The sequence below is a fragment of the Staurois parvus genome, unplaced genomic scaffold (genome assembly GCF_062004578.1).
Source record: "Staurois parvus isolate SC_StPar_1 unplaced genomic scaffold, SC_StPar_1.0 ptg000056l, whole genome shotgun sequence".
Taxonomy (NCBI): Eukaryota; Metazoa; Chordata; class Amphibia; order Anura; family Ranidae; genus Staurois; species Staurois parvus.
Window position 1 is genome coordinate 14,602,836 of NW_028317852.1, and position 288,358 is coordinate 14,891,193.

General features: G+C 43.5%; 3 protein-coding genes, 1 long non-coding RNA gene and 1 pseudogene across 8 annotated transcripts; 3 read left to right on the forward strand and 2 right to left on the reverse strand.

Annotated features, from left to right (window-relative positions):
* The first annotated feature begins 36,715 nt into the window (after positions 1-36,715).
* LOC149470015 (U2 spliceosomal RNA) lies at positions 36,716-36,836 on the forward strand (annotated as a pseudogene).
* Positions 36,837-49,023: 12,187 nt separating this feature from the next.
* On the forward strand, positions 49,024-97,038 carry HSD11B1 (hydroxysteroid 11-beta dehydrogenase 1). Its single transcript, XM_089668348.1, has 6 exons — positions 49,024-49,184; positions 77,109-77,239; positions 80,504-80,615; positions 90,506-90,691; positions 92,626-92,769; positions 96,569-97,038. The coding sequence occupies exons 1-6, from the start codon at positions 49,097-49,099 to the stop codon at positions 96,790-96,792; spliced, it is 885 nt and encodes a 294-aa protein (XP_089524474.1). The 5' UTR covers positions 49,024-49,096; the 3' UTR covers positions 96,793-97,038.
* LOC149470017 (uncharacterized) lies at positions 53,751-114,794 on the reverse strand. 2 transcript variants are annotated; one of them, XR_016311454.1, is made up of 2 exons: positions 114,612-114,794; positions 53,751-53,949 (listed from the first exon to the last, which is right to left on the reverse strand). It is a non-coding gene; the product is annotated as an uncharacterized LOC149470017 (long non-coding RNA). The 2 variants fall into 2 exon arrangements; XR_016311455.1 differs by lacking the exon at positions 114,612-114,794 and adding an exon at positions 58,841-59,004.
* On the forward strand, positions 99,710-204,832 carry TRAF3IP3 (TRAF3 interacting protein 3). 3 transcript variants are annotated; one of them, XM_089668347.1, is made up of 15 exons: positions 99,710-103,750; positions 135,628-136,034; positions 142,151-142,289; positions 150,302-150,365; positions 153,386-153,410; positions 162,103-162,132; positions 166,556-166,651; positions 175,921-175,992; positions 177,907-178,047; positions 182,268-182,405; positions 187,573-187,717; positions 192,096-192,158; positions 200,219-200,364; positions 203,001-203,114; positions 204,528-204,832. In XM_089668347.1, exons 2-15 carry the CDS (start codon positions 135,696-135,698, stop codon positions 204,621-204,623), a joined length of 1,608 nt encoding a protein of 535 aa, XP_089524473.1. In that variant the 5' UTR covers positions 99,710-103,750; positions 135,628-135,695; the 3' UTR covers positions 204,624-204,832. The 3 variants fall into 3 exon arrangements, with proteins under 3 accessions (XP_089524473.1, XP_089524472.1, XP_089524471.1); XM_089668346.1 differs by lacking the exon at positions 99,710-103,750 and adding an exon at positions 110,949-111,022; XM_089668345.1 differs by lacking the exon at positions 99,710-103,750 and adding an exon at positions 126,430-126,606.
* Positions 203,206-217,920, reverse strand: CUNH1orf74 (chromosome unknown C1orf74 homolog). Of its 2 annotated transcripts, none has more exons than XM_089668349.1 (3): positions 217,767-217,920; positions 211,778-211,859; positions 203,206-209,154 (listed from the first exon to the last, which is right to left on the reverse strand). In XM_089668349.1, exon 3 carries the CDS (start codon positions 209,144-209,146, stop codon positions 208,370-208,372), a length of 777 nt encoding a protein of 258 aa, XP_089524475.1. In that variant the 5' UTR covers positions 209,147-209,154; positions 211,778-211,859; positions 217,767-217,920; the 3' UTR covers positions 203,206-208,369. The 2 variants fall into 2 exon arrangements, with proteins under 2 accessions (XP_089524475.1, XP_089524476.1); XM_089668350.1 differs by lacking the exon at positions 217,767-217,920 and adding an exon at positions 214,538-214,666.
* Between the last annotated feature and the right edge of the window lie 70,438 nt (positions 217,921-288,358).

A 288,358-nucleotide genomic window follows, 5' to 3' on the forward strand; every position in this document is an offset into this window, starting at 1 on the left:
TCACAAGTTAGCCTGCAGTTTCTTGTTTGTGTTCTTACCTTCTTGCTGTAGTCCTGTTCCTGATCCCTTCTCATGTGTTTGTCTGTGGTCATCTATGGGCGTCGTCTGTGGGGGAAAGAGGAGAGTACAGGAGAATCCCTATAGATCCACACCTATCTTCTGGAACATCTTACATAAGAGTATAATCCCATCAATCCTGGAAGGATTAAAAACTTATTTGCCTGAATTTATTTAGGCAAATATTAAGGTGAGCGCATAGGGAGACCACTAAGCACTCGGCGAGAGGATATAAGGAATTCACCTGCACATTGCACTTATTTGAAAGACTTTTTATTTTATTTTATGAATTGTATTATTTGCACTTGCACATTTATGTATGCTTTTGCACAATATAGATGGAGTGATCACATCAGATCAGAGTGGCACAGATTTAGGATTGTATTTATCTTAGTTTCATCCTTTTACAGTCACATCTAATTAAGGATTTTTTATTGATTGATATCAGTCACATTTATGAAGGTTGTTGATCTATTCATATTTAAATTTATCTATTTTTATTGATTCACCAGTTATAGTGATTCACAATTGATTTACTATTATTTATTATTGATTATTCACTAGTCACAGTGATTTATGTATTGTTTCAGATATCAATTCATGTACCCCAAGGATTAAGTTATATAAACACAAGTAAATAGAAGCGCGGCACTATACATTTATTTATAATATTGTATATACACTAGCAAGTGAGTCTGTGCAAGAGCCAGCGCACCAAGCACATTTTATCAGTAGACAATTTTATATTACCCACTGAATGCCTCATTCATAATAGCTCACAAGTATTCACTATTTATATGGGCGTCGTCTGCTGTCCACTGGGTTTTATTTCCTTCCCTTCCATCACTTCCTTGCCCGCCTCCTTGTTTGCCTGTCTATATAAGACGTGCTCAGACTAGGCCACTTTGCCTGAGCAACTTCCTAGTTGTCGGAGCTCCCGTGTGTTACTACTGTCTGAATCCTACATTGACTACTTGTGTACCGACCCCAGCTTAGTTCTCTGACCTTGCTTGTTTTCCACCTGTCCTGACCTCGACTTGCCTATCGGATTCCGTTAACCTCCTCCCATTATACTCTGCTCCCGCGAGCAATCTTCTCAACCTCAGTTGGGAACACCTGGGGACCGCGACCTGGTCCCAGCTTGCTGCAAGTCCATTCCCACCATCAGGGGCTCTGGTGTAGAAGCAGGCTGGGGCTTAGACTCCGCGCCCTGGGGAACCCCAAGTTGAGGATCAATAAGAGCTCACTACCACAGGTGCTGACACTAGCAACCAATGAGTGAGCAGTAATGATGTGCAGTAACCTCTAGCAGCCAATTAGTGAGTGGTAACGATGTGCAATAACCTCTAGCAACCAATGGGTGAGCGGTAATGATATGCAGTAACCTCTAGCAACCAGTGACCAGTAATAATGTGCAGTAAGCTCTATCAACCAATCGGTGAACAGTAATGATGTGCACTAACCTCTAGAAACCAATCAGCAAGCAGGAATCATGTGCTTTAACCTCTAGCAACTAATCAGTGAGCCGTAAGGTGTGCTGTAACTTCTAGCAACTGGTCAGTGACCGGTAATGATATGCTGTAACCTCCAGCAACCATTTGCAATTGTTGCCTGATCAGCTGCAGTAAATTGATTTTGAGTCTAGGTGCTATTTATTGTATGTCTCACAGCAGGTGTAGAATGAAATTGTATGGGGCCCAAGTAAATGTTTGCCCAGGGTCCAATCAATATTAAAGATGGCCCAGACTCCAGCAGAAATACATACAATGGATAATGCCGAGCCACCTGACTCATAAGCTCATTCAGCTTCAAATTCAGTATCACGCTGCTCCTCTTACCAGTTTCTCTGACTGTGTTGTCCACCACTCTTGGATACTTGGCTCTCTAGTCTTTAGTCACAGCACCCTGCTGCATGGCTCACCTCTGACCTATGGATGGGGGTTCTCCTGACACCGCGATAGGATCTGACCTGACTTCTGGAACTGAGACTTCTGTCTCTTGGCTTCTGGCTGGGCCCTCTGATGCCCCAATGGGATCTTCTGTCTCCCAAACTGGGAGCTCTGAGCTATCCTCAGACCTCAGTATATAATGACCTTGCACACCTATGTAGTCAACAAGGTTGCAGGCATCTACCAAAACCCAGATACAGAATTGAATGTTCCGATCCAGAACTGCAGAATCCAGAGAAAGCCAACTACACCGCTTTCTCTGCCCAGATGCACTAGTCTGTTACCTTGAATGTGAATCCTGTGTCACATTTCCCTATATTTTCACAGTGACAGAACCTCATCCTGTCACACTGGGTACACACGGGCTGAAAACAGCTCAACAGGAACTGGCTCACTCTTGGCCGTATGTACAGCTGTCTGTTCTACATAAGTCAGTCTTACAGCCAGCTTCTGTTGAATGAGCATGCTGGAAAAGCAGCATCCAACCGGCATCCAATCAGAGCTGGCAGCCAATGGGCTGATCAGTGTGTTCTTGCCGGGGGGGGGAATCAGTCCCCCTGTCAGAATGCAAAAGCACAGGTTGTGTTCGTACAGCAATCCTTACTTATTTTTTGTTCAGCACTCTGGGTTGAATGGGGAAAAAAAACTTCTCATGTGTACCGTGCACGAATTGCTGTTACACTGATGAATGAGAAAATACACACAAGTACTTGGAGACCCCACTACACTCTCTAGTTAGTAAAGAGCAGGTGCATACTTTGGTTGAAACTTGAATGGCAGCATTGTGGCAATAAAGCTAACGTTACAATGTTTTTGTCATTATGCCAATCAAAATAATTCTGCACATGGGGAGATTTTTGATGACCCAACTCACCAGGCTGGTAAGTGGAAACACAGGAATTGTCAGGGGCATCTTCTTTACTGGAAGTGCGGGATGAGTAGCTAATGAATACTGATCAGCTATAACATTATGATGAGCCATCTATTATTGAGCAGGTCCCCCTTTTAACACCAAAACAGCCCTGCCCTTTTATGGCATGGACACCACTAGACCTCTGAAGGTATGCCGTGGTACTGGCACCAAACCGTCAGTAGCAGATTCTTTAAGCCCTGTAAGTTGCGAGGTGGGGCCTCCATGACGTGGACTTTATTTCCAGAACATCCCACAGATACATGATAGATTGAGATATGGAGAATGTGAAGGCCAAGTAAATATCTCAAGATTGTTGTTGTGTTCCTCCAACCATTCTTGAGCCATTTTTGCAGTGTGGCAGAGTGTATTATCCTGCTGAAAGAGGCCACTGCCATCAGGAAATATAGTTTCCATGAAGGGTTGTACTTGGTCAGCAAAAATGTTTTGGTAGGTGGCACATGTCAAAGTAAAATATATACAGTCATGGCCGAAATTGTTGGCACCCTTGATATTTTTCCTGAAAATCAAGTATTTCACACAAAAAAGGTATTGCATTAACACATGTTTTGCTATACACATGTTTATTCCCTTTGTATGTATTGGAACAAATATAAAACAGAGGCAGAAAAGCAAATATGACATAATGTCACACAAAACCCCAAAAATGGGCTGGACAAAAGTATTGGCACCCTTAACTTAATATTTGGTTGCACACCCTTTGGAAAACATAACTGAAATCAGTCGCTTCCTATAACCATCAATAAGCTTCTGACACCTCTCACCCGGAATTTTGGACCACTCTTCCTTTGCAAACAGCTCCAGGTCTCTCTTATTGGAAGGACACCTTTTCCCAACAGCAATTTTAAGATCTCTCCACAGGTGTTCAATGGGATTTAGATCTGGGCTCATTGCTGGCCACTTCAGAACTCTCCAGCGCTTCTTTGCCATCCATTTCTGAGTGCTTTTTGACGTATGTTTGGGGTCATTGTCCTGCTGGAAGACCCAGGATCTTGGACGCAAACCCAGCTTTCTGACACTGGGCCCTACAGTGCGACCCAAAATCCTTTGGTAATCCTCAGATTTCATGATGCCTTGCACACAGTCAAGGCACCCAGTGCCAGAGGCAGCAAAACAACCCCAAAACATCATTGAACCTCCACCATATTTTACCGTAGGTACTGTGTTTTGTTCTTTGTAGGCCTCATTCCGTTTTCGGTAAACAGTAGAATGATGTGCTTTACCGAAAAGCTCTATCTTGGTCTCATCTGTCCACAAGACGTTTTCCCAGAAGGCTTTTGGCTTACTCAAGTACATTTTGGCAAACTGTAGTCTTGCTTTTTTATGTCTCTGTGTCAGCAGTGGGGTCCTCCTGGGTCTCCTGCCATAGCGTTTCATTTCATTTAAATGTCGACGGATAGTTCGCGCTGACACTGATGCTCCCTGAGCCTGCAGGACAGCTTGAATGTCTTTGGAACATGTTTGGGGCTGCTTATCCACCATCCGGACTATTCTGCGTTGCAATCTTTCATCAATTTTCCTCATCCGTCCACGACCAGGGAGATTAGCTACAGTGCCATGGGTTGCAAACTTCTTGATAATGTTGCGCACTGTGGACAAAGGCAAATCTAGTTCTCTGGAGATGGACTTGTAACCTTGAGATTGTTGATATTTTGCCACAATTTTGGTTCTCAGGTCCTCAGACAGTTCTCGTCTCCTCTTTCTGTTGTCCATGCTTAGTGTGGCACAGACAGACACACAATGCAAAGGTTAAGTGAACGTCTCTCCTTTTTATCTGCTTTCAGGTGTGATTTCTATATTGCCCACACCTGTTACTTGCCCCAGGTGAGTTTACAGGAGCATCACATGCTTGTAACATTCTTATTTATCCGCAGTTGTGAAAGGGTGCCAATACTTTTGTCCAGCCCATTTTTGGAGGTTTGTGTGACATTATGTCGAATTTGCTTTCTTTCCTCCCTTTTTTTGTTTTGTCCCAATACACACAAAGGGAATAAACATGTGTATAGCAAAACATGTGTTAATGCAATACGTTTCGTGAGAAATACATGATTTCCTGGAGAAATATCAAGGGTGCCAACAATTTCGGCCATGACTGTATGAATGGCAAAATGGCCCAAACCACTGAGTGTATGAGTGTCCAGTAGGCAAGTGGTTAAAATCTGTGGCCCATTTCCGTAAGGTCTTTCCATATTTAGCAGCATTATGTTTTCCTGTGGTACCACTACATGATAATATATTTATAAGCATTGATGTATTTGATATGATTTATTTATTACATATTTTTAATTTTATTATCTTCCACCAGATATGTGGGCCACACTGCCTAATCTCCACAATTAAAATGAATGCTCTTCTCTGCTATTGTCACCTTCTCTGCACAGTTCAAATTGGGGGTCCATGATACTTTTCCACACAATAAAAAAAGTTTTTTTATCATCCATTCAGTTGAATATGACAAATATAGCATTGATTGTATTTGAGCTTTTGGAGGATTCATGGACTGTCTTCATGAACACATTGGCCTATATTTGGCCATAATTGATGGACTATCACGTCTACATCATTACTATTCTTTTATACTGTAGACAGTCTCTACCTTAGATTGATCCTATTGCACGAGCTTACTATTGGGCCTCAATACCCTTATCTAATTAATCTTCACATTACTGTGTTCCCTGTGAGTGAAGAGTATGGCTGTGTGCCCGGGCGGGTGTTTTTATTACATGGCAACATTGTCATATTGTTTTATTGTGTAGGGTGGAGGGGGTTTTTGCCTTTTTGATATTTGGTACATATTTTTCAATAAATACAGTTGTTTTCAAGCCACAGACTTGTTTTCTTGGGGACCACTTTCCTTGTGGGTTCTTTACTCACAATCTTGTTTTTTGTATTTTCTGTAACATAGTTCAAAATGGCTACCTGGAGGCCTTCTGTACACAGTTGGTATACAGAACACCCCAAAAAAATGTAATTTCCTGCTTGCGATATTGGTTGCAAATAGGCTCTCTCCTCTCCCATCCGTGCGAGGGAGGGGGAATTGTCAGTGCAGTCTCTGGGCTGTATGATAGAAATGCTCTCGGCTCAGAGCCCTGCGGACAGCAACCCCACTAGCCCCTGCCCCCCCAGCGGTGGAACGCCAGGGCCCAGTTGCAAGTGTGACCTTTGCAACCCTTCTGCCACTGGACAATTATGAAATCACTCTCATAAATATTCACTTTGCATATGGACATAGACAAACAGTTATTTCTTCAGAATAACAAAAGGTAAGCGTCTGCAACAAAGTTTGTTAAAACCCTTGCAATGTATATTGAGGAATGTTTTTTTTCAACAAAAGTGCAGCTACTCTTGAAATTGTTACAAAGATTGCAAGAAAGAACATTTTTTTTAGTTTTACCCTTGGCATATCAATTCTTGAAAGACAAGTAGCCTTTTAAATCCCAGTTGCTTACTATGAGTTTGCCAATCTAAGTAATGAAATCCTAATAATGAGCACAGAGGGAAATGTAAATAGAGGTCAACAGTATAAAAATGATTTTGTGAATATGGAAGCTAAATTAACCTTTTTTGAGGAATAACACTTCTATTTATACTTCAGTTCCTATATAAATATGTATGTTTATAGTATACAAAAGGCCTGGAGCAGTAACTGGCCATTTTGGCACATGGCGGATGAGCTAATGTGTGCAGGAATTTGTATTAGTTGGTGATAGCTCATAAGGCTGGCTCTGACAACCTTATCTTGCATCTACCTTACCTTAATCTTGTACTTAAAAGAATAGTAAAATATCTCCATAAAAACAATATGTTGACAGTACAATAGCTTTCTAAGTGGATTCTGATGGGCTCTGAGACACATATCTAGCTGTTGTTAATCACTTCAGTCCTGGAGCCATTTTTTTTTTTTATTTGCACACATGATAAAATGTACATTTTAGAGCTGAAGATTAGGTAAAACCCTCCAACAGCATATATTTTTTGAAAGCAGAAACACTGGAGAATAACATGGTGGTAGTTGTAATGTTTTATGTCACATGACATTGGCACAATGGTTTATAAAATCCATATTTTCATTAAACAATACACTAAAGTTAATTTTAGTGCACATAGAAACAATATATTTTCCAATTTTTGGGAAAATACAAAAGTTAAGTTTGTACTGAGTAAATCGATACCAAACATGTCAATCCTTATATTTGAAACAACGCCAAACTTTAGTACCCTAAATTGTCCATAGGCGACGCTGTAGATTTTAGAGTTAACCATTAATAATGGGCCTAGAATTATTGCTCTCGCTAACAAGTTTGGCAATATATAACAAATAGCCTGCCTCACCGCTGGCTATCCCCGCTTCAATCGATCCTGAATACGGCTGCAAGACTCATTCACCTTTCCAACCGCTCTGTCTCCGCCACCCCCCTCTGCCAATCCCTCCACTGGCTTCCGATTGCGCAACGGATCAAATTCAAAATCCTAATGCTGACGTACAAAGCTGTCCACCATACTGCCCCGAACTACATCACTGACCTAATATCCAAGTACCGCCCAGCATGCACAGTCCGCTCCTCACAAGACCTCCTTCTCTCTAGTTCCCTGGTCTCCTCCTCCCATGCCCGCCTCCAGGACTTCTCCAGGGTGTCACCCATCCTCTGGAACTCCCTGCCCCAACCCATCAGATTATCACCTACTCTCCTCTCCTTTAGGTGCACCCTGAAAACCCATCTCTTCAGGGAAGCCTACCCCACCCCCTGCTAACTTGCCGACCTCCTCCACTCTTTCTACCACTCCATCCCCCCACAGCTATCTCCTCCTGTGCCACCATCCCCTCCGTCCTAGATTGTAAGCTCGAAAGAGCAGGGCCCTCAATCCCCTCAAGTTTTGCATTGTATTGGTATTGTTCTGTCACATGTTCTGTCCCCCTCTGTAATGTACAGCGCTGAGCGAACTATTGGCGCTTTATAAATACTGTATATTAATAATAATAATAATATAACATGTGTAGAGCAATTGCTGTTTTCTTATGTAGGTTCCCCAACACATTACATGTTGTATATCTGTGTATGTAGGGGTGGGGGCTTTTTTGTTTTCCTTGTTTTTTTTTTATTTGTCACTTTAAATGTTTTACATTTTTTAAAACTAACTTTATTGCTATCACATAGGGAACCAATCCAATAGACTTTGGATGTCTGCCCTGTACACAACTGCAACTAAAAGAGCACATTTTCATGCTCCATTAGCTGCTTTCCTGGCCAGCATTCCTGGAGAATGACAGCTGTGAACCAGAAAGTGACCTAATACACATCACTTCTTGGTTCATTCACTGGGGGGAGGATCAGCAACATTTGCTGAGCTTCGTCCGCCCCACCTAGCAGCACCCACCATGGCCACAGACTCCAAGACACAAGGTGGAGGCGGCCACAGGCATGTTTTGATAGTTGTGGAAGTGATTGGGGCAGCCTCATAATCACCCAAATCCCTTTCATCTGAAAACCAGCAGTCAGCTTATCATGAGTATACTCGGTTTGGTTTTAAAAGCCTTTGATCCTAGAGCCATTTATATAGGCTGTGTGCTGCTGTCTTAGGCACTTTTTAAATCTGATTTTACTGACATTCTGTGCTCAACTGTTTTACCTGGCTATTTACCTGGATTGTCCTGACCTGTTGCTATCCTTGTGTACCATCCTTCACCACAACCACGATTCTACCTGTTCTTCTTGCTTTAGATCTGCTCATCTGATACAAACCCTGGCTCGGAATTACACCTTGCACCTGCTACTGCCGGCATTGAACCAAAACTGAGATTCTGCATCTTTTTTGCTTACATGCCTACCCCACTAACTGTGCCCATGACTGCTTACCAGTCTGCTGATCCTGTATTCGGCCATTGCATCTACTGCTCCAGTGACCAGTTTCCTGCCTGTTATCCTCCAGGGAAGGTTGAAACATTATGTCCTTTCACCTATACCAGCATCCAGTAGACCAGCAAGGCACTCGTGCCACTCTTTACCTTTGTGCTTCCTGTCCACTCTAAAAGGGGAACTGGGCTGGAAGTGTAAGAGAGGTCATCCTCATCTGGTCAGGCTCCCATTACTAGATATGTGACAACTGTATTCATTTTTACATATCTGGGGATTTAGTAATGCTACTATAAATCATTTTGACCTCTGCACCAATGTAAAAACAAACCTGGTTTATGATGGCTGACCTCTGTTTTGCTATATAGAAACACACTATGTTAATAGAACACCCCTGGCGGGTAATGTGGGCTCACTTGAGACTTGGAGTCTAAGCACCATCCAGTTTTCACCAGAGCTAATGGTGGAGATGGGTTTTCTTGCATGCTGCCAGAAGGTTGCAGTCCAAAGGGGTGAGTGGAAAAAGAGAAGTTACAATGTGGAGATGGTACACAAGGGAGTGACTGGAGAATGGTTGGATGCAGAGGTCAGCTTTAGTTAAGACAGCAGAAAAGAGGCCAGATGTCATGTACCTGACCGGAGGCTGTAATAGAGAGAGGGCTCCCCTTACGGCTAAGTGCAGTGCGCCACTGGAGGTGGAAACAGGAGGTGCAGTGCCCAAAGAAGCACGGGTTGCCAGTGGTGTTGCTGCTTGGAAATGCCTGATGAGATGGAACCCGTGGGTGCTCCAGTTGCAGGATGCTTTTCTCCAGAGAACACATGGATCCCAGGGGATGGGTAGAGTAGTCAGTAGCCAGAGCCAGGATCAATATGGAATAGCAGACAGGAGCAACGTCAGGACCAAGCCAGGGTCATACACAGAGTAATAGCAGACAGGAGCAAGGTCAGGATCAAGCCGGAGTCATACACAGAGTAGCAGACAAGAACAAGGTCAGGATCAAGCTGGGGTCATACACAGAGCAGCAGACAGGACAAGGTCAGGATCAAGCCTGGGTCATACCCAGAGCAGCAGACAGGAACAAGGTCAGGATCAAGCTGGGGTCATACACAGAGCAGCAGAAACTCAAGAACACAGGAATGGGAGGGGCTGATGATAATCCAGCAATCACTGAGCAGAGCTGCAGTCCTTATAAAGGCCACTGAGTGTCAGCAATTAGTGCACCCTGCGGGTGCTGGTGTGTTTTCGTGCACAGGAATGTTTTATTACGTGTCGCCCGCCTATGCACATGTGCACATCTTTGCATGAATTGGCGCGTATTGGCGCATTTGCCCGGGCTTCCTCGTTTTTTCCTCTGACACCAGAGCAATGCAGGTGGACAAGTCAGGTTCAAGTGGAAGATGTGCGGCAAGATAGCAGCCAGGTTAATCTGGGTCAGCAACAGGCAGTCAGTAGATCACTTTTTCTCCCACTAATGGTGAGTCTTCTTAGTATGGAGAAGTGATGTGTGAAATAACCAAATTGTTAAATCTATAAAAGAAAGCCTATGTGATAACTTAATATATATCATGTCCATTGTACCTAAACACAAGTTGAGATCTTTGTGAACTTGCTATGTCTCTTTGCTCGAATAATGTAGGTTGACTGCCCATACAATTATGATGAAGAGTTGGAAAAAAAACTACAGTTTACAGAAAAAGGTGAATTGACTATGGTTTGCGTTATTTTTTGGTTTAGAGCCATAATATATTATTGAGAGGTAGTAGGACATTCTCTTTATCTAGGAATATCCCTTCACATCATCAGCACAGCAGTTTCCTTCTTTAAGTAGAATTATAGCCCTTTATTTATTTGTTTGTTTAGATTAGCTTAATTTAATTTAGCTTCAAGTAAACAATCCTATCAGTACATGTTAGGCCCTGTGTTAACAGGCTTTGGACTTGTGTCAATGGCATCAGTTTGACATCAATTTTAAATGCCTCTTAGATCATTTGGAATTCATTGACAGGTTCATTTGACTTAGGCAGGCCATAGATTATGCAACTTTCGTTCATTGCACGTGTGGAGCCTTCCCTGTTGGCAGAACACAATGATCAGTGTGAAACCCAACAGGCTGATTGTACACAAGCTGATCCATAGATTGACTTTCATACAACCAGGGCTCCCATACATGGATGGAAATTTGGCTGGTCCCTGCTGAACTGGCCAAATTTTGATCCATGTATGGCTGGTTTTAGTCAGCCCAAGCAATTTTTGTTTCTTTTTGCTTACCAGCCATCTCTACTGTCTGTAAATTGTCAGAAAGTGACTTTACCAATGGTATACAGAGACCATGTTAAGATTCAGAGCTGTGTACTAGGTGATACCAGGACACTGTAATGCTTTCTACTCCATCAAAACATAAAAAAACAGTTTTAGCTATAGATAAACACACAACACATGTTCAACTATACTTCATTAAAGTCCTGGGAAGAACAGTTCCATTCACTTCCTGTCCCAGATTTCACCTTCTAGGATTTTGACTGACGCAGAGGAATCTGTGGAAATTCCGTGGGTGACCCTGTCAGGTCAACAAAAGTCAATTACTCAAGCAACTTTTGTTGAAAGAGCCAGGCCGAAAATTATTTCCTGAACAGTGCCTGCAGTCAATCAGTTTCAAACACTGTCCAGGAATTCTGACAGCTAGCGCAGGCAGAGGTAATTGTCCACCTGTACCATCTGTGTGGATGGAGGAATCTGAATGAAAGAAATCTACAGTATTTTTGTATGATCAGCTTTAGAGAGTTTGTCCCTGAAACAAGTATCCCCATTACAATATTTCCAATTACCTATTCTTCTGGAGACAACTCTAAAATTTTGGATTTCACCTCACTTTCTTTCTCACAGACAACAATAAAAACTTGGCAGAGGGTATAACCCTTACCAAATCTATCCAGACTAAAAGAAAAAAGGTTTTGTCTAGAGATACACTTTAGGGTACAGTGGATGTAAGCCTAATTTTCTTGTGGTAGCCATGCTTTCATTAATCCTTCATTGAAAGGTTAGGCAGCAGGGGCGGACTGACCATTTGGAAACTCAGGCACTGCCCGAGGGCCTGGGGCCAGTAGGGGGCCCCATGAGATGCCCCTGGTACCTTTTTCATAGGCTTTTTTGAGTTTGGCCAAGGACACAGGGGCCCCATGATCCCCTATTGAGGGTCTGGGGTCAGTAGGGGGCCCCATGAGATGCCCCTGGTACCTTTTTCATAGGCTTTTTTGAGTTTGGGCAAGGACACAGGGGCCCCATGATTCCCTATTGCCCGGGGGCCCCATGAGTTGTCAGTCCGCCCCTGTTGGGCAGTCACCATATTTAACTGCTGGACTGTGTGACCTTTATGAGCCTTTAGGAACCACAGAGTTGCTGGTTGATTCACAGTTCTCAAATTGTATCTTCTCATGTCACCACAGGTCTGTTACCATAGAAGCATTACTTAAGATCATTTAAGCTACCAAACCAATATCGGGGACTAGGCTACTGCTTTTTGTTTGTCAGGACCAAAAAAAATGCTCGCTCGCCAAAATAAAGTTAGAAAATCAAGAGAACTTGTCATTCCACTGTATTGCATTTGTGTCCATATTTGAAGGGGTCCCCCCAGGACAAATTATTTTGCAGGTCATTGAGTACTGGAAGTTAAAGAGTTTCATTGTAGGTTGCACATTCCAAGTTGTTGGTACTAGTCAGCAGTATTAGTATTTAACAAATATATGAAAAGTGCTGAACGAATCTGATCAATAAAAATTGACCAATAAATATAAAATGTAAATCCTAAAATAAAATATGTGAAAACATTACCTCAATATAAATTATTTTCAATATAAATCACTGTGACAACCCACATGGGTATAACACACAAAAATGTAATAACAATACCCTTGTGATAAATGCAAAGGTGTGCAACTAATTAAACACAATGGGGTTACTTACTAAAATTGGAGAGTGCTAAATCTGGTGCAACTGCATGGAAACCAATCAACTTCCAGGTTTTATTGCCAAAGCTTAATTGAACTAGCTGAAGTTTGAAGCTAATTAGCTACCATGCACAGCTGCTCCAGTTTTAGTAAATTTACACCACTGCACAAATCCAAAAAAGTCAAAATCTTTTTAGTAATATGCGCTCCAAGTGAACACCTCAACTGTATTGATCCTCACTACAAAGGTCATACATACATGTTATTTAGCTATGGAACCCAAAACACACTGGAAGATCAGGTCAGCAATGGTTTCCATTCAATATGATCCAGCCTGCATGAATCACCATGGAACCACAAGGCTCATCTCTACAAGTGAATTAGCAGACCCAACCATCCAGGAACTAAATACAGCATTCAGGCTCAAAAAAGCAAAAAAGGAACCACAAAAAACATTTTACTAAACTAAATATTACACTCACATACATGTATAAAAAGGGAGAAAACTGCTTTAATAGAAGCTCACAAAAACATGCAAAGTGCTCAATGAATAGAGGAGACATGCACAAGGGACACTTTGTATTGAATGTAAGTAATGTCCCTTGAGCTGACCTTTTTATATATATATTTTAACCACTATCCATATGCCCTTGGAAACAAGTGGTTATAGCAGAATCATGCAGCCACAGCCATTATCCTTGGTCACGTTTATATGGCGCGTAAGGAGGCTTTCCTGTACCACAAGGACCACTACACCCAGTCATGCCCACTGCAGGCAGAGAAGAAGAGGATACATCTGTTCCTTCCTCTCTGTGATGATCAAAAGCGGCATGTATTATGTCACTTACAGTTTTGGTTGTTTGTTTACCAACCAGACAGACAGTTGGCCAAACCAAACGCAGTTTGAATAGCTACTTCGGAAAGCAGAGGAGAGATCAGGAGTATAATGCCCATGTTATCACAAAGAATGTTGTTCATCCCTTGTGATAGCAAAAAATAAACAGTGTAAATAATTGAATAATATTAATAACAAAATAATAAAAAAAAAAAATAATTGAAGGGCCCCCACCCTGCACACATATGAAAAAGGTAATTGCACCAAGCATGCAAGGTATCGCCATGGACATCAGAGTGGGAACAATAATTCTAGCACCAGAGCTCATGTTTAACTCTAAACTGGTAGTTAAAGGTTTTTTAAGAGTCACCTATGGAGATTTTTAGGTACCGTAGTTTGACACCATTTCATGGGAGTGCATAATTTAAAATCTTGACATGTTTGGTATCTATATACTCGGCACAGCATCATCTCTTATATTTTACCAGAAATGTGTAATATAGTGTCTTTATTTGCATCAAATAGCATTTAAGTGTTTTTCCTGAAAATTTGCATTTAAGAAATGGCTGATCAAATATCGTGCAACATACAAAATTGGAAAGACCACCATTTTATTCTCCAGGACCTCTTATTTCAGAAAATATATAATGTTAGGGGGTTCCAAGTTCTTTTCTAGCAAAAAAAATGCTAAACATGTACAGTATGTGAGAAATGTCTGAATTGGCCCAGGCAGTTGTTAACTAAACTTAGGCTTTAAATGCAAACATATTTTATTAAACAATGACTTGCTATATCATACACAAGCATTTCATTTTACATTAGGTGACTCTGTAAAGTTCACTGACTTTACAGTTTCTTTACCTAGTGCTGAGCTAATGTCTAGGCTGAAGGTTATGTGCAGACCTTGAAATAAAATGTGCCTCTTTTCCAGAACTCAAATACATGGGCAGCTTTATCAAGTTCACAGCACATAAAAAAGTCGCTTCCAGATTAGTGAAAGCAAACTGCATATCTCCCACTATTTGTATAGCATCCAAATGGCACTTAAATTGCCAGTTAACTCCTCAAGTTCACAGTACATTTAAAAGTCACTTACAGATGACCACAGACCATTACTATAGTATCTAAACTACACATAAATTCAGACAGGTAACTCTTTGAGGGCTCATTCATACTAGTGTTGGTCTCTGAAGAATGATCTTCATTAAACTTTTCAGAGAGTATTTGGCAGGCGGAGAGGAGACCTCCTCACCGCCTGCTTTAATCCCTAGAATCCTGCACTAGCAAGCCGCAGCCACATGCTACACTTGACTGGGTCACATTCAGAAGGCGACAGGGCTATAATTCCTACCCCAAAGGGGGTATCATTTGGGGACAGTACAATCACAGCTCATCCACGTGGTTTTACCCCCCCCCCCCCACCTCATGTGTGAAGGAGCCCTAAAAGACTTACAACAAAATCTAACTTACTTAGCAGTGACTGAATAGGATTCTACTAACGTACAACCTTCCAAAAATGTCTTCTATTATTTTAAAGGCAGACTGATAGGAACGGATTTTAAGAGAAGTCACAGCCAAAGCCTAACTAGAGGCTGAGTAGATTATGCTAATGTAGCACTACCCCATAGGGACCACTGGTAATTGCTGGTCCTTCCCTAGTAGTACAGGAACTGCCCACCACCACAAGCACCAGTCCATACACTTCAGCTCTAATAACTCAGTCTAGGTTTGTCTTTTTGAAATGTACTGCTTGCAGAACTTTAAACAGGAGAAGACATGGGATACTTAAAAAACTGCACAGTAAACAGGAGGATACCTTTCTCTAGGTTCACACTCTAGAATTCTGCTGAGGACAGCGCAATGACCAGAACTCTGAGACCTGATACGAGCTGTCTCAGTCCAAGCTACCTCTTGCACTTATATCCCAAAAGCACACACAGGCACCAGGGATGAGTTCAGGATCAATACGCACAAGTCCCCAGGACAGCTGCCACCTTCCAGCTTCCTCTGGACATTGTCCAGTGAGTGAGACTATCCTTCTCCAGACCAGATCCCCATGGTGAAATTCTACTGCTAGCTCCTAAGGAAGATCACTCCAGGCCTTCAGCTTTGACATCGTTGAGGCCTCAAGAACAGCTACACAGTCTATGGGCTACCTCACAGGGGCAGCAGCCCCCCCTTCCCCCAAGACTTGGGCTCCAGGGCTTCATACTATTTATCACCTCCTCAGCCACCTTCTGGACACTCCTCTCCAGGAGTTGGCCAGGCAATGATAAACACTCAGGATGGTCATTTGGAATTCCCTACCTATGTTCTGGAAGCAGTGGGAAGCAATCAAACTCTCAGCCTGTGAAACCCTGAACAGACAAGAACAAACAATCACTGCTCCCTTGACTACAGAAAGAGCCAACAATTAAATTTACCTAGCATCCACTAGGAGGGTGCTACATCAATGTTAAAAAACACAAACTTTTGGTGATTGCTAGTGGTCATGGAATGCAGCTGTACAAACACACCTGCATATCCAAGTTCGACAGGCATGCAGAGGCAGATGCGTGTCCCTGGATGCACACTACCTGCGTTTGGACCTGTCCCTGCATATGTGTCAAACATGGATGTGTGGTTGTGTCTGTACAGCAGCTGCACTGCCATTCGCTAACATAGGCTGCCTTCACACAGTACCAGATGCATAACCAAAAGCCTCATTCACACTGTCTGAGCCCGTATGAATGAGGTATTTGCAAATAAAATACTCCCTCCTAGATTGTAAGCTCCAAGGAGCAGGGCCCTCCTATCCCTCTTGTATTGGACTGTATTGTTGCTGTATTGTCTCTCATTATATTGTAAAGTGCTGAGCAAACTGTTGGCGCTATATAAATCCTGTATAATAATAATAATACATTTACATTTTTTTCCTGTGCAGCCATTCTATCTTCTTAGCATACCACAGTATGTTTAAGCAAGAGGACAAAGTTTGCTCCCATGAAGTGGGCACAGGCTCCCTGGTCATAGTCACTTAACAGTACAAGCAAAGCACTAAGTGCAAAGTGCGATCTCTTATAGTATCTATCTGACTTTACTAAAGCCAAACCAGTATAATATGGATGTTTATTTGTTTCTTCAAGCGCCTCACTTGTTGCTTGCACTGGTTTAACAAATAAGGGCAGTAGTGTGCAACATTATCAGATAGTAGGGACCTGGCCTGCACTTCAAGGGTTAACTGCTTGTTTAGTCTAGGCAAAGGAAAGAGCACTTTTATTTACCTGATCCTCCTCTCTGCCGGCAAACAGCACTCCCCTCTGTAGTGGACTGTCCCCTGTTTATAGGTTAAAAAGTGTGGGGGGGGGACAGGGGAGCGGGAACCTGATTTTTACAGGTACCAGCTCCCACTTCTGGCTCAGTTTGCCGCGGCGAAGTGAGCTGGAAGTTTGGCCCACCTCCTTCCTCCCGCAGTCTCCTGGGAAACTTCACAGGTCCCAGAAGACTGCTGGACCAATCAGAATGCACAGTGCGACTCGCACATGTGCAGTGGGCACCCAGCTGTGAAGCTGTCACAGCCTGGTGATGAAAGTTGTAATGCGGGGCAGAGAAAGGACTGCGCGGGTGAGAACATCGCTGGACCCTGGGACAGGAGAGTGTGTGTTTATTGAAAGTCAACAGCTACAGTTTTTGTAGCTGCAGACTTTTAATAAACACAAAACGGACTGAAACTCCACTTTAACAGAGGGCTTTGGTCTCTGCATCGGTATTGATGAGGACCTTAGTCCCCCAGAACACAGGTAAGAAGAGACTGCAGAGACTGGTCTAGCATTGCTAGCGGAGGATCAGGTGAGTTAACTGCTGTACCTGGTCCCCTACGCACAGAGGGGTCCCTAGGGTTGGTGTCACCCGGTGTGGTAACACTTGGTGACACCACCTCCGACAATCCCAACAGAATGGATCGGATCTGTGGATTGAGCATAATGGATTGGACTCCATTATGCTCAATCCGCAGATCCGATCAATCCTGCGGGGATTGTCAGCTTTCTTTAAAACGTACCTTTTCTTGGAGCGGGTCCGGGACAACTGCGCATGTCCCGGTTTCAGGCACGATCAATCAATGATAGCTGTAGCAATATGTTATATGCTGTGTATGGCCTCTAGGGGTCTCACTACTTAGATACAGGTACAACTGTGTTATTGCGTCTCTTTGGTTGTAGTTCTGCAAGCAGACACATGTTTAATGGCAGCTATGTGCACCTAATAAAATGTCTGCTACTAACTACCGTGTGTGAGCATCTGAGCAGGATCGACTAACAGAACAATAGCATTAGTTCTATCATCGATTGATCGTGCCTGAAAATGGGACATGCGCAGTTCCTTCAGGGGGACATATCTACATGGGAGACACATCTTGCCGATACACCGGTGTCACCCCGCAGGATTATCTGCATGCAACCTATACGGGGTGACACCAGACACGCTCCAAAAAAAGGTAAGTTGTAAAGAAAACCGACGATCCCCACAGGATGGATCGGATCCATCCTGCGGGGATGGTCGGCTTGCTTTACAACTTACCTTTTTGTGGAGAGGGTCCAGTGTCACCCTGTGCGGTTGGTGTCACCCGATGCGGACCGCACCTGCCTCGGGACGCCACTGCCTACATATAAACAAGCAGTTCACCTTTCCAGTGCAGGCACAGCCGCACTGCAAGAGAGAACTGGTTAGTTTCCTGATGTTCGGCTTTAAACATTAGTGGTTTGAATCCCTGGTCTTAACGTACCCTCTCTTGGTCATTATTGATAGTGCAAGTATGCTGCATAAACATACAGTACATAATTAATCATCTATTTATAGATTTTGATTTAATTGAATAAAACAGGTTGTTGTTTTTTTTTTTTTTTTGCATGAATACAATAAATGGAAAAAACAATAAAGGCAGTCAATCATAAATACACAACTCATCAAGGAGTAGAATTGTGTATATTACTCACTTCCACTATAGACATGTACACACCTGATCACCACCAAATGGTCAAGAGTAATAACTATGGAGAACAACTCCATTGTTCAGCAAGTGTACCCAGCTGAAGCCCTTCATAGACAAGCAACAGATCACCTAAGTTAAAGTGTTACTAAACCCAGGACCCTGCATTTACTATATCTGGTCTCCCACAGTACACAGAACATGGAAATGCAATTATTTTAGTAAATATAAACTGCTAAACACCTTTTCTCATCAGCAGTTAGAGCAGTGACTTCTATCAGTGTTCAGCAGAGCACTGGTTAAAGCTTGTCGGAGGAGTTTTCTTTCTGTTCTAGGAGGATACAAATCCCCTGACCCTCTGTCTGGACCATGCTGATTGGCCCTGTGCTGATCATATGCACTCTCCCAAGAAAAAAAAACCCTCTCTAGCAATACACACCAAACTGAGCATGTGCATGGCTACGGTTCAGTCTGGAGATAAGTGGTGGTCGCTTGAAAAAGGGGAGGAACAAAGAAGAAATAATCAGTCTTTTTACACAATGCAGAGGACTAACCCTTTAGGTTCCACAGTGAGAATAACAAGCATGCCTTACTGCATATACAGACTGATTTTACTGTTGTGGGTTTAGTAACACTTTAAACAATATCTGCAACATTTTTGTAACATTGTATAGATTCTCTATAGCAATTCACACTCTTTAGGCTTAGTCCAGACAGGTGCAGACAGTATCCATTTGGACCCGGGCACCCGCTACTGCCTGTATTTCAAACATGAAATATTTTTACATGCAGCTGTGTCTTTGCAGGTGCTGCATCACCATCCACTTCCATACGCTGCCTGTGCACAGCCCGGGGTAAATTCAGGTGCATTAACAAAGGGAATTTGAATTCAGGACAGGTGTCAATGCTCCTCTGAATGAAGCCTTAGCTGCTGATTCATTACACTATGAGGCTTCATGCACATTTGCTTAACTACTTCAATACCAGACACTTTTACCCCCTTCCTGCCCAGGCTAATTTTCAGCTTTCAGCGCTCTCACACTTTGAATGACAATTGTGCAGTCATGCAACTCTCCACCCAAACTACATTTTTATAATTTTGTTCACACAACTAGAGCTTTCTTCGGGTGGTATTTAATCACCTCTGGGGTTTTTATTTTTTTGCTAAATTAATTAAAAAAAGACCGAAAATTAAAAAAAAAACACCTTTCTTTGTTTCTGTTATAAAATTTTGCAAATAAATAATTGTTCTTCATAAATTTAAGCCAATATGTATTATACTACAATTCTTTGGTGAAAATAACCCAAATCAGTATTTATTATTTAGTCTGTAGGAAAGTTATAGACTCCACAAACTATGGGATATATCTGAAAACTGGTCAATACTGAAGTACTGAAAAAAATGATGTAGCGCTGCTCAAATAATATATAAATAAATAAATAACATACCAAAAGTACATAAATAAATAAATGTGATAAATATAACTTGACAAAGGGTGAAAATATTATAAACATGACCTGATCCACATGGGATCCAAAATGAAAATACTATTAGTGTCTAAACGTGACCTGATCCTCTAGGGATCCTTTTTGTGAAAAAAGTGAACTGCAATCCACTAAGGGATCCAAAGTGATAGCAATAACTGCAGAATATACAGTATACCAATACTCTCACCGATTATGGTGTATAAGTGAATTGATCCTAAATTGGATCTACGGTGATGGTGGACACTCAAACCAATAAGATAGAATAGTCCAAATGGGACTAATATGTGAATACTGTCCAAAAAAGGACTACAATCCAAGGAAATCGCACATACATACAGGAAAAAAAAACTCCTAATATCAAATGTGCTCACTCACTTAACCTCCCTGGCGGTATTCCCGAGTGTAGCTCGGGGTAACATTTCAGTACCAAAAGCGGTAACCCCGAGCTACACTCGGGAATACCATGCGGCGCTGCTCCGGCATGTGTTCTTCACTTACCTTACCCTGTGCTCCCACGATGTGTCCCCTGCAGCGTCCCCGGCCATCTCCTCCGGCCGATGCCGGCATCCGGCTTCTGTGTCCTGTCCCTGTGACGTCGGGACGTACGGGCGCCGCCGCCGGCGGCGGCGGGAAATTTAAAAATTTTAAAAAATGTCTTTTTTTTTTTTTTACATTTTATGCCCTGCCTGCATTTTGTCTGTTCTTTCTGCCTGGAAACTGAGAAATGTCCATGGCGTCCAAAAAGTGTCCCTTTAGTTCAAAAGCGGTTTAGACCAGCTAGAGAACAGCGATAGTAAATCAGAACCACTTGCAGAATTGAGTGATAATGATTCGTGGGGGAAATTCGTCATCAGACACTGAAAACGATTTTGCAACTGAGCTCAGCAATGTGCGAACTTGGCGCTATATTTCACATTTCAGTGTTTTTGGTTTGATTATATTATTGAATTAAATTTTTTATTATTTTTATATTATTTTATGATTATTTATTAAATTATAATTTATGATTTTGTGTTTCAAATTTTATCATACTCGGGATGTTTACTAGACTCTTGTTCGGACAGATTTCAGTGAGTTTTTCCTAAAAATTACAGCCTACAATAAAAAAAATACATATTTCCATGCAAAAAAATGGTACCGCTTTCAGCACCAAAAATCTGAAATAATCATACCGCCAGGGAGGTTAATACCAAAAAGAAAATACCCCACAAAACAAATATCTACCGAAACACATAAAATTGTGTAAAAAAAATTACATATTACATTACAAATAAAAAAGGAAATGAAATGACCGTGTCATGCTAAATAAAGATGAACATGCAAAATAATAATAAACGCATGACATTAAAAAACTATATAAATGTGAAAATGTCCGAATTGGTGCTTAAACACCACGCAGTCCAATGCATAGAACACTTGTGCAAGTGGATAGTGGATGTGCGTGACCACAGAAAGATATCCACAGATAGCTGAAATACCCTCTCACCTCCTTGCTTCGACCCACAAGAGTCAAAACACCTGTAGGATCACCAAACTGTAAAAGATTTATCTGTCACTGCACACCTCTCCCTACAGCTATCTCCCCCTCAGGAATATACGTAATGGTGGCGAAATCCTCTCCAGGTATACATGTGTGGTATTAGCCAATATCTCTTGGTGCCGCCTAATGGAATTCTCTCTTTTCGTTTCTGGTACAATGCAAACTTTCATCCACAGCTCACTCAGATATGACTCTGAGTCCCAGGTACTGACAGCCAATAAAATTTCTTGAGGTCCATAAATGTCAGGACAGTATAGATATCCCTCAAATGTCTCCCTTAAGTAGACAGTCAATGTATTTAGTAAGAGGTAAGGTAAGTTTTTTTTTGTTATATCTTTTTGGAAAATGAAGAAATTAAAGAAAAAAGTTCACATTTTTCTGTTTTTAAATACAGTCACCTGTGCAGTACAGCGTCATCATATAACTGCTGTGACGGTAATCAGGGACTGGTGACAGTATGAAAAAAACAATTAATAGTTTTACATTTTTTATTTATATTATTACTTTTTTTACTATGATTTTTTAAAATTACACACTGTAACCAGACTAGTGCAATGTTACTATAGTAACATTGTACTAGTCTGGGGAAGTGATCAGTATTTTTTTTAACACATTATGTTTGCTTATAGCAAAGAATTTCGTTGCTATAAGAAAGCATTTAACTGAATGAAATTGATGAATTCATTCAGGTTTTTTTGTTGTGATTAGCTGTGATTGGCCACAGCTAATCACATGACACAGATGGGCTGTGATTGGCCCAGGCTGTACCATGTGATTACTGTGACCAATCATAGCTAGTGACACGAAGGGAAACAAAGGCATCCATTCTTTACAAATGTCATGTGACCTGCTGTGATTGGTCACAGTGGTCATATGGTAATGGAAACGGGCCTGTACACATATTTGTTGTCGGCTGTGTCTGAGGGACAAGTCGGTGATAGGTCTCGCCACAGCACCACAGCTACAAGTTTCTGAAAAATGAGGAAAGGAAACAGAAATGTATTTTATATTTTATTTTTTTATTTTTCAAAACATTGTTTCTAAAAAGGGGTCATGGGGGGGTTGGACTATTCTGGAATTTCAGGGCCTTCGAAACTGTGCTAAGTAGTGAGGAAGTGACATGAGGAAAGATGCCCTTTGAAATCCTGAAGGTGGTCATTGGAATTTGGGGGCCTGGTATCCCCATACTCGGGAGAAGTAGCAGAATATGTTTTGGGGGGTAATTCCACATATGCCCATGGCATGTGTGAGTAATATTTTAAGTGGAAACTTTATGTAAAAAAAAGTTTTAAAAATACTTGTTGCAAAAAATTAAATTTTCCATGAAGTCAACACACCTCTCAGCAAATAGCTTGGGGTGTCTACTTTCCAAATGGGTCATTTGGGGGGGGGGGGGATTGTGCTATTCTTTCATTTCAGAGCTTCTGAAACTGTTATAGGTAGTGAGGAACGGAAGCAAGGAAATTATGCCCTTTGAAAGACTGAAGGTGGTCATTGCCTTTCGTGCCCCATACGCAGCTAGGCTCCCAAAAAGTCTCACACATGTGGTATCAACATATTTAGGAGAAGCAGCAGAATGTATTTTGGGGTCTAATTCTGCATATACCCATGGCATGTGTGAGCAATGTATAATTTAAGTGAGAAATTTATGTAAAAAGAAAAAAAGAAACTTTTTTTTGTAATTTTTAAAAAACTTGTGACAAAAAATGAAATCGTTTGGCGTATGGTCCTGTCAGGAAAATATTGAATGCAAGTGCATGGTACAACAGGCACATATCAGGAATATGAAATGTTGGGGTAACATATTCTTTAAGTACAGTTTATTGCTAAGATTTGTAATCATGTGTATTTTCTATAGCTGCTCCCACATTTCTTTTTGCACAATTTTTGCATCCTCTATGCTCAGGGACATAGTATTTTGAGCTTTCTGACCTTTCTCTGTCCGCTCACTTTCTCTGTAGTGGATTTGTTCTGAACTTTCATATAGATTTTTCTGTACTCTCTCTTATCAGCAACATCTTCATTTTACATTTTCATGATTGCTAGTTCAGGTATGTTAGATTAACAATTGAAAATGTTGTTAGCAGCCATCATATACATTTTCTGACTTTTCTTTTTCCAAGGGAGTGTATTGCTGTAACTCTGAGCTCTATCTGCATCTTCAGCAGTGTTTAGTACTGTAGCTAGGCCCATAACCTATTGGAAAGCTGCTGCAGAAATGACTCAGTCAAGATGGCCAAGCCCTTCTTGTATGATTATAAATTACAAAAACACACATAGGCAGGAAATTACATCATAACTATATAGTTATGCATGAGAGAACATTACATTATACAAGCATTAAACACTACCACCTAGTAGCACATCTAATAATCCAAGTATATGATAATGAATGTTGCGCCTATGTCTGTGTAAACAGCATGCTAACATGGTCTGATACTTTACATTTTTTGTACAGCACTGTTTGTTATAGAATTGCCTTGTATTTTGGAGATCAGAGTATATAGTTAGTGGCTACACACCTGAATTATTTGTGGCTTCTATTTTTACTTTTGTTTAGATCTGACCTTTAAGCTGTTTCACTAATAATACCATATGTATGATGTTTATAGTATTATTGTTATTTCCTTTTTTGCATATTAGCCATTGTGCCTTTGTTTCACAGTTCTCAGCCAATGAGGAGAGGGAGTCCCGGGATAGCCAAGACTCCAGTGCACATCGCTGGATTGAGATGGGGCTTAGGTGAGTATTAGGGCGGCTGGAGGAGATACTGCACACAGAAGGTTTTTTACCTTCATGCATAGAATGCATGAAGGTAAAAAAACCTTGAGCCTTCACAACCTCTTTAAAGCAGGGCCAAACTCCTGAAAATACAAAACCTTCACTTTCCAGTATTTCGGCAGTTACAGCCCTAGCCAGCTGCTGTCATTTTCTTCCTTGGCTACTTCTGGGTGCTGGGTTTTGATTGCCTTTTGGGGGTGGGAGTCAGTAATTCTGTCGCACTTAGAGCTGTGAATGTATGCTGAGCCACACATACCCAACTTAGTGTTCATTCAATAGAACACTGCAAGCAGGCAAGTAAGTGTGCGTTATTGCAGAAGAGACATAGCGGGGTTTATTTACTAAAGCTGGAGAGTGCAAAATCAGACTCCCTTCTGCATAGAAACCAATCAGCTTCCAGGTTTCATTGCCAAAGCTTCATTGAACAAGCTGAGGTTAGAAGCTGATTGGTTTCTATGCAGAAGGGAGTCTGATTTTGGACTCTCCAGCTTTAGTAAATAAACTCCAGCATGTCTCTTGTGCAATAAAGAGCTGCCTGTTCACAGATCTTTAGGTTTAGTTTAGCTTCAAGATATATCAAAATACATTTTACATGACCTTATACAGTCATGGCCGAAATTGTTGGCACCCTTGATATTTTTCCTGAAAATCAAGTATTTCACACAAAAAAGGTATTGCATTAACACATGTTTTGCTATACACATGTTTATTCCCTTTGTATGTATTGGAACAAATATAAAACAGAGGCAGAAAAGCAAATATGACATAATGTCACACAAAACCCCAAAAATGGGCTGGACAAAAGTATTGGCACCCTTAACTTAATATTTGGTTGCACACCCTTTGGAAAACATAACTGAAATCAGTCGCTTCCTATAACCATCAATAAGCTTCTGACACCTCTCACCCGGAATTTTGGACCACTCTTCCTTTGCAAACAGCTCCAGGTCTCTCTTATTGGAAGGACACCTTTTCCCAACAGCAATTTTAAGATCTCTCCACAGGTGTTCAATGGGATTTAGATCTGGGCTCATTGCTGGCCACTTCAGAACTCTCCAGCGCTTCTTTGCCATCCATTTCTGAGTGCTTTTTGACGTATGTTTGGGGTCATTGTCCTGCTGGAAGACCCAGGATCTTGGACGCAAACCCAGCTTTCTGACACTGGGCCCTACAGTGCGACCCAAAATCCTTTGGTAATCCTCAGATTTCATGATGCCTTGCACACAGTCAAGGCACCCAGTGCCAGAGGCAGCAAAACAACCCCAAAACATCATTGAACCTCCACCATATTTTACCGTAGGTACTGTGTTTTGTTCTTTGTAGGCCTCATTCCGTTTTCGGTAAACAGTAGAATGATGTGCTTTACCGAAAAGCTCTATCTTGGTCTCATCTGTCCACAAGACGTTTTCCCAGAAGGCTTTTGGCTTACTCAAGTACATTTTGGCAAACTGTAGTCTTGCTTTTTTATGTCTCTGTGTCAGCAGTGGGGTCCTCCTGGGTCTCCTGCCATAGCGTTTCATTTCATTTAAATGTCGACGGATAGTTCGCGCTGACACTGATGCTCCCTGAGCCTGCAGGACAGCTTGAATGTCTTTGGAACATGTTTGGGGCTGCTTATCCACCATCCGGACTATTCTGCGTTGCAATCTTTCATCAATTTTCCTCATCCGTCCACGACCAGGGAGATTAGCTACAGTGCCATGGGTTGCAAACTTCTTGATAATGTTGCGCACTGTGGACAAAGGCAAATCTAGTTCTCTGGAGATGGACTTGTAACCTTGAGATTGTTGATATTTTGCCACAATTTTGGTTCTCAGGTCCTCAGACAGTTCTCGTCTCCTCTTTCTGTTGTCCATGCTTAGTGTGGCACAGACAGACACACAATGCAAAGGTTAAGTGAACGTCTCTCCTTTTTATCTGCTTTCAGGTGTGATTTCTATATTGCCCACACCTGTTACTTGCCCCAGGTGAGTTTACAGGAGCATCACATGCTTGTAACATTCTTATTTATCCGCAGTTGTGAAAGGGTGCCAATACTTTTGTCCAGCCCATTTTTGGAGGTTTGTGTGACATTATGTCGAATTTGCTTTCTTTCCTCCCTTTTTTTGTTTTGTCCCAATACACACAAAGGGAATAAACATGTGTATAGCAAAACATGTGTTAATGCAATACGTTTCGTGAGAAATACATGATTTCCTGGAGAAATATCAAGGGTGCCAACAATTTCGGCCATGACTGTATATAGAATTAGGATTCTATTGTTTGTAGGGCAAGTGTCATGAATCACATTATCTGCAGTGATAAATTTGGTATGGTTGTCCAGGTCATTCTCATAGAATGACAAAGAATCTGTAGCATCAGCAATCATTACAATCAAGCCACCATGCGTTTAGACTTTGTGTTGTAATATGACATATGGGTTTTATTGCAACACAAAGCACATACCTCTCAAGTGGGTGTCACTGCTGATAGTTGCTTCATTATATACCAAATTGTGGTTAAAGGTTTATGACTTGGGAAACTCCGCTCTAAGACAAAGAGGAGATTTAGCCCTTAATCCTAGGATTCAGGGTGTCGGCATCCTGCTATACACATCTAAAAAGTGGCAGGTAATAAAGTGCAATAGACGCAGCTCTCCTGGCCAGCCATGTGAGGTAGAAATAAGGAACAGCCTCAGTGTATGCTTCTCCACAAACCCTTGACATGTTTCACCCCACGCATCGGAGCTTAGTCATAGAGGAGATCTCTACTCTCTTTATTGCCTGCCACAAATCATTACATGATTAACAAACAAAAGATTTCCCAGAACACTTACCAGCTGCAAAATAACCAAATTGACTCTGTCTAATGTGACTTATTAGACAGAGTCATTTTGGTTGTGTTGCAGATTGGCTAGTAAGTGTTCTGGGAAATCCTTTGTTTATGACATGTGTTGCCCTTCCATATGCACCTTATGGCAAAACATTAGTTATAGATTGGGGTGGATGCCACTTTTTTGTACAGTTGGGCATGGGGAAGCACTGGATGCCTTCAGCTGCCATTGCACTTATGCTGGGTGTCACATGCCTTTTAACAACTTGGCAAATGCGCTATAGTCGATTGATGGCTACAGCGCAGTTGTCCAGTCCTGGGAGGGCGCCATATGACGTCCTCCCAGAACGTGCACCCCCCCCCCCCGTGCTCCTCTAGGGGTATGGATCTTCGTGATCAAGTGATGTGGTAAAAGGCCAATCACAGCGGGCTTTTACTACATGATCAGCTGTGTCCAATGTGACACAGCAGATCACCGGTAAATGCAGTTGCCGGTTATTGGCTGTACTTTCCTCACGCTGTCACAGCTTGAGGAAAGTACTGCCGATAATCGACAATTGTCAGAGGATGGATCGGCACCGATCATCAGGGCACTGATGATCAGTGTCTTGATGATCAGTGCCCAGCAGTGCTGCCCACCTGTGCCCAGCAGTGCTGCCCACAAGTGCTCAGCAGTGCCACCCACCTGCCTGTGCCCAGCAGTGCCTAGTGGTGCCACCCACCAGTGCCCAGTAGTGCCACCCATCAGTGCTGCCCATCAGTGTCACCCATCATTGCCCAGCAGTGCCGCCAGTCAGTACCCAGCACTGCTGCCAATCAGTGTCCAGCAGTCAGTGCCACCCATCAGTGCCCATCAGTGTCGCCTATCGGTGCTGCCTATCAGTGCCCATCAGTGCCGCCTATCAGTGCCAGCTCATCAGTGCTGCCTCATCAGTGCCAGCTCATCAGTGCCACCTATCAGTGTCCATCAGTGCTGCCTATCAGTGCAGCCTCATCAACGCACATCAGTGAAGGTGAAGGCACCTATTAGTGCCTATCAGTGCCCATCAGTGCTGCCTATCCATTAAGCCTCATCAACACACAGCAGTGAAGGAGAAAAATTACCTGTTTGCAAAATGTTATAATAGAAACAAAGAAAACCTTTTTTGTTCCAAATTTTTTGCTGGTTCTTTTTTATGGCACAAAAAACACTGAGCAGCGATTAAATACCACCAAAAGAAAGCTCTATTTGTGTGAAAAAAAATTATAAACATTTCATATGGGTACAGTGTTGCATGACTGCGCAATTGTCATTTACATTGCGACAGCTGAAAATTGCTGAAAATTGGCCTGGGCACGAAGGGTGTATAAGTGCCCAGTAGGCAAGTGGTTAAGAGGGGTGGGCTTCCTCTAGGCACACCTTCCCTTAATCTATTTATTGCTATATGTGCTCGTACTAAGGAGACTCAGCAAATGTATAGAGTTAGGTTTGTAGTATACAGAGGAGCCTTGGCGTGGGCACTGCAGCTTAGGCACATATTTGCAAATGCGTGCAAACAAAACCCTCTGTTTTAATGTGACAGGTTAGACAGTGTCAATTTGTTTGTTTTCCAGGCTGACTGCTAAGTGTGCTGGGAAATGTTTTGCTTGTTCGTGACATATGTTGCCCTTCTACATGCACTTTACTGCGAAAGACTAGTTATATGTTGGGGTTGTTGACATTTTTTATATCATTACCTGATCACTCCAATTCCAGTAATCCTCCAGAACAGTGATACACCCCCCCCACACACAAACAAACAAAATACCAAAAGTCTTCTTTTATGTGTTGTCATAATATACACTACTCAAAGAAATAAAAGGAACACTTTTTAATCAGAGTATAGCATCTAGTAGATTAAACTCTTGGGATATTGATCTGGTCAGTTAAGTAGCAGAGGGGGTTGTTAATCAGTTTTAGTTGCTTTGATGTTAATGAAATGAACAACAGGTGCACTAGATGGGCAACAATGAGATGACCCCCAAAACAGGAATGGTTTTACAGGTGGAGGACACTGACATGTTTTACCTACTCATCTTTTCTGACTGTTTATCATTAGTTTTGAATTTGGCTAGGGTCAGTGTCACTACTGGTTGCTTGAGGCGATACCTGGACCCTACATAGGTTGCACAGGCAACTCCAGCACCTATATCAATACATGCCATTGCCAGAAGGTTTGCTGTGTCTCCCAGCACAGTCTCAAGAGCATGGAGGAGATTCCAGGAGACAGGCAGTTACTCTAGGAGAGCTGGACAGGGCCATAGAAGGTCCTTAACAAATCAGCAGGACCGGTCTGCTCCTTTGTACAAGGAGGAACAGGATGAGCACTGCCAGAGCCCTACAAAATGACTTCCAGCAGGCCACTGGTGTGAATGTCTCTGACCAAACAATTAGAAACAGACTTCATGATGGTGGCCTGAGGGCCCAACGTCCTCTAGTGGGCCCTGTGCTCACTGCCCAGCACCATAGAGCTCAAATGGCATTTGCCACTGAACACCAGCATTGGCAGGTCCGCCACTGGTGCCCTGTGCTTTTCATAGATGAGAGCAGGTTCACCCTGAGCACATGTGACAGATGTGAAAGGGTCTGGAGAAGCCGTGGAGAATGTTATGCTGCCTGTGACATCATTCAGCATGACCGTTTTGGTGGTGGGTTAGTGATGGTCTGGAGAGGTATATCCATGGAAGGACACACAGACCTCTACAGGCTAGACAATGGCACCCTGACTACCATTAGGTATAGGGATAAAATCCTTGGACCCATTGTCAGAGCTTACGCTGGTGCAGTGGGTCCTGGGTTCCTCTTGGTGCATGACAAGGCTCGGCCTCATGTGGCGAGAGTGCGCAGGCAGTTTCTGTAGGATGAAGGAATGGATACCACTGAATGACCCCCACGCTCGCCTGACATAAATCCAATAAAACACCTCTGGAATATCATGCTTTGGTCCATCCGACACCGCCAGGTTGCACCTCAGACTGTCCAGGAGCTCAGTGATGCCCTGGTCCAGATCTTGGAGGAAATACCCCAGGACACCATCAGTCATCTCATTAGGAGCATGACCCGTCGTTGTCACGCATACATACAAGCACATGTGGGCCATACAAACTACTGAGTACCATTTTGAGTTGCTGCAATTAAATTTTTCAAAATGGACTAGCCTGCTGCATCATTTTTTTCACTTTGATTTTCAGGTTGTCTTTGAATTCAGTCTTATGTAGGTTGATAATTTTCATTTCCATCAAACAATGGGGCATCCTTATGTTCCTAACACATTACCCAGCCCATATCAGTATAGATATCCAGCATGATATTTTTCCCTATTAAGATCTGATGATTTTTAAAGTGTTCCTTTCATTTTTTTTGTTAGCAGTGTAGTTGTTTTACAGAGTCATCTTGCTAATATACTGAGGTCTGGGACCTACTGTAGGTATCTTAAACCCTTTAGGTCTTGTGTTTTCTTCAGGCACATAGAGCCATCTTTCCAGGAAACCATTTTAGAGGTTGGTCAGATAATAACTCAAGTTTTCTATGCATCCCTTTGTCATCGACACCAACATTTTCTGGTTTTCCCAGGGTATGCAAGATATTGTGTTAATCTCACGCTAAAAATGAACAGCCATGCCTATAGCACAATCATCTAATTAGGACAGTTTTCTTAAAACCTAGCAGTGAAAGTACACTTTTTACTGATGAACTGTTTTGTGGGTTTTTTGCCAGCGCTCTCTCACAAGATATTTAAACAGTGCCGTGCCACACAATTAAAATAGGGATTTACTGATAGCAAAAAACTCCGGCATAGATAGAAATACATTGGAACTGACATAGGAAAATTATACTAAAAGGAAAATGTCTTGTTCGCAGCAATTGCAGATATATTGCACCTATGAGAGTTGGAAACTGACCAATTGTTCTGGAAACCAGAAATTTTCATGTGAGCATATTTTGCACAATTCAGCCCAATTTTGTGCAAGTATGGTAAGTGGTCCTAAAGAACTGTATAAAGGTACAGTAGGTAATCATGCAATGGTGAGACACAGGATAATAAAAAGGAACAAAAATCTTACTGTTTACATAAAACAGTACAGGGAATATACTGTATAATTACATCTTATTTAGTCAGATCCTTTACGCCACCAGTCTTGGGACATTCCATGAATTTTTGTACTTTTGAATTATTTATCTATTTGATTATTGTACAATTGCGTTTTAGCCACTATATATCTTCTATGAGATTTGATTCACTTTGCACTCGATCTGGGTCTAACCTAATAATAATGAGAATTTGGTCATAAAATTTCAATTATATGTTTTCTGTTATATATTTATTTCATTTTCACTGCATGAATTGGATTCATGAAATTTTAGTCACATTATTCATTTTTTTATATATTTATTTATTTTTTATTGCATGATATATTTTTGATGTTTGCACTTGATTTAATTTATTCAGGAGTTGATTATGTGATATTGTTCATGACTGCATGGAGTACGATATGGGTTAGTGATTACATTTAGAGCATATGATTTTTTTTTATGAATTAGTTTGATTGCACCTAACACATCAATTATTTAAAGAGACAGTGCATCCTTGTGAGATTAATTTATAAATATTTAATTACATTAAGGGTCTTTCACACATAAACGTGCACAAAAATACATGAAAACGCTAGAAAAATAGTTGGTCATTGCTTTCCATTGGCATGCATTTTTTTGTGCGTTGATGCATGTTTGAATGTGCGTTGATATGTGTTGACACACATTTTTGTGCACATTAAATTGCTTTGGGTCCTTGTAAGACACAAAATAATAAAAAGCTTATTTTTTTCTCAATAGATTTAATGTGCATTTACATGCATATATGTGCATTTCTTTGTGGCAAAATGCACCACAGATGACAACAGGATTGTGGTGTGAATAGGGTCCATAGAAAGCAATTGTTTTCTATGTGTCCTTTGGGTGATCTTAATTTTCCTTTTGCAGTAAAATTCAGGTCACTGTAGTATGTGCAAACAGGGCCCCATGTGCCATAAACTGTACAAAAAATTGAATATTATAATGTGCCCAGTGGGCTGCTAATATAATCATAGAAACACTGAAAGAGGAACTTTTATCTTTGATTTATAGCTCTTCTGTGTTGCAGAAAAAGTATGTTTATGTCAGGGCTTTTTTTCAGAGAATAGGAGCAAAAACTCCCTTCTTGAGTAATTTGTATGGAAATTACTAATGATAACAAGAAAAGCAATAAAAGAGATTCCCTGCAGCCAGGAACAACAACAATAGACCCCAGCAACAACAGATCCACCACAATAACAATAAACCCCAGTAACAATAGATTCCCTCTATAAACAATAGATCCCCCAGCAGCCAGGATCAATAGACCCTCCAGCACACCCCAGCTATTACATACTTTCAGTTCTGGAGGTGACGGAACTGCGCACATTCCCGCTGAGAAAAAGCCCTGCTTTATGTGGTATCCCTATACTTTGAGGTCCTGCATACTATCACTGTTGAGTAGTGTAATGATAGTCATCTACCACAAGATGATGCTAGTAGAGAACAAAAACTGTATTTGCTTGTAACATTGTATGATCATGGCACAAGACTATGGCTCCCCACACTGTTCAGGAATGAAGAATGATCTTATTTTTTTAGATATGTGATGGAATGAGGCATGTAAATACCTTTCTGTTTTATGAAAGTTACAAATATACCATTGTAAACTGACAAGATTATTTCTCATACCGACCTGAAGTATCCAAATATTCACATCATCCTTTTAAATGTTATCCACGGTCTGTCCCATTAATACAATCAGCATGTTTAGAAGAAACACAAGAGTTAGAAAGACATATGTTATAAAAAGCATCAGAAACAGGAGCAGGTATTTCAAATCTTGCTGTATCTCCAGTAGAGATAAAAATTTGTTTTGTTTTGATTTCATTTGTTAAGTTAATCATTTTGTTTCATCATCTTCGTTGTTAGAAGGATTCATTTTTTGATTTGTTTCGTATGTTCATTGTTCCAAATTGATATGTATTTTCGGAAGTTATTTTGGAAGATTGGCTATAATTGTAATAACTTATTAATTGGTCATTTCAGAAGATTACTCTCTGAGTCATCCCTGCTAGTCTAACCCATAAAGAGAAATGGAATGAGCTGATTGGACGATATTGAAAGGAGTCACATATATCCAAAAGTAAAGAATGAGATATAATTAATTTTGGATTCAATCGTTCTGTTATGATTTGGAGATTCTGATGGATCCACCTCCATCCAGCCCAAACACAGTAAGTATGAATCATCTTATTTCATTTTTATAACTTACAGTATTTATTGCAATATGTTTCCATTTCAAATGTAGTCCATTCTTTATAATAATTAAAAATGTTAATGCAAAAACAATTTGCTGATTATCTAAGACTTTAAGACTATCATGCTGCTCTCATCCAAATAAAACAAAAGGGTCCGAATCAGTTTGGATCATTCGTTATATCATTATGCCATTTCAGAAGCTTCAAACATTACCAAAAGGCCCACAATATTGCATTTTATTTTATTAATTTCAGATACTTACAGTTGTGTTCAAAATAATAGCAGTCAGACATCACTAACCTGATCAATCACTGTTTTTGGTAGAAATGATATTTCTACATGGCAAATAATGTACTAGCAGGTGTAGTAGAGTAATACAAATCCAACAGACCCAACAGTCATGACATGCATGCTGCTGATTCTGTGTAATTTAATCACTAATTGAAAGGGGCATGTTCAAAATAATAGCAGTGTGGAGTTCTATTAGTGAGGTCATTCATTCTTTGAAATACAGGTGGCAATTATTGCCCTTATTTAAGGAAGGAAGGCAGCAAACGTTGTACATGCTGGTTACAGTGCATTTCTCTCTGAAATTCCGAGGAAAATGGGTCGTTCCAGACATTGTTCAGAAGAACAGCGTACCTTGATTAAAAAGTTGATTGGAGAGGGGAAAACATATAAAGAAGTGCAGAAAATGATAGGCTGCTCAGCTAAAATGATCACAAATGCTTTAAAATGGCAACCAAAACCTGAAAGACGTGGAAGAAAGTGAAAAACTACCATTCGAATGGATAGAAAAATAGCCAAAATGGCAAGGACTCAGCCAACAATCAGCTCCAGGAAGATCAAAGAAGGTCTAAAGTTACCTGTGAGTACTGTTACAATTAGAAGACGCCTATGTGAAATTAAGCTATCTGCAAGAAGCCCCCGCAAAGTCCCACTGTTGAAAAAAAGACATGTGCTGAAGAGGTTACAATCTGCCACAGAGTACATTGACTGGCCTAAAGAGAAATGGCGCAACATTTTGTGGACTGATGAAAGTAAGATTGTTCTTTTTGGGTCTAGTGGCCGGAGACAGTTTGTCAGACGACCCCCAAACACTGAATTAAAGCCACAGGACACTGTGAAGACAGTGAAGCATGGTTGCGCAAGCATCATGATATGGGGATGTTTCTCATACTACGGTGTTGGGCCTATTTATCGCATACCAGGGATCATGGATCAGTTTGAATACATCAGAATACTTGAAGAGGTCATGCTGCCTTATGCTGAAGAGGAAATGCCCTTGAAATGGGTGTTCCAACAAGACAACGACCCCAAACACACCAAAAATTGAGAAGAACTGTGGAATGTAGTCCAATCACAGATTCACAGGTGCCAGAAGTTGGTTGACTCCATGCAACACAGATGTACAGCAGTTCTCAGAAACAGTGGTTATACAACTAAATATTAATTAAGTGATTCAAAGGAAAGCAAAATCTTCAAACATTTTCAAGTTTATATAGTGAATGTTTGAGTTTGTAAAGAAGAATACAAACACTGCTATTTTTTTTGAACAGTCTAATATTCACTTTTCTTCAATTTTTTTTAGAGGAACAACACAAATTTGATATATTTTTCTTCATGTTTTGATTTGTAATAGAATGTGTGGTGTTCCCAATGCATTTGTGTGTATGGAAATAAAAGCTATTAGAAGGATTTTGAGCTTTATTCACTTTTTCAACACACTGCTATTATTTTGAACACAACTGTATATAGCACCATCAATTTATGCAGCACTTTATATATATATATATATATTGTACATTCACATCAGTCCCTAACCCTCAAGGTGTGTACAATCTAAGGCCCCTAACTTGCATTCATACATACACATACTAGGGCCAATTTAGACGGGAACTAATTAACCTACCAGCATGTCTTTGGAGTGTGAAAGGAAACCGGAGTACCTGGAGGAAACCCACGCAGGCACAGGGAGAACATGCAAACTCCAGGCAGGTGGTGCCATGGTTGGGATTTGAACCAACGACCCTTGTACTGCCAGGTGGAAGTGCTAACCATTTAGTCACTGTGCTGCTCATGTCATCACATCATGTAATCCAAATGAAACAAATAAAATGCGAAATAATCTGTTGGTTTCATTATAATTGATTTAGGATTTGTTGAAATTTGTTACTAATGTGATCAGGAGATTCAGATAAAAATAACCAAAATGTTGTCCTTATTTCAGTTTGTAACAAAATGAACCACACATGTTGGCTAAGATGGAATCTTGGTGATACCTAACTAGTCTACAACCTACTGAGCATGGTTTTATACATTGAGAGAATAGGAATTAGGTGGTAAAGACATAAGAGCAAATTTTAACCAATTACTTTCAAGTCAAAAGTAGGAACCAAATAGTTCATATATATGAATTGCCTCCAAAACAGAAGCATCTGTGTTTTGCAAAAATATTATTAAATAGTCAACATATAAATCCATTGTAAAAGGTCCATGTTGGATAACTTTTATAGTACACAGCATCTAATATGTAATGCCTCTATTGTGATTGCATACAATATTGAGGACAAAGGACACCCCTGTCTTGTGCCCCGATGTAGAGTAAAGACACTCATTGCTTCCCTATTCACATATACATCTGACAGAGGTGCAGTGCATAAGATTTGAATCCACTGGATGAATTTTGGTTTCTCCTCCCATTCACATTGTTCAATTTCCCCTTTCTTGGTTCTCCATTTACTGTTACCCTATCCTATTTTATGTCCCCCCACCATTGTCTCTCAGTATTTTGCTTCTCTTCACTGCGGCCCCTTTTCACCTTTGCTTGATTCTCTTCACTGACCTTACACCTTACATAGTTGCATAATTACTTGAGTACAGGTTGATAAAATCATAGTCTCCAAACTCCACTGTGTGGGTACAAGAATTCATTGATCAGCCATGCAGATCTACTAACATATTTACTCACCGCTTTTCATTAGTTTTTCATCAAACACATGTTTTCTGGAAGTTGTTGAATTAACAAAAATCGAATATTTGTGATCAACATTACAGTAGTCTTATTGCTGAAGTAAACATTTATAAAGTATGTTAACCTTACAACAAATTTTATTAGTTGCTAATATCCTCAGTGGAAGCTCCCCCAAATAATCTTTTAGTATGCGCTCCATTTTGATAACGCTGTCCTATCTACATTTTGTGTAATGTATTCACTCCTAGAACAACTGTCACTTCTCTGCCTTTTGGCTACGATCAAATGTAGTATCTGTTCTTATCAGTGCCCAACAGGGGTGCTCCATCGTAATTTTTGCCTTTTAGTAGGATTGGCTGGCTGCATAGCATCCTTGCTGGTATGATGGGGGCTAGTACCGGCTGGAACAGAAACTAGGGTGCCCACAGTCAGTTGGGGCATGGGAGTAATTTTGGAGGGGTCCAGTTCTTTCTCATTTGAATGCGTTTACCATGTCTGGCTATGGGCTGGGAAGACGGAGAATCCGCAGTGTCTGTGCCTCCTGAGAGGTTGTCCCAGTGGTGCTCTCAGTAACACTTGGGCATGGGAAACCCACTGTGTGAATGTACATGGTCACAACACTAAAACTTCTTTTTTGCACTACGCCTCTATGGGCAAGGGCAATTTTTGACGCCAGGTCCCAGGGCCTAGCCAGTGCAAATTGCATGGCCACTATTTATTTAAAATATTTTCTCCTCACGTTTGTCACTTTTTCACTAGATGGAGGGTGTGGGTTCTTGGGCCTACCCTGAAGTCTAGGGGCAGATGTGTGCTCATCAGAGTCCTTCCTCCCCTGAACCTGGGAGCCCCTCACCATTACTCATTGGTAGGCTTTGGCTGACCATGAGGTGAGGGGTTCGCCAGGCCTATTGATTAGGTAGACCATGGTCCAATCCTGTCCCTGTCAGGAACCTTGCGCCCCAGAGGTTCAGGGTGAGATTCTCCCCCTTCAGGGGGTGTACAAAAAGCACACCCTTAAGTGCACTTTTTTGTGTGTTCACATGCACTTTTTTTGTTTACTTACATGCTTTTGTTTTTGTGCACCACCGCAGATTTAAAAAAAAAGCTGTTCAAAGGTAAATACTTCTGTATTAGATGTATGAGGGTTACTTATCAGAAATTCCAGATACTGAAACTAAATCAGCAACATGCAGCACTGAGAAGCATTGACAACTTTGTGAAGAGTTTGTTGCTCACTGAGCATGTACTGGCTGGGGCCAGTAAGGTGGTGGGTATTGGTAGGCAAGTGCAGATACAGTAAGATGACCAGATGTCTCAGATTTCCAGAGACAGTCCAAGATTTCATGAGGCAGTCCCTGGATTTAAAAAAGTGTCCCCAGTTAAAAAGCAGAATCCCCAGCATAGGTGAGAATATACTGGATCTCTCCTGGTAATTCTGACTTTTTCACCATGGTACCAGCTCCCTGGTTTGAAAGCTGATCAGAAAGCTCAAATTTTTTGCTCCATTCTTTAATGTTTATAAGCAAAGTCACGTGACATTGGTGCACTGCAAAAACCAAGGAACAGAGGGCGTACCCGCCTAGCGCATTTTGTCAGCGATAACTTATTAATGTAAAGGAAGCAGATTTATACTCACAAGCAGCATCAGAATAATTGCACATCAATCCACAGTATACTAGAAGGAGCCTGGTCCCCTGAACAAGTCCCAAGTAGGAATAGGCGATCAAAAAGGCTGATGCATTTCGAGGGCACATCCCCTCTTCCTCAGAGCCAATTTTGGATACAGCTCAACTGATGCATATATAGAGACTAAATGGAAAACATGGTATCCAGTGCCAGCTACTCCCATCAGTGGGTGGGTGACTTACAGATGTAAATAAACAAATACATGCCTGACCACAAAATGTATGAACATGAAATTGAACACAATTAAGAATACAAATGTAAATATAAATAATAGTCATCATGTTACATGTCATACATCAATAACAAGTACAGATAAAGCACAGTGGCTAAATGGTTAGCATTTCCGCTTTGCAGTAGTAGGGCTGTTGGTTTGAGTCCCACCACAGCACCACCTGCCTGGAGTTTGCATATTTTCCCTGTGCCTGCGTGAGTTTCCTCTGGGATACTCTGGTTTCCTCCCACACTCCAAAGACATGCTGGTAGGTTATTTGGATCCTGTCTAAATTGGCCCTAGCATGTATATGTATGAATGTAAATTAGGGATCTTAGATTGTACACTCCTTGAGGGTTAGGGACTGATGTGACTATACAATGTACAGTATATGTAAAGCACTGTGTAAATTGACAGCACTCTACAAGTACCTGAAATAAAACATATTACAGGTTGTTATTATCTTACGGACACCATAATAATGTAAATGAATAGAACCATAAGCTTTAGAAACTCAAAATGATAGTCCAAGAAAAAAATTTTTCCAATAAAAAACGTCCAATCCAGTATATGTTGTGTTGTCATCCAGCAATAATCAACACCGTGCTTGAATTCTGACCCCACTCCCTGCTCACCTTAACCATTGACCTATAGATTATAATAGGCCAAAAACTCGCTTTATAAGGACAATGTGTCTCCAAATTTCTGATCCGTGACGTGTTCTTTCCATGTATTATGCTTTTTTAAACTCCAGATCCGCGCAAAATAAAACAAAAACATACCATAGTGCAACATTGTTTTATATAACCAAAAATTAAATATGCTTCATTATTGGAAAAAAAATATCTTGAACATGTTTCTAAAGCTTATAATTCTATTTATGATGAGATAGCGCACTACATTTTTTTAAATTTATTTAATTTTGAGTGTGAGTACACCAGAGTAGTGAGTGCAGCAATCTTCTCCCCTGATATTATTACTATAGTTGGAACATAGCGCAAAGGTCTTTAACATTTGCATTGACCATAATAATATAGCTCCTCAGAATGAATAAAATGTATAAATGTATGTAAACATAAAAGTGTATATCCTTAGTGACATACCAATAAGATCCACTGGTCATTAGGGGCACAATGGAGCAGAGATATTACATATCCAAGGCAAATGCCGGCTGCCTCTAGATTGAGCCAAAAAGAATGTGTCCAAAAAACTTCATCACTCTTCCAATATTTGGATGCATGCGTTCCACCACATTATCGCCCATTTTGGACACATTCTTTTTAGCTCAATCTAGTGGCAGCCGGCACCAGTTAAAACAGTACTTAACGTTTGCCTTGGATGTGGGATATCTCTGCTCCATTGTGCCCCTGATAACAAGTGGATCTTACTGGTTTGTCAATAAGGAGGCAAAACGTTAGGCTGCTGCGCCCTCTGTTCCTTGTTTTTTGCAGCTATCTTTTTGGGGTTCCCCAACCCCAAGAGAAGATTAAGGAGGGATATGATCAACATGTATAAATACATCAGTGGTTCATATAGTGAACTCGGTGTAGAGTTATTCACCCTGAGGTCATCACAGAGGACAAGGGGGCACTCTTTACGTCTGGAGGAAAAGAAATGTAATCTCCAAACATGGAAAGGTTTCTTCATAGTGAGAGCTGTGAAAATGTGGAATAGACTCCTTCAAGAGTTGGTTCTGGCCAGCTCAGTGGATTGCTTTAAAAAAGGCCTGGATTGTTCCCTAGATACACATAATATAACTGGATACTAACATTTATAGGTAAAGTTGATCAAGGGAATATCCGATTGCCTCTCAGGGGATCAGGAAGGATCAATTATCTGCGTATACACGTGCCAGTACATTTTCCTTGAGCGGAGATTGTTTTCTTTTTGTGACATTTCTTTTTGTGTTCATTGCATGACTTGAGCTGGAGGGCTTTGTGGGGTGCATTAAACTAAGGGGGCTTTGAGTGACTTTACGGGAAGGAGGGGAACATATAAGCCCTGAAAGAGCTCTGGGGTTGAACTTCCTCAACCCTCTGTGAACTCACAGTTTTGAGCTCCTTCTCAGCATAGGCCCATTTGTGACGGAAGGCTGCTTCTCCTGTTTCCCATCTTTGGTAATTTGATAAGTCACATGACCAGAGTGCCCATACTGAGGAGGTCTGTTCTCTGAGGGCTACCCTCTTTGCTTCTCTCTTCTCCCCACAGTAGCCTGCCATCAAAGAGAGCAAACAGCAGAATAATTCCTCCTGCAGTATAATGGCTCAGGACTGGAGAACTGAGCCCAGTCCCCAGAGAGCTAGTAGCTTAAAACTTGACATATGTAGTTTGTTTTTTTTTGTTCGGTCAGCAGGTTGAAGGAAAAAAGCTAACAGATTCATCCAACCACACAAATGAGGTGGATGGAAAATTTCCCACCACTGGGACTCTGTATTCTGACAGTGGCACTCGCTACTGTCACAATTTACTGATCAGCAGCTGCAGCAACTGATTGATGGAAAACTTGTAACATGCTGCTATTATTCAGACTGCAAGATGTTAAAAGAGGCACAAGGTGGCGGTGTCCTGCAATTAAGTGACACACACTCTGGTGAAAAGCTTTGTGGACTTTGTAGGCTGAACCGCAGGACTTTTTTGGAAAACTGAGAATTAGGGGACTACATTTTCCAGTGGAGCTGGTGTGTGGTTGGAGGCATGTAAATGTAGAAGCCCGGGAACAGGTGCAGGGGATATCGCTACATATGGATGCTGCACCTTAACACTTTTCTTCTTCACATATGGTGAATATAATTCTTAAATTTTGTGTATACAGTGGGGCAAAAAAGTATTTAGTCAGCCACCAATTGTGCAAGTTCTCCCACTTAAAAAGATGAGAGAGGCCTGTAATTGGCATCATAGATAGACCTCAACTATGAGAGACAAAATGAGAAAAAAAATCCAGACAATCACATTGGCTGATTTTGAAAGAATTTATTTGCAAATTATGGTGGAAAATAAGTATTTGGTCAATATCAAAAGTTCGTCTCAATACTTTGTTATATATCCTTTGTTGGCAATGACAGAGGTCAAACGTTTCCTGTAAGTCTTCACAAGGTTGGCACACACTGTTGCTGGTATGTTGGCCCATTCCATGCAGATCTCCTCTAGAGCAGTGATGTTTTGGGGCTGTCACTGTGCAACACGGACTTTCAACTCCCTCCAAAGGTTTTCTATGGGGTTGAGATCTGGAGACTGGCTAGGCCACTCCAGGACCTTGAAATGCTTCTTACGAAGCCACTCCTTCGTTGCCCGGCGGTATGTTTAGGATCATTGTCATGTTGGAAGATCCAGCCACGTTTCATCTTCAATGCCCTTGCTGATGGAAGGAGGTTTGCACTCAAAATCTCACGATACATGGCCCCATTCATTCTGTCCTGTACTTGGATCAGTCGTCCTGGTCCCTTTGCGGAGAAACAGCCCCAAAGCATGATGTTGCCACCCCCATGCTTCACAGTAGGTATGGTGTTCTTTGGATGCAACTCAGCATTCTCTCTCCTCCAAACACGGCAAGTTGTGTTTCTACTAAACAGTTCTATTTTGGTTTCATCTGACCATATTACATTCTCCCAATCCTCTTCTGGATCATCCAAATGCTCTCTAGCAAACTTCAGATGGGCCCGGACATGTCCTGGCTTAAGCAGGGGGACACGTCTGACACTGCAGGATCTGAGTCCCTGGCGGCGTAGTGTGTTACTGATGGTAGCCTTTGTTACGTTGGTCCCAGCTCTCTGCAGGTCATTCACTAGGTCCCCCGTGTGGTCCTAGGATTTTTGTTCACCGTTCTTGTGATCATATTGACCCACGGGGTGAGATCTTGCGTGGAGCCCCAGATCGAGGGAGATTATCAGTGGTCTTGTATGTCTTCCATTTTCTAATTATTGCTCCCACAGTTGATTTGTTCACACCAAGCTGCTTACCTATTACAGATTCAGTCTTCCCAGCCTGGTGCAGGTCTACAATTTTGTTTCTGGTGTCCTTCGACAGCTCCTTGGTCTTCACCATAGTGGAGTTTGGAGTGTGACTGTTTGAGGTTGTGGACAGGTGTCTTTTATACTGATAACAAGTTCAAACAGGTGCCATTGATACAGGTAATGAGTGCAGGACAGAGGAGCCTCTTAAAGAAGAAGGTTCAGGTCTGTGAGAGCCAGAAATCTTGCTTGTTTGTAGGTGACCAAATACTTGTTTTCCACCATAAGTTGCAAATAAATTCTTTCCAAATCAGCCAATGTGATTGTCTGGATTTTTTTTCTCATTTTGTCTCTCATAGTTGAGGTCTACCTATGATGCCAATTACAGGCCTCTTTCATCTTTTTAAGTGGAAGAACTTGCACAATTGGTGGCTGACTTTTTTGCCCCACTGTATATGGAGTATCACTTCTCTTGTCTTGTATAAGTCCTGCTGTCACGTACCTTGGTTGGAGTCTGAGTTGATGAGAGGGCTCAAAGAAGTATGGGTGTCAGTAGCTTGGTAGCAGGTGACTGCCACGGTCAGGGACATAGTCAATGTGAGCCAAGGTCATACATGGTGAGACAGCTGCATAGTTAGGAAGTAGGCTAAGATCAGTACCAGGGTAGCAGGCGGAGAATAGTCAGAGGCAAGCCGAGGTCAGTATCCATAAATGCACAGGAATGAGTATTAGCTGTACGAGAATGAGCAGCAGCTGTATTAGCTTCCTTACACCTGTATAGTATCACACTTGATCAGCCTCTGAAAAGTAGGTTGCTTTTCAGAGGGTGACTCAGGTGTTCAGGAGGCAATCTTGCAGCTTCTTGAATGCCTATTTTTTATGTTTTTTTTGTCAAACGGTAATTTTTAATGGGAATAGTGTGCCACAACCATAAGCCAAGTGTTTGGCTTGCAGTTGTGGCATGGCCTCATGGACAAGGTTGAGCAAGTTTGAAAGGCGGTGCTGCTTGTCAACTCGACAAGTTGCATAATTTTACCATGGAATGTAAACAGCTCCCTCCATATGTGTGGTAGCTTTTAGGTGGGTGGTTGTGGGGTGTTAAAACCACCCCCTGGCCACCCATGTGAAAGAGGCCTAATTGTTTAATTCTCAAAATCAGTTCTACTTTTGTATGTAAAACTGGCCATACATACATAACTGATTCCCCCCATCCACACATTCGAGGTGAATGGGGGAATCCTACCCGCTGCACTATTGTATTCTGACAGTGGAAAGATGCCCTAGCTGTCGGAATGCACAGATCAGCACTGTATACATTGGCTGCAGCTGCTGATCGAGCAGTATTTATCCATTGGAGCTGTTGAGTAGAAGTTGATCGGTTGATTGATTTCTGTTCAACTGCAGTGGCCACTCATAGATCAAAAATTTTCAATGCTGAACCAGCCGAATTTCAATCCATCTATGGCTACCTTTAGAATACTGCACAGTAGCATTTCTTTTGTCTTTCATACTGGGTGTAATTATCACTATCTGTTCTTATTCTGTATGTATGTGTAGCACCCTCCTAGTTAGCTAGGGGGAGCTCTAGTTCTAAATATAGGCTGAATAGCAGCCTGGGTATGAAAGCCAGGTGGATCAAATTTAGGTCAGGAGCTGAAAGGCTCTGAAAACCAGCTCTTAGAGGATCCCAGCCAATCCCCAACAGAAGGCTTAGCAAAGGGACCAGGACAGCCTTTAGCCACCTCCCGTCCGGCTGTTGTATATAAACGGCCGGACAGTGGCACTGCAGGGTCGGGTGGCCGTCTATAAACGGCCTCCCCGCACCCTGCTTGTGCGTGCTCCCTGGGAGCGCGCAGCACCGCGATCCGGTGCCCTCTGTGTCCTCCGGACACAGTGAAACACCGATTGTCGGACGGGACCTCTGTATGAGGTCCCGATCATGTGATCACTGATTGGCCAATCAGTGATCACATGCAAAGTAGTAAGCAAGATGTCACTTCTGACATCATTGCTTACTATGTGTGAAATCTGTGAATGATCACAGAGGTCACATGGTACAAGGCTATTCACAAAAGCCTTGTACCATGTGACAAGCTGTGACCAATCACAGCTCACTCAGTACTTCTCAATGAGTGCAAGAATGCACACAGAGAGAAAGAGAAATGATTGCTTTTACATCCTATATGGGTGTAAAAGCAATCAGTGTAAAAAAAAAAAATCTTCATCACCCCCACAAGTAGTACAGTGTCACCATGGTGACACTGTACTGCTAGGGTGACAGCATGTAAAAAAAAAAAATAATATAAAAAAAAAAATAAAAATGTAAAAAAAAATGTTTACAAATTATAATTTTTGCTTATAAACTAATTTGGATTTTTTTTTTTTACTAAAAAGATAACGGAATAAATTTTGGCTAAGATTTATGATGAAATATTATTTATTTGCAAAATTTTATAAAAAAAACACTTTTTTTCAAAATTTTTGGACATTTCATTTACATAGCAAAAAAAATACAAATCCCAGTGGTGAATAAATACCACCAAAATAAAGCTTTATCTGTCTCAAAAAAATGGTAAAAAATTCATTTGGGTACAGTGTTGCATGACCGCGCAATTGTCATTCAAAGTGTGATAGCGCTAAAAGCTGAAAATTGCCCTGGGCAGGAAGGGGGTAAAAGTGTCCAGTCTGGAAGTGGTTAAGAGTAACTGAACCTGCTCAGCAGCAGGGAGTGTTTGGGTGGAAAACGAGGAAGTGAGGATGGAGAGCAGGAGCCTGGGAGGGGGCCCAGATGGAGAGTGGCTCACCAACAGGCAGTGGAGCTTGGAGGGGGGAAAACTCAGGACTTTGCCAGCCCCCAAAGCAAGGACCACCTGTGCAGCAGGGAAGGAGCTGCCCAGCTAGAAGGCCTGGTAGCAGCACCAACCCACCAACAGCACATGCAAAAGGACTTAGTCAGTAGATCTGCACCCCCTGGGCCAGTAGGGGGAAAGAGGCACTCTGGTAGGAAACTGGATTAGCTGTTCACTCTGCAGTGGCAGGGTCTTAATGGGACATTAAATACCAGGAGTACACTACGTACAGAGTTCAAAGTTTGGAGGGGGGGCTGCACATAGAGTGCAGAGTTCAGGGGTGTGCTACCTACGTAGTGCAGAGTTCAGGGGTGCACTGCATACAAAGTACAGACTTCAGGGGTGCCTTACGCACAGAGTGCAGAGTTCAGCCTTCTTCCACAGCTGCTTATCTCTGAATCCCTGATCAATATTTCACTTTCACCACTCTCATAGTTGCCAACATTTCAAAAGAAATTTTAGGGACACTTTTTTTCCTGTATGTCCAGAAAGACAGTGTAGGCAGAGCAGTATGTTAATTAGGGGTGGGGCATTCAGTCATGGGTGTGGCCTAACACGGAAAAGAAGATGGCACCATGCCAAAAATGGGTGTGCTTTAAATTACATTAAATATTGGGTGTGGCTTAAAGGGGGTGTGGTTAAACAGAGTCTGAGATTTTCTTGGGCTCCCCCCATAAAGTTTTGCTCTCCACCCTAACATCCCAAAAAACAAATAAACACACACATTGACTTATCACAAAAAACTTAATAATGTAAACAGAAAGAACTGGTCCACACTCATTGATTGGTTACTAGAGGTTACAGAACATAATTACCGCTCACTGATTGGTTTCTAGAGGTTGCTGCAGTTAGTACAGGACTATGCTCAGTGATTGCAGGAGTAGTACAGGAGAGGGTCAGAGACTGCAAGCATAGTACAGGAGAGGGTCAGAGACTGCAGGAGTAGTACAGGATAGGGTCAGAGACTGCAGGAGTAGTACAGGATAGGGTCAGAGACTGCAGGTGTAGTACAGGAAAGGGTCAGAGACTGCAGGTGTAGTACAGTTAAAAAAAAAAAAAAATCTCTCCTTTTACCATTTGCATTGCAGGAAGGGGGCCCTGGCAGGCTGGGGACTATTTTTTCATTTTCGAGGCCAGAGGACTAATCTGCAGTGCAGAGGCTCCTGTGAATTAAACTAATGTCCTGACCTTTTCTACATCAATCCACCAGGGCAATTTGGCGGATTGATACAAAAATGGCCGGCAGTTTTGTTTAGTATTAAGAAACAGCGGCACTGCAGATTAGTCCGCCAGACCCGAAAATGAAAAAATAGTCCCCAGTCTGCCGTGGCCCCCCTTTTCGCATAGCAAATGGCAACAAGAAAGTTTTAAATTTTTTTCACTGCCTTAGGCTTACACTAAATTAAGAAGCACCATCTGCGGCTGTCCCTGCCCTGATCCCAGATTTCCGGGACACTAGACGGGACTGAGCAATGGCAGGACATCATTCAAAATATCAGGACAGTCCTGAGTAATCCGTGACAGTTGGCAACTATGCCCTCTTCTGCTCTGACCTCTGCATGCAACCCCCCCACTCCCTTAGAAGATCAACCATCTTCCACATGTCTTACTTTTGTTGCTGTATTAATCTAAATCCCCCCTGCCGGCTCTAGTACCTCTCTGCCCACTGTATGTGGCTCCTCCACCTCTCTCACTTGCAGGAAGATCATCGTTTGAAGATATCGGCATCCACTCTGCACTCTGGGCACCTGCCTCTTTGGGAGCTGTTTGGAGAAGCTGGACTTCTATGTTTCCAAGTGATAGTGGTGAGCAGGAGCAGAGGGCCTGAGCCAGAGGTTCCACCAAGTTCCAGCTGAAAGAAAGCCCTGCTTACATACAGTAGATCTTACTCTGAGACCAAGTTTCAAGGGCATTTCCTCTTCAGCATAAGGCAGCACGACCTCTTCAAGTATTCTTATGTATTCAAACTGATCCATGATCCCTGGCATGCGATAAATAGGCCCAACACCGTAGTATGAGAAACATCCCCATATCATGATGCTTGCGCAACCATGCTTCACTGTCTTCACAGTGTACTGTGGCTTGAATTCAGTGTTTGGGGGTCGCCTGACAAACTGTCTCCGGCCACTAGACCCAAAAAGAACAATCTTACTTTCATCAGTCCACAAAATGTTGCGCCATTTCTCTTTAGGCCAGTCAATGTGCTCTTAGGCAAATTGTAACCTCTTCAGCACATGTCTTTTTTTTCAACAGTGGGACTTTGCGGGGGCTTCTTGCAGATAGCTTGGCTTCACATAGGTGTCTTCTAATTGTAACAGTACTCACAGGTAACTTTAGACCTTCTTTGATCTTCCTGCAGCTGATTGTTGGCTGAGTCCTTGCCATTTTGGCTATTCTTCTATCCATTTGAATGGTAGTTTTTCGCTTTCTTCCCTGTCTTTCAGGTTTTGGTTGCCATTTTAAAGCATTTGCGATCATTTTAGCTGAGCAGCCTATCATTTTCTGCACTTCTTTATATGTTTTCCCCTCTCCAATCAACTTTTTCATCAAGGTACGCTGTTCTTCTGAACAATGTCTGGAATGACCCATTTTCCTCAGAATTTCAGAGAGAAATGCACTGTAACCAGCATGCACAACATTTGCTGCCTTCCTTCCTTAAATAAGGGCAATAATTGCCACCTGTTTTTTAAACAATGAATGACCTCACTAATAGAACTCCACACTGCTATTATTTTGAACATGCCCCTTTCAATTAGTGATTCAATTACACAGAATCAGCAGCATGCATGTCATGACTGTTGGGTCTGTTGGATTTCTATTACTCTACTACACCTGCTAGTAAATTATTTGCCATGTAGAAATATCATTTCTACCAAAAACAGTGATTGATCAGGTTAGTGATATCTGACTGCTATTATTTTGAACACAACTGTACATCTCTCTGTCTGCTTCTTCTCCCAATGTCCGCACCTGAGCAGTTTCTCCCCATACAGTTTTATGGAGCTAGTAGACAGATCACCTCCTATATCGTCTACCAACCCTATAGATACATATGGGCCAAGCTGACCAGGTATGAAAATGGGATCAAAAAGCCTGCAGATGTAAACAAAGTCACGGGCCTCTGAGCTAGATCTAAGTAAGCATAGTGATTTGGGGAGTTTAAAGTGATATTAAACCCAAAATCAATAATGTAATATACTGCAGTTTACCAATCATTGGATGTGGTGGCTGCATTCGTTTTTTTAGGCTTTTTTCCCTTTGTTTTCCTTGGTGATCTGGCCAGTAACACACCTCCTGTATCAGAGTGCCTATATGAAGGAGCACAACAGATAGAATTATCAGTCCGGGGGATGGGAGTGTTAAATGTACTAGCAGATTTAAATATCCTAACAAACTGAAACTGATTTCTGCCTTACACTTATAATTATATTATATCATAGTATATTTTTATAATTATTGATTATAATCAGTTACAGCAAGCTGTTTTGTTCTTTTTGGGATAAAGGTTTTATATGAATAAGCAAAACTGATCATTGTAAGCACCCTTGCCAGTGGTAATTTGTTTGTCTCATCTCTGAAAACTGATACATTGGAAAAGAGCTTGTTCTTTTGAAAAAAAAACAGACTTATTGGCAGAACCAGCAACTGAAAATAGAAAAAAGAAAGCCTAAAAAAGAAAACTAATATAGCACATCACATCTAAGAAATGGTAAACTACAATTTAATAAATGTTTGCTTTTGGTTTTAATACTGCTTTAAACACATCTGCTATAAACGAGCAGCCTTGAACTTTCTGATAACTAACAAGGTCAATGCTGTGTGTGAAATGTTTGACAGAAGCTCAGCCCTGTAGGGGCAGCTCTGATCAGTGACTGTAGCAGTTGTGCATGCTATGTGAACACAGTGCTTCCAGTGCTGTCTAGTCTACATTATCCTTTTCATCATGGCTCTCTTCAATAAAGCACTGGTAGCACTGACTGGGATACTCGTTGCTGTTTACTTCTATTCTGGGAAACCAGTGTTTGAACCATGTAAGTATGCCACAACTTTTTTTTGGATTTATATCACTTCTGTATTAGATGGCTACTGGGAAACTGTAGACAATTGTCTGAAAGTGTATAAATAAATGTAACTTCAGAGTACATATAAACCATAACTGGATAATAGTTTGAAAAAGCCCCATGAATCATAAACATTTTTTTAAGAAAATACGGTTTATAACCTTTGTTATTCTTTTTGCATCTCAGCATTGCTGATCTGCTGAAACTGCTTTGCAGCCACTTCCTGACTATATGCATATACCTCACCGATGGCTGCCTGGCTTTTCTCAGGGTGCATTTCATACTGATGGCAACACTGGAACGTACCTGTACAATAAGCATTGTCACAGCCAATTGTAATGCCCAAGTTAATAACACAGGGGCACAATTAGAAGGTAGAAACAAAGCATTGCCCGAAAAAGTACATTCATGGTAGGATCACAAGATTATTACTGGTATTTTAGTGAAAGGTTTAGATTTATTAAAGAATATGTCAACCCAAAATTTCATATTCCTGATATGTGTTTGTTCTACTGTGTACTTGTATGAAAAGCCGGGGCGGACTGACCATTTGGAAACCCGGGCACTGCCTGAGGGCCCGGGGTCAGTAGGGGGCCCCATGAGATGCCCCTTGTACCTTTTTCATAGGCCTTTTTGAGTTTGGGCAAGGACACAGGGGCCCCATGATCCCCTATTGCCTGGGGGCCCCATGAGTTGTCAGTCCTCCCCTGATGAAAAGTATCCTGTTTTCTTTGTATTGCTTCATTTGTGTGAAATCCCTGGTGTTTAGGCCAGTCATTGTCAGTTTTCTGACTGTATTGGATTTCTGCCTGCTCTCCTCCAATGATTAGTTGTGTGCTGACATGCACCCCCCCCCTGCACAGCCATTCACTGGGAAAATCAACGTGTTGCTGTTTCTTCACCTCCAGCTCTCTAAGATCCTTATGCAGCTGAGAGCAAAGATGATGTGATCACTTATAAAAAAAGGGAAACAAGGTATTTATAATGTTTTTTATGTATACATACATGTTTTGCCTTTCATTTCTATTTTAAACTGAATAGGTTGTTTTACAAGGTGAGGATTCACATATACTTTGAGACTGAAAATTACTTTGGAAATTATATTAAAATGGTAAAGATTGTAAATAGTGGTACACCGAAATGAAAATTCTGGTACCTGAACCGAAACTTCAAAATACAGTTGGCGGAAAACCAAAACCGAAATGCACAGTTTTTAAAAATGAATATATATTTTTAGAAATAAATACTCTTTGATTAAAAAAAAAAACAAAAAATTTATATATACCCCAATTTTGCGGGTGTTACGGCGAGTAAATAGATACCCAACATGTCATGCTTTAAGATTGCACACACTCGTGGAATGGCGTGAAACTACACTACTTGGAAATCTCCATGGGTGATGCTTTAAACATTTCTACAGGTTAGCAGTGTAAAGTTACAGAGGAGGTCTAGTGCGAGAATTATTGCTCTTCCTTTGACGTTCGTGGTGATACCTCACGTGTGTGATTTGAACACCATTTACATATGTGGGCATGGCCTATGTATGCGTTCACCACTACGTGCGAGCACTGGGGGACAGGGACACTTTAATTTTTTTTTTTTATTATTATTTATTTTATTTTATTTTTTGCACTGTCCCTTTAAAAAAAAATGTTAATCACTTTTATTCTTATCACAAGAAATGCATGCATCGCTTGTGATAGAAATAATTAGTGACAGGTCCTCTTTAGGGAGAGATATGGGGTCAATAAGACAACACATCTCTCCTCTGCAATGTAAAGCATTTGATCAAAAAAAAAAAAGCATTGATCTAGTGCATTAATAAAAAAACAAAATGGCCGGAATGGGAAGTGACATCGCTCCGGTCCTCTAAGGGCATAGAGATGAGTGGTGGCCATCTTTCCTTCACTCATCTCTATGCCCAGCGCTGGGATCGATGGTTTCTCAGGTAAAGCTGAGAACTACCGAGCGGCAGCCAGTGGCGGTGGGCGGCAGTGAGGGGCGGGGTTTTTTCGGCACATGTACGTTTTTTTTTCATTTCGGCCAACAGCCGAAAGGGGTGTTTTCGGCCAAAATGAAATTTCGGTGCATTCCTAATTGTATATGATTTACATGCACCGTAAACTGGAACTACACGGCATCTGAATACCACAAACCAAAAATGCTGTTTAATTCATTTTTAATATTCAAACCAAACTCACCCATCCATACTTTATTTTGCTGAGAAATCACTTTGAAAAACTCCCCGCTTGCATTTCTGGCTGCAGCCATCTTAAATAAGGGAGGATAATTTGTGAAGCATTACTTCCTGGAATCTATCTGCCCCTAGCTCAGGCATGCAGGCAGGGGGGTGTGCTTAGCTGAGAAAGCTCCTACTTCCCTCCTAAAGACTCCTGGGATGTATGACATCATTTGCCTAGGCCCTGAAAACAGGAAGTAGCTGTAGAAATGTAAAAAAAAGGGTTAAAACAAGTAAATATAATATACTAGCTGTATAAGGATTAAAAATAGTCAATGTTGATTGAGAGGGTGAAGTTTTGCTTTGTTCTCCAGGTTTACTGTCCCTTTAACTAGTTTGTTTGAGCTAACCTATTTTCTACACTTAAGGTGGGAATACACAATTAGAAAATCGACTGATCGGTCATCTGACGACCGAGAGGCATTCATTTGTTGGTCGAAATCGTGACCCACAGTAACCAATCTAGAAAAATCGTTTGTCGGGTAATACGTAGTGTTGATGTCTTCCCTACAAGTGGAAGTGATGCAGTGTGCATGTGACCTTGTAGCCACGCCCTTCCAGTCAGAACAAGCGATATACACAACAATTAACAGCAATGAGTATAATATAGTTTATTACAATAACTATATACATAAATAGTGATACATACAAATATAATATGCAGAATTCTGGTTTCTTTATCTCATTAGGCCAATCTACTTAACATTTGGATTTTTCGTTCCTGTTTACGAAGATTCCTTGGACATAAACATCCGGGTCATCTTCTGTTTCTGCTCATGCATGATAGCGCTTGATAGATTTTTTTCATACGATTGTCATACCACTGCATAGAAAATCGGCCGTTCGTATGCGAAACAGCAACATTTTTCACTGTTGTTTAACCGGATTTTTTCGTTCACAATATAGTTATCATTTAAAACATCCTGCTCATCAACAAAGAGAAAATCGTTCGATCAGCGGTTCCGCGGACTTTTTCGTATGAATTTCTTATCATGTGTACAGGGCATAAGGGCCGATTAACACCACACCACACTGTGCATTCCCCTGCAGTGTGATTTTTCAGCCCATTCTTTTAAATGGGCTGAAATTGCACCGGATCGCACAAAAAATAGTGCATGCACCATTTTTGAAAAATGCACCAAGCACCATATCACGTGTCTGCCTTCTAATTATGCCCCAGTGTTACCACCCTATAAATTACCAGTAGGGATTACAACTGGCTGTGACGTTTATTGTGCTATCAGTGGGATATCCACCATGAGAAATGCTATGCGGATTTCGGTGGAGTACATGCATGTAGATAGGAAGCGGTACCATGTGATCTGGTGTCCAGAAAGCACTGCGTTTTCAAACTGCGTTTGGAATTCCATCAACAATGTATTGATACCCGCAGCAGATCACAAAGGTAGTGGGTTTTGAAAGGGGTGCAGGAAATGTGCATGGAACACGCCTTTCCCGCATTGCGTTCTAGTGTGAACGAGCCCTAAGAGATGTGCCTGTGCTACATACAGTATCCAGCAACTACTGAACACCTCTGATATGGGACATTAACCACTTCCTGCCGGCGCCTCCTGGCCCTTTAAGAGTTTCAGAAGCTGGGAGGCGGGACGGGCGGGGTGGGGTTTAGGGATCATGTGACCGCCGTGACACGTCATCACGGTGGTCACATGATCGGGAAAGGTCCCGATCGAAAGATCAGACCGGGACCTTTCCGTGAGTACCAGACATGTGTGCTGGGAGCGCGCAAGGTGCGCGCTCTCAGCACATATGTTTTTTTTTTTTTAATTGCGCGCAACTGCGCGGCCGCTCGGCATCTAGGCCCAGACGCGGGAGGCCACACATTTGTGTGCTGCCGGCGTGAAGAGGTTAAGCATACCTCCCTACTTTCTAAGATGGGAAAGAGGAACACCTATTAGCAAAAGTATGTAGGCATTGTACACACCTCCTGCCACGCCCCCTTACACAGAGAAATCATTTCCAACAAACAACTGATTTAGACCAACAAGTGCTTTTTTTTTTCTACTACTATTCCATTATATTGGCTTTTGAATTGTACAAATGCAGTTTAGAAATTGGATGAAAGATTTAGCCATATAAAACACTTTTTGACAGATAAATAATGTATTTTCTATACAGGTACTGTATATACATCAGACCAAACCGAGGGACAATTGAGGAGGAAAGAGGGACAGAAGGACTTTGTTTCAAATGAGGGACAGTTCCTTTGAAATCAGGGACAGTTGGGAGCTGATTAAGTTATACTACTGTTTACCACAAATCATAAAGGGACCAATATATAAAACAATCAGATTTTATTAAATTTATAAAAAAAATAGTCCACACATATTAATAGATAAGAGAATTAAAAAAAAAGAGCAAAATACATATATGTCCTTGAAATAGGTCAACACGTTTTGTTGTTTTTTTTTCCACTTCTTCAGGCCCGAAAAGGAGATTATAGCATATAATGGGTTGAGCATAATAGTAGAATGATCTCTAAAAAAGAGAGTAAAACATTAACATAATTTTATTTTCCATAACAATATACCATAATTATATCATATATGCTCAGCGCAAAAATCTATGATCAAATGCAAAAGAATCTAGATGTTTGCGTTTATGTAAACCTAGCATTGTGAATGCATAAGTATTACTTAAAAGTTTGTATCTTACCCCTATAAAAAAATATGTTCAGGGGTGTAATTTATCTAGAAACTTCAAAAATCATGACAGTGGTGCCTGAAAACTGTGCCTGTCGTACAAATCACAAAAATCCAGTCAAGCGGGTTTGCGAGATTGTTAATCATTAGCTAAATGTAAGTGGGTTATATCTCTAGGCCGAAGTTCCTTTCTTTGTAAATTGTGAGCTGTGGTTGCGGAGTTTGGAATAAAGCTTCCCTAGGTATCAGCAAAGGAACCTTTCACCTGTATGCAGATATCAATCTGGTGGTGAAAGAGTGCTTTCACCCACCATAGAGGGATGAAGAGCGGGCCATCCTTCTTTTACTCATTGGTCACCGGTTAGTAATCCCAAGAAGCTGTGGGTGCTCACACTGCAGTTCACAATAACTTTTAGTCACTGGTCACACCGCTGTGATTTAAAATTGCATGATTTGTGTGCAATTTCAGTGCAATTTCTGAAGACTTTATTGCTACTTGTGAAGATTTGCCATTTCCATTATATTTTATGTATGTGAAATCACAACAAAACTAAGTAATGCAAGAACTACTTTAGAAATCGCGCTGCAGCAAATCGCACATGTTAAGACACTGACATTCATTAGATGCGATTTCAGGTGCGATTTCAATTCAGTATGACCGGGCAATTACTGCTAGCCCTAGCAGCTAATCCACCAGTCAAAAAAAATGTTGGATTGGTTACAGATAATGGATGTGCATTCATATCCCAGTACCTGTGGTACTATATGCAGAACTCTAAAGCACACCATACATAACAGAAAATAGTCAATCGTGTTGACTTGCTTTGAGGGTTTTTTTTCTTGGGAGAGTGCATGTGATCAACACTGTCCAGACAGAGGGTCAGGGGTCCTGCATCTTCCTAAAGCAGAATAAAAACTCCTCCTAAAAGATTAACCAGTGCTTAGCTGGACACTGATAGAAATCACAAGACTGCTCTAACTGCTGATTAGAAAAGGTATTTAGCGGTTTATATTTACTAAAATGATTGCATTTCCATATTATGTGTACTGTGGGAGACCAGATATAGTGAATGCAGGGTCCAGGGTTTAGTAACACTTGACTAGGGTAGTTCAGATACACCCGTTGACTCTGCACACTAGAAAACTGCCCCCCATTACCACCCCCTATTTCCTTAAATAAAGACACCAACACCCAAAATGGAGTAAATGGCTGAATCAGCCTTTTATTAAACCAAAACCATAAATAACAAGAAAAACATTCACAGTTATAAACAATCCAGCTCCAAGAACAGTTGTGGATCCTTGACGACACCTGCTCACACCATTTTGGAGTCCGTGGTACCACAGGACTCCAAACCTAAGATAGGTCCCACCGTTTTACCAATGTGCTAAATTTTGGACCCCCGTCAAGGACCTCAACCGCACCCCACCTCCTCCAAACCATGCAAACCCAATTACCAAGGAAGGAGGGAGGGACGTTCCACTGATGATTTCCAGCTTACAAGTGACACCCTTCACTCTGCACCACCAACCACTCTCTCTTCAGCTCCTCCCATCATCCCGTTCTCTCCTCCAATCCACTAAGTGTTCTCTAATTTCATATATCAACAGCTACATTTAAGCCTATCCTGCCACGTTTTCCTTCCACCCTGTCATGTATTCCCTATGCTTAACCTCATCTTTCAAAGCTCTGGGCATGTCTTGACTAGGGTAGTTCAGATACACCTGTTGACTCTGCCCACTAGAAATCTGTCCCCCATGACCACACCCTATTTCCTTAAATAAAGACACCAACACCCAAAATGGAGTAAATTGCCGAATCGGCCTTCTATTAAACCAAAACCATAAATAACATGAAAAACATTCACAGTTATAAACAATCCAGCTCCAAGAACAGTTGCTGATCCTTGACAACACCTGCTCACACCATTAAGCTAGGTTCTATCCTCAGCCGCCAAACATTGCCTTGGGGTCGATCCTAACTGACCACATTCTAAACTGAACCAGACCAACTGGAGGACTCCTGAGATGGATTCCAGCATTTTACCAATATACCAAGTTTTAGACCCCCGTCAAGGACCCCAACCGCCACCGCGGCACAAGTGTGACACCTTACACTTGTGCCCACCGCCAAACCCGAAAGGCCCACTGGATACCATCTTGCAATCATAAGAAACACAAATCTGTGCCTACAGCGTTAAGATGTACTCCATCCCCTTTAAGGTACAGCCCTGAATCCTTCTCCAATTCCACATGCCAAACCACAAGGCCACCATTCCTAGTTACGAATCTGTCCGCCTCCTTATTCACCTTTATATGGGCCTTATTTAATTGCTCCACAGACCTGGCTCCATGCCAGGAAGTGTGGACCACAATGTCTGACCACACAATGATCATCTCCGGAAAGGACAACCGAAGTCGCAGGAAATCAAATTTCACATCCCTAATGAGCTCTCTCATGGAACTTAAACCCAAATCATTGCCCCCTGCATGTAAGACCAGAATGTCCGGAGGACTATCCAGATGGACAAATTGATGCACCTCGGGCACCACCCGCTGCCAAAGCGTACCCACTACCTTAATCCATCTAACCTTGCCCTGGTCTATGGGGACGCTCAGCTGCCTGCCATTGGGCCTGATATCCGCCCTCTTAGCCCCCAGAATACATAGGAATGTCCGAGTATCCAGATGAGACATTGCGGAGGATCTGTAAAGAAAAAAGGGGATATCTGTGCCTAACCAGACCGTAAAATCTGCAACCAACTACATTAAAAAAAAACCCAGAAGACACACAGACAGAAAGAAACACAACATGCCCACCTCAAGGTGAGGTCTGACTTATATTCTATACCACTTGGACTTTCACCTGCCAATTCTCTTAACCACTCCCTTAGCCAGACCCCACCTTGAAGCCTCAGTGGCTGCCCCTATTCGGAAGGAATGGGAAGAATAATCCCCACTATTCAAACCTGCTGCCGACAAACATCTACGGAAAACAGCTACAAACAGCAACACAGTTGTGTTGTGAAAACAGCAACACAGTTGTGTTTCTTTCTGTCTGTATGAAACTTAGACAACAATTAACCATCCGAGTGTAGGAAAAAGGTCCCCCCATTTCGAGCCGCACCCGCAAGAACTGCTCCACTGTGAGGAAAGGACAAAACCACGGACCATTCCCCCGTAACAATTCAACCTTTTCTCCCTTGCCACCCTGGTCAGTCTTAGATCTATGTATCCAAATCCCCAAGGCAGAGGCTGAACAGAAAACATCCCCCACCTGCAGGCCCCCTGAAACCCGACAGGACAGGCTCACCAGCTCGCTAATGTGGAAAGCACCAAAAAAAGCCACCAAAAGGCAGCCCTGAACAGAATCACTTCATAAAGAGAGAGACTGGATCCAAACGGTCCAGCCCCGATCCCAGAACTGAGAAGGAAATAGGCCATCTAGAATCGCAAGTACGACGTCCCTTACGGTAACCCCGCAGGGCCTGACGCACCACAAAAGACTTGCTGAAATCAGTAGAGCCCAGCAACATAAATAAGAAGACAAGTTCTGCCAGCTTACAATCAACTGCCGATGCAGAGACACCCTGTAAAAATTTACAGTACAAAATACAAAACTAAGGAAGACATGTCCTCCACTCCGGTGCCAACACGCAAAGCACGTCCCACTGAAAATGAGACAAAACATCTGCCACTTGGAAATTCCTGGGATGTGTACAGCATAAAGAAAAGTATTAATTCTAAGTATAATTCTAAGTATTAACTCCTAGATTGTAAGCTCGAAAGAGCAGGGCCCTCGAACCCCTCGTGTATTGTTTTGTTACTGTATTGTCTCAAGTTCTGTCCCCCACTATAATGTACAGCGCTGAGCAAACCTTTCTGGCGCTATATAAATACTGTATAATATAATAATAAGAATAATAATAATTCACAAACAACTCAAGACCAAGTAATGCAATAACCTAACCACAGGAGGGGAAGACGCCGATATGTTATTAATTGCCAATACCACCCCCATGTTGTCACAGTGGAAGCGCACTCTATTGTTTCGAAAAGCCTCCCCCCATATTTCCACTGTCAAGACTATGGGAAAGAGTACTGGCACTCTGCTCGCTGCAGACCTTCCACTAGCTCTGGGCAACGCAGATGCTCCCTTCCGCCCAGCATGATGAACACCCTAAGCGCTCAGTCTCTGACCACATCACAGCTCCGGCGCCCGGCTTTAAGTCATCACCTCGCAACCCACTCTCCGCTCCGGCATCCACGTGGGCAGCCCTAGGCCCCTGTTGAGGCGCGCAAATGCAGTCCCCCGACCGCTGCAACACAGGTGCAGATAAGCCTGCACCACCATGCCGCCTCCCACGTCCTGCAACAGAAGGGCCACACCAGGAGACAGGCCGGCACCCGCCAATGTCCTCTTCCCGCTGGGTCGACCCACCGACCAGAACATCGCCAGTGGATCCAGCCACCTGCTCAGGGATCCTGATGACCGAGGAGGGGACTGAAGATGCAGAAGTGAGAGTCCCCTGCTTCTGGGCTCTGCCTGTGATGGGGATACCACCCGTGGAAGCTGGCAGATGCTTGGCAGGTGGACCTGGAGGGTCCCTACTAGAACTCCCAATGTGGCGCTGAGCCCGGGGGGAGAAATGTCTGAGGAACTCCGGAGGACGAGACCTCTGAGCCCACGTGGTTGCAGGCCCTGGCTGTGGTGAACCTTGCCTTACCTCCTGCAGAGAGGCTGCAACTTGCCTCTGAACCCAATCCGGGCCATGTACTGCAGCCGCAGCTTGAAGCTGGGCTAAGAGCTGGTCCAGTCCACTCATTGTAGTATTCTCTGTGTGTAGAAACGCATGACACATCTAGACAGACGTTCCAGTGACCATTTCCAGCTTCACTCCTCCCCACCAACTACTCTCTCTTCAGCTCCTCCCATCACCCTGTCCACTCCTAAAATCCAGTAAGTGTTCTCTAATTTCATATATCAACAGATACATTAACCCTATCCTGCCACGTTTTCCTTCCACCCTGTCATGTATGCCCTACGCTTATTCTCTTCTTTCAAAGCTCCGGGCATGTCTTCAGGTCCCGTACACAGGGGCTGAAAATCAACTGGTTCAGCAAGAACCAGACGAATTCCAGTCCGTGAGTACAGCTGTCTAACAAAAGCTGATCTATAACCCACTCCTCTTCCCAAAAAACTATATATGCCAAAAGTGGAGGAGGAAGGAGGACATAACGCGGAACTTCCCATTTTGGGTGAAGTTCCGCTTTGAACATGTGCTGAGCAGCATTGACAAGGCAGGCTGAAATTTCATATTAAAAAGAGTATATGAGAAACTGCTTTTCTGACATGGGATAGAATAATTTAGTGCAGGGGCAGGCAACCTTAAAGAGGTGGAGATCTACCTGAACAACATGGGCGAAGTCAAAGATCACCGGGCACAGTGTCACCTCCTCACACCTGATTTAACCTTTAATTGCCATTCTACTGTGTCGCAATTGTGTGCATTGCACGGCAATCATGGATTTAAATCAGGTGGTGAGGAGGCAACACATTGCTTCCTCAGCACCTGTCCAACAGACTTGGATCACTTTTCAGGGGAGCAGCAGTGCCTACTGCATTTGTAAATGAGCCTTTAGTTGCATTCAGAAGCAGCACCCTTAGGGCTCGTTCACACATAATGTTGGGGGTGGTAAAACCATGTGGTTTAATCACTGTTTTACCAACCCAATCCCTATCACCTTTAGCTACTGAGACAGCAGCCAAAGGTGTACCCATGCCACAGCAGGAATTAAACCTCCTGTTGCTTTTGATGGGTGCTAACACCTGCCATTCAGGACCCATTTAAGTAATCAGGGCCAGTCTGCAAGCGGCCGGCAACTGCATGCTTCTGTAGCGTCCAAGGGGTTAAGGCAGATGGTGAGAAAGCAACACAATGCTCCCTGCTTTAACTTGTTTCCTTTACTGCACAAGGTTGCAGGGCACTTGCAGAGCTGCCTAATACTTGAATGGATCATGCTTTGCAAGTGCCACACCCTCCAACCATGAGCGTATAACTCCTGCTGCAGCTTTGACATGTGTACACCCCTGGCCACTGCAGCTAAAGGTTGGGGAGGGAGTGGTAAAAACACATCTTAACCACTTCAATACCAGGCACTTTTACCATCTTCCTGCCCAGGACAATTTTCAGGTTTCAGCACTCTCACAATTTGAAGGACAATTGCGCGGTCATGCAAAACTGTACCCAAAGTAAAATGTTATCATTTTGTTCACACAACTAGAGCTTTTTTTTGGTGGTATTTAATCACCGCTGGGGGTTTTTTTTTTTTTGCTAAACAAAAAAAGACCAAAAATTAAAAATAAACACGTTTCTTTGTTTCTGTTATAAAAGTTTGCAAATAAATATTTGTTCTTCATAAATTTAGGCCAAGATATACTGTATTTTTCGCTCCATAAGATGCACCTGACCATAAGACGCACCTAGGTTTTAGAGGAGAAAAACAAGTAAAAAAAATATTCTGAACCAATGGACTGCAGACACAGTACAGGAGATGACCAGAGACTGCGGACATAGTACAGGAGATGACCAGAGACTGCGGACACAGTACAGGAGATGACCAGAGACTGCGGACACAGTACAGGAGATGACCAGAGACTGCGGACACAGTACAGGGAATGACCGGAGACTGCGGACACAGTACAGGAGATGACCGGAGACTGCGGACAAAGTACAGGAGATGACCGGAGACTGCGGACACAGTACAGGGGATGACCAGAGACTGCGGACACAGTACAGGGGATGACCAGAGACTGCGGACACAGTACAGGGGATGACCAGAGACTGCGGACACAGTACAGGGGATGACCAGAGACTGCGGACACAGTACAGGGGATGACCAGAGACTGCGGACACAGTACAGGGGATGACCAGAGACTGCGGACACAGTACAGGGGATGACCAGAGACTGCGGACACAGTACAGGGGATGACCAGAGACTGCGGACACAGTACAGGGGATGACCAGAGACTGCGGACACAGTACAGGGGATGACCAGAGACTGCGGACACAGTACAGGGGATGACCAGAGACTGTGGACACAGTACAGGGGATGACCAGAGACTGTGGACACAGTACAGGGGATGACCAGAGACTGTGGACACAGTACAGGGGATGACCAGAGACTGCGGACACAGTACAGGGGATTACCAGAGACTGCGGACCTTTGGGGAGGGAGGAGGAGCGGGTACCTGAATTTGACAGGTACCCGCTCCCACTTCCGCGGAGTTGTCCTCCCTTTATTGTGGACACCCGGCTGTGACAGCCGGGTGCCCACTGCGCATGCGCGAGAAGCGCTGCGCTTTGTGAATGGCCCGGTGTCTTCTGGGACCTGTCATGTGTCCCAGAAGATGCCAGACCATGCACAAAGCCCAGCTCTTCTCGCACATGCGCAGTGGGCACCCAGCTGTCACAGATGCCGGGCGGGAAGATGCCGGCGCGGGAAGACTGTTCAACGCTGGACCGAGGAACAGGTAAGGTCCTGCTGCACAGAAGAGCTTAGCGGCTGGCCCGATATTCTAACACGGTGGCAGAAATACCGTACTGGCTGCTCCATATTCGCTCCATAAGACGCACTGACATTTTCCTCCCTTTTGTGGGGAGAAAAAAGTGTGTCTTATGGAGCGAAAAATACGGTACTCTGCTACATTTCTTTGGTGAAAATAACCCAAATCAGTATTTATTATTTAGTCTGTAGAAAAGTTATAGAGTTCACAAACTATATATCTGAAAATTGACCAATCCTGAATTACTGACAGCCAATCTAATTTTTTGAGGCCCAAACATTTCAGAACAGTACAGATATCCCCCAAATTACCCCTTTTTGAAAAGTAGACAGTACGACGTATTTCATAAAAAGCATGGCAAGTTTTTTGAAGTTGTAATTTTTTTGTCATAATTTTTCGGAAAATGAAGAAATTAATAAAATGATGTTCACAATTTTTTTTACATACTGTCACCAGTGCAGTACAGTGTAAGCATATAACTGGTGTGGCGGTGATCAGGGAAAACTGACTGGTGACAGTACAAAAAAAAACTAGATAATTTGTTTTAAATTTTTTTAATTTTTCTTAAATTATTTTCTCTTTTTTTAAGATTATTTTTCATATTACACTATGACCAAAGTAGTATAATGTTACCATAGTAACAGTGTACTACTTTTGGGTAGTGGTCAGTATATATATATATTTTTTTTTTTTACACAATTTGATTGCTTATAGCAAATAATTGCTTTGCTATAAGCAAGCATTTAACTGAATCAAATTGTTTCATTCAGGTTTTTTTGTTGTGATTTGCTGTGATTGGCCACGGCTAATCACATGACACAGACGGCCTGCAATTGGCCCAGACTGTGCATGTGATCACTGTGACCATTCACAGCTAGACACACTTGTATACAATGGATGGCATGAAAGGATGCCATCCATTGTATACAACTGTCATGTGACCTGCTGTGATTGGTCACAGCAAGTCACATGCTACTGGCAATGGGGCCGGTACACAATCTGTCATCGGTCATGTCCAAGGTACACAGCTGGTGACAAATCTCGCCACAGCGCGGCTCTGCTGGCACGTGCAAAGCGCGATCCAGGAAGGACATCATATGACACCCTCCCGGAGGGACGAGATGTTCGCCTGACCATCATTTGACCGTAGGCTGGGCAGCAAGGGGTTTAGTATGGAATTTTTACCACCCCCCACACTGCAAATGTAAATAAACCCTTACTGTTCTGAGCTCCCTCTAAGGCTGTTTTCACAGTGATGTGCTGCAGCTAACCTGCACCACAGGTGCAGTGCAGTGCATCTGCGACTTTCCTGGGATAGCTGAGCTTTGCCATAGACTTCTATTCTATCCTGCACGTGTGGTGCACTTTCTGAAAGCGCACCAAAACTCCTGCATTCAGGATATAATAGAAGTCTATGGCTAAGGACAGCAGACCCGCATATAAGCTGCAGGTACCCGTGGCGTGGGTAAACCGCAGCGCATCAGTGTGAAAGCAGCCCTGTACTATTATGCCCAGTGTATTGCTTTACACTGAACTGAAGATCCCTTCTTCCTTACTTCTGGCACTACTCTGGAGATAGCTAGCCAGGATAAGAGGTGGAGTGCAGTTGGTATCACTCTGTATGGGACAGGAGCCAGCTCTACAGAATCATTGGTTTATGTAGCTCTTGCTCCCTACTACAGCTGTTTACAAGTAGTCCCTCTGCATTGCACTGTGGATGGTGGCTCTGTAAGCCCAGACCGCGATCTTTGAGTCATCTGGCTGTGATCTACTGGTTGCCGACTCTGATTTAGGGCATGACTAGAATGTTAAACTTCTATTATTTTTTTTGCCCTATCGTTATGATATTATGTGCTATTGACAGGGTCAGAATGTTCTCAATTAAAAAAGGAGTATACTTTCATCCGTTCAACTTTGCTAAATTAGAAATTAAAGCCAGGGCTTTGCACATGGTATTCAACACCTATTTGTTCTATAATGCTTGCAATACGAACTTTGCCCTCCAATGAAAAGCTTACAACTAGAAAGAATTTTTATTGCAGAAGAGATGGTATGTGAAGGTTTCCTATCTTCTTCCTCACAAGATGCTTTAGAATCACAGCTCAGTGTACATTCTTAGTGTACCCCTACCCTCATAAGGTCCACTGTGTTGTGGGTACTCCTAAACTTCTCTCTGTACAGCCAGGCAACAGGTATTTCTCACACAGACATGCATCCAAGAGCCCGTGGGCTTGGATAGGGAAATAGGGGGAACTGAGGAGGTGAGTAGTGAGAGGTGTACTTCTGCTTTGAAATTTCCATTGTGCCCAATCAAGATTTTTGAAAATGTTTAAGCTAGTTTGTGGAAAATATAGAAACAATGTAATGCTGTTTATACTGTATATATACATTCTATAGTTAATTTTTTTAAATTAAAATAACAAATATGTCATACTTACCTGCTCTGTGCAAAGGTTTTGCACAGAGCAGCCCAAATCCTCCTCTACTCAGGTCTCCCAAAAAATGCTCCTGGCTCCCCCCCCCCCCGTCCCTCCAACTGCTCCCAGAGCAAGACACTCAGAACATGGCTCAGCCCTGCCGCCTGCTCACTGGTTTTGATTGATAGCAGCAGGAGCCAGTGGTCTCCATTGCTGAGCCTGAGCCAATGAGGATGGAGAGAGCTGAGAGAGCCTGGGGAGGGAAAGCTGCATACTGAAGGCATAGAATGCATGAAGGTAAAAATCCTTCAGTCTTTAGAAGCACTTTAACATGTAGACTTAGCAAACGTAGTGAACTGGCCCTGGATTAATAAAGCAGAGACCTTTATTATTTTTTTTATTATTTTCACCTTGTCATTCAGTCAGTACTGCAATTCTAGTCTTAGCATGTCAAGGATAATCATCATTGTTTATCAGGACAACAGAAACAAGATAAAACCATAGAACTTCACCCTTATCCTATATGCCATATGATAGATGGGCATGGTTCTGTATTCCTCAAAGATATCTAAATGCAATATAACTGATAACCGCCTGTGCTGTTGGCCTTTTCTGGCTATTATCAGCTTACATGGTTTCTGGTAAAATCAACCAGGGCTTTTCAGTGGGAACGCGGGGGAACACAGTTACGACACCTCCAGCATTGAATGTATGTAATGGCAAGGGATGCTGGGGTGTGCAGGAGGGTCTATAGATGCTGGCTGTCAGGGGATCTATTGTTGTTGGGGGTGAATCTCTTGATGGGGGATCTATTGTTACTGGAGTGGGTCTATTGCTGCTGGGGGGTGGTTATGTTCCTGGGAGTGCTTTTGTTTCTGGCAGCAGGAGATTCTATTTTACTGCTTTTTATGTTATCTTTAGCAAATTCTATACAAATGACTTAACAAAATGATACTTGGTTCTGTTTTCACTAAAAGGGGTGGTACTGGTAGGTGGTGGAACCAAAGGATGGTGCTCGTAGGTGGGTGGGGGGGGCAGACACAAGGGGTGACTTGGAAGGGGAGAGTTCCTGCACCTATTCTCTGAGAAAAAAAAGCCCTGTGATCAAGAGATAAGCTGGCCATAGATGGGTAGAATTTTGAATGAAAAGTCTTAAACAAAGAATGTTCTAAGACACTCCATTAATTTTTGTAATCATTAGTGAGTCAAATTGACATTTGTTTTTGATCGCAATGAGAAAATTTTAAAAAGTAGGAGGGACAATTTTTCTCAAACAAATTTCTTACAGTGCATGTGGTTTTCATTCATCCAAAATCCAAAATCAAATGTTAAAAGCAAACAAAATCTTTATTTCATTTAAATGTTCAGAGAATTTTTTAAGTTCTTTCCATCTATGGCCAGCTTTACTGTTTGAGCTTATCAAACAAATTTTCAGGGTTCGGATCTGAACCTGTAACTCCTGAGGTGTCTGGCAGTAGCACTTCTCACTATGCCACCTTTGATGCTGATTAGCTCCCTTCTGATCCCTTGGACAATCTTGCCTTGCACCTTGTTTCTGTGAACCTTGATTTTTGTGCTCCTCCTATGAACATCCTGATTTAAGCCATGTTTCCACATTTCCTGTTTGCCAAATTATTATGCTCTTTTCAGCCAATTTCTCACTCCTTTCACTCCTGCTGCTGTCCATATCTTCACTACCACCTGTAACTGACCTTTGGCTTGTTCCTCGACTAAGATTCACCTTGGTCCCAATCTGCAACTATTTTTTATTATTCTTTTGCTTGTTCTTCAATTAAGCTTCTGCCTCTTCTGCTTGATTCCAATCTGCAACCATTTGTTATCGCCCTTTGACTTGTTCTTCAATTAAGCTTCTGCTTGATTCCAATCTGCAATCATTTGTTATTGACCTTACCTTTTGTTTTGTTCCTCAACGACGCTTCTGGTTGATCCCCACCTGCTACCATTTGGTACCAACTTTTGGCTTGTTCTTCGACTATGCTTTGGCTTGATCCCAACCTGCAACCACTGGTTATCGACCTTTGGTTTGTTTGCTGACTACGCTTCTGCTTGATCTCTACCTGCTACATCTGCTACTGGACCCCAGCTTGCTCATCTCTTAGTAGAGCAATCCTGACGACCATAAACTGGCACGAGCATGCCATAAACTCATCTCCACCATCAGGAGCTCTGGTGAAGACCCCATGCCTCAGGTGAGCCCACATCATCCGCAAGGGTGACCTGCTTGTGTACGTATCTTGCTGGTTGATGAAGGACTCTTCACTGCTAAAGCTACATCACACAGATTTAATAAAGTAAAATAAAAGGAGACCATATAACATAAGTTCATTTTTTAGGGTATACATATACTTTAGGTTTCTTGCACACATACATAATTTATTTCCATTAGAGTCCCAAGGCCTCCAAAGTTTAGATTCATCACTCGTACTCCCGTCACACGCCACTCTGGGGCAACCCAGCCCTTCCCCATCTGTATACGATACGAATCCAGTGGTGTGGGCTCGATATGGCATTACAACGTTGCATCATATTATGCCTAGTGGCGTCCTGCTCCCTTTTGACAAACTCAAGTGTAACCATGGCTTGCCTAATAGAATGTTCATTCGGTTTTTACAATTGCGTCATGCAGTGGCCGGTCAATTTCCTTCTCCACTGACCGTTCAGACGGATCCATTAGAATGCTTGTTGTTAATAGAGGATTTGCCTAAGCCATTATCCACTCTACATTCCTTGTTGATACCCCTCTCTACCCCTAGGATGTAGGTGCTTTTTGATAAGTGGCATACGGACCTCAGACAGTGATTGGGAGGATTGTCTTCTACAGTGCCTCCCTACCATGATCTCAGCCAAGGACTGCTTCATACAGCTTAAATTTATCCACAGAGTATATTATACTCCACTTGGCAGTGATATATCCGGATAGATCGGCCACTTGTCCTCGCTGTGATATGGAGGTGGGCACGTTTCTTCATATGTTTTGGGACTGTTCCAAACTTCTCCCCTTCTGGGTAGGGGTGCTAGCTACCATTAACGCTGTTAGTACACTGTCTGGTCCCATAATTGGATCCAATTATTGTGTTGCTCAGTCTTTTGGACCTCGAGGAGACATCTAAGCATAATCGCCTGTTTGTCTTCTATGCTTTTTACTATGTCTGGAGGGAAATTTTGTTGAAATGGAAACAGTCGGCTCCGTCGACAGTCACGGGCTAGTATTCGGCAATCAACAGGGTGCTTCCGCTACACAAACTTACTTTTATGAGCCGTAATTGTCCAGCTAAATTTGACAAAATATGGGTTAGGTGGGTGGAGGCTCAAGGCCTAATGGTTTAACCATTGGTTTATTCTCCTGCGGGTAGGTCCAGTTTGTGATGTTTATTTGCTTGGTTATTATTTATGCTTATGATTTGCCTTTTGCCTTTATCCTTCTTTCTTCTCCCCCCCTTCCTCTTTTCTTTTTACCCCCTCCCCCCCCCCCTCAGGGGTTTTCCTTCTCTCCCCCCTTTTTCTCTCTTCTCTCCCTCAAACATGCAGATCTGGGCCTCCTCCCCTCCTCCACCCCTCCCCTGTAAAGCTCTTTAGTTTCTGGAGAGGTAGGAGGTCTCCAGAAGCCCTGACCTGTTAGAGCCCCGCAGCCTGTCCTGAGTTAACCTCACTCTCCAGACTCATCCCTAGGCTGCTACTCAGCCTCTGACTAAAAAGAAAAAAAACACCCCATCTGGCTAACCTGGAGGGCATTACACAAGCATACAGTGTGATCTGCACTACAACAAGCATAGCTCATTTTTCAGAATCCATATCAATAGTGAGATCTGCACTGCAGCATTCACAACTTTCTCTATAGTACCCATGCCACAACAACAATCTGCACTTCAGCACACACAACCTACTTTCTGGTATCAATGTTGCCAGTAAAATCTGAAGTTTCCTGTACACACAGAGCATACCCCAGTATTCATGCCACCAGTGGGATCTGCACTCCAGTGCACACAACTCACCTGAAATGCAAGTGAGTAGCCACTGAACAACTGTGATACCAGTAGAAGAACCAATAAATCAATCTATAAATAAAAATGATGTATATATTCATAGTTTGTTGACGCTATACCTTTCATATAAACCAATCAATATACACCTATTGGGATTTTTTTACCAAAGATATGTAGCAGAATATATTTGGCCAAAACACATTGAGAGATTAGATTTTTTTTATAGGATATGTTTTATAGCAGAAAATAAAAAATATTGTGTGTTTTTTTCAAAAATGTCAGGCTTTTTTCATTTATGTAATAAAAAATAAAAAACCCAGAGGTGATCAAACACCACCAAAAGAAAGCTCTATTTGTGTGAAAACATGATATAAATTTTGTTTGGGTACAGCATTGCATGACTGCACAATTGTCAAGTAGCACAGTGCCGCAAAAAATGGCCTGGTCGTAAAACCTTACAGAGTGGCTATACAAATTTTACTCCCCAGTAACCATGTCTCTATTGAGACCTGCATTCCTGCACATACCTCATCTGTGTTACCAGTGAGATATCCATACAATGAATAATATTTGCATTCACAGCTCAGTCTCCATTATCCATGCCACTAATGAGATGTGGTCTCCAGCAGGTCTCTAGTCATTGGCCATACTGTAAGTGAGAGAAATCAGCACTCCAACAAACACTTGTTAGCTTATTCTTCATTATCAATGGCCATGCCATGCCATAAAGTGGAACTAAAGGGTGAATGCTTACCTGTCCAGGAAAAGAGCAGCCCAGCTGATAGGCCTGGTAGGAGCAGCCATTCCGGAAGTGGTACAGGAGAGGATTTAAGTGCATACACCTGCACCCCCTGGGTGGATAGGGGAAGGAGCACTCTGGTGGGAAACCAGATTTGCCAACTGCTAGTGACTGTACACCTTATTTAGCAGAACAAGAGCCAGATTTCCTGCTCAGAAAGAAAACCTTCAGATTGTTGGGTGAAGAGGAGTTCATCTAGAGTCTGGGATAGTACAACTGGAGCTGTTGGCTAGCGCTCCAACAGAGATTGTGTCAGAGAAGAGAAGCTGTGAATAGTTCAGAAAGTTGTCCACAGATTTCAGTTCCCTTGGGCATCCTATACACCTCTTTACCCCATCCAAGTGTAATCCCCTCAATAAGACAACAAAACTAATGCTCAAGGCCTGATTTCTGTCTGTGGATGAAATCAGTGTGGAAAATGCCAACTGACTGGCTGTGCAGGACTATAGGGGGACCCAAAATTCATCAGCAATCCCTAATGGGGTAGTGCTACACTCCATTTTGGGATTCATCTCCACCAACCCACCTTTCATTCTCCAGGTATTCATGTCAACAGAAGGATCTTCCACAAAAGAAACAACTCAGTTCTTGGTGAGCTACAGTGCAATTCAGTACAAAGTGAATTGCAACCAGACATACAGCTGCAGTGCACTGCAACACATCTGTGTTAAAAGTGTGTCACAAAGTACAGCTATATATGCTGTGCTGCATTTAAAACAATGGTGCAGGTCTTTTGTATAGTGCATTGAGGTGTGTTGACAGACCATTCATTGTGAATAAGCTGCTTGATGCAATGTGTCTCAATGTGTGGAAATGTGTGTGTTGCAGCATGCCAGCACACTCTGTTTCAGTGTAAATTAGCCCTTTTACTGGGTCATAGTTCTTCTATCTGTTCCCAACTCTTCTTCACTTAGTAGTAGGTGTAGTAGCACACCTCATCCTCCTTTTTAATTTATTATAATTCTCCTTCCATGTAATCACTGAATTAACTGAAATATTCACATGGTAGGAAAACCCTTGACCAACTTGTACTGACCATGACAGAAACATTCAGTGTTAAAATTCAATCTATTGGTTACTGATTAACATGAATTACTGCTGTGTAAGACATCCTGTCTGCTTCTGAAATATTTCATATCAAAAACATTAAATAATAATTATCAGATTTGTTAAATTCAGGTATACATTCTATTGAAATGTGGGAAACATCTTTTGAAAACCCAAATTTATCAATTCAATTACTTAATTGGCTGTGTAAAGTTAGACATACATGTTTTATATATCTTCATCCACACTAAACAGCATGTTTGCAACAAATTCCCTCCTGGCTATTGTATTCTGACAGCTGGTATTTGCGGCTGTCAGAATACCCAAACAGAAACTGCATCTGATTGGATACAGTCACTGTCTGACCGACAATTTTCCGCCTAGGTCTTTTGACCTAGGTCCTTTGACAAAAGTCAGTAGATAAACAGACTTTTTGTCAAGCCACGTGGTGCTGACATGGCCAGCTACACCTCGAATTTAGGTGAAATGACCAGAAATCGGCTGAGGAAGAGGCTGAGCAAGGTGCTGATCTAGGCTTCTGGGTGGATCTCGACCAAAAAAGCTTAGGTTATATTTCTCCTTTAAGTGTAAATGTTAGTGTATATTTAAAATTTGAACCACCGGAGTACCTTTAGTATTTATGCACTTTTGTGCACATTTTCTTATTTTCAATGAAAACTACTCAATATTGATGAAAATGTACCTATACTGACTTCTAAGATCTGAAACGGTCTTTGGGACCCTGTAGAAGCACCTTCAGTTGTGTGTATGCATCTTCTGTTTATTTATACAACAGATTGTTGTGGGTGCACCAAATCCTCATGCACTCTAGTATGCAAATTGCACTGTTAGCTTGTAAACGTAAGCTCTTTCCCACCAAACCTCCTCTGATGGGATGGAGGACCTCTAACATGAAGGGATGACTCTGATATGATGGGAGGACCTCTGATGTGAAAGGGACTCCATTGTAATGGGGTGACTTCTGATGTGATGGAAGAATCCATGTCCCAGGCTCAGGCTTATCATACGTAACATTTACATTTTTAACATTTTAATGCATGGTACTTTGCTAGCAAGATGAGTAGGGGTAACTTTAGAGTAATACTAAACACAGACTGTTTAATTTACATTATCCCTTCTCTTGGTGGATGATGGTACTGTAATTATTTTAATAAAAAAAAGACATCTAAGTACCTTTTTTTTCCCTTATCATTATACAGCTGTCACATGACCTAGCTCTTTTCCAGCCTGTCTGTAGGGAAACAATGGCAGGAGTAGCTTCTAGTGCTCTGCTGCTGGTCACATGTTCAAAATAAATAAAAAGAAAAAATAGTCTTTAGGATCCAGAATAAAAATAAATAATGAATATCAATATACTCTTTTAAATTGTCATACAAATATTTATTTGAAATCAAATCTTTAATACTTTTTGGCAATAACATGACGTGGGCGGATTTCTGTCTGTCATAGGCTGTGACACACCCCTCCAGTGTGTGTCTTTGAACAGGAAAATATAGCCTCCATCAATCAAGATGTAATATCCCACTCCACCCCAATTGTATTTAGCTGGTTAGTGGGCATGGAGGAGGAGGGAGGGAGTGTGCTATAATTTCCCACTGTGTATATATCCACATGTATGACTGTCAGGGATCGCGGCTCCGGAAACCGGGATCGCGGCGCCTTCCCCCGCGCATGCGCACTGGCGGCAGATCACGCCGGGACACAGGCACTAGGTCCCGGCGAGCCGTGGCTGACAGGACGCCGTGCATGCGCAGTAGGAGCCGCGGGCGCGCTTCAGGCGTCCAATGACAGCCGGCGGCGCGTCCTAGCCGGCCAATGACAGTGCAGGGCGCACTATTTAAAGATGCCGTGCACTGTCACAGATTGCCACAAGGTCTATCTGTGATTCTGAGTTCCTGCACCCATCTAGTGACCCTGATTGACCCTGACTACGCTGCCTGCCCCTGTGATTGACCCGGATTGCCCTGACTACTCTGCCTGCTCTTGTGATTGACCCGGATTGCCCTGACTACTCTGCCTGCTCCTGTGATTGACCCGGATTGCCCTGACCATTCTACGGACTGACTTACCCTGCTGATCCTGCGTGTGACCCGACTACTCTGTGCCCGCCGATTCTGTACCCTGCTTACCCCCACGGGACCACGATCCGTTACCACCCTGCTGGGGCCGCCATCCGCTTCACATCTGGCTCTCCCGGTACCTGCATACGTCCCCGGAGGCCTCCTCAGCCACTGTTGGGCCTGCTCAGAGGTCATGACCTGGCCCGGGACTGTTTCAAGTCCATCCCCACCATCAGGGGCCCTGGTGAAAGCACAGCCCGGTGGTCTCTGGTAGGTCTGTCAGTTGGCAGCCTGAGGCACCACCTGGCGGATCATAACAGTGACTCTATAGTTACATGGGCTGCTCAGATGTGACCTGGAGAAAATGGTCGGGAGAGGAATACACTGAAAACTGAGCCTGTGCAGTAGCTAACAATACTGCTCCGCAAAATCCCTAATTGCATTGGGGACATGGACAGAAGGGGGAGAGAGAGAACAGCAGGATTAGCAAGGTTTTTTGCCAAATACAGAAAAAAAATCCCATAGTGACTGAGTGAGTATGAATAGCATGTAATACAGCATTTACTAATGGTTTTTAATGATGTGGGTTTAATGACACTTTAAGGAATTAATGGCACCACCGCCCATTTGATTGGTTTGTAGGAACACATTAGGTTGGGTGGCAGCGCGTGAGGACGCATTTCCCTTAGTTCTACTAAAGGGTTGCACTTTTTGTGTGTTGCAGGAAAGCACATGATTTTGCACATGTTCCTGCAACACAAAGGTGTAAATATAGACTAAACCAAGAATTTAATATCATGACAAAATGATGCATGCAAGAAGTAAATATAAGCACCAGATGGCAATGAAGCCATACCTGTATGGAATGTATTTCCCTACCATAGTGCACCATTATAGATCAATAACATTATATTTGCTGATACAGGTTAATTGTGATGACTATTTGTAAGGAGACTACCTTTGGCAGAAAATAGAAAAATGACTAGTAAATGAGAACACTAAATTCCCCCAAAAAAATTTAAATTAAAGACTTGTTTATTTCTGTTGCCTTAGTAGTTGTGATACAAAATGGCAACAGGTTAGTAAAAGTCTAACTGCTAGTGTGTCAGTATGCATACCTCCTACCTTTCTGAGATGACAGAGGGACACTCTTCAGCACCAAGTTTTTTTGGCAAAGGACACACCTTCTGCCATGAGGCCCATGAAGAATTAATCAGCAAAAAACAACTGGATAAACCCCAAAGCAATTTTTCATTACTGTTTCCTTTATACTGATTTTTTAACAACAATGTGATAATAAAAAGGTTTGTATGAGAAGTTTAGTGTAGTGTAACCAGAGCTTTTTTCTGTCGGAACCTTCTGAAACTCTGTTCCGACACCTGCAGTAGCCCTCTCCTATCAAGTACCCCAGTCAGTTTGCACAGAGAGGGGTAAAGGAAGTTTTCTGTACAGATCACTTCCTCTGTACTAGCACTGGGCACCCTGGGGCTCCTGCCCTCAAGCCCTGGTGAGTGCCTTGGGTTCAGCCCTGAAACTGCCTGTGTGGAGGCAGCTTCTGTCCCTGCCTGCCTCCGCTTCTCAAACACTGTAGCACAGAGTTGAAACAGCTCTGAAACTTCTCCTCAGCTCTGTTCTACAGTTCCCCGATCACCAGACAGTACTGCAATGAGATTAAACAACACAAAAGCCTGCACAAACCATATTGAGTGGTGTCGGTGAGCTGAGGGAGCTGTGAATAAAAAGGGGGAGGGGAGAGAGCTTTGGGGAGATTTTAGCAATGAGGAGACCTGGGAAAGTAAGAGAAGGACATTTGTACAGAGAGGAGAGTTGGGGAGGGGGGTACATTTAAGCAGAGAGGGGAATTGGGAAGGAGGGGATTTGTGCAGAAATGAGAACTGGCAAGGGGGGAGTTGTGCAGAGAGGAGAACTAGAAAGAATGGGAAATTTGTGCAGAGAAAACTGGGAAGGGGGGGGGGATTTGTGCGTAGAGGAGAACTTGAAAGGGGGATTTGTGCAGAGAGAATTAGGAAGAAGGGGGGATTTGTGCAAAGAGAACTGGGAAGGGGGGGGGATTTGTGAAGAGAACACTTGGAAGAGGGGGGGATTTGTGCGAAGAGAAGAATTGCAAAGGGGGGGGATTTGTGTAGAGAGAACTGGGAAGGGGGATTTGTGCAGAAAGGAGAACTGGAAAGGGGGGGATTTGTGCAGAAAGGAGAACTGGGAAGAGGGTGATTTGTGGAGAACTAGGAAGGAGGGTGTGTGCAGAAAGGAGAACTGGGAAGGGAGTGATTTGTGGAGAACTGGGAATAGGGGGGATTTGCGTAGATAGGAGAACTGGGAAAGTGTGTGGGGGGGGTAATGTGTAGAGAGGAGAACTGGGAAGGGGGGGGATTTGTGCAGAGAGAACTGAGAAGGGGGGATTTGTGGAGAACTGGGAAGGGGTGTGTGTGCAGAAAGGAGAACTGGGAAGGGGGATTTGTGGAGAACTGGGAAGGGGTGTGTGTGCAGAAAGGAGAACTGGGAATGAGGTGATTTGTGGAGAAATGGGAAGAGGGGGATTTGTTCACAGAGGAGAACTAAAAAGAATGGGAAATTTGTGTAGAAAAAACTGGGAAGGGGGGATTTGTGCGGAGAGGAGAACTTGAAAGGGGGATTTGTGTAAATAGAACTGGGAGGAAGGGGGGATTTGTGCAAAGAGAACTGGGAAGGGGGGGGGGGGATTTGTGCAGAGAGGAGGACTGGGAAGGGGGGGATTTTTGCAGAGAGAACTGGGAAGGGGGGATTTGTGCAGAGAGGAGAACTAGAAAGAATGGGAAATTTGTGCAGAGAAAACTGGGAAGGGGGGATTTGTGCGGAGAGGAGAACTTGAAAGGGGTATTTGTGCAGAGAGAACTGGGAAGAAGGGGGGATTTGTGCAAAGAGAACTGGGAAGGGGGGGCGGATTTGTGTAGAGAGAACTGGGAAGGGGGGATTTGTGCAGAAAGGAGAACTAGAAAGGGGGGGATTTATGCAGAAAGGAGAACTGGAAAGAGGGTGATTTGTGGAGAACTAGGAAGGAGGGTGTGTGCAGAAAGGAGAACTGGGAAGGGAGTGATTTGAGGAGAACTGGGAATATGGGGGATTTGCGTAGATAGGGGAACTGGGAAGGAGGGGATTTGTGCAGAGAGGAGAACTGAAAAGAGGAGGATTTGTGCAAAGAGAACTGGGAAGGGGGGGATTTGTGCAGAGAGGAGAACTGGGAAGGGGAGATTTGTGCAGAGAGCAGAGCTGATTAGGGGAGGGGGGATTTGTGCAGAGAGAACTGGGAAGGGGGATTTGTGCAGAGAGGAGAGCTGAAAAGGGGGGGATTTGTGCAGAGAGAACTGGGAAGGGGGATTTGTGCAGAGAGGAGAAACTGGGAAGGGGGGAGATTTGTGCAGAAAGAAGAACTGAGAGGGGGGAATTTTTGCAGAGAGGAGAACTGGGAGGGGGGGGGATTTGTGTAGAGAGGAGAACTGGGACGGGGGAAGGGGTTTGTGGAGAACTGGGAAGAGAGGGAGGGATTGTGCAGAAAGGAGAACTTGTAAGGGGGTGATTTGTGGAGAACTGGAAAAAGGAGGGATTTGTGCAGATAGAAGGACTGGGAAAGTGGGAGGGGGATTTGTGCAGAGGAAAACTGTGAAGGGAGGGGGATTTGTGGAGAACTGGGAAGGAGTGTGTGTGCAGAAAGAACTGGGGACGGGGTGATTTGTGGAGAACTGGGAAGAGGGGGGATTTGTGTAGAGAGGAGAACTGGGATGGGGAAGGGATTTTTGGAGAACTGGGAAGAGAGGGAGGGGTTGTGCAGAAAGGAGAACTTGTAAGGGGGGGATTTGTGAAGAACTGGCAAGGGGGGTGAATTTATAGAGATAGGAGTACTGGGATGGGGGATTTGTGGAGAACTGGGAAGAGGGGGGGATTTTTGCAGATAGGAGAACTGGGAAAGTGGGGGGGGTTGTGCTGAAAGGAGACCTGGGGGGGATTTGTGCAGAGAGGGGAACTGGGAAAGGGGAGCGATTTATTCAGAGGTGAGAACTGCAGAGGGCAGGTTGTGCAAGTAAGAGTTGTGGAGGGGGAGGGGCTGGCAGGTTGTGCAAAATGAGTTGAGAGCTGTGGCTTGGGGTGAGCTTTAGATGGAGGTGCGGAAGTGAAATGTGGATGGGGGTGCAGAGGTGAGTTGACAGGAAGGGCAAAGGTGAACTTCCTTTCACTATTCAAGGATGATGATCATATGAAGCCATTTATTATCACATAGTTGTTTGGCTCCTTTTTAAATCATAATGATAAACAGAAATCACCCAAATGGTCATGATCAGAAGTTTACATACCCTGGAATGTTTGGCCTTGCTACAGACACACAAGGTGACACACTCAGGTTAAAATGACAATTAAAGGTTAATTTTCCACATCTGTGGCTTTTTAAATTGCAATTAGTGTCAGCATATAAATAGTCAATGAGTTTGTTAGATCTCACATGGATGCACTGAGAAGGCTAGATACTGAGCCATGGGGAGCAGAGAAGAAATATCAAAAGACCTGCGCAACAAGGTCATGGAACTTTATAATGATGGAAGAGAATATAAAAAGATACCCATAGCCTTGAATATGCCAGTCAGTACTGTTCACTCACTTATTAAGAAGTGGAAGGTTTGAGGATCTCTTGATACCAAGTCATGTTCAGGTAGACCAAGAAAGATTCCAGCCACAGCTGCCAGAAGAATTGTTTGGGATACAAAGAAAAACCCACGAGTAACCTCAGGAGAAATACAGGCTGCTCTTGAAAAGACTGTGTTTTTTTGTTTTTTTAAGGCACACAATATGACAATATTTGAACAAAAATTACCTGCATGGTTGAGTTGCTTGAAAGAAGCCGTTACTGCGCCAATGCCACACAAAAAACTTGGTTATGATATGCCCAACAACACCTTGATTTTTCTCACCAAGCTTTTTTGTGGCATTGGCGTAATATGTATTTTAAATGTAAAAGCTTGTAAAGGTGTATATTAGGATGTTATCCTAAAGAGAAATGTATTTGAAATATTTAATCTGTTATTTTACTTAGCTATGTTAAAGGACAAGAGAGTAATCATTACTGGAGCAAGCTCTGGCATTGGGGAGCAGATGGCTTATCACCTGGCTAGGATGGGATCCCACATATTAATAACTGCTCGCACTGAAGAGAAGCTCAAAAAGGTAAGATCTTTGTGCAGCTCTACTATTTTCTGGCGTTACATTGACAGGGCAGTGAATAAAAAGTGATCTTATGACTGGAGGTCAGACATAGCACTTTTACCCCCTTCCTGCCCAGGCCTATTTTCATCTTTCAATGCTGTCGCACTTTAAATGACAATTGCGTGGTCATGCAACACTGTACCCATATACATTTTTTCATCTTTTTTTTTTCACACAAATAGAACTTTTTTGGTGGTATCTTTTGATAAACAAATGAAAAAAGACCAAAAATGTTGGTCACGTTTTTCTTAGTTCTATTATAAAATGTTGCAAACAGGTAATTTTTCTCCTTCACTGATATGTGCTGATGAGGCTGCCCTGGTGGGCACTGATAGGCAGCACTGATGGGCACTAATGAGGCGGCATTGCCTGTGCCATGATTGCAGAGAGCACCGTGCCATGATGATCACTCCCATGCCCATGCATGGGAGTAACATCATCAAAACCAGGCCATTCAAGCAGCCAGAGAACATAAGAAAGAAGACTGGGTGAAGATTGAAGTGCCAGGATCAGCGACAGCTCAGTGCTGGAGGGCTTCGTTTCACAGGCACGTTCGTAATAATGTGCAATGATGTGGTGCATACTAGCACATTATGTCATCAACCACATAGGGTCCGTTTTAAAAAAAAGTGGAGTTTATTACCACTATTCAAGATGTGGTGGCTGCATTAGTTCCAGGAGATTCAGCCATAGTAAAGCAGACACCTTTGGACAGCAGCGTCGTCAGTCTGGGAAGAGGGTAGTGTTAGATTAGCAGATTTAAGCAGAATTGACTAAAACAAATTGAAGCTGAACTCCAGCTTATACTTTATGAGCAGTTACATCAAACAGTTTTTTTTTTCCTTTGAGATAAAGGATTTACTCAACCCTCTAATTGCTCCTTTGTCTGAAAAGCTCAATCTGTTAAAGTAAGTTGAAAAATAACAGACTTCCTGGCTGAATCACCAGGTGAAAATAAAGGAAAAAGAGCTAAAAAAAGAAAACTAAAGCAGTCATTACATCTAAGAATTGGTGAGCTGCAACTTAATGCATTTTTGTTTTTAAAAGCCATCCCTACCATAATCAAGTGTTCTTGCATGGCAAGACCACTTACTGTTATCTCACATATATATTCTTATTATTATAGCCAAATTTACCACCCTAACTCCTCCCACAGTTTCTAAACTACATAGACAGTAATATACCGAAACGTGCGGATTGTTCCCGATTGGTGTGCTATTACTTTGTGGAACGTTTGGCCGAATGGTTCACGAAATATCAGCGTTTTTGTGGTGAAATTGGTCCCATAGGAATGAATGGCGCAATGTTCAAAACTAGTTATTCTGCCCAGTCCAACCTTTTCACATTTACTCCAGCCACTCCAACCACTCCAACCACACAACAGTTACTCAAGCCTCTCCACCCAGTTACTCCGTCCACTCCAGTTGTAGACTACTGGTGGAGGCAAGAACACTTTACACAATTTCTCCAGAAATTGTAGCTTTTCTAGTTCCATTCTGCATTTATTACAAAGCCAAGTGAGAAGTCTCCCCCAGCTGGATCTCACATAATAAAAAAATAAAATAACATATGGAATTCCCAACAGTGAGTTACCCACTTATTGGCTGCAGTTGGGAACATAGTTAAAGATTTCTCTCTGTTAGGCCTCGTTCACATGTGTGGACCATGATTTTCTGCACAGGGATGCACAGGTGTTATGCTCATTGTCCTGCAGGCACCCTTGTTCATTTCAACTGGAACACAGCGGCTGCATGCACACAACTGAGGCTCCCAATTTAATAGCTGTGGGGGTGCTGGTGCCCCCAAATGCACACTGTTCGGAGCTACTCACCCGCACTCACATTACTGTCAAATTGGAAGCAGCAACTGTGTATGTGCAGGTGCTGCATCCCAATCAACATAAACAAGACTGCCTGCATGTGGATGCCCAGAGCACCTGAAAAAAATTTTCTGTATTTACTATGCTTCAACTTGTGAATGAACAGGAGCCTCTGTACAGAGTGCTTTCTGTTCATTCACTGTCTAGTGCAGCTGAGGCTGCAGATAAAGGGATGGAGGAATCTGTGTCTTCAGTCCCTTTCTCTGTCTCTAAAAGTGAGACATCAGGGGTCTGTTTAGACCCCTGATATTTCACCAAAGCTCCCCTTCAGCCCAACAGCATTGTGAAAAAAATAATAATTAAAAATGTGTAAAAAAAAATAAAACTTAGAAAATAATAAAAAAAAAATTAAGGGCTCATTTACACGCATTCTCTGGCCCATACAGTGTGAATGAGCATTTTTGTTTGTGCAGTTGGAGCCGCCTGTTACTTTATGATGACGCAGCACCTGTACAAGCATAGCCGCAGTTCCTAATTTGACAGGGTGAGTGACCCTGAATGCACTCTGTCTGTCTACAGGGGCCATACACCTGCATTCACACACCTGTCAAATTAGGACCTGTGTTCAAACAGCCACTGCATCCCCATGGCATAACATAGGCAGCCTACACACAGCTCCGGCCACAAAACACTGATTCACATTTTACAGGCCACCCATGTTATTGAGCCCCAAGACTCCGTTCACACACAGAGCTTTGTTTATTAACTCAATACAGTTTTATCTTTTAGATTTAGCAGGAATTTTTTACAACCTGTTATTTTGTGTTTGCTAATAATGTATTTTTAGTAAAAATATCATTTTAATATTTTGGGAGGGTGGGGCCCTGTCAGGTAGGCTGTACAGGGCCCCCCTGATTACAAACAGCAGCCCTACCTGGCTTCTGCTGTGACCAAGTATCCTGTGACCAACCCTCTCTCCCTCAAAAGATGCCAAAAAATTCTCTACAAGCAAAAGATTAACAGTGTGGAAGTCACTCCACTGGTCACAGCTGGTGGGTTGGTTAAATGCTACGGGTCAACTATGAAACTGTTGGTTGTATTTAGAAAGGCCCAATACAACCAACAATTCCTTCAGAGTTGAGCACTACATTTGCACTACACATCAATGGTTCTGGCTGATGAGACCTAAAGAATATTTTACAATTAAAATGAGGAATAATGCTCTTATTTTTTTGATATATGAAGAAATGAGATGTGAATATCTTTGGTTGGTGGCCTCTAGTTCTTTTAGTTCCTGTTTACTATAACATGTATGGTTATACTGTCCAATTAAGAAGCTGTACTTTGAATTTATCAGTCACATACAGATGGCCCATACCTACATTGTTTTTTTTTTTTTCTCCTAGGTTGTAGAAAAGTGTACAAAGCTCGGATCAGCATCTGCTTATTATATACATGGAAGCATGGACAACATGACTTTTGCTAAACAAGTAGTTCATGAAGCAGAACGTTTATTTGGTAAGAGCATAAAAAAATCTTCATAACAATTTAGATGCCTAGACTAGCAGTCATCAATGTAATGTTCCTAAAGTGACCGAATTTAAAGTTGAATTAAAGCGGAAGTAAATTGTTCCCCCGCAATGTAAAATCGTAATGTACTACGTAGTATGCACTGCATATTATCACATTATGACAGACTTACCTGTGAAACCACTGACAGGGAATCCATCTTTGTTGGGTTTGCTGGCTGCGGTCTCATGAATGGCCGAGCCGCGATGATGTCTCACCTGCGCATGCGTGCGGGAGTCACTGTTTATGGCACAGGGCTTTGAAAGAACAGCACAGTCATGCCATTCCTTCACAGCACATGGGTTGGTGACGTCACTATGCTACACAGGTAAATATCTTCTAAACAGTGCACGTTTAGGAGATATTTACAGTGCCTACAGGTAAGCTTTATTATAGGTTTACCTGTAGGTACAAAGCAAAAAAAGGGAGTTTACCCTCACTTTAAACCCTTCTATCCTTGTCAGCCAAGGAAACTGCCATCTTATGGAGGCCATAGACGGGTCGAAAACAGGCTGTTTTTTTTTTTTTAAAAAAAGAAAAATCTGTCGTTCAATAGGCCGACATTACCACCAACGGTAAAAAAAATCGTCCCGTCTACGGCCGGCATTTAATTACTTCTGTCCCTGCAGAGAGCTCCGCTATTATATTTGACTTGAAAAAGTATTGCGGTTGCAACAATGTATCCATTTCTATCCATTTCGGATACAGATGTTTTTATTCGGATACAAATAGATACATTTTTGCAACCGCAATACTTTTTCATGTCAAATATAATAGCGGACTGGAATTCTTCTTCTTTTTCTTCTACTTTTTATCTTCCTCTTCTTTTTTTTTTTTTCTTCTTCTTCTTCTTCTTTTTCTTCTTCATGCAGGCCACGGCTCATGTGAAGATTTTTAATCGGTAAAAAGATCGGCCGAATTTCCCATCATTGCCGGGAAAATCGGCTGATCGGCAAAATCGGACGATTTTTTTCCAACTTCACCAATAAAAAAAATGTGCCAAAACGGCCGGCCAATTAACCCATTAACGGTGCGAAAATCGGCCGTTTTTTTTCTTTTTTTTTTCGTCTGAATTTTTCGACCCGTCTATGGCCTGCAAAAGCCCCTGTTTGATCTGCAACTGCCATGGTGCTGCACATGTGATCAGTTATGACACCAGCCATTTGATGGTTTGACACATTGGTTGAGAGCACAAGCAAATGTGACAATTCGCATTCCAGGCACTCCTTGAATGTAACTGTTTTTTGAAACAATTAGTCAATGGGTTTAGTTCCACTTTAAAGCAGTCAGCTGATCAGCCTCTTGTGGCTCTGATTTTAGACACAGTGCAGAGAATAATCCTCCTGCAAATGTAGCAGAGTGTTGAGAAAAACCATTTACCACTGACAGCTTTTATTTATCCATGTAAAACTTGTATCCCAAAAGAAAAAAAAAATGGTTGCTGCAACTGCTTGTGTAACTGCAGTGTGAGTTGGAGTTTGGCTTCAATTTGTACTACTCCTAAATCTACTTGTACATCTAAAGCTGGCCATGCATGGGTCATTTTTTTTTGTTCAGCCAGTGAGTTGAAAGAAAAAAAACTGACCAGATTCCCCCCATCCAGTGTGGATACAGAAATCCCCCCCACTGTGTCATTGTATTCTGACAGCAGAACTCCCCTGCCGTAAGAATACACTGATATTGGCTCCATTTGCTGATCGAGCAAAGAACCAACAAGCCATGTACATGTGCACCGTGGTGTACAAAAGGCTGATAGAGGTCGTATGATCTGCACCAGGGACACACACTCTGGGGTACTGTGGCCACCTATCTTTTTTTTTTTGTTGTTGTTGTACAGTGGTGCACTGCAAAGCCCTGCAACACACAAAAACAATATATCAGGTGGTCACTGCACAGATATATGACGTGCATATCCCAGGAGGCAAAGGGAGCACAGTGCATGACATTTGCCTAGGTGAAATAAATAAATAAATGGGAAAAAAGCTTGCTATATATGTAGAGGACCAGAGGAGGGGTGAAGCGGAGGGATGCAACTTTGTAAGGTGAAGAGCAGCTTAAGGCGCCATGTACACAGGACGTTTGGAAAACACTTCTGAACGATGGAAACTGAGTGCTGGAAAACGTAGGTTAAAAAATGTCAGCTTAGCCACATTTGCATACCGTGTTTATGCGCATTTGCGTTTAGAAGAGTTTTTTAAAGATAACATCAGAAGACCTTCCAAAATTCCCGGAATGCACTGAAAAACAGTAAAAATTTTACTATTTCAGACATTTTGAGAGAAATAGAGCAGAAGCAGAGAGAGCAGTGTGTGTTGAGATCAGGGGCGGACTGACCATTTGGAAACTCGGGCACTGCCCGAGGGCCCAGGGTCAGTAGGGGGCCCCATGAGATGCCCCTGGTACCTTTTTCATAGGCTTTTTTGAGTATGGGCAAGGACACAGGGGCCCCATGATCCCCTATTGCCCGGGGGCCCCATGAGTTGTCAGTCCGCCCCTGGTTGAGATGACCTGTCTTTTATGGTTGTATTCACTATGGATCCCATCATGAGCATAATACAGCACGTTCTACCATTTTTTCCTTCATGCAGAACCTGGAACTGCCTGCGCTGGTGTACTAGGTCCATGGGAATACATGGAAAATGCTTTGCATGCATTTCTGTTGATGAAAAAAGGCTATGGAACAGTTTAAAGATGCTTCTAAACGCAAACGCTTATAAGCACGGTTAGCCGCGTTTAAAAACGTTTGGCGGTTGAAACGCTGATAAAATCTACTCCTGAACGCAAGTTTGGTGCTTTCAAACAAACGACTAAACTCAACTGCCTGTATACAAGGATGTGTACATGGACACATAGGAAAAATTAGGGAGAGTTCAGGGGCTGCTGAAAAAAACGCAGAAAAGCTCCTGAACGTGAGTTTATCAGTTGCAGTGTACTTGAACCCTAAGGCTGGCTGTGTTTAGAAAAGAAACTGTAATGGAACAATTTCATTGTATTAAAATACTTGTGCTGAGGTTTGCATATGTTGGTAAACTCTTGCTTGTGGCACAGTCATTAAAACAAATTGTGAGTAAAGGGACTGTGGCATATGGGTATTGAGTTTAGGAGGAGTAAACTCAGGTTTTATTTAACTTTGCCCTCATGATCCCCGTGTGTGTGTGTGCGTTCGTGCGTGTGTGTGTGTAGGGGTGGTCAGTGTGGTGGGAAAAAAATTATCAGTCCCAGGTACCAGATATGTTAGGCATGCCACTTGTTGGCACCATTGGCTGTTAGTGAATTTTGGGTCAATATATCCCCAGTTCTTCCTGTGACTTCAGCATCCATGTTTAGACAGGGCAAAGTTGGTCTAGCTCTCTTCCTTGTCTTCCTCTGCAACAATATGTCACTTTAACAGTATAACTATATCATACGATTAATAAAAGTGAGCAATAAATCACTAATATATGTAATCTGTTGCTGCAGAATTGCTTGGTGGAAGTGGTGGGGGGGGGGGGTCTCTCTTACCTGATTTAAACCCCTAATGATTAAAAAAAAGAGACAAAAATAAGACGTATTAAAATTAAAAAATACAAATCAAATACTTTAATAAAAGATATCCCCTTGCCATATTATTCCTCAGGTCTTAACAGACATATCAGATATTATGGTCAGTGGTGACTCTAGGAACAATATATAGGGCGCCACATAAGATACCACAGTCAAAACTGGGGAGGTGCTAATAATTTTCACCACTAAATCATACCACTGAAAAAACAAAATAAGTATATATAAATAAGATTACAACATACAAGAGTAATGTGGTATGCAATGATCTGAGACTGCGGACATGGCACAAGAGACGATCAGAGACTGCGGACATGGCACAAGAGACGGTCAGAGACTGCGGACATGGCACAAGAGACGGTCAAAGACTGCGGACATGGCACAAGAGATTGTCAGAGACTGCAGTCATGGCACAAGAGACGTTCATAGACTGCAGCCATGGCACAAAAGACAGTTTGAGACTGCGGACATGGCACAAGAGAGGATCAGAGACTGCAGACATGGCACAAGAGAGGATCAGAGTCTGCAGACATGGCACAAGAGAGGATCAGAGTCTGCAGACATGGCACAAAAGAGCATCAGAGACTGCAGACATGGCACAAGAGAGGATCAGAGACTACAGACATGGCACAAAAGATCAGAGTTTGTGGACATGGCACAAGAGACAAGCAGAGACTGTGGACATGGCACAACAGACGATCAGAGACTACAGACATGGCACAAGAGATGGTCAGAGACTACAGATATGACCCAAGAGATGATCAGAGACTGCAGACAAACCATGTGTCTCTAGAGGGCAGGGCCAGTAAAATAAAATACTGTACACCCCCAGTCAGACTCAGACATCATAAAGCTAAAAGCAGCATCGATCTTGCTTGCTTGCTTGCCCACAGTGATGATCTTCATCTGTGCTGTGCCAGTGCCACTCGCGCTCCTCCTGTGCCTCCTCTTGGCTCTAGCCCCTCCCCCTGGTCTCACTCAGCTCCTCCCTGGTGTCCCTCCTCATCTCTCACACCCTCAATTGTCTCTGTGTGCTGTTGGACTGGAGGTATTTGTGTTCCTCTCTCTGCTACTGCCCAGGTGGGAGGGATTTTTTTTAGCATAGTGAGCCTCAAGGGCTGAAGGGAGAGAGGTGTCTCCAAGTCCGAGGAAGGCCATCTTGCTCTCTCTGCCCTGACTCTGGCAGAGAGGAGGACGAGGAGTGGAGTAGGCAGGGCCGGGACTCGGAAGAGCCCAGAGGTGTATTTTGGTTGTGGGGGGTCAGGGAGAGAGAGAGATTCCAGCACTCACCCACCGACCACCCTGGGAACCAAGATCAAGAAAGCCCAATGTCTTCCTTCTTTGCCGATCTCTGACAATGATCTGAAACCGAGAGACAGACACCCTTCAGCAGTCCGCAGCAGCCCGCACTGTTGTGCCTGTGCCTCACCTCCTCCCCATCCTCAGTCACCGGCTGCCACAGGTGCCACGTCTGCCAGTGGGTGGCATCACCTCCCTGAAAAATGTCGCCCTAGGCAAACGCCTTCTAAACCTGACCTGAACCACTAAACAACTACTGTATCAATTAGCTGTTAAACCTGAGCTTCAATCCGCACCACACATATGTGAATCAGCACTCAATGTTCACTTTGCAAAGTCATTTTTTATCTAGCTTAGTAATTAAGGTTAGGCTATGCCGAGTTTCATCATCCAATCATATGTGAGCAAAAATCCAGTTTTTTAGTTTCCTTGCACAGAATTGGATATCCTATGTTGGATATCCTCATTCACTAAGCTATGTGAAATTTCACTTTGTTCCAGAAACATTTTGGTGTCATGATGAATGAGACAACTTGCAGAATAAAATTAGCAATTGTTTTAACGTTCTCAGTAGTCAAATTGAAAAGTCTTTTTTTCACTGTTTTACTTTGTTTTAACTTACTTTTCTTTAAAATATACACTATATTGCCAAAAGTATTGGGGCGCCCCTCCAAATCATTGGATTCAGGTGTTCCAATCAACTCCATGGCCACAAGTCTATAAAATCAAGCACCTAGGCATGCAGACTGTTTCTACAAACATTTGTGAAAGAATGGGTCACTCTCAGGAGCTCAGTGAATCCAAGCGTGGTACCGTGATAGGTTGCCACCTGTGCAATAAGTCCATCCATGACGGTTCCTTGCTACTAAATATTCGACTGTTAGTGGTGTTATAACAAAGTGGAAGCAACTAGGAACAAAAGCAACTAAGCCACGAAGTGGTAGGCCCCGTAAATTGAGAGAGTGGTCTCAGCGCATGCTGAAGCGCACAGTGCTCAGAAGTCGCCAACTGTCTGCAGAGTCAATAGCTAAAAACCTCCAAACTTCACTTGGCCTTCAGATTAGCACAACAACAGTGCATAGAGAGTGTCATGGAATGGGTTTCTATGGCCGAGCAGCTGCATCCAAGCCTTACATCACCAAGTGCAATGCAAAGCGTTGGATGCAGTGGTGTAAAGCATGCTTCCACTAGACTCTAGAGCAGTGGAGACGTGTACTCTGGAGTCATGCTTCTCTGTCTGGAAATCTGATGGATGAGTCTGGTTTGGCAGTTGCTAGGAGAACGGTACTTGCCTGACTTCATTGTACCAAGTGTAGAGATTGGTGGAGGGGGGCTTATGATGTGGGGTTGTTTTTCAGGGGTTGGGTTTGGTCCCTTAGCTCCAGTGAAAGGAACTCTTAAGACGTCAGCATACCAAGACATTTTGGACAATTTCATGCTCCAAACTTTGTGGGAACAGTTTGGGGATGGCCTCTCACTGTTCCAACATGACTGCATACCAGTGCACAAAGCAAGGTCCATAAAGACATGGATCAGCGAGCTTGGGGTGGAGGAACTTGACTGGTCTGCACAGATCCCTGACCTCAACCTGAGAGAACACCTTTGGGATGAATTAGAGTGGAGACTGAGAGCCAGGCCTTCTTGTCTGACATCAATGCCTGACCTCACAAATGCGCTTCTGGAAGAATGGTCAAACATTTCCAAAGACACACTGCTAAACCTTGTGACTAGCCTTCCCAGAAGAGTTGAAGATGTTATATCTGCAAAGAGTCGACCAACTCAATATTGAACCCTATGGACTAAGGATACTATTAAATTTCATGTGCGTGTAAAGCGTCCCAATACTTTTGACAATATAGTGTGTGTGTGTGTGTGTGTATATATATATATATATATATATATATATATATATATATATATGTGTGTGTATATATATATATGCTATTTTGAATCAATTTAAAATGTTTTTTCTGATTACATATGTAAACAATGAGAAATAAGATGAAGGGACACCATGTAATGTTGCAGTCAACTTGTTTATTATATTGGAAACCAATTTTTTGCTGTTAGTATTGAATTTTGATGTAACGTTCTTTAACTGCTTACAGAGACATATAAAGCACACAAATTGATTGAAACATTACATGGTGTGATACCAGGATTTTCTATATGGAAAATCCTGAGTTTTTTAAATATATAATACATGCAATTGATAAAGTTAATTTTTATAACTTGAATTATTTTTCCCCTTATGGACGTGAGTGAGATGTCTCTAATATCGAAGTTTTGCCTAAGGCCTCCCAAAGCCTAGAGCAGCCTCTTTTAGTATGCAGTTATATTTTGTGTATCCAGGAAAGAATCCAGGCCTTTATCAAAAAAATCTACTGAGCTGGCCAGGACCAGCTCTTGAGGGAGTCTATTCCACATTTTCACAGCTCTTACTGTGAAGAAGCCTTTCCATATTTGGAGATTCAGATTTTTTACCTCTGGATATAAAGAGTGTCCTCTTGTCCTCTGTGATGAACTTAAGGTGAAAAACACTAAACTAAGTTCACTATATGAACCACTGATGTATTTATACATGTTGATTATATCCCCCTAATCTCCTCTTCTCAAGAGAGAATAAATTCAGTTCATAGTTACATAGTTAGTCTGGCTGAAAAAAAGACAAAAGTCTAGAGCAGTGGAAACGTGTTCTCTGGATTGATAAAATACCCTTCTCTGACTGGCAATCCGATGGGTGTGTCTGGGATTGCCGTTTGCCAGGAGAACGGTGCTTCCCTGAATGCATTGTGCCAAGTGTAAATTTTTGTGGAGGAGGGATTATGTTATGTGGTTGTCTTTCAGGATTTGGGCTTGGTCCCTTAGTTCCAGTGAAGGGAACTCTTAAGACATCAGCATACCAAGACATTTTAGACAATTTCATGCTCCCAACTTTGTGGGAACAGTTTGGGGATGGCCCCTTCCTGTTCCAGCATGACTGTGCACCAGTGCACAAAGCAAGTTCCATAAAGAGTCCTGACCTCAACCTGATAGAATACCTTTGGGATGAATTAGAGCGGAGACTGTGAGCCAGGCCTTCTCGTCCAACATCAGTGCCTGACCTCACAAATGCGCTCCTGGAAGAATGGTCAAACATTCCCATAGACACACTCCTAAACCTTGTGGACAGCCTTCCCAGAAGAGTTGAAGCTCATATGGTGGGTCAACTTAATATTGAACAGACTAAGACTGGGATGCCATTAAACTTCATGCGGGGCAGCACAGTAGCTAAATGGTTAGCACTTCCGCCTGGCTGTACTAGAGTCAAATCCCAACCACAGCACCACCTGCCTGGAGTTTGCATGTTCTCCATGTGCCTGTGTGGGTTCCTCCAGGTACTTTATTTTCCTCCCACACTCCAAAACATGCTGGTAGGTTAACTGGCTCTTGTCTAAAATTAGCCCTAGTATGTGTATGTATGAATGTGAGTTAGGGACTTTAGATTGTACACTCCTTGAGGGTTAGGGACTGATATGAATGTACAAAATATATGTAAAAGCACTTCATAAAATTGACAATGCTATATAAGTACCTATAATAAATAAATAAAATAAATAAATGTGCATGTAAAGGCAGGCATCACAATGCTTTTGGCAATATAATGTATATGGATGAACTAATTGGCCCATAGATAAAATTTTAAAATAGCTCTGGAGCTCAAACAGTTAATTAGAATTTTTGTTTTGCCATTCATCCATTCAGGTAAGCAGTTGGTGGGGTGTGTGTTGTGGGGCTCCTTTAATCACTTCCTGTCCGGCCCATATACAGTACATAAACGGCCGGATGGGAGCAGTGCAGGAGCAGGTGACCATTTATAAACGTCCTCCCACATTCCCTGCCTGCGTGCGTTCCCTGGGAGTGCGCAACACCGTGATCCGGCGCCCGCTGTGTCCGGAGGACACAGTGGAACACCGATCGCTGTACGGGACCTCTGTGTGAGGTCCCGATCATGTGATCACTGATTGGCCAATCAGTGATCACATGAATAGTAGTAAGATGTCACTTCCTGGCATAATTGCTTACTACTAGTGAAATCTGTGAATGATCACAGCAATCACATGGTACAAGGCTATTCACAACAGCCTTGTACCATATGACAAGCTGTGACCAATCACAGCTCTCACAGTATTTCTCTATGGCTGCAAGAATGCAGCCACACAGAAGGAAAAATGATTGCTTTTACAGCCTTTATGGGTGTAAAAGCAATCGGTGTAAAAAAAAAAACTTCATCACACCCCCAAGTAGTACAGTGTCACTATGGTGACACTGTACTGCTAGGGTGACAGTATGAAAAAAAGAAACACAAATAATAATATAAAAAAATAAAAATGTAAAAAACAGTTTTGAAAAATTATTTTTGGTTATAAACTAATTTGGGTTATTTTTTTTTTACTAAAAAGATAGATGAATACATTTTGGCACTGATTTATGAAGAAAGATTATTTATTTGCAAAATTTTATAAGAAAACACTTTTTTTTCAAAATGTTTGGACTTTCATTTATATAGCAAAAAAATAAAAATCCCAGTGGCAAATAAATACCACCAAAATAATGTTTTATCTGTTTTAAAAAAAATGCTTAAAAAAATCATAAGGGTACAGTGTTGCATGACTGCTCAATTGTCATTCAAAGTGTGATAGCACTGAAAGCTGAAAATTGGCCTGGACAGGAAGTGGGTGAAAGTGTCTGGACTTGAAGTGGTTAAAAAGAAACATTCTTCAAAATAAAAGTTGAATATTTTAAAAATTCCATCCTAATAAATAATATTAGCAAGTTTATATGTTTAAAATACTATTCATAGCAAGAAAAAAGTGTTTTTTTAAAAATAATTTGATGTGATGATATTGATTTTATTTTCCTACTGCTTCTATTGACAGATTCACTTTACTAACAGTATCAATTCCTTCAAGTTATATTTTTAATGGCCATTGCATTGACTTTTTTTTCTTTATGAATAGGTGGACTGGACATGCTCATTTTGAACCACATTGGTTTCACATACTTTGGTTTCTTCGATGGAGATGTGGATCACATAAGGAAACTACTGGAAATTAACTTTCTAAGTTATGCAACTATGACGGTGGAGGCGCTTCCAATGCTAAAAGCAAGTGGTGGCAACATTGTGGTGGTCTCCTCCTTTGCTGGTAATTGCAAATTTATAAACTATGAGTTCAGTGCCTAATGCACATAAACGTGTTTGGACTGTTTTAGGGAATTGTAACAGCCAGTAGACATTTTTGTTTAGTTTTGGATGCAATCGTTCACTAAATAATTTCATCATATTAATTATGTTGAACTGATTCATTTTCATATTTTGTTTTGTATCTTTGGCATTTGTTTCATATATATTCGTTGGTTCAGGTGGATTCGAAAAATAATGCAGTTTTTCTGGAAGATTGCTATACAGTATATTCTTTATATTATCGAATCGGACGGATTCAATATTTTTGAATGATAGTCTAACCCACCAAGAGAAATGGCATTAGCTGATTGTACAATATTGACAGGCATCCTGTGCATCCGAATTAACAAATGGAACGAAATTCAGATCCATTCGTTACCTGAATCCGAATCTTTGAACAAATTTGAAAATTTTATTAATTTCCCCATGGGACCAAACTACTAATGCATCATGTGACGTCATCTGAATGCAATAAGTCATTAATTAATTTCATTATAACTTTTTTCGGATTCATTGACATTATTATGTCCATTCGGAAATTCGTATACATCCAAATCTCCAAAAATAACATTTTCGTCCGAAAAATGAATAGTTGGGAAGCGAAAAGCACATGTCTAATAGAAAGGATGAGGCTGTTGGTCCCAGAAAATACATGCAGATTTCTGAAGTTTGGGAAAGAGAAAAAAGGGGACAGATAAATTATATGAGATCAAGTGTTGGTAGACAAATGTTAACGATTAAGAGTCACTAGAGTGTAACAGCAAAAACAGAAATAAGGAAGTTGGCATTAATTGTTTGTTTTTAAAGTGTCATTATTATAGGGCTGTCATGCTAGTTCTGATCTGGAATAAGCATGCAGCCTGTGAAATTGAAACTCATCTGCACGCTTGTTTCTGGTGAATTGCCTTTTTTTGTCCAAAATGTACTTTGTTATACCCTGATGCCCCAGTATGTATGACACCTCAACTTAGGCAAGTGAGACTAAGGAAAAAATAAAGGGTTCAAGGCACAAATAAGCAAATTAAGTACATGAATGGGACAAGCTACACCATTACAAGGCAGAGAACATAGAAACACACTGAAATCATGGAAACAAGACACTTAAGGACACTTTTCTCTGTGTTCCTAGTCCCTCATGCTTCTTTGCCTTTGTCAAAAAGATTACAAGACTCATGGCAAGAAGGATTAATCCAAGTACAACAGACAAATACAGCTAAACAAAGGAGTAAGGCATGCAAAACTAGAATGAACTAGAAGAGTTGGCAATTCTGAGGAGCTCAGAAACAAGATGCTGGAATACAGATGGTGTCATAAATTAGAATAGCCATCTAAACTGCCCACAATTTGGCACGGTTGAAAACAAGAGAATGCACAGTAACTTTCACAAGAATGTGAATAGTCTTATAGCAGTTATAGCAACCCCCCTTCTCCTCCAAGTTATAGCAGGAGAAAAAAGTAAAATATACTGACCTTGGGCCACAGCTTCTGGGTCCTCTTGCCTTGGTGTTGGTGATGTTACTTAGCCTCACCAAAGGATTCTGGAAAAGCCAAGACAATATGTTTTGCCTTTCCATGAGTGGAACAAGGCAGGGTCCAGTGCCATACCAAGACTTTGCTACTGTTTGGAACTGTAGCTAAATTTTGTTTTACTTTTCATCTACACTACTGCCCAGTTCACCACCCCATACAAACATATGACAGAAGCTCAACTAAAAAACCAAGAATGACCCATCATTATTATGCATGGTCTGCACTAACATCCTGGACATAGTAATGACAAAGTGAGAATCTCCACCCTGACTTCACTTCAACCAATGCAGTGAAATCTGTTTTGGGTGCGCTGGCTCATAAAGAGAATCCTCACCACCAATAACCACTTCATGTGTTTGCCTGCAGGTAAAGTTGGATTACCTCTCACTGTGCCTTATTCTAGCACCAAGTTTGCTCTTGATGGTTTCTTCAGCTCACTGAGAATGGAGTTCCACCACCAGAAAGTTAACGTCTCCATTACATTGTGTGTTCTCAGCTATATTGACACAGGTAAATAATAAGCAATATAATCTTTGCATTTCTTTATTCTTCATATATTCTTTGCATATACTTTCATGTTATGTGTTGCATTTTTTATAATATTTAAAAACGAAAAGCAAATTATTCATGAGAAGCCCTTTTAAACTGTATTTTTGATAAATGTACTAACACATTAATAAAAAAAAGTTCCCAATTTATCCATTTATGTGTACAGTACATTAAACAATGCTTAAATGTATTTCTAAAGTCCAACCTCAGAGATAAATTTGTTTCATTTTGGATGGGAAAGGATTGGAACCTCTTCCAGATTTTTAATCACTGTTTGTGTTCCTTTTTGAGAGATTCTCCCTAACTTCATGTACTGATGAAACCCCATGTGTCAGGATGTCAACAAGAAAGGAAATGAGGAAAATTCTCCCCATCAGAGGCATAAGCAGCAATAAGCTATAGATGTGCAAGAAGGAAATCTGGATCTTATATTATAAGAAGCTGGTTTGTTGGCTGCTCTGGCAAGGGAATTGTGTAGCTGAGCAGTGAATGCGATATACAGTATTATAGAAATGGCTGCCAGGCAGCAGTGACTGGGCAATGTACTGCGGAGCAGTGTATGAGTTATTCATTGTGCAAAGAGGTCAATGTAGTACCTCCGTACTATTTTGATAAGTGGTGTTGGTGGAGAAATGCTCCTTGTATTAGTGGTCAATGTGGCACCCTCTTGCTTTGGTGGTCAGCAGTGATTTTCTTACATTTGTAGTCAGTGGGTAGCGCCATATTACCTTGGTGGTCAGTGGAGCAATGTCCCCTAGGTTGTCAATGTGGTAGTGGCTCTTTGCATTGGTGGGCAGAGATTTAAGGAAAAAAGTGTTCCCTTGTGTTGGCATTCAGTGGGATAGTGTCCTCATACTTTGGTCAATATAATGTCCCTTTTTTGATGGACAGTAATATACACCTTTTGAATCGGTTGTCTTTGTATTGCCCCTTTACGTTGGTAGTCAGTAGTGCAGTGTCCCCTTAAATTGGTGTTCATAGTAGCTAAATAGTACAAGTGGGGTCCCCCAGCACATTTTTCAAGCTAGCCAACAAAAAAAAAATTTTCAAATATATGTGGAAACCACACTGACTTGTCAAGACATTTCTGATAAGTGTTGTCTCTGACTGTATAATCTGATTTCCAACTATAGGACATATACAACATTGCACGAACAGAGAGCAAGCTCTCAATGAGGGTCCTCTAACTCTAAAGGTATAACAATGCACTGGAAGCCCAAACACCACTTTTGCAAGGCATCTAAAGACTTCCAGTGTGCGTTTGCACAAAAGCCAAAAAAAATCAACAATGGTAACTGAAACTAGTAAAATGGGAAAGGTTAGGCCCCAAGTGCAACCAAAAGTAAAAACAGGAAAATCAACACAAACATAACTTACAGGCAGTAGGATGTGTCCCTTGGTAGGTGGGGGGAGGGGGGGGGGATATAACTAAGAGGCAGTCATAGACTCTGCTCAGTAGAACCCAACTATACCCACTTTTTTCTCCAAGCTGCTCCATTCATAGAAGCCAAACTACATCTTCTAATAATTAAATATAATATGAGTTGGAGAGGGCACACATTTCAATCATCCACCCATCCTTCATTCTTAGATCCTGTTTCATACATAGAAGCTGGGTTAGAAAGGATGAACATAGACCAGTGGGTTGTGTTACCCCCCACCACACTGAGTTATGGAGGTGGGGGTCAGGATAGAGGGGGATTAATACTAAAAGAAAAGGGATCAGCACAAAGGACATATCCTACTGCTGTCATTTATGTCCCTTGTGCAGATTTTTCAGTTTTTGCTTTTAGCTGCACTTACGCTTTAAAATTGGCAGGGCAGTATATACAAAACAGTACAAAGGGGGTCCACAGTACACTTTTAAGCTAGCCAGGGTGAAAAAATATATATATTTATCAACCACTCAGGTTAAAACAGAGGTAGTAGCTAAATGTATTATTGGAATCAGTGGTTATTTGCCTGATTAGGAGAGGCTTTATATCCCATTCCATTGGCTCTGGCTTTGCTGACAAATGTCAATTCTGGAACTGTCAAGTTGGCGAGCATTCCCCCAGCAATACTGGCATGCCAGCTGGGCAACCCTTCCTTTACCCATTGTCATTGAATCCAAGCAGAGTGATTGACACTGCAAAGAAGACCTTTGAAGTCAATTTTACATAGTTTTCATAGATAACGTGACAGGAAACAATAAAGGGCTTACAAGAACCTCTATGAACAAGTATTGTTGGATGAGATAGCAAGAGGTATCTGCCAGCTCTGCTTTAGATGTAAATATCTGTCCATGGCCTACAAAAGATATAGTTTCTACATTTGTTACCATGAGTAGATTTTTTCTTAGGCTTCCATGGGAATCATCTAGTAGATAAAACATGACCTAGATTATTGCTTATTGTGGCATCTTTTAGAACTGTTTGTTGGGGTCAGGAATTACATTAAATGTCTATTCATCAATTACTTGTAGTCTTAGCTACATGTGACAATCACACAGGATATCATTTTGTTGCATCAGACACTGCAAATCTACCTCTATTAATTTTTTTGGAGCACATGCTTCCTAAATTCCTCTTTGCAGGGTGAAGCAGCACATAGAGCAGTGGTTATCAACGTATGAGATAAGGAGGCCTCAAACGGCAACATATAATGTTCAATATATGTACTGCTTGGGAGGACTGTCAGAAACTGCAGGAAATGGAGATCAGAGAGTGTGGACATGCTACATTTTTGGTGGGGGATATACTGCAGAAGACACTTTCAAACTAGGAACATGTTACTTGAGCCTAGTAGAGACCAATGCTATAACCCTAATCAATGTTCCCACTACAGACTACTGAGGTCCAAAGGCCATACATCATATACCAATGGACTGCGTGTGGCCTTTAGGCCACAGGTTGGGCACCAGGAACTTAGAGGATGTACTGGTGCTCTGCAGACATATACCATGTCTCAGGCAAAATGTCCTTCAGAGATATACAGTATATAATTTTTTTTTTTTACATTCTTCAGAGCTGTCTCAATATAATTGACTTGGTGAGCACAGGACTCGAGGGATTTACATAATTATTATATAAATAAGCAACACCAAAAACAGACCTAGGCCACATTTCTGTTCAGTTCTTGTACCCTTATACTGCTTGAAGTGGAGTTCCACTCAAAAGCGGAAGCTCCGCTTAGTTGCCTTCCCCCCTCCCCCTCCACTGCCATATTTGGCACCTTCTGGGGGGAGCGGATACCCTGTTTTTGACAGGTAACCGCTCCCATTTCCGGCTCAGTTTGCCGCAGCAAAGTGAGCCGGAAGTTCGGCCCACTTCTTCCTCCTGCAGTCTCCTGGGAATCTTCACAGGTCCCAGGAGACTGTCGGACCAATGTGAATGCGCAGTGTGACTTGCGCATGCGCAGTGGGCACCCAGCTGTGAAGCTGCAAGCTGTCACAGCCTGGTTCCCACAGTTGTGATGCCGGCGCCAGGGAGAGAAGAGGCAGGGAAGAAATGGTTCAGATGAGTACATCGCTGGACCCTGGGACAGGTAATTGTGTGTTTATTAAAAGTCAGCAGCTACAGTTTTTTGTAGCTGCTGACTTTTAATAAACACAGAACTGACTGGAACTCCGCTTTAACCTGTATTTGGCCAGCACAGTGATTTCCTAAATTTTTTTTCCCTATAACAACAATTCCTATGAGTAAAAAAATGAGGAATAAATCAAGGTGGTAAACTGCTATATTACTGCTGTATAAAATGTTTTCCAAATTTATTATTGCAGATTCTGCTTTAAATACCGTTTCACATGTGATTCAGCAGCCTGCTGCTCCAAAGGAGGAATGTGCTTATGAAATTATTAAAGGCGGAGCCCTGCGTCAGAGGGAAGTATATTACCAGTATGTAGCCACCAAGATCCCAATGCTCTTAAGAGACTGGGCCCCTGAATTTTTAGAATATCTTGTGCTTAAAAACTACAACGTGGATGCACTCAGCAAGAAGGAATGAAAAATGATGAGTCAGCAAAGGAATTAAAAAAAACACGCTATTGCAAAATATGAAATGTTTTAAAGAGAAATCTGATCGAAAGACTTTTTGGGGAAAAGAGAAATGTTAATGATCTGTATCAGACTGTTGCATCATAAATGCAGTAAAAAGAGGATGATGGTTGATTGCTGATAATTTAAAAAGTTCCTTATTTTACTATTGACAATCTCCTAACCAATGTGCATAATAAAAAAAAAACCTACTCCATTCTGCTGTGTACTTTTACAGCGGATTTCCAAGATCTACCCTTTGTCCACGAGGTGTTGCTGGGAGAAAAAAGGTGCATTTCACTAAACTATAACAATTGACATTTTCAGCAGTAAGAGGCAGTGCTCCAAATTTGTCTGAAAATATCAGTTGTTATGGCAAAGGTTGACATCCTACATTCTATCAGTGCCATCTTTAAGCTTGAGGCAAAAGGGCCGGCTGCCCTGAGCCCCATGATTGTTACAAGGTCCAAAGCAGCTGCCCCATACTTGCCAACTGTCCTGGATTACATTCCCCTGTCTCTTGTCTTCATCCAGTGGTCTCAGTGTATATCTCAGTATGAAGTGCTATCACTCATGCTGCCCAACTCTGCCCTATTGCCATGTACAGATGACTCACTTGTGCAGACCATGTTATCATTCATGTGTAAATAACCAGCATTCATATGTAAATACGTGTGGCATTCATATTTATATTATGCCCTTTGGAGGTTCCAGCCAAGCACCCATCATCACCTCTGCTGAATGCTGACCACTGGGGGTAAACAGGGGTATGCTTCAAAGTCCTGCCTCCAACTGTGGTCACTGGGTCTACCATTAGTCTGTTCTGCAAATGTAAGCAAAGCACGTGGGGGGTTAGTGGTTTGTACGTCACATGTAGGGCAACCCATTAATTTCAATGGGCTGCTCTATGCATTAGAAATGTGGAAAAAGGTCCCTGACAGTTTTTCAAAAAAACAAGCCAGACAGTACCACAGCACGTGAAAATGCGCACGTCAGCAGATGTGTGAGGGTGTCATTAACAATAGCACTGCTGTGTATCTGCTAAAGGGCAGCATGTTTCTGTGGTGTCAGAAAAGTGATGCATGCATTCCCAACACAAACAAATGTGGATATAGGTTAAGTGCCTTTAATTACAGTGGTCAGTGTATATCTTCTCATTACATTGTGGTATGGTGTAGAATCCTTTCATTCACACTAGTGATCATTGTGAATATCCCCCTTACATTGGTGGTCAGTGTAAATCCCTGTTTACATTGGTGGTCACTGTGAATGCTCCTATTACAGTTGCAAGAAAAAGTATGTGAACCCCTTGGGATTACGTGGAATTTTGCATGAATTGGGCATAAAATGTGCTCTGAATGTCATCTAAGTCACAACAATAGAAGAACACAGTCTGCTGAACATAATACTACACAAACATTAGATGTTGCCATGGTTTAATTGCACATAACATGTAAACATTCACAGTGCAGGGAGGAAAAAGTATGTGAGGCCCTAGCTTAATGACTTCTCCCAGAGCTAATTGAAGCCAGGAGTGAGCCAACCTTGACTCCAATCAGTGTGATGATATTGGATGTGTTGCTGACAGCTGTCCTGCCCTTAAAAAACACACACCTGTTTTGGGTTTACTGGTTTCAAGAAGCACTGTCTGATGTGAACCATGCCTCGCAGAAAAGAGCTCTCAGAAGACCTACGATCAAGAATTGCTGACTTGCATGAAGCTGGAAAGGGTTACAAAAGTATCTCCAAAAGCCTTGATGTTCATGTGTCCACGGTAAGACAGACTGTCTACAAATGGAGAAAGTTTAGCACTGTTGCTACTCTCCCTAGGCATGGCCGTCCTGTAAAAATGACTGCAAGAGCACAGCGCAGAACGCTGCATGAGGTAAAGAAGAATCCCAGAGTGTCAGCTAAAGACCTACAGAAACCTCTGGCACATGCTAACATTTTTGTTGACACATCTACAATAAGGAAAACATTAAACAAGAATGGAGTACATGGGAGGACACCACGGAGGAAGCCATTGCTGTCCAAAAAGAATATTGCAGCACGTTTGAAGTTTGCAAAAGAGCACCTGGATGTTCCACAGCACTACTGGCAAAATATACTGTGGACAGATGAAACCAAGATTGAGTTGTTTGGGAAGAACACACAACACTATGTGTGGAGAAAAAAAGGCACAGCACACCAACATCAAAACCTCATCCTAACTGTAAAACATGGCGGAGGGAGCATGATGGTTTGGGGTTGCTTTGCTGCCTCAGGGCCTGGACGGATTGTTGTCAGTGATGGGAAAATGAATTCCAGAGTTTATCAAGACATTTTGCAGGAAAACGTACGACCATCTGTCCGCCAACTGAAGCTCCGCAGAGGATGGGTGATGCAACAGGACAATGACCCAAAGCATACAAGTAATTCAACAAAACAATGGCTGCAACAGCACAGAATACGCCTTCTGGAGTGGCCCAGTCAGAGTCCTGACCTCAACCCGATTGAAATGCTGTGGCATGACCTTAAGAGAGCGATTCACACCAGACATCCCAAGAATATTGCTACACTAAAACAGTTTTGTGAAGAGGAGTGGTCCAAAATTACTCCAGATCGTTGTGCAGATCTGATCTGCAACTACAGGAAACGTTTGGTTGAGGTTATTGCTGCCAAAGGAGGGTCAACCAGTTATTAAGTCCAAAGGTTCACATACTTTTTCCTCCCTGCACTGCGAATGTTTACATGTTATGTGCAATTAAACCATGGCAACATCTAATGTTTGTGTAGTATTATGTTCAGCAGACTGTGTTCTTCTATTGTTGTGACTTAGATGACATTCAGAGCACATTTTATGCCCAATTCATGCAAAACTCCACGTAATCCCAAGGGGTTCACATACTTTTTCTTGCAACTGTACATTAGTGGTCAGTATAAATCCCCTTTACATTGGTGGCCAGTGTAGAAAGTCCTCTTTATATTGTCAGTAAAAAATCCTAACTTGCATTTGTGGTCCGTGTCGAATTCTTTCTTACAACGGTGGTCCATGTAGAAGCCCCCTTAAATTGGTGGTTAGTGTAAATTCCCCCTTACATTGGTGGCCAGTGTACAAATATATTGGCTGTTGGTATAAAACCCCCATTACATTGGTTGTCAGTATATATTCTTCTGTACATTGGTGGTAAGTGAAGAATTACCTTTACACTGGTGGTCAGTGTAAATCCCCCCTTACATTGGTCATCAGTGTAAATCCCACCTAACATTGGTGTTGGTATTGGTTGTTGGTATAAAATCCCCCATTACATTGGTTGTCAGTGTATATTCTTCTTTACATTGGTGGTAAGTGAAGAATTACCTTTTACACTGGTGGTCAGTGTAAAATCCCCCCTTACATTGGTCATCAGTGTAAATCCCCCCTAACATTGGTGTTCGGTGAAGAAATGTCACCTCCCATCTGCCACTATCCCATCCCCCACCAGCACTTTCACTCATACCATCCCCCCAGCACTGCCACTTATGCCATCTCCCCCACCATTGCCAATAATCCCATCAACCCTCCAGCACTGTCACTGATCACCCCCCCAGCACTACCACTGATCCCAGGAGTTCTAGGATCCCTAGGAGTTTTCTGTCTATTGGAGGGTCTCATCACCTTCTTAGTCCATGGTGTGCAGGCAGTGAGGAGATGATGCTGTAACCTTCAGCAACCAATCAGAGAGATGTACTTAAGTGCTGTAATCTCTAGCAACCAATCAGTAAGCTGTAATAATATGCAGTAACATCTAGCAACCAATCAATGAGCGGTAATGATGTGCAGTAACCTCTAGCAGCCAATCAGTGAGTGGAAACGATTTGCAATAAACTCTAGCAACCAATAGGTGAGCGGTGATGATGTTCAGTAACCTCTAGCAACCAATCAGTGAGTGGTAATAATGTGCAGTAACCTCTAGCAACCAATCAGTGACCAGTAATGATCTGCAGTAACCTCTAGCAACCAATTAGTGAGCGGTAAGAATGTAAAGTAACCTCTAACAACCAATCAGTGAGCGGTAACGATGTGCAGTAACCTTTAGCAACCAAGCAGCGAGTGGTAAGGATGTGCAGTAACCTCTGGCAACCAATCAGTGAGCAGTAATGATGTGCAGTAACCTCTATTAACCAATCAGCAAGCAGAAATCATGTGCTGTAACCTCTAGAAACTAATCCGTGAGCCGTAATATGTGCTGTAACCTCTAGCAACCAGTCAGTGAGCGGTAATGATATGCTGTAACCCCCAGCAACCAATTGTAATCGTTGCCTAAACTGCTGCAGTAAACTGAATTTGAGTCTAGCTGCTATTTATTGTATGTCTCAGAGCAGGTGGAGAGTGAAATTAAATGGGGAGGGTGGGGTAAGAAAATGTTTGCCCAGGGTCCAATCAATATTAAAGACAGCCCTGCATTCTATAAAATGAAAAGTGAAAAATGACAAGCTGCTAATGGCATTAATACATTTGTTCTAATTTTCTTTTTTCCAGTGTTAGGGTCCATTCACACCAGAATGTAAAAACCAGCGTGCACTTGGATGCACTGGATCACATGGTACATCTGTTGCACTGCTTTTTTTTTTAAGTAGTACATGCACTACTTTTGGTGCAGTGCAATTAGATTTCAGCCCCTTTCAAATGAATGGTCTGAAGATGCACTGCATTCAAATCGCACAGGAATCACACAGGAATGCAAGCTTATTTTTGTGCAATTCTTGGTGTGAACTAGTGTTCAATGATTCAGACCCAAAAAAGTTGGCTTTCATGTGTTTATTTAGTACTTCTCACTAAATAGGTGCACTGTCACTTTAAGGTGCTATTCATACTAATGTAGATACAACAACAATGTACTGTGATATTAATAAAATTAAAAAAAAGTAGAATAAAAACAAATCAAAGATCAATAAAAGGTCCATATATGTGAAATAGAGTGCAGAGTCCCAAAGGTGTCAATATCAAACTGTGAATCAATCCAAATGATAAGTGATCCCCAAGTGGTTTACACCAGTGCTCACACACTCCTTATCAGATGGAGAGATCTCAATAAACAGATCAATTGCACTCTGCTTTGATACACCCACAATATCCCCAACTGCAATTCACATCTGATGAACTGGCCAAATTTCGATCCATGTATGGCCAGCTTTAGTTTGCCTTAATGTGTTACTATGTGGTGCATACTAGAACATTATGGCATCAACCTCCTAGGAGCCCATTAGAAAAAAAGAAGTGGATGTCAATTCCATTTTAAGGTTGCAGTGATGTGGTACAAAAAAATCAAAAAGCCCATTTCAAAAGTACTGTGGGGTACAGCATTGTCTAACAGAAAATATTTATGCATCCTTAAGCTGGCCATACACTGCTTTTTTTTTTTTTTTTTAGTTCAGTCAGTGGGACTGTACAAGGAATCCCTCCTACCAGGACATTGTATTCATTGTATAACAGCGGTACCTATAGCTGTCAAAATACACTGATCAGCAGCTGCAGCTGCTGATTAGGAAAAGTTTTCCAACATGTCTGTTAGGCCCCTTTGACACGGGGTGGAATCCACATGCACTTGCTCAGCAGGGGATCTGTCTGCTGATCCCCACTGAGCAATCAGATGACAGCTCCATGTCTTCTCAGCTTATGCAGAGTGAGCGGTCGAATGTAGGCGGACCACCTGTCCGTTTACATCTGACTGCCATCTGATTTAATCTGCTGGAAGGAAGGGGAATGGATCCCCATCCATCTGTTTTAGGATGTAGGCAGAATGGAGGTTCCGATCGTTTCCACTTGAAAAATGCACAGGCAGACCCGATTGGAATAAATGTGTGACAAGGACCTTGGACAGAAATCAATCAAACAATCCACTTCTGATAAGGAGGGATTGGCCACACGCTGATCAATATTCATTCGATCCCTGGTGAACCTACCAAATGTCAATCTGTGTATTGCCAGCTTTGCTGTATCTCACAATACTGTAGAGATAGTTTTTCCTTTTGTACCACCTCACACAAACATATTGGCTTTAAGCTAGGTATATACATACATTTTTTTCAGGGCTGAACGAAAATAATTAGATCTCCCCATCCGCACTATGCAGCGCAGATGGTGGAATCTCCCACTGTGGCTATTGTTTTCTGACAGCCACAGCAGGCACTTGTCAGACTATTGGGAACAATGGTTGTATCTGATTGGATGCAGCCACTATGGACAAAAATTTTCTATCCAATTACTCAGGAAGGAATTTTTTTCCTGCAGGAGCAAATTGGATCGTGCTTTGCTGAGTTTTCTTGCCTTCTTCTGGATCAACTGTGGGTATAGGATTATAACTTTTTTTTTTTATAGGTTGAACTGGATGGATTTTTGTCTTTTTTTCAGCCAGACTAACTGTGTAACTCCAGTTTTTTAATCAAAGGATGTCAGGCAGGAGGCAGCCAAAAGGGCCACCCACATAGCGAATTTCACAAAGTTGCTCAGAAACTGGCTGAAATTTGTATAATGTGTACCGAGCCTTTCTCTTACCTTTGTATCACTTTAAAATGTCACTTTAATACAGCAAGTGCACTGTGATACAGACCAACTTTTTTTCAGGATGTTGTACTTAATAATGTTATACAAAGACAAACAGAACAAATGTAACTTTGATCTTTGTTGAAATGTATACAGCTGGCACTCCAGGGGTTAACCTAAACATGGCAGTGTCACTCAAGACAAATACTGAAAGGAGGAAAGAGTAGAGAGGAGAGGCGGAAAGGCTGATGTTGTGGCTTTCTTAATTTCCTGTTTTAAACTAAAAATGCAAAGTGACAAGTGAGTGAGGTGATCAATGTAAATGTGTCTCGTATAATGCAGCCCTGAAAGAGAAAAGAGCCTTCTAAAGAGTGGGGACATTCATGTTATCAGTTAACTGAACTACGCAGGTGACAACATAGCAGTAAGTGGCATGTATAAAGCATTTTGTGGGCACGTGGTCAATGAAAGGCGGCATTTTATATTCCTTTAGTTTCCTGAATAGGATCCTAGATTGTAAGCTCGAAAGAGCAGGGCCCTCGATCCCCTCATGTTTTGCATTGTATTGTTATTGTTCTGTCACATGTTCTGTCCCCCTTTGTAATGTACAGCGTTGAGCGAACCATTGGTGCTTTATAAATACTGTATAATAATAATTTATGCTTCTGTAATGTCAGTTTGCTATAGCTGAATGGAATTGTTTAGACGAGTTGGTGTTGACCTATAGACCTATACTGTATATGACCTACAGATCTTCACCTCTCCAGTTCTTGCAATTCAGTCCCCCTGCTGCAAGCTCTTTAATATAAAACAAATGAATAACCTTAGACACCCCTACATTATGTCTGTGTGATCTGGGAATTCATGCCACCGTATTCCTGAGAGATAGCTGGTGAGTGATCCAACTCTCCATTGTTAGTTCAAAACTCAAATGCCCGTTAATGGTGGACTGCAAACTTTGCTTTGACTTTGACTAATATATGCTATATATTCTTCATTTGCATACTCTGAAATGAAAAAAATATATATGTATTTGGGCAGTGTTCAGGTTTGTTTATTATTGCAGAGCAATCAGCAATGGTATATGCTAATCAATAGCCTCAATAACCTTATGTAGTTCATTGAGGTTTTTATTATTACGACTTACATAAAGTAACCTACAACCCAGGACTGCATGCCCTCTAATAAGCAGAAATTATTTGCACCTCAATGAAGCAGGCATTTGTTTCATGTTTGAACTGATTTTTTATTTCCTTCCTGAATTATATAAGCAGTTTGGAATTTTCTCATCAGTATAGATATTGAAATAAATAATTTTCCCTACTGCAGTAAAGGTTTGCAAGTAGTGTTTTATTCTTTGGTGGCTGATAACATTTTGAAAATACCAGCAATTTATTTCAGTTGTCTTTTATCTGCATTGCATGTATGTGTTGGTGAGGGGTATAGTGTAGGCAGGTGATGGAGGACCTTCCTCCATGTTCCCCATTAACTCATTGTGTGCCAAGTCTGAGTCCCATAAGACTACCCCGCAGGGTGGATTCTTCTGGGCTGACCCAGGCACCTGTAACAGGATCAATTTCAATACACATGGGGAACCTTTACTTTGTGCCGTTTTCACCAATGTACTGGGCCAGGACTAAGGTTGTTGTCGGGAATAATCAACTGTAAGGCAGGCCTCTACTATTACAGATGAAAGTACACCATGTACACTTGCACCATAACTGTTCTCCAGTTAATGCTCATGTAAATGTATATCTTCCCACTGTAGACTTACAATTAGAAGGGACATGCTGAGCCTTTTCCACAACCACCTGTCCAGCGTTTTCCACTACCATTCCCTAAAAGCGGAATGGCCCCTGCCATGCACATTGTGCAGGCGCCACACTTGCTCTTAACCTTGCTCTTGAACTTCCGTACCTCTGTACAGGATGGAGAGCTGACCTGACTGACAATTTTCCTCCCAGCTCCTTCAATTTTTCAAATCGGAGATGTAATTCAGGAGGCAGATGGCAGGGCCACTCACTGAGTGAATGTTCTTGAAATTCGTACATAGTATGGCTAACTTTAGTCCTGGTGACATTTGTCTCCAGTACAGAAAATTATGGAAAATTACAGAGTTGTCACAGAAACAGAGACTAAAGGGAAATGTTCCAATGGGGGCAATAGCCTCCTGTCCCATGGAGGACAGATAGATTAAAAATTAAGAACTGTCAATTTTCACTATCAATAAAAACTACAAATGTTTTGACTTTACATAACTTTAAAGTGGTTCTAAAGCTTGAACATTTTTTACCTTTTCCTGCATTAAGGTAAAAAATATTTTAAATAGCAGTATTGCCCCCTCACCCCCCTATACTTATCTGAGCCCTCACTCGATCCAGCATTGTGCCCATCTGTAGAGGCTCTCTCCATTCTCTTCCTAGTCTTGCAGGCTTTGCTGAGGCAGCGTGAGCCATTGGCTCCTGCTGGTGTGAGTCAAATTCTGAGATGAAGGAGCTGGAGGAGGACTGAGCCAAGCTGTCCGTATCTATGGCTCAGGATCAAGCCCATAGGTGTGCCCCCATAGCAAGTGGTTGCTTGCTATGGGGGCACAACAAGGTGAGGAGGAATACAGGCAGGGGGACCCAAGAAGAGAAGGTATAGGGCTGCTCTGTGCAATCCAATTGCACAAGGTAGGTAAGTATAAACCTGTTTGTTATGTAAATAAAAAAAGGGTTTATAATCACTTTATTGTACCTCCTGGTTTGGACATGTGAATTAATGCTTTTCAGTAACTATATATTATGACTGTTTTCAAATGATTTATTGTTTCATGCTGAACTTCAAGCACACTGTCTGGATCTGTAGTTCTGCACTCACACCTGTATGGCTGTCAAATTGGGAGCAGCGGTTGTATCTGTGCAACTGCTGTATTCCAATAGACATGAATGGGACTCCCTGCACGTGGATGCACGCCCGTGTGAATGAGGCCTTACTCCATAGGCTGCCATTTGTTCCATCTGTTGGTATTCATAGCAATTCATTGCTAGTGATTTTAGTAGAGTGATTGAGCTACTAATAATCACTGGTTTAGTTCTAGCCTTAAGGCCCATTCACACCAATGGGCTGCAGTATCATGTTGGTACAATGTAGTATCATTCATTTTGAATGGCACCCCAATGCACATTCCCATTGCATCAAAACATTGCAGTACACTACAATGTGAGGTAATGCACTACTGTACATTGTGTTGCATTAGGCAGCCCATTATAATGATGCTGCCTTAACACATTGCACAAATGCATTGAAGCGGGTTGGGCTGTTGCGAATGGGCCCTTGGAAATGTTCACATAATCTTGATGTATGGTATTTTCCCCCCAGAAGTATTAACAGAACACTCCTTCTCCCTGTTCTTAGAAAACGGCTTGTTCCATTTTTGTACAGCCCTCAATGTAACATTAAGCCCCGGTTCACATATATGTGGTGTGGGAAATGCAGTGAATCCTGAGCGTTTCCTGCATTACATTGAAATCACACTCCATTCATGCAATCTGCCACCGGTGACAATGGTAAATTAATGACACCCCAAAACAGGTTGCAAAATGCAGTGCGATTACAAGAATCAGATCACATAGGTGTGAACACTCATGTGATACGATTCTGGTGCGGACAAAAAACATGCCAGCGCATTTTTGTGTACCGGTGCAGTGCAAACTGAGCCCATACAAAATGAATGGGCTCAGATCACACTGCAAAGCTTCGCATGTGATTTAAACAGGAATGTATAGCGATTCCTACCCAAATCACATGTGATTTCCTGCACTGCTATAGTGTGAACCCAGGCTTAAATGGAACTAAATCCATCAATTTAACCGATTTAATTGTTTCCAATAAACAATTACCAACTGTCACAGTTGTCTGTGCTCTCCACCAAACTGTCAAACCATCAAATGGCTGGTGTCATATCTGATCACATGTGCAACATCATGGCAGTTGAAGAACAAACAGAAGCTAAGATGTGGCGTCCTTGGCTGAAAAGGATAGCAGGGATTAGTTCCGCTTTAAAGTATAACTAAAGACAAAACATTTTTCTAGTAAGATTTGGATTGAGTGGTGTGGCAATAGAACCACTGTCAGGTTTTTTTGCTGTCTTTGACCCCATTAGGGAGATTCACTTTTATTGTCCTGATCACTAATATCACAAGGGACACTTATTCTCATGACAGCTGTTAAGGGGGGGTTGCCCTCACATTGTAATGATATCCACTCACTTCCTGTTTGATCTACAGGACAGGAAGTGAAGGAAAATCTACCTAATAGAACACAGAGAGAGCAAAAAATGACAGAGGTTTAACCCTCCCCATTTCTATTCAAAATTTTAAAAAATAAAAATGTTGGTTTTGGATATACTTTAACATTTAAACTTTTTATTTGGGCATGATCTTATCATTAAAGTCTTCAGGCATCTGTATAAAACAAATGAAATGAAAATTGATGGAAAATTCTTATTACCATAATGTTGAAAGTTTCACAGAATAAAATATTCAGATTGAAATATGTAGTATTAGTTTAGATACCAATAAAAGCTTACTTGAGAACAAACAAGAACTTTTCTATAGTTTTTAATTTTGAAGCTCTTTACATGTTTTTCTCAGCTCATGAAGCTGGTGGTGATGCTAACATGCAAATGAGTTAGTGGAAATCATACTGCAGCTGTTCTCAGTCACCACTGTGTTATCACATCTAACAGATGGAGTACAGGAAACTACTACTTCTGGTTGGTTAAAGGCTGTCATAGACCAACACAAGATTACAGTCATTAGTGACTATTCCATGTCTAGGGCAATAACAGACACCCCTGGCCATCTACGCTGGGAGAAAAGCCATCCACGAAGTTTAAAACCATTTCAATTACTATGGCTTATCTCACATACCTGGGATCCCTGAGATAAGCCAGCATAATATGTAGGGTGTTTCTACCTATGCTACCTTCTCCTCTCTTCTTTTTTGCTTCGTTCACTAAACCAGTACATTTTGGCATGTACTTTATTGTACCTGGGAATACTGTACTAAAAATGTTAGAGAATATGATGGTTGTTCTAGACAGTGAGAACCATTTTTTGTAGACTAGGCAATGGTAGATTTAGTGCAACCTTTGGAGGCACGCTGGCCTCTTCTCCAGGCAATCATATTTGCCTGAACAAGAGGCCAGCATGCCTCGAAAAGGTTGCACTACAATCTATTTAGTCCATAAATGGTATCACCATAAATCAAAAATCTAATTTTCTACTTTTGTTGAAGGCTAACATGGTATAACACTCTGCTGCTCCTAGACTGGACAAAGAAAACTGTTCTTGGGAAACGTTTATGCACTGGGTCCATTGTTTTGCAGCTTTTTTCCTGATGTCTAACTGCTTTCCAATGTCCAGGCACATGTCATGGCCATAGGTTTGTAGGAACGTGACCATCACACTTATATCAGCTTGCTGTACATCTCATTCCAAAATTATTAATAAGAAGTTGTTATCATTTGCAGCTTTAACCAATTGTGTTACAACATCCTGTAGCTCACGGTTTCTCAACCAGGATTCCATGGAACCCTAGGGTTCCTCCAGAGGTTGCTAGGGGTTCCTTAAGCAATAAGCAATTTCTGTCTCTCAGATGAGTTCCCACTGATACCATTGATCTTTATAGCTATCTTTAAAGAGATAATTCTTCTCAAAGACCACAAGTATAAGGAGCATTCTTTCCACTGACCATCACACTATCATGAGTTGTAGATATAGTCATTTTTAGCAGGGGTTCCCTGAGACGTTATTTCAAGGGTTCTTCTAGGTTGAAAATGTTGGAAAAGGCTGCTGTAGGCAGAATCAGCATCATGCAAGAGCATTAAGCTGCAAAACTTCCTTAAGGCCTCGGTTACACTTGGAGGGTGGTAAAAACATGGAGTTGAGCTGCATTTATACTGGACCCCCTCAAACACTTCCCCTTAAAATATAACTTTTTTTGTTTAGAATAGAGTGCAGAGGGGTTACATCCTTATTGCTGTCTGTTCCCCTGTCAGGGAGATTCATCCTCTCTATTTTCCTTGATGACCATTATCACCAGGAGTAAAAGTAAAAGAAAATCACACATTTTGGGTTGTCGCCAGAACAGGAATAGAGAGGAATTTTTCCAAAGGGGACACTCTTTCTTGTGACTACCAGGGATTCCATCACTTCCTGTGGTGGCTTAGGAGAAGAAGTTAAGGGAAATCTCCCCAATTGGGCACAGTGGGAAAAAAAAATATAGGATGGGGGTTATAACCCTCCTTTACACTATCTAAAATTAAAAAAAAAAGTTGTGCCTCTAGTTCTACTGCAAAGCCAATGGGGAAAAATGGATGGGGAAAAACGGACAGTGGACAGATGGATGCTTTGCTTCACAGCTGGGGTGAAAAATAATCCTCCCCATCTCCTTCAGCAGGCAGTACCACCCACTGAACGTGACCCCCTGCATGCACATGGTTGCAAAATGGTGTTGGGGGTTTTTAGGGGTCAAGCAGGCAGTAAGCAGGTGACATAACACTGCCTGTCAAAAGCAGTGACTACCGTAATGAGATTTGAACAAAATGATGTCACCCTGTACATAAAATATTTCCTTATTTGTTTTCCGTGCTAAGGCTTTGTTCACATGGTACATCTCTGCGAAGGGTCCCTCTTTGCCTGCACAGGATGCACAGGTGTTCCATACATCCTTGTGCAGACAGTTCTATTGCTGTCAATTGGGAAGCTGTAGCTGTAAGGACACAGCCGTTTGTCCAAATCTGAGAGCCGTGTGTGTGTGCGTGTCCCCAAATGCAGAAAGTATTTGATTGGAGACACCCACACAGCTGTCAAACTCAGACCAGCAGCTGTGTCTGCGCAACCAAAAGACGTGAATAGAACTGCATGCACCAAGATGTATGGTGGTGTGCATCCTTGTGCATCCCATGCAGGCAAAGACAGCCCTTTAAACAGATGTGTGCTTAAGTATACCTGTGTGCATAAGGCCTAAGGCCCCTTTCACATGGGGCAGACTCTTTTTTGATCCCCAGAGGATCTGTCCACTGATCCCCTGCTGATCAGAGCAGAGCAAGTTTTGATGACAGGTCCATGACTACTCAGTTTATGCACAGCGGTCACGGACAGAGCCCTCTCTGCTCTATTGGCACCTGCGTGTAAACTGACTGCGCTACCCGTTTATACTTGATTGCCCTCATATCCGATCTGCCTAGATGGATCCCCTTCCATTTATGTTTTCAGATTGGAGGTAGGCGGGTGTAAATGGACACAAGTAATAGAGGTGAATGGACTGTCCGATAATTTCCGCCTGAAAAACTGACAGGCGTGCCTAATCAGACCCTTCATGTGAAAGGGGTCTTTAGGCACAAACCAATTCATGTTCCACTCACCCCTGCACCTGTCTCTGAGTTGGTTCTACCTTCACTAACTGCACCACTACCACTAGAGAGGTCAAAACTAACTGCTGATTGTGAATGACACATGTTTACCTCCCTGCTGCAAGGAAGATTATCTGTCATCTCAGTGCTGTAGAAAGTGCCGAATCATGCTACTCCATTCTGTATGTTGTAGACAGATAGCCTTCTGTCATTTTCTGAGTGTTGCTGCCACTAATAGTTGGGCACTGTCATATGCGGTACACATCCCACATGCAGTAGGCTTTGGAACATTTTCAAGTAAGTATTTATACAAATTTTGCAGTCTGTGTATTTCATAGCATTTGTTTATGTTTTATTACTATGGTTCATACACACATACACACACTATGTGTTGCTTGCTTAGTCCTAATGGATGCACATGGTTTTCTGAGCAACATGCTCTATTTCAAAAGCTATTTACTTTGATGTTAAAGGGAATTTGGGCTTAAAACATTTAACCTTTAAACCACAGAGAAATTTTATGACGGGAGACATATGATGAATTAACCCATTCACTGACAGCCATTCCTTCCTTCCAATTCTGCACCATTTTTATGTGCATACTGCAGTTTACAGCCTTGGAAGTTTAAAAAAGACCCCCACCCCCACTCCAAATCATTTATTTTCTGAAAGTACAGGCACTATTGAATGAAACAATAATACTGTTGATTTCTAATGTACATATTAGTTGCACAAATGATTAAATCTTTTGCTGCCAGAGCCATTTTTGCACACATATTTAAAAAAAACATTTTAGGCCTGAGGATTATACAAAACCCCTAAAACATTTATATATTTTCTGACAACAGACACCCTAGAGCAGGAGGTCTCCAAACTTTAAAAAAAAAGGGCCAGTTTAGTGTCCTGAAGACTTTAGAGGGGCTGCACTGCAACCATCAGGAGTAGAAAATGTCCTAGCATCATTTGGAGTAAACAATGCCCCATCCTTGGTATCATTGGGAGGAATTGGGCCCCATCATTGGTGTAATTGGGTCCCATCATTGGTGTCATTGGTAAGAATAGTGCACCATCATTAGTGTCATTGGGAGGAATTGTGCCCCATCACTGGTGTGATTGGAAGGAATTGTGCCCCATCACTGGTGTGATTGAGAGGAATTGTGCCCCATCACTGGTGTGATTGGGAGGAACTGTGCCCCATCACTGGTGTCAGTGGGAGGAACTGTGCCCCATTGTTGGTGTCATTGGGAGGAATTTTGCCCCATCACTGGTGTCATTGGAAGGAATTGTGCCCTGTCATTGGGAGGAATTGGGCCCCATCGTTAGTGTCATTGGCAGGAACTGTGCTCCATTGTTGGTGTTATTGGGAGGAACTATGGCCCCTCATTGGTGTCATTGGGATGAACTGTGCCCCTTTGGTGTCGGTGAATGAAATGGTGCCCCAAGGGCAGGATTAAACCAAGCAAAGGGCTGCAGTTTAGAGACCACTGCCCTAGAGAATAAAACAGTGGTAGTTCCAAAATTTTAGTGTTACACAATATTACTGCAATGGTCTAGGAAATGCAAAATTTCAGTAAAAAGAAATGCTAAAGTGAATTTTAGGGCAAACAAAGGCAAGAAATTATCCATATGTTTGGTAAAATATAAAAGACAAGCCGAGTAAATAGACACCCAATATGCCAAACCTTAAATTTCTGTGCACCTATGAAATGGTGACAAACTTCAGTACCTTATATTTTGTATAGGTGACTCTTCAAAGGCCCCTACAGGTCATCAGTTTAGTGTTATGGAGAAGGCCGTGTGCTAGAATTATTGCTCTCACTCCGGTGTGCACAGCGTTATGTAACATGAATCTCAAAGTTTTCACGCTTAGGCTCTCTGCCGTGTGCGTTTACATTCATACATGCGTATATATGGGGTTGGGGGGCCTCAACATTTTTTTTTGGGAAGGGGGGTGTTATGTGCTTGGGTGTAACTTTATTTTTTATGCAATTTTTTTTTTTACTTAACTTTTTTCACAAGTCCCCTATGTGAAGATTTTTAGATGACAGGTTCTCTTTATTGAGACATGCAGGGATTAAAAGACACTGTATGTCTCCTATGGGCTCCACTCAATGCATTGCAATGCAGACTGCATTGCAATACATTGCTTCATACATTGTGCTAGCTGAGAAAGTGACAGCAGTGACGTCACACATGTTTGTCCTCTCTACTCCCCACCATGGCTTTTCCCGAGCCTGCAGATGGGAAAACGGACCCAGATACATGGCGGGAGCTAGTTCGTGCGGTGCGGGGTGGTAGCACAGCTGACTGACTGTTTCCATCTGACAGGCAGGAATCTGGATAGTGTATAAAACCCCCCTGCTGTCAGGTCCATATGACGTACGAACCTGGCAGCAAAAGGATTAAAATAAAATACAACCTAATCTTTAACATTAGCATTAAATATAAAAGGATAACGCATACAAAAAAAAGATAATAAACATGTTGTGGTTACCTGCTCTTGCACTGCTATTGCACATAGCAGCCCCAATCCTCTTCTTCTCGGATGCCCCACTGATGCTCCTGGCTCCTCTTCCTTCAGAGAGTGCCCACCATAGAAAGACTTTCTATGGGGCACTTATGCAGGCTCACTCCCAAGTCATCCTGTGTGTCTATAGACACAGACAATGCGGCTCAGCCCCACCCCCTGCTCCCTCATAGCAGAATTTGATTGACAGCAGCGGGAGTCAATGGCTACTATCAATCTGTCCAGTGAGGAGGGAGAGAGCGGAGAGAGAGTCACTGCTCTTGTTCACAGTGCTGGATTAGGATCAGGCTCAGGTAAGTATAGGGTGGGGGTAATCCTTTGGCACAGAGGGATGTTTGTCTTGATGCATAAGTAATGCCCTCTTGTGTAAGATATTTTTTTTTGTGCATAGTTAGAGGCTTGCTAACGCCTGGGTATGAGTCAATGACGTTACTTCAGATTAAGGCTGTAGGGCTCTACAGGTTAGTTCTCTGATACCTCACCTTGCTCTAGAAGATTCTAGAAGCCAGTAGGCTGGGGTAAGAAGGGGCTGATCTGCATACTTAGGGGAATCTGGCCAATCCCCAGGCAGGAGACTTGGCATAGTGGCTAGGTCAGCCCTTAAATATGAGAGAGCATGGTCAGCAGGGGAGTTGGGTGGAAGGCCAAGTGAGGAAGTGCTGCTGATGTGAGTCTGGGAGGGGACCCCAGAGGAGGGGGGGCATCTGCCTACAGGCTGAAGCTGAACAGAAGGACCTCCACTGTCCCACAGTCTACCGGGAAAGACAGTCTGTTAGCAGGGAAGGAGCCAGCCCAGCGAAAGGTCTGAAAACAGCGTCAACCTTTAAAGTGACAGGACAGTGTGAGTACTTCTACATCCCCTAGGCCAAAGAAGGGGAAGGCCAGTCTGGTGCAATACCCAACTAGTTCTCCCTGGGAGTACATTATTTAAGTGTCTCGGAATACCTTGTCCTGGGATACTCTCAAGTTGGATGAGATTTTCATCTAGAGTCTGAGGAGGTACATTTGTAAAGGCTCTCTGCTAATCTGTCAGAAGGGAAATGTGACTCCTGAAGAGAAGAATGTGTAGGATCCATTTTGTGCTGTTTTCTGGATTCTTGCCATTTTGCCTAAGGCACTTGTCCTCCAAATTGGTCAGTTCCATTAGGCATTCCCTATACCCCTAGATCCCTTCAAAGTTGTTAACCCCTAATAAAACAATAAAAACCAAGCTCATGCACTGTTTACTGACTTTGAATGAAGGTGTGGAAAATCAAGGTTATAGAACCACTTTAAGGCAAGAAATACAGTATGTACTTACATTTAAAGGGGAATTGCACTTTTATTAAAAAAAAAATATATATATATAGATAGATGTACCTGTAGGTAGGCCCCCTTTCAGACTCCACACTCCAACCTCTCACTCCATCTTCCACCCGACACTTCTCCTTTCCACTCAAGTGCTGCGTTACTTAAAGGTTGCCTTGGTCACCATGCCCAGCCTCCTACCAGGGAAATGGCCAAGGATCCACAAGTATGCATATCCAAGCTTCCTCCCCTACTCCATCCATCCACAACAAAGCTCTCAGGTTTCTGGAAGGGTGGGAGGGCTCCAGAAGCTATGAACTTCGGACCCTCCCTAGCCTGTCCTGAGGTGAACTCCTGCCTCACTCACAGACTGACTCATCCCAGGCTGCTACTCAGTCTCTTCCTAAAAAATAAAACCTCAAACTGCTATCTGGCTAACCTGGAGCTTGTTATAAGAGTATGAATTATTAACTACTACTCTCTGAATACGATCTTTTAGCCAGTTTTCTATCCATTTACAAACTGATTTTTCCAAACCTGTAGACTTTACCTTACCCATTAGCTGTGTGTGGGGAACTGTCTCATATGCTTTTGCAAAATCCAAGTATACTATTTCCACAGCCACTACTTTGGCTAAGGTTTTGCTTACCTCCTCATAAAAAGAAATCAAATTTGTCTGACAACTTCTGTCTTTTATGAATCCATACTGTTACGTAAAATAATTTTTTTTTTTAGCAAAAACTCACCTATGTGGTCTTTTGTAAAATCTCCAGCAGGGGCGGACTGACCATTTGGAAACTCGGGTACTGCCAGTAGAGTAGGGTCAGTAGGGGGCCCCATGAGGTGCCCCTGGTACCTTTTTCATAGGCTTTTTTGAGTTTGGGCAAGGACACAGGGTGTAAGGGATTTCTGGCAAAAAGAACTGCGATCGGGAACGCGCATGCGCGAAAGAGATTCCGCAGAAGAGCTGCCAGTTGTGCGCAGGCGCGCAGGAATGCGCGATCGCGCACATGCACGCATGGTGAAGATTGGCGCCAGACGGGCTATTTAAAGAGGGCTTCTGCTCTGGTTCAGTGTTGACTGGTCTTCAGCTCCCCCCCTGTGTCCTGCTTGCTCCTGTACGATTCCTTATTGCTGACCCGGCTTGTTCCTGACCCGACTCTGATTACTCTCCTGCTCCTGGTTCCTCACTTCGGCTCTGCTCCTGACTTTGGCTTTTCCTACTGATTCTGTGCCCCGCTGCCCGCCTGTTGATGACCCTGGCTATCCTATGACCCTGCTCCTGTCCTGTATCCTGGCTACCTACATTGCTCTGCTGCACATCAGACATTTCCCAGAACCTGCTCTGTCTGCTACTACAGTACTCAAATCAGAGGATACTCTGCCTACCAAGGGCATCATCTGCAAGAGCCGCAAGCAACAACCACTGGTGCTCTTGTCCCCCTGGTCCCTAGACTCCCTCTGTTCCAACCTCAGCAAGGTCAGGGCAAGTGACACGTGAGGCCGACCTCATCAATTCAGTCTCCTATCAGGTACGTGACACAGAGGCCCCATGATCCCCTATTGCTCGGGGGCCCTATGAGTTGTCAGTCCGCCCCTGATCTCCAGTAACTTCCTGACTATAGAGTTAAATTAACTGATCTGCTGTTACTTGGTAAAAACTTTGACCCCTTTTTAAATATAGGCACCACATTGGCCTTATACCAGTCATTACCCACTTGTCAAGCACGCTATAGCCGAATGATAGCTATAGCGCGGTAGCTATGTCTAATCACAGCGGATCACAATGTAAACACACTTGCCAGTTATCAGCAGCACTTTCCTCACACTGTCACAGCATGATTAAAGTACTGCTGATAACTGGCAAGTGAGACATCTGCACTGATAATCAGGGCACTGATTGGCAGTGCTCTGATTATCAGCACAGCCCCAACAATGCCCATCAGTGCCGTATATTAGTGCCCTTTATTGCTGCCCATCAGTGCAGCCTCATCAATGCCGCCTCATCAGTGCCCACTGGTGCTGCCTCATTAGTGCCCATCAGTGCGGCCTATCAGTGCCCATCAATACAGACTCATCAGTGCACATCGTGAAGGAGAAAAATTACCTGTTTGCTAAATTTTATAATAGAAACTAAGAAAAAAAATTTTTTCAACATTTTTGATACTTTTTCATTTGTCTAGCAAAAATAAAACAACCAGTGGTGATTAAATACCACCAAAAGAAAGCCTATTAGTGTGAAATAAATTATAAAAAAAGTCACATAGGTACAATGTTGCATGACAGCACAACTGTCATTTAAAGTGTGACAGAGCTGAAAGCTGAAAATTGGCCTGGGCAGGAAGGGGGGTAAACGTGCCAGGTAGGCAATTGGTTAAAAAGTCTCTAAATATTAGAAACAATGGCTTTAAAATGATTGATAGAGCTAAATTCTTTTAGGACCTGTGGGTGTATGACATCCAGGTGCTTTATTCACCTTTTATTCTGTCTAAACATTTCTGGACCATAATAATTTTGAGCTATTGTGGATCATTTGTGGATATCAATACCATGCCCATTATGGACAAAAGTTCCCCCATGCCCCTTTGTATACACAGAGCTGAAGAAGGTATTTATTAAATTTGCCTTCTCTTTGTCCCCTGTAACCCACTCTAGAATATTTTGTAAAGGACCTACATACTCAGACCTGACCATTTTACTATTCGTATATTTGATAACTTTTGGGGGGCTTGTTCTACTTTCTTTTGCAATCTGTCGTTTGTTTTGAATTTTTGTGGCCCGGTTATATTCTTAGTAACATTTAAACGATGACAGTGTTCTTTCGTTTCTATATTTTTTAAAAACTCTTTTCTTATTATTTATAGCTTTTTTAACATTGGCGTTGAGCAATATAGGTTTTATTTTTAGCCTTTTAAAATTATTGCCTATGGGAATATATTTTTCAGTGTGTTCACATACAGAGTTTTTGAAGAATTACAATTTCTGTTCTTTGTTCTTCAATGCCAATATTCTCCCCCAATCTAAGTCTTGTAGAGCAGCGCTCTGCCTTGGAAATTTTGCTCTTTAAAAGTTGAGTGATTTTATCTTTTCAGTATGTGCTTGTTGTTTACAGCTAACTGTAGCACCCTGCTATAAGTGTTGATGCGGGATGTTAAAATAAACACAAGATGGAAGTGTGCTGCACAACAGTGGCATTCACACTCTGTAAAGCAGCCCCATGAAACTTATACTGTGAACTGCAGGACTTTATTAACTGTTTCCCCTCCACCCTATAGCAGAAGTACTACTACAGGGCAGCATGGCTGCGCAAAATCACATATATATACGTGATTTGCATTTCTGGGTAGGAGGCACCATTGGCGGCTACAGATCAATCCCCAGGTCCTGGCCGGAAATTCCCCGCCGGCACCTGGCGATCATCGAGTAACACTGACAGGGGAGAGACCTGTGTGTGTAAACAACACGTCTCTCTCCTTCCAGCATTAACATGCTGCTGTGTATTTCTCTGCACAGCAGCATGTTTCCCTAGTAAAACACACACAGCACACGATGTAAAACAGCACACAGTTAACCCTTTGATCGCCCAGATTTTAACCCCTTCATGCTCAGTGTCATTAGTACAGTGTCATTGCTTTTTATTAGCACTGATCAGTGTATTCGTGTCATTGGGATGTCAGTGGCAGTTATTCAGTCCCCCCCAGTGTCAGAATGTCCACCTCAGTCCCGCTATAAGTCACTGATCGAACATGCAGCGCTAATAAAATTCTAAAATTGAAACAAGCGATCATAAAATGCAATAGTCAAAACAATAACAATCTAATCACTGCTTGATTATAATTATAAGAAGGATAATGGAATATAATTAGCGTCCAGAGATATGCTCTATAATGATGAATGAATATATCATCATTATAGAGCATATCTCTGGACGCTAATTATATGCCATTATCCTTCTTATAATTATAATCAAGCAGTGATTAGATTGTTATTGTTTTGACTATTGCATTTTATGATCGCTTTTTTCAATTTTAGAATTTTATTAGCGCTGCATGTTCTATTTTATACATTTATTATGGAGGCTCCTGGTGTTCGCCTTTCATGCTAATCGCTCTTTGGTGGTTATCCAGCGCTCGTATTTTTTCTGTTTTTAACCACTTGCCTACCAGGCACTTATACCCCCTTATTTACCAGCCCAATTTTCAGCTTTCAGCGCTGCCGCACTTTGATTGACAATTGCGCGGTCATGCAACATTGTACCCATATGAAATTTTGATCATTTTTTTCTCACAAATAGAGCTTTCTTTTGGTGGTATTTAAACGCCACTGAGCGCTTTACTTTTTGCGCAATAAATAAAAAAATTGCAAAAAATTTGAAAAAAAAAAAAAGTTTCTTTGTTTCTATTATAAAATTTTTCAAACAGGTAATTTTTCTCCTTCACTGATGTGCGTTGATGAGGCAGCACTGATGGGCACTAATAGGCGGCACTGATAGGCAGCACTAAAGGGCACTGATAGGCAGTACTAATGAGGTGGCACGGATAGGCGGCACTGATAGACAGCACTAATGAGGTGTCACGGATAGGTGGCACTAATATGCAGCACTGATAGGCGGCACTGATAGGTGACACTGATGATGGGTACTGATAGACGGCACTGACTGGCATCACTGCTGGGCACTGACTGGCGGCACTGACTGGCACAACCGCTGGGCACTGACTGGTGGCACTGACTGGCAGCACTGCTGGGCTGCACTGGTGGGGGGCACTGGTGGGCAGCACTGGTGGCTGGGCACAGGTGGGTGGCACTGCTGGGCATAGGTGGGTGGCACTTCTGGGCACAGGTGGGTGGCACTTCTGGGCACAGGTGTGTGACACTGCAGAGTGGCACAGGTGGGTGCACTGCTGGGCACAGGTGGGTGCACTGCTGGGCACAGGTGGGCGGAGCTAGTGGGCGCACTGCTGGGCACAGGTGGGCGGAACTTGCGGGTGGCACTGCTGGGCACCGATCATCAGGGCACTGATCATCAGTGCCCTGATGATCGGTGCCGATCCCCGCTCTGACAACTGCCGGTTCTCGGCAGTACTTTCCTCACGATCTGACAGCGTGAGGAAAGTGCAGCCGAGATCCGGCACTTGCATTTCCCTCTGATCAGCGTGTCATTGGACACGGCTGATCAGGTGGTAAAAGGCCGCTGTGATTGGCCTTTTACCACATCACGTGATCAGCTATTCACACTTAATGCAACCTCATCTTCAGTACTGATAGCAGGACAGTCAGTCCACAGGCTGAACCACCGCTGTGTCACCGTCATTATCAATTCACTCTATTAAGGAGGCCCTTTCCTATTGTGCCAATGATCTTGCAGTCCAGAGAGGAGTTGCCCCTGTGCCAACAATCACTTTTGCGAGCTTATCCACTTGTTGGTTTAGATTCACTAGTGACTAGTGCCTTAAAGGAACATTACACCAGCCAATTGCTGCCTCCAGGGGAAGTACTGTTCTTCTTTTCCTCTATTGCATTGTTCCTCAGAGAATCATAATCCACACTTCTTCTCACTGTGCACCAACTGGGCCCCATCATGCACACAGAAGACTCCTCGCTGCCTCTAAAGAATACTGGTTGTTTTGGGGTGAAGAGCTCTCTGCTTTATTTCAGGATCTCCCTGCCATCAGGTCTGAGGGCCTAAAGTGAGCTAGTCCACCTGTTTTGATAGTTCTCGCTGCTCACTGGGGACTGTAAAGCCACCTCAGGTGGAAGGTATTGAGTTTGTTTTTGAAAAGCAGGCCTGCTAACCCTGAGATTCAGTGAGAAGTGTTGTTTCCTTTCTTTGCTTAAAGTTGACATAAGTAGTAACTGACTCTGCACATGCAAATTCTGTTTATGCTGTGTAACCAAGCTACAAGTTTGCTATAAACGTCTTACCAATTTACTCCAATCAGTGTGTGAGTTTACATTTGGTGGTAATTTATTTTGGTTTAGAGTGTACTGTGGTGTCAGCAGGGGTTAGGTTTTCAAAGAGGGGTCCAGAGCAACAAGGAATCCAAGAATAATCCAGCAACTCCTAAGGGGGTAGTGCTACATAACATTAAATGAAATCATGTTATGGTCACTGCTACCCAGATGTTCTTTTATATGGACATTCGTAATAAGCTCTGCATGGTTTGAGATTACCAGGTCCAGCAGAGCATCATTCATAGTCGGGATATCTATGAACTGTACCATAATATTTTCTTCTAATAGGTTTATAAAACATTGCCCTTCAACTGTTCCAGCAGTTCCAATACTCCAATTAATATCAAGGTAGTTAAAATCCCCATTAGTATCACTGTCCCAGCTCTTGCAGCCCTTTCCATCTGTTCATGGAGCTGAGTTTCCACCTCCTCGTTAACATTTGGTGGCCTATAACAAACTCCAATGATTTGAACTACGCACATCCATATGCAGTTCCACCCATACTGGTTCAGTCTCATCCATCAACCAGGTCCTTTCACACTCGCTTTGAGATCACTTCTCACATAGAGAAAGACGCCACCACCTTTACGGTTTCCCTGGTCTCTCCAAAAGAGAGCATAGCCTGGAATAGTAATAGCCCAGTCATGTGAAGAACAAAGCCAAGATTTAGCAATACCAATTAAATCCTAGTTCTCTTCGTGCCCCAACTTACCTATCTTGCTTGGCAGACTGTTGGCATTGGTGAACACTTTATTTCATGATCACATTTTGTTCTTGTGTTTTGCATATCTTTTTAGTGGTACAAATAGTACTATAATTTCCAGTGATTGTTTGTAGCATGGGAACCACCTTATCTGCCTCCATTATTGTCTAACCCCTAACTGTGATCTGTCTGCCCCATTGAATTCTAGTTCACCTTCCCCCCTCAATCACTCCCCTAGCACAGCAGACCGCCTTCCTTTTAAGTGCAAACCATCTTCAGCATATAGGTTGCACCCCAATGAAAAGTCAGCCCAGTGCTCTAGAAACCCAAATCCTTACACCAAGTCTTTAGCCATGCATTCAGTTCTCTAATCTCCTCCTGTCTATCCTGTGTCTGTGAATTTATTAAGAATAAAAAAACTAAAATATCACATTGGCATACGTATTCAGACCCTTTGCAACAACACTTAAAATTTAGCTCTGGTGCCTCCCATTTTCTCTTGATTGTTGCTGGGATGTTTCTACACCTTGATTGCTGTCCACCTGTGGTAAATTAAATTGATTGGGCATGATTTAGAAAGACACACTCCTCTCCTATAAATGGCCTCAAAGCTGACAATGCATACTGTATAAGAGCAAAAGCCATGAGGTTAAAGGAACTGCCTGCAGAGCTCAGACACAGCTTTATTGCAAGTCACATGGAAAGGCTACAAAGATTTCTGCTGCACTGAAGGTTCCGAAGAGCACATAATTCTCAAGTGGAAGAAGTTTGGCACAACCAGGAAGCTGGTCACCCGGCCAAACTGAGCAATCGGGGAGAAGGGCCTTAGTAAGAGAGGTGACCAAGAACCCAATGGTCACTCTGATTGAGCTCCAGACATCCTGTTTGGAGACGGGACAAAGTTCCAGAAGAACAGCCCTCCACTGATCTGGGCTTTTTGGCTAGACTGAAGCCTCTCTTCAAAACACATGAAAGCCCGTTTGGAGTTTGCAAAAGCTTTTTTGCACAGTTTTACCACACAGAATTTCAATAGGCTGACAGACTGACTCCTCTCCCTCAAACCAACCCCCCTCTCCCCATTTCCCACTTACCTGGATTGTGGGGTGTTTCTTCCTGCAGACATCTATTTTGCTTTGAATTGAGCTGTGTATGGGTCCACCCACTCGGCCACATCGTTCATTCACAGAGATCTACAGGTCCCATCTGCCATTTCTCAATTGTAGTTTGTTTACTTCCTCCAACCCCATAATGGTAGGCTTGTATCTCCATATGGACCCAAAGTTGGGATGTAAACAATGCAGGAGCATGTTTTATTAATAGGGGGCAATTATTACATTTTTGCAGATGGTGGACGTTAAAGTGGTTCTTCACCCAATAAAGCAATTTATTTGAACCTCCCTTTTCCACAATTAGATTGAACTTTTTTTTAGTGTTTTTGAAAAAAATGTTTTACTTGCCTAGAATGCACTTGCTTTGCCTGGGAACTCTTGCATGCCGCAGGGGCTCACCGGTAAACCATTGCAGATCTACATGTGTGTGTGGGGCGGGGGTTCCCATGAATGCGCAAAGACGACATAGGTATAAGGTTTGGAATTTCAGTGTGTCTGCACATATGAGAGTATGAGAGAAACCCCCTGCATGCACGCAGATTAAAATCTACTTTCTCATGTGTGGCACATTGACTGAATGGTTTGTCAAGTAAAGATCAATTATTTTAGCTGGAAGACCTTAATCAGATAAGAAATCAATTGTTTATTGAAGAGTAGATGGCCACCATAAGGATACATTCCCACCAGATATGCCCGCCTGCGTTGATGAAAGCATGCCAGTGCATATACATTGTAAAAGTATGAGGAGCGGTTCACCTCAGAGAATTGAGCTGAAGTGCCTTGCCCTGTGCTGCTGAAAAAAAAGTAGAACACTGCCAACTTTTATGCAGTGCAACACATATAAGTGCACCGCAACATGCTGAAACATAAGAGTCAAAACAGCCTGTTGAAGTGTCCTTTACAAATAAAGTTTAATGAAGGCATAACTTTAGGTAAAAAGAAAAATTACAAACAAACAGGATTTTAAGTTCCGGTTCACACCTATGCGTGTTGTAATCTGCTGCGAAAAAAAAGTCCCTGACCCTAATCAAAAATGCAACGCTGAAAATGCATAGATGTGAACATGTCCCATAGAAAAGCATATTAAATGGACTGTAGTGCATTTCTGCAAAAAGCACTAAAAAACACATTGGTGTGAACCAGGCCTCAATGCAGAAGATACATACTAAGTCTCCACTCCATTAAAGTTCTATATCAGCCTGTATGCCCTGTACATTTCCAGATGCTGAGATATATTAACTTCTGTGCAAGCGGAGGAGCAGGGGCGGACTAACCATTTGGAAACTCGGGCACTGCCCGAGGGCCCGGGGTCAGTAGGGGGCCCCATGAGATGCCCCTGGTACCTTTTTCATAGGCTTTTTTGAGTTTGGGCAAGGACACAGGGGCCCATGATCCCCTGTTGCCCGGGGGCCCCATGAGTTGTCAGTCCGCCCCTGCGCAGGAGTGATGTCATCTCAGCTCAGTCAATGAAAATGGACAAATATCAGTACCCAGGAGCAGAGCGGCTGAAGATGTCGGGCGGGCGGGGAGTGCCTGAATACAGCGCATGCTAAAGTGCACAGCAATGCATCCTGCCCAACGCACAAGTGTTGATGTGTGCTCAACACACACACTGCAATGTGAATGGACCCTTAGGCCTTTAGGGCAACTGGGGGCATACGGATTCCAGTGGCAAGAAGCAGGGATGACAGGTGTATGTGATCAGTGGCAGCCACAAAACATGTACTAATAGTAATGACAGGCTGAGGGGAGTCGTTGCTGTTCGCATGAATCCACACAGTAGTGACAGGTGTCCGAACCTGGATGCATCTTTCAGGGCCCAGCGACAATCATCATCCCTAATTGCAGGTAACCGCTGCATGTGCATTTACCCCTTAGACGGCCATCACTCCGTAATTCATTCACACAGTGGCCACAGCCAAATGTAAACACTTGTGATTCCAGCTGCTAGAATCTGATGATTCTTGCTGCTGAATTAAATAAACGAGCCCTAATCGCCTCTGTAAGTGAGGGTTTAGGATCCCTGTACATGGTACTGGTACTGGTGAATGAATGCCGAATCTTCCTGGCAAAATGTTCTTCCACAAAACACAGGAGTATGGCCCATTTACATGCAAATAAGCGCACTAAAATTCTTCTAGTGATAATATATTCTGGTATTCAGGGAGGTGTTTTTTTACATGCGTATGACCGCATAAATTACTGACCACTAATGCAGATTGATTTTTTTTTTTTTTTCACTGATTTAACCACTTGCAGACCGGCCTCAGTACATATACTGTGAGGGAGCGGCTCTTACAGGCAACGCGACGTATTGGTATGTCGCTGCCTGGTTTCGGGTGTGCACGCCCCCGCCTGCCTACTTCCTTGTGATTTGACATAGTGGGAGTCAGCAGATCCCGCCCAATATTTAATGGCAGGGACCTGCTTATTGGCTTTGTCGAATCACAGCCCAGAGCCCTGTGTTGACAATCAACACAGGGCTCTGAATAGAGGGAACGATCGCTTTGCTTCTTTTCCCTGCAAAGCTTCAAAAAGAAACAAATCGATCTGTAGTAAAAATCAGCACACATTACACAGGCACACAATTAACCCATTAATTGCCCCTAAATGTTAACCCCTTCCCAGCCAGTGTCATTAGTACTGTGACAGTGTATATTCTTAGCACTGACCACTGTATTAGTGTCACTGGAGATGTCAGTGGCAGTTAGTCAGTTAGTGTCAGATTACCTGCCGCACTATCACAGCCCCATTTTAAGTCACTGATCACCGCCATTACTAGTATTTAAAAAAAAAAATCCAGTATATATACCATAATTTGTAGACGCTATAACTTTCATGCAAACCAATTAATATACACTTGAGATTTTTTTTTTACCAAAAACGTAGCAGAATATATTTTGGCCTACATTTACGAAGAAATTCGATTTTTCTAAAAACATTATTTATATTGAATGTTTTTTATAGCAGAAAAAAAAATGTTCTTTTCAAAATTTTATGTCTTTATTTGTTCATATAATAGAAAATAAAATAACCCAATGGTAATCAAATGCCACCAAAAGAAAGCTCTATATATGCGAGGAAAAAAAAGATATGAATTTCATTTGCGTAGAGTGTTGTATGACCATGCAAATGGAAATTAAAGTAGCACAGTGCCGAATAGCAAAACAATGGCCTGGTCAAGAAGGGGGTAAAATCTTCTGGAGCTCAAGTGGCTTGGTGGCTCTACCAGGGGCGGACTGACCATTTGGAAACTCGGGCAGTGCCCGAGGGCCCGGGGTCAGTAGGGGGCCCCATGAGATGCCCCTGTTACCTTTTTCATAGGCTTTTTTGAGTTTGGGCAAGGACACAGGGGCCCCATGATCCCCTATTGCCCGGGGGCCCCATGAGTTGTCAGTCTGCCCCTGGGCTGTACCTAGCCGCTCACACTTGTTAAAAACAGCAGCAGGGATCAGTAGATTCCTGGCGCGGCCTTTTGCACCAGGGCAAAAATGTCTACGTAAATGTAGTTTTAGGGTCCATGCCATAATGAAATTACTGATCATAAATGTAGGAACTTGCTGGCAGAAAGATCCTGCATACAAAAAAAAAAAGCAACGTCTTGTAAAGTGCATGTGTTTACTGAGGTACAAAAGCATATTAAATTCTTTTATTTTTACAAAGATTTAAATTACGTATAAATCGCACTCACACGCATTACTGACTTCAGGCACATTTTTTTTTCTCCTTAGATTTTTATGGATCAGAATGCAGCACAGTTTTATGCACCATAAGAAAGCAACTGAACTGCATTTAGATAAAAAAAAAAACAAAAACAAAAAAAGAACTGTATTGATGAAAATGTGATTTTATTTAAGGTATGTGCATGAGCCATAAAAACAAAAAATAAAGCGACAGAACGCCTGGAAACAGTGTTTATGGCGCCTGTGTGCAAGAGCCCAATTTCTATCTACTATATTTATTTTTTTGTACAAAACCTTTTTTCCTGTTTATTAGATCTCAGTTCAGTTTTTGCCCCAGGCAAGTGACACATATAACTGAAAGAACTTCTTATGTAATAAAGACAGGCTTATGACAAGAAGAGACATGTAACTCTTCCACCTACGTGTCACTGGCCAATTACAATCCACACACGGAGCACATGGCTTGTGTGAAAACACTTTGTGGTCTCATGGATCCACATTCAACTAGAAACTCATGAGAAATGTTCTATCTCAGAGCCTGATAAAGACCAGGAAGAATGATTTCCACCTTATGTGGAGGACTGAGCATGTGCTGATCTCAGAGTATTTGCTGGAGGAAGGTAAGTGCCTGCACGGACTGCTATACTGGCACTGGAAAGCTGTCAGACCTGTTTTTTTTCTTTGTTGATGGAAGGGAATAGAGAAAATACTTGGCTTTTAGTTCTGTTTTTTAACAACCGGCAGGGCACGAAAATGCCTTTATTACTGCAGCTTATCTATCAAGGTAATACAGAAATCAATGGTGATGGGCAATATGCATTTATTGATCACAACCAATCAAACTAAAATTGATCTGTTACTATGACTATTTTTGCATTGCCGATTTGTATTCCCTTATATTGCCTTTGTCCTCATAGACAAGGCTTTAGGCCTGCTTCATACTGATGCGTTTTCAGATGCGACTTGGGTCACAGTGTATCACATGACATTAGAACTAAAATTGCTTCCAATGGTACCCATTCACATCAATGCAGCGCAGCTATGATGTGACTTTGGGAAGGGTCCTGTGTGATTTATAGTACAATTTGCCATAAAAGTATAAGCAAACCACATCCAAAATGCAACCAAAGTTGCATCAAAGTCACACTACAAATGTTCACACTTTTGCGTCTTTTTTAAAATGTGTTTTAATGCATTTTTCATCCATTTCCACTGAAGTCTATAGGATGAAGCATGCATTGTCACACTAAAAAAATAAATAAAAGGCATCTGTACTTCTTTCTGCACAGAAGAGATGCACACAGGTGTAAACGGGCACCATAGAAAATAATGGTAATCCTGTTGTTGTGCATTGTCGCACATCAGAAAATACATATAAAATATTGATTATAAATAGCTGGCTCAGGTGATACATATACTGTACATAATAGTGTAAGGTTGACTTCCAGGTACTTTTTTTGTTTGTTTTTTTCATAGTTACTTCGGCCCAGTTTGGACCAAAGTATTCATATTCTTCATCTACTGATTCCCATGCAAGAAGAGAATCACTATAGTAGTCACCGCATCTACAGTGATCCTCACTGTCTTCCGGGTTCTGTGCCATGTTGCTGCCCGGTTGGATAGTAAATAGAGGGGGTCGCTTGTTCAGTATTGGCGCCATTCAGAGAACGTCTTTTCTTCTCAATGAATACAAGGCAATCTCTGAGTGGACAAGGTAGAAACTGTGGTGTCACCACCTCTCCTCTTCATCCAATCCGAGAACCCTGTGCATTCACTGAGAAAAGGCATTCTCTAAATGGCACTCATGGTGAGTAAGTGGCTCCTATGTTTACTATGAAGCAGGGCAGACACTAGGCATGAGACCTGCAGAACAGCGCAGATCACTGTAGTAGCTCACTACTTCCTAAGGATCGGCCAGGTATTGAATATGTGTACTTACAGTACATTGGTCCAAGCTGAGCCAATGTAACTATGCAAAAATATTCATACAAGCAATGGCTTGGTTCACACCTGTGCGTTTGCATTCAGCATGTATGGCAGCCCATTTATTTCAATCAAATTGCAAGGAAAGAAGTGTCTGACCATGTGATTTTACACTCGAAAACACAGGTTTTTTGCCAATACATGGGAATGCGATTATTTCTTAATAGCACCCCCAAACGCCTGTGTATTTGCTCGCAAAACCACATGGTCGGATACTTTTTTTCCCCACATTTTGATTGAAATAAATGATTAGAGAAATAGATCATTAGAGAACAACTTTGCATTCATTGAGAAAGGCATTCTCTGAATGGCACCCATGTCAAGTGAGTGGCCCCTGTGTTTTACTATGAAGCAGAGAAGCCACTCGGCATGTAGATCAGTGTGGATCACTGTAGATGCCCTCCACTTCCTCTGGGATCAGCCAGGTATTGAATATGTATACTTACAGTACATTGGTCAAAGCTGAACTAATGGAACCATGCAAAAATATTCATACATGCAGTGGTTTGGGTCACACCTGTGCGTTTGCATTCTGCATGTATGGCAGGCCATTTATTTCAATCAAAAGGCAGAGAAAGAAGTATCTGACCATGTGGTTTTGCGCGCAAAAATACAGGCTTTTTGGGGGTGCCATTAAGAAATAATGGCACTCCCATGCATTGGCAAAATGCCTGTGAACCAAATGGTCAGACACTTCTTTCCCTGCATTTTGATTGAAATAAATGTGCTGCCATACATTCAGAATGCAGATTCACAGGTGTGAACCAAGCCACTGCATGTATGAATATTTTTGCATAGTTCCAATGGTTCAGCTTGGACCAATGTACTGTAAGTATACATATTCAATACCTGGCCGAGGAAGTGGGGGGCTACTACAGTGATCCACACTGATCTACAGGTCCCATGCCGAGTGGCTGCCCTGCTTCATAGTAAACACAGGGGCCACTCACTTGACATGGGTGCCATTCAGAGAATGCTTTTCTCAATTAATGCTTGCTGAGTTGCCCCATTTACTTGAATAGGTCGTGATTGACAGGTGGTAGCACCCACAAACAGCAACAGGGGGTTTAATTCATGATGCGGCATGTGTACTCATTTGGCTGCTGCTTCAGCAGCTAAAGGGGGTAGGGATTGGGGGTGGTAAAACCGTGACCCAACCGCAGGGTTCCCCCCTGCCCCCTACACACTTTACATGTTAACAAACCCTAAAGGTGCCGCTGCCGAATGCAACTAAGGGCTCATTCACAAGTGCAGCAGGCACCGCTGCTCTCCTGAAAAGTGATCCAAGTGTGTATTACAGATGGTGAGGAAGAGATTTGTTGCCTCCTTTCCAACTGATTTAAATCCACGATTGCCGTGCAATGCACACAATTGCCACACAGTAGTACGGCAATTAGAGGTTTAAATCAGGTGTGTGGAGGCGACACTGTGCCCGGTGATCTTTGACTTCTTGCATATTGTTCAGCTAGCTCACCACCTCTTTAAGGTTGCCTACCCCTGTTTTACATGATATTGTTTAACCACCTACCTACTGTCATACATACAGCAACAGTGAAGTGGTAGATGCTTATTTACCCTGAGACATTTAAAAATCTGCACTGGATAAAGCACTGCCAAGGCAACCAGTGCGCCTTTTAAAGTCTGTGAACTTCAGACAGCTCATTGCACAGACAACCTATACAGAGCCATTCTGAATGGCTCTGTATGTTGCAATTACTGTAATTGGTCATAGAAAGACCAACCACATCGATCACAGATATAAACAGTGTAGTGTTTACATCTGTGAGCCCTCCATCTCCTCTTTCAATGAAGGAATGGTGGAAAGGAGAGCTTATAAATAAATGAGTCATTTATTAGTTCCAAAGCAAAACACAGATCAATGGCAGCAACAGATGAGGATATTTCTTATTTCCCTTTTCATGCCCCCCCCCCTCTCTCTCCTAAACAATGGATTTCCAGCTTGCCTCTCTATGTGACCTGTACATTAACCCTACATCTCCATTATACTGCATATTAACCCCCTCATTCCCGTCTATGATCTGTATGCACCGTATCATACAGCATGTTAACCTCTGCAGTACCAGCATGTTTCTTAATTTCCAAAACAATTGTGGAAAAAATTACCTCAGGATAATTGTGGGGGTATTATTACTACCTTAACATTTTTAACCACTTGCCCTCCAGAGGATTTACCCCCCTTTCTGACCAGGCCATTTTTTTTTGCGATACGGTGCTGCGTTACTTTAACTGACAATTGCGCGTTCATGCAACGCTGCACCCAAATGAAATGTATATCCTTTTTCCCCCACAAATGGAGCTTTCTTTTGTTGGTATTTGGTTGCCTCTGCATTTTTTTATTTTATTTTTCATGCTGTAAACAAAGAACGATAATTTTTAAAATAAAAACAATATTTTTGACTTTTTGCTATAAAACCTATCCAGTAAAAAAAATTTAAAATATCAAATTTCGACATATATTTAGGCCAAAATGTATTCTATTACATGTCTTTGCTAAAAAGAAAATCCCAATACATGTAAATTACATGGTTTATGTGAAAGTTATAGCATCTACAAACGGCGGTATATATACTGGAATTTTTTTTTTGCAATACTAGTAATGGCGGCAAACAGCGACTGCAGCAGGCATTCAGACACTATTGGGATTTTTTTTTAGAAAAGACATGTAGAAGAAATTTTAGTTTTTTATTTTTTTTTTTACTGGACATATTTAATGGCAAAAAAGTAATAAACATTGTTTTTTTCTCAAAATTGTTTCTTTTTTATAGCACCAAAAATTAAAAACGCACAGGCGATCAAATAGCACGGAAAGCTCTATTCGTGGGAAAAAAAACGTAAATTTAATTTGGGTGCAGCATTGCATGACCGCACAATTGTCAGTTAAAGTAGCACAGCGCCGTATTGCAAACAATGGTCTGGTCAGAAAGGGGGATAAATCCTCTGGAGGGCAAGTGGTTAATGATCTAATAAAGGCTTAGGCTGGCCATACATTATACAATTATCTGCAGATTTTTGGTTTAGATTTACCAAAAACCATATAATAGGAGGACAAACCGAAACAACACTTTCAGTTGTATCCAATTAGGCAGGCCCTTGCACTACATAGTTGAAGGTAAATCTAAAGGAAATTGGGCAGAAAATCTGCAGATAATTGTATAATGTATGGCCAGCCTTACTCCTTTCATGTTGTGAGTTCTGCCTGTCTGCTGGTCATTTCTTTCCACGACTTCCTGGATTCCTAGCATGCTTTGCAGCTTCTCTTCTGCTGTTTACTTTCTATTTCTAATGACTACATATCCCATGGTACCTTGCTTCAAGCAGTGATTCCTGTACTGACTCCGCCTCCTGAAACTCCTCCTCTGTAGTTCAGAAGGCAGGCTGTGTGAATGCTATGACAAAGCAGTGCCTACTTCACAGGGCATGTGACTTCAGAACTCCAGGAAGTAAATGTATGGGGATCATCACAAAGTAAGTTTACAAACTTCAAGGTCATTCAGAATAATAGGAGGCCAGCAATAATTGGCACAATGCAGAAATGAATATACTACATTTTAAACCATCTGACAGTTGCAAACATTTCCTGGGACAATTATGAAGAGCTCTGTTCCTAGGTGTGCACACCTGCTGTGATTATTGTGATGGAGGCCCTCTCTCCTTGCTGGATATTCATTCCTGATGGCACCCCCATGTATCTGAAAACACAGTGGGGTTGATTTTCTAAAACCCAGAGTGTGCAAAACCTGGTGCAGCTGTGCATATAAACCAATCAGCTTCCAGGTTTTATTGTCAAAGCTGAATTGAACAAGCTGAAGTTAGCAGCTGATTGGCTATCATGCACAGCTACTCCAGATTATGCACCCTTCAGTTTTAGTAAACGGTTTTGTGCGGCTGTCTGCTTTGCATTTTGGGTCGGGGGACCTTTTCCCCATGTTTCCCGCAGGTACAGCACTGTGCTCAAATGAATGGACTGCCGTGGCTGCACAACCGTGGCACACAGGAGATGTGTGAACCTAGCCCCTTTGTTCACCTAGACATAAATGAGCAATTTAAAGTGTTAGTAAACCCAGGACCCTGCATTCACTCTATCTAATCTCCCACAGTACACACAACATGGAAATGCAATTATTTTAGTAAATATAAACTGCTAAATACCTTTTCTCATCAGCAGTTAGAGCAGTCTTTTGGCTTTCTTTCAGTGTCCAGCAGAGCACTGATAAAGCTTGTAGGAGGAGTTTTCTTTCTACTGTAGGAGGATGCAGGTCCCCTGACCTCTTGTCTGAACAGTGCTGGCCCTGTGCTGGTCAAATGCACTCTCCCAAGACGAAAAAAAATCCACACCAAACTGAGCATGTGCAGAGTGACTCCACACGATATGACTTATCAGGAGATAAGAGGGGGATACTGAAAGAAGGGGAGGATCAGAGAAGACAGGATGAAACAACCTTTTTACACAATGCAGAGGATTAACCCCTTAGGTTCCACAGTGAGTATAACAAGCATGCTTTGCTGCATATACAGACCTATTTTACTGAGTTTAGTAACACTTTAACCCTTGCTGTTTGGGTTAATTTTTTTTAGCCTCACAGAGTTAGGCTTAAAAAAAACACAAATTGAGGAAATGCTGTACATATGCTGCCTTTGCTGACCAATCCGATGAAAATTTTTCGTTGACTTACTGCAGGTGTAAACCAAAGGCTTCAAAGCTTTTCTGAGTTCCTGATCCAGAAGAAATGTGCAAGTCAGAAATTCTGACTTTACTGTCATGTTGTTTTCAGCATGCTTGTTTGAGGTTACTGACTCAAGGTACTGAGGTTGGACATTATTCAACTATTTTTGGAAGGAGGTCAAAGGTGGTAGACCCAGTACTTCTTTTATTAAGCACTTTAGCTCCAAAAGGTTTTACCCCCTTCGTGACCAGGCCATTTTTTCCTATTTAGTACTGCGTTCTTTTAACTGGTAATTTTGCAGTCGTGCAATGCTGCACCCAAACAAAATTTATATTCTTTTTCGTCACACAAATAGAGCTTTTTTGGTGGTATTTGATCACCACTGGGTCTTTCATTTTTTTTCCAATATAAATGAAAAACGCCCAAACATTTTGAAAAAAGTTTTTTTTTTACTTTCTGTTATAAAACTTATCCAAGAAAAAACTTTTTACAAATCTAATTTCTCAAAATAAAGGGCAAAATGTATTCAGCTTGGTAAAAAAAAAAAAATCACAATAAGTCTATATTGATTGATTTGCGTGAAAGCTATAGCATCTAAGGTGTGTGTGTGTGTGTGTGTGTGTGTGTGTGTGTGTATGTGTATATGTTGGAATTTTTATTTATTCTATACTACTAATGGCAGTGATCAGTGACTTCAAATGGGACTGCGATGGGGGATCTGACGTGGGGGGGGGGGGTGTACTGATTATCCGCCACTGACATCACCATTGACACTAATACAGTGATCAGTGTTAATAATATAAACTGTCACTGTACTGATGACATTGGCTGAGAAGTGGTTAACGTCTAGGGTGATCAAGGGGTTAAATGTGTGCCTAACAATGTGTAATATGTTACTAACAGATCTCTTTGTTTCTTATCTCTGCTTTGCAGAGATAAGAAACAGTTCGTTCTCTCTGTAAAGAGCCCTGTGTCAACAGCTCTGGGCTGTGATTGGACACAACCAATCAGCAGGTCCCAGCATCATTGGCCAGGACTTGCTGACAGACTCCCGCTGTGTACAGTCACAGCAGGTGTCGGGGGGGGGGGGGGTGTAAATCAAAAGCAGGCAGCAACGAAGTAGCAGTACGTTGCTTTGCCTACACAGGCCGCCCATCTGTAGCACATTGTGGGCATACGGTCCTTAAGTGGTTAAAGGTATTTTAAGTATGTTGCCGCACCTCAGATTTTAGGTCTACCTTCAAGCAAGCCTTTAAGAATTGCATGACTAAAGGGATAAGGGCCCATTGACCCCTGTAAGTGTGGACAAGGCTGAACTTTGAAAGTATTTGATCCTAGGCCCTTGTCCAGCCCCAGCTGTAAGAGATGCAGAACCTTGGCTGGTTCTGGTGATAAAGAATTCCAGGCTTTTTATGCGACTCCTGATCCGATGAGGACAAAAAGGAGAATGTTGCGAGGTCTGACTTTGATACATAGTTAACCAGTCCTGTCAGGTTGCAGGGGGAGCACCACATCCTATTAAATGCCCCCATGATGCACCAGGAAAATAACCTACTTGCTACATCTTTGCTGCAGAACGCACTTTCTATAAGGATGAATAATAGCACACAAAACATTCGCCCTTACCCAGAGGCGTAAAAGAAGTCTTATTGGGTGTGCTGGCTATCACAATAACAGCCCAAATTCACACTGGGCATGAGTAAAGCCAGGTAATGTAAAGGTTTTTATGTGCTCCATAGACTTTTAAAACAGACGCTCCTATTAAAGTCTATAGGGGAAAGAACATGCAATTCTGTCTCAAACAAGCATGTCTTTTCAAGCATCTCAGGAAACAGGATACAACACTCAGGTGTGAACTGACCATTCAAAATAATAGAATTCCCCATCTTGATCATTGTCCTGCTTCCATAAATGTGTAACAAAAATGCTCAGGTATGAATGGGGGCTTAACAAGCCATTAGCAGTACCAACTGACTGAATATTCATATTTTTTAATAAGCCTAGTTGTGACTATAGTACTAATAGTACTGCTGTAGACGTCCAGTGCAGGTACTGCAGTGGTCAGGAGTATCTGACAGCCAGAGCATAAGGGAAAGGTGGTTGAGGGGACCCGTCCTGCAGTGCGGAGGAGCCTTCAAAAGTGAAAGATCAGGTAAGTAAAACTGATTTTCCCAGTCCTCTAGATGTAAATGAAAGTTTAAGGGCGGCCATACATGGATCGAAAAGTGCACGGTTCAGCAGGGACTGGCCAAACTTCGATCCATGTTTGGGCAGGCTGGTTGTACAGAATTCAATCTACCAATCAACTTCTGTACAACCAAGCCTGTTGGGTTTTTCCCAAATGATCAGTGTCGCCGGCTATAGTTGGCAGCACTGATCAGTGTATTCTGACGGCGGGGAAGTCTCCCACCATCAGAATACAAAAGCACAGCGGGAGTGATTCCAATTACAAATTAGAATACATTTCAGTACAGAAGGAATAGGAGGGCCCTGCTCATGGAGCTTACAATCTTATTATTATTACAGGTACTTATATAGCGCCATCAATTTATGTAGCACTTTACATATATATTGTACATTCACATCAGTTCCTAACCCTCAAAGAGTGTACATTCTAAGGTAATATATAGCTAGTTTAGTGTAGCTTTACCACATTATACATTCCATTGCTGTTTTTGAAAGATGTTTCATGGAGTTACATACTTTTACTTTTGGGATGGAAGCTGGATTAATGTTCTCTCACCATGGAGCATCAGGCCTGATAATGTCAATCTACTGATTGTGGGCTTGAGGGAAACTACACTGGTTTTGGGTCCATTTTATTTAACTTTTTTTTATAGGTTTTCAAAAAAAATTTTTTACTGGAATTTTTTAGTCTACAATAAATATGTAACTATGTAGCTAAATAAGAAAATATATAGAAAATCTCTACATGATCACTTGAATGTGAATTTTTCCTTGTGTATTTTACAGGCTGAAATTAAAGTTTTATATCATCTGAATAAAGAAGCACATGCTGACGTTCTACCTTGGACCCGGACATGGTTAGTAAAATTGGAAAGTCACCAGTTGGCCAAAAACTTAATGAAAGCTTTGATGACAAGCATGATAGAAGACTCGAATTTCATGAGATCCTGAGAAGCCGCTATAACCTCACCACTTGTCGCCAGGATGGTCCAGCTTGGGGGAAGGAGCAAGAGAAGCGTTCTCCGCGTGAGGAGGAGTTCTTCAGGAGGAGACATCTTTGGACTGATGAATTTGAAGAGAAAAGACTTAGGTCCCCACCTAAGTTAAAGAGATATATTAGATATTCACCCATGAAACAAAATCTAAACAGATCTCTTCGGGAAGACCGGCAGCTTTTATCATCAGGCAGTCAGGTAAATGTTATTTCATGAATGTTCTTGTATGACGAGAAGTAGCATGATAACTGTTATGCCCTATTAATACTGGAATGGTCCAGTTACATTTTAAAGGGCATTTCATTTCAGGTTGCTGTGAATATAATACAGTATATAGGTTACGCATGTACATACATGTCCTTAACTGTCAATTCCTTACAGAGATTTAAAAGGAATGTAAGGTTCTCGCAATATTTTTTTTTTCTTTATACATATGGCATGAGTTACTTTTGCCTTTCTATCATCTCAAACCAGTCTGCCTGTTCTCCTCTGACATCAACATGGCATTTTTGTCCACATAACTGCCGCTCACTGGATATTTTCTCTTTTTTGGACCATTCTCTGTAAACCCTAGAGATGGTTGTACATGAAATTTACAGTAGATCAGCAGTTTTTTTAAATACTCAGACCAGCCCGTCTGGCACCAACAAACATGCTACAATCAAAGTCCCTTAAATCCCCTTTCTTCCCCATTCTGATGCTCAGTTTGAATTTCAGAAAGTCGTATTTACTGTGTATAGAAGCCTAAATGCATTGAGTTACTGACATGTGATTGGTTGATTAGTAATTTGTGTTACCAAGCAATTGAACAGGTGTACGTAATAAAGTGGCCAGTGAGTGTATATGTGTTTATTTTAGATTTACTAAAACTGGTACACTCACAATCAGGTGCAGCTGTGCACGGTAGCCAATCGGCTTCTAACTTCAGCTCATTCATTTAAGCTTTGATAATAAAACCTGGAAGCTGGTTGACTTCTATGCAGAGCTGCACCAGATTGTGCACTCTCCAGTTTTGGTAAAACTCCCCCATAGTTTCTGTGTATAATATGTAAGTGTATTTTGCGATTTAGCATCAAATGAAGAGTTTCACAAAGATTCAGCCCACCCAGCGAAACACATTTTATGGCTTTAGTAAATAACCCTAAGTGTGTTTCAGTAAAGGCCAGCATTTCTCAGCCAGGGCACCGTTTCATTTTTCCCTAGGGTGCTGTGAGAATGGGACCCAGTTTGTCTTGGATCGTTATCATGATTTGCCATGGTTCTGGCAGGCCATGCACCAGCACATTAAAAACCAATGATTATCTAGGACCAGGACACACGGCATCATTCATTGCTGTGGTGATGATGTCTAGCTCATCTGCACCATGGCAACGCATGACTGATCCAGGGCAAGCAGCATGCAGGACCTCAAATGGAAGCTTCAAATAAAGAGATTCACAAAGATTCAGCCCACCCAGCGAAACACGTTTTATGGCTTTTTGCCCATTTTTATTTATCCATACGCCAAAGTAACATAGTGTTTTGAATAACAACAAACTTTTTTCAGCCTGTCTGTTTTGTTGCACAGCTCCGTCTGGATTCAGGGTTTTACTTCTGTATGAAGTATTTTCGGAAATACTGGTGTATATATGGTGTATAACCATATACTGCCATCCATGTTTGTTGGGTGGCTGTATGTAGCACCTGTGGTTCCCAGGCAGGAAAGTGTGCCTGAACTTTTCTTTGTGTAACCACAGGTAACCATGTGCATGAAACCTAAGACAGCTGCTCCAATCTCAGCCTCTCTGCTGAACAGGTTCCAACAGCCATCAGACTGGACCTATTGACTGAGATATATAGACTGCTACTTGCTTAACTCAGGCACACCAGTCTGTTTAGACAGAGGCTACCTCTGCAACTCTCACATGTCAGCCGCCTGTTTGGTAGGCCACACAGGCCTACACATGCACTCCCCATATGTCAGGTTTTAAGCTTAAGTTATGTGCAACACCCACCTGACTTCAGTCAGTTCCACACCTGTTTAGGTACCCTTTCCTTGCTGAAGCAAACATTATCTGCATATTTACACAGGGACAGACACAAAACTTACAGTATATGCTTTGGCTGTAGAATTAGGGGTGGTGGCTAGCAGCAGGCTTATTATGTGACCATACACTATATTGCCAAAAGTATGGGGACACCTGCCTTTTACACGCTCATGAACTTTAATAGCATCCCAGTCTTAGTCCATAAGGTTTAATATTGAGTTGGCCCACCCTTTGCAGTTATAATAGCTTAAACTCTTCTTAGATTCCTCAACCCCATACATGCTAATCCATGTCTTTATGGACCTTGCTTTGTGCACTAGTGCGCAGTCATGTTGGAACAGGAAGGGGCCATCCCCAAACTGTTCCCACAAAGTTGGGGGCATGAAATTGTCCAAAATGTCTTGGTATGCTGACGCCTTAAGAGTTCCCTTCACTGGAACTAAGGGGCCAAGCCAACCCCTGAAAAACAACCCCACACCATAATCCCCCCCTCCACCAAATTTTACACTGGGCACAATGCAGTCAGGCAAGTACCGTTCCCCTGCAGTCACTAAACCCAGACACGTCCATCGGATTGCCAGACAGAGATGCGTGGTTTGTCACTGCAGAGAACACATCTCCACTGCTCTAGAGTCCAGTGGCGGTGTGCTTTACACCACTGCATCCATCACTTTGCATTGCACTTGGTGATGTAAGGCTTGGATGCAGCTACTCGGCCCATTCAATGAAGCTCTCTTTGCACTGTTGTTGTGCTATTCTGAAGGCCACATGAAGTTTTGAGGACTTTAGCTATTGATTCTGCAGACAGTTGGCGACTTCTGCGCACTGTGAGCTTCAGCATGCGCTGAGCCCCCTCTCTCAATTTGCGGGGCCTACCATGTCATGGCTTAATTGCTGCTGTTCCCAGTTGTTTTCACATTGCTACTAAATATTCCATGGTAAACTGTTACTGGTATTATAACAAAGAAATTTCACGGATGGACGTATTGCACAGATGGCAACCTATCATGGTACCACTCTTGAATTCACTGAGCTCCTGAGAATGTCCCATTCTTTCACAAATGTTTGTAGAAGTAGTCTGCATGCCTAGGTGCTTGATTTTATACACCTGTGGCCATGGAGGTGATTGGAACACCTGAATCCAATGATTTGAAGGGGTGTCCCAATACTTTTGGTTTTATATATATATATATATATATATATATATACACACATACATATATATATATATATATATATATATATATATATATATAATGTATGTGTGTGTGTGTATATATATATATATATATATATATATATACACAAACACACAGCGGGTAGAACAAGTATTGAACATGTCACCATTTTTCTAGGTAAATATATTTCTAAAGATGCTATTGATATGAAATTCTCACAACCCATGCAGTCCATACATACAAAGAAACCAAAACAAATAAGTTCAGAAATTAAGTTGTGTGTAATAAAATGGAATGACACAGGGAAAAAGTATTGAACACTCCAACTCCAACTTATTTAACCACCTCCTGCTCGCCATATAAGGAAATGATGGGAGGGTGGTGGTTCTCTCATTCTGGGAAGACATCCCACTCTAACTGCACATGTGAACCCTGGGGTGGCATGGTAACAAACCAGCTTCTAACTTCAACTTGTTCAATTTAAGCTTTGGCAATAAAACCTGAAAGCCGATTGGTTTGTATGCAGAGGTGCACCGGATTTTGCACTCTCCAGTTTTAATAAATAACCCCCAGTGTGTTTCAGTAAAGGCCAGCGTTTCTCAGTCAGGGTACCATTTAATTTTCCCCAGGGTGCCGTGAGAATGGGACCCAGTTTGTCCTGGATCAGTATCATGATTTGGCATGGTGTGGTAAGACCATGCATCAGATGGTGTTTAACTCGTCTGCACCATGGCAATGCACGACTGTGATCCAGGGCAGGCAGCATGCAGGACCTCCTCCAGCATTCACGATGTCCAGCATTTAGGGATGAAGTCTGCCTCCTTCAGACCTCCTCCACTTCCCACCCTCTGCTGTTCTACTGGAACCAAAATGTAGAACTCTGATGTCAAGAGTGGACTATGTGATCAGAGGGCTGTTTGATTGGCAGGCTGTGTGATTGGCGAGCTGTGTGTGAATGGAGGGTTGTGTGATGGGGGTAATCTGATGTGATGAGGGATTCATGTATAGGGGTCCTCTGATGTATAGAAGTGATTCTGATGTTATAGGGGGCTCTCATGTATAGGTAGGACATGGATGTGAAGGGGGGACAGTCTGTGACATGAAGAGTGACTCTGACAGGATGGAGGGGCCTTTAATGTGAGGGGTGGCCTCTGATATGCAAGGAGGATTCTGATGGGAAGGGGACTCAAATGTGTGGGGGAACCTCCTGATGTGAAAGTGGACCTTGCATACATTTAAAGGGTGCTGAGACTGGAAAAAAAAGGCTGAGAAACACTGGTGTAGACCACATACAGTGGGGATCGAAAGTTTGGGCACCCCAGCAAAATATTTGTATTAATGTGCATAAAGAAGCCAAGGAAAGATGGAAAAATCTCCAAAAGGCATCAAATTACAGATTAGACATTCTTATAATATGTCAACAAAAGTTAGATTTTATTTCCATCATTTACACTTTCAAAATAACAGAAAACAAAAAAATGGTGTCTGCAAAAGTTTGGGCACCCTGCAGAGTTAATATCTTCTACTGCCCCCTTTGGCAAGTATCACAGTTTGTAAACGCTTTTTGTAGCCAGCCAAGAGTCTTTCAATTCTTGTTTGAGGTATCTTTGCCCATTCTTCCTTACAAAAGTCTTCCAGTTCTTTGAGATTTCTAGGCTGTCTGTCACGCCCTGCTCTTTTAAGGTCTATCCATAGATTTTCAATTATGTTGAGGTCAGGAGATTGTGAAGGCCATGGCAAAACCTTCAGTTTACGCCTCTTGATGTAATCCCCCGTGGATTTCGAGGTGTGTTTAGGATCATTATCCATTTGTAGAAGCCATCCTCTCTTTAACTTCAGCTTTTTCACAGATGGCATCAAGTTACCATCCAAAATTTGCTGAAATTTTATTGAATTCATTTTTCCTCCTACTCGTGAGATGTTCCCTGTGCCACTGGCTGCAACACAACCCCAAAGCATGATTGATCCAACCCCATGCTTAACAGTTGGACAAAGGTTCTTTTCATTAAATTCTGTGCCCCTTCTTCTCCAAACATACCTTTGCTCATTCCGGCCAAAAAGTTCAATTTTAACCTCATCGGTCCACAGAACTTGTTTCCAAAATGCATCAGGCTTGTCTATATGTTCATTTGCAAAGTTCAAACGATGATTTTTGTGGTGAGGACGTAGAAGAGGTTTTCTTCTGATGACTCTTCCATGAAGACCATATTTGTACAAGTATCTCTTTATAGTGGAATAGTGTACCACAACTCCAGTGTCTGCCAGATCTTTCTGGAGGGATCGTGCAGTCAAACGTGGGTTTTGAATTGTTTTTCTCACAATCCTGCGAGCTGTTCTGTCTGATATTTTTCTTGGTCTTCCAGATCTTGCTTTAACTTCCACTGTTCCTGATGGCTGCAATTTCTTAATTACATTCCGAACAGAGGATATTGACATGTGAAAACGCTTTGCTATCTTCTTATAGCCTTCTCCAGCTTTGTGAGCGTCATCTATTTTCAGTTTCAGTTTTCTAGACAACTGCTTAGAAGAACCCATGGTGCTGATTGTTGGGGCAAGGTCAGATGAGTCTGGGCATTTAAAACCTTTGAGATTGACATAACCTGGTCTTCCCAGACGATGATTGAGAACAATCCATGACACTGGCAGGTCTCAGCTTGGCAAAGGGGGCAGTGCATGCTATAAATTCTGCAGGGTGCCCAAACTTTTGCAGACACCATTTTTTTGTTTTCTGTTATTTTGAAAGTGTAAATGATGGAAATAAAATCTAACTTTTGTTGACATATTATAAGAATGTGTAATCTGTAATTTGATGCCTTTTGGAGATTTTTCCATCTTTCCTTGGCTTCTTTATGCACATTAATACAAATTTTTAGCTGGGGTGCCCAAACTTTCGATCCCCACTGTAAGTCAAGTGATAGGGAGTTAGATTATAAACTGAGCATTATATATACATTTTAAGATTCATAAAAATGACTTATGTGGTCTACACCAGTATCACTGTACTGTAACAAAAGAAAGGTACAGCAATGAGTTTTTATAATATGTTGTTTTTGCGCAAAGTATTTTTTCCATTCTAAAAATGTTTTTCTTTTTGTATTTTATCTTGCAGGGCTCATGTTACCATAACCGATCTAAGACATATCCGTTTGACTACACAAATATGAAACTTAGAACTCTGAATAATAATGATCCCTCAGAACCTTTATACCATAGAATGAAAAAGAATGATGCAACTAAAATTGAGAGGGGTAAGGTTGTTTCAATGAAAGTGACATATCCTACTACATGTACAAGTAACTAGATTAGGAGTAATACAAGAGCAACTTTCAGAGTTGTGGGCAGGTATTAACCACTGTACTTGAGATTTGGGAGGAGTCAACACATGATTGTGCTTAAATATTATTTTTATTGTAGAATTTGAATTGTCTCAGAAATATAGTAGTTACAGAAATGACATCATATACAAGGTTGCATCAAAAAAGTTTCAAGACTAGTTTTGCAACACGTCAACAGATGGCAGCACAAGGCTGCATGCACAGTCACAGGGAGCATCACATTTCATAAGTCAGAGTGCCAAAAGGCATCATCCTCTGTACATTGGGAGCTGTGCAACTGTTGCTATTCTGACCACGTGCGTTACTAACATCTGCTATTTCATCATGGACAGCAAGTTAGAACAAAGAGCAAAATTATGCGTGAACCTGGGCAAATCTTTGCATCTCCGTAATGTTTTCAAAACAATGACCTTTGAGCTGGCTCTTCATGTTTGGGAAGAGAGCATTTTCAGGGGTTGAGCTCATTTGCAGGTCTTCCTGATCTCTTGTTGTCTTCCACACTTGAAGCGCGTGTGCCACTCAAAACACCTCGAATGTCTCATTGCAGCATCACCGTAAACTTTTCAAATTATGTCAAACGTCTCTGTGGCAGATTTGCCCAGTTTCACGCAGAATTTCATATTTGCTCTTTGTTCTAATTTGCTGTCCGTGATGAAATAGCAGACATGGTAATACAGCTGGTCAGAATAACACCAGTTGCACACCTCCCAATGTACTAAGGATGATGTTTTTTTTTTGGCACACTGACTTATGAAGGTCTGCACTGCCTGTGACTGTGCGTGCAGCTTTGTGCTGCTATCTGTCGGTGTGTTACAAAACTAGTCTCAAAACTTTTTGCTACCACTTCGTATGTTGAAGGTCATACATTTTTCCATGGTAATGATTATTACTAGGGCACTTTTTAAATAGGGATATAACATGAGCTTACAGACCACAGAATGCCCAAGGAGCACTTCCCTTGGTGGAGGCATCAGATTACTGGGTTGCCCTGAGATCCCCAGTATCCTTGCAGTTATCCAGTTGAAGGTGGGAGACCGTTCCAAGAAGCTGACAGAAGAGATACCTTGTAAGGGGGAATCTACTCTTTCTCTCCTTGTTAGATACCTCTCCCTAATACTGCTCATACTGTCTTCCCAAAAAAGTGAAGCTCCGTCTTTATTCTCCCACACTACAGGCATGCAGGATGATGCAGAACCTGCTATATAAGAATTTCTGTGTCACAATGGTCACCCAAATCTCGGATTTCAGCATCTAATAGTAGTTGCCAGTTTTCCCAAGTTGGCTGTCAGGAGCCCATAATAGGGGATAAATTAATCCCCAATGGACTCCTGCTAGCCTGAGGGGACAGCAGTGCCACCTTATGTCAATAGATAAACTGCAGCTCAACCTCTGCCTAGAGCAGTGTTTCTCAACCTTTTTCCAGTCAAAGCACCCTTTGACAGTTTCATGGCATCCCTTCTAAAATGTTAAAAATAAACTAATAGTTTTACATATTGCAGCAGCATCCAAACACATAACAGACCTAATATTAGCGGTGATTTACTCTTTTGCACACTAGTACTGACTAGTATTCCAGCATTTGTTCCTCATTTTCTCTCCTCCATGCAGCTAACGTGACCCCAGTGCTGACAGGGGGAAGGGAGGGTCAAACAAGGGTGCTGTGGAGGTGCCCGATATCCTTCTAAACTAATTTCAGCAATTGTTAGAATGCTGGCAGCTGACCTGCACAGTGCCCAAGGTTATAATGTTGCACAATGAAAACCTGCAGCTTTGTGTAACAAAAAGCAGGCTTGATCCACCTGCTAACTTGTACACAAATTTTGGGAAATGTTTAGGCATTTTGCCAAAGCACCCCTGAAGAACCACAAAAGGCATCCCAGGATGCCTAGGCACCCTGCTTGAAAAAGGCTAGCCTAGAGACTTTTCAGGTCATAGTTATATAATTTCTTGACAATAGTATCCTTCCAGTATTATACCATATTACAACAGTAATTATTATTGCATGTTGCAACATATTACTGTTTTGCTTCAGATATAATAGTATGTACATAGCACCACATCTGACATCTACATATCGCTTTTCATTTTGCTGAATTCATCTCCAAATGGTTCCTATCTGTATAGGGTTGAGTTCATAGCTTTATACTGAAATTCTAAAAATTCAATCATATTTATGCTTTTAAATATACCTGCTTTAAAGCAAATGGCATACTGTGTTGACATACAGGAAAATGTACTGCATACGCATTTTACTGCAGTTCCAGTAATGTCTTTGGGAACTATATTGCACACTGACACAATAACATTAATGCAGAATATGTTTTCCATATTCCAATGCACTGAAGTGCAGAGATGTGAACAGACATCACAAAGAGTTCACTAGTCGGTATTCATAATACCAGAGAGATTGTCAATGCAGTACATACAACTCTCTCCCCAGTCTTCAAAAGCAATAGTCAGATCTGTAGTGCAGGATACATACAGCTCACTCTCCAATATTAATGCTGCAACTGCTACATAGCTCACTACACAAGTATCTATACTGTTGGTGAGATTTGCTCCCTGTACACACTCTACAAAGCCCCTAAACCAGTGGTTCTCAAGCTTCCTAATGCCGCGACCCTTTAATACAGTTCCTCATGTTGTGGTGACCCCCAACCATAAAATTGTTTACCCAGTAATTATAATTCATGAATTGTCGTTTTACCTTCAATACTGCTGCTTTCAGCACAGTATCTGCTTTCAGCACAGTAGCTGCTTTCAACACAGTATCTGCTCTTTACACATCAGAAATATGTGTTTTCTGATGGTCTTAGGCGACCCCTGTGAAAGGGTCGTTCGACCCCCAAAGGGGTCGCGACCCACAGGTTGAGAACCACTGCCCTAAACTATCAGTGCGATCTTCCCTTAGTACCCACTGCTCATTACCAAGCATCTGTGCCACTGGTTCCCAATTACAAAACTAAAGCTGGCTATATAGCCATAGATTTCTTTTGTTTAGCCTGCAGGCTGAACAAAGAAAATCAAACAGAGACTTCCATACAGTGCAGACGGACAAATCTTTCACTGTGGCTACTGAGTCCTGAGTGCTGGTGCTGCAAGTACACTAAAATACCATTCAACTTTCCAGAAATCCAGTGAGCTTATGGCCTTACATTAGATGTTTGCCAGCTCCCCTGGACACCTTTCTCCTGGCACGCGGAAAGCAGCATCAGATATGTGATTTTGTAAATGTGTTTAGATGCTGTTAGGCGTGTCAATTGCTTAGGTGTTAATTCATTTAATTGGCTGAAATAATAATTTGTTTTGGCAACTGAAATTGAAAAAGCGCTAAACATGCCTAGTATTAAGGTGTGTTTAGATGTGTTTAGGCTTGTCAGTCATTTTTACTGCCAAAATGCTGCTGCTCCTGAAGGCTCCTGGTAGTGGGTTTTTTTTCTGCCTCCAAATGCCTGCAAATGTCTATTGTGTGCATGTGCACATAAACCAACATTGAGAGACATTTAGAAACAGAGAAAAAAAAAGCTGTAAATGCTCCTAAAAGTGGCGTTTTTTATCGCCCAGTGTGCATGAAGCCTATTAACTTCCTTCTTGTGCTGACAGCTTTGTCTTTGTTGCATGCAGTCTTGATTTTAGTCCTGCCTGAGTTCTACCCTGCTGGATGACAGAACTCCCTTCTATATATTGTGGATATACGTGCGGGGAGGGGAGTATTCTTATCTCAGACAGAAAGGTAGGAGCACGCTTTCAGAAAGTTAGTAATCTGAAAGAAATCCTAAGTATTTTTCCCTACTGGTTTCAAGAGATAAAACATAGGTTTATTGCAGACATATACAAAATATTTTACAAAATTGATACCCTTCCATGGCTTCCAGTACCACCTCTATGCTATGACACCCAGATCTATCTCTCCACTCCCCAACTCACCCCCTCAATCTCCTCACATATCACAAATCTACTAAGCAACATATCAGTATGGATGTCACACCACTCCCTTAAACTCAACCTTTCCAGAACCGAGTTTGTAATATTTCCTCCTCCCCGATCCCCCACTCATGACTTTACTATTAGGATCAACAGCACAACCATTGGTCCTTCCTCCTAATGCCAGGGTGCTACACTCTGGCCTAGCACCCTGGCACTCTGGCCTCTCCTTCGGGCCCCACATCCAATCACTGTCTAAATCCTGCCGCTTCAACCTCCGCAACATTTCCAAAGTCCGCCCCTTTCTGACCAATGACACCACAAAACAACTGATCCACTCCTTGGTTATATCCCGCCTTGATTACTGCAACTCCCTTCTAACTGGTCTACCATTACACAGGTTATACCCCTTCAGTCTATTATGAATGCTGCTGCTAGACTCATACACCATACCAACCAATCACTGACTGCTGCTCCTCTCTGCCAATCCCTTCACTGGCTTCTACTAACTCAACGTATAAAATTCAAAATACTAACCACAACTTTCAAAGCCATCCACAATACTACCGCTAGCTACATCACCGAACTCATCCGCAGATATCGTATAAGTCCGCTCTGCTCCTCCCAAGACATCTTGCTCTCTAGCTCCCTCGTCACCTCCTCCCACGCTTGCCTCCAGGACTTCCCCAGAGCCTCTCCCATCCTCTGGAACTCCCTACCCCAGTATGTCCCGTCAGCCCCCGCTCTGTCTGCCTTTAGGCGATCTTTGAAAACTCACTTATTCAGGGAAGCCCACACCCCCCCTCCACCTAAGAACTGTACTTGAGCCATCTCCATCAGATCATCCCCTGCAGCTATCACCTTTTGTATCACCTTCCCCTTTCTTTGGATTGTAAGCTTCAGGAGCAGGGCCCTCCTATTCCTTCTGTACTGAATTGATTTGTAATTGCGCTGTGTTTTTAATGTCTATTTGAGTGTTATAAAGTGTGGAAATCTTTCACCCCAATTACTCCAGAATGAGATATAACAATCTGATTGTACAGTTTAAGAAGGTTTCTTCCTTAATTTAGGAAGTATTTTCCTTCTTTGGTACAATTTATTTTTAATATATTACCAATTTATGGAACAGACACACTTTTGCCAATATCTTATTAAAAATAAATACAGAGTTAAACTACTTGTATGGGGAAGATTTTTCCTACAAAAAGACTTCTGTACAGCTACAGTGGATATAAAAAGTCTACACAAACCTGTTAAAATGTCAGGTTTCTATGATGTAAAAAAATGAGACAAAGATAAATAATTTCAGAACTTTTTCCACCTTTTAACGTGACCCCTTTTAATGTGACCTTTTAATGTGTAAACTGTACAACTCAATTGAAAGACAAACTGAAATCTTTTTTTTTTTGGGGGGGGGGGATAAACATAAAATAAAAAAATGTGGTTGCATAAGTGTGCACACCCTCCTATAACTGGGGATGTAGCTGTGTTCAGAATTAAGCAATCACATTCAAAATCATGTTAAATAGGAGTCAGTACACACCAGCCATCATTTAAAGTGCCTCTGATTAACCCCAAATAAAGTACCGCTGTTCTAGTAGGTCTTCCTGACATTTTCATAGTCATATCCTACAGCACAAGCCATGGTCCGCAGAAAGCTTCCAAAGCATCAGAGGGATCTCATTGTTAAAATGTATCAGACAGGAAAAGGGTACAAAAGAATTTCCAAGGCATTAGATATACCATGGAACACAGTGAAGACAGTCATCATGAAGTGGAGACAATATGGCACAACAGTGACATTACCAAGAACTGGACGTCCCTCCAAAATTGATGAAAAGATGAGAAGAAAACTGGTCTGGGAGGCTGCCATGAGGCTTACAGCAACATTAAAGGAGCTTCAAGAATATCTGGCAAGTACTGGCTGTGTGGTACATGTGACAACAATCTCCCGTATTATTCACATGTCTGGGCTATGGGGTAGAGTGGTAAGACTAAAACCTTTTCTTATGAAGAAAAACATCCAAGCCCTGCAAAATTTTGCAAAAACACATCTGAAGTCTCCCAAAAGCATGTGGGAAAATGTGTTATGGTCTCATGAAACCAAGGTTGAACTTTTTGGCCATAATTCCAAAGATATGTTTGGCGCAAAAACAACACTGCACATCACCAAAAGAACACCATACCCACCATGAAGCATGGTGGTGGCAGCATTTGGACTGTTTTTTTCTTCAGCTGGAACTGGGGCCTTAGTCAAGGTAGAGGGATTTATGAACAGTTCCAAATACCAGTCAATATTGGCATAAAGGCTTCTGCTAGAAAGCTGAACATGAAAAGGAACTTCATCTTTCAGCATGACAATGACCCAAACCATACGTCCAAATCAACAAAGGAATGGCTTCACCAGGAGAAGATTAAAGTTTGGAATGGCCCAGCCAGAGCCTAGACCTGAATCTGATTGAAAATCTGTGGGGTGATCTGAAGAGGGCTGTGCATAGGAGATGCCTTCATAATCTGACAGATTTGGAGTGTTTTTGCAAGGAAGAGTGGGCAAATATTGCCAAATCAAGATTTGCCATGCTGATAGACGCATACCCAAAAAGACTGAGTGCTGTAATAAAATCAAAAGGTGCTTCAAAAAAGTATTAGTTTTAAGGGTGTGCACACTTATGCAACCATATTATTTTAGTTTTTTATTTCCACTTCCCTCCACCTAAAAGATTTCAGTTTGTTGTTCGACTGAGTTGTACAGTTTATAGGTTATAGATGGAAAAAGTTCTGAAATGATTTATCTTTGGCTCATTTTTTTATATCCTAGAAACCTGACATTTTAACAGGGGTGTGTAGACTTTTTATATCCACTCTACTTTTGAAATGTAGGCACCCTTGCCAGACAGCACAGCCAGACCATCCAATTCCACTGCACCAACAATACATCTTGTTGTCATGTACCTGTATGAGGAGCCTGAGATGATGAGGATGGCCTCTTGCACAGTTCTTGTCCGAGCAGCCCTGGATAGTGAGACCGAGACTGCAGGGGGTGAAAGAAAGGCACAAGTGCCAAGGTGTAGCCGCTGTAAAAAGGAACTTGAGCGTGCTGGTGTCTGAAGAGCAGAGGTACAGCTGGTGATGCACTGTGATAGTACCAAGTTCAGTGGATGGCGTACATCAGGATGTACACAGAATCTGAGTCAGGAACAGGCAGAGGTAGGCAACAATTGGGCAACGAGGTGCAGAATCAAAAGGCAGGAGCGTGGTCAGTAGTCCATGCCAGGGTCGGTAGCAGAGGCAGAAAGCAAACATAAGCAAGGTCAGAGCAGAAGCCAGGTTGATAACAGGATCATGGATGCACATCAGGACTGGATCACAAGTATAAGGCTGAAGACCATACAGCACAGGACCAGTGCAGGGTTCAAGTTTAAATAGACCGTTTGTCAGCAGTGCACACACGTGCAAGTGCTCATACGTGCAAGCAAATGAGCAATTTGTCGTCTTATGCCCATGCACTTATGTATTAGCCAAACAACAAGTTTTCGTCTTCATGCACACTGGGCGTTTTAAAAACGTCAGTAACGTTAGCTGTAAAAAGTCACATTAAAAACAAAAGATTTTCCGCATTTTTTTTTTTGCTTTTTTGCATTAGCGTTTAGTTGCATTATCGTGTTTGCATTTTTTAGCATTTTTTACACACACACAAAACAATTTAGCTAAAAAAAAAGAAGCCCCAATACACCAGTTTGCCGCATTTGCCAGCATTAGAGCGTTTTACAGCTAAAAAACCCACTAGTTCTGGGAGGCTTTAACTGCATGGACACATAGGATAACATGCTAGGGCATTTACTGGCTGTAGAAAAAAACATCAAAAGCCAAAAACAGCAGCTGTAAAAACGTTCAGTGTGCATGAGGACTTAGTCTGACACTTTTGTACAAAGCCTTCATAATAGAGGCATGTTAACAAACATAATTTCCAATATTTGATTTTGCTAATTACTTATTCACAGGAGTTCAAACAGTACAAGAAACACCAGTGATTTGTTTGAAGAGGGATTCTAGCCAGCAAACAGAGTAAGTACTGATTATGGCAAATTTAGTAATTAACTAATTAAATATAATAAAATACGCAGACATATGTGTAACGTACATATGACATGATGTAATGTACATGTGACATAAATGTACAGATTTGAGTAGATAAGATGTGATCAGTAGCAATATGTAATCGTAAACGTAGTTGCATGTTAATAAAGATATATTCAGTCATAGGTATTGCATATTATTAAAGATGTATTCAGTCAAATATTCAGTCATAGGTATTCAGACAGGAGCTCATCAATTAGCTCATCAATTAGTACCTGAAAAGCTTCTTGGATGTGACACCTTTGTACTAATAAGGTTTTGTCACCTTCTGGGAAAACTGGTTTGGAGGAAATGACTGCAGACAGGTTGTCTACCTGACATTGGAAGCTCTAAAAGGATTATACGTACATCAAAGAAGTATGTTTCATCTCTCATAAAAGCTAAAATATTAGTTACAGAGAGATGAACATACTCCCTGCTGTTTGGGTACTCTCTAGGCTACATCGGCATATAAAAACCATATTTGTGACTTGCGTAGAAGGCCAGGAAAATGCAGGAAATGGTTAGGTGGATCGTGACAGTCAAGCAGTGTTTGGTACTGTCGCGATCGGGCCGATGCGCTGGTGTCGGAAATCCAATCCCCCGTCTTGGTGTTTCTGTGGGCAGGTACAAGTGCAGCCCCCATGGTCAATTGGCCGATGACTAATGTCCCACCTACGTCCATATCCCCATAAATCGACTACCCAGACATTGGGACATTTGCGATTCATTTGGAGCTGGTTGATCGACCAACGGATTGCTGACTTTTCTGACTTGCTCCAGTCGCAGGGTAAATCCTGGTAAAGTTTTACTTCTGTCTTTTATTCCCTTTTATTTTATAGTGAATAGTCATTTGTGTGTATTCTTGTATTTTTTTGTATTTCTGTAACTTTTAATTAGTGACTTCTGTGTTTTTAAGCACGGGCTCATATCTTTGGAGAGATTAGATTGGAGAGATTAGATTGGATTTGATTAGATTATATCGTATTTTAGTGCCTTTAAACGCTCGGTCAAGCTCATTGCCAATCTGTTTGCAATTGCACTGTGTGTGGGCAGATTGTGTGCAGATTGTAAAAGGTAACAGATCGGCCAGACGGAGATCTGTGTGTATGTGGGGTGTCCCAGCAGACTGTTCTGCGGATAAACTGTTGGGTGGTGGCACGCTACCTTTCGTGGTGTGTCTGGTGCGGGGGGGGGTGTGGACAGTGGAAGAGTGATTAACACCGGGGTTCAAGCTGTAGGATAGCTTGAGGGACTCTAGAAGGGTGTGTAATTACTAAGCTGGTCCTCAACTCTAATCAGTGCACCACATTGTATGTAAGATTTGTATCTGCCAGTGTGTGTGGTCGACCAGCTGGATTGGAGTGGAGTCTCCCTCTGGTGGTGGCCAAATTGTAGTGCGAGCTGTGAAAGTGTATCACGGCTGATCTTATATACAGTTTTATATATTCAAAGTGAAGTCCCCTTTATTCCCTCTTACCCCCTATCACAGCCTGCACGTGCGCGCCTTGGTTAGCTAGTCGCTGTAGGAGTGGCGTGTGGCGGATCCGTGACAATATGTCATGTCTAAATGTGTTCCCTGGAGAGTTGACTTAAATTTCACGTAGGCGTGTGTTATGACTAGGGGAGCCAAAACAATTGCATTGAACTGTAAATGTAGCAATGTGACATCATCACTGTGTTGTACATAGCCTGCAGAGAGCTGATCTGTGGGATTGGCCCATACACTACAGGCTGCAGAAAACTACATGAAGGGGCAGTTACAAGACCAGACAACCTGCACAAGGAGAGACAGCAGCAGTGACCGGTCTTAATACATAAAGCTCCTGCACAACTGAAAAGTTGAATGCCTGATTACTGCACAGATCTGAAAGAAATACACAAAGTACCCCAAAATTCAAGTTAAAATACCCATGTCTCATATATTCATATATTGGCACTGATACTAACTCACTGCATTACCAGGAGCCAAATGCAAAGCAGACAGGCTGGAACAATTCATTTTTGTAGACTAGTGATGAGGTTACCTTTTGAATGTTTATCTGCTTAAAGCTCCTACACTTTATTAAAGTCCAACTGAACCATTGGGGGAAAGGTTAGAACTGCTGTCCAATGTTAAATGCTTAATCTTTAGGGGGATTTTCCCTTAAGTTAGCCATACACAGTTAGCTTTATTCATTCAGCCAACAGATTGCCCTACACATAAACAACATGGATGGAGGAATTGCAAAAATTGTAGTCTAGTACATAACCAGCTTCCTAACTGTGCAGCTGAAAGTTTACAGAAGCCTCCTGTTAGTACTCTCAGATTTTTTTTTTTCATACTGAACACAAGTTACTATAAATATAATTGGGATCTGCAATAATCTGTGTAGTATTCCAGGAGTGTAGCAGCTGGTTAACACTGAATGTGGCTATGTATAACAGAAAAAAGTATTTGTACAGACTGGCATTTAGTGCCCGTCATACTGGTGCTATTTCAGGTTCGATTTGGGAATTGAAATCGCACCTGAAATCGCATCTAATGAAAGAGAATGTCAGTGTCTTAACATGTGTGATTTGCTGCAGCTTTGTTGTGATTTCACATACATAGAATATAATGGAAATCGCACTGCAAATTGCAAGAAATCCTTGAAACTCTTCACAAGTAGCAATAATGACTGCAGAAATCACACTTGAAAACGCACTGAAATTGCACTCAAATCACGCAGAGGTGTGACCGGTGACTAATAGTTCACTCAGATCCCAGATGTAGTTGCAGGTATGACTTCTTTGTTTTATTATTATACAGGGTTTATATAACACCAACAGTTTGCACAGCTCTGTACAATATAAAGGGAGAGAACTGTTACAATAAAATAAAATACAAAAAATACAAGAGGGTTAAGAGAGCCCTGTTCATAAGAGCTTACGATCTAATAACAAGTGTAATGACCGTGGGCTTTGTTTTGTTTTTTTTTTCCTTACAGCTGTGCTGTATCGGTTTTGGATGGGGTGAGTATGCTTTCATATGTTTTCTATATATGAGTAGTGCTACATACAGTTTAATAAGAAACTAAAGAACAAAGGTATACTGCTCAGACAAACAATCCAGATCAATCCACAACAAGTGCAGGCTCTGGCTCGCCACCACACACGATGCAATAGGAAGAAGGGTCAGCCACACATCGGAGGATAGATGGATATAGTGTGTATTTATTGATCCATAGGATGCACAAAACACCAGGACATGAATACAGGACCTGTTAATGCATTTCACACGATCTTATGCTTAATCATAATGATTATTACTATATTCATCTATCCTCTGGGTGTGCGGCTGACCCTTCTTCCTAACTTCCTAATAAGAAACTAAGCAATGTGCAAAGTACTATTCTCAAAGGTTAGAAACCGTGATACTTTGTTTTATATATATATATATATATATATATATAAAATACAAAAAATATATATATACAGTATCTCACGAAAGTGAGTACACCCTTCACATTTTTTTTTTATATTTTATTATATCTTTTCATGTGACAACACTGAAGAAATTACACTTTGCTACAATGTGACGTAGTGAGTGTACAGCTTGTATAACAGTGTAAATTTGCTGTCCCCTCAAAATAACTCAAAACACAGCCAGTAATGTCTAAACCGCTGGCAACAAAAGTGAGTACACCCCTAAGTGACAATGTCCAAATTGGGCCCAATTAGCCATTTTCCCTCCCCGATGTCATGTGACTCGTTAGTGTTACGAGGTCTCAGGTGTGAATGGGTAGCAGGCGTGTTACATTTGGTGTTATCGCTCTCACTCTCTCATACTGGTCACTGGAAGTTCAACATGGCACCTCATGGCAAAAAACTCTCTGAGGATATGAAAAAAAGAATTGTTGCTCTACATAAAGATGGCCTAAGCTATAAGAAGATTGCCAAGACCCTGAAACTGAGCTACAGCATGGTGTCCAAGACCATACAGCAGTTTAACAGAACAGGTTCCACTCAGAACAGGCCTTGCCGTGGTCGACCAAAGAAGCTGAGTGCAAGGGCGCATATCCAGAGGTTGTCTTTGGGAAATAGACATATGAGTGCTGCCAGCATTGCTGCAGAGGTTGAAGGGGTAGGGGGTCAGCCTGTCAGTGCTCAGACCATACACCGCACACTGCATCAAATTGGTCTGCATGGCTGTCGTCCCAGAACGAAGCCTCTTCTAAAGATGATGCACAAGAAAGCCCACAAACAGTTTGATGAAGACATGCAGACTAAGGACATGGATTACTGGAACCATGTCATGTGGTCTGATGAGACTAAGGTCAACTTATTTGGTTCAGATGGTGTCAAGCGTGTGTGGTGGCAACCAGGTGAGGAGTACAAAGACAAGTGTGTCTTGCCTACAGTCAAGCATGGTGGTGGGAGTGTCATGGTGTGGGTCTGCATGAGTGCTGACTGCACTGGGGAGCTACAGTTCATTGAGGGAACCATGAATGCCAACATGTACTGTGACATACTGAAGCAGAGCATGATCTCCCTCGCTTCAAAGACTGGGCCGCAGGGCAGTATTCCAACATAATAACAACCTCAAACACATCTCCAAGACGACCACTACCTTGCTAAAGAAGCTGAGGGTAAAGGTGATGGACTGGCCAAGCATGTCTCCAGACCTAAACCCTATTGAGCATCTGTGGGGCATCCTCAAACGGAAGGTGGAGGAGCTCAAGGTCTCTAACATCTACCAGCTCCGTGATGTCATCATGGAGGAGTGGAAGAGGACTCTAGTGGCAACCTGTGAAGCTCTGGTGAACTCCATGCCCAAGAGGGTTAAGGCAGTGCTTTAAAATAATGGTGGCCACACAAAATATAGACACTTTGGGCCCAATTTGGACATTGTCACTTAGGGGTGTACTCACTTTTGTTGCCAGCGGTTTAGCCATTAATGGCTGTGTGTTGCGTTATTTTGAGGGAACAGCAAATTTACACTGTTATACAAGCTGTACACTCACTACTTTACATTGTAGCAAAGTGTAATTTCTTCAGTGTTGTCACATGAAAACATACAATAAAATATTTACACAAATGTGAGAGGTGTACTCACTTCTGGGAGATACTGTGTGTGTGTGTATATATATATATATTTATTTACTGGCAATTGTCCGGATTACGATTGTTCATTTTGGGCATTTTATTATTGTGGTTTTGTTTTTATTTTACAGATACAGTGGGTTTTGTTAGATGGTTGTGTGATAGTCAGCTTTGCAAACCCTAGAAGGTTGTAGTGTTTGGGAATCCTATCCTAAAACTCAACTTATGTGCACTGCAACTTGTCATATGTACAGAGAGAAAGGTCCTGCATACTAACCTTAAAACAACTGAATATTAAGCTCATGCATATTAGATGTCTGACCATATCTGTACAGTTCCGCTTACAGTTGGTCACATATATTGCAATTTGCTTGCCCTTATACAGTCTTCTCTAGATATACCAATTTAATGTGACAAGCACTCTAAACAATCTATTCCATTTTTATTTTTATCCTGTCAGCAAGGTATTTGCACTACATATTTGTTAGCAGATCTCAAATAAATTGTACAATCAGAGGATATGATCATCATAAGATAGATATAGATGTTGATTGGGAAGAATACTCCTAATCTTCCATAAAATAATCACATATATATATGCTTTATTTTATCTCCTGTACATTTCCTTGCAGTAGTCGAAAGAGTAAAGACAACCAAATGGATAAAATATTAGCTGGGCAATTAGTTTGGAGGTGTTTACTGGTATTAATAAGCATAATAAATATCCAATTAAATCAGCAATTTTCTTATGCCAATATATAGAAAAATCTTGTGAGCTGCTATTTTGAGTGCAAATGCCAGATAATAATATGAACAATATATGTACTGTGTAGAAATAGTGAATAGCTCACACCATACACATACCCATACAAATGTGTTAATTATAATTAACCACATCCTGACCACTCTATAGCAGAAACACTGCTACAGGATGGCAGGGGTGCGCAGAATCACGTGTATATATATATATATATATATATATATATATATATATATATATTTATATATTTATGTGATTTTGTACTTCCGGTCAGGGGGCACGTGTGAGCGCCCTACCCGCACCTCCATTCGCGGCTGCAGCTGTCCATCACAGGCTTCCTGGCCGGGGATTCCCCACCAGTGCCGGTGATTACTGAACATCTCCGACTGTTGCTTACTAACAGTCCTCCTCCCTGTTGGCTTGGGCACACTGCTCTGGATGCACAGCACAGCCATCCAGAGCAGTGTGCTTACAGTGAAGCACCAACACACCGCCCCACAGTAAAACACTTCCAGTACACAGTTAACCCTTTGATTGCCCCTCATGTTGACCCATTCCTGCCCAGTGCCATTAGTACAGTGTCAGTGCTTTTTTTTTTTTTAGCACTCATCACTGTATTGGTGTCACTGGAGATGCCAGTGACACCAAGTCAGTTCCCCCCGTGTCAGAATGCCCGCCGCAGTCCCACTATAAGTCGCTGATCGCCGCCATTACTAGTAAAAAAAAAAACTCCTGCATCTATACCGCCATTTGTAAACACTATAACTTTCACATAAACCAATTCATTTACACGTATTGGAATTTTTTTTTCAACAAACACATGTAGCAGAATACATTTTGGCATAGATTTTATGACAAAATTTGATTTCTAAAATTTTTTTCATTGGACATGTTTAATAGCAAAAAGTCATAAATATTGTTTTCTTAAAATTGTTGCTTTTTTTTTTTATAGCTAAAAAAAATAGAAAACGTACAGGCAATCAAATACCACCAAAAGAAATCTCAATTCGTGGGAAAAAAGGATGCAAATGTAATTTTGGTGCAGTGTTGCATGACCGCGCAATTGTCAGTTACAGTAACGCTGCGCCATAGCGCAAAAAATGGGCTGGTCAGGAAGGAGGGTAAATCCTCAGGAGTGCAAATGGTTAAATAGCAATATAGTGCCGCGCTCCACCATCAATAAATAAAACAACTTAAAACATCTTCAATATCAATTGTTCTATTAAATAAGTTTCCATGCAGAATCTGTGGTTGTTTCCATCCACTAATATGTAGAAATCGAATGCTTCTCAATACTCTTAGTACACCTCGTGTGATATATTCAAGTCACTATATGTGCAACTCCACCGGCTGTGCTCTCACCTTGTGTATATGACCAAACCGCTAAGTAAAGTCATATATAGCATGTGTCCCTTTATTGGACTGTGGTGGGATGGTATTGTTGTCTAGTGAGTCTGGGTCTCCTTCACTGTCCTAGTAATCCTCCTCCATCAGGTCAATGCCAAAAAAGATGAACAAAACATAGTGTTTTATCTTTACAAAACATTTATTTTAAAATTATGCAGTATTCCACTCACATGTAAGATGTAAATCAGCGCTTATTGAAAGTAACTCCTCAAGAGTGCCGCTATCGATCTTATTTAGCCTGCCTTCATACGCAGCCAGCTGATACCTCTCTCCACTGCTTGCCGAGCATCATGACGTCAAAGGGGCAAATCAGCAATCATGTTATGCTTATAAGTGGATTTGTAGGCTGAAAGTAGTAATAAACCCTCAGCAATTTTTAGTTTAACACAATGAGCATAATAAAATAAACATTCCCCAGTAAACTATTTGTTAAAATTCTTATCCCAAAACTTGCAGTTTACAACTTCAATTCTGCTGGCTCCTGCTCTCTGTACTGCTTCCTCGAACTTCCGGTACAGTGAATAGTGTAGTCTTGAGTCAGTTTTTTTTAGCTTTGAGAAGGGAGGTGGGAGGGAGAATCAGGGGAATGCTTTGCCATCCTAGGTTATGGGGAAGTGTTTTTCTATTAATGCACACAGTGTGAAAAGACACTATTCTAGTCCCTGCATGCAAGGGTGACTCCATAGGATGCTGTGAGAGAAAGGAGCCACCCTGAAATAAGAAACCTTGGCACCAGGAGGAATAGCCAAGAATTAAAGGATAAAGAAGCTGCATACTTACTAAGTAATTAAATCAGAGTGTTTAATAGCACTTTACGTGCCTATAGACGTAACAGGTTCCTCATCTGCTAAACCTGATAATGGCTGGATCAGACAATAATCATGTCACTGATAGAATCCATCCTTAGTGTCACCAGCAACCAAACTTTATCCCAGTGCATTAAATTAATATCAGTTTTAAGTGTCAAAATTAGTTCAAACCAAGAGCAATATAGCCAATGCAGATACCAAAGGCAAGTCAAATCCTAACCAGAGCAGCAAATCAAGTAGCTGCAGTAGAAGCTTTTAAAACACAGAGTACATTGACTATTGGCTTTGGCACTGAGTCACTGCATTGAGCCAGATTAAAGTCTAGTGTAGACTGAGGTCAATTGTGGGCTATATCATGGCCATGCTACAGTACTAAATGCGTACAGATGTTATAGGCACATGTCTATGCACAGCATGCTTGACCCATTGCAAAAGAGGATATAAGGAATATGAGAAGAGGGAGCGAGTATATCCTATGCCTATATGAACTCTCCACACTTTCTAGCTGATCCCTCCGGAGGAGTTGGGGGGTGAAATGATTGGATTTTCTTGGCCAAACTCAATAGTTAACCCTTCCTACTTTTTGGCATAGCTATGAAGATATGGCTGATCCAAACATGTCATGTCTGTAGGCCTTTTTTGTAAGTAATTTTTTTAGATCTCCAGCCTCCCATCACATTGTATATGAGCCATTGTAAAGCCTTGTACATACTACTGTTTTGTTTTTTTTTTTTAACTCAACCCAGCAGGCTGAATGAAAAAAAACATGACAGCTTAGGAGGAGCTGCTGTATAAATTATCCAATGTTAGTACAACAATCTCCCCTGCTGTGTATTGTGTTCTGGCAGGAAGAACGCCCCTCCCTCCAGAACACTCTGGTCAGCGCTCTCACCCATTAGCTGAGAGCCCTGATCTGGAGCCAATTGGTAGACCTTTTTTGATCATGCCCCTTCGATGGACGGCTTCTGTTGAACTGGCTTCTGTACACACAGGTCTAATATCAACCGTTTCTTTTTGCCGATATTTGGCCCATGCATACTAGGCATTACTCTGCACATATTAAAGTAATGCAGTGTCATCTGGGAAGGCAGATCTCCTTTGAAATAAACATCCCTCATTCTCTGCCAGTGGCCATAACCCTTACCAAACAAATTTTGGAAGTTATCTCTTTTTCATAAGATATGAAATCTGAGTGATAACAACACAGCCTGATGAGCTGATAAATTTGGGTATTACAGTGCATGAGGAAAGCCAGAGGGTTGGGTAGAAATTGATGAAAGAAAAATAGCTCATAAAAATTGACACTAGCAACATGTTTCTGGAATCTGCAGGTGTTTTTAATTCCACTTTCCCTATTGCCTCAAAATAAATATAATCTGAACCGGGAAATACCTGCTGAAATACTGTTTACCGTCTAAGCGTTTCTATGAGATCATCACAGTGATGATTGTGATGGATTGCTAACTGGGCAATTGTAATATTTAGAAAGTGAGTAGGGCCTGCCTCTAAACCCAGGAATTTGTATGCCAGGATCCCTCAGAATTGGAGCACGGGCTACACAAATTGACAGCTAACCTGACATAAGGCACCTGTAGGCACCTGGTGTGTATGCAGTGTGCTTAAAGGGTTGGCTTAAAATGTTTCCATTTTTACTTTATTTCTTTTAATAACATTATTTTGAAGGCTGATTAAAAGTAAAGCTGGCCAAAGACAAGAAATTACAATTTGGCAAAACAACACCATTCCAACAACCCAATCACTGCTGATGGCTATAGCTGCCAACAGTGACCATTGTATTCTGCCAGCAGGGAAGGCTCCCTGTACTCTGAGCCGAAAGAACACAATAACACGGCAGGAAGAATTCTCCCATCAACACTGACTGACTGTGTTGGTGGGAAAATCCTGCAATTTTCTTTCCTTCAGCCTGTATTTGAAAGAAAGAAAATTGCATAATGTATGGCCTGCCTTACTATGGTGTTTGGTTAAGCTAATCACTCCCAGGTGTAGTACATCAAAAGACCCTTCTTCTCACATCCTTGAAGAGTAGAATATTATGATGGAAGGTTTAGCTGTCAAACAATGCATGTTCATTTACTGGGCATACGCCCACAGCACAGAAAATCAACAACGGTCATCTCTGATTTTTGTAGCAAGATTTGTTGGTTAAGCTGAGTACACACTATCAGAAAATCATACAATAAATATTGCATTTGAAGCAATTGTACGATAATCTGATGGTTGGGTCACAGCTTTTGTCAGAAATCGAAGGGACAAACAAACATTTTTCTTGTTCGGTACCAGATCGTACAATTTTCATTGGTTTAGCACAGTTTATGTCCGAAAATACAATACAAATACATTGCAATGCATGACATCACTTCCGAATTTTTATTTTGCCCTACAAGAATTTTCATAACTTTGGTAACTTTTTCATTATCAATATGAGACTAGCATGCAAAAAAAATAGATGATCATTCATCCAATATTATCATCACATGCACAGGGCTTAAGGGTATGTCTGCAGAGGTTGTAGACATTCAATTCCTTCACAATCTGACAGCAAATGGCTAGACAGTACAACAGTTATCTCATGTCCATAAGCAGCTTTAAGTTAGAAGGGGACAATATCTATATAGTACTTTGTGGAATCTCAATCCACATGATAAATGATGATATATGCACAAGAAAATTGAACATTTTATTTAAGCCATTGTTATATTTTTGTAAATATTCACACATGCCCTTTTTCTTACGGTTGAGGAAACCGCTAGTTGCCTACACTTTGACAAACATACTGGATAATGCTTCTCTCTAATATGGCTTACCGAAAACTATGCAATCCTATATTCCTACTTTGCTCGATCATTCTTTAAAATGTTGTAAATGTGCTAGATTTATTGCAAGAGAATAATAGCCAATCCAAGTGGATGTGCCTGAACTCAGGATGGAGAAGGATATTATTCTCTATGGTTGGACCTAGTCCAAGTCTGACCATTCATCAACATGCTGTTTAGACGTAATTGTGGCCCAGCCTTGAGCATGCTGTGTAAAGCCTAGTACACACTGGCCGAATGTTGGGCAAGATCGGTCAGCTGGTTTCTGTCAAAGGGGCACGACCAAAAAAGGTCTGCCGATCAGCACTCTCAGCCAATGGCTGGAGCGACTGAACACTGACTGGAGTGTTCTAGCAGGGGAGGGGGGAGAATCTTCCCTATCAGAACACAATAGCACAGCAAGGGAGATTGCTGTACTAACATAGGACAGTTAGTACAGCGGCTCCTCCTGAGCTGTTAGGTTTTTCTCGTCCAGCCCCCTGGATTGAACGGAAAAAAACTAGTAGCGTGTACCAGGCTTTGTGACACATCTGACTTTTCTGTATCTGAAGTCTAAGCTACAGTTTCAAATTTGATAAGGAGGACAGAGGAGATCAATCTGGAGTAGTGAGATCCAGGATGTAAGTTGTACAATGCACTCAAGTTTAGGATGCTGCAATTCATGATTGAGTAATACATACAGTAAAAGTTAATGGGATAGCAGTTTGTTTTATCATTTTACTAATATAAGAGTTACAAAATGAACTTGCAATGCCATCTAAGAACAAAAATTTTTTTCAAAAATTTACGTGTACTTAATACTTGTATTTTAGGAATTGCAGCAGCTTTCTGATTACCTCATGGTAAGTAGCCATTACATACTGTATATTGCCATTTTACGTGTACAATATTCATTAATATTTGCTACCTTTTCATCTGCTCTTCTGGTCTATTATGTATTTTACATAGGAAAACCCATAGATATACATTTTTTTCTGATACCTTTTTACATTTTTCTTTGTATGCATTAAAACTAAGGGCACCCAAAAGGTATAGATTGTATCCTTCTCTTGTGGACTAATTTATTTCTTGAGGATAAATGCTACCTAATTCCATAATTTATGTTTGTTTCTGAATGGTAAAATAGATTAGGCACCACCTGAGAGGTCTTTGTATGTGAACATTAGTGTTTAGTGGTATTTTCTCTGATAAGTTGACATTTGAACTATTGGGGGTGGCATTCTGACCTAGACAACAAAAACAGAAGCACTGCAAAAATAGGTATCACTCCCCCTCAAAAAATTGTTCCAGTTTGATGAAATAGGGGAAGAGAAGCAACAAAGCAGGAACAAAGCAAAAGTGAATGAAGGTCCACTTTAAACTGCATCTGTGCCTAAACTATGTAAAATATATGCATTATTAAAACATAGTAAAAAAAAGCCTTAAAACAAGCCATTGCAAACTATCACACTGGACCAGGGGCGGACTGACAACTCACGGGGCCCCCGGGCAATAGGGGATCATGGGGCCCCTGTGTCCTCGCCCAAACTCAAAAAAGCCTATGAAAAAGGTACCAGGGGCATCTCATGGGACCCCCTACTTACCCCGGGCCCTCGGGCAGTGCCCGAGTTTCCAAATGGTCAGTCCGCTCCTGCACTGGACTGTCCAGGAATACAGACACACAGGTCCAGTTGCAGAGCCTTTGCTGAAGAAGATGTAGCCTGATTTGCAACTAATTGTGTTGGTGTTCTGTGATTGAATGTCATGGTCTCTCCACAAAGCCATCAGTATATGCAGTGTGCTAGAGCCAGGAGTGTAATTTTCAGAGCTGAAAGTTTGGTGCTTACAGTGGTGTAAGAATGAATGAAAGTTAGAGTTGACATCACTGCCCTGCCTCTCCATTTTTTTTTTAATCAGAAAAGCTTTGCATCCATTGAGAAAAATGTGTTCTCTGAATGGCAGCTGTGCTAAGCACAGCATGGGACTGAGAAGACTATGTGATCACTGTAGTAGTAGCGACTACTACAGTGATTTCCACCTTTCATAAGGATCTGCATACTTATATTGGTCCAAGCTGGACCAATGTAACTGTGCAATACAAACCATTCATAGAATTCAGTTTAAATACATTTTCTACAAAATAAACTGATCAACAATGCATGTTCATGTTCTGCTTATATGAACAAGATCTTAGCATGAAAATGTGTTTCTCACTCTATGACTACAATATTGTGCTAATACTTACAAAACGTAGGTATTACTTATATCGGGGCTTCCATTTTTCATGTTGTGAAAATGTATCAGTGGAGCTCATTTTCTCTGTAAAGTTTGTGCTCACTTACAAAGTGAATGTTTACTTACCTTATTGAATAAGTTAAAACTGAGTTCATTTTAAATGCAGTCTTATATGAGGAAATTAACCTCAACAGGGCCCAGGATATATCATGTGGACTTAAAAAGGACCATAATTCCCATTTGAGTTGACATGAAAAATGCCCCTTGACATGAGAAGGTTATTTATACTTGCGTCAGAGAACTCGAAATGCCCACAATGTTTGTGCGTGTTCCTAGTTTTCACACCCAATGTCAAACTAAAAAGTTATAGTTAGTGTCGTATCGTTATTATCAAGTTAGCTGACCAATGCTGAAGTTGCTAAACTTTTTCTAGGCATCTGAGCTTCAAAAAAAAACAAGTTTTGTTACTTGCGCATGATTGGGTAATCAAAGTGAACCAGGATGGATAAAAATCAATGATTTTTTTTTTTATTTAAATCAGATTTTTTTTATTTTTATCAAATTTATTTTAAGAAACTGCTTTTGGAGTAACAATCTATCTAAAATGGAGCTTAGTTATGTAGCATGAGGCTATATGTTCACATATATACTGTATGTTCACATATATACTGTATGTTCACAATATTTAAATTTTTGGTAAACTCATTCAATAAATCCATGCTCTAAAAGCTGAGATAACATGCACTGCATTGATGCATTCACACAATTTCACAGTAGTCATGAGAAAAACATGAAATAAAAGAATTTGAGTAGTTCTCCAGCTATGTGTGATTAACCTATTAACCTAAAATCGGGTCTGATATCGCTGTTTTACTAACCTGACAGCTTATTATTCTAAAAAGGAAGCCATCATTTGGTTTGCAAATATTAAGGATTCTAACTACCAGCAAGAATGAGTCGGATTCCTTACATTTAAAGAGCACCTGTCATTTTAGATCCATCATGGCAGTGCTTGTTAGCGGGCATCCACTCACCTGCTGCCACCACGTCCCTCACTTTGTTGTCACTGTCGCATAACCAGCCATCCTATTAAAGTGAATGGGACTGCCAGTGAGTCAACAGCGGGTCAGAGGAGGAGCTGCTGCGGGACAGAGATGACAGTTGCTCTTTAACAATTATGATTTAAATAGAGCCTTTTCACTAGTGATTTAAATCCAATCCACCCTGAAGTGAAACCAACTTCTTGTTTACTAAGCTACGTTAAAGCAGAACTTCACTCTCTTAATCAACATTGGCTGTATTTAATTCCTATGCTGCTAGCATTAGTAAATATATAGGAAAGGATATCCCATTTACCGTATTTTCTGGCGTATAAGACGACTTTTTACCCCTTGAAAATCTTCTCAAAAGTCGGGGGATCGTCTTATACGCCGGTAACGGCATGCTGACACTTTTTAGGGGGGCCGCCGCCGCCCCCCCCCTCTTCCAACAGAAGGAAAACTAAGTACAGGGGTGGGCAGGGGCTGCTGTCTCTTACCTGGCTCCGGTCCCACGACGATCTGGTCCAGGAAGCGCGGCTGCTCCTTCATTCAGTTCATCCACTGGATGTTCGCGCGGCTGCTCGGCTCCGCCTCCTCACCGGTGATTGGCTGCCAGAACTGTAGCTCAGGAAAGGCACACAGGTGGCCAATCACCGGCGAGGAGGCGGAGCTGAGCGGCCCCGCGAAAATCGAGTGAAGGAGATGCAGGTAAGTGTGCCGTGCATAGGTGCTGCTGCAACCACATATGCTGGCTGCAGCAGCACCATACTGGAACAGGGGTCAGCAAGTGTCAGTGGGAGGAATAGTGCCCCATCATTGGTGTCACTGATACCAATGATGGGGCACTTTTCCTCCTCCCCACTGACACCAACGATTGGGCACTATTCCTCCCCCCCCCCCCACTGACACCAATGATGGGGCACTATTCCAGCCCCCACTGACACCAATCATGGAGCACTATTCCACCCCCCACTGACACCAATGATGGGATACTATCCCCCCCCCCACTGACACCAACGATGGGGCACTTTTACTCCCCCCCCCACCGACACCAGCGATGGGGCACTATTCCTCCCCCCCCCCACTGACACCAATGATGGGGCACTATTCCACCCCCCACTGACACCAATGATGGGGCACTATTCCCCCCCCCCCACTGACACCAATGATGGGATACTATTCCTCCCACTGACACCAATGTTGGGACACTATTCCTCCCACTGACACCAATGATGGGACACTATTCCTCCCACTGACACCAAAGATGGGGCACTATTCCACTGACACCAATGATGGGGTGCTATTCCCCCCACTGATACTAATGATGGGGCACTATTCCTGCCACTGATACCAATGATGGGGCACGATTCCTCCCACTGACACCAATGATGGGGCGCTATTCCTCCCACTGACACCAATGATGGGGCGCTATTCCTCCCACTGACACCAATGATGGGGCACTATTCCTCCCACTGACACCAATGATGGGGCGCTATTCCTCCCACTGACACCAATGATGGGGCACTATTCCTCCCACTAATACCAATGATGGGGCACTATTCCTCCCACTGACACCAATGATGGGGCACTATTCCTCCCACTAATACCAATGATGGGGCACTATTCCTCCCACTGACACCAATGATGGGGCACGATTCTTCCCACTGGTGTGCACTGGAAGAGGGGTAGTCTTATACGGCGAGTATAGCCCAAACACTACATTTTAACAGGAAAAGTAGGGGGTCGTCTTATACGCCCAGTCGTCTTATACGCCGGAAAATACGGTACTTGTTTTAGATGGATTCCAGGAAGTAAATGCTATGAGAATTACCTGCCCTTACTCAAGATGGTCATGGCCAGAATGGCTAGGGGGTGCATTTCACAGTAATTTCTCAGCAAAATAAAGCATGGAGACAGTGATCAGACTATATTCCTTGAATAAATCAACCCCCTATGTCCGAAATTCATTTAGTTAGTGATTACTATTTATTGCAATTGTCTCTGTTTACAGGAAGCACTTCATAGGGAAAGAAAACTGAAGAAGAAATTGTGTGTCTTGCAGGAGCTTCTAAATATGCTGGTACAAACCTCAGAGATGTCATGGAAGGTAAATGTACATATATATTCACAAATTAACTCTTTAGCAAGGAGAAGCACGTTATGATGCCAATCCATTATTTTACTGGTCTTATTTTGGAAGAAAATTCTTCAAAAGTGCAAACTAGCAATGGGTAAGCTGTGTCTGCACAATCCTTAGATGTGCAGCCTTAGTGCTCCAGTGAACATCAGACATCTGCTCTACAATCTTCTAAGGAGCTAGGAATTTCCTCATAGGCTTCTACTAGACTGGCACATGGTACTGGGTCGGGTGGTCAGGGACATATAGAGCTCTATAAGCATACAACATGTACCCAGCCTTACTCTACACAGCTGGGTCAGGCAGGAAAATGTCCATTTTAGATCAGTAGGCAAATATAGTATGGTTGCAAATTTCCCAAACCTGCTCTGATGCATTTGCCAATATTAGGCCCAACTAAGAATCTGGCCATTTTTTTTGCCAAAACAAATACATTGCTTTAGAAATTATTGATTTGATGCATTTTGGCTGACCCTGTGTATGAACTATTTCCATCTTATAGGTAAGTGAAGGTAGCTGGTCCTAGTTTCCTGGGAGTACCTGTCCCTCTGTGGTCGGCTTTAAACTGTTCATAGACTCGATACGACGGTTGCTATTTATTGAAAATTACAGTTATGATCTTATGTTCATAGATACCTTCAGACAACACTCCCCAACAGTTTTCAGGAAAATTGGCAGTTGAAGTGGCAAAAAAACCCTGGCCAATTACTGTTTTTTCCCTGAGAAAAGCTGACTCGTAGAAGCGCATCCTTTCAATAGGCATAAGCATGAACTTTTGGCTTCCTGCAAATGGCCTTGAATTTCTGGTACTTTAAAAGCATTTCGATTATGCATGAATACTTATCTACACATTAAGGTCTTTGAGCACCTTTAGGAGCTATATACTTAGTTGAGATATTGAACCTGCAGATTGTGGGCATGGAGGGTACAGTTTATTCACTATACTCATTTTCACCTTATATGTTAGTGTGCACTCCCAGGTGTTCTTTATTAAATAGCACTGGTGACCACTTTCACACTTTGTAATTGATCGTATCAGATGTTATTATACAGCTGGGAGTCTGAAGATTTAGGGTGCAAGATTACAGAGAGAGAGTTTTGGGTATAATTTTGAATATGGTTAAAACTGTTTAAATGTAATATGAGCTTGCATTATTTGTAAAAATACGGAATTGAGCATATCGATAGAGTTGTAGAGATTGTCATCAGGCCATGTAGCATTCCTATACGTGCCCCTATATATAGTATTTTTGTTGTTATTTGACTATTAAATTGTACCAATTTTCATGTTTCTAATTTTATTCACATGATGCACTCAGAATATAGAACCACGTCACTGTTTAATCAGTATATATAAAATATGTGTGAAACATATAATCTGCGTCACTCATGTTGCTAGCAAGGGGTCCTTCTGGACATGAAGGTACTGTACATTCCTGTTCTCAAGTGTAATACCTTTTTGACTTGCTCACTGGGAAATTTTCCAACAAATCTGAAAACCTTTTGTGCACAATAGATCAGAAATGGCCTGATCAATGCAAATAATGCTCAATCATACTATTGGTTAGTTATGGACACATAAGTATGGCTTTGTTATGTAACACAAAATAGTCTTTGCTCTCTCTTCAGATATCTGAGCAATCTAAAGGTAGTCATCCAAAATATGTGGCAGAGAAAGCACAAGAATTAGATCAGTCTTGTGTATATCTGGCTATCAGAATATATATTACTTTTGCATTTGACTAATTTTTGTATGGGTTCCTAAAGGCATGTACAGTATCTGACTACTTTTTTGTATGGGTACCTAAAGCCTAATATAATAATGATCCAGTCTGACTGTTTTTGTCTCAATCCTATGTCTGTGGGTTGGGTTCTCTCCAATGTCCCTGACAGCTCTTCTGCAGAGCAAGTGACCACATATTTAAAAAACCTGTCCCTAAAACAGACTTACAGTAGTAGGATTTCATTCAGACTTTTTGTTTTAACAATGGTCATTTCGATTTTGTAATCATTAGTTGGGTCAAATCGATGTCCATCTTCAACTGCAGTGACAAGGCAATTTTGAAGGAGTGGGAGGTTTTCTCAAACAAAATAATTTCTAACAGTGTATGTGATTTTTATTCAGGAAAGTCCATTATTTGAAAAAACTGAATATTTCACCTACAACATCCGCTCCTGTACCCCTTTCTGTTGGGGTACCCCAAGGCTCCGTCCTTGGGCCCCTCCTTTTCTCTCAGTACACCTCTTTCCTGGGCCAGTTGATAACCTCCGCTCTTCCCACCACTCCATCCCCCACAGCTATTTCCTACTGTACCACTCTCCCCTCCCTCCTAGATTGTAAGCTCCAAGGAGCAGGGCCCTCGAACCCCTCATGTATTGTATTGTTTACTGTCGTGTACTGTCTCCCATTATAATGTACAGTGCCGAGCAAACCGTTGGCGCTATATAAATACTGTATAATAATAATAACCTCCCACGGGTTCTAATACCACCTCTACACCAATGACACCTAGATCTACAGTATATCTCTATTCCTAGCTCACCCCCCTAGATCTTCTCACGTATCACAAATTTACTGAGCGACATACCAGTACGGATGTCACACCATTTCCTCAAACTCAGTCTTTCTAAAACTGAGCTTGTAATATTTCCCCCTCCCCAATCCCCCCCCCCCCCCCCCATGACTACCATTGAGACCAACAGTACAATCATTGGTCCCTCCTCACATGCCAGGGTGCTGAGTGTAATCCTTGAGTCTGACCTCTCCTTTGAGCCTCACATCCAATCACTGTCTAAATCTTGCTGCCTTAACCTCCGCAACATTTCCAGAATTCACCCCTCCCTAACTAACAGCACGGACATAGCACCACAATTAATTCACTCCCTGGTTATCTCCCACTTTGACTACCACAGCTCCCTTACTGGCCTACCTTCACTTTTTACTAAGTTTTGGCTTTAGATACACAGTAACCTTGGTTAGAGGTGCATGTCCAGCTTTAATGGCAGGCTACAAATTATTAGGTTTCTGTTATGTGTATAATAATTATACAAACTTTGCATATATATATATATATACATACACACAAACACACCGCATGATTTCAACCTTATAGCTCCTCTAAGAGTGGGATGGTAAGTTTTGCAGATAAATGGGTTTTGTTTAGTAGGTAATGGAAAACAAAGCACACTGGCCTAATTAAAAAGAAATAAACTGCTAACAACAAAGCGTGTACACCAGTAGGAGGATTGCTCATGCCTCATAACTAGATCATACATACCATACACACAAACAAGCAATCAAATCTCTATAGAGAAATGTGGGTGAGGGCTAGTTCTGTGGCATTGCGACACCTAACTTTAAACACTTTTATTTATAAAAAAATTTCTTGTACGTGTGTGACAAATGGCAACAAAAAATGCCATATTTTGTGTAATTGTTTCCAATGATTGCAAATGAAATCTAGTGGCCATAATGCTGTATTTTTCCTGATTAAGGTATTTCAAGGAAAAAACACATTATAGCCACTAGATGGTGCTTACGATCGAGGAAATTATCATATAAAAATACATCTATTTTTTTCCTTCCTTCCTTGTGTACATTATGTGTGTTTTATCACAAAATACTTTTGCAATTGAAAAACAAATACTGATAGAGATAGAAACTTTTCTACACTGTAATAAAAGAATATTTTTGTTGCGGTCTCTGTGACCATTGGAGAGATTTCCTATCACTAGGACAGAAAGTAAGGGGGAAGTTCTCCAATGTATATTATCATGCCCGTTGCGTCTAGCTAGTTTCTAACAAATCAGAGTAGCTGCCATTGTTTTGTTTTTTTTGTTTTTTTTTTACCCTTCCAGTGGGGTAACAGACAGCAATTAAAATCTAAAAAAGCGTGTCACTTACATTTATAATGCTTGACAAGAGGGCTTCCTTTGCATCTCCTGTCCAATACCCCCTGGAGTTGCAGATGGGGTGAAGCAGGACAAGGACTGGCACAGTAGATCCAGTAGACACAGTCTGGATACTGCTGGAATGCTGTAAATGTTCAGACTGGAACAAGTGCAGAATGCTGATACACTGATGGAGCTCAGGAACTTTCAGATGCAGGAATGCTGTAGTAAAAATGAGGCAGCAACAACCGGGTTGAAAATGTATCAATTTGTAAGGCAGGCATAGGGTCAGAAACCAGGCTAGATTCATTATCGATTGAGAAGCGGAAGTACAAAAGCTGCAGGCATAGGATGAAGTCAGGGCACAAGGCAAGTTCAGCAGCAGGAGATAAGTACAATCAGTAGGCAAGCCAGGCCAAACACAGGACAATCGGGGTGCAGGTCTTGCCACAAGTCATAAAAGCTGATGACCACTCAACAATTCTTCTTAGATCTACTATGTTTTAAATAAGCCTCTTGGCACCAAAAGTCACTGCTAGACATGCATGCTACTTCGGGTGAATGCAAACACACCTTAACGAACACGCACGGATGCACGCACAGCCTTGATTCAATGCAGTGGTCCATATATACTGCCTATAAACATGCAAAGATATTCAGGTCAAGTACTTGATCTTTGAGACCGCTTTGGCGAGATTTAGGTTTTAATTCAAAATGCATGGCCTAATCTTTTAGGACTCAAGAGTTATTCTGAAACTACATCCCTTATCCACAATAACAAGGCTTCACAGACCTCCTTAAAATATAGCAAACCCTTTTTAAAACTTTAAATTATGATACACCACCCAAAAAAATCGGTATTTTTTGAATGTGCTCCTGTATGTAGACCTTGATATTTGAAAGAGAAGACTAGATGTAGACATACATACACCCAGACATTAATATAATGCATAGTTTCCAAGGGATTCTATGTACTGTATGTATGATGTATTGTTGCATGTTGTAACTATATTAAGTAGTCACAGAGTATGTGTTCACTTGTTGGTCAGATCACAACAAAACTTTTCACATAGTAATCTACATATCACCACCAGAATCTCAAGGTTCACCCAGTTGCCACGCATTACAAAGACAAATTATGGTTTCATGCTTCCCTAACAGATTCTTCATAAAATACAAGAGTTTTTCAGCATTATTACTTTTTGTTCCTTTTCAGAACATATTGATAATTAGCAAGTGGTACAAACAGTGCATTTACTATCACTGTGCTATAGGTACAGTTGCAAGAAAAAGTATGTGAACCCCTTGGGATTATGTGGAGTTTTGCATGAATTGGGCATAAAATGTGCTCTGAATGTCATCTAAGTCACAACAATAGAAGAACACAGTCTGCTGAACATAATACTACACAAACATTAGATGTTGCCATGGTTTAATTGCACATAATATGTAAACATTCACAGTGCAGGGAGGAAAAAGTATGTGAACCTTTGGACTTAATAACTGGTTGACCCTCCTTTGGCAGCAATAACCTCAACCACCCTCCTTTGGCAGCAATAACCTCAACCAAACGTTTCCTGTAGTTGCAGATCAGACCTGCACAACGATCTGGAGTAATTTTGGACCACTCCTCTTCACAAAACTGTTTCAGTGTAGCAATATTCTTGGGATGTCTGGTGTGAATCGTCATGCCACAGCATTTCAATCGGGTTGAGGTCAGGACTCTGACTGGGCCACTCCAGAAGGTGTATTCTGTGCTGTTGCAGCCGTTGTTTTGTTGAATTACTTGTATGCTTTGGGTCATTGTCCTGTTACATCACCCATCCTCTGCGGAGCTTCAGTTGGCGGACAGATGGACGTACGTTTTCCTGCAAAATGTCTTGATAAACTCTGGAATTCATTTTCCCATCAATGACAACAATCCGTCCAGGCCCTGAGGCAGCAAAGCAGCCCCAAACCATGATGCTCCCTCCGCCATGTTTTACAGTGGGGATGAGGTTTTGATGTTGGTGGGCTGTGCCTTTTTTTTCTCCACACATAGTGTTGTGTGTTCTTCCCAAACAACTCAATCTTGGTTTCATCTGTCCACAGTATATTTTGCCAGTAGTGCTGTGGAACATCCAGGTGCTCTTTTGCAAACTTCAAACGTGCTGCAATATTCTTTTTGGACAGCAATGGCTTCCTCCGTGGTGTCCTCCCATGTACTCCATTCTTGTTTACTGTTTTCCTTATTGTAGATGTGTCAACAAAAATGTTAGCATGTGCCAGAGATTTCTGTAAGTCTTTAGCTGACACTCTGGGATTCTTCTTTACCTCATGCAGCATTCTGCGCTGTGCTCTTGCAGTAATTTTTACAGGACGACCACGCCTAGGGAGAGTAGCAACAGTGCTAAACTTTCTCCATTTGTAGACAGTCTGTCTTACCGTGGACACATGAACCTCAAGGCTTTTGGAGGTACTTTTGTAACCCTTTCCAGCTTCATACAAGTCAACAATTCTTGATCGTAGGTCTTCTGAGAGCTCTTTTCTGCGAGGCATGGTTCACATCAGACAGTGCTTTTTGAAACCAGTAAACCCGAAACAGGTGTGTGTTTTTTAAGGGCAGGACAGCTGTCAGCAACACATCCAATATCATCACACTGATTGGAGTCAAGGTTGGCTCACTCCTGGCTCCAATTAGCTCTGGGAGAAGTCATTAAACTAGGGCCTCACATACTTTTTCCTCCCTGCACTATGAATGTTTACATATTATGTGCAATTAAACCATGGCAACATCTAATGTTTGTGTAGTATTATGTTCAACAGACTGTGTTCTTCTATTGTTGTGACTTAGATGACGTTCAGAGCACATTTTATGCCCAATTCATGCAAAACTCCACATAATCCCAAGGGGTTCACATACTTTTTCTTGCAACTGTATGTGTACATATTTCTAGAAAAATACCATTTAAGTGCTTCAACAACAACAGGCAGAACAGTTGAAAGAAGCAGAGTTGGTCAGTTCCATCTTCTAATTGTAGAAGAACATGACTAATTCTGGCAGGCAACAAAATATTTCTTGCCAATCATGTAATCAATCAAAAGACCATACAATTACAGTGACAAGTGGGAGGTCCAGAAAACACCCAGCCTAATACTTCCCATGAATTTACTAAAAACTGGAAAAAATGGTGCATGTGCTTTTTTAATATAGTTTTGTGTTTCGTCATTCAGAACATTCAGAACCAAGATACTACTAAAGAGACACCTAACAATGTAACCTAGATACTGTCAGAGGGTTAATTTAAACCGGCACTGACAGAATTAGGAGAGTTTCACTTGCTGATCTCCTTTTCAAAATGCAAGTTGCTTCGGCTTTAAGCTCTAACCCTCTAGCTTTTGCTACTAGTCAGTGACCCAGAACAAGTGTACTGATCAGTAATTTGGAAGTCATTATCTGCATACTCTTTCAAAGTCAGTTGTGAAGCAAGAGACATCCAGGCAAATAGCATTTCCAGAAAGTATATAAAAAGGGGGCTCAGAGAGGACTTGACAATAATATAGCAGCTAAATGCATCATAAATAGGAACCAAAGACCTTCAAAACAGCATATATAATAAAAAAGTGCAGCGCTATGATATCATACAATCCACAACTGATCAATGAATATAAAGTGCTAGATGTATCAATATTCTAAGGAATAATGGGTGAAATTAATATAACGTGAAATACAAAAATAAATAAATAATCCGGAGTGGACCGGTGTGCGATTATAATAAAAAATGGAAAATAAATAATAATAAATAATAATAGATGATTGTCCCAAGAAGGATGTGCAAATAGTCCTTAGTGATATAGAATCTGATACCGAAGTGAGGAATACAAATTTCCAATAATTCATATAAAGATGATTCGGTCACGTGCGGAAGGTGATAAAAATGCACACTCACCAGATGCCCATTTTAAATGCGCAGTATACACAATATGTTGGAATCAGCCAGAGGTCCCCTTTAAGGTGGGATGAATGTGGAGCCTGGTAGGGATATCCATTCTCTGGATTCTAAACAGCGATTATAATAAAAAATGGAAAATAAATAATAATAAATAATAATAGATGATTGTCCCAAGAAGGATGTGCAAATAGTCCTTAGTGATATAGAATCTGATACCGAAGTGAGGAATACAAATTTCCAATAATTCATATAAAAATAATTCGGTGACGTGTGGAAGGTGATAAAAATGCACACTCACCAGATGCCCATTTTAAATGCGCAGTATACACAATATGTTGGAATCAGCCAGAGGTCCCCTTTAAGGTGGGATGAATGTGGAGCCTGGTAGGGATATCCCTTCTCTGGATTCTAAACAGCGGAGCATACCAATGTAAACTTACACACCGTAGCTTTGATTAGCGATTGCTCACAAAGTACCACCGCTCATTGCATTTCCACATTGTACTCAATGACAGCATAGTTTTGCAATGACAGACTTTAATACTCCAAATAATCATTAGTAAATATAACTAAAGGCAAAATGTTTTTTTTTTAGTTTTGGATAAAGTGGAGAGGGATTAGAACACCCTCTCTATTTGGCCTGGTTACTGTTATCACCAAAAGTGAAAGGAAATCCCAGATTTTGGGTTGTCACCAGAACAGGGATAGAGACTAAAACGTATGGTGACACCAGTTCTGGTAACCCTGATGACAGCCAGAGATTTCCTCACTTTTAGGGACTTCTCAGTTTCTAATTTGGCTATGGAAAAAAATGCAGAAGAAACTAGAAAATTGGACTCAAATGGCCAATAAAGGCAGGGGTAATACCCTTTTTACTCAGAGCATTGTTGAGCACTGGTAGAGGAAATCCATGGGGGTGCCCAAAAATAAACAAATAGATGAGTGGTCCAAAATGATATATATATTTTTTTCAGGAGGTATGGCAAAATAGTACCTCCTCACAATGCCAGCTCTCATACAAAAGCCTAAGAAGGCAATTCAACCTACTGGAGCGATCAAAAGAATCCGTTGCTTGGGGGGGGGCATATCGGTAAATCAAGCAAAATATTTTACCGGATGCAAAATCTGTCCTGTGTGAGAGCTACAAATACGCACATATCAGTAGGTTTTCACAGCTTCCTTTGTGATGGGTTTATAAGACGTGTGACAGGAAAACAGTGTTCAGCCAACAGGAAGCTTGGTTGAAAAAAACATTAAGATCTTGAAGTGAAGCTGACAAATATTCAGTATCGCAATGTGTTTTGGCTCACAGATGTAAAATACGTGTCACTTCTTATTAATTTTTTTCATGCGCAGGATTGGTAATGACAGCTCTTCCAATAATAGGCGTGTGCTTGCATTTTTAATGTCTTGCAGGCCCAGCTGAATGAAGACAAATTAAAGTGTAAGGTGGCAAATCTTGAAAATCAATTGTTCTTCTCTTCTCAGGTAAATTTATTTTATTAGTAATATTTTGATTATCAACAATATGTATACCAATGATATATTATTTTCTGACTTCTATATATGCTCGAACAGTTTTACAGAGATGGGAAGGGCACTAGCTCTGGGCCCAAAAAGGGCAGTGTTTACCCAGAAGCTATGGTGCAGTTTAATTGTGGTAAACCTATGGTAAAAGATGTATACATGTGTTTTCTTTGGTCTGTGAATGATTTCCTTTTACAGTTTTCCTTTGATGCTTTTGTTTGTTTTTTTTGTTTGTTTTTTTCCCATATCTCATTTTCCTCTGGCATTGTTTATTAATTCTACGTAGACATACAGTGTATGCCTGTTTTTGGATATTAAAACCATCTTCTCTTTTCATTGCTTTTTCCTTATTTATATAAGGCTCCTTGCATGATAGTGTTTTTTTTAAACTCCTGGAAGCTGTTATTAGCATTTGTTTTCTGCTCCTAGAAGCTAAATAGTGTTATCCTATGTGTCCATGCACACTATTTTAGGCTAGTAGCGTTTTTCAAGCTTCAGCGTTTAGGAGCAGACAAAAAAAATGTTTTTGTAGAGTTTTTGGGAGCATTTTTCTGGCAGAAAAAAACACTAGATGCTCCTAACAGCTTTTTCTAGCTTGTTTTTTTTCTGCATGTATTGTAACAATGCTACTAAAACACTAATGCTCCTAAATGCTATTACCATAATTTTTTATCCAGTGTTTAAACTTAAAAAAAAAAGAAAACACTAGCGTGCATAGAGCCTTGAAGCTGATTCTTTTCTTCTTTCTGATTGTACAGTGTAAACAAACTTGCATTTTTGAGCACCCAGGATGCACAGTTGCAGAGCACAGCCTGCTGCCAGCAGGCTGTCAAAATCACTGACATGCTGAAATACACAGCTGCTGGACACTATTCCAAGAGATTTACACCCCAAATGCAGAGATTTTGTGTTTGGGGCATACAGCCTAGTAAATATACAGTCCTACATGCAAGTACTGCTCGGAACTGCACCCAGCCATGTACAGCCGCATATGTTAGCCTGTCCTTGATTTTGATAGGCTGCTGGCAGCAGGCTGTATGCTGCACCTGTGCCTCCCAGCTATCCAAAAATGTTCATTTTTTTACACTCTACAGGCCAAACCGCCCATTTAGATGAGGGCCAAGGCCTTATTTACACTTGCATATGCAGCCAACTAGCTTCTCCTACGGAACACTCAGCTGCGTTTCTTGAGAACAGCTGCGGATGGGAAGTCCCATTCAAAGTAATGGGAGGCTGATAGCGCCCACAACCATTTGCGGCTGTTCCCGTGCATTAGAACATGCAGCGATTACCTGCGGATGATCAATCCTGAATGCAGATTGTCAAAGTACTGTCCCCACTGCATTTCACAGACTCCAGGACTCTGTGTACATATTCCAGCACTGAAAAAAAGACTATATGCACATTACCATGCGTAGTGCATAGGGCAGTCCATTCACTTCAATCTTTTTGTGCTTCAAGATTTGCATGGTTTTTAGCTGCACTTAGCATCTCATGCAAGCAAAATTGCACTTCTTGCTTGGTATGTTTGGAGTGCCATTAGCAATACATAAACTACAAGCATGCGCTAAAGGAATCTTGCAAGATTTTTTAAAAACTACACATTCAATCTAATGCAGGGCCCCTCTTCTAAAGGAGCTTCCTCTACTGGCAAACAAGAGCATTTTTTTTAGCCAGGAATCTGCAGGTCATATTGGGAGTATGACTATGGGTTGTTGTGCTGTCAAGAAAAAAAATCATGTAATCATATTAATGAGAAAAAACTCATTTTATGGAGAAAAATACCCACTATTTTAATATTTGGGGTAATTATGTATATTCTATCAAGATGAGATACATTTTGCATAATTGTACCATTTTATTTTGCTTTCACAGAATTTTCCAAAGGTAGGGATCAAAAAAATTTTGATAGAGATGGAAGAAAACAAACAGAAGTATGAAGAGAAGGCTAAAGAATCCATTCAAAAATTAATAGATGACAGAATAGCCATGACAAGACGTATTCAGAATACTCAGGTTTGTAATATGGCTTGAAATATTTATCTAAAACAAATATTTTTTATACTAAAATAGAAAAGGCACAAAAATGCCAGAACGGCATTCTGAGAAATTTCTAAATATTATAGCAAGTAGTAGGGAAGTAAAAAATGACAGCAATACTTACTTTTCTTGTGACTAACTGAATATATTTTGAAGTGCAAGCTCTCAAAAATACTTAGGGGTTCATTCAAAAATGAACACACAATTATACACAATAGTGGTGTATTTTAAAGATGTGCCATCGGAGAACTGCCTACCAGAGTCAAGTGACCACCTCTCCTCCAATCACAGAGCTCTCTCTGCTCCATTATACAGAGAGAACTCCATAGGGCTTCACTGACAGTACATTGCAGCCTGTTTTTTTTTTTTCTTTTAAGAATGGGATGGGTCCACGATATATGTAGCTCAGCAGTGCATAACTGATATAAGATAGAGCAGTGTTTTTCAACCTTTTTTGTGCAAAGGCACACTTTTTTCATGAAAAAAATCACGAGGCACACCACCATTAGAAAATGTTAAAAAAATTTATTGAAAAACTTTTTGACTTGAGGGCCGCAATGGGTTCATATATTGGACCCGGGGGCCGGACCAAGAGTAGATGAATGATGTGTATGTGTCATCCATAGTAAGTATAGTAATATTCCCCCATAGTAAGCATAGTAATTAATCCCCCATATAGTAATTCATCCCCCATAGTAATTCATCCCCCATATAGTAATTCATCCCCCATAGTAATTCATCCCCCATAGTAATTAATCCCCCATATAGTAATTAATCCCACATATAGTAATTCATCCCCCATAGTAATTCATCCTCCATAGTAATTAATCCCCCATATAGTAATTCATCCCCCATAGTAATTCATCCCCCATATAGTAATTCATCCCCCATAGTAATTAATCCCCCATATAGTAATTCATCCCCCATATAGTAATTCATCCCCCATATAGTAATTCATCCCCCATAGTAATTCACCCCCCATATAGTAATTCATCCCCCCTATAGTAATTCATCCCCCCTATAGTAATTCACCCCCCATATAGTAATTCCACCCCCCATATAGTAATTCCACCCCCCATATAGTAATTCATCCCCCCTATAGTAATTCATCCCCCATAGTAATTCATCCCCCCTATAGTAATTCATCCCCCATATAGTAATTCATCCCCCATAGTGTAATTCATCCCCCCTATAGTAATTCATCCCCCCTATAGTAATTAATCCCCCATATAGTAATTCATCCCCCATATAGTAATTCATCCCCCATAGTGTAATTCATCCCCCATATAGTAATTCATCCCCCATATAGTAATTCATCCCCCATAGTAATTCATCCCCCATATTAAGTCCCCAAGCCCCCCCTGTGTCAATTCACTTACCTTTGCTCCACGCGTTCCTCTCGCCGTTCCGGTGTAGCATGAAAATCTGTCTCCTATGAGGATCTGTCCCCCTCGACGTATCTGCGCATGTGCCAGTTTCAGGCATTAGCAGCCGATCAGCGATCTCCGGCACATGCGCAGATACGTCGAGGGGGAGAGATCATCCTGACAATATCACGCTCCGCGGGCCGGATTAAAAGGTCCGCCGGGCCCTATACGGCCCGCGGGCCGTAGTTTGCCCATTGCTGTTCTAATGATTGGTCTATTTGTGAGCCGAGGCCACATGTTACGGATGAAATTGCAATTTTTCCCACGGCACACCAGACAATATCTCACGGCACACTAGTGTGCCGCGGCACAGTGGTTGAAAAACGCTGAGATAGAGAGATATCAAGTTTCATCTCATGAGCCACACAGTTGTCTGTTATAGCATAGAAAAACTGGCTTGATAGGGCACAAAAGTCATGCTTGATAAAAGGACCCATAAACTTATGAGAGATTTTGATCATAGCCCTACAAATAGAGTTTAACAGTGATTTGTCATCTGGAGACAGAATGTGCCCTACACATATTTTAATAAAACCCTATGTAAGGACAGTTACAATTCCCTTGATATAATCACTTCAATGATCTCCCTTTGAGAAAGAAGGTAATTCAAGGCAGTGAGTGAATTCATTGGCTATGATCATTGAAATATAGAGTGATTCTTATCTTTTTCATATCCATGGAAATAAATTTGCAATAACCATTCAATACAAACTCTTAGACATTCCAGGCCCTTTGCTCCATATACACTCCTGCTAATGCTGTCCTTGTTTATTGGCACTGGTCATGCCCACTAACACTGGATTTCAAAGAATATCATATACACTAGCACTACTGCCTTTAATTGCTAGTATTAGGAGATTTGGTGTAAGATTTGGTGATGTCACTGCTGATGACACAGTGGGGGAGATTTACTAAATCTGGTGCAGTTGTGCATTGTAGCCAATCAGCTCCTAACTTCAGCTTGTTTTGGCAATAAAACCTGGAAGCTGATTGGTTTCTATGCAGAGCTGCACCAGATTTTGCACTCCTCCAGTTTTAGTAAATAACCCCCAGTGACATCTACCACTGTGACACAGAGGAGGACAAAGCATGGTAAGCCAGTAATGGGGAAAAGAGGAGCTGCATGGAGACCATAGGCAGCACTGGTCACTAGTCATTTGTCCTCTGCCTGCATTTTTCTGTGCACAGCTTCCAGAGTTTAGCATCTCTTTAATGTCTATGTAATGTCTCTTTTAATGTCCTTTTTCCAATATATAGTACCTCTAGGTAAGTAAGCAGGAGCTTCTTTTGGGCGACAAGCTTTGCGCGATAAATCGTGTGACAATTGCAGCAAAACTGCACTGCTTTTTGGTGCCATTAAAAATGAATAGCACACAAACACACATGCTGTGTTTTACCAGCATTGCAGTGCGATTTGGAATCACGGGCAGAATCTCGGCAGTTCCACCCGCTAGATTTGAGTGGGTTGTAGTGTCTTTAAAATGTAACTGCAGTGTTATTTATTTACAGAAGTTGAAGCTGCTCCTAAATCTGGGTATACGCATTTAGAACCACTGCAGTCCTAAACTTTGGCTTGCAGGTGCTCACTCCTCCATTGTCTTTCTGCCAAACACCATTTAAAAGAGTTCTATGGTCACAGCATACACTTTAATTTTATAACATCAGCATTGCAATAGCAGTACAAACAATAGTTATTTTTGGTAATCCAATACAAAGTTACTTGAAAAATTTTACTTTCATGTGAGTTCTGCCTGTCTGTTGGCCATCTCTTTCCACAACTTCCTGGATTCCAGCATGCTTAGCTGCTTTTTTTCTGCTGTTTGCTTGCTATATCTAAGGACTACATGTCCAATAGTACCTTGCTGTCTGCGAGCAGTAATTCCTGTACTGACTCCACCTCCTACAACTTCTCCTCTCAGCACCTCTGTAGTTTAGAAGGCAGCCTGTGAATTCTTTGACACAGTAGTGGCTATCAACAGGGCATAGTGAATACATGTCACAGAATAAAAAGAAGTAAGTGTATGGGGATCTTCCCAAAGTAAATTTACAAACCTCAAGGTCATTCAAATATATAGAAGTAGGCTATAAAATATTGAAATACAATGTGAAAATGAATAGGATTTAAATTATTGACCATGCCAAAAGGTAAGTCAATTTATTGCTCAGCACATAAACATACACAGACACACTACCGAGGATCTTCTCTTATTGGGCTTCACCATCTATCTCCAGCGCCTCCATCTAAGTATTATACTTACCCTACCCCTGCACCGAAATTTTCACAGCTTGGTACTGCACAGCTTTTACTTTTTTTTTTTTTCTACTTTCAGGTCCCGCTACCCATCTTCTTTTAATCTTGCTGTACTCCGTTGGGAGGAACAGAGTAAAAACTTTCCTTAGGGTTGAATGAAGATTGCAGTGAACAGGATGAGCCAGAGTAGCAAGATGTCATGGAGGCTTGTGACAGTCATCAAAGCCCAATTAAAAGAATGTCCTATATTTTATAAAAATTGATAAATAATTTTCATGGCATGGATAAAATGGAGAGCTTTATGATTCGTTTACCATAGCACAATTCTGTTCTTAATGTGAAAACTCCAGGCACAAATACTGTACAAAATACAACCATGACCTTCTAAAGTGTTGTGCAAGTTTTATTTTACATGGTTTTATCAGACTAAAACTGACTGCAGCGACTGAATGAATGACTATAGTCAAGCTACCTGTATTTATTATGTTAACCACTGAATGGATATTCTTATCTTTCAGATGTCCTTAGTGGTATCAACAAATGACTGTGAAATGTGGAAAGAAGAATATGAAAAACTGAAAGCAGAGTGGAGTGAACTTCACAGCAAACACTGTGAACTGGAGAACGACATGAATGTTCTGCAGAGTAAGCTTAAGGTATTTCCCAAAATCTTGTGTGATGACGATAAAGGCTTTGGTATTATAAAACATGGAAGTGCATTCTGCCCCTATAAATAAATATCTTGTAGTGTGGCTGTTTCTACTATATGCATATGGACATGGTTTTCTTTACATTACCTATAGAGCTATCCAGTACCATTTTAATTTGATCTGATAGTGACATTTTATATAAAGATGCCAATTCCTTCAGAACTTACATCACAAACTAATTAATGCTAATCCAGGCTGAAGAGTTGCTTTTATGACTTTAGAACATCTGCTGCTGAATGGAGGAGTTAACATGGGGCAGATATGAATGATAATTGCAAATGAGTATCTTCAGATAACTATATAGGTAGCTCCCTCAACTTGAGGATTTGTGTATTTGTGTATTGCTTGAAAATGATACGGTATAAACTGTAATTCATCTTTTTAACCTTTTGGCTTCCAATGACATATACCATGCCTCATGCTTGCTCCTCTTTTAACTAGCTTATGAAATATGCAATAGCAGCTGTAAGCTTGTTTTAATATTGCCTGAGGTCTTGCTGTGAACTATAGGGCTGATTTAGGCATCCAAAAAGCCACCTGATTACTTCTTAAACCTAAGAAAATAAGTGTCACCTCATCTGACCTTTCACATTTGGGTCCTGCCCTATCCGTTTACCAATGCACAGGATTAATTGCCCTGTTTTCAAATTTAGCATGGCAAGTAGGGAATTTGCTGAATATAACTGACTTGCTGTAAATCCAATAACCATAGAATAGCAGATATTATTGTGCAAGAACAGGATATGAGATGTGAAAGTTGAGGCACCACACTGTGCTAGTTACATAATCACATCCTTGGTGTAAGGAAGGCTTCTATGGGCTTATGAACACAGGAGCAGAGGGCCATATAACATGAAATATGTATTTATGCGCCTTGAGCAGCATGGAGCTGTATGCAGGCAGCCTGTATTTTGTCAAGCAGCTGTACAGACTCAGTCGCATATCCAAATTTGCCAGGCGTGCAGGGACAGTGTGCACCCATCCCGCATACCTCTCAAATTTAGATGTGCAGGAGAGTCTGTACAGCCAGAATGTGTATGAGAAACCCTCAGCGCAATGGACCTCCTACAAAATAAATATTGCAGGTAGAATGTAATGTGTTCCCACATATAAACCATAAATCAAAAAAATGCAGCGCAGTACTATAAACTCAAATACGGTGCTAGTAATATCCAACGTGCATATGTGAATAGTGAAAACAAAAATTGGGCTTCATGACAATAATATATGCTATATCAAATATATATCAACACATATATATAAATACCCATAGAACTGCACATTCCAGTGCTAAATGAATGTTGTATGCAAATACCAGATGAACCGTACAAAGTAGTGAACTGTCCCTTTAACACTCCAATATGTGCTTGTGTGGTATGTTTCTTGTGTATTGTGTTCCAAATATATCATCAACAAGTGTCCCAAAATTATGGTCTCAAAATAATGGTGAACCGTCCCTTTAAATCTGCTGTGCTCCAAGTGGGTCTGTGTGATCACACTACTGCATACACATATACGGTGCTCCTGTGTCACCCCTTAGTGCTTATCCACCTCTGATACATTATTACGCTCACCTTCAAGTTTGACCCCTATTTTCAGGTCAAACAACGCTTTTCCCTTTAACCCGGGAGGGTATATTGGTACAAAGGTCTTCATCACCATCAGCACTTAAAATCTCCAAAACGTTCCACAGACATATGAAAAGAATGCTACATATAGTGAAGTATTGCCAAATAAAACCAACTCTATTAAAATAAAGCCGCAAACCGGAAGTGCACGTGTCGCCATTTTGGATAAGGGATTCATGCACTTTATTCAACAGTGACACAGTGTAGTGAGTTTTTCCCTGCAGTGTCCCAGGTGAACACTTTTAAATGTGAGTGTATTGGATTATTATTTTAATAAAGTTGGTATAAACATGGGAGGGGACTTCAATATCCTTCAGCAAGTTATTACACAGAGTGGAATTCCTTTTGTTTCTGGTCAGGCTCTGCATCCTGGCCATTGTGCAATAGAACATTGTGCAGAGAGAACACTATTTGCCAACATTGTGCAACAGACCACACAAACCAAAATTTATTGTGGCTTTCAGTTTCCTTCTCCACGACAGTCAGGCCATGAATGAGCAAAGATATTTCTTGAGGTCCAAAATGACAGCTGATAATACACTTTAGGCTGCAGTAGTGCAGAGGTCTGTCATCTTGGATATATACATTTATAAAGTGCAGCGCTAAAATGTCAATAATAAATGAAAGTATTTCAAATAATCATAAAGTGACAGTTTGTGCAGATCTGGGTAGAGATAGTAACAATCGTGATCCTGTGTCGGTGCTGCCAAAGTGATATGGTAAGAGTGCGCACTCACCAGATATGCAATGTTAATGCGCATTAAAGCAGTAATTGTCCCCTCTAGGTGTTGGATGTGGTCCTGTACAGGGAAGATCCTCCCTCTGCATGTAGGTGGTGCTGTAGGAGCTCTCAGAAGGAGATGAAACCAGGCAGCCAGAGGCCCCTTTAAGGGGTGGATGGATATGGAAGCCTATAAGACAGGATCTCCTCTCTGGATGATTACACAGCACTGGATTCGAGTGGCTCTGAAAATTAGTTGCTCCACATAGGAAGCCAAAGAATAGTGCCCATAGTGTAGTATTTCAATGTTGTAGAAGTTTATTATAGCATATATAAACAGCAGGATGGACTGACCGTCCAGATACCAAGATGGCGCCTCCACGCCGCTGCAGCCACGTGGCGGCCCGGCGACCATCTTGGTATCTGGACGGTCAGTCCATCACATTGTTGTTATTGCTGTTTTTACTTGCCCTTATCCTGCTGTTTATATATGCCCTTTATACTGCCCTTTTATGCACACATACACACATATACACACATACCCTTTTATACTGTTTTTACTTGCCCTTATCCTGCTGTTTATATATGCTATAATAAACTTCTACAACATTGAAATACTACACTATGAGCACTATTCTTTGGCTTCCTATGTGGAGCAACTAATTTTCAGAGCCACTTGGATCCAATGCTGTGTAATCATCCAGAGAAGAGATCCTGTATTATAGGCTTCCATATATGCAGTGGCTCTGAAAATTAGTTGCTCCATATAGGAAGCCAAAGAATAGTGCCCATAGTGTAGTATTTCAATGTTGTAGAAGTTTATTATAGCATATATAAACAGCAGGATAAGGGCAAGTAAAAACAGCAATGTGATGGACTGACCGTCCAGATACCAAGATGGCCGCTTCCACGCTGCTGGAGCCATGTGGAAGCCCGGCGACTTGGATCCAATGCTGTGTAATCATCCAGAGAGGAGATCCTGTCTTATAGGCTTCTATATCCATCCACCCCTTAAAGGGGCCTCCGGCTGCCTGGTTTCTTCTCCTTCTGAGAGCTCCTACAGCACCACCTACATGCAGAGGGAGGATTTACCCTGTCCAGGACCACATCCAACACCTAGAGGGGACCATTCCTGCTTTAATGCTCATTAACATTGTGTATCTGGTGAGTGCGCAATCTTACCATATCACTTTGGGAACACCGACACAGGATCGCGATGGTTACTATCTCCACCCAGATCTGCACGAACTGTCACTTTATGATTATTTGAAATACTTTCATTTATTATTGACATTTTAGTGCTGCACTTTATATATTTATTTGATTGATGAAGGTTCTATATTGGTTACCTTTGGTACATTAGCTGCTGTTTTAGAGCGCTCACTTTTACATCTTTATTCATCTTGGATATGTGCTGAATCATCTTCCACAGTTGTAAATCATGCTTAGTAAGCTCAGGTAAGATGTGCCCCAGTTGTGAGTATGGGCTCTTGCTTGAAGGCAGGAAGTGTCCAGTCTTCCCCATGATTGCAGTTTGACACATACACACGCTGTATCAAAGACATCTTTTATGTGCTCTAAACCACGTTAAGAATTTTACATGTATTTATTGAATATACGTGAGGGATAGGGGGAGCATGCACGCCACAGAAAATGTGAAGAGAAAAAAAAAAACACTTAATGATGTGCCAGAGGTGAGCCTGTTGCGCACCCCCCCACCTCACTCTGGTGACATCTAAACAGCTGAGGGATTATTTATTAAAATTCTAGCTAAAAATAGCAGTTGTAGCAGAGTGTCCAAATGCATTTCACACCATAGTGCTTTATCATAAGGTGTTATAAGTAGTTTATAGTGATTTTTTTGAAAGTTTAAAACTGATGTGTGGTTTACTTTTAGTTTCTCTTTAAAAATGTAATTCCAAAAATGGGAGCACTCCATTTCCTTTTGTTAAGACTAATATCCTGTCATTTGCATTCTCATGTAGTGGCTTTGTTATTCCAAATATGAAATGATCTTTTTAGCAAGCCACGTATGTCACTCAGCGATTGATTTTTTTTTTTTCTAGCGAACGGTTGAGAGATGGCATCATAGAGGTCTATAGGGAGTGACTGATCAGGCATAGGCAGGGGAAAGACAGAGTGGCTCTTCTTTATTATTACCAAATCATTATTACCTTATGTTCCTAATGACCTAAAGTCTTACGACAGTCACACTGATCTCAGATACAGCATATTCGATTAGACTTAAGAGTTAAACTTCTTAAGGACAATGTTGGTTGTGTAGTTACAATATGCTAATTACTTTATTTAGGTGGAACAGTATTTTTGAATATTGCATTAATACTAATATATAACATTCATTTTCCCTTTATTTACATTATTCACTTGTAAGAAAACTCATGTCCTTGGCACTAAATGTATGTTCTGAGAGGAATGCTTTGATTGCCTATCGACTCGATGCACATAGAATTCTATGGGGCTGTATACATATGGTGTATAGAGAATGACTTAGGAACTGCAGCCATTAAAAGGAAGAGTTCAGCCAAAGGTTGTGAAGATTTGTAGGATGAGGCCCTCTGATCTGATGTAAATATGCACCTGGAGTACAAGAGAGATAACTGTTCTTTTACTGGATGTACAGTCATCCTTTTAACATTGGTTTTACCTACACCACAGACATGGAATCAAAAATTTGTCCATGTATCTGCTGTCTTAGATATTATAGTAATATTTCTTATGTTGTGATGATTGTGTCTAATTTCAGTGGGTTACAAATCAAGAAGTACAACTTCAGCAGCTTCAAAATCGCATACTTAGTCTGGAGCAAGATAGAAGTGAACTTCAGGCCTGTAATGAGCAGTTGCAGGAGGACCGTGAGATCCAGAAGGAGCAACTGAGTTCTTTACAAGGTTATTATAAATTTGAAAAAGTCCAGTACCATGTACTTTACCAAAGCACGCTGACACACTTGAATGGTGCTGCAAATGCATCTGCACACAGTAAACAATTAGGTCACTTTCACATCTCAGCATTTAAGACTGCAGTCAGGGCTGCTGTTAGAAGTCAATGGGCCCCATACAGCCTACCTGACAGGGCCCCCTTCCTTCAAAGCAATATTTTTGTTATACAGTCATGGCCGAAATTGTTGGCACCCTTGATATTTCTCCAGGAAATCATGTATTTCTCACGAAACGTATTGCATTAACACATGTTTTGCTATACACATGTTTATTCCCTTTGTGTGTATTGGGACAAAACAAAAAAAGGGAGGAAAGAAAGCAAATTCGACATAATGTCACACAAACCTCCAAAAATGGGCTGGACAAAAGTATTGGCACCCTTTCACAACTGCGGATAAATAAGAATGTTACAAGCATGTGATGCTCCTGTAAACTCACCTGGGGCAAGTAACAGGTGTGGGCAATATAGAAATCACACCTGAAAGCAGATAAAAAGGAGAGACGTTCACTTAACCTTTGCATTGTGTGTCTGTCTGTGCCACACTAAGCATGGACAACAGAAAGAGGAGACGAGAACTGTCTGAGGACCTGAGAACCAAAATTGTGGCAAAATATCAACAATCTCAAGGTTACAAGTCCATCTCCAGAGAACTAGATTTGCCTTTGTCCACAGTGCGCAACATTATCAAGAAGTTTGCAACCCATGGCACTGTAGCTAATCTCCCTGGTCGTGGACGGATGAGGAAAATTGATGAAAGATTGCAACGCAGAATAGTCCGGATGGTGGATAAGCAGCCCCAAACATGTTCCAAAGACATTCAAGCTGTCCTGCAGGCTCAGGGAGCATCAGTGTCAGCGCGAACTATCCGTCGACATTTAAATGAAATGAAACGCTATGGCAGGAGACCCAGGAGGACCCCACTGCTGACACAGAGACATAAAAAAGCAAGACTACAGTTTGCCAAAATGTACTTGAGTAAGCCAAAAGCCTTCTGGGAAAACGTCTTGTGGACAGATGAGACCAAGATAGAGCTTTTCGGTAAAGCACATCATTCTACTGTTTACCGAAAACGGAATGAGGCCTACAAAGAACAAAACACAGTACCTACGGTAAAATATGGTGGAGGTTCAATGATGTTTTGGGGTTGTTTTGCTGCCTCTGGCACTGGGTGCCTTGACTGTGTGCAAGGCATCATGAAATCTGAGGATTACCAAAGGATTTTGGGTCGCACTGTAGGGCCCAGTGTCAGAAAGCTGGGTTTGCGTCCAAGATCCTGGGTCTTCCAGCAGGACAATGACCCCAAACATACGTCAAAAAGCACTCAGAAATGGATGGCAAAGAAGCGCTGGAGAGTTCTGAAGTGGCCAGCAATGAGCCCAGATCTAAATCCCATTGAACACCTGTGGAGAGATCTTAAAATTGCTGTTGGGAAAAGGTGTCCTTCCAATAAGAGAGACCTGGAGCTGTTTGCAAAGGAAGAGTGGTCCAAAATTCCGGGTGAGAGGTGTCAGAAGCTTATTGATGGTTATAGGAAGCGACTGATTTCAGTTATGTTTTCCAAAGGGTGTGCAACCAAATATTAAGTTAAGGGTGCCAATACTTTTGTCCAGCCCATTTTTGGGGTTTTGTGTGACATTATGTCATATTTGCTTTTCTGCCTCTGTTTTATATTTGTTCCAATACATACAAAGGGAATAAACATGTGTATAGCAAAACATGTGTTAATGCAATACCTTTTTTGTGTGAAATACTTGATTTTCAGGAAAAATATCAAGGGTGCCAACAATTTCGGCCATGACTGTAAATAGACTAATGTCATTAGGGCAATAAAACACACAAAGTCCATTATGCTACACTTTAATGCAGTGTGCCATTTTTTATGTATTTCTTTTGGACAAGAACAGGCAAAGCAGGCACTTTAATGCAGGCCATAAATCCAAGGCATTAAAACCCACAATACGGCATGCATTTTTCCAGGCAAAGTGTGAATCCAACCTTAAAGTAAAGCTTTGCTTTGTCCAAGCAAGGGACTCACTTAAAGCAGACCTTTGCACCCTTTTAATAAATCTGACTAGTACAATACAACATAATGTTAGTAGTAGATCTGAACCTCCTTCATGCACTGTTTCCCAGTCTCTGTGGTCTATCCCCCCATCAGTGGACCACGCCATCATAAATTTAAAAAAAAAGTCAGCATTTGGCCCTCCAGTGACATTTGCTTCTCATATCGCTCATTTGCCATACCATATTACACTCATATGTTAACATTTATAGAAAAGAAAATACCTTTCCCAATGCAGGTCTCTAAGATTTTGCAAAATCTTACAATTACTCAAACTTTTTTTCAGTGTAATGTCACATGGGTGAGATGGCAGTTTAGAAACAGTATATCCCTGGAAAGCAATGTTGATGTAGCCTTCCTCAGGGCCGTCCTTAACACAGGGTAAAAGGGGAAGCTGCCGTGGGCCCAGTGGGAGCGGGTACCTGTTAAATTCTGAAACCCACTCCCCAAAGGTGCCAATCCTTAATGAGGAGCGGGGGACAAAGCATTAAAGTGGAACTCCACTTTAAGTGCATCAGTTTTCCCCTGCCAATATCTGGCACAGGTCAAGTGTTCCCTCTAATGCCCCCCAACTTTAGCTCAGTCTCAGTGCAGTGAGTCTCTTCCCCAGACACCTGCTGCACCCCTCACCCTGCCTGAGTTCTTCTGCGGGCGGCTGCCGGGTGACTCCACTCCACTGCCAGGTGAGTGGTGTGTGTCCCTCTGTGACAATGTGTCCAACCCCGAGCCCGGCTCCCACTCCCCCCCTTCTGACAACTTTACTGCAGAACTTCATGGCGAGGGAAGGACAGGGCTGCTGAATGCTGTAGTTTGGGATAGCAACTGGGAGCTCGGAGCTCTGGGGTTCACTCCCCTTCTCCCCCCCCCCCACATTTCACAGCCATTGCTCCATAGCACAATTTGGAGGAGGAGCAGTGCTTGTGAAGGCTGGCAACCAGGATTGACCAACCTCCACCTCTCCACCCTAAGCAATAACCACCTCTCCATCTTAAGTAATAACCCCCCCCCCCCCACCTCTTCACCCTAAACAAAAACCCCCCCTTCCCACCCTCAACAGCAACCCCACCTCTCCACCCTCAACAACAACCCACCTCTTCACCCTACACAATAACCCCACCTCCCCTCCTCTCCACCCTCAGCAATGACCCCCTCCCCACTTCTCAACCCTAAACAATAACTCCTCTCTGCCTCTCCACCTTCAACAATAAATCCCCTCTCCGCCTCTCCATCCTCAACAAATACCATCCTCCCCGCCTCCACCCTCAACAATAACCCCTCTCCCTGCCTCTCCTTTGGTCCTGTGTAATGATGGGGGTAGTCTGGGGAGAGGGAGGCTTGTGTAATGATGGAAGGGATCAGGGGGCAGGGATCCCCAGGGATGATGGGGGCAGGGATCCTGTGTAATGATGAGAGTAGTCTGGGGAAAGGGGCTTGTGTAAGGATGGGTGCAGTGTGAGGGGAGTCCTGTGTAATGATGGGGATGCAAAAATGCATATTAAGGGGGGGGGGGGGGTGCCAAGAAAATGTTTGCCCAGGGTCCAATCAATAAATCAATATTAAAGACAGCCCTGGCCTTCGTAGGGTGAAAATGACAGTTTAGAAATGAGATGTCCCTGGCAGGCACTATTGATGTAGCCCTGACTGTGTCACCAGTACTTCATTATACCAGGAGTTGGTGGTTTAAAAGGGAGGTTTACAGTTAAAACTTTGAATTTTGATGTGACATTATACTCCACTGAATATTTTTTTCAGTACAGCTTTTTCTTTATTTGTGGCAAAAATGCAAGTGTGGACAGGCCTAGGTTGCTGATTTATGCTGGCCTATCTCAGGGAGGAAAATTATCTTAAATAGAAGTTCCTAGAAGGGTCAGCAAAACTGAGACCTGCTTAGGGCATGAACATGGATTAGCAAAGTGTAGATTAGTGACCTGAGATTTGTAATTTTCACCAATTGGTGCCAATTAAAAATCCCAGGCCACTAATTTACCTTTTGGATACCATTATATCAGTATGTAGCACCTTGAAACTATTTTAGGTTTAATTAAGACTATCAATTAACATGAATGTTTAATTAAACCAAAAGATTTCTGTGAAGGCCCCTCATTTTATCTCACGTCACTAATGTCTGTGCTTATTTGACTAAGTAAAGTTTTGTACAGTGTTGTAATTTTCACCTTTTATGTTTCGATCCAGAAGACAAAGAAATGTGTGTATCATCTATCAAAGATTGACACATCGATAACCACTATGTTTCCTCTCTTTAGCTAGATTACAGAATGCAGAAGAGCAGAAATTACTGAAGCAGATACAGATCAATAGTTTACAAAGTAAGTTTCCAGTCATTTGTACTCATATTCAACTAATATGTTAAGTTGTGTCCTGAAGCTGACTTCTGGCAGATCTAGCTGCCTGATACGTTCCATTCTTAGCAGCAATGTTGCAGATTTGCAATCCAAATAGTTCAGTATTCAAGATGATACTCCAGGGCATTCATAAGAATTGTATTGTGCCTTTGCACAACAAATATCGGCACAGATTAAAAATCTCTTGTAGCTGTTGGAAACCGCAGTACTGCAGTATGTGGAGGCAGACTGAGTTCTCTTCCTGCTGCTACACCTGCACACATATTTAAAGTGGTTCTAAAGGCAGAAGGTTTTTTACCTTCATGCATTCTGTGTATGAAGGTAAAAAACCTCGGGTGCTGCTTTCCCCACAGCCCCCCCCTAATACTTACCTGGGCCACCTCTTGATCCAGCAATGTGCATGAGAGCCTTGGCTTCCCTGGGACTCCCTCTCCTCATTGGCTCCCAATGCTGTCAATCACAGCCAGTTAGCAACTGATAAGAGAGTAGGGGTTGTCGCTGAGCTGCAGCTCTATGTGTCTTATGGAGACAGAGCTGGGCTTGAGCATGATCATACATCAGTGCTCCCATAGTAGGAGGCTTGCTGTTGGGGGCACTGGTCAAGGGTTAATATCACTTTAATTAAACCATATACAAGTAGGAATGATACATAAAGGCTCATATCTAGTGCTCATTGAAGATTGACAGATTTCAGAAAATAGTTCATATTTGTCTAATTATTTAACATAGCTTGTTCTAAGAAGGAATATCACACAATTGCTTTTGAAACAGAAAGTCCTTAGGAAACTAACAGGAAAATAATTAAATTTTGAAAAAAACAAATATTAAGCCACTGATAAACAGTTCTCTCAATACCGTGTAAATGTTTAAATATCTAAGATCTTAAAGTGGCATTAAACTCAAAAACTTAACATAATGTAGCAGACTAATACTTAAATGAAGTGGCTGTATTTGTTTCCTTTGTTAGTTTTTTTTTTCCTTTATTTTCACCTTGTGATCTGGCTAGTAACACATGTCCTGTATTAGGGTGGCTCTACTCTGGCTGGAGGAGCAATGGGGACACCTTTGAACAGCAACATCATCAGTCTCTGGAGAGAAGGAAGCATTAGATATAGATTTGAACAGACGTGACCAACAAATTAAAGCCAAAAACTCTGCTAAATGCTTTTTAAGCAGCTACAGCAACAGCATTTATCTTCTTTTCTGGATAAAGAGAGCTCTCACACTGTTCCAGTGCAGTTTGATTGCACAGCAGCTAAAGACGCAGCATGCAGGAGTTTTGGTGTGCGTTCAGAAAGTGCACCAAAACCATAGGACAGAATGCAATTCTAAGGAAGAGCGCATCTAACCCGCACGAAACCAACAGATAAGCTGCACTGCACTCAGTGTGGTCAAACTGCACTGGAACAATGTAAAAGTGCTTTAAATTATTTAAATTAAAAAAATAAATAAATCCATAAAAAACATGTCATACTTACCTGCTCTGTGCAGAGGTTTTGCACAGAGCAGCCCTGATCCTTCTTCTCGAGTCCCTTGCCAGCACCTCACTCCTGCCTAGTGCCCCCAGAGTAAGCAGCTTGCTATGGGAGCACCCAAGCAGGCTTGTACCTGAGCTGCTGCTCTGTGTGTCCATTCACACACATGCACAGCCACAGCTCGGCCCTGCCCCCTCTCTCCTCATTGGCTTACTGGCTGTGATTGACAACAGCGGGAGCCAATGTCTCAGCCAATGAGGGAGAGTCCTCTGAGAGCCAAAGCTTTCGTGCCTATCGCTGGATTGAGGTGGGACTCAGGTAAGTATTAGAGGGGCTGCTGCACACAGAATTTTTTTTACCTTCATGCATAGAAAGGTAGAAAAACTTTGAGCCTTTAACCACTTTAAAGGAAATTGAAAAACAAGACTTGCTGGCTTGCAGTAGAAGAAAGGGAAAAAAAGGAAACTAATGCAGTTACAACATCTAAGAACTAATAAAGTGTGATATATTCCATTTTTTTTTTAGGTTTAATACCACTTTACCTACTGCATTAAATGCAAATATATTCTACCACATTTTAGTATTCTCAGCAGCCTTGTACTAGAGAAAAAAAACTTTAAAGTGAATTTAAAAATTATCTGCATTTATTAAATAGGAAAAACTACTTTTTGCATCTCTTCATTAGCTGTGACACCCAACATATTCATAACTGAAATCTGTATTTTTTTGTCAAAAGTTTTTATTGAAACGCTGAGTAGCAGAAACAGCTGATCGCCCGCGCAGGGGTGTGCCGTACAATAAACCACCAATAAAGGGGTGTAACAGGTGATGATCAAAACATTTGAAGAACATTATTAGCAATATAATACCGCCTAGAGGCCAAGGCTCAATTACGGCTTCCATGGTTCAGGAGCAATGCCCAAGTGATCAAACAGTAGGTACTAGCAGTAAAACAATGGCGTTTCATTTAACCTGAGAAAAGAGGTAGAGAAGGAAAGAGAAAAGAGAAGAGAAATAAACAATCAGAAATCAAGGAGGAAGAAAGATAGAATTTTTCTCCCGCAGCCCCGAGAGACCGCAAAAATTAGTGAGTACCCAAACCCAATGGAGATAGATTGGGAAACTCGTACGTCCACCAAGGACGCCAGATCTTCAAGAATTTAGCATGGGTATCATTAACAATACTGGTCATTTTTTCATGTAAAATCAGGATGGTTAAAGTAGGCTTAACCTTACAGAAAGGGACAGAGGGTGATCTCCAAGCCTTGGCAATAACCTGTTTATCGGCAATAAAGACATATGTGGCAAGCTTCTGTTGGTGCTCAAACAAATCCATAACTGGGCAGTGAAGTAATGCCACTTTCGCATCTCATCTTTCGGAATGAGGACATGAAAGATAGAGTATAGAAGGCCGAAAACTCTGGATGAGGACATGACCACCAAATGTGGAGTACATCAGCACACATTCCACAGCCACAGAAGCATCTATTTGGAAAGTTGGGATTGGCGCATGCAATGCGAGCACGCACTTAATACCAACGCAATAGAACTTTATAGGCAGCCTTTATAGTTGTCATATTGAAAGAGCAATGGGATATAATCAACCATGCTTTACTCCATTCAGCTGGATCTATGGATGCTCCCAGGTCCCTCTCCCAATGTGAAACATAAGACAGAGAAGAAGAAGAAGCAGAGTTAAGTGCAGAGTAAAGAAGGGAATTAAAGCCTGGGGAGCCTGGAGACGTGCAACAGAGATGCTCAAATGCCAATGACCTATAGGGAAACACGGAGGTACTTCTAAGAGAAGATACCCAGTGACTCAGTTGGAGATAGCAATAAAATTCAGTCCAGGGGACCTGATAAGCTTCTTGTATGGAAGCCCAAGAGGGGAACATTCATGAAGAAAGAAAATGACAAACCTAAGACTGTGGTCGGACCACCACTTGAAGGCGGTCGGCTGATCCAATCCGGGTGGAAAAAGGGGGTTATTAAACAAGGACATTAGGGGTAGGTGTGGAGACATGAGGCCACCTGAAAACCTGAGTCCCAGATCTTCATATTGTGTAACATATGAGGGCTTAGTGTAGCGGTGCGGAGTTTGAGGGAGCCACAGCAGGGTCTTGACTTGGACCGTGGCACAGTTAGGGAATTCCAAAAGAGTCCAAAGTGGAATATGAGACGTCGTAAACAGTAAAGTAAGCGGGGCTGAGCGGCCTGGTAATATTTAACAATATTCGGAACCCCTAAGCCCCCTTTAAGTCTATGAGAGAACATAGTAAAGCGTGAGACCCTCGGTCGCTTACAGGCCCAAATGAAAGAAAGGATCTTATTTTGTAATAGACGCAGGAAGAAGGAAGGGACAGGAATAGGCATGAAAAAAATAAAGGATTTTAGGAAGTATAGTCATTTTTATGGCATGTATACGACCAATCCATGATAGTGAGGGGAATTGCCATGATTGCAGAAAGGAAGTAATAGTACGCAAAAGGAGGTAGTATTTAGAATAGGAAAAGGTCACTGTTAATTTAATTCCTAAATTATCAATAGAAGAGGTCGCCCAAGGATAAGGGGAATATTGTTGATGTGAAACTGAAGAAGAGGATAAAGAGACGTTAAGTGCTGTTGTTTTGTGGGGATTGATCTGTAGACCGGAAATAGCGGAAAATTGAGAAAGTAAGCGTTGCAAGTTTGGTAGGGAAGTCAGAGGATTTGTCAAGGTTAAAAGCGCATCGTCTGCAAATAGGTTCACTTTATATTGATGGCCCGCATAAGGGATGCCGGTAATATTGTCATCTGAGCGCAAAGCGATTGCTAAAGGTTCAAGGGCTAAAACAAGTAAAACGGGATAAAGGGCAACCCTGGCTAGTGCCTCGTAGAATTGGAAAAGGATCTGACAGCAAGTTGGCATATTTCAAACAGGCAGACAGGGAAGAATAAAGGACCATGATCCAAGATAAAATGTGGTCTCCAAAACCCCAGCGTTGCAGAGCATAGCGCAGGTAATCCCAGGAAAGAGAGTCTTGTATATATATCAAGTGATAAAAGAAATCCTGGGATCTTCCGGCTATTCAAAACATGTATCGGATGGATCACTTTCCTCACGTTGTCCCCCATCTGCCGGCCCAGAACAAACCCCCACCTGGTCTCTATGGATGAACTGTCAAAGATATCGGTTTATACGGACACACAAAATCTTCCCTAGAATCTTCACATCTTCATTCAGTAAAGAAATTGGACGAAAGTAACGGGGGTCTGAACTATCTTCTGAAGACTTGGGAATAATAGTAATATGGACTCTCAAGGCCTCAGGGGCGGGTACCAAGCCTGTTTTCAGTTCGTTAAAATAGGCTGCTAAATGGAGAGCCAAAATCGACATGAATTTCCGGTAGTACAAACCTGGAGCTTTGGAAGAATGGATTGACTCGATAGCCTGAAGAACCTCTAGAACAGATATAATCAGCCTGTAAAGAATCCTTAGCAGAGTCGATCAAAGTCAGGAGATTAAGGTCCTGGAAAAAGCAAAGAGGACAAGAATTTGGAAAACAATGCTACAACCTTGGTGGGGTCTGAAGGCGGTTGGCCTGCAGGAGAAAGCGCTCGAAAAGGTTTATAGAGACGGCGGCGGCCATTTAGCTTGCTGGCCAACATCAGGCCCGGCTTGTTTGCACAAGTTAAATATTTGTTTTGGACCATCTCAAAGCTTTCTCGGCCTGATCAGTGGCCAATAAGTCAAGATCTGTCACCAAAGCATCTCGACGTTGCCGATTGCAATTTGGGGGGGTTCGCTTTTTAAAGGGCATCGGCTTCGGCGAGACGTCGCATTAAGTTTGTGTTTCTTGGCACGTTTTTTCGCTGAAGCAATCTGTACTAGATGACCGCGGAGGGTAAATTTATGGGCCTCCCACAACGGTATCACAGATGAAACTGAGCCAACATTGTCAGTGAAATAAGCTTGTAGGCAGCTTTGAATTTCCGTCTGAGTCTTGAGATGTTAGAAGAGAGTCATTAAGTTCGACCTCCCTTTCATTAAGTGAAAGGGAGGTCGAACTAGACCTAAGAGGGCAAAAAGAAAAAATGGAGGATCGTGGTCCGAGAATGCCAGCAAAGCTGGAATGGTGAATCTACTGGCAAGGGGAAGAAGTCTTAAGGGAATGAACTCATGGTTGATTCTACATTGGCTCTTATGGGGATGAGAGTAGAAAGTATTATTCATGGCCCCTGGGGTGAAGTTCTCTCCAGGCATCTAACAAACCATAAGAATTGAGCAAGGTTTGAATTTGGGCTTCTAAGTTTGGGTCATGGGTGGGTTTTGAACCTGGAGCATAAAGTCGGTCCTCAGAAGAGTTGAGGGTCAGATTCAAGTCTCCCTTAAGTAAGAGCGTACCTCCGGTGTGTTGAGACACTATCCAGAAAAGGTGAGAAAAAAAAATTTGGTTTTGAAACGGTTAGGTGCATAGTAGGTCGCTATGGTCAACTCTTGACAATTAAGGAGACACAGGAGGAGCAGTGAAATCTGTATTTCTAAGATGAATGCACAGTATCTTTCTTGGTGTATGCTGACCGTTATAGGTGATATAAGCTTACATACATTTATTGTTGTAATCTAGATTTGTTGCCTATATATAAATGACAAAGCCTTGTATTTGTTAAGGTGTATCCATTCTTGTTAGGCTAGCATAATAGGGGCATGGAAGGGATTTGTATCTAAAAATTCACCTAAATTCTCTTCGAACACTTATGAAAATTGCACTGGATACTAAGAAAGATCTAATTTCAAAATAAATCAGGAAAATGTATTTAGGGCCAGTACACTCAGGTGTTAAGAGGCATTGTAGTACTGTGTAGTACATTCCTACTGTGCACTTTGAAGGCAAATATAGCTGAGCTGCATTGTGACTAGTTGGCCCAATGTAATTATGTATTGTGTTAGGTGAAGCCAGAAAAAAAAAAATTACAGCCTCCTTTGGCATAGTTGTGCAGTGCTAGACAACTGGCCCAACCCAACATACTGAACACTGGATGATTGTTCACATTGTTCAAGTTTGTATGAGGGTTATGTGAAGGATTTATTCTGGCTTACGTCTCCAAATAGATAAAAGCCTTTAAAGCTAAACCACGCATACCCAGTTTTTTCTTTTTTTTGTTTGCTTGTTTTTTAAGGTAAGAATACTTTAGATATGAAATCTACTTGACATTTCACAGAGTGCACTCCGCTATTAACATAATTAAACACATACATACTGGACAGTATTTATAAAAACAAAAAAACAAAACATTAATTCTGAGTGGGCACAGGATAAAAAGTTATAAAAAGGCATTTCCTGTTCTAGTCAAATGTGTTTCAATTATGGAAAATTCTGCAACTAGCCACTAGATCAGCAATGGGCAAACTACAGCCCGGCGGACCTTTTTAATCTGGCCCGCGGAGCTAGGCTCCCGCTAGGCTCCTCTCACAGTCCGCCCTGAAGACCGGTGTAGCATGAAAATCTGTCTCCTATGAGGATCTGTCCCCCTCGACGTATCTGCGCATGTGCCGGAGATCGCCGATCGGCTGCTAATGCCTGAAACTGGCACATGCGCAGATACGTCGAGGGGGACAGATCCTCATAGGAGACAGATTTTCACGCTACACTGGAACGGCGCGGGAACACGGCGAGAGGAACGCGCGGAACAAAGGTAAGTGAATTGACACAGGGGGGACTTGGGGACTTAATATGGGGGATGAATATGGGGAATGAATTACTATGGGGGGGGATGAATTACTATAGGGGGGATGAATTACTATATGGGGGATGAATTACTATATGGGGGATTAATTACTATGCTTACTATGGGGGAATATTACTATACTTACTATGGATGACACATACACATCATTCATCTACTCTTGGTCCGGCCCCCGGGTCCAATATATGAACCCATTGCGGCCCTCAAGTCAAAAAGTTTGCCCACCCCTGCACTAGATGAAACTTCCCATACTTAGTGCCATCTAGTGGCCAAATGTGGTATTTGCAGTTTTAAATTAAATGAATGAGAAATATTCAATTAGCAGAGGAAATGGCTTAACCATGTGTTTTTCTTTTTTTACCCTCTTCGCACAGAACAAATGTACTGGTACTTTTACTCAGCAAATTCATATGCAAATTTTTATATTTACACCCCTAAGTATCAGAAATCTCTCAATCGGAATCTTTTAAAAACTGTGCAATTTATATCTACCAAAAACCATGTACTGCAATATGATTAAAAACGAATTTATTCATTTATATAGGCAGGTGATCACACTATTTTGTTTTGGTAAATCTAAGAGTTTGTACACGATTTGTTAGCAGGTATACCAGCTGTAAACACAGAAGTCACTTTGTATGACCATCACAAACAACAGTCTTGGTTACGACTGGTGGTTTTAATATGCAAGTGATTTTATATAGCAAAATGAGCATAGCTGCATTCTCATATTATGATGTGGCAAACAGTACCGTTTTCCTATTTTAAAGGAGACATGTAATTTCAGTCTAAATGGAAAAAATACTTTTCTTCTTTTCCCAGAGGGACTTGCAGGACTGGAGCAAAAAAGCAGTTCATACATTACATCAAACACAGGAATAGTGCATTTTCGGGAAACACCTGATGGAGCATTGCAGAATGACTGCCTTCATTCTATTATGGACAAGCTAACGTCAAAAGAGGAAGAAGTAAATACCTTTATTGGTCTGATTACTTTTCTCCCGTTTGCTTTTTTGGAGATCATTTTTCGGAGTCTCCTAAATTGTATAACTGCCACTGTGAACTGGTTAGTAGTTAAAAAAAAAAAAAAAACCTTAAGGATTTGCATAGGAGTAATTCTATTTTTTCAAAATTTTTAATGAACTACCATTTGTTTCACCAAACAGTTGCTAGACATGTATTGGCAGGTTGTGCTTTGTCTATGCTAGTGAAGTACCGTACATTGTGCTCCAGACAAACACAAAATATAATGTAACTGTAATGCACAGCTCAGTGTATTGAATCACGGTGCTCTCAAGCAAGAGGTGATAAGGGGCAGAGATACAGTGGGGCAAAAAAAGTATTTAGTCAGCCACCAATTGTGCAAGTTCTCCCACTTAAAAAGATGAGAGAGGCCTGTAATTGGCATCATAGGTAGACCTCAACTATGAGAGACAAAATGAGAAAAAAAATCCAGACAATCACATTGGCTGATTTGGAAAGCATTTATTTGCAAATTATGTTGGAAAATAAGTATTTGGTCAATATCAAAAGTTCATCTCAATACTTTGTTATATATCCTTTGTTGGCAATGACAGAGGTCAAACGTTTCCTGTAAGTCTTCACAAGGTTGTCACACACTGTTGCTGGTATGTTGGCCCATTCCTCCATGCAGATCTCCTCTAGAGCAGTGATGTTTTGGGGCTGTCGCTGGGCAACACGGACTTTCAACTCCCTCCAAAGGTTTTCTATGGGGTTGAGATCTGGAGACTGGCTAGGCCACTCCAGGACCTTAAAATGATTCTTAAAAAGCCACTCATTCGTTGCCCGGGCGGTATGTTTGGGATCATTGTCATGTTGGAAGACCCAGCCACGTTTCATCTTCAATACCCTTGCTGATGGAAAGAGGTTTGCACTCAAAATCGCACGATACATGGCCCCATTCATTCTGTCCTGTACATGGATCAGTCGTCCTGGTCCCTTTGCGGAGAAACAGCCCCAAAGCATGATGTTGCCACCCCCATGCTTCACAGTAGGTATGGTGTTCTTTGGATGCAACTCAGCATTCTCTCTCTTCCAAACACTACGAGTTGTGTTTCTACCAAACAGTTCTATTTTGGTTTCATCTGACCATATGACATTCTCCCAATCCTCTTCTGGATCATCCAAATGCTCTCTAGCAAACTTCAGACGGGCCCGTACATGTACTGGCTTAAGCAGGGGGACACGTCTGGCACTGCAGGATCTGAGTCCCTGGCGGCGTAGTGTGTTACTGATGGTAGCCTTTGTTACATTGGTCCCAGCTCTCTGCAGGTCATTCACTAGGTCCCCCCGTGTGGTCCTGGGATTTTTGCTCACCGTTCTTGTGATCATTTTGACCCCACGGGGTGAGATGTTGTGTGGAGCCCCAGATCGAGGGAGATTATCAGTGGTCTTGTATGTCTTCCATTTTCTAATTATTGCTCCCACAGTTGATTTGTTCACACCAAGCTGCTTGCCTATTGCAGATTCAGTCTTCCCAGCCTGGTGCAGGTCTACAATTTTGTTTCTGGTGTCTTTGGTCTTCTCTATAGTGGAGTTTGGAGTGTGATTGCTTGAGGTTGTGGACAGGTGTCTTTTATACTGATAACAAGTTCAAACAGGTGCCATTGATACAGGTAATGAGTGCAGGACAGAGGAGCCTCTTAAAGAAGAAGGTACAGGTCTGTGGGAGCCAGAAATCTTGCTTGTTTGTAGGTGATCAAATACTTATTTTCCACCATAATTTGCAAATAAATTCTTTCCAAATCAGCCAATGTGATTGTCTGGATTTTTATTCTCATTTTGTCTCTCATAGTTGAGGTCTACCTATGATGCCAATTACAGGCCTCTCTCATCTTTTTAAGTGGGAGAACTAAATACTTTTTTGCCCCACTGTATATCTACCTATCCTTGGGATCTCTAGCACCTATTCTAATGAAAAGTGTGACTTAGCAAATGGCACACCACCACTAAAATAATTTCCACCTTCTCTGTACTGAAGGGGAAAGACCAACCTGTCTGGACCTTCCCTACTGCAGAGATCACATAACCCCATTCCTAAGCTTTTGGTCATAAGACCACCTTATAAAGAGCCTTAAAGATATTTTCAAGGGACAGCAAGTCAGTACTCTAGCCTATTAGGCCTGTTTCACACAGGGGTACAGCCATGCAAAGGGCCATGTTTTCTCACACGGGATGCACAGATATTCAGTGCATAGGCAGTCTTATTCATGTCTACTGGGACGCAGCATCTGTGCCAACACGAACTCTGCTCCTGATTTGACATCCATGTGGATTCAGATACGTGTTGAACACAGAAAGTGTGAGTTCAGAGACATGTCCCCTCCTGCAACCACAAGGATATCCAGTTGGAAGCAGCAACTGTGGGCAGCCACTGCATCCAAACAGACATGAATAGGACTGCCTGCATGCGAATACACGGAATGCCTATGCATCCCAAGTGGGCAAACATGGCTGTTCGCACGGCTGTACTCTTTAAGTGAACTAAGCCCCACCCTCTATATTCTTTGGAACCAGACTGTTATTTTAGCTTTATATTAATGTGAGTATAGGTTCACTAATGATACTGTTGTGTGTGTGTCAGTGTACAGGTTTAAAGGCAGAAGTTGATTTAATTACAGAAGAATACAAGTCATGTCAACGAAAACTGCAACAGTGCAGGGAGGAACTGAAGGGAAATCACAGGCGGAAACCCAAGGTATTCTATCTCCAAAGGAAAGCATTAAGTTTAATTGCCAATGTTGAGGTTATGTCATTGTTTTTAAGAAATCAAATGCAGGAGAGACAGGTTTTAATACAAGTGACACTATCTTTATTCTGTTTAAAGTGTAACTGCATACAAATTCATATAGTAGAAATGACTACAGGGTATATAAAAGTTCTCTGTAAGCTCCTCTGTGTCCCTGGGCTACTACTCCAGTTATTGCCCCTTGCTCCCTTTCAGTAATATTTTGTCAGGGGGTAAGTGTGGAAATCAGACCCTCTGAGATCAAGGGTCATGTGGGAAGTACACAAAATTTTAAAGTATAACTAACTAAAAGGCAAAACATTTTATTTTTTTTTAGTTTTGGATAGAGTGGAGATGGATTAGAACAATTGTCAGTTCATATTGCTGTCTGTGTCACCCTCTCTATTTGTCCTGGTTACCATTATCATTGAAAGTAAAAGAAAGCCACACATTTTGGCTTGTCCCTAGAAATGTAATACAGGGGAAATCTCCCAATGAGGACACTAGTTCTGGTAACCTGGGGGTCCCCGAGGAATCCCCTTTCACTTTTTGTTTGGCTATAGGACAGGTAGTGAAGAGAAATCTCTGAAATGTGCCACAGATGTTAAAAAAATAAATAAATAAATAATATGGCAGGTTATAACCCTCGCTTGCTCTATCCAAATTGAAAAAAAAAAAAAAAAAAAAAAAAAAAAAAGGATTTTGCCTATAGTTCTATGTTCCTGGTTTCTGAAAATGTAGTCAAGAAAGAGAGGGAGTATAACTTACATGTTACAGTCCCCTCCCCACCACTCTCCACTTTCACTTTCCCTGCTACTAAATATTTCATGGTCAACTGTGAGTGGTATCCTTAAGATTAGCACAACAGTGTGTAGAGAGCTTCATGGAATGGGTTTCCATAGCCAAGAAGCTGCATCCAAACCTTACATCACCAAGTGCAATGTAAAGTGTTGGATGCAGTGGTGTAAAGCATGCCACCACTGGACTCTAGAGCAGTGGAGACGTGTTCTCTGGAGTGATCAATCGCGCTTCTCTGTCTGGCAATCTGATGGACGGGTTTGGCGGTTGCCAGGAGAATGGTACTTGCCTGACCGCATTGCGCCAAGTTTAAAGTTTGGTGGAGGAGGGATTATGGTGTGGGGTTATCTTTCAGGGGTTGGGCTTGGCCCCTTAGTCAAGCCCCAAATTATTTTAAAATGCCTTGAATAGTCAGAAGAGTTGTACCATATTACAAATTCAAAAGAGAACAATAATGTCTAACTTGCAGTACAGTGAGACTTGCAACAGTGAGTGGAAATGGCATTGTCGAAAATTAAAAAAAAAAAAACATCATGGCAATCCAATTCTTGTATCCTATGCTCATTAAACTTCCTCTTTCTACAGAGACGCTGTTCCTGTTGGATGCCAGTCTTGGTGATAATATGTGCTGCAGTAACTGCATACCTTTTCTCCTCTGAAATTGAACATTTCCTTCAATGAATCTTAGGACTACCTCGTTTGTTATAGCAACTAGTTCTTTGTTTACGGTTTATTATTTCATTCAATTTGTATTCTACATTTAAAGCAATGTTAACAATTGTGCCATTTATATATATATTGGATAGAAATGTTACATTTAATTGCCATTTAAATATATATTAAAAAAAAGTTTTGGTATTTTGGTTTCAAATAAATATGGTAATCTTTTATTTTCCTGCTGAAGAGTACTAACTGTAGGTACAGATGCAAAATAAGGTATTATTCTTATATGCAGAGGCGTGCACAGTCTATGGCATTAGGGTGTGCACACCAAAGCTCAAACACACACGTGTGTGTAATTAATAATAATAAAAAAAATAGATCTCTGTCCATCTATTGTTTATACACACATACAGTCTTCCTTGCGGTACTTGGCCCTGCCGGCACATTATTTCCCATGCTTATATGGTAGCTTCCCCTGCTCCCAGCCAATTTTCTTCTATATCTTTAAGGTTATTTGATGGGTATGTAAACTAAAGCAATTAACTTCTCCTAGTTTGTATCTTTTGGTTTGCTAAATATACCAAATTAAAGTGTATTCTTTTATCTGTTCAATATACCGATTTAATCCTGCTAGAAATCTTGCCAGCTGATAACTGCCCATGCTACACTCTTGTCAGTTACATTGTTCTCAGGCTTCTCGCTGAGGACTGCTGAACACGTACCCTCTATGTTATGTAGTTCTTTCCTATAATGAACACCGTAGAAAGAGTCCCTGGAATTCATAAAGACTGGCACAGACAGATTTTGTGAACGTTGGTGCAGTGTTTGCCATATTCTCACACCTGTCTAGAATTTGATACATGCTGTGCCAATTTAGAAGGCAACTGAGACACTTTCACAAAATCCATCTGCGCCAGGGTCTCTCTCTCTATTTTCCAAAAGAGAGTTGGTCTTAATTAGCTCCACTTTCATATGATACAAAACTGTCGGTATTTCAGTTAGAACTACCTGAATTTGGCACATGTGCTGCTGTCAGAACCAAAAGCATTGCAGGTGCTTCATGCATCGGCACAGCACATTATCAAAAGGGAATAATGCCAGAAAAGTGGCACAGCAGCTTTACTGAAGTCCCCCCTAGTAAGATGAGTAAGCATAGGCACTCTAGGATAGGAAGTGTGTTACTAACAGGATTGGCAGTTGAAAATTAAAGAGAAGCCTGAAATAATAAAAATTCTAAGGACTGGTAAAATGTTATATTTTACACTTTTGTTCTTCAGTTTAGATATGTTTTAAAGATGAATTCCAGTTTGTTTTTTTCCCTTTTGTATAGTTATATTCTGTCCCAAAAAAAAAAAAACCCACACACAGTAGTAACTACCATCCCATGCCGAGCTGCTGCACGGTAGCCACAGAGGGGTCACTTGCTTAACACATGCACAATTTAGAACACTTTGCATTTTCTCAATGAATGCAAGCATTCTGTGATTGGGTGAGGCGGGGAACTGACATCATTATCTCCACCTTGCCCAATCAGAGAATGCCTTGTATCCATTGAAAAAAACATGCATAGCGTTCTCTAAATGGTGCCCATGCTGAACAAGTGACCCCCTGTGGTTACTATACAGCAGGACAACTGCTCAGAATTTGGAAGACACCGAAAATCACTTTAGTAGCCTACTATATTGCTTCTCCACAATAAAAGAAAGAGGATTGATATATACATATTACACATCACATCCCTCTACTAAAACCAGTTAATGGAGTAACACATTTTAGAAGTGTTTAGAACTGGTCTTCTTTAGCAGGACTGTAAAACATACTAATTGCAACTAAATCTAGGTAAGCTTTACACTGATTGCTTTTACACCCATAAAGGCTATAAAAGCAATCATTTCTGCCTTCTCTCTGGCTGCATTCTTGCAGCCAGAGAAATATTGTGTGAGCTGTGATTGGTCACAGCTTGTCACATGGTACAAGGCTGTTGTGAATTGCCTTGTACCATGTGATCTCTGTGATCATTCACAGATTTCACATGTAGTAAGCAATGATGTCAGAAGTGACATCATTGCTTACTACTCTTCATGTGATCACTGATTGGCCAATCAGTGACAGTTGCACGGGACCTCTGTGTGCGCACACAAGCAGGGAGGACATTTATAAACGGCCACCCGCCCCTGCACTGCTTTTGTCCAGCTGTTTATATACATGGGCCAGACGGAAGTGGTTAAAGGGTTTATATATTCACAATTTATGAAAGGAACAAGCAAATAATTGTTATAACGTATATTTACACATTACTCATGTTTGCATTAACCACTTGCCTACTGGGCACTTTTACCCCCTTCCTGCCCAGGCCACTTTTCAGCTTTTAGCTCCATTGATTAGAATAGTAATACTCTAACCACACCTAAATCATTTATGGTGGGTTAGTAAAGCATTTATAAAGGGTTAACTGGGTGTGGGGGGGGGATAGGTAGTGGAGGCTCCTGCATCTCAGAATGCACTGGGAAGTAATCAAGAACTAGGACAGAGCAGTTCCAGCCACTTCCTGGTTGTATAGGGCAGCTGTGTGGTAACAACATTTGCTTCTGTGTGCATTCAAAAGCATCAAGCCAGCTAGCAAGTGCCAGGTAGGAGCAGAGCCATTGAGCATTAGTCAATGGCAAAGCTTTTTGTTTCAGCAAGGTTGAGCTGGTCCAAGCTAAGTGTCAAAAAGATTAAAGTATACAAATCCATTTTGTAGAGAATTCACAAAAATGTCTGCTATCACACCACAACCTAACCACGCCTCAAAGTACATAATTTCCTCTAAATCACTTCCCCTTTAAGCACCTACCACTAGAAAAGAAACACTTCCATGTGTATTAAGCATTTTTGAAGCTTTTTCAATACTTCATAAACACCATGAAAACATGCCATAAACACATCATAAATGCTATAGGCCTGTTATATGAGCATTGCTTCCTTCTTCATTATCAACACGTGTGAACAAACCCTTAGGTCCATACACTTTAAACAGACATTTGTATAGGCATACCTGGCCATTAGGTGCTTGCAGACAGCCCTTTCAAGTGTATGCGGACACAGCCCTACACTGTGCACCTTAGAGAGGAAGCATTGCAGGACTGGTTGCACCATTGGAGGGTATTCCTTTACCCCCAAGCAAAAATGAGCATTTAGCCCATGCAGGATGGGAAGGGTGTCGCCCCCTTCCCAACTTGTTCATTGGCAAGTATAAATCCAGTTTTTGCTGATGAGCATTGTAAAAAAATTGTTTTTATTTTTTTAGAAAAAAGGATAGGTGATTATGTACTTTTATATCGCGTCAATTTACGCAGCGCTTTACATATATATTGTACATTCACATCAGTCCCTAACCCTCAAGGGGCATATAATCTCAAGTCCCTAACTTACATTCATACATACTAGGGCCAATTTAGACAGGATCCAATTAACTTACCAGCAGGTTATAGCAACATGTGAAGGGATGTTTACAGTGTTGCCTCACAATACAACAGGAAATAGATTTACCATTTTATTTAAATTTGAATCATATCCTATGGTCCCGACTATAATAAATAAAGCAAAAATATATACCAAACCACTCTATATCCCCTTTATAATAATATCCTTCCTTTTACTTTGACTTGAGTTAATAGTTCATGATTTTGACCTAAAATCTAGCAGTGCATTTTATAGTAAAGCAAATACATAATTTGTTGGACATATTCCAAATTGAAAATTCATATTATTTACACATTGTGTCACAGCGCAACAGCTGGTAGCATTACAGTTTCTGTGAGAATTTCAAGGTCTGTGAAATGTCCTTGCATATTAAACATCTGTCTAAGGCCCTTGATCCACTTCTGTAGGAGTGTTTGTACAAACTGATAGACAGACTCTGGAACTGTGAAAGAGTAAACTTGTATTTTCTGGAGTCCAATTTTAGGGCATGTAATCTGAACAGTAAAATGTTTGAGTGGTGTGAAAGATAAGCAATTCTCAAAGCTTTTTGAGGTGTCAAACCAGTAGACAACAGGAAAGTGCAGAAGGAAACCAAACATGGTGCAGAGGTTCCACTCAGGACAAGGAATGTGGACTACTGATATACTGTCTGGTTTTATATCCTGATAAGGCTTCAGAAGTGTCAGGAGGTCTGAAAGCTGGGACCTGATATGGCAAAGTTTATCTTTTTTAAACATCTCTGGATGCTTGAGTTGGGCAGAAACATCTATTACATGTAAATCTTCCCTATCCAATACCAATCCCAGATAAGAGACAGTGCTTGACACATTTATAATAAGAACTGTGTCTGCCATGTTAATAACATGGAGTGGCCCCTTTATGAAACCCAACCGATGAAGCTCCTTGAGGTATCCCTGAATTTGTACCACACCTGCACCACTGAGATCATATAGAAAACCAGGTTTCAGTCCACAGTCTACAAACAGAATTTCAGCAGCAAGTTTCAGGGCCAGCGATCTCTTCCTCTCTTCAAGGTGATGCTTAGCAGCCAAATGCAGATCCCTCATGAGGGACATTGTACAGCCTGTAACACAAAATGCATTTGAGAGATCAACATTAAAAGTCAAAGGCCACATAATTTGGAGCTTTAAAATAAAATGCATCTGTATGATCAAAGTATCTTTACAGTTAGTTTGGCTCTCCTAATAGTTCTTCAAACACTATCAGAAGCACCAGACAATGGGATATCACCATGAGCAGGTATGATAAAGTTTCTAGCTTTTACTGCTACGAATCCCAAATGCAGCTGCTCAGATAACAGCCTTAAAACCTAAGTTTATGCAATGCAAAGCACCCATTGTGCTGATTTAAGTGAAAGCCAATGTTCTCTGGGCCCCAACTTCAACCCCACAATGGTAATCGTTTGGTGCTGGAGGGATTAATAGAGATGAGGAACCTGCCACAGGCACTCATCAAGAGTGCCCACTCTGCGTGACATTTTCATCCCCCTCCTCAATTCATAGAAGCTAAAACTGTACTATCGCTTCTATGAACCAGACCTTTCATTCATCTTCTCCTCCTCCATTCATAGATAGCTTTTGATTCATGGCTGCTACAGTACGCCACCTATGGTGGTGGAGTGGAAAAATAAGCAGTCTAGTCATGGTTTTACCACCCACCTTAACCCAACACAGTGGCTATAGGGGATTGTATGCATACAGCCATAATGCTTTGCTTCAAGGCTGCAATAAAAATGATACCCCCTACTGTGTTCACTGGGCAGTACTGCCACCAAATGCATCCTGTTCAAGGGTTGCCTCCTATCCGCCTATCAAACACTCTCTGGAAAGTAATCCACCACAGAGGCAAGTACTGTTGCAAGTGTAAATGAGCTCTTAATATTTAAAAACTTTGAGGGAAATAAAATTATTGGCCATGCCACAACTGCATGCAGTGTGCAATGATGCAGGCTTACAGGGTTAAAACAAGTGGTGGGGAGGCAACAAATGGTCACCTGTCAAACACCTATGAAAAACCATCAACATCTGAAAAAAATGCCATAAATGCTACACCACTCTTCTAAATGGAGAAAACAGAGTAGATCCTGCTCAAGCCCCTTTTTAAATTAGGAGCAGCCTGTTCTGTTTACTTTGCCCTGTCTACACCAGATATGGCACAGACAGCAGGAGAGCTGTGTGTTCTGGCTCCCACTGCTTGCTCAGTTCAGCTGAGGATGAGGGGTAGGAGGATAGAACATGCCAAGCTCAGAGACTGAGCTGTCACCAACATCTCTGGGCAGGGGCGGACTGACCATTCGGGTACTCGGGCACTGCCCGAGGTCAGTAGGGGGCCCCATGAGATGTCCCTGGTACCTTTCATAAGCTTTTTTGGGTGTGGTTTGAGTGTGGGCAAGGACACGGGCCCCATAATCCCCTATTGCCCGGGGGCCCCATGAGTTGTCAGTCCGCCCCTGTCTCTGGGTCTTATACTAAAGCTGGGTATACAGTACATGTAGATTTTTTTCTTTCAACCAGCAGGTGCAGAAGGTGTGGATGTAGAATAAACAATTGAGTGCTGAAGCCTGCTGCGGCTGATCAAAATGCTGATTTTCCAGTAGGACAAACAAAAGCTGGTCTAATGACTAGCTTCTGTTGAACAGAGAGGGACCCACACATCCATATTCATCCAGTTCTTGCTGTCCCAGCCAAAATTACACATGACTATACCTAGCTTTATGGTTAGGAGCTGGGAGGTCCATCTCACGGACACATCATCGCTGTCATAGCCTGTGTTTGGTTATCACAGTGATTCTTCAATAAAACCCACTACTGTACAATTTTCTCCTTCTGAATGAAGAAAAAAATGCATCTTTTTCTCCTAATCTGAGAAGAATGTAAATAAAAATAAATATTAAACAATTAACAATAAATATCGGATTAATTTAGGTTAGTATCGGTGCAAATGTGAGTAAAAAAAAACAAAAAACCCCACAACAAAAACATGCACTATTATTTATCTGGCCCTGTTACTGATACAAACAAATGATGTACACATACAGTATATGATACTACTGTAAATGTCACAAGTAGAAGTTATTTTTGGTGGAGAGTCATGGCAATGGCAAGAAATATAGAGTTGAATTAAAAAAAAAAAAAAAGTAATAAGAATATTGTTTTTTCTTTTTAACCAACACATTCCAGTGCTATACTCAGTCATTAAAGTGGTTGTAAAAGATTTTTTTTTTTACATTAAGATAAAAAAAACAAAAAAACAAAAAACCTTTTACATGCAACCCCCCACTCACTTGAGCCCAATCTCGGCACTGTGCACGTCTGCAGCAGCTTGTCTAACCTCTCCCAGCTTTCACAGGTCAGATCAGTGGGAACCATTGGCTTCTGCCACTGTCAGTCAAAACCTGTAAGCAGAGAATGGGGGGGGGGGGTTGGAGCCAAGCTGGGCAGTGTGTCTAAATAGACGACAGCAGCACGGCTCAGGAGCAAGCCCACGTGAGTGACCATCATTGGAAGCAGCTTTCTATGGTAGGCACTCGGCAGGGGGGAGAACCAAGAGCGCCAGTGAAGGACTCGACAAGTGGGGGATCTGTGCTGCTCTATGCAAAACTTATTTTTTAAAAAAAACTGGGAAGCCTTAGTATTGTTTTGAGATTAATTTTACCTTCAGGCATTATGAGGTACAAACACACTTACGTTATGTGACTGTTCTTCTTTAACCACAGTTGTTACATTTCTGCTATGGACCTGTTTATTGTGCAATAACTTTTGCCATTACCTAAAAAAAAAAAAAAAAAAGTAATACATATACTGATTATTAAGGACTAGAGAGGCTTTCGTTTGTGATATTGTCTTGCAAATGTACTTTTTCATGCAATACTTAGAAGAAGAAAAAAAATGAACAAAATTAAAAACACTTAATTTTTGCCCAGTGTTCATTAACCACTTGCCTTCAAGAGGAATTACTCCCCTTCCTGACCTGGCCATTTTTTGCAATATGGCACTACGTTACTTCAACTGACAATTGCACAGTCATGCAATGCTGCACCCAAATGAAAATTATGTCATTTTTCCCCCCCCACAAATAGAGCTTTCTTTTGGTGGTATTTGATTACCTAAAAAATAAACAAATGTATAATATATATATATATATATATATATATATATATATATATATATATATATATATAATAATTTTTTTTTTTTTTACTATAAAACAAAAAAAAATTTTAAAACTAATTTCGTCATACATTTTGCCCAAAATGTATTCTGCTACATGTGTTTGCTAAAAAAAAAAATTCCAAAAATGTAAATGAATTGGTTTATGTAAAAGTTCTAGCATCTACGAATGGTGGTATATATACTAGAATTTTTATTTCTTTTATACTAGTAACGGCGGCAATCAGCGACTTATAGCGGGACTGCAGCGGGCATTCTTACACTGAGTGGGAACTGACTAACTGCCACTGACATCCCCAGTGACACTAATACAGTGATCAGTGCTAATAAAAAGCATCGACACTGTACTAATGACACTGGGCAGGAAAGGGTTATCATCTGGGGCGATCAAAGGGTTAACAGTGTGCAGTTTTGCTGTGTGTGGTTTACTAGGGAAACATGCTGCTGTGTATTTCTCTGCTGTCCAGAGAAATACACGGCAGCGTGTTATTGCTGGCAAGAGAGAGACCTGTGCTGTCTTTGGCCGGGACCCGGTGATTGACATCAATAGCCGCCAATGGCGGTGTGGGTAGGGTGGCACGCACGCACCCTACCCAGAAATGCAAATCACATATACATGTGACTTTGCACAACCCTGGCCCCCTGTAGCAGTATTTCTGCTATAGGGTGGGGGGGCAAGTGGTTAACAGAGGGTTTACACTATTCCTGTGTCAAATTACATGCAAATGCAGTGCGATTTGAGCCATACACTTTGTATGGCTCAAATCACATTGCATCCGTGCCAAAAAGGTGCAGGACGCTCTTTAAATCTGCATCTGAATCACATCACAATTGTGTTATCATCCATGCAATGCGATTTCTGGCAATCGCATTGCGTTTTGCGATCTGTTTCAGGGTGTCATTCATTTATTATTGACATCAACACCAGATCGCATGAACCTGATGCGATTGCAATGTGGTGTGGGAAATGCACAGGATTCACAACATTTCATGCACCACATTGGTGTGAACGTAGGCTCAAAAAAAAAAAAAAAAAAAAAAAATTATAAAATATTATTCTACAATTTATCTTGTTTAAAATGACACTAAAATTATGATTATGATTCTAATACAAAGCATTGTGTTATGATTCTAATACAAAGCATTGTGAAGTTATTTACAAATAAAATAAAGTTGCTTTTTCAACTAAAAAGAATAAAAAAAAAAAAAAAAGCATAAAAATGTTAGTTGAAGGGAGAAGGGGAAGAAGGAAGTTAATTAGGATAAACAAAGGGTTAATAAAAGGTTAAATCAACAAATTTTAAAAACTTTTTTTTTTTTCTTGTCAGGCTATTTTAACTGTCAGCATCTGCAAACTGAAGTTCAGCCCTTTGATCTGCAGATGAATGACACAAAGTAGATACAATATGAACAATGTTACTTTGTATCTCTCTACCAAAAAATGTTACAGTTATTTGACAGTAGCTATCCAGGAACTCATGGCTTCATTCTGCCAGCAATTGAGAGTATGTGGCAGAGGACTGAATACAACACAAGCTCTGTATATTTTGATTAATTATTTTTGGGTATGTCCCCAACTGCTCCCCCTTGCTCAGTCTGTTACCAGGTGTCTCCTTTAGCTATCTGGCTGTTAAAAGACACCCATGTAAGCGTGCTCCCATCTAGGATCTGAGCTGATTCGTGTGCGCCCATTGACCAACACGGCACCCAGAAAGCCACTCTCCTGCTCCCTCTTCCTCCCAGAGAACTGACTGATGGCATTAGGAGCTATCATTCCACTGCCATCAGCATCCTTGTCCACCATCTGGAAGGTTGGAGAATAATGCGGATATCCTGGATCCAGCAGCGGTCACAAGGGACTGCAGGTAAGTGTTTGGGGTCAGGTTGGCACAGAAAGGTAATGGAGTACTAGGAAGTAAGAGAATAGAATTCCAGTAAGAGGGAAATCTCCCCTTAGGCAATTGTCACAGGTACAAATGTCCCCATTGGAAGATTTCCCTTCTATTCCTGTTCTGGTGGGAATATACATTTTACACTTACCCATCACTTTTATTCCTGATGACACCGGTGATGAGCAAAGCCAACCATGCATGTATCATAATGTCCCCGTCCCTGCTGAAATGGCCACATTTCATTCCATGTAAATCAGACAGCCCCTTGCAAGTTGAGGATGGATCTAATGGTGATTGTATAGTGTATTGTCGCCTTAAAGAGTTACTAAACCCACAACAGTAAAACCAGTCTGTATATGCAGTAAAGCATGCTTGTTATACTCACTGTGGAACTTAAAGGGTTAATCCTCTGCTTTGTGTAAAAAGGCTGTTTGATCCTGTCTTCTCTGATCCTCCCCTTCTTCCACAGCCCCCAATCCATCTGCTGATAGTACAGAGCCCTAGGAGGCACTATGCACATGCTCAGTTTGGTGTGTATTTTTTTTAAACATAGTTTTTATTTTATTTTTTTTTTGGGGGGGGGTTCATACAGAAGGTTGGGGGTTACTCAGCCTCACTGGACAGTCAGAGGAGAATGAAAGCTCCTCTTACAAGCTTCACCAGTCCTTGATGGGACATCGGTAGAAGTGCTATATACTGCTGATGAGAAAAGGTATTTAGCAGTTTATACTGTGGGAGACCGGATATAGTGAATGCAGGGTCCTGGGTTTAGTAACACTTTAAGGCTTAGTTCACACATTTGGCGGGGGGGGGGGGGGCTGCAGCAAGAATCATACCCCTGGGAAGCAAATGGGGTTGAGAACAAAGTCGTTTCATGTTAAAGACAGCGATTATTCATGGGGTAATGAATAAGCGCTGTCTTTAACGTTAAACACGTTTACCTGCCAGTCCCCCACTATATTTCCACTGTCTGTATTGGTTTTATCTTGGTTCAATAAAGTGGATTGTTTGGAGTGCAGCCGATCGGACAGCCTCTGTTCTCATCTATGCAGCACACGAGCTGGGCTAGCACCTACAGGAGGAGTTGTGCTTGGAGATTGGGAGTCTCTCTACCCTGAGCAGCAGTAAACATAGAAGTGAATATGATAAGAATGGTATAAAGTGAGCGCTCTTGACCAAGCAGCTAGCACTAAAAGTAATCACAGTGTACCCATAAAAAGCGGAATAATAATATCAGAGTGCAGCACTAAGAGATAAGTGCAAAAGGCAAATAGTCCGTAGTTGTAGACTGGGTATAAATATATAGTCCCAAAAAAATAATAATAACTGATGAAGACCAGGAAGCAATGGAAAGAGTGCGCACTCACCGGACGCGCATGGAAAATGCGCATAAATGGATGTCTCCTGGAATCCTAAAGTAGATGGAAAGGGTGAATTCCAATCTTAGGATCAATCAGCCTGGGAAGATGTATCAGAGATCCGGAGGTCCCCTTAAGGTTGGTATGATTATCAGCCAGACTCCAAGAACTCCGTCCCTCCTGGATTAAAATGGCCGCGGGGCTGTCTCGTGGCTCCGGGCAGAAGATGACGTCATGCTCTGTCGGTTCCTCCTAAGGCCTTTCGTGCCCAAGCACATCATCAGAGGGGATACTCTGATGATGTGCTTGGGCACGTCATCTTCTGCCCGGAGCCACGAGACAGCCCCGCGGCCATTTTAATCCAGGAGGGACGGAGTTCTTGGAGTCTGGCTGATAATCATACCAACCTTAAGGGGACCTCCGGATCTCTGATACATCTTCCCAGGCTGATTGATCCTAAGATTGGAATTCACCCTTTCCATCTACTTTAGGATTCCAGGAGACATCCATTTATGCGCATTTTCCATGCGCGTCCGGTGAGTGCGCACTCTTTCCATTGCTTCCTGGTCTTCATCAGTTATTATTATTTTTTTGGGACTATATATTTATACCCAGTCTACAACTACGGACTATTTGCCTTTTGCACTTATCTTTTAGCGCTGCACTCTGATATTATTATAGAAGTGAATGTGGCTGTACTGCAATGCACACAACTTTGATCACTGCACATGGATTTACTAGGCTAAAAGAGGCAGTAAACATAATACCTTCCAGTCACCTGTCAAGCACCCACTGAAAAGCGATCCACCGCAGGTCATAAATGCAAACTAGCTCCAATGGTGGCCATGAATGCTTTGATAAATGATAGGCAAATTTTCTGATCGATCTTTCCCGATAGGAATAATTGATCTATAGTTGACAGTGCATACAATCGATATGACACACACAGGGAAGTCAATTTTGATCAACAGTTGGAAGATATGACTATAACCTATTGATCCCCGTATGCTTTTCCCCATTAAGCCAAGTTTCTGTGTGAATTCCGCACCACAATCGCATCCTGTTCATGCAAACCACTGTGGGTGTGTATGTTAAGTTAACAAAGTTAAGTTTGCAAAATTCAGTGCGATATGCAGAATTGGTTCACATGGATGTTAATGCCCACATGATCCGATCCAAAAAAAAAAAAAAAAAAAAAAAAAAAAAAAAGGATCCAGCAGCTTTTTGGTGAGGGTGCAGTGCGATTTGAGCCTTATAAAATATATGGCTCCAATCTCACTGCACAGAATTCGCATGTGATTTGCTCAGGAATGTGGTGCGGTTCCTGGACGAATCACATGCGATATGCCGCACCGCATCAGTGTGAACCCAGGCTAAAACTGATTGAAATACTATCAAATTCATTAATAAAGCATCCTAGTGCTGTCAATGGATGCACGACGATTGACCATTTTCAGCCCTGGCTGACTGACTATATGGAGCAGATGAGAAGTCACACCTATTTGATTGTTTGCGGATTTGATCGAATTACACATCAACTGGATAAAGAAAAAAAATATATGGAGTACGGCCACCATAACAGAGACACAGACAGCAAGAACCTCTGTCAGGGGTTTTATATCTCCTCATCACTCTGTCCTAATCCAAAATTCATATCAGTACATTCAATGACATAATGAATGTTGCTGGAAAGTACCAGGTGGTATCAAAAAGTTTTGAGACTAGTTTTATAGCACAAGGCAACACACACAGTTACAGGGAGCACCAGGGGCAGACTGACCATTTGGAAACTTGGGCACTGCCCGAGGGCCCAGGGTCAGTAGGGGGCCCCATGAGATGCCCCTGGTACCTTTTTCATAGGCTTTTTTGAGTTTGGGCAAGGACACAGGGGCTCCATGATCCCCGATCTCCCCCGGGCAGGGGGCCCCATGAGTTGTCAGTCCGCCCCTGGGGAGCAGTGACCCTCATAAATCAGTGTGCCAAAAGACATCTGTTCTGTGTACATCGGGAGCTGTGCAACTGGTGCTATTCTGACCAAGTCTGCTATTTCATCATGGACAGCAAGTTAGAATAAAGAGGAAACCTGAAATTAGTTATACTTTAAAGGAAAAAGAATCTTAAATGAAAACGATTGAAGAAAACTCTACTAAAGTGGGGCTGCAGCACTATAAATAAAGGGTGGAGAGGAGTGAGTATTGGACCAGAGGCAGCACATGGATGAGACAAGTCCTAAACAATCCTGACCATACTCCTCACCTGACATGTGAACGTAGAGCCTCATACTCAGCACACAACAGGGCTGCGAAGGAAAGACAGCTCTCCATCTTCTTCCGGTGCCTCCGGGTGTCACACACATGATATCCGCCTTCTCTCTTCAGTCTACAGGATCTCCTGTACTGTAAAGCACGGATGCTGTGAATGTGCTTTCATGAATTGATGGGAGGGGGAGGAGAGGCTGCATGCACAATCCCTGTCAGTGACTTCACACTGCAAGCTGAACATTAACCCCTGACTGTCCTGCCTCTACTGAGATAAAGACAGCAAGATCAGCTCACCCGAAAATGCAGGGTCCCCCAGTGTTCCCCTCTCCTCTGTATGATGTACACATTCTCCACTGACCCTCCAATCCTCCTCCCTGCTGGACAGGAGGAGGATTCTTGTTTGGTTACAATATTTACAAAGAGTGTTACTTTTGTTACACATTCAGGAAAAAAAAAAAGATTCTTTGTTTTACAGTTTCCACCTCATTCCTTTAAACTCCGAACACAATAATTATACATGTTCTGAGGCGAATTTAATGCAGATAAAGACCTAAGTGAGTTTAATAGCCACCGTAATCAGCCCCAGAACCTGTGTAGGTAATATGTGTTCAGTTTTAAAGGGATGAGGTGGCAGCCCAATGCTTTTTTGTTTACAAACGTTTTTATTTTTTAAGAAATAGACTGCAAAATGGCATTACAGCGTCAAGTAGAATATACAACAGAAACAAGGCACAGCTGTAGCATTCATTTCAAAAGGCACAATCGGTTCTGAGGCTAATTTAATGAAGATAAGGTACTGCGTTTAATTGCCACCTTAATCAGCCCCAGAACCTGTGTAGGTAATATGTGCTCAGTTTTGGAGGGATGAGGTGGCAATCCTATTGCCACCTCATCCCTTTAAACCCCAAACACATATTAATTGTACAAGTTCTAAGGCTAATTTAATGAACATAAAGAACTAAGTGAGTTTAATTACCACCTTAATCAGTCCCGGAACCTGTGTAGGTAATATGTGTTCGGTTTTAAAGGGGTGAGGTGGCAACCTAGTTTGTTCTCTGTATATAAACATCCCTCAGTACAGCATCAAGTAGAACTATAGGCAAAACAGTTTTTTTCTTCATTTTGGATAGAGCAATAGAGAGTTATAACACGTCATATTTTTTTTTTTCGTCATCTGTGTCCCATTGCAGAGATTTCCCTTCACTTCCTGTCCCATAGCCACACAGGAAGTGAGAGGAAATCCCTACAAATTAACCGCCTCCCACCCGCCATATAGTCCAATGACGAACGCAAGGTGGTTCTCTCGCTCTGGGAGGAGGTCATATGACGTCCTCCCAGGGGAGGACTGACTATTTGGAAACTCAGGTACTGCCCGAGGGCCCGGGGTCAGTAGGGGGCCCCATGAGATGCCTTTGGTACCTTTTTCATATGTTTCATTTTTTGAGTTTGGGCAAAGACACAGGGGTCCCATGATCCCATATTGCCCAGGGGCCCCATGAGTTGTCAGTCTGCCCCTGCATCCTCCCATTCTCACCGCGCATGCGTGGCTCTGGGAGCGCACAGCGCAGCAATCGCCAATGCGCTGTGTCCAAGCACCGATCCAGCTCGTGAGGAGAGCTGGTAATCAGCATTCCTCGGAGGGGACATGTACACAGATCATCAGAGCACTGATGATCAGTGTGCCCTAATGATCAGTGTAGCCCCAGCAGTGCCACCTGTCAGTGTCCATCAGTGCCATGTGTCAGTGCTCATCCATGCCACCTGCCAGTGTCCATCAGTGCCACATATCCGTGCCTACCAGTGCACATCAATGCCAGATATCAGTGCCCATATGAGCTGCCATTCAGTGTCACCCATCAGTGCCACCTATCAGTGCCAGTCAGTGCCGCCTATCAGTGCCAGTCAGTGCTGCCTGTCAGTGCCACCTAACAGTGCCAGTCAGTGCCACCTATCAGTGCCGACTATCAGTGCCATATATGAGTGCTGCCTTTCAATGCCCATCAGTGATGCCTGTCAATGCCCATCAGTGCCACCTCATCAGTGCCCATCAGTGCCACCTATCAGTGTCCATCAGTGCAGCCTATCAGTGCCCATCACTGCAGCCTCATTACTGCACATCAGTGAAGGAGAAAAATCACTTATTTACAAAATTTTCTAACAAAAACTAAGAAAAAATGTTTTTTCAAAATTTTCAGTGGTTTTTGGTTTGTTTAAGAAAAAATAAAAAACCAAGAGGTGATTAAATACCACCAAAATAAAGCTCTATCTGTCACAAAAAAATGATAAAAATGTCATATGGGTACAGTGTTGTATGACCGCACAATTGTCATTCAAAGTGTGACAGTGCTGAAAGCTGGAAATTGGCCTTAGCAGGAAGGGGGTATAAGTGCCCTGTAGGCTAGTGGTTAAAGGAATTCCTTGGGGACCCCCAAATTACCATAAATAGTGTCCCCATTGGAAAATGCCCCCTCTATTACTTTTTTGAGGTCAACCCAATAATTGGGATTTTCTTTTATGTTCACTTTGAATGAAAATGGTAAAAAGGGGAGAGAGGACGAATCTCTTTAATGGGGGGGCACAGACAGCAATAAAAACTGACAGGGGTTCTAATCCATCTCCACTCCATGCAAAATTTAATTAAAAAAAAAAGCTTTTAGTTATACTTTCATGTCCTCACTGTGGTGGCTGGAAAAGCTCATACCCGGTTGACACCAGAATGCAGTGCCTAAAAGGTATGTTCCGTGAACATGCACCACGCTTGAACACTGCCCTCATAATCTTCTGTAGGTGTGAATTGTAACCAGCACCCCAAACACAGGTCGCAAACACAGTGCGTTTGCAGGCACTAAATCACATGGTACCCGCAGTACCATGCAATTTGGTGCGGCACATTTTTAAAATAGTGCATGTGTTACCTTTTCAAGTGTAATTTGCACCCCATGCAAATTAATGGATGCAGCACACATACTAGCATAGGGATATTATTCACTAAACAAGTTGGGACTGGTCCAGTTTTTTCTTTTCTTTTTTTCCCCCCCACTTATTTATTGTCATATATGATTATTGTATAATATTGCCCCTATAGGACTTTCTGACTGTTTATGTTTTGTTTTACAAAACAGTGCAAATACCAACATTTAAGCTACAAACATTCACCTAGTGCTATTAGCAATGTGTTTACATTACACCAAAAGTCAAAAAACATACTTCTCCATTTACATGGAGGTCAGGTTAATAAAAGCCAGGTGGAGGGGAGGACAGAGCCAGGTAGACAGAAGAGAGGGGAATACAGAGCCAGGTGGAGGGGAGAATGGAGCCAGGTAGACAGAAGAAAGAGGGGGGGGGTACAGAGCCAGTTGGAAGTGAGGACGGAGCAAGGTAGACAGAAGAGAGGGGGGTACAGAGCCAGGTGAACAGAAGAGAGGGGGGTACAGAGCCAGGTGGAGGGGAGGATGGAGCCAGGTGGACAGAAGAGGGTTTATAGAGCCAGCTGAACAGAAGAGAGGGGGTACAGAGCCAAGTAGAGAAGACAGAGCCAGGTTGAAAGAAGAGAGGGGGTACAGAGCCAGGTGGAGGGAAGGATGGAGCCAGGTGGACAGAAGGGGGGAGGGGTACAGAGCAAGGTGGAAGAGAGGACAGAGCCAGATGAGCAGAAGAGAGGGGGCTACAGAGCCAGGTGGAGGGGAAGACAGAGCCAAGCTGGCAGAAGAAAGGGGATACAGAGCCAGGTAGAGGGGAGGATGGAGTCAGGTGGACAGAAGAGAGTGGGGGTACAGAGCCAGGTGGAGGGGAGGACCAAGCCAGGTGAACAGAAGAGAGGGGGGTACAGAGCCAGGTGGAAGGGAAGACAGAGCCAGGTGAACAGAAGAGAGGGGGTACAGAGCCAGGTGGAGGGAAGGATGGAGCCAGGTGGACAGAAGAGGGGGTACAGAGCCATGTGGAGGAGAGAATGGAGTCAGGTGGACAGAAGAGGAGGGGTACAGAGCCAGTTGAATGACAGAATGGAGCTATGTGAACAGAAAAGAGGGGTACAGAGCCAGGTGGAGGGATGATGGAGCCAGGTGGACAGAAGAGGGTTTATAGAGCCAGCTGAACGGAAGAGAGGGGGTACAGAGCCAGGTAGAGGGGAGGAAGAAGCCAGGTTGACAGAACATAGACAGGTGGAGGGAAGGACAGAGCCAGATGGACAGAAGAAAGGGCGTACAGAGCTAGGTGGAGGGGAGGACAGAGCCAGAGGGACAGAAAAAGAGAAGAAAGAGAGATACAGAGCCAGGTAGAGGGGAGGATGGAGCCAGGTTGACAGAAGAGAGGGCGTACAAAGACAGGTGGAGGGGAGGACAGAGCCAGGTGGACAGAAGAAAGGGAGGTACAGAGCCAGGTGAACAGAAGAAATGGAGGGGATGACAGAGCCAGATGGACAAAAGAGGAAAGGTACAGAGCCATGTGGAGGAGAGGATGGAGTCAGTGGACAGGAAAGAGGGGGTACAGAGCCAGGTGGAGGGGAGGATGGAGCCAGGTGGATAGAAGTGAAGGAGGTACAGAGCCAGGTGGAAGGGAGGATGGAGCTATGTGAACAGAAGAGGAAGGGTACAGTGCCAGGTGGAGGGGAGGGTGGAGCCAGGTGAACAGAAGAGGGGGTACATAGTCAGGTGGAGGAGAGGACAGAGCTATGTGAACAGAAGTGAGGGGTACAGAGCCAGGTAGATAGAAGAGGGGGTACAGAGCCAGGTGGAGGGGAGGACAGAGCCAGGTGGATAGAAGAGAGGGGGTACAGAACCAAGTGGAGGGAAGGATGGAGCCAGGTGAACAGAAGAGAGGGGGTGTAGAGCCAGTTGGAGGTGAGAACGGAGCCAGGTGGAAAAAAGAAAGGGGGGTATAGAGCGCAGTGGAGGGGAGGACAGAGCCAAGTGAAAAGAAGAGAGGGGGGTAAAGAGACAGATGGAGGGGAGTATGGAACCAGGTGGACAGGACAGTAGAGGGGGAGGTACAGAGCCATGTAGAGGCGAGGATGGCGGTATGTGACTAGAAGAGGATAGGTACAGAGCCAATGGAGGGGAGGATGGAGCCAGGGGGACAGAACAGGGGGTACAGAGCCAGGTAGAGGGAAGAATGCAGCCAGGTGCACAGAAGAGGGGGTACAGAGCCAAATGGAGGGGAAGACAGAGTCAGGTTGACAGAAGAGAGGGGGTACAGACAGTAGTGTATTTTGGTTTTGTGCTGCCCTAGGCAACACTAAAATCGGGCACCCCTCATCTAAATTTGTCCCTCCCTTTGCTGTTTAAGATCCACCTCTTTAGGACAGGAGCATGATGGAGGGCAGGGTGACATGGGGGGGTCGTGGGACAGGAGGGGGGCAGCATGATGGGGGGCTGCAGGTCAGGAAGTGGGCAGCGGGACAGGAGGGGAGCAGCATGACGGGGGATATCAGGACAGTTCTAAGCCATCGGGACAGGTGGGGGGGTAGCAGGACAATGTGATGGGTGGGGAGACAAAGGGATAGATGGGGGGCACTGGACAGGATCGGGGTAGCGGGACAGGAGGAGAAGCACAGAGGTACAGGTGAGGGGCAGCAGGACAGGAGGAGCGCAGAGGGACAGGTGAGGGGCAGTGGGACAGGAGGAGCGCAGTGGGACAGGTGAGCGCAGAGGGACAGGTGGGTGGCAGCATGACGGGGCATGGTAACAGGATCGAGGCAGCGAGACCGGAGGAGCACAAAGGGACAGGTGAGGGGCAGTGGAACAGGAGGAGTACAGAGGGACAGGTGGGGGGCAGTGGGACAGGAGGAGCGCAGAGGGACAGGTGGGGGGTAGTGGGACAAGAGGAGGGCAGAGGGACAAGTGAGGAGCAGTGGGACAGGAGGAATGCAGAGGGACAGGTGAGGGGCAGAAGGAGCGCAGAGGGACAGGTGGGGGGCAGAGGGACAGGAGGAGCGCAGAGGGACAGGTGGGGGGCAGTGGGACAGGAGGAGTGCAGAGGGACAGGTGGGGGCAGTGGAACAGGAGGAGTACAGAAGGACAGATGAGGGGCAGTGGAACAGGAGGAGCACAGAGGGACAGGTGGGGGGCAGTAGGACAGGAGGAGCGCAGAGGGACAGGTGAGGGGCAGCGGGACAGGAGGAGCGCAGAGGGACAGGAGGAGCGCAGAGGGACAGGTGGGGGGCAGAGGTTCAGGAGGAGCGCAGAGGGCAGATGGGGGGCAGCAGGACAGGAGGAGTGCAGAGGGACAGGTGGGCAGACGCCCCAGGATCTCCGGCGGCGTCTGAAAAAGGGCAGGAGTCTCCTCCACCCTGGCTTCATCCTCTTCTTCTTCCTCCTCCGCTAGCACCTTTTTGCCATCCTGCAAATCCTGGCTTACAGTGACAGCGGGCCCCGGCCCACACGTGCTCCGAGCGCACACTGGGGGATCCACCCACAGGGACAGGAGGAGCGCAGACGGACAGGTGGGGGGCAGAGGTTCAGGAGGAGCGCAGAGGGCAGGTGGGGGGCAGCAGGACAGGAGGAGTGCAGAGGGACAGGTGGGGGGCAGTAGGACAGGAGGAGCGCAGAGGGACAGGTGAGGGGCAGCGGGACAGGAGGAGCGCAGAGGGACAGGAGGAGCGCAGAGGGACAGGTGGGGGGCAGAGGTTCAGGAGGAGCGCAGAGGGCAGATGGGGGGCAGCAGGACAGGAGGAGTGCAGAGGGACAGGTGGGCAGACGCCCCAGGATCTCCGGCGGCGTCTGAAAAAGGGCAAGAGTCTCCTCCACCCTGGCTTCATCATCTTCTTCTTCCTCCTCCGCTGGCACCTTTTTGCCATCCTGCACATCCTGGCTTACAGTGACAGTGGGCCCCGGCCCACACGTGCTCCGAGCGCACACTGGGGGATCCGCCCACCACTCTGCTCTCCTCTTCAGCCGGTCCTTTGGCACGGGTGATTCTCCTTGTGTATCGGCTTGGCTGTACCCTCATGCATGGCGGCCCTGCTGCTGACACACACAGTGTCCCTTCAGCCTGGGAGGGGGGGCGTTCCGCCCCCTGTAAACTGCCACCCTAGTCAAACGCCTTGTTTGCCTTGTGGCAGATATACCCCTGGGACTTAGGGTTGATTCACACCACAGAAATAGAGGCTGTATTAGTGTGACAGATCAGTGGATAAGTGGTTAGCACTGCTGCCTCACAGCGCTAGGGTTGTCGGTTTGAATCTCAAGCATGGCAATGAATTTGCATGATCTCCCTGTGTGAGTACCCTAACATACATGTGCTGGTGGCAGCATCTTTGCTTTCTGTCTAAATGATCCCTAGAATGTGAATTAGAATGAGGCCTTGTCTGTTCAAACACCTTTAAAGCTGCACCTTATGTGAATGTCAAACAATGGGATGAGATAAGGGCCTGGACTAATGATTGATTTGATAATGCTGGTTTGCACTCCGCCCCCTTCTGGGAAGGATTTGTCAAGCCAAGAGCTGAGAGAGAGGAGAGAGAGAAAAGGGTTAAAAAAAATTAATAAAATAATGGCATGAAGTCCCCCTCCAAATCCATAACAGACCCTTATCCGAGCATGCAGATACCGCATGCCTTCAAAGATTTATTTCTTTTGTTGAATTGCCTGCTTGGTTCACACTAGATGCGATTTAAAATTGTGCTTTTTGTTGGCAATTTCACCATGTTTTCTGTAGATTTACCAATGCGTTATTGCGTTTTCAATTGTGTTTTGCATTGTGATTTCTATTGTAGTCTATATGTGAAATCGCTACAAAATGCAGAAGAAGTTAGACAAGAACTACTTTTGAAATCGTGCTGCAGCAAATCGCTTATGTTAAGACATTCACATGCACATTCATTAGATCCGATATCAGGTACAATTTCAATTCCCAAATCGCACCTGAAAGCACGCACCCTGGATGTGACTTGGCATGCGATTTGCATGCCCTGTGACTTGCAAATCACATGCCAAATTGCACCTGATGTGACAGAGGGCTAACACCACAGTCACATCTAATCCAATTTGGAAATCGGGAAGTCGCACAATTTCAAAATCAGATTGGATGTGATTGTATCCTATAGTGGACAATAGGGTGCAACTTGGCCTACAATTTGCAAGTCGCCTGGCATGCAAATCACATGCCAAATTGAACCCGATGTGACTGGGGGCCACCCTGGTCACATCAAAGCGGATTTTGAAGTGGTGCGACTTACACTATGGTCACATCATGTGACTTACAGTGGAGTCGCATGATTTCAAAGTCGGGGGACATGCTGATTTAAAGTGCAAATTGCAAGACATCTGACACAGATCTCTCTGCAAATCGCATGAAAAGTAGTGTATTCATTACTTTAGAAATTGTTGCAGCTCCAACCAAGTTTGAACCACACCAATATGAACGCTCTAATAGCGGTCACATTGAATGCTACTTGGCATGTGATTTGCATGACATGCGACTTGCAAATCGTATGCCAAGTCGCACCCTATTGTCTGCTATTAGAGCAGTCACATGGGTGCGTTTCCGACACATGTACTACTTTTTTGGCGATTTGCATAGATATCTGTGTCAGATGTCTTGCAAATCACAAAGAAATCTGCATCTTCACTGTAAGTCGCACGATTTCTAAATCGGCTTTGGTGTGACTGGGGTGTAAGGCCTTTTTATGTTTGATTTCCTGAGTGTTTTTCCAATTTATGAGAAATTGTGCAAACTAGCAAAAGTGAATTGACATTCTCATTATTGCATGCGAGATATGGTCATGTGACTGCCTTAACTCATGCGATAATCTGGAGTGAATTGTGCCAATAGTGCAAATAAATATTGCTATGGGGTTCCCCTTCACATCCCTGTTCAATGTTCTGTTGTATGCTGCACAGGTACACTTCACTGTGGATTTCTTTCTGACTGATTTGTGGGGCCTGTACACCAAGGGTTAACGCAGGTGGGAAGAGAATTAATCAGGTGCAAACACTTTCTCTGACCAAATGAATGACAGTGGTGGGTGTGGCCTATGTTATATAAAGAGTTGAAGTAGTGGATGATTTCTTGGAAGAGGCCAGGTTATTTTCAGCAAGTCCTTGCCTGTGGTGGTTTGGAGGAGGAAGAGATATTGTGGTGAATTGCCCCAGACCCCACTCAGGCTGTGTTTTGATGTGGACTGTAAATGTTATGCATTTTTTTCCTTCTAAAGTGGGTTTGTGTGTTATTGTACAATGATTGTGTGTTATTATCTTTGCATTGTAATTAGAGATGAGCGAAGAAATGAAAAATTCGATTCGACTGATTCGGCGAATTCGTGGACAATATTCGATTCGAGTCGAATAAATTCGCTGTGAATTTAACTTAAAAAAGGGTGTTTCTAGGCTTCAGAGAAACTTAATATTAGTGCAGAACACTGTACCTTTAATTTAAATGCCCTTGGAGTCTTCTGGGGAAGAGAAATAATACTGTCACTCAGTATGACATGCAGATGAGTGCCGTCGATCTTAGAATCACCGCACACTTCACTCATTTGGCCAGTCACGGGGCCAAAACCAGTGTTTGGAGCCACAGTGTGGCGGTGGAGGCAGCAGCAATGGGAGGCCATACAGCAACCTATGACAAAATGGAAACCAGCAGGAGTGTGAGGAGACCTGAAAGTGGCACATGGCAGAGTGGGAGCAATGGGAGGCGGTACAGGGACCCATGTCACACTGTGGACCCAGCAGCAGCGTGACCAGGCGGTACGGGGGCCCATGGCAGATTACAGGCCTGGCAGCAGCAATGGGAGGCCCGTAATCTGCCAGCACCCTATGACAAAAAATGGAACACACCAGCAGTGTGTGAGGAGACCTGAAAGTGGCACATGGCAGAGTGTGGCGATGGAGACAGCAGCAATGGGAGGCCGTACAGGGACCCATGAGAGACTGTGGACCTGGCAGCAGCATGAGGAGGCGGTATAGGGGCCCATGGCAGATTAGGGGCCTGGCAGCAGCTATAGGAGGCCCGTAATCTGCCAGCACCCTATGACAAAAAATTGAACACACCAGCAGTGTGTGAGGAGACCTGAAAGTGGCACATGGCATGAGAGACTCTGGACCTGGCAGCAGCATGAGGAGGCGGTATATAGGGGCCCATGGCAGATTAGGGGCCTGGCAGCAGCTATGGGAGGCCCGTAATCTGCCAGCACCCTATGTCAAAAAATTGAAAACACAAGCAGTGTGAAGAGACCTGAATGTGGCACATGGCAGAGTGTGGCGATGGAGACAGCAGCAATGGGAGGCCGTACAGGGACCCATGACACACTCTGGACTTGGCAGCAGCATGAGGAGGCGGTATAGGGGCCCATGGCAGATTAGGGGCCTGGCAGCAGCTATGTGAGGCCCGTAATCTGCCAGCACCCTATGACAAAAAATGTAACACACCAGCAGTGTGAGGAGACCTGAAAGTGGCACATGGCAGAGTGTGGCGATGGAGACAGCAGCAATGGGAGGCCGTACAGGGACCCATGACAGACTCTGGACCTGGCAGCAGCATGAGGAGGCGGTATAGGGGCCCATGGCAGATTAGGGGCCTGGCAGCAGCTATGGGAGGCCCGTAATCTGCCAGCACCCTATGTCAAAAAATTGAACACACCAGCAAGTGTGAGGAGACCTGAAAGTGGCACATGGCATGAGAGACTGTGGACCTGGCAGCAGCATGAGGAGGCGGTATAGGGGCCCATGGCAGATTAGGGGCCTGGCAGCAGCTATGGGAGGCCCGTAATCTGCCAGCACCCTATGACAAAAAATGTAACACACCAGCAGTGTGAGGAGACCTGAAAGTGGCACATGTTTGGGGCATGATTCATGGCGGATTTAGTCAGTTGTGTCAGGAACTGGTGGTTTGAAATCCAGACTAATCCACGCCTGATTCATTTTCACAAACGTGAGTCTCTCCACACTTTGGGTGGACAGTCGTGTCCTCCGCGGAGTTACAATACCTCCTGCCGCACTAAACACGTGCTCCGATGCCACGCTACTGGCCGGGCATGACAGCCTTTCAAGGGCAAATTCAGCTAGTTGGGGCCAAAGGTCAAGTTTCGTTGCCCAGTAGTCAAGGGGATTGTCTACCTCGGTTGGCAGGGTGCTGTCCAAGTAGGCCTAAGCCTGTTGTTTGAGGTCCTGCTCCAGGTCCACCTGATGCTGCTGCTGCTGCGGCTGGTTAGTAGTTTCCTCACTGCGCTGGTGAAGAAAGCTACTCATCATCGACTGCAGACTGAGGCAGCCGCTGCTGGTGGAGCTGCCACTGCTCCTACCACCCCACCCCTCCCCTGCTGCCATGGCAGCGGAACGCGAGCGCACAGGGCCCACAGTGTCTGAGGATGGACGTTGGCGCAGAAAGGCAGAGACCAGCTGACTACATAGGTGGTTTTTATAGTACGTTATTTTGGCCTCCCTCTCAGCAGGTGTGAAAAAGGCCACCATTTTTGAACGGTAGCGAGGGTCCAACAAGGTGGACAGCCAAAAGTCATCCCTCTGTCTGATGGTTATTATTCGGCTGTCGCTACGCAAGCAAGCGAGCATGCTATGGGCCATTTGTGCCAAGGAATGCGAGGGACTCCCTGCCTCCATCTCCACAGCATACTGCCATGGTGCGTCTGGGTCCTCTGTCTCCTCCTCCTCCTCCTCTACCAGATGCTCCTGCTCCTCCACTCCTGTCCGCTGAGTGGAAAAACCACCCATTTCACTCAATAATTCCTGAGCACCAATGTCCTCCTCTACCTCCTCCTCTTCTTCCTGTCCTGCCCCCACAGGGGTCATGTGGCGTTGAGATCTGTGCGCCACGTCTACCGCACCCTGACCAGCCATTGTTAACAGCATTTGTTCCAGGACGTGCAACAGAGGAATGATGTCGTTCATCCCATAGTCCTGCCGACTCACGAATAGCGTGGCCTCCTCAAAGGGCCTGAGCAAGTGCAGGTGTCACGCATGAGCTGCCAATGGCTGACATCTAAGTTACACAGGGAGTACCTTTATCCGCTTTTAACATCAGGAAATCTGTGATGGCCTTTCGCTGTTCGTAAAGGCGGTCTAACATATGTAGGGTTGAATTCCACCTTGTTGCAACGTCACAGCATGAGGAGTCGGTACGGGGGCCCATGGCAGATTACGTGCCTGGCAGCAGCAATGGGAGGCCCGTAATCTGCCAGCACCCTATGTCAAAAAATTGAACACACCAGCAGTGTGAGGAGACCTGAAAGTGGCACATGGCAGAGTGTGGCTATGGAGACAGCAGCAATGGGAGGCCATACAGGGACCCATGACACACTCTGGACTTGGCAGCAGCATGAGGAGGCGGTATAGTGGCCCATGGCAGATTAGGGGCCTGGCAGCAGCTATGGGAGGCTCGTAATCTGCCAGCACCCTATGTCAAAAAATTCAACACACCAGCAGTGTGAGGAGACCTGAAAGTGGCACATGGCATGAGAGACTGTGGACTTGGCAGCAGCATGAGGAGGCGGTATAGGGGCCCATGGCAGATTAGGGGCCTGGCAGCAGCTATGGGAGGCCCGTAATCTGCCAGCACCCTATGTCAAAAAATTCAACACACCAGCAGTGTGAGGAGACCTGAAAGTGGCACATGGCATGAGAGACTGTGGACCTGGCAGCAGCATGAGGAGGCGGTATAGGGGCCCATGGCAGATTAGGGGCCTGGCAGCAGCTATGGGAGGCCCGTAATCTGCCAGCACCCTATGTCAAAAAATTGAACACACCAGCAGTGTGAGGAGACCTGAAAGTGGCACATGGCAGAGTGTGGCGATGGAGACAGCAGCAATGGGAGGCCGTACAGGGACCCATGAGAGACTGTGGACCTGGCAGCAGCATGAGGAGGCGGTATATAGGGGCCTATGGCAGATTAGGGGCCTGGCAGCAGCTATAGGAGGCCCGTAATCTGCCAGCACCCTATGTCAAAAAATTCTACACACCAGCAGTGTGAGGAGACCTGAAAGTGGCACATGGCAGAGTGTGGCGATGGAGACAGCAGCAATGGGAGGCCGTACAGGGACCCATGAGAGACTCTGGACCTGGCAGCAGCATGAGGAGGCGGTATATAGGGGCCCATGGCAGATTAGGGGCCTGGCAGCAGCTATGGGAGGCCCGTAATCTGCCAGCACCCTATGTCAAAAAATTGAAAACACAAGCAGTGTGAAGAGACCTGAATGTGGCACATGGCAGAGTGTGGCGATGGAGACAGCAGCAATGGGAGGCCGTACAGGGACCCATGACACACTCTGGACTTGGCAGCAGCATGAGGAGGCGGTATAGGGGCCCATGGCAGATTAGGGGCCTGGCAGCAGCTATGTGAGGCCCGTAATCTGCCAGCACCCTATGACAAAAAATGTAACACACCAGCAGTGTGAGGAGACCTGAAAGTGGCACATGGCAGAGTGTGGCGATGGAGACAGCAGCAATGGGAGGCCGTACAGGGACCCATGAGAGACTGTGGACCTGGCAGCAGCATGAGGAGGCGGTATATAGGGGCCCATGGCAGATTAGGGGCCTGGCAGCATCTATGGGAGGTCCGTAATCTGCCAGCACCCTATGTCAAAAAATTCAACACACCAGCAGTGTGTGAGGAGACCTGAAAGTGGCACATGGCAGAGTGTGGCGATGGAGACAGCAGCAATGGGAGGCCGTACAGGGACCCATGAGAGACTCTGGACCTGGCAGCAGCATGAGGAGGCGGTATAGGAGCCCATGGCAGATTAGGGGCCTGGCAGCAGCTATGGGAGGCCCGTAATCTGCCAGCACCCTATGTCAAAAAATTCAACACACCAGCAGTGTGAGGAGACCTGAAAGTGGCACATGGCATGAGAGACTGTGGACCTGGCAGCAGCATGAGGAGGCGGTATAGGGGCCCATGGCAGATTAGGGGCCTGGCAGCAGCTATGGGAGGCCCGTAATCTGCCAGCACCCTATGTCAAAAAATTCAACACACCAGCAGTGTGAGGAGACCTGAAAGTGGCACATGGCATGAGAGACTGTGGACCGGGCAGCAGCATGAGGAGGCGGTATAGGGGCCCATGGCAGATTAGGGGCCTGGCAGCAGCTATGGGAGGCCCGTAATCTGCTAGCACCCTATGTCAAAAAATTGAACACACCAGCAGTGTGAGGAGACCTGAAAGTGGCACATGGCAGAGTGTGGCGATGGAGACAGCAGCAATGGGAGGCCGTACAGGGACCCATGAGAGACTCTGGACCTGGCAGCAGCATGAGGAGGCGGTATATAGGGGCCTATGGCAGATTAGGGGCCTGGCAGCAGCTATAGAAGGCCCGTAATCTGCCAGCACCCTATGTCAAAAAATTCTACACACCAGCAGTGTGAGGAGACCTGAAAGTGGCACATGGCAGAGTGTGGCGATGGAGACAGCAGCAATGGGAGGCCGTACAGGGACCCATGAGAGACTCTGGACCTGGCAGCAGCATGAGGAGGCGGTATATAGGGGCCCATGGCAGATTAGGGGCCTGGCAGCAGCTATGGGAGGCCCGTAATCTGCCAGCACCCTATGTCAAAAAATTGAAAACACAAGCAGTGTGAAGAGACCTGAATGTGGCACATGGCAGAGTGTGGCGATGGAGACAGCAGCAATGGGAGGCCGTACAGGGACCCATGACACACTCTGGACTTGGCAGCAGCATGAGGAGGCGGTATAGGGGCCCATGGCAGATTAGGGGCCTGGCAGCAGCTATGTGAGGCCCGTAATCTGCCAGCACCCTATGACAAAAAATGTAACACACCAGCAGTGTGAGGAGACCTGAAAGTGGCACATGGCAGAGTGTGGCGATGGAGACAGCAGCAATGGGAGGCCGTACAGGGACCCATGAGAGACTGTGGACCTGGCAGCAGCATGAGGAGGCGGTATATAGGGGCCCATGGCAGATTAGGGGCCTGGCAGCATCTATGGGAGGACCGTAATCTGCCAGCACCCTATGTCAAAAAATTCAACACACCAGCAGTGTGAGGAGACCTGAAAGTGGCACATGTTTGGGGCATGATTCATGGCGGATTTAGTCAGTTGTGTCAGGAACTGGTGGTTTGAAATCCAGACTAATCCACGCCTGATTCATTTTCACAAACGTGAGTCTCTCCACACTTTGGGTGGACAGTCGTGTCCTCCGCGGAGTTACAATACCTCCTGCCGCACTAAACACGCGCTCCGATGCCACGCTACTGGCCGGGCATGACAGCCTTTCAAGGGCAAATTCAGCTAGTTGGGGCCAAAGGTCAAGTTTCGTTGCCCAGTAGTCAAGGGGATTGTCTACCTCGGTTGGCAGGGTGCTGTCCAAGTAGTCCCAAGCCTGTTGTTTGAGGTCCTGCTCCAGGTCCACCTGATGCTGCTGCTGCTGCTGCGGCTGGTTAGTAGTTTCCTCACTGCGCTGGTGAAGAAAGCTACTCATCATCGACTGCAGACTGAGGCAGCCGCTGCTGGTGGAGCTGCCACTGCTCCTACCACCCCACCCCTCCTTTGCTGCCATGGCAGCGGAACGCGAGCGCACAGGGCCCACAGTGTCTGAGGATGGACGTTGGCGCACAAAGGCAGAGACCAACTGACTACATAGGTGGTTTTTATAGTACGTTATTTTGGCCTCCCTCTCAGCAGGTGTGAAAAGGCCACCATTTTTGAATGGTAGCGAGGGTCCAACAAGGTGGACAGCCAAAAGTCATCCCTCTGTCTGATGGTTATTATTCGGCTGTCGCTACGCAAGCAAGCGAGCATGCTATGGGCCATTTGTGCCAAGGAATGCGAGGGACTCCCTGCCTCCATCTCCACAGCATACTGCCACGGTGCGTCTGGGTCCTCTGTCTCCTCCTGCTCCTCCTCTACCAGATGCTCCTGCTCCTCCACTCCTGTCCGCTGAGTGGAAAAACCACCCATTTCACTCAATAATTCCTGAGCACAAATGTCCTCCTCTACCTCCTCCTCTTCTTCCTGTCCTGCCCCCACAGGGGTCATGTGGCGTTGAGATCTGTGCGCCACGTCTACCGCACCCTGACCAGCCATTGTTAACAGCATTTGTTCCAGGACGTGCAACAGAGGAATGATGTCGTTCATCCCATAGTCCTGCCGACTCACGAATAGCGTGGCCTCCTCAAAGGGCCTGAGCAAGCGGCAGGTGTCACGCATGAGCTGCCAATGGCTGACATCGAAGTTACACAGGGGAGTACCTTTATCCGCTTGTAACATCAGGAAATCGGTGATGGCCTTTCGCTGTTTGTAAAGGCGGTCTACCATGTGTAGGGTTGAATTCCACCTTGTTGCAACGTCGCAGATCAGGCGATGCTGTGGAATTCCGTTCTGCCGCTGCAGCTCAAGGAGGGTGTGCTTTGCGGTGTAGGAATGGCTGAAATGCATGCAAAGTTTACGTGACATTTTAAGGATGTCTTGCAGTGGGATGGTGGATTTTAGGAACCGCTTGACAACCAGATTGAACACGTGAGCCATGCATGGCGCATGGCACAACCTTACTTGACGCAGAGCAGACACCATGTTCTTTCCGTTGTCGGTCAACATGGTTCCGATTTTCAGTTTGCGCGGAGACAGCCATCTGTCGATTTCTCTGTTCATTACACTGATAAGTTCCTCCCCTGTGTGACTACGTTCGCCTGGACCTGGCAGCAGCATGAGGAGGCGGTATAGGGGCCCATGGCAGATTAGGGGCCTGGCAGCAGCTATAGGAGGCCCATAATCTGCCAGCACCCTATGTCAAAAAATTCAACACACCAGCAGTGTGAGGAGACCTGAAAGTGGCACATGGCATGAGACACTGTGGACCTGGCAGCAGCATGAGGAGGCGGTACAGGGGCCCATGGCAGATTAGGGGCCTGGCAGCAGCTATGGGAGGCCCGTAATCTGCCAGCACCCTATGTCAAAAAATTCAACACACCAGCAGTGTGTGAGGAGACCTGAAAGTGGCACATGGCAGAGTGTGGCGATGGAGACAGCAGCAATGGGAGGCCGTACAGGGACCCATGAGAGACTCTGGACTTGGCAGCAGCATGAGGAGGTGGTATATAGGGGCCCATGGCAGATTAGGGGCCTGGCAGCATCTATGGGAGGCCCGTAATCTGCCAGCACCCTATGTCAAAAAATTCAACACACCAGCAGTGTGTGAGGAGACCTGAAAGTGGCACATGGCAGAGTGTGGCGATGGAGACAGCAGCAATGGGAGGCCGTACAGGGACCCATGACAGACTCTGGACCTGGCAGCAGCATGAGGAGGCGGTATATAGGGGCCCATGGCAGATTAGGGGCCTGGCAGCATCTATGGGAGGCCCGTAATCTGCCAGCACCCTATGTCAAAAAATTCAACACACCAGCAGTGTGTGAGGAGACCTGAAAGTGGCACATGGCAGAGTGTGGCGATGGAGACAGCAGCAATGGGAGGCCGTACAGGGACCCATGAGAGACTCTGGACTTGGCAGCAGCATGAGGAGGCGGTATATAGGGGCCCATGGCAGATTAGGGGCCTGGCAGCATCTATGGGAGGCCCGTAATCTGCCAGCACCCTATGTCAAAAAATTCAACACACCAGCAGTGTGTGAGGAGACCTGAAAGTGGCACATGGCAGAGTGTGGCGATGGAGACAGCAGCAATGGGAGGCCGTACAGGGACCCATGAGAGACTCTGGACTTGGCAGCAGCATGAGGAGGTGGTATATAGGGGCCCATGGCAGATTAGGGGCCTGGCAGCATCTATGGGAGGCCCGTAATCTGCCAGCACCCTATGTCAAAAAATTCAACACACCAGCAGTGTGTGAGGAGACCTGAAAGTGGCACATGGCAGAGTGTGGCGATGGAGACAGCAGCAATGGGAGGCCGTACAGGGACCCATGAGAGACTCTGGACTTGGCAGCAGCATGAGGAGGCGGTATATAGGGGCCCATGGCAGATTAGGGGCCTGGCAGCATCTATGGGAGGCCCGTAATCTGCCAGCACCCTATGTCAAAAAATTCAACACACCAGCAGTGTGTGAGGAGACCTGAAAGTGGCACATGGCAGAGTGTGGCGATGGAGACAGCAGCAATGGGAGGCCGTACAGGGACCCATGAGAGACTGTGGACCTGGCAGCAGCATGAGGAGGCGGTATATAGGGGCCCATGGCAGATTAGGGGCCTGGCAGCATCTATGGGAGGCCCGTAATCTGCCAGCACCCTATGTCAAAAAATTCAACACACCAGCAGTGTGTGAGGAGACCTGAAAGTGGCACATGGCAGAGTGTGGCGATGGAGACAGCAGCAATGGGAGGCCGTACAGGGACCCATGAGAGACTGTGGACCTGGCAGCAGCATGAGGAGGCGGTATATAGGGGCCCATGGCAGATTAGGGGCCTGGCAGCATCTATGGGAGGCCCGTAATCTGCCAGCACCCTATGTCTAAAAATTCAACACACCAGCAGTGTGTGAGGAGACCTGAAAGTGGCACATGGCAGAGTGTGGCGATGGAGACAGCAGCAATGGGAGGCCGTACAGGGACCCATGAGAGACTGTGGACCTGGCAGCAGCATGAGGAGGCGGTATATAGGGGCTCATGGCAGATTAGGGGCCTGGCAGCAGCTATGGGAGGCCCGTAATCTGCCAGCACCCTATGTCAAAAAATTCAACACACCAGCAGTGTGTGAGGAGACCTGAAAGTGGCACATGGCAGAGTGTGGCGATGGAGACAGCAGCAATGGGAGGCCGTACAGGGACCCATGAGAGACTGTGGACCTGGCAGCAGCATGAGGAGGCGGTATATAGGGGCCCATGGCAGATTAGGGGCCTGGCAGCAGCTATGGGAGGCCCGTAATCTGCCAGCACCCTATGTCAAAAAATTCAACACACCAGCAGTGTGTGAGGAGACCTGAAAGTGGCACATGGCAGAGTGTGGCGATGGAGACAGCAGCAATGGGAGGCCGTACAGGGACCCATGAGAGACTGTGGACCTGGCAGCAGCATGAGGAGGCGGTATATAGGGGCCCATGGCAGATTAGGGGCCTGGCAGCATCTATGGGAGGCCCGTAATCTGCCAGCACCCTATGTCAAAAAATTCAACACACCAGCAGTGTGTGAGGAGACCTGAAAGTGGCACATGGCAGAGTGTGGCGATGGAGACAGCAGCAATGGGAGGCCGTACAGGGACCCATGACAGACTGTGGACCTGGCAGCAGCATGAGGAGGCGGTATATAGGGGCCCATGGCAGATTAGGGGCCTGGCAGCATCTATGGGAGGCCCGTAATCTGCCAGCACCCTACAGTTGTGTCCAAAATTATTCAACCCCCACTGAAATTGAGTGTTTTGGCCAGTTTGACATTGCTTTTGATCATTCAGTCATCTTGCTTACATTTACATTAAAGAGGCACTTGTAGGTCAGACAAATATAACATAACAGTTATAATGAAATAACCACAAATGTCTTTTCTGTGCTCACAGCATTATCAGTTTTATTCAACCCCCAAGTGACATTCAATCTTAGTACTTAGTACAGCATCCTTTTACAGTTATAACAGCTTTTAAACGTGAAGCATAGCTTGACACAAGTGTCTTGCAGCGATCTACGGGTATCTTCGCCCATTCTTCATGGGCAAAGGCCTCCAGTTCAGTCACATTCTTAGGCTTGCGCACTGCAACTGCTTTCTTTAAGTCCCACCAGAGGTTCTCAATCGGATTTAAGTCTGGTGACTGCGATGGCCACTCCAAAATGTTCCAGCCTTTCCTCTGCAACCATGCTCTAGTGGACTTGGAGGTATGCTTGGGATCATTGTCCTGTTGAAAGGTCCAACGTCTCCCAAGCCTCAGGTGTGTGACGGACTGCATCACGTTTCCATCCAATATCTCCTGGTACTGAAGAGAATTCATGGTACCTTGCACACGCTGAAGCTTCCCTGTACCTGCAGAAGCAAAACAGCCCCAAAGCATGATTGACCCTCCACCATGCTTCACAGTAGGCAAGGTGTTCTTTTCATCATAGGCCTTGTTCTTCCTCCTCCAAACATAGCGTTGATCCATGGGCCCAAACAGTTCTAATTTTGTTTCATCAGTCCACAGAACACTATCCCACAACTTTTGTGGTTTGTCCACATGGCTTTTGGCATACTGCAGTCGACTCTTCTTATTCTTTGGAGACAGCAAGGGGGTACGCCTGGGAGTTCTGGCACGGAGGCCTTCATTACGCAGTGTGCGTCTTATTGTCTGGGCTGAAACTTCTGTACCCACATCTGACAAATCTTTTCTCAGTTCCTCAGCAGTCACACGGGGACTTCTCTCCACTCTACGCTTCAGGTAGCGCACAGCAGTCGAAGTCAGCATCTTCTTTCTGCCACGACCAGGTAGCGTTTCAACAGTGCCCTTTGCCTTGAATTTGCGAATGATGCTTCCTAAGGTGTCTCTTGGTATGTTTAACATCTTTGCAATCTTCTTATAGCCATTGCCCTTCCTGTGAAGAGAAATCACCTCTTCTCTTGTCTTCCTGGACCATTCTCTTGCCTTCACCATGTTTGTAACCACACCAGTAAATGTCTAGAAGGAGCTGAGTATCACAGTCATTTTAAAGCTGCCTAATTGGTGCTTATTATGCTTGATTGCTGCTCGGTGACATCCACAGGTGTTTTCAATACCTGATGGAAAGCACCTGTATGAACCTCTGTTCTTCAGAGTGGTAGTCTTTAAGGGGTTGAATAATTGTGGCAATGAAGAAACCACATAAGAACCATTTACTACTGTATTACATAAACAATTGATGTCATTTTAGTTGCATTTGGGTAGTTACAACGTCCTTGTAGGATTTGATTCTGAATACAATTCCAAATGTACACTATAGTCCCTAAACCCCTTTACAGCATTGGGGGTTGAATAATTTTGGACACAACTGTATGTCAAAAAATTCAACACACCAGCAGTGTGTGAGGAGACCTGAAAGTTGCACATGGCAGAGTGTGGCGATGGAGACAGCAGCAATGGGAGGCTGTACAGGGACCCATGAGAGACTCTGGACCTGGCAGCAGCATGAGGAGGCGGTATATAGGGGCCCATGGCAGATTAGGGGCCTGGCAGCAGCTATGGGAGGCCCGTAATCTGCCAGCACCCTATGTCAAAAAATTCAACACACCAGCAGTGTGTGAGGAGACCTGAAAGTGGCACATGGCAGAGTGTGGCGATGGAGACAACCCACCGACTGTTTTGCTCGCTGCCAAGCTGCCACCCTCTTCTCCTGATGATGCGGAAGCAATAGCCTGATGACGACGAGGCTGCCAAGTGCGATCAGCCTCATCATCATCAATTAGGGTCTCCGCCTCACTACTAGCCCCCTCGGCTGCGTGTGGGTCAGGAGACAGACCTGTCTCTAGACCGGCTACCGAGCCACTCTCCTCGCCACTACTTCTTCGCCTGGCTGCTGAAGAGGCGGATGTCTCCCCCCGTTCCTGACCGCCCTCTGTTAGCTCTTCCTCACTGTACTGGATGATACCGGGAGCACTAGCCTCTGGCTGCGAATAGTGCTGCCTCGACCCCTTCCTCTGCTGCCACGTCTGCTCGCTCCTAAAACATTGCCTCCTCTGCCACTCCTCTGCATGTTGTCTGACATACTCTTTAATTAAACGATTCTGTGTCCCTGAGTAACAATTCTGTGTCCCTGAGTAACGTTCCTGTGGCCCTAAGTAACATTTCTGTGGCCCTCAGTAACAATTCTGTCTGTCCCTGAGTAACAATTCTGTGTCTGTCCCTGAGTAACAATTCTGTGTCCCTCAGTAACAATTCTGTGTCCCTCAGTAAAAATTCTGTGTCCCTCAGTAACAATTCTGTGTCCCTCAGTAACAATTCTGTGTCCCTGAGTAACGTTTCTGTGGCCCTAAGTAACGGTTCTGTGGCCCTGAGTAACAATTCTGTGTCTGTGCGAGTAACAATTCTGTGGCCCTAAGTAACAGTTCTGTGGCCCTGTGTAACAATTCTGTGTCTGTGCGAGTAACAATTCTGTGGCCCTAAGTAACAGTTCTGTGGCCCTCAGTATCAATTCTGTGTCTGTGCGAGTAACAATTCTGTGTCTGTGCGAGTAACAATTCTGTGGCCCTAAGTAACAGTTCTGTGGCCCTCAGTAACAATTCTGTGTCTGTGCGAGTAACAATTCTGTGGCCCTAAGTAACAGTTCTGTGGCCCTCAGTAACAATTCTGTGTCCCTGAGTAACAATTCTGTGTCTGTGCGAGTAACAATTCTGTGGCCCTAAGTAACAGTTCTGTGTCCCTGTGTAACAATTCTGTGTCTGTGCGAGTAACAATTCTGTGGCCCTAAGTAACAGTTCTGTGGCCCTCAGTAACAATTCTGTGTCCCTGAGTAACAATTCTGTGTCTGTGCGAGTAACAATTCTGTGGCCCTAAGTAACAGTTCTGTGGCCCTCAGTAACAATTCTGTGTCCCTGAGTAACAATTCTGTGTCTGTGCGAGTAACAATTCTGTGGCCCTAAGTAACAGTTCTGTGGCCCTCAGTAACAATTCTGTGTCTGTGCGAGTAACAATTCTGTGGCCCTAAGTAACAGTTCTGTGGCCCTCAGTAACAATTCTGTGTCTGTGCGAGTAACAATTCTGTGTCTGTGCGAGTAACAATTCTGTGGCCCTAAGTAACAGTTCTGTGGCCCTCAGTAACAATTCTGTGTCCCTGATTAACGTTTCTGTGGCCCCAAGTAACAGTTCTGTGGCCCTCAGTAACAATTCTGTGTCTGTGCGAGTAACAATTCTGTGTCTGTGCGAGTAACAATTCTGTGGCCCTAAGTAACAGTTCTGTGGCCCTCAGTAACAATTCTGTGTCCCTGATTAACGTTTCTGTGGCCCAAAGTAACGGTTCTGTGGCCCTCAGTAACAATTCTGTGTCCCTGATTAACGTTTCTGTGGCCCCAAGTAACGGTTCTGTGGCCCTCAGTAACAATTCTGTGTCCCTGATTAACGTTTATGTGGCCCTAAGTAACAGTTCTGTGGCCCTCAGTAACAATTCTGTGTCTGTGCGAGTAACAATTCTGTGTCTGTGCGAGTAACAATTCTGTGGCCCTAAATAACAGTTCTGTGGCCCTCAGTAACAATTCTGTGTCTGTGCGAGTAACAATTCTGTGTCTGTGCGAGTAATAATTCTGTGGCCCTAAGTAACAGTTCTGTGGCCCTCAGTAACAATTCTGTGGCCCTAAGTAACGGTTCTGTGGCCCTCAGTAACAATTCTGTGTCCCTGTGTAACAATTCTGTGTCTGTGCGAGTAACAATTCTGTGTCTGTGCGAGTAACAATTCTGTGGCCCTAAGTAACGGTTCTGTGGCCCTCAGTAACAGTTCTGTGTCCCTGTGTAACAATTCTGTGTCTGTGTGAGTAACAATTCTGTGGCCCTAAGTAACAGTTCTGTGGCCCTCAGTAACAATTCTGTGTCTGTGCGAGTAACAATTCTGTGTCTGTGCAAGTAACAATTCTGTTGCCTTAAGTAACAGTTCTGTGGCCCTCAGTAACAATTCTGTGTCTGTGCGAGTAACAATTCTGTGTCTGTGCGAGTAACAATTCTGTGGCCCTAAGTAACAGTTCTGTGGTCCTCAGTAACAATTCTGTGTCTGTCCCTGAGTAACAATTCTGTGGCCCTAACTAAAGTTTCTGTGGCCCTAAGTAACAATTCTCTGGCACTCAGTAACAATTCTGTCTGTCCCTGAGTAACAATTCTGTGGCCCTAATAACGTTTCTGTGGCCCTAAGTAACAATTCTCTGGCACTCAGTAACAATTCTGTCTGTCCCTGAGTAACAATTCTGTGTCTGTGCGAGTAACAATTCTGTGGCCCTAAGTAACAGTTCTGTGGCCCTCAGTAACAATTCTGTGTCTGTGCGAGTAACAATTCTGTGTCTGTGCGAGTAACAATTCTGTGGCCCTAAGTAACAGTTCTGTGGCCCTCAGTAACAATTCTGTGTCTGTCCCTGAGTAACAATTCTGTGGCCCTAACTAAAGTTTCTGTGGCCCTAAGTAACAATTCTCTGGCACTCAGTAACAATTCTGTCTGTCCCTGAGTAACAATTCTGTGGCCCTAATAACGTTTCTGTGGCCCTAAGTAACAATTCTCTGGCACTCAGTAACAATTCTGTCTGTCCCTGAGTAACAATTCTGTGTCTGTGCGAGTAACAATTCTGTGGCCCTAAGTAACAGTTCTGTGGCCCTCAGTAACAATTCTGTGTCTGTGCGAGTAACAATTCTGTGTCTGTGCGAGTAACAATTCTGTGGCCCTAAGTAACAGTTCTGTGGCCCTCAGTAACAATTCTGTGGCCCTAAGTAACGGTTCTGTGGCCCTCATTAACAATTCTGTGTCCCTGTGTAACAATTCTGTGTCTGTGCGAGTAACAATTCTGTGGCCCTAAGTAACAGTTCTGTGGTCCTCAGTAACAATTCTGTGTCTGTCCCTGAGTAACAATTCTGTGGCCCTAACTAAAGTTTCTGTGGCCCTAAGTAACAATTCTCTGGCACTCAGTAACAATTCTGTCTGTCCCTGAGTAACAATTCTGTGGCCCTAATAACGTTTCTGTGGCCCTAAGTAACAATTCTCTGGCACTCAGTAACAATTCTGTCTGTCCCTGAGTAACAATTCTGTGTCTGTGCGAGTAACAATTCTGTGGCCCTAAGTAACAGTTCTGTGGCCCTCAGTAACAATTCTGTGTCTGTGCGAGTAACAATTCTGTGTCTGTGCGAGTAACAATTCTGTGGCCCTAAGTAACAGTTCTGTGGCCCTCAGTAACAATTCTGTGTCTGTCCCTGAGTAACAATTCTGTGGCCCTAACTAAAGTTTCTGTGGCTTTAAGTAACAATTCTCTGGCACTCAGTAACAATTCTGTCTGTCCCTGAGTAACAATTCTGTGGCCCTAATAACGTTTCTGTGGCCCTAAGTAACAATTCTCTGGCACTCAGTAACAATTCTGTCTGTCCCTGAGTAACAATTCTGTGTCTGTGCGAGTAACAATTCTGTGGCCCTAAGTAACAGTTCTGTGGCCCTCAGTAACAATTCTGTGTCTGTGCGAGTAACAATTCTGTGTCTGTGCGAGTAACAATTCTGTGGCCCTAAGTAACAGTTCTGTGGCCCTCAGTAACAATTCTGTGGCCCTAAGTAACGGTTCTGTGGCCCTCATTAACAATTCTGTGTCCCTGTGTAACAATTCTGTGTCTGTGCGAGTAACAATTCTGTGGCCCTAAGTAACAATTCTGTGTCTGTGCGAGTAACAATTCTGTGTCTGTGCGAGTAACAATTCTGTGGCCCTAAGTAACAGTTCTGTGGCCCTCAGTAACAATTCTGTGTCTGTCCCTGAGTAACAATTCTGTGGCCCTAACTAAAGTTTCTGTGGCCCTAAGTAACAATTCTCTGGCACTCAGTAACAATTCTGTCTGTCCCTGAGTAACAATTCTGTGGCCCTAATAACGTTTCTGTGGCCCTAAGTAACAATTCTCTGGCACTCAGTAACAATTCTGTCTGTCCCTGAGTAACAATTCTGTGGCCCTAATAACGTTTCTGTGGCCCTAAGTAACAATTCTCTGGCACTCAGTAACAATTCTGTCTGTCCCTGAGTAACAATTCTGTGGCCCTAATAACGTTTCTGTGGCCCTAAGTAACAATTCTCTGGCACTCAGTAACAATTCTGTCTGTCCCTGAGTAACAATTCTGTGGCCCTAATAACGTTTCTGTGGCCCTAAGTAACAATTCTCTGGCACTCAGTAACAATTCTGTCTGTCCCTGAGTATGATTTCTGTGGCCCTAACTAGCGTTTCTTTGTCCCTAAGTAACGATTCTGTGGCCCTAATTAACAATTCTGTGTCCCTGAGTAATAGTTCTCTGTCCCTAAGTATCGTTTCTCTGTCCCCAAGTATCGTTTCTGTGGCCCTAACTCTGTCCCTGTCCCTAATACAGAGCGGTCTGCCTCTGTTCAATGACTGCAGGCAAATGAAGAATTCCAAAATGGCCGCTATTTATAGCTCGACCATTACACAGTGCTAGCTGGCTGGCTGCTGATTGGCTGATGCGATCACATGTCGTTGAGGAATGCATTATGGGTCAGCGCACCTTGTCTGCGCGCCTTCCCAGACATCCCCGCTCCGTGGCCGCACATGTCAGCCGCCATTTTCGGAAAAATTTCGATTCGCGCGTCCGAATTAGGCTATTTTTCGGATTCGGATCGAAATTTTTCCGATATTCGACTCGAATTCCACTTCGGCTACTTCGATTCGCTCATCTCTAATTGTAATCCTAACACATGTCAATTACTTTGCTCTTCCAAATCTGCACTATAGAAATGTATGTGTGGGGGATTTGGAGAGGTGGGAGTGATGGTGTGTGTTAATTTTATGGCCCTGAAAATGTTGCTTGATTCATATTAACTGTTTTTCCTGCTGTAACCTATGAAAGCACAGTTCATTAGAAATATAATCTTTAGATTGTAAGCTCTTATGAGCAGGACAGTTCTATTTTAGCAACATCAATCCTGCTTTTCTTTCTTTTTTTTCTTTTTTTTTTTTCCCACTAAGAAGTTGACTGTACCTACTTGTTGCTGCTGTCCAAATAAATGTGGAATATGTATTTGAGCAATAAATGTTTGGACTATGTATTTTTTGGGGGGTTATTTCATGTTCAATATACTAGCACCGATAACACTTATATTTTGCGAGCTATATAATATGCCCAAATCTAGCTTGTTAGAGCGCACAGATGCAAGTATGTCCAAACTAACAAACCAAAAGCCCCCTATTGCACCACAAGACCATGTTATGTACCAATGAATAGGTCGTGTTCAATGTCCAGCTAGCTATTTTTTCTCTACAATCCTCTTAACAGTAATAAATTAGGCCCCCAATTTATGTTGACATTGGCCTTTACCGGCAAACATATATTCACCAATGCCAAATACACAATAGAGCTGCAAACATATATTCGCCAATGCCAAATACACAACAGAGCTGCAAACATATATTTGCAAATGTCATATACACAATGGAGCCGCGTGGAAAATTGCTATGGTGCACAAATAAATGCCAAGACGGCTGTTGGAGGAGGCGCTAGAGCAACTGTCATACTGGAAATACGTCATGACGTTTGCAGAAGGATGTTCGCGCGCACCCAGAAGTGGTAGTAGGGAGTGTTAGTGGATGGGAGTGTAGTCTGGACATGGCGAGATTGCTGTTCTCAACCAAGGAGCTGATCCTCATTTGCAGGGGAAACATTACTAATAATTGTTGTATTTTCAGTTGAAAACATGTCCGATTCCTAGATCCATTAAGGTACATAGCAGAGGTTCAAGTTATTCTATAGAAGAAGTTATTGTTCTTCCTAACTATACAGGTGGCAAAGACACAAGCATACACCCCAGGCCACTGTTAGATATCACGGGGCCCTGTACAGCATACCTCACAGCCTCCCACCTCCAGAGAAAATATCCAAATTATATTTATGGTAAAAATACACTAAAAACATTATTAATGGATACAATCCCAACCATATTTCTGTGAAATCTAAATGATAAAACTGTACTGAGTTCATAAATAAAGCTGTGTGTGTAATTGAGGTCTTGGGGCTCATTCACATGGGTGCTGTGGCCTGTAGAGTGTGAATCAGTGGTTTGTTTTTGTGGCTGCCGCCGTTTGCTATGGAAATGCTGCAGGTCCTAATTTGACAAGCATATGGGTGCAGGTGTACAGCCCTGTACATGTAAATGTGAATGTGCAGTGAGCATTCAGGGCCACTTCCCCACGCCTGCACACTTGTCAGATTACAACCTGTGTTCATACAGCTGCTGTGTCCCCATAGTGTAACAGGTGTCTCCAGCCACACGAACAACCCACTCATTCATGCTGTACAGGCCAGAGCACCTGTGTGAATGTGGCATTTTTTACTTTTTTTTTTCCTCCGCTCATTAATTTCAATGGGCTGCCTAACGTGTGGGAACATGCAAAAATACTGCAGGCATATTATTTTAAAAGTGTGTTGCACCTAACCGCACAGTAGTGTGGTGCCATGCATTTTGGTAGCTGTGAATGCGTCTGTGTTTACTAGACATGTGGAGGTGCAATTAAGTTTTCATCGTGGTACCTGCGCACATCTGCAGAGGGCATTGCATTTCTTTGCTGTGCAGGAAAATGCCTGCTCTTGCATGCGTTTGTGCACCACAAGAGTTAGAAATAAAGTCAAGTGTGAACGAGTCCTTACTCTCGCCAAACGACCCTATAGCGTTTGACAGGCGTTTGGGAAGTGTTTTTAATGCTCCTCAAATGCTCCCCAAATGCCCTATGCGCGGTTTTGAGGCATTTAAAACTGCACCACAAACGCCTATAATGAAGTTAAATGGTATTAACGCTACGAAAACGCCTCGCAACCGCGTCACAACTGCACCGCAAACACCTGCCAGGCATTTGAGGAGTGGCACCATAGCCTTGAATGAGAGGCTTCAACTCCTCCTGACTCGACATGAGGTGCCAGTTTTGCCGTGATGCAATGCTAACGCTTCTGTGTGAACAGCACTGTGTGCCACCATGTGCAGAATTTTCATAGGCGTTTGAGAAACATTAAAAAAGCTTTCCAAATGCCTGTCTGACGCCTGCTGACAAAGCTAATGTGAACGTAGCCTAAGAGAAGAGAAACAAAGTTGCAATGAAATATAAACAGAAGGAAAATTGAAAGTTTCAAACTTGTCAGAAGAACAGGATGCAGGTAAGATTCACTCCCTTTCCACTTTCTAGTCAGTAGCCAAAATCTTAATTGATTGATCAATATTCCTGGCACTGACACAAATTGATCTCCATATTTTGTACATTCATAAACGTCAAGGAGCTTACAATCTAAGACCAGAAACTCAGACATATACTAGACCCAATTAACCTAACAGCATGTCTTTGGAGTGTTGGCAGAAACACACCCATGCAGAGAAAGTATACAAAATGGGATGCAGACAGGTGCAGCCATGACTGGGATTAGAACCAATGACCCAAGTGCTGTAAGTTCTGAATTCTAACCACTAAGCCACTGTAGGAGACAGAGTTTGAGCTGGAATGTAGAATAGTTACATGATTAAAGTGAATGAAGATATATAATTATATTGGGAACTTAGAACTAAACATTCCCAATTATTTGCAATATAAGTGTGAAAATGTTTGACATTTGAAAATAGAATGTATGACATCATTTTTATCATTTTTGGAGAAACAGCAACAAAAAAAAAATTATAATAATATAGGTGTGCTTTTTATTTTAAATTATAAGTATTCTCATATGAAAACAGATAAACACCAATGGGGCAAAGCCCGTGGTTGTGCGCCACCTAGCAAACATATCTGGCATTGCATCTAGAAATGTGTCTGACGCGATTCCCTATTTACGAACAGAAAAGGGTCTACAAAGTAGACTCTTTTCAATGAGCTTGCTAGACGCCTTTCTGAAGACTGACAGGTCTAGATTGATTGAATTGAGTCTGCCTGAATGTTTAGCGTCTGCTGGTAAACTCAATTCTTAGCAAATCAGGGCCTTAGTGTCCATGTGAATAAGGCTCCTGGCTCCTGGTGAGCCTTACATGCCACTTACAAGCAGAGTGGTTGTCCCCACATGCACTATGTAGGCGTCTGTGGAGAGGCATTGTACATATGGGGAAAAGCCGACAGAGAAGGCATCACCGTTTACCCGAACATAGCTGTGTATGGCCATTCGCTTCTGTTGGTGGCATGTACAATTCTATAATTCATACAGTAAACTGGTCTTAGAAAACAAGTTTTGCCTGCCATATATAGAGCTTGCAGATGTATACAGAAATTCTGAGGTCAATGATTGACCAAACAAGATCCTGAAAAGTAAGATTCTCTAATGAAGGGTTTACACATGTAGTGAACAGCAGTGATGCGTTTTTAAAAGGAGAGCAAACTGCTTTTCTGCACAAGGGTCCTCTGCTATCTATAGATACCACCATGTGCTAACCCAATTCTGATTGTTGAATACAACAAGGATGAAGTTGATGATGTCAAAAAAATTATTGCGTGCAAGACTTGATTGTTTGTGCTTATGTTTTAAAAAAAATTATTTTGGCCCATTATTCATCAAGTTGATACTGAAGATTTAAATAGTTGTGTACTAAATAGCCCAGACCAGACACAGAACAGACCAGTAAGCTGTCTTGGGGGGGGGGGGGCAAAACTATTTCTCTCTAACATGTTTACCCGACCAGCAGTCTGCTGTTAGACACAAATAATTTAATATATGTATCTTGGGACACTGACCAGAAAAACAAGGCAAATCTGCCTGCCATTTGGAGATGATGTCAGAAAGGAGGAATTAACATTTTACATACAATTAACTACCACCATACACTATGTCTACACCTATAAGCATAATGCAAAATATCCCACAGTCATATGGTATAGTTTTTTTGTTTAGCCTTAAAGGATAAGTTCTCCTTTTGGGAAAAAAAGATAAATGCACACATTTTTGCATGAAAAATAAAATGTGCATTTATTGATTTTCCCTCTGGAGCCTGGAAAGCATTGTAATCATGATCAGTGGATCAGGGGAGCAATACCAGACTCCTGCAGATTTCAGCCTGTACCTTCTTATGCGCTGACTGATTCCAACCTGCAGGGCTTGTGAATGATCTACGGGCAGGGGTGGACTGATCATTTGGAAACTGGAGAACTGCCCGAGGGTCTGGGGTCAGTAAGGGGCCCCATGAGAAGCCCCTGGTACATTTTTCATAGGCTTTTTTGAGTTTGAGCAAGGACACAGGGGCCCCAATATCCCCTATTGCCCGGGGGCCCCATGAGTTGTCAGTCTGCCCCTGTCTACAGGTTTTCAAACCTGCAGTTCGTTCAGTACTACAAGCCATCAGCTGCAAAGGCTGAATGTAGTTGTAGTTTGTGCATTCACAGGAAACTGTGATGTGGCTGTGTGGGCGGAGCCCCACATGGTAGCGTTTTTTCAAATAGTGACAGCGGGCGCAGGGAAAAGATCCCTCGCTTGCTGTCACGGGGCGGAGGGAGAGGCTGCAGTTGTTGGAACATGTTACATTCTCCACTCTAAATACAGGTAGGACATGTACAGTAACATGCTTCAAAATGTGAACTTATCCTTTAAGATGACATATTTAATAAGCCACTCCAAAGGACAGCAATAAATCCAAGTGCATTAAAACTGAACTCTAGGCAAACAACAAAATACACAGGTAGATTTACCTGCCATAGGATTTGTATTCCTGTCCATCCACTCTTTTGATTTGCACAGCTCTGCCACATAACACAGCCCTGACTAGCAGAGGAGGGGACCTAATCTTTTTCAGCTGTGGTTTCACTTTCACATACAGGTCCACTCCCCACCCCCACTCTGTGACTGGACAGTAAAAGAGAAGCATCACACTGAGCTATTTTCTCTGTCACTCAGCTCTCTCCCCCAATTATCAAGGCTCCTTGCACTAAAAAACACCCGTCTCACACCATACAGTCTGCTCCGGATCCATATCCAGCTTGGTCTTCGGGAGGCGTGTACCTTCCTTCCCATTGACTGCCCTTTTACCCTATTTAACCGGCTCTCCTTAAGCCTGGAGATCGGTCTTGAAGAAGGTGCTCTGCGAATGCTCCAAACCGCATCACCGCTCCATGCTCATGTCACTTCCGGTTCGTGAACAGCGTGTGTTCCAGCGGTCTGGATAGAGCTGTGGCAATCTTTAACCTCTTCTCAAGCTCCCCCTGCAGCTGCAGGCTGGCACAGCGGCTCCATCGCTTAGAGGACAGAGCCCTGCTATTGACGGATTACATTAGAGTCTGTTTATATTACCACATTGTAAGTGTTTTTACCACTTTTATTAAAAGTTGACCTTGGAATACTGCACTTAGAAGTGCCTTCCTGTTTCATCTTCCATGTTGCACACCACGTGTGCTGTCTGCTAGTTGCTCCACTCCAGTCTGGACTCCACTCACCTTTCTGCTGCTCCTCGCTGCAAACCAGATGTGATGTCTGTACCAGACACTTCCAGAATATACACACATGAACCGGAAGTGACTGTTGATGACGGTTTTCCAGTTCACTTGTTGGTTCTCCAGTTCAACCTGAGATATCTCATACTTGCAATACCTCCAAAACAAAGCAAAGCTAAAGCTGAATAAAAGCCTCTCAAAAGCTACAGGTGCTGCTAGCGAGCTTTGTCATAGATTTATATGGAGGCTTTGGGGTATTTTTGAAGCAAAGCAAACGCAATGTGTAAACAGAACTGTAAGCTTACCATTGTATTTAGTGGCAGGTGTTTTGATTGGCATTCAGAGAAATTTAAAAAATATGTCCAATGCCACAATTTGAAGCAAGTGTAAAAGAGCCTTAACACTGCTGGGCAGGACAGCCTCTGCTCTCAGAAAAAAAATATGTTTGGGGTTCTAAGTAATTTTCTAGCAAAAAATGCTTATTTTACCATCTATGGGAAAATTGTCAAAATTGCCTTGGACTGCTAGTGGTTAAGCTGTTATATAATATTTCCAAGTAAAATACGGTGGAGAGACCTGTGATATCTAATTATTTGCTGATTTATCTGCATCCTAGAGACTCCTGCTCAGCCTTTGCAGAAGCTAAAATCCAGCAAACAGCTAAATACTTGGTTGAGATACAAAATAGAGCTGTGTTAACCACTTCATGGCCTTAGGACTTACCCATACATTCTCTGGTTGAAGTGTTTATACTGGGATCATGGCTGCAGCCATGTCCTTGTTATCAAAATTTGCGGTTGGTGAAGGGCTTTCCTGTAGAAGTGATCAGAGAGGCTCTATTGCCACTCGATCACTTCTGAAGGGTATAGAATGCAGCCACTGATCATTGATTTCTGACAATGGAGAGTCCTGCTTAATAAAATCTCAGCAGGAAGGATTTCTCCCTCCACCTCGCTTGTGTGGATACTTTTTTGTTTTTTCATTCAGCCTGCTGGCTAATCTTTTTTACCCATCTAAGGCCAGCTTAAAGCTAGCCATACAAGTGAAGATTACTCTTTTTCAGCTCAGCAGGCTGAAGGAGGAGAAACAATAGATTCCCCCATGCTAAACAGCATGCATGATGGCATCTCCTCTGCCAATTGTTGTATTCTGACAGCCCCTAGTCCTGCAGCTGTCAGAATACCCTAACATGTAACTGCAGTCACTGTTCAGCTGAAAAATTTCTGGGTGGTGCCAACAGGGCCACCAACAACTTGAATTTCAGCTGATTCGGCAGTTAAAATTTGAGCTGAATACTGTCTGCATCAATGAAAGCTTGGGGGCTTACACAGACCTGAAGACTCCCCTGGCACCACATGACAGCACTGACTGAGGGGTCAGTTGCTGAGCACCAGTGCTGTGACACATGGGGAAGAAGAGTGAATGACAAGCTCTCTCCCATGCTTGGAATTACTGAGTATTATTTTTTGCCCCTGGTAGCCAACGTTTCAGGGGAGTGCCAGGAAGGAGATAACCAGCTGGAGAAGCCCTGTTGCCTAAACTTGCATGGTTTCCTTCTGCTACCACCCTGCATAGCCTCTATGTTCAATAGGTAAATACATTCCCTGTACAAAGACTGTCCTTTAGCTATTTTAGGGTGCCAACACTTTCTAATAGATTAAATCTTAATTTTAAAATCTCAGGCAGTCCTTGGTTGCAATTCAACTTCTTATCTTTTCTTTGCTTCTATGAAGTTCTCAGCACTATATGGGTGAAGTATTTATGTTATTCACACAGCTAGTAAGCGCTATGAGTGGCAGAGTCAACCTCTTGTTATTTGCCCAGTAACTCCCACATTCATTGAGTGGACACTTATCTTCTTGCAGTATGCAGACACAACTGATGTCCTTGAAAAAAACACTCCGGCACTCAATCCAACGTGCTTCAAATTACGTCATGTAATGCTTCCTCGGGTGCAGCCCTCCATGAATAAGGGAAATTCCAATGAACTATAAAAACACGCACAAGAGGGCACAACTCCTCATGCATTACCTCCATAAAATATATTTATATCTTCGATACAAACATATACTGTCCACCATGAAAGTAGCAAACATAATGCAAGAATGTTTCAGCCTTGGACAGTGCATCCCATCTTAGAACCTCTGGTCAGAAAGCTGACACATTTCAGGAGTCAAGCCCCCTTCCTCAGAGCTAATCCAACCAAGTGTCCTGTCTGCCCTCAAATGGCCAAGGGTCACTAACAGCCTGCACACCTGCCAAAAGGTTATTGGACAGGGTCTCAATTTTTTAACCAGCACAACTTGCATGGTTTACAATATTTATATAGGCCTATCTGTTTTAGTGTTTTCACATAAAACAGACATTTTATGGACTAGTAATCTGCAACATTGACATGCTTTGAATGAGATGGTCCATATGTGATGGTTTTTATTTGGCAGCCAGTACTAGGTTGGTTCTTTCTCATCTTTGTTACTACACAGCAATAAATCTTGATGAAATAGATTAGTTCACATGCTATATGTATTATATATTTATTTGTATCAGTTTTTGAGTCGTGAGACATAATGGGCGGATTTGCCCTGACCCAGCCCACTGGCCCTTTGACAGGGGGGGGGGGGGGCTGCTGGTGACCTTTGGCAATTAAAGGGCAGATGGGACACTTGGTTGGATTAGCTCTGAGGAAGGGGGCCTGACTCCGGAAACACTTCAGCTTTCCGATCAGATGGTTCTAAAATAGGATGCACTATCCATGGCAGAAACATTCTTGCATTATGCTTGCTATTTTTATCGTTTGTGAGTAGACACAGCTGATGTGTTTGGGTTTGGTAAGGGGCATTACAGCTAAGAAGGAGACTGGAGCAGTAACATGACTGCAACTTTTACTTCTATTTAAGGTATTTTTGGAGAATGGTTTAATTTTTTTTCATATGTATAATGAACGTGGGGAGACGGTTATGTTGGGTGGTTATAGGTATTTGCTTACTGGAGTTCTGGTTTAATCTCTGCTTGAAATGCCGCTCTCAAAACAGTTGGGGGATCCCATGGTCCATATTGGTGGGCATGTAAAGTTGTTTTCCAATGGTTGCTCCTTTTAAGAGGGTAAAATGTTTTTCAATATTCTAAATGTGTATATAGTATTCCCAATCTACAAATATTTACCAACCTCTGCACATGAATCCTCACCATATGGGTACAGTAGTGATATGAGTGGTCATAGACCATTCTTAGTGTTGTTATATTCTCTCTCTCTCCTGTAAAACGTGAGGGGATAGATCGAAAGAACTTATCTCTACCTGGCTTCCAATCCACATTACTCAGAGATGCTGTAACCTCAGGTCATTTTATTTTTTTTTGTACTGCAGTAAAAACTAAATGTTTACTTTTTGTAAATGATACTTAAATTTAATTCAAAGTGTGCTTTTTAAATTTGCAGTGGGATTACTAACAATGGCAGTGAACTTGGGCAAGATAAAGATTAAGTTGAGTGCATTGTGATTCAACACCAAGTGCAAAAATAGGTTGCTTTTCATATATATAGTGCCACTGGGTTAGTCAGTAAAACAGTGCAGGGAGCATACCAACCATTCAGAATTAATTTTAAGCATTATATTAGATATACAGTACATCCAGTCTGTAAATCAGTCTTCCCATTAAATTACCTTAACATGGTTAAGGGACAGACGACTATCATTATTAAAATTCATTAGCAGCAGTACTAAAGTACTTAGACACCAGTGTGGTTTGTATTATTCTCTGCTACCTTTCAAGCATCTTAATACCATAAGATTTTTTTCCTTATTACTTTCCAGCTGCAGGACGTCCTGTTATTCTGCTGCTCTTTAATGCTGGTCTTTTGGACATTTCCTGGGCCAAGGAAAGTGAGGATGTGCATGCAATTCTGAAGCACTTTTTCCCTGCACAAGCTGCAGGCATGACTATTACTAAGGTTTTAATAGGAGCAAAAGAGGCAAATCCTGCAGGTAGGTTGCCAGCCACGTGGCCTGCAAGCAAGGGCGGACTGACCATTCGAGCACTCGGGCACTGCCAGTAGGGGGCCCCATGAAATGCCCCTTGTACCTTTTATAGGCTTTTTTGGATGTGCTTTGAGTGTGGGCAAGGGCACAGGGGCCCAATGATCCCCTATTGCCCGGGGGCCCCATGAGTTGTCAGTCCACCCCTGCCTGCAAGCATGGAGCAGGTAGGTCTTCCGATCAATAAAGTCAAGCCATGGACTGTATTACAAAAAGCTGAACAATTCTTGTCAATGCCAAAGATCATCCTACACTGTATTTTCCCATATGCCATGCTGTCTCTGTATTGCTAGAAAATTACACTAAGCCACATAATGCATTGCTATGGTCATTATTGGGTGTACACAGAATGAGACAGCAAAAAAGATGCAATGCTGTATAAGCTGTAGAAGCAGACTTTCGGTACATATTTTATAGGCCATAAACATTCATGGAAATCTTACCTCCAAAAAAAAAACAAAAGACCAAATTCCAGTAATAGCTAACATTTTTACTTGCCGAAGACAAAATAGGGCAACTTGTCAAAGGTGGGAGAGGACAAATTTAGAAAAGGTATGATTAAAACTATGTTGTTTGTATGCTACACTTATCTCTGAAACACCTTCTGTCTAAGGTCCCTGCCATGGAAAACTATACAATGCAAGGGTGGACATACCGGCACTATGGGAGCCAAGCACCTCTCTACCCATTTGGCTATGGGCTTTCCTACACTATGTTTCATTGTAGTAAACTGGAAGTCAACCCAAGGCTTTTGCATCCCTGTTACACTCTTCTCTTGTCTGTGAATGTGAAAAATATCGGCTTAAGAATGGGGGATGAGGTACAAGTAAAACTTCTCATTGCTGTATCTGCTTCATATTTTGCTTGGAGGTCTAACTTAAGCTCTATATGTTATGTATAATGCAACCTGTTAAATACACAGGTAAAATACAAACAGTGTATGGAAGTTGTTATAGGCCTCATTCACACTGGCCATTTTTAACGCTGCTCTAAGGGTAGCCTGGCATTTTTTTTACTCTAAACGCCCCTGCATGTTACCCTGTGTGTCCATGCACACATAGGCATTTAGAAGAGTTTATAGGCAGAAAAAAAAACCCACTGCCATTACGTCCAGGAGCAGAGTTGCTTTGGCAGAAAAAACAGTTGACTTCTGTAAAAACATCTAAATGTGCTTTAACGCTAGGTGTGTTTAGTACTTGAGCAGTAACTCATTTAAATGGCCAGAATAATTATTATTCTGGGCATTGAAATTAAATAATGTCCAAGTGCTTTGTGCTATACACAAGCATCAAGCTTTTTTTTTCTGCCAAAACACAGCTGCCAGGAGAAAAGGTGTCTAGAAGAGATAGCAAAAACGCCAAGTGTACATGGGTTCATAATTAGAAAAGATATGCATTCTTCTCCATCCAGTCCTGATATTTACAAAACTCTTATAAACAGGAGAGGCAGCCTGGTGACTTAACGATTTTCTGCTGAAGTAATGCGATACAGCTTTGCCACCTCCCAGCACCTAGCCTTTGACTGGACAGTAAAGGAGCAACATACTGATGGGGTCAACTTTTTGCTCTCTTACTGTCAGGATGTTCATTTATAGCACATGTGAATGCAGCATAACTAATTGTACTGTTCTTCCCTTTCCCAGTCTAAGTGTTGCTGTACTGGGCATTACAAGAGGCTGAAATCAATACAAACTCAGGTGTTTATAGTAGTGACATTTAAAGTATATCTATTTAACTGTATGTATTAAATACTTAACTGCTCTAATTTTTAATATCTGCCTGGAGTTCAACTTCAGAGGCTTGTTCACACAAGCATACATACATAAATACATAGTTAAAGCGGAGCTCCAGAGAGAGCGCATGCGCGGGCGGCTGGAGCGGATGCTGTAATCACCCCTCTGCACCTTCTTGGCACTTTAGGGGAGCCATACAGGGCACCTTGACCCTGTTTTGCTGGGCCCCTCACCCGATCAGCTTAAAGATCAGGTGGGGGACCTCCGATGCCCACCTGGCCGGCTGGAAGATTGGCGAGCGGCTCCCACACTACCGCATTGAAGAAAGGAGGAGGGGGCAAGATGACGGCCGGCGCCGGATCCCTGAGCTCCTCAACTTAAGAGGGGAAACTGCCTTTAACACAGTGGGCCCAGCTCTCCCCATCCAGCCCTGGAACACGCAGTGACGGCTCCCCAGACTCCCAGGCTCATGTGAGTGTATTTTCTGCTCCTTCTGGGTCCATATCCAGCCCTGCCAGGTCTCCACCTTAGGCTGCGGCCCTGTCACCAGGTCAGGAATCACATACTTCCTCCCTACTTGATAGTCAGCTCAGTGGCCAAGATTCTGCTCCTGATGGCCCAGTTCTATCCCCTGCTCCTCCAGATGTGCCCCAGCACTACTCAGGGGATTCTGTTCTCATTGCTGATTTTGCTGATTTGCTTCAGAGGCACTTAGAAAAAGCTACCACTAAACTAAGTTCTGACCTCAGGCAAGATTTTATGGAGATCAGAAACCGCCTGGGGCATATTGAAAATAAAGTTGATGATACCATTCACAGAGTGTTGCAGAATTCTACCAAGATTGCAGACCTACAAGATCGCCTTTAGGAAGCTTATACAAAGATAGACGACCTTGAGAATCGCGCCCGCCAGTACAATTTTAGAATTAGAGGCCTACCAGAAATGGTTAAAGATATGGCTACATTTGCCCACTCCCTCATATTGTCAGCCGTTCTGGATACTGACGAATCTCACACACAGGTTGACCGCATCCATAGAGCTCTGATCCCCTTAAAGCCTAATGGACTCCCTCGAGATGTAATCGTCAAACTTCACTTCTTCAGAATTAAAGACGCAGTTATGCGCTACACCAGGGAACATCCAGACTTGGAAATCGACGGATATAAGATTCAAGTCTTTGCTGACATCTTGCAAGCTACTGTCCAAAAACGGAGGGCGTTCAAACCGTTACTTTCCCCTTTGATTCAGAGAGACATCCGCTATAGATGGAACTATCCATTCCACCTGCAATTTATTTACAATGGCAAATCCTACGCATTCTCTACGTTTTCTGAAGGGGAGAAAATCTTGCTGAATTTGGGCTTTATTTTCCTTAGCCCCCCATCACGGAATCCTTCGAAGGCTGATGGCCCTCCTCCTCCACTCTTGCCTCTATTCCCTCCATCTCCCAGGAAGAAGAAATCCTCTACTCCACGCTCCACGTCCTAAGGAATTTGCCAGTTATCAAACGATTTTCTAGTTGGTGGGGACATCTCCATGGTCCTGTTTGGGGACATTGGCCTCTGCTTTTGTTGTTTTTGCATTATTGGTATTTGAATTATGCAGTTTAGCCATATTGGTTTCCAAATGTTCTCGGTTGGTCCTTTTTTGTGCCAGGTATTCCAGCTTTTGGCGTCAGGAATTTTTTTGATGGTCCTGCTTTTTTCATATATCCCATGGTGCCGGGAAGAGTCTATGCACTCTCTATAATTGAAAGACTCTCTCTATTACTTTGCTTTGGTGGAGACTCTTCCATTCCTTGAATTTGTGTCTGGGATACTTTAATTTCAGTTGTTTTATGTTGTATATTGTTAATTGGCCATTTAGTTGGATGCTAGGCTTTTTTTGGGCTCGGCATCTTTTGTTTCTTCTTTCTTTTTTTCTTCTTTTTCCCGCCTTTTTTCACAATTTCTATGTGAGGGTCATTTCGAGATCTTCTATTTGGATCAGGATCCCTGATATCATTATGCGTGGAAGTACAGGTCACATCATCGTTGCTTTGCCTTTTTTTCCATGTCTACACTAAGAACTACTAGTAGTGTGGTTCATCTTCTTTCCCATAATGTGCAAGGCCTTGAATCCCCCTCTAAACGCCTCAAGGTGTTCGCTCATTATAAATCCTTAGGAGCTGATATAATGGCGTTATAGGAAACCCATTTTGCTTCCTCTTTTACACCTAGATATATCCATAGGGGTGTCAAGGTCCTACCTTTCCTCAGGGCTTGTGCTGCTCCATGTGCTGGCATCCATCTTAGGTGTCTGCAAAGCATTGTGGGATCCTTTATGCTTTCAGCCCTCTGCAGCTCCTCTCCCAGGAGGTGGCGGTTTATCACATATAAGTCTGCTGTTTGTAGCTGTCCATTGCAAGCTCCTGTTTAGTTTCTCATTGCTCTCCTGGATACCGACTCAGCTTTGGCAAGAATCCTTCCTGGCTTCTGACCCCGGCTCTGGCGACCATCCTTCCTGGCTTCTGACCCCGGCTCTGGCGACCATCCTTCCTGGCTTCTGACCCCGGCTCTGGCGATCATCCTTCCTGGCTACTGTCCTATCAAGTCATCCGCTGTTGCTGTTGGGCTTGCATAGACTCTGTCTTGTTTTTGTATAATAAACCTACCTTTAATTGCACCTCCTTGTGGGTCTGGCTCCTCGCTCCCTGACACTACACGAATGCCATGAATCCTGACGGTGCAGGTACGCCTTCGCTCCCTATGTTGGTTGCCAGACTTGATCAGCAGGATCTCTTGTTGGATCAGTTCGCTCAGGTGTTGCCGACGCTGCTTGCACGCACAGTGCACCTTACTCCTGGTGCTATTAGGCCGGTTGTCACTCCTGTGGTCGCTCCCGCTGTTGCTCCGGTTGTTGCGCCTACCTCCGCATCTGCTGCCGCACCTGCGGTGCCCAGAGGTATGACTGATTCAGCCCCCCTTCCACAGCGCTTTGGGGGTGAGCCGAGTCAGTGTTGGGGTTTCTTTAACCAAGTGGGTATATATTTTGAATTGATACCCCATGCTTTTTCTACTGAGAGGTCAAAGGTGGGCTTCCTAATCTCGCTGCTCTCGGACAAGGCCTTGGCCTGGGCAAATCCCTTATGAGAGAACGATAACCCTGTGATTCATGAGTTTGCCGGTTTTGTTGCCTCCTTCCGTACGGTATTTGATGTGCCTGCTCACTCCACCTCTGCTGCTAAGCTGCTCATGTCCATGCATCAGGGTTCACGGACCGTTGCTGAGTACGCCATAGAATTTCATGCCATGGCGGCAGAGGTGGGTTGGAACAATGAGGCTCTGGTGGCTGCTTTCTCTCATGGTCCTTCAGATGCATTGAAGGACAAGATTGCAGCCAAAGAACTGCCTGTGGAGCTCGAAGCACTCATTTCCTTCCTAATCCTGGTTGACACCAGGCTCAGGGAGAGGCCTTCACTTAAGGAGCATCTGCGGAGGCCTCCTAACCGATTGGCGCCTACGTTTTCTGTCCCACCCGTTCCTCCCTCTCCTCCCACGCCTCCTGGGGATGGCTTGTCTGGCGGTGAGCCCATGCAGCTGGGGTTTGCTCGCCTTTCCGAGGGAGAGTGGGCTTCTCGGCATTGGGAGGGTCACTGCCTGTACTGTGGTCTCGGTGGGCATTTTCAGCAGTCCTGTCCGGTCCGTCCGGGAAATGCTCGCACCTGATGTCAGGGATCCCGGGTCCTCGGCGGTGCGCGCATGCGCAGACGGCCGATCCGTCCCGGCCGGCGATCGCGGCGGCAGCCGCGCATGCGCAGTAGCGATCGCGGCCGCACCAATGGGAGAACAGGGCGCTCTATTTAAAGCTGCCCTGTGCATCTCCAGGTTGCCGCAAGGTCTTGTTCCTGTCCTGTAAGTACGCTTCCTAGTTGCCAAACTCTGCCTGTTCTGACTTATGCTGACCCTCTCCTGCTCTGACCCCGGCTCGTCCCTGACCATCCTCCTGCCTGACCCTCTGTACCGCGCTGCCCGCTACCTGCTGATCCTGGCTTGTGACCCCGACCATTCTCCGCTTACTCCCCCTGTACCACGCTGCCCGCACGATACCGACCCGGCTAGTCTGACCTCGCTCACTCCTAGCTGTCACCCATCCATCCCGCTCGGATCGGGATCTGTCATCCGTCCATCCGCTCGGATCGGAATCTGTCGTCCCCTTCGCAGCAGGCTCATCCCGGGCACATACCCTCAGCGGGACCCCTCTACCACCGCCGGGGGTACCCAGGGGCGCGACCTGGTTCCAGCCTTGCACCAAGTCCATCCCCACCATCAGGGGCCCTGGTGAAAAGGCAGACTGGGACTTAGACTCCGCGTCCTGGGAAACCCCGTGCTGTGGACCACTAGAGATCCCGTTGGGCGGAGCCTGACAGTACCGTGCGGCCATGACTGAGCCTGGAAGGGGAACGTCCCCTCTGGATGACATCTGCCGACAGATGGAGACCCTTACACTAGGAATTAGGGGTCTACAGGAGGGTTATTCAAGATTGGACAGTCGCATGCAGACCATAGCTACATCTACCGGGGGGTCTGGGGAACCCACTAGGGAGACACCAGGGTTGTTACCCGCGCCTGAACCCCGCGTTCCCACACCAGAACATTTTTCTGGAGACCGAGGTAGATTCAGGGCCTTTCGTAGCTCCTGTCAGCTATACTTTGACCTCCAGCCTCGGACCTTTTCCTCTGAATCAGTGAAGGTAGGGTTCATCATTGCCCTACTACAGGGTGGACCCCAAGACTGGGCCCACCGGCTCCTAGAGAATCGAAACCCGCTGTTGAGGTCAATGACAGTATTTTTTGAGGCTATGGCCCTCTTGTATGACGACCCGCTGCGCACCGCAACGGCCGAGAGGGCCCTATATACACTCAGGCAGGGTCACCGGACAGTGGAGGACTATGCCGCCGAATTCAGGCGTTGGCGTAGTGACAGCCAATGGAACGAGGCGGCTCTGCACCACCAGTTCCGCATTGGGTTAGCTGAATCACTGAAGGACAAATTAGCCCGAATAGACATACCTAGTACTTTGGAGGCCCTAATAGCATTGACTATTCGAATTGACCGCCGGTTGCGGGAACGCAGGCAGGAAAAGTGCAACCAAGGACGAGGACCAACTGAAACACCCCCTCAGGCTTCAACCCAGTTCCAGCCGGCAAGCCAGAATCAGGATGCTATGGATACACCCAAAACCGGGCCACCGGGAAGGACACGGCTGACACTTACACCTGAGGAACACCAGAGGCGTCTTACCAACCATCTCTGTCTATACTGTGGGGGAGCAGGCCATGTGGTACGTACCTGTCCAGCCAAGGGGGGTAAGTGTTCCGCTGTTTTCTCTACGGTCAATTCTACCAGTGTGGGCAACACTAGTTATCTAGCAGTACCTGTGTCACTTCAGCTGCCGGGGAGAACGGTGGTGACCACAGCAATTGTGGATTCTGGGGCGTGTAGTTGCTTCATTGATTTGGATTTTGCAGTTCAGCAACGAATCCCCCTACAAGCTAAGGAGGTGGGATTAAATATTTTTCTGGCAGATGGATCCCGTATTAAGTCAGGGGTGGTGGACCATGAAACCCCACCTATCCGTACCACTATATCGACCCATCATGAAGAAATCCTTCGGTTAGATGCCATAGCGTCCCCATTATTTCCAATCATTTTGGGGCTCCCGTGGTTACGAGCCCATAATCCCCAGGTGGACTGGAAGACGGGTTCTATCCAGTTCCTCTCCACATACTGCCAGCAGCATTGCCTCCCTAAGACTTCCCTGATTCCGGGGACCTTGTTGTGTCTAGAGACAGATGTGGAACTGGCGCAAGTCATTCCTTCGGCCTACCATAGTTTTTTGGATGTGTTTAGCAAGCGGGGGGCGGACACTCTCCCCCCGCACCAAGGTTATGACTGCCCAATTGATCTCCTCCCAGGGTCGGAGATTCCATTTGGGCGGATATTCCCCTTATCCGAGCGGGAGTTAGGGGTACTGAGGGAATATATTGATGAAAACCTCCATAAGGGGTTTATTAGACCCTCCACGTCGCCAGCTGGGGCGGGCATTTTCTTTGTGGAAAAAAAGGACAAGTCCCTCCGGCCCTGCGTAGATTACCGGGACTTGAATAAAGTCACGGTGAAGAACCGTTACCCGCTACCACTAGTCCCCGAACTTTTTCAGAGGTTGAAGTCAGCATCTGTCTTCACTAAACTAGACTTGAGAGGTGCCTATAATTTAGTCCGTATCAGAGAGGGGGACGAGTGGAAGACAGCATTCCGTACCAGATTCGGACACTTTGAATATTTGGTTATGCCCTTCGGCCTATGTAACGCTCCAGCCACCTTCCAGCATTTCATAAACGATGTGTTCAGGGACTATCTGGATATCTTCGTCATCGTATACCTAGACGATATCCTTATCTTTTCCCCAACCTTGGAGGACCATAGGGGTCATGTGAAGCGCGTGTTAGAACGGCTCCGCCAACACAACTTGTATGCCAAGGCAGACAAGTGCTGTTTTGAACAGAGTAGTATTTCATTTCTGGGCCTAACCATCTCTCCCACGGGAATAGCCATATATCCCCAAAAGGTTTTGGCCATCTTAGACTGGCCAGCACCCACCGATAAGAAAGCGGTCCAACGCTTTATTGGCTTCGCGAACTTTTATAGGAAGTTCATTAAGAACTTTTTGGGCCTAGTATCCCCTATCACCCAGCTGACCAGGCAGGGGGTCCGCTTCCAGTGGACGCCTGAGGCACAGAGGGCATTCGAAGCTTTAAAAGAGTTGTTCACGGCAGCTCCTATTTTGAGCCACCCCGATTCATCCTTGCCATATATTTTGGAGGTAGACGCATCCGAGAATGCGGTCGGGGCATTCCTGTCCCAGAGGAAGGGCATCAAAGAGCTTGTGCACCCGGTGGCTTTCTTCTCTAGGAAACTAACTCCTGCTGAAAGGAATTACGATATCGGGGATTGGGAACTCTTGGCGATCAAGGTGGCACTAGAGGAATGGAGATACCTGTTAGAGGGGGCGGTACACCCGATATTGATTTTCACGGATCACAAGAACCTAGAATATTTGAGAACAGCTAAACGTCTGAGGCCACGTCAGGCCAGGTGGGCACTGTTCTTTTCACGGTTCATTTTCTATATAACTTATAGGCCAGGGTCTAAGAACACGAAACCTGATGCGCTCTCCCGCATGTTTGGGGACCCCGAAGGGAGTCCCAAGCCAGACACTATCCTGTCCCCAGGGAATTTCCTAGCCCTCCAATCGGAGCTTCATTCTCAATTGCAGACCGCGTCCGTAGGTATGCAAGGCCCACCCGGTGTCCCCTTACTAAATAGGGAGGGACTCCTCTGGAAGGAGGATCAGATTGTGGTCCCTGAGGAAGCCCGTACATTGGTATTAGGATACTGCCATGATCACCCACTGGCCAGGCACTTTGGGGTACTTAAGACCTTGGAGCTGTTGCAGCGTACCTTCTGGTGGCCTAATATGGCCAGAGAGTGCGAAACTTACGTAAAAAACTGTCCCGTTTGTCAGAGGAACAAGCCTACTAGGAATAAGGCTTGGGGTCTCTTGCGTCCATTACCAATACCCGACAGACCATGGACAATGATTTCCATTGACTTTATTGTGGAACTTCCACCCTCACAGGACCACACAGCAATCTTCGTGATTGTAGACCGCCTGTCCAAGATGGCCCATTTTGTACCTCTAAAGGACACACCTACGGCCCTTGAGACAGCACGTGTGTTTATTAAAGAAGTGGTAAGACTCCACGGAATTCCCAGGGATATTGTATCTGACAGAGGGGTTCAGTTTACATCCAGGTTCTGGAAAGCTTTATGTGATACCCTGGGAATTAAGCTGTCATTCTCCTCTGCTTACCACCCACAGACCAATGGCCAGACGGAGCGTACAAACCAGACCCTAGAACAGTACCTCAGGTGCTATACCACCTTCCTCCAAGATGATTGGTTTACTCTCCTGCCACTTGCGGAATTCGCATATAACAATGCGAGTCACTCGACTACTAGACAGTCCCCGTTTTTCGCAAACTACGGGTTCCACCCTGTATTCCTGCCCGATCTGATCCCGGAGGTCGCAGTCCCGGCCACGCAGGATATGTTGAACTTTTTGTCAACCAATAGCAAGGTATTGCAGGAAGCAATGGCAAAGGCCCAGGGTGACAATAAGAGGGCATTTGATAAGAAGAGAAGGGGGGAATTGAGTTTGCAGCCAGAGGACCAGGTTTGGTTGTCCACCGCAAATTTGAAAATGCCCTGCCCTTCGAAGAAACTGGCTCCCAAATTCTTGGGGCCCTTTCGTGTAAAACGTAAGATCAACGAGGTGGCATACGAGCTTGCACTGCCCGAGTCTATGAAGGTTCATCCGGTCTTCCATGTGTCCCTGTTGAAACCAGCAACTCCAGATCCCTTCCCGGATCGAAGGTTTAAACCACCGGAGGCAATAGACGTGGATGGGGAGGAGGAGTTTGAAGTTGAAGCTATCTTAGATTGTAGGAAGAGGGGAGGCCGAACTCAGTTTCTGGTTAAATGGAAAGGATATGGGGCAGAGGAAAATTCATGGGAGCCGGCCCAAAATGTGCACGCCCCAAGACTTGTGCGGGAATTTTTTCAGAACCAGCCGTTCGGTAGGGGTCGGTTGGGCATCCGGAGGTTGCCCGTAGGGGGGGGGCAATGTCAGGGATCCCGGGTCCTCGGCGGTGCGCGCATGCGCAGACGGCCGATCCGTCCCGGCCGGCGATCGCGGCGGCGGCCGCGCATGCGCAGTAGCGATCGCGGCCGCACCAATGGGAGAACAGGGCGCTCTATTTAAAGCTGCCCTGTGCATCTCCAGGTTACTGCAAGGTCTTGTTCCAGCCCTGTAAGTACGCTTCCTAGTTGCCAAACTCTGCCTGTTCTGACTTATGCTGACCCTCTCCTGCTCTGACCCCGGCTCGTCCCTGACCATCCTCCTGCCTGACCCTCTGTACCGCGCTGCCCGCTACCTGCTGATCCTGGCTTGTGACCCCGACCATTCTCCGCTTACTCCCCCTGTACCATGCTGCCCGCACGATACCGACCCGGCTAGTCTGACCTCGCTCACTCCTAGCTGTCACCCATCCATCCCGCTCGGATCGGGATCTGTCATCCGTCCATCCGCTCGGATCGGAATCTGTCGTCCCCTTCGTAGCAGGCTCATCCCGGGCACATACCCTCAGTGGGACCCCTCTACCACCGCCGGGGGTGCCCAGGGGCGCGACCTGGTTCCAGCCTTGCACCAAGTCCATCCCCACCATCAGGGGCCCTGGTGAAAAGGCAGACTGGGACTTAGACTCCGCGTCCTGGGAAACTCCGTGCTGTGGACCACTAGAGATCCCGTTGGGCGGAGCCTGACACCTGAGATCCTGTTGGGGGCAGATATTGGGTGGAATTTCCTCGTCCCCAGTTTCCCGCAAAGATAAACCGCTAATCACCATTGTCCTCTCTTGGGCAGAAGGCTCGGGGACGGCCCAGGCGTTGGTAGACTCTGGTGCTGGCGGGTTGTTTATGGACAGTTCGTTTGCTGCTCAGTACTCCATGCCTCTGCAGGCTCGAGTTACTCCATTGGTCCTCGAGGCGATAGATGGCAGGACCCTGCAACCGCCGCAGGTTACCCACGAGACCCTGCCGGTTGAAGTAGCTATTGGGGCTGTTCACAGGGAGTTGGCCTGTTTCCAGGTAATTTCTTCCCCGCACTACTCCGTGGTTTTGGGATATCCCTGGCTTCAGAAGCACAATCCGACCTTTGATTGGCGGTCAGCCGAGATTCTCTCGTGGTCTCCACAGTGTGGGGCCGGTTGCATCCATGGACCTGTTAAGGTGTTTTGTGCCTCCTCGGACTCTGTGTTGCCCACTGACTATGGGGAGTACCTGGTGTGCGCAGGTGCTCTGCCTCCTCATCGTCCATACGATTGTGCCATAACCTTACAATCCGGTGCCACTCCTCTGCGTGGCAGGGTGTATCCTCTTTTGGTTGCGGAGAATCAGGCCATGGAGGAGTACGTTGCGGATGCGCTTTCCCGGGGGCACATTCACAAGTCTACTTCTCCAGCAGGAGCTGGCTTTTTCTTCGTGAAAAAGAAAGGCGGTGAATTGAGGCCTTGCATTGATTTTAGTGATCTCAATCGAATCACGATTAAGAATGCTTACCCAATTCCGTTGATTACCGAGTTGTTCGACCGCCTAAAGGGAGCAATGGTCTTTACTAAACTCGACCTTAGGCTGCGTACAACCTCGTACAGATCAAGGAGGGTGACGAGTGGAAGACTGCATTCAACACCAGAACCGGCCACTATGAATCCCTGGTTATGCCCTTCGGGTTGTGTAACGTGCCCGCGGTCTTTCAGGAGTTCATTAATGATGCCTTTTGTGACTTGTTGCAGCAGTGCGTGGCGGTTTACTTGGACGACATCCTGGTTTACTCTGCGTCTATGGAGTCTCATATCCAGGATGTTAAGCAGGTGCTGCAACAGTTACGTGAGAACGAGCTTTTCTGTAAGCTCGAGAAGTGTGAATTTCACCGATCCCAGGTTGCCTTTTTGGGCTACATCATTTCCGCTGTGGGATTTTCCATGGACCCTCAGGAGGTTTCGGCAGTTCTGCAGTGGCCTTGTCCCAGTGGTCTTCGGTCCATTCAGCGCTTTTTGGGATTTGCCAACTATTATCGGAAGTTTATCAGGAACTTCTCCACGCTGGCCACGCCTTCTTCTCCCAGTTGGGTATCAAGCTCTCCTTCTTTTTGGCCTACCACCCACAGTAATGGGGCTGCGGAGCGTTCCAACCAGGCCCTGGAACAATTCCTTCGCTGCTATATCTCAGACCATCAAGACAATTGGGTCGATCTCCTGCCATGGGAAGAGTTTGCGAGGAACTCGGCTGTCAACTCCTCCTCCGGGATGTCTCCCTTCATGGCCAACTATGGGTTCCAACGCGCTGTACTGCCTGAGTTGTTCTCGCCACAGGACATTCTGGCTGTGGATAACCATCTTGCTGCCCTGCGTTCCTCGTGGGGGCAGATCCAGAGGTCCTTGAAGGACTCAGCTCAGCGCCAGAAGCTCCAGGCTGATCGTAGATGGTTGCCCGCTCCTTCATACCAGGTCGGAGATCGGGAGTGGTTGTCCACTCATAACCTCAATCTTCGGGTGCCCGCACCGAAACTGGCTCCCCATTTTGTTGGTCCTTTCCGCATCCTCCGCAGGGTGAACCCAATTGCCTATGCCCTTGCTCTTCCTCCTGGGATGCGTATCTCCAATGTCTTCCACATATCCCTGTTGAAGCCTCTGGTCTGTAATCGCTTTACTGCCTCTCCGTCTCGTCCTCGTCCTATCCGGGTTGACGGTCATGAGGAGTATGAGGTGAGCCACATCCTGGACTCTCGGTTGGTCCGTGGTCAGGTGCAGTTCCTGGTCCATTGGCGTGGTTATGGTCCCGAGGAGGTTCCTTCCACGGATGTTCATGCTCCTGCCCTCCTCCGCGCTTTTCATGCCCGCTTTCCCCAGAAGCCTTATGTTGAGCCGCGGAGATGGAGGGGCCCTTGAGGAGGAGGTACTGTCAAGGTCCTACCTTTCCTCAGGGCTTGTGCTGCTCCATGTGCTGGCATCCATCTTAGGTGTCTGCAAAGCATTGTGGGATCCTTTATGCTTTCAGCCCTCTGCGGATCCTCCCCCAGGAGGTGGTGGCTTATCACATATAAGTCTGCTGTTTGTAGCTGTCCATTGCATTCGTGTCCTGTCTGTTGCACAGCAGCAAACTCCTGTTTAGTTTCTCATTGCTCTCCTGGATACCGACTCAGCTTTGGCAAGACTCCTTCCTGGCTTCTGACCCCGGCTCTGGCGACCATCCTTCCTGACTTCTGACCCCGGCTCTGGCGACCATCCTCCCTGGCTTCTGACTCCGGCTTTGGCGATCATCCTTCCTGGCTTCTGACCCCGGCTCTGTCGACCATCGTTCCTGGCTACTGTCCTATCAAGTCATCCGCTGTTGCTGTTGGACTTGCATAGACTCTGTCTTGTTTTTGTATAATAAACCTACCTTTAATTGTACCTCCTTGTGTGTCTGGCTCCTCGCTCCCTGACAAGGGGTTTCCCTGTATGCTTTTTAGCTAACGTATATCTGAAAAAAAAGAGGGGTAGCGCCCCGTCTATCGCATTGGTTATTTTTGACCAAATCTAAAGTGATATGCGACAAAGAAGGGCAATATTTACTAGTTAATGGCAACCTGGGGGGTAATTTGGTGACTTTTCTGTTATAATATGCCCCGAACGTGAATCAACTAATATTTTTTCGATCCCTGTTTCAAACTTTATCCCCTGAGTTAGGAGGTGATATACTTTTGACGAGGGATTTGAATCTGGCCTTAGATCAAACACTTGATAAATTGCATACAACTAAACTTAGAGCCCCTTCAAAACAAAGTTGTGCATTTGCACAAATTTTGTATCGTTATAACTTGATAGACACTTGGAGGGAGGCCAAACCTACCTCTAGAGACTACACCCATTTTTCTCACGTATCGATTACATTGTTCTCCCTATGAAAATGCTGTCTAAATTGATTTCGGCTAAAATAGTGTTGACACCCTGGTTGGACCATGACCCAGTGATGCTAATGCTTTCTAATGTAACTGTCAACTTGGCTAAGCCACACTTCTTGGCAATGAGTCAATCCACCTCGACATCATAGAACACTTGAAATCTTACTTTAATATCAATAAAGTGGAAGATACGAATCGTGCTAATAACTGAGCAGCTCATAAGGCCTCTGTCAGAAGTTTTTTTATCCAACTAATTAAGCGATCTTGTGGAGAGTTGACTTCTGCCAAAACTAGGGAATATGAAGCTTTGCTAGCTCAAAACCAAAATATCCCATACCCTGATCTGTTCCTCAAGGTGGAACATGCTCGACTAGAACTTAATCTTTGCCTCACCACAAAAGCGGAAAAACAGCTACGATGGCTGAACCATAATTTTTTCACATGGCGGGACAAGCCTGGTTCTCTCTTAGCGCGTAAGCTTTCTCCTAAACACACCTATTCGGCCCTTCCTAAACTTCGGCTTTCGGGAGGACAAATCTTACAGGATCCTCAGAAAATCCTTCAGGAATGTAATCATTTCTATACTACTTTATATAAACAACCTTGAGCCCTCTTTGCTTCAAGAATTTTTTGGACCTTTAAAGCTTCCAAGCATTACCGAAGCTTAGAGGGAACTTATGGAACAGCCTATAACTAGCGAAGAATTTAGGTAAGGTTCTTAAAATGCTGATATCACATAAATCTCTTGGTCCCGACGGCTTACCAAATATTTACTATAAAACTTTCTATGGACAGCTTCTCCCCCATATGGCTCTTTACTTCAATTCCCAGAGAGAGAACGGCGTGATTACTTGGGACGAAAAAAAGGCTTATATTATTGTTCTCCCTAAGCCTAACAAGCACACCACAGATATTATTAACTATAAACCTATCTCGCTTATTAACTGTGACCTGAAAACCCTGACAAAACATCTGGCCTTGCGCCTTAATTATTTTTTAGCACAATATATTCACAAAGATCAATTGGGTTTTATATCTGGTTAGATCAAATCTGCAGGTCCATAGCATTGATTTCTGGTGTCCGCTCTAATTGGGATGCCACTCTCTCTCAGGAACTGTTGCTCCTCTCTTTAGACCTTCATAAAGCTTTCGATAGCTTAACCACTAGGGGACCGCCCACAGTACATATACAGCGACAAGGCGGCCCCTGTGCGCAGGATCACGTATATAAACGTGATCTTGCATTTCCGTGTAGGGGGCGCGCGCCCTCCCTACCCATGCTGCCTATTGCGGCACTGGGAGTCTATCACTGGGTCTCCGTGGGTGATTACCCGGCGGAGCCCGGTGATTGCCGGCAAACACCGACAGAGATGATGGCTGCATTATTTACAATGCAGCTCTCCTCCTTTCAGTTTGGGCACACTGCTCGGGATGGCTGAGCACAGCCATCTCGATCAGTGTGCTTACAGTGAAGCACACACACCCACCGCCCCCTAGTAAAACACTCCCATCACACAGTTAACCCTTTGATCGCCTTTCATTGTTAACACCTTCCTCCCCAGTGCCATTAGTACCTGTGTCAGTGCTTTTTTTTTAGCACTGATCACTGTATTGGTGTCACTGGGGATGTCAGTGACCCCAAGTCAGTTTCCCCTCAGTGCCAGAATGTTTTCCGGAGTCCCGCAGTCCCACCATGAGTCTCTGATCACCGCCATAAGTCGCTGATCGCCGCTATTATTAGAATACCAAAAAAAAATCCAATATCTATACCGCCATTTGTAAATGCTATAAATTTCACATTAACCAATTAATTTACACATATTGAAATTTTTTTTTTAGCAAAAGACATGTCACAGAATAAATTTTGACCTAAATTTATGACAAAATTTGATTTTTAATTTTTTTGGACATGTTTTATAGCAAAAAGTACAAAAAAATTATTTGTTTTTTTTTAAATTGTCTGCCTTTTTTTTAGAGCGCAAAAAATAAACGCACGGACCATAAAATACCACCAAAAGAAAGCTCAATTCGTGGGAAAAAAAGGACATAAATTTCATTTTGGTGCAACGTTGCATGACCACGCAATTGGCAGTCAAAATAACGCAGCGCCGTAACACAAACTGCTTCTGTAACCGATTCCTGACCGCCCTATAGCATAAATACTGCTATAGGGCGGCACATGTGTGCAAAAATCACATATATATACATTCACGCTCCCATGGTTTTCATGCCCCTCCCAGATAGTGTCAGATTGCCTGTCAGTACACCAGTAATCACATTTAACCCCTTCATTGCCAGAAACACGCTCATACACAATAAACCTCCATTGCTAGTATAGTGTCTGAACGGATCAATGTTTGATCAGATCAGCACTATACCAGCGTTCACATTAGTATGGTGTCACCAAAAACGCAGCGTTAGCAGGATCAGCCCCGACACCTGCCAGCACCTGTGTTTAGCCCCTACGCTTACTCCCCCCCCTTCTCCCCAAGCAAGTTCAGTGTCAGTTGGTCACTGTTACTTGATATATTGTACACAAAACCGCAGTGTTTGCAGAATCAGGCCTGATCTCTGTTAGCACTTGCCGGTAAATTTTGATGACTCTCATATGCAGCAGAGTGCCAGCAGCCTATTACATCCTGGTCTTTCACATACCAGCACTGCAGTATTACTTGGTGACATGGCGAGTCCCGTAAGTGCAGTACAAGCTGGTGCAGTGGAGAGCACAAGTATTGTCCTGCAACCATCAAGAATTTGCACACAGGCCCATAGAGCCCCTAGTATCCTTCCGGATGTGCTTGCAAATCCCGATTGGCAGCCCACAAATTCTGCAGCACCTGTAATTCCCCCATTCACTGCCCAACCCGGAATTCAGGTGGAAACAGCAAATTTAACTACTCCCCTTAATTTTTTGGAGCTGTTTTTCACGGAAGATCTGTATGCATTGATTGTGGATCAAAGCAATTTATATGCACAACAATTTATTGCCGCCATCCAAATTCAAACCTTGCCAGACCATTTGCATTGAAACCCAATACAGTTTCCGAATTTAAATTTTTTTTGGGCCTAACCCTCAACATGGGCATTACTAAAAAAAAATGAATTGCGGTTGTATTGGTCCACAGACCCGATTCATCATATGCCTGTGTTCTCTGTTGCCATGGCCGGGCATAGATATGAGAGTATAATGTGTTTTATGCATTTCAATGACAACACACTGTGTTGTCCTCGGGGTAACCCTGAATTTGACCGGCTCCACAAAATGTGGCCCCTCGTAAATCACCTTAAGCAAAAAATATTCCCCAGCAAAACATCTGTGTTAATGAGTCTCTCATTAATTTTGCTGGCCACCTTGCATTCAAACAATTTCTCCCCAGCAAGTGTGCCAGATATGGGGTCAAGATGTAGAAGACCTGTGAGAGGGCAACAGGCTTATAAGTTTTGGATTTATAAGGGAAATCCTGGAGCCCCCTGGATGCCCAGTGTTAGAACCCGCCAGGTGGTGCCCCTGGCTGCCCACTTGACAGACCTACCCAAAGCGTGGAGTCTAAGTCCCGGTCTGTGCTTTCACCAGGGCCCCTGATGGTGGGGATGGACTTGAAACAGACCGGGATTAGGTCACGACCTCCGAGCAGGCCCACCAGTGGCAGGGGCAACCTCCGGGGATGTATGGGTACCGGGAGAGCCAGATGTGAGGAGGACGGCAGGACCTAGCAGGATGGATCACGAGCGGGGGTCCCGTGGGGTAGGCGAGGTACAGAATCGGCAGGCGGAGAGTAGTCAGGTCACACGCAGGGTCAGCAGGATAAGTCAGTCCGTAGAGAGGTCAAAACAAGCCGAGGGTCAGGATGGGAGAAGGCAGAGTAGTCAGGTACAATCCGGGTCAACACAGGAGTAGGCAGCGTAGTCAGGGTCAATCAGGGTCAAAAACACAGGTACAGGACTCAGGAACTCAGATAGACCTTGCGGCGATTACTGACAGTGCAGGGCATCTTTAAATATTGCGCCCTGCACTGTCATTGGCCGCTCGGGACGCGCCCCCGGGCTGTCATTGGCCGCCCGAGGCGCGCCCGCGGGTCCCACTGCGCATGCGCGGCATCCTGTCATCCACGGCTCGCCGGGACCTAGTGCCTGTGTCCCGGCGTGAGCCGTGGCCAGTGCGCATGCGCCGGCCGACAGGACGCCGCGATCCCTGACATTGCCCCCCCCCTATGGGCACCCTCCGGGAGCCCCACTGATCTCTCCACCGCGGGTGGCCACGAAAAAATTCCCGGATGAGTCTGGGGGCGTGAACATCCTGGACGGGCACCCAAGAATTCTCCTCAGGGCCATAACCCTTCCATTTTATCAGGAACTGTGTCTGGCCCCCCCTCTTTCGGCAACTGAGAATAGTTTCTACCTCATATTCCTCCTGGTCACCTATGGCGACTGCCTCAGGAGGTCTGGATTGGCGATCCGGGAAGGAATCTGGTCTGGATGGTTTCAGGAGAGAGACATGGAACACCGGGTGTATTTTGAAAGACTCCGGGAGCTCAAGTTCATAGGCCACTTCATTGATCACCCGTTTAATTGGAAATGGTCCTAGGTACTTCGGTCCTAACTTCCTGGAAGGACACAGCATTTTCAAGTTGGTCGTAGCCAACCAAACCTGATCCCCCGGCTGGAGCAACAGCTCTCCTCTTCTCTTCCTGTCGAACGCCTTTTTACTATCTTCTTGGGCCTTAGTGATGGCCTCCCGAATCGTTTTGTTATTGACAGAAAAGAAATGCAAGACATCTTGAGATGCGGGTACCGGACTTTCGGGCGTTAGGTCGGGGAGAAACGTAGGATGATATCCGAAATTGGTAAAAAACGGTGATTGTCCCGTCGCTGAGTGGCTCGAGTTATTATAGGCGAACTCTGCAGAAGGCAACAGTGTTAGCCAGTCGTCCTGGAGATAGGAGGTGTAGCATCTGAGGTACTGTTCCAATGTTTGATTGGTCCTTTCTGTTTGCCCGTTGGTCTGTGGATGGTAAGCAGATGACAGTGACAGTTTGATTCCTAATGCTTCACATAAGGCTTTCCAGAATCTAGATGTGAACTGGACTCCCCGATCCGATACTATGTCTTCGGGTATCCCATGTAGCCTTACTACTTCCTTGATGAATATCCGTGCAGTCTCCGGTGCCGACGGGGTTCTTTCCAAGGGCACGAAATGAGCCATCTTTGAAAAGCGATCCACGATCACCATTATAGCAGTGTAGCCTTGAGACGGTGGGAGTTCGACCACAAAATCCATGGCAATCATTTGCCAGGCCCGTTTGGGTATCGGCAATGGACGCAACAATCCCCAGGCCTTGCTTCTGGAGGGCTTGTTCCTTTGGCAGGTGGGACAGGTCTGGACGTAGCGCTCGCAGTCTTTGACCATGTTTGGCCACCAGAATGAGCGCCGTAGTAGCTCCAGAGTCTTCGCCACCCCAAAGTGCCCTGCCATTGGATGGTCGTGGCAGTGCCCCAGGACGAAAGTTTGAACTCCTTCTGGCACCACGATCCGATTTTCCTTCCAAAGCAGACCATCGCGGTTCTGGAGAGGCGACCCAGGCGGGACTGGCAGTCCAACGGAAGCGTCAATCAGTCTGGAGCGAAGTTCCGTTTGCAGGACGAGGAAGCTTCCGGATGGCAAAATTGTGTCAGGTAACACTGTATCGTCGGGGTCCTCAAACCTGCGGGACAGAGCGTCTGGTTTTGTATTTTTAGACCCAGGTCGGTACGTTATATGAAAGGTAAATCGAGAGAAGAAAAGAGCCCATCTCGCCTGGCGTGGTCTCAGTCGTTTCGCTGTCCTTAAATACTCAAGGTTTTTGTGATCCGTGAATATTAGGATTGGGTGTGTGGCTCCTTCCAGGAGATACCTCCATTCTTCTAGAGCGGACTTGATGGCCAGGAGTTCCCGATCTCCAATATCGTAATTGCGCTCCGCCGGAGTCAACTTCCTGGAGAAAAACGCCACGGGATGCAGTAACTCCTTGGTACCACTCCTTTGGGAAAGAATCGCTCCTACCGCGTTTTCGGAGGCGTCCACTTCCAAAACATATGGAAGAGAAGAATCTGGATGGCAGAGAATGGGAGCAGAAGTAAACAATTTCTTGAGCATGTCGAACGCGGTCTGGGCTTCAGGGGTCCATTTAAAACGAGTCCCTTGTTTAGTCAGTTGCGTGATTGGGGAGACCAGCCCTGAGAAGTTCCTGACAAACTTTCTATAAAAGTTTGCGAATCCAATGAAACGCTGTACCCCCCTCTTATCGGTGGGTGTTGGCCAATCTAAGATCGCCGTGACTTTCTGGGGATCCATCGCGACCCCCGCGGGAGAGAGGACCAGTCCCAAGAACGTTATTTCACACTGTTCAAAACAGCATTTTTCTGCCTTGGCGTAAAGCCCGTGTTGGCGTAAACGTGTTAGGACCCTTGCCACATGCTCCCTATGAGCCTCCAGTGAGGGTGAAAATATCAGGATGTCATCTAGGTAGACAACCACGAAGACATCGAGGAAATCACGAAAGACATCGTTAATAAAGTGTTGGAAGGTGGCCGGTGCGTTACAGAGCCCGAACGGCATCACCAAATATTCGAAATGACCGAATCTCGTACGAAAGGCTGTCTTCCATTCATCCCCCTCCCTGATACGTACAAGGTTATATGCCCCCCGCAAGTCTAATTTAGTAAAAATCGCTGCTGACCCTAACCTCTGGAGGAGCTCAGGGACTAGGGGTAACGGATAGCGATTTTTTACTGTGATTTTATTCAGGTCTCGGTAGTCAATGCAGGGCCGTAACGATTTGTCTTTTTTTTCTACAAAAAACAACCCAGCCCCGGCCGGGGACGTGGACGGGCGAATAAATCCCTTCCGCAGATTGTCATCAATATACTCCCTCAAAACCCCTGATTCTAGTTCCGATAATGGAAAAATGCGACCGAATGAAATCTCAGATCCGGGTAGGAGGTCTATGGGGCAATCGTAGGAACGGTGTGGGGGAAGAATGTCTGCTCCTCGCTTACTAAACACATCTAAGAAATCGTGGTAGGCCGGAGGGATAACCTGAGACAGATCCGTATCACCATCCATGCATAGGAGAAACCGGGGCGGCACGGGCCCTGGGACGTGGCAGTGATCCCGGCAGTATGGTGACCGAAACTGAACCGTTCCCTTCTCCCAATCAACCCGGGGGTTATGGGCCCGCAGCCAGGGAAGCCCCAGAATGATTGGGAAAAGGGGGGATGCGATGGCATCCAGACGGAGGAACTCCTGATGATGGTCAGCCATCGTGGTAAAAATAGGGGGAGTCTCCTGATCCACCACTCCCGACTTTATGCTAGACCCGTCTGCCAGGAAGATGTTAAACCCCCTTTCTTTGGTCTGGAGGGGGATCTTTTGCCGGTGAGCAAAAGTAAGATCAATGAAACAACTACATGCTCCCGAATCAATGATTGCGGTCACCGACAGGGTTCCTCTGGGAAGCTGTAACGACACAGGTATTGCCAGGTAACTAGATAGGTCACCCCTTTCTGTAGGTAAAGGAAAACAGGAAACGGACTTACTCATTTTTGCAGGACAGGAGCGCACCTGGTGACCAGCTTCCCCACAGTACAGACATAGGTTCTGCGATCGTCTCCTCTGATGTTCCTCGGCCGATAACGTGGAACGGGCCAGTCCCAGTTGCATGGGTTCTGAGGTGTCCCCTGCTTCCGTGCTCCGAGCATGGCTCCCTGGGGTTGGAGCTGCTTCTCTCGGTGGGGTCCATGCCACCCTTTGACCCTGGCTACTCCTTTCCAGGCGACGCTCTCTCAGTCTGCGGTCAATTTGGATGGCCAACTCTATCAGTTTCTCAAGAGAGTCCGGTAGTCCTACTCGTGCTAATTCGTCTTTTAGAGACTCAGACAGCCCAATGCGGAACTGGTGACATAATGCCGCATCGTTCCATCTGGTATCTCCCATCCAACGCCTGAAATCAGACGCATACTCTTCGGCCGCCCGGCGGCCTTGCCGCAGAGAGTATAGAGTAGCCTCTGCAGAGGCAGCCCGCTGGGGGTCGTCATATAGGACGGCCATGGCCTGAAAGAACTCAGTCACGGAATCGAGATGGGGGTCACGCTTCTCCATCAGGCGGTGAGCCCAATCCTGGGGCTCATCCTGAAGGAGAGAGATTATAAACCCCACCTTGACAGTCTCGACGGAAAACGTGCGGGGCTGCAGGTCAAAAAATAAAGTGCACGCGTTCCGGAAGGCCCGAAAACGGCTTCGGTCTCCACGGAATCGTTCCGGCAGGGGAACGCGGGGTTCGGGAGCTAGGGGTGCCGCAACTGCTCCGGATGCTGGAGCAGCGGGTGATTCCGCTGTTGCGGAACTTGGAGCAGGGGGAGTCTGGGTGGCAAACGACTCCATGCGGTCCTCAAGCCGGGTGCAGCGGCTGTGAAAATTCTGGAAGGCCTGGGTCAGAGTCGCCAGGTGCTGGCATATATCCTCTAGGGACGCCGGTCCTCTTCCTGGCTCTGTCATGGCCGCAAGGTACTGTTAGAACCCGCCAGGTGGTGCCCCTGGCTGCCCACTTGACAGACCTACCCAAAGCGTGGAGTCTAAGTCCCGGTCTGTGCTTTCACCAGGGCCCCTGATGGTGGGGATGGACTTGAAACAGACCGGGACCAGGTCACGACCTCTGAGCAGGCCCACCAGTGGCAGGGGCAACCTCCGGGGATGTATGGGTACCGGGAGAGCCAGATGTGAGGAGGACGGCAGGACCTAGCAGGATGGATCACGAGCGGGGGTCCCGTGGGGTAGGCGAGGTACAGAATCTGCAGGCGGAGAGTAGTCAGGTCACACGCAGGGTCAGCAGGATAAGTCAGTCCGTAGAGAGGTCAAAACAAGCCGAGGGTCAGGATGGGAGAAGGCAGAGTAGTCAGGTACAATCCGGGTCAACACAGGAGTAGGCAGCGTAGTCAGGGTCAATCAGGGTCAAAAACACAGGTACAGGACTCAGGAACTCAGATAGACCTTGCGGCGATTACTGACAGTGCAGGGCATCTTTAAATATTGCGCCCTGCACTGTCATTGGCCGCTCGGGACGCGCCCCCGGGCTGTCATTGGCCGCCCGAGGCGCGCCCGCGGGTCCCACTGCGCATGCGCGGCATCCTGTCATCCACGGCTCGCCGGGACCTAGTGCCTGTGTCCCGGCGTGAGCCGTGGCCAGTGCGCATGCGCCGGCCGACAGGACGCCGCGATCCCTGACACCCAGACTACATGGGGAGTAGTGATAAGATAGTTTGGGACTTGGTGTCATCCTTTTTCCATATGGGGCACCACTTATACGTGGGTAATTTTTATTCAAGCGTGCCACTATTTAGACATTTGTACAATCTTGGAACTGGCGCATGTGGCACCATGCAACCTAATGTGTGCCCACCATTAGAAGTGGGTGGATGCAGGTCTGTATATTCTAATGGTGGGCATACCACACCTTTTTTCTGACAGAGATTTCTGCCCACAGGTTGTATACAAAAAAAGAACATAGCATATATATCCAACAAGGACCAGCGATATTCTGGTACATCCCTGGACTTTGAATGGTTATACCAGGATGATGCCTATAGCTGCAGGCATCATCCTGGTATCGTTTTTTTTCAGTCAGCAATTGGCTTTCATGCAAAAGCAATCCTAGTGGCTAATTAGCTGCAGGATTGCTTTTACAAGCAGAGGGAGATGATACCCCCTCGCTGCCTTCCATGGCCTTCTCGGGCAGTCCCGTGCCATCGGGGGAACCTGAGAATGCAGCTGGTGTTTCTGCCAGATGACCATAGTGCTGATTGGAGACTGGAATGGTGTCAATCATCTCTATAGTCTAAGAAATCGGAAGCTACAAGCATTTCATCACTTCAGTTTCGCAGGATATAAACAGCGCCATTTGTAAATTGGGAAAGCATCTGATCCTACCAATCTTGGTTTGATTAGATAATGTAAGGGCAGAGGAGATATCTAGAGTCTGATAGACTCCAGATTTCTCAAAAAAGAATATATAACAATGCCCATTGAAGTTATAGGGGATATTTGCATTCCCTGTGATAGCATTAATGGGTCAAAGCAAAGAGTTCTCTCAAGACCTTCGCAACCTTATTGTTGCAAAACATACTGATGGCATTGGTTACAGAAGAATTTCTAAACTTCTGACTGTTCCAGTGAGCAATCAGAAGTGGAAAGAACTGGTAGAATTGTTTCAAAGAAAATAACAAGTAATGCATTCAACCGCCATGGCTTGTATGCACGCTCACCGCTCAAGATTCCATTGCTCAGGAAAAAGCATGTTGAACCTTGTGTGACAGTAGGCAGGTGAGATCACCTGGTTGCGTCCTGGATGGACGATATATTTGTCCAAGGTTCAGGCTTTATGGGGATTTGTACCACTAGAGGGAAGTGCTGAGTCCTTCAGCACTGAGGTAATGAGCCCAGCTGAAGGTAGTGGGCTCATTAAACACCTCTATAAAACCTCCCAGAGTGCTTAGGGAGTTGCTCCACCCTGGAACCAGATCTGTGCCTGAACTGTCTGGGGAGCTGACCTGTTACCTGTGTGCAGAGAGACCAAAGCCTGTGTGGCTAGCCTCCAAGTACTAGCAACTAGGTATAGCAGCAGGCTGTACCTAGTGGGTAGCTAGGGAGAAGCTGTTGTTGCAGTAAGTAGCCAAGTTGGCCAGGATTTATTTTGATGTTTCTTTTTGTTTATCATTTTTTCTGTAAATATTGTAAATAAATTGCACCTGTTTGTTTTCACCTCCACTATTGTTGTGCTGTGCCTATTTTTTTTTTGTGTTGTGCACCCATCCAGGGGGTCACACACACCCGCTGCCGAGCTAACCCTGTTACATATGGTGGAGGACGGCGGGCAGTTGTGGTAACTAAAGGCCAGCATGGAGGAGATAATCAGACAGTTGGCTCTGGCAAATGCCAATCAACAACAGGCAAATGCAAGTTTCCAGCAGAGCATTGCAGCCCAGCAGAGGGCCTTGGAACAAGCAGAGGTCCGCCATAGGGAATTGCTGGTGCAACAGGACCAGAAACACCAGCAACAAATGGAGGCTGTTTTGAAGCAGCTCCAGCAGAGGCAGCAGACTGAGGCTGATTCTGGTAAAACACCATCATTTTCTGTGGGCCGTTTATTGCCAAAAATGATGGGAGAGGATGATCCGGAGGTGTTTCTAACCACCTTTGAAAGGACTGCTGAAAGGGAAAAGTGGCCTAAAGAACAGTGGGCTGGATTGATGGCCCCATTATTAACTGGAGAGTCGCAAAAAGCTTACTATGACCTAGAGCCGGACCAAGCCAAAAACTATGATGTGCTAAAAGTGGAAATTTTGGCCCGGTTGGGTGTTACCCTCGCTGTCCGTGCTCAGCGGGTACATAATTGGACTTTTCGGCTTGGGAAACCTCCCAGGTCACAGATGTATGATCTCATTCACCTGAGCAGGAAGTGGCTGCAGCCAGAGACTTTGACCGCCCCAAAAATTGTGGAACGTGTCGTCATGGATCGGTTCCTAAGGTCTCTGCCTACTACTATTCAAAAGTGGGTCAGCCATGGAGACCCAGAAACTGCAGACAAGCTGGTGGATCTAGTGGAGAGATACTTGGCTACTGAGAACCTGACCTCCTCTTCCAGAGACTCACGGACTTTCCACCCTAAGACCAGACCATCCCCAGTGGCGGGTAAGATGACTACAAGGGGTGAGGGTGGAGAGAGTGAGAGGGTGGGAGTATTACCCAATGTCTGGCAAGAGCGGCCAGGAAGGCCAAGGCTGCAAGAAGCGGTGAAAAAAATTGTCTGTTACCGCTGCCGGCAAGAGGGACACATTGCAGCTAATTGCCCAGTGGTGGATGAGCCTATGCAGTGTGACTTTCTGAGCAATAGACGTCAGTCGCTGTTTGCGACAGTGGTATGCACGGCCAGCCCGGGCACTGAGAAACATTTGTGCAAAATGACTGTTAATGGAAATAATATTGTGGGGTTGCTGGATTCAGGTAGCCTGGTAACCTTGATAAGAGAGGAGATGGTCACTACAAAGGTCTCTGGGCATAAAAAGGTGGCGGTGATTTGTGTGCATGGGGACACTAGGGAGTATCCCGTGGCTACTGTGTTTTTTGAGACCCCCAAAGGTAACCTGTCTCATCAGGTAGGATTGGTACCTCATTTACCACATGATGCCATTGTGGGGAGGGATTTTCCAATATTCTGGGAACTCTGGGATTGTTCTGACCCCCCCACTGTCTCCCCTGCAGACCAGGAAGGTGAATCCCAGAAAGCGTCTGAGTGTGGTGAGGTCTCTCCCAAGTTCCCCTTGTCGGTACTAGCTGGGGAGACCCAAGGAACTGAGGAGGAGCCCGCCTCCTCAGATGAAAATCTGCCGGTTGTGGAGTTCTCGGACTTAGAGGTGCATAGGGAAAATTTTGCAACCGAACAGCTGAAAGACCCCACACTGATAAAAGCCCGGGAAAATGTAGTAAAAGTAGATGGTCAACTAGTGAGTCCTGAGAAAACTGCTGCTTATCCATACTTCCTTGTGGAAAGGGACCTACTCTATCGAGTTGCTAAAGGGGCAGAAGAAACCATTGAGCAACTGGTGGTGCCCAGACCTTACAGGAAGTTGGTGTTGGAGTTGGCCCATGGACACATCCTTGGGGGTCATTTGGGGGCGGAGAAAACACGGGAAAGAGTACTGCAGCGGTTCTATTGGCCTGGGGTCATTAAGGAGGTGGAAAATTACTGTTCCTCTTGCCCTGTGTGTCAGAAGTCGGCCCCTATGCCCCATTTCCGTAGTCCACTGGTACCTCTTCCCATCATTGAGGTCCCCTTTGAAAGGATTGCCATGGATTTGGTAGGTCCGCTGGTGAAATCCGCTAGGGGGCATCAGTACCTGTTGGTCATACTCGACTATGCCACCCGCTATCCAGAAGCAATTCCACTCCGAAATACCTCTGCCAAGACAATAGCTAAGGAGCTATTCCTCGTTTTCAGCCGAGTGGGTATTTCAAAGGAACTGCTGACGGATCAGGGAACCCCCTTTATGTCCCGGGTGATGAAAGAGCTGTGCAAACTGTTCAAGGTCAAACAGTTGCGCACCTCTGTGTATCATCCCCAAACTGACGGGTTGGTGGAAAGGTTCAACAAAACCCTGAAACAAATGCTAAGGAAGGTGGTAGATAAGGATGGAAAGGGTTGGGATTATTTAGTACCCTATTTGATGTTTGCCATCCGGGAGGTACCCCAATCCTCCACAGGGTTTTCACCATTTGAGTTGCTCTATGGGAGACACCCAAGGGGGCTGTTAGATATCGCCAAGGAAACTTGGGAAAGTGAGAGTTCTCCCCACCGGAGTGTGATTGAGCACGTCGCCCAAATGCAAGATAGAATTGCCCAGGTCATGCCTATCGTAAAGGAACATTTGTCCCAAGCACAGTTAGCGCAGCAGAGGGTGTACAATCGGGGGGCCCGGACCAGGTCATTTGCTGAAGGAGATAGAGTGCTAGTGCTAATCCCTACGGTTGAAAGCAAATTCCTGGCCAAATGGCATGGCCCCTACGAGGTGATTGAGAAAGTGAGTGAAGTGAATTACAGGGTCAGACAACCAGGAAGGCGGAAACCGGAGCAGATCTACCACATTAATCTGCTAAAGGCCTGGAGGGACAGGGAATCCCTAGTTGCTGAGGGTTTGTCACCAGCGCCATCTAACTGCTTGGTTCCGGAGGTTGGAATAGCAGTCACGCTGTCTACAGTTCAAAAACAGGAGGCTAAAGAGTTTGTGCTCCGCAACACAGATGTTTTTTCTGAGCTGCCGGGACAAACCTCGGGGGTGGAGCATGACATTATCACCCCACCGGGTGAAAGAGTAAAACTGAAACCCTATAGAATCCCAGAGGCTCGACGGGAGGCAATACGTGGGGAAGTACAGAGAATGCTAGATTTGGGGGTGATAGAGGAGTCCCAAAGTGACTGGTCCAGCCCCATAGTGTTGGTGCCCAAACCAGATGGGAGCTGGCGATTTTGTAACGACTTTCGACAGTTGAATAAAGTTACAAAATTTGACACCTACCCCATGCCAAGGATAGATGAACTAATCGACCGACTGGGAGCAGCCCGGTACATGACAACGCTAGACTTGACAAAAGGTTATTGGCAAATTCCCCTAGCTAAGTCGGCAAAGGAGAAGACTGCATTTGTAACCCCAGAAGGGTCATTCCAGTATAAAAGAATGCCGTTCGGGTTACAGAATGCACCGGCCACCTTTCAGCGAAAAATGGATCAGATTCTTCGTCCCCATCAGAAGTATGCTGCAGCGTACTTGGACGATGTGATTATCCATAGCGCAGACTGGGCCTCACATTTGCCAAAAGTTCAGGCTGTGCTAGACTCAATACGGAAAGCTGGGTTTACGGCCAACCCAAAGAAGTGTACGATTGGACAGGAGGAGGCCAGGTACCTGGGGTACACTATTGGGAGAGGGGTAATAAAACCTCAGATAAACAAAGTGGAAGCAATACAGAATTGGCCACGCCCAAATAACAAAAAGCAGGTACGGGCTTTTCTAGGAATTGCTGGCTACTATCGGCGATTCATTCCCCATTTTGCTTCTATGGCAGTACCCCTAACCAACCTGACAAAAGGGAAGGAGCCTGTCATGGTTAAGTGGTCCCCTGATGCTGAAGCAGCCTTCCAGTCTTTAAAAAGGGCCTTATGTAGCCAGCCAGTCCTATACTCCCCAGACTTCTCAAAAGACTTTGTGGTCCAGACGGATGCATCCAATGTTGGCTTAGGAGCAGTGCTGTCCCAGGTTTGGCAGGGGGAGGAGCACCCAGTAATCTATCTCAGCCGAAAGCTAAAGTCTCACGAGGAAAATTACGCCACGATTGAGAAGGAGTGTTTAGCGGTGAAGTGGGCCCTAGATTCCCTTCGGTACTATCTGCTGGGCAGACATTTTGACCTGATCACAGATCACGCTCCCTTGAAATGGATGGCTCAAAATAAGGAGACCAATAGAAGGGTAAATAGGTGGTTTCTGGCCCTACAGGAATTTACCTTCACAGTGAAGCATCGCCCTGGTGTTCAGATGGGAAATGTGGATGCTTTATCCCGGGTACATGCCTGCCTGGCTACTGGTGTTACAACCCCAAGGTTGAAACAAGAGGGGGGGGTATGTGACAGTAGGCAGGTGAAATCACCTGGTTGCGTCCTGGATGGACGATATATTTGTCCAAGGTTCAGGCTTTATGGGGATTTGTACCACTAGAGGGAAGTGCTGAGTCCTTCAGCACTGAGGTAATGAGCCCAGCTGAAGGTAGTGGGCTCATTAAACACCTCTATAAAACCTCCCAGAGTGCTTAGGGAGTTGCTCCACCCTGGAACCAGATCTGTGCCTGAACTGTCTGGGGAGCTGACCTGTTACCTGTGTGCAGAGAGACCAAAGCCTGTGTGGCTAGCCTCCAAGTACTAGCAACTAGGTATAGCAGCAGGCTGTACCTAGTGGGTAGCTAGGGAGAAGCTGTTGTTGCAGTAAGTAGCCAAGTTGGCCAGGATTTATTTTGATGTTTCTTTTTGTTTATCATTTTTTTCTGTAAATATTGTAAATAAATTGCACCTGTTTGTTTTCACCTCCACTATTGTTGTGCTGTGCCTATTTTTTTTTTGTGTTGTGCACCCATCCAGGGGGTCACACACACCCGCTGCCGAGCTAACCCTGTTACACTTGTTTAAAGTTTGCTGCACAACATTTAGACAAGCCTGTAAGATACTGGGAGAATATAGTCTGGTCAGACGAGACCAAAATTTTACTCTTTGGATGCCATAGTACACACCATGTTTGGAAGTCAAATGGCACTGCACATCACCCCAGAAACACCATACCAATAATGAAGTTTGGAGGGGAACAGCATGGTGTGGGGCTGTTTTTCAGCTTACAGTACTGGCAAATGTCATGTCATTGAAGAAATGATGAATGGAAAAATGTACCAAGACATTCGTGATAAAAATCTACTGCCATCTACCAGGATGATGAAGATGAAACCGAGGGTGGACATTTCAGCAAAACAATGATCCCAAACACAAAGCCAAGGAAGCTCTCAATTGGTTTCAACGAAAGAAAATAAAGCTGCTAAAATAGCCCAGCCATCCACCTGACTTGTATACCAATAGAAAATTTATGGAAAGAATCAAAGATCAGAGTTCAGAAAAGAGGCCCATGGGACCTTCAAGACTGTTTGTGTGGAAGAATGAGTCAAAATCACCTGAGCAATGCATGTGACTAGTTTCTCCATACAGGAGGCGTCTTGAAGCTGTCATTACCAACAAAGGATTTTGTATGATGTATTAAAGTGTTACTAAACCTAGGACCCTGCATTCATTTTATCTGGCCTCCCACAGTACACAGAACATGGAAGTGAAATTATTTTGGTAAATATAAGCTGCGAAATACCTTTTCTCATCAGCAGTTAGAGCAGTCTTGTGACTTTAGCAGAGCACTGGTTAAAGTTTCTAGGAGGGGTTTTCTTTCTGCTCTGAGGATGGAAAACCCCTGACCCTCTGGAGAGTGCTGATTGGCCCTGTGCTAATCACATGCACTCTTCCAAGGAAAAAAAAACCTCTCTAGCAATGCACATCAAACTGAACATGTGCATGTGGCTAAGGACATTTGACCAAGAGGAGGGGCAGAGAAAAGAGGATCAAATGGCCTTTTTACACAATGCAGACCCCTTATAGTGGGGTAAAAACGTATTTAGTCAGCCACCAATTGTGCAGGTTCTCCCACTTACAAAGATGAGAGATGCCTGTAATTGGCATCATAGGTAGACCTCAACTATGAGAGAAAAAAATCCAGACAATCACATTGGCTGATTTGGAAATAATTTATTTGCAAATTATGGTGGAAAATAAGTATTTGGTCAATATCAAAAGTTCATCTCAATACTTTGTTATATATCCTTTGTTGGCAATGACAGAGGTCAAACGTTTCCTGTAAGTCTTCACAAGGTTGGCACACACTGTTGCTGGTATGTTGGCCCATTCCTCTATGCAGATCTCCTCTAGAGCAGTGATGTTTTGGGGCTGTCGCTGCGCAACACAGACTTTCAACTCCCTCCAAAGGTTTTCTATGGGGTTGAGATCTGGAGACTGGCTAGGCCACTCCAGGACCTTGAAATGCTTCTTACGAAGCCACTCCTTTGTTGCCCGGGCGGTATGTTTGGGATCATTGTCATGTTGGAAGACCCAGCCACGTTTCATCTTCAATGCCCTTGCTGATGGAAGGAGGTTTGCACTCAAAATCTCAGGATACATGGCCCCCTTCATTCTGTTCTGTAAATGGATCCGTCTTCCTGGTCCCTTTGCAGAGAAACAGCCTCAAAGCATGATGTTGCCACCCCCATGCTTCACAGTAGGTATGGTGTTCTTTGGATGCAACTCAGCATTCTCTCTCCTCCAAACACGACGAGTTGTGTTTCTACCAAACAGTTCTATTTTTGTTTCATCTGACCATATGGCATTCTCCCAATCCTCTTCTGGATCATCCAAATGCTCTCTAGCAAACTTCAGACGGGCCCGGACATGTACTGGCTAAGTAGGGGGACACGTCTGGCACTGCAGGATCTGAGTCCCCGGCGGCGTAGTGTGTTGCTGATTGTAGCCTTTGTTACGTTGGTCCCAGCTCTCTGCAGGTCATTCACTAGGTCCCCCTGTGTGGTTCTGGGATTTTTGCTCACTGTTCTTGTGATCATTTTGACCCCACGGGGTGAGATCTTGCATGGAGCCCCAGATGGAGGGAGATTATCAGTGGTCTTGTATGTCTTCCATTTTCTAATTATTGCTCCCGCAGTTGATTTGTTCACACCAAGCTGCTTGCCTATTGCAGATTCAGTCTTCCCAGCCTGGTGCAGGTCTACAATTTTGTTTCTGGTGTCCTTCAACAGCTCTTTGGTCTTCACAATAGTGGAGTTTGGAGTGTGACTGTTTGAGGTTGTGGACAGGTGTCTTTTATACTGATAACAAGTTTAAACAGGTGCCATTGATACAGGTAATGAGTGCAGGACAGAGGAGCCTCTTAAAGAAGAAGGCACAGGTCTGTGAGAGCCAAAAATCTTGCTTGTTTGTAGGTGACCAAATACTTATTTTCCACCATAGTTTGGAAATAAATTCTTTCCAAATCAGCCAATGTGATTGTCTGGATTTTTTTTCTCATTTTGTCTCTCATAGTTGAGGTCTACCTATGATGCCAATTACAGGCCTCTCTCATCTTTTTAAGTGGGAGAACTTGCACAATTGGTGGCTGACTAAATACTTTTTTTCCCCACTGTAGGTTCCACAGTGAGCATAACAAGCATGCTTTACTGCATATACACACTGATTTTACTGTTGTGGGTTTAGTAACACTTTAACCACCTTCCGCCCGCCCTATAGTACAATGACGGGCGCAAGGTAGTTCTCTTGTTCTGATAGGATGTCATATGACGTCCTACCATTCTCCCTGCGCATGCGCAGCTCAGGGAGCGCGCAGCGTGGCAATCGCCGGTCCGCTGTGTCCCTTGGACACAGTGGATCACGGAAAGAGCCAAAGTTGTCGGCTCGGTCATGTGATCAGCTGTGTCCAATCACAGCTGATCACATGTAAATACGGAAATGCCGGTTATCGGCATTTCTCTCCTCTCGAGCTGTCACGCTGACAGCTCGAGAGGAGAGCCGGTAATCGGCTTTCCACGGAGGGGACATGTACACTGATCATCAGGGCACAGTGTGGCCCCAGAAGTGCCACCTGTCAGTGCTCATCAGTGCCAGTGCCCATCAGTTCCACGTGCCAGTGCCCATCAGTGCCACATCAATGCCACATATCAGTGCCCATCTGAGCTGCCTTTCAATGTCACCCATCAGTGCCAGGCAGTGCCACCTATCAATGCCAATCAGTGCCGCCTATCAGTGCCTGTCAGTGCCGCCTAACAGTGCCTGTCAGTGCCGCCTAACAGTGCCAGTCAGTGCCGCCTATCAGTGCCAGTCAGTGCTGCCTATAAGTGCCGCCTATCAGTGCCATATATCAGTGTCATGTATCAGTGCTGCCTTTCAGTGCCCATCAGTGATGCCTTTCAATGCCCATCAGTGCAACCTACAAGTGCCTCCTCATCAGTGCCCATCAGTGCCACCTATCAGTGCCCATCACTGCAGCCTCATTAGCGCACATCAGTGAAGGAGAAAAATCACTTATTTACAAAATTTTCTAACAAAAACTAAGAAAAACTTTTTTTTCCCAAATTTTCAGTGGTTTTTGGTTTGTTTAAGAAAAAATAAAAATCCCAGAGGTGATTAAATACTACCAAAAGAAAGCTCTATCTGTCTCAAAAAAATTATAAAAATTTCATATGGGTACAATGTTGCATGACCGCGCAATTGTCTTTCAAAGTGTGACAGCGTTGAAAGCTGGAAATTGGCCTGGGCAGGAAGGGGGTATAAGTGCCCTGTAGGCTAGTGGTTAAATAAATTTCAGTTAGCGTATTCAATCCTTTTCCCGGTGTCATTCCATTTTATAATACATAACTTAAATTCTGAACCTATTTGTTTTAGTTCCTTTGTATGTATGAATTGCATGAGTTGTTACCAATATGTGGTGAATATTTCATGTCAATAACACCTTCAGAAATATATTTACTGAGAAATATGATGACGTGTTCAATACTTATTTTTACTGCTGTATGTGTACATATGGGAACGTCACCATCAATGTCTATGACCATCCCTATACATGTGTACATATGGGAATGTCAGCCGTCAACAATATCTATGGCCATCTCTATGTAGCACTACCCCCTGAGGAGTTGCTGGAGATTTGGGTCCCCATATAGTCCTGTACAGCCAGGCAACACACATTTCCTTACAGCCTTGCACTCCAGAGACAGTAAACAGTCCTTGAACTTGTTTTTTTTTATTTTATTAAGGAATTTAAACTTGTATGAGGATGAGGGTGACACGGGATGCCCAAGGAACAGCTCGTCAGCGTGACAGCTCGAGAGGAGAGAAATGCCGATAACCGGCATTTCCCTGTTTACATGTGATCAGCTGTGATTGGACACAGCTGATCACATGACCGAGCTGACATCTTTGGCTCTTTCCGTGATCAGTGATCCTCTGTGTCTGAGGGATACAGTGCACCGCCGATCGCCGCGCTGCGTGCTCCCTGAGCCGCGCATGCGCAGTGAGGATGGGAGGACATCATATGACGTCCTCCCAGAACGAGAGAACCACCTTGCGCCCATCATATTACTATATGGCGGGTAGGAGGTGGTTAAA

What these genes read in the sequence shown, in the direction of transcription:
- HSD11B1 (XM_089668348.1), top strand. Translation starts at nt 49,097, where the DNA reads ATGGCTCTCTTCAATAAAGCACTGGTAGCACTGACTGGGATACTCGTT. An exon ending in CTGAAGAGAAGCTCAAAAAG is followed by an intron (nt 77,240 to 80,503) that starts GTAAGATCTTTG and finishes TTTTTCTCCTAG; the next exon opens with GTTGTAGAAAAGTGTACAAA. An exon ending in GGTGGTCTCCTCCTTTGCTG is followed by an intron (nt 90,692 to 92,625) that starts GTAATTGCAAAT and finishes GTTTGCCTGCAG; the next exon opens with GTAAAGTTGGATTACCTCTC.
- TRAF3IP3 (XM_089668347.1), top strand. Translation starts at nt 135,696, where the DNA reads ATGGTTAGTAAAATTGGAAAGTCACCAGTTGGCCAAAAACTTAATGAA. An exon ending in AATTGTTCTTCTCTTCTCAG is followed by an intron (nt 175,993 to 177,906) that starts GTAAATTTATTT and finishes TTGCTTTCACAG; the next exon opens with AATTTTCCAAAGGTAGGGAT. An exon ending in GACGTATTCAGAATACTCAG is followed by an intron (nt 178,048 to 182,267) that starts GTTTGTAATATG and finishes CTTATCTTTCAG; the next exon opens with ATGTCCTTAGTGGTATCAAC.
- CUNH1orf74 (XM_089668349.1), bottom strand. Translation starts at nt 209,146, where the DNA reads ATGTCCCTCATGAGGGATCTGCATTTGGCTGCTAAGCATCACCTTGAA.